The sequence below is a fragment of the Zootoca vivipara genome, chromosome 3, assembly GCF_963506605.1.
Source record: "Zootoca vivipara chromosome 3, rZooViv1.1, whole genome shotgun sequence".
In the NCBI taxonomy this organism is placed as follows: Eukaryota; Metazoa; Chordata; class Lepidosauria; order Squamata; family Lacertidae; genus Zootoca; species Zootoca vivipara.
In genome coordinates this window covers 81,485,484-81,690,286 of record NC_083278.1, presented here as the reverse complement: position 1 = coordinate 81,690,286, position 204,803 = coordinate 81,485,484, and the positions used below count along the sequence as shown (strand labels likewise).

Sequence of the window (204,803 nt, the reverse complement as noted above, 5' to 3'; positions counted from 1 at the left end):
GTGGTGAACAAACAAATGTTCTTCGCTTTGGGGAACATAGGAAATGTACGAGGTTTTCCATGGAGGGGAATTAATGGATCAGCAATTGATCCCCCCCCCCCTTTTTGGAAAATGGCAACCCACTCATTCAGCACAAACAGCTCATACCAATAACAAACTTAGTTGATCTCTAAGGTGCTACTGGAAGGAATTTTTAAAATTTTTGTTTAAACCAAAATACTGTATTTGAAAAAATGGTGATATGACTGAACTCTGTTTTGTATGGCTGTGCAAAATATGTGTAACTTAATAGCTAAATGCACATTGTCTAAAATGTACATGATTTATTTATTTGTTTGTTTGTTTTATTCATATCCTACCTTTTCTCCAATTAGCTCAAGGTGGCATACGTGGTTCTCCCCCTCCTCATATAATCCCCACAACAACCTTTTAAGGATAGGTTGAGAGTCAGTGGCTCACCCATGGTCACCAAGTGAGCTTCATGGCCAAGTGAGCCCTAGCATGCCAAATCTTAGCCTGACACTTTAACCACTACACCACACTACAGAAGTTGCTTACCTAAATTATTAGTATTAGTATTAGTAGCTTCATCTTGCCTAAGGCAACCCAAAGCAATTTACAACCAACAAACCAACCAACAGACAAATAAACCCAAGAAGAAAGAGAAATACATTAAAAACAACTCACCCACCTCTAAAAGACCACAGATAGTTAAAGAACAAAGACCTGGTTATAGAGGAAAGCTTTTGCCTAGTCAGTGCCTAAAGATATATAATGATGACACCAGGCAAGTCTGCCTGGGGAGAGCAATCTACAAGTAGGGACCTACTGCAAAAAAGGGCCCATTCTAATGTTGCCACCCTCCAAACCTCTTGTGAAGGCACAGGAAGAAGCCTCACATGATGAGCAGAGGGTCCGAGTTGGTTCATATGGGGAGAGGTGGTCCTTGAGTGGTTGTGGTCCTTGGCTGTTTTAATGTTTTATAGGTCAAATCCAGTATGGTACCTTGAATTGGTCCCAGAAACTGATTGAAAGCCAGTGCAGTCAGACCAGACTTCCTTTATTTTAAAAAAAGATTATTTATTAGTATTTTTATTTACCTATTAGCCTTACTATTCTGATTTCATTGAAAAGGCTTGCAGGCCTTTATTTCCTTGTAGCTGATTTCTACAGAAGCACACAGAGGAGGCACAGAGGCACAGAGCTGGAAGGGATTTTGAGGGCCAGTGAAATGAAGCTACTGAGAGAGGCATGAGCAGTGCAAGGTTCATGTTGAAGTTTATCCAAGAGACTCACCCCAGGAAATGGCTTTGCAAAACGCAACCATGTGTTGCTTTCCTACGCCCTCTGCCTTGCCACAAGAACCTTTGGTGTGTCAGCCTCTGAGGGTGCCAGTTAGAATAAATGGTGACTGTAAATTTTATTGCATGAACACCTATCCAGTTTGAACTGGCCTAGAACCCCAGATTATATGAGCAAGGTCAACTAATCAATCTCGGGTGTTAATGAATTTTCCACTGTTGAGCACAAACCGGATTCAAAGCAGATGTCAGAGTTGAAAGCTCATTATTCCATAACTGATTTTACAAGCTACTCAGTCTCCACTTCCCACCCATCGTGGCTGAGCTTTTTTATTTAAAAAAACGAAATCTGTTGCTTAATACAAATTCTTCTATGTTCAATAAAGTTCGGTGGTAAGTGTTCTCTGCTGGCTTTGTCCTGACCCCCAATTACCAAACACTGATAAAAATCAGAAAGTAAGTGGCTGGTATTATTTAACAAACGGAAGGTCAAAAGCACTGTCTTTCATCAAGGTCAGAGGTTACCATCACTGTCATTAAACAATATGAAAGTGATCTTTCCTGTGGGATTGCTAGATCTTTCCCAGGATTAGACTCCAGTATCTCAAGAAATATGGTCTTGGAGAAACTTATTGCCCCCCTGATTTGGTCCTTGTTGCTGCTTCTCTCGTCTGTTTTTACACTTTGGCTCTCAGTATGCTGAGAAAGATATGAATGACCCAACTACTGTAGGACCATGGCAAATTGCAAAGGGACATTATATAATAATAATTAATAATAATGTATTACTTATACCCCGCCCATCTGGCCGGGTCTCCCCCACCACTCTGGGTGGACATTCATGTCCACTTCCCATTTTAAGAGTACTATGGAAAGCTTGCGCATGATTAGCAACCATGCTTTATTAATCCTGTGTGCTTAGCCCAGAATCTAGTTGTTCTGTGTTACCTGCTTTGAGAGTACTGTACTTTTGTTGAAAGATGGTCTAGAAATATTATGAATTAATGAGAAACTGGACCAAATCAAGGATTCATCTGGTAAACTGTGAACATGAGAAGCAAAGAGCCATAAATGGTTTTTTTGGGGGGGGGGGGAATGAGCATAGAAAGCAATATTCAGAAGTGACGTGGGCTTGGTTTATATCATGGTTTGTCTGTATAAAATGGTTTTATGGGACAGCTGGCTTACGTATGCTATTAGTATTGTCTCTTTTAAGATGTCACACTGATAATCATCTGAACGATGATTGGCAGCACATCACAAAATATCATGTCTCATTCCTTTCCTCTGCTTTTGCCTGCTGATTCTCCTGTTCTTTTCATGGTTTGACCAAAATTTGCCATGATATCCAAATCGGGCAAACTGATCAAGCTAACGAGACTGCCTCCAAATAGGGTCATTGAAACAGGTTTGTGAACTATTGTTTGGAGACAATCCCAGTAGCACTAACTATAGTTTATCCGATTCATATGTCAGAAAACCAAGAAAGGTAGAGAGGTATATGGGTGTAAGGGAACAAGAGAGTCTGCAGTACATTCCAGATTTTACAAAAATGTGAAAGATCACATCTACCTTTTATGCATTACATTTATACAGTTATATCCCATCTTTCTTTTACAGTGGAACTGAAGGAGACATACACGGAGCTCTTAAGCTATCTCATAGCCAATCATTGACCAGCTCCAGACTTGATCAGCTTCAGCAAAGTTGCTGCATTACATGTCTTTCCACCATGGCTTGAAATAAATATATTGAGCCACTTTGTACAACTTTGCTCATTCTGTGGCATACCATAATTGCTCTTCATTACAGTGTGTATATAGAGTTCTTGCTCTAGAACGGACTGATTTATTCAGCAGGAACTTGTTACTAAATACAAAGTCAAGGGAAAAGATGCCACAGAATATGAGAAGAAAAGCTTCTTGGAGATACTTGCCATTTCCCTTCCCTCGGTACTGAAGGAGTGTGTTTCAAGCATACACTTATGTTTTTTATTTGTAGCACTTTGTTCTTTGGCTATCTGACAATGTGCTAGGAACACACTGTTTGTTTTATTAGCAAGAAGCTCTAAGATTTACTTCAAAGAGGAGGAACCAAGCACATTCTCTAGGAGTACCCTTTCGCTGTACAGTTGCTAGTGTACAGCGTATGGGGGAACTGAGCTATTCCTCCCCACTGCTACACCCATGCCCTCCCCAACCCTAAAGCTTTCCCTCAATAACACCTCTTACCTCACCCCATAAACCACTGGGGATTTTTCTCCCACCTCTTAGTAATGAATTTGAAATGGGAATACAGTGGAACCTCGATTTATGAACACCTCGGTTTATGAATTTTCGGTTTACGAACGCCGCGGACCCATCTGGAAAGGATTAATTCACTTCCCATTACTTTCAATGGGAAAGTTCGCTTCAGTTTATGAACGCTTCAGTTTATGAACAGACTTCCGGATCCAATTACACCCATGCTTCGGGTTAAGTACGCTTCAGCTTGAGTACTCCGCAGACCTGTCTGGAACGGATTAATCCACTTTCCATTACTTTCAATGGGAAAGTTCGCTTCAGTTTATGAACGCTTCAGTTTATGAACAGACTTCCGGAACCAATTGTGTTCATAAACCGAGGTACCACTGTACAATAAAAAAAAATTAATGTCCATAGCTCTGTATAAAAACAAGCACAACATGTTTTTGCAGACTAGCTCAATCCAAACATTAGTTACCAAGGGACAGTGGGCATCTTTTATCCATGTTCATTTCTTCTCATTCATTTGCTCTCTGGTCTTCCCAGTATACCTCTTGCTTCTCTGTGTTATTCCAGGTTTCTGCCTCACGTTCTCAGACTCCATAATCAGGCTTCCCATGCGCACGTCACCATTTTGCATCATGGCATGATTAACTGCTTTCCTTTTCAAATAAAGGGGCTTTGTGCTCCAAATACATGAGTAAAATCCCTAGAAGTACTCAATCCCCTCATGATGGTTCTACCAATTTCATTCAGTTTAAGCTACTAATTAGATTCCTAATTATTTTTCATTACATTTTTAAAGGACATTTAAGCTCTTACATTTCCCATGCTGTTTAAAAGTCTTTTATATTATATCAGTTTACTTGAAGTCAGCGCTCCACTTTTTCTTCTTCTTTTTTTCATTTCATTTGTGATAGCATTCAGAGTTACATCTTTCAGTGCTAAGCTATACCAACCTTTTTTTGGTAAGAAAAAAAAATTCAGACATAAGTCTTACACTTCCAAACATGCATTTAATTAATTCAAATAGTGTTGATTATGTGTTGGAAGCCACCCAGAGTGGCTGAGGCAATTAGTAGTAGTAGTAGTAGTGAGTGTGAAATAAGGAACGACATCACACCTACACCGTACATTTAAAGCATATAGCTTCTCCCCAAAATCCTGGAAACTGTAGTTTCCTCCTCACAGAGCTACAATTCCAAGCATTCTTAACAAACTACAGTTCACATGGTTCTCTGGGGAAAGCTATACTGTATGCTTTAAATGGATGGGAATGAACTGGATACCCACATGGTCATTAAGTTAATAATACCAAAAAGCATGGTTGCCCACGCAGTAGTTCTTTGCTATGGTCTCCACATAGCTAAACAGAAAGGTGTTGCCCTTCATTGAAATACATTAGCTAAATTCCCCACCCCACGCCATCCATCCTCAGTAAAATAAATTAATAATGGTAATAGGATAGAACAGGCTTCCTCAACCTCGGCCCTCCAGGTGTTTTGGGCCTACAACTCCCATGATCCCTAGCTAACAGGACCAGTGGTCAGGGATGATGGGAACTGTAGTTTCAAAACATCTGGAGGTCCAAGGTTGAGGAAGCCTGGGATAGAAGCAGGAGTTTATTGCTTTTCAATAATTGCAATTTGAAAGGGCAATACCATACCATTTAGAGAGAGTCTTTAAGAACCAATGTACAAGTCAGCAAATTACCCTTGTTTTCACACAGTGTCCAGTTAGAAGGAAACAATGCACTCCCATGGTCAATTCTCCATTATTAGTTTTAGTAAGTCCTCCACTTAACATATTTTACTTCTTGTGCTCATAGTTTGCAAGTAGGTGGCAATTCCTTTATTACAAAATATTATTTAGAAAGCTATTATCACATTATCCACACCGGTAAGACAGGATTTTATTGGCCCACCACACCATCATTGCAGTTTGAAGAGCTAGAAAACTCCAGGTTTTGCCTCACTCTGCTGTTGACCCAGGAAGTTCCTGATGGGTCAGGGCAAAACCCCTGCCCCACCCAGTCCAGCATCCTAAGTGTTTTGCCTCCTCCAGTTGCAGCCCTTTGGTTCTGCCTGGAGGGGCAGTATTTTATTTATTTTTGTCAAATCAAAAGTTGGCAACCAGTTTCTCCATGTAGCAATTACTCTGCAAATCCAATTTTTTTGTTACACACACACACACACACACACACACACACACACACACACACATATGAACACCTGCAATTTACATGAGGTTTATGTACCAAAGATTGCACCTAAAGCCAAAATTATGTATACTCAAAATACATTGGGTTCAGTGGCAGGTGGGATTGCTAAAGTCTTTCCCCCCCCCCGGATGCCTGCCCTCTTTTTTTAAAAAAACTGCCAAGCTCATAAAGCTGAATGTGCACAATTTAAATATGTGTAAATTGTGGGCTTGTTGTACACACACAAACAACACACACACACACAGTGAACAAACCCCCAGGAAGCACATATTGCCATGTTTCTTCAGTTTCCATGAAAAGAAGAGGTGGGTAATTCTAAATGCTCCAGTGCCCTGGATGCATTCAACATCTGGAACCCTTGTAGTAGCATCTCAGAAACAAGATAGCAAACAAACCCCAACAGGCCAGTGGATCATGATCAGAACAGCTGTGCTGAGGAGTTGTATAGCATGTTTTCACTGCCTTCTTCTTTTGGCATGATATAGGAAGGCAGTGCGCCCAAAGAGTGTGATTATCATGCCCAGGTCCAGGAGAAGACCGGCAATAGGCGCCAAAGAACTGCCTTAATTAAAGTATGTGGTTACATGTAGTTTTCTCAATCTTTTTACTTTATTCAGCTCTTTCCAGGGAACTTTATTCCCAAATCATCTGTTGCCACTAAGGAAAATATAAAGTTACTGTGCAAAAACGCTGGTATGCTGCTCACAATGTCCTGAAATGAATGCAGGGGTTGGCAGAATGCGGGGCTGCCAACATGAATAAAATACGGGGGGGCAGCAGGTAAGCCCCACCCCGCGTAATTGATCACATGACACAGCGTGCACACACCATTTGAATGGCAATGCCCATCAACTTGGTGCGGGGGGCTCAAATATTTTATTGGGGAGGTGAAGGGACCATGGCCCCTAGAAGTGGTTTCCTATGGCAACCAACCTACATTCAGTCAGTAGTGACTGGCCAGATCCAGTTGGCTGTGGTCTGCCTTGTGGCAGTTCAGCTGGACAGCTCTTTCCAGAAGATGGTACTGGGGAGTTTCTGCTCAAACCAATAGCGCAAGTTTCTATTTTATTCCGATGATGTTCAGCATCTACATGAAATTGCTGAGCAAAGTCATAGAGGGGTTTGGTCTGTGTTGTCGTCAACAACATGCAGATGACACACAACTTTATTTCTCCTCTTCAGAGCCTGGTGAGAGCCTGGTCACAGCAATGGATGCTTTCCTCAAAAAAAAAAAAAGGCATCCCTGTCACAGAAGCACAGCTTTGGTGGGAGACATGTCCTGTCTTCCATCAAATGAGTAACAATTGCACATATATTGCACAAAAGGTACTGTATTTAGAAAGGCCCATAGAATAAAATTGGTGATGAGAAAGGCGTATTCCTTCTGGTTTTCAAGATGTGGGAAAGGGAGCATTGGCTTCAGAGAAAGCTTTGCCCTGTTCCTGAAATCCAATCCACACACTCCCCCTTCCCCAGCCTTGTGGTTCAATCTTGTGATCACATCAGAAGAAACTTGAGCCTCCTGGATGGCAGAGAGTTGTAGAGACTGGGATTAAATGGTTTAATTTGCTAATACCTTTCCCCAATACTGCCACCCAAAATTCTTCAATACCTTTTAAGTGCAGACTGGGTATCCACTTTCAAAAACAAAGGGCCTGAACATATTATTGTTTATATATCGGACCAACCTTGTTTTTCAATGCCTTTTTACTCAGAAGAAAGTCCCACTAAATTGAATGGCACTTTCTCCATAGCAGGTACCATTTAAAATAGCAGCCTTAGAAAGCACATAACGCTGCTTCATATTAGGTTGCTAAATTCAGCTTTAGAAGCAGTTTCCCTGATGTTAATGGCATAGCACTCTTGGTTTTATGTGCTGCATCTGTGTCCCATCCTTCCCAAAAAGAGGTCAGAGCAGCATTGTTTCATCAGAGGGTCATTTAGACTGAGAGGCAATCTTGCCCACGTGAACCTCAAATGAGCAGGATTTTGCATCTTGCTTTCTCATACAGAAACCCAGCATTCTAGCCACTTCTTTACCAGTTTTTGTTTTGCTCACTTTATTGGAAGCGAGTCCCATTGAATTCAGTAGGATTTCATTCCAAGTAAATATGCATGAAATCGAGCTGTACACTCATATAAACATACATCTAATTCAGAACAGGAACTGTCTCCTTTAATTGCAGATGTGAGCTCCTTAAGGGGATTGCATGAGAATACTTGAAATAGTTAATGGATTTATACCCCCAGCTTAGCAACAGCAAAACACAGTAGTAGAGCATATGTATCTTACAGTACTGTATATCAAAGAGTGAAGTAAAAAAGCTACCTGTTGTGTTTTATATTGTGTTGGGGGAAAGTATTTGCTGAATGTTCTTTTTCATTGGCTATATTTTTGTTTCTCTCTTGAATCAAAAGATGGCACCAATAGGGATGTGGGATGGAAAATTGGTACATTTAATGTGAGCCTACTTAATTCATACTTTCTGAACGGATACACAAACCAAAGCACACTTGTTCTTTAAAATTCATCTTTAAAATTCAAACTTCTCTGACTATTGTGATTCTGTTCTCCAGCCAAAAAATGCCTACCATAAAAGTGTATATTAGGGGGGAACTGTGCATTAAAATACTTGTATTTGTGAAATGATATACTATAATTTCCCTATAATAGGGAAATTGCTTGCAAAAATGCATATATTATGTGAAATGCAAATGAAATTCTGTAAGAATTTTAATACAGACCTTTTTTAAAAAAAATGCAAACTGAAAGGTGTAGAATGGGACTCAGCTATACAGCTGCAAATACACCTTGGAAGTCGAACAACTTACTGTAGTTCCTGAACGTTTTGGCTCCCAAACGTTGCAAACCCGGAAGTGACTGTTTCGGTTTGCGAACTAATTTTGGGAGCCTAACGTCCACGGCTTCCTGCAGCCAATCAGAAACTGCGCTTTGGTTTCCAAACATTTTGGAAGTCAAACAGACTTCCGGAACGGATTCCGTTCGACTTCAAGGTACAGTGCAATATAAAATGTGACACTAGATGACAATGGTGAACCTTATGGAAAATTCAATGTATATTTTCAAGCATTTTCAAAATGGTTTTTATATCTGTGTAGATTCCACCTAAGAAATGAGAACTGTCCATTCCTTGCCACTAGCAATGGAAAGAGAACTACGTAGTAATTGAGAGAGAACACATCCATTTTTATATTAATGGGTGTTGGAACAGTGCCTGCCTTTTAAATAAACTAATTCATTCAACTGTATTTTGTCTTTGCCCTTCCTGCCTGCCTGATTTTTGTTAGCTCAAATGACCTAACTATAGAGTACACTTCCTACGGTCTTTTTTTCTCCTGATTTGTGCCTTCCCACTGTTTACATAACAGCGTAAAAGAAAGAAAGACCATAGTGGGTTTTTATAAAATAAAATAAAACCAACAACAACAACAACAAACCATTGTATATGCCAGCTGACCACCCACATTGACCAACTTTGTTAATGCCATTCCATCATTTTATTTGACTTCTAAAGTAGCTGGGCAAGCATTGCACCTGAAAAACTCACCATGTGGAGAAAAACTCCCTGGAGAGTGATTTACAGCAGCTTCCATGTCAGGAGTGTAGAAAATGTTCATCAAAAACAAATGATCATGGTGCGCAGGATTGAGACTCCCTTATCTGGAGTGTTCTGCTAAGCAGAGTGCATCGGCTCGCTGTCCAAAGTCGGCTGACAGTTACAAAAACAGGCACAAGATGTATCCTAGGCAAACACACACAATCTGTTTTAATATACTTTAATGGGTGTTATATGGCCTTTTTATTTCTATTACATTTTGATGGAGTGCAAGGGCAAATGAAATCACGTTCCCAAAAAGCAGAACAAGCTTTGAGTACATTAAGTGGCATTGGTTGGGAGAGAAAGAAAACCCCTCTCACATGTGAGGCTATTTGTGCACAGGGGGAACTTTACCAGGTCCTAATAATAATAATAATAATAATAATAATAATAATAATAATAATAATTTATTATTTATACCCCGCCCATCTGGCTGGGTTCCCCCAGCCACTCTGGGTGGCTTCCAACAAAACATTAAAATACAGAAATCAAACATTAAAAGCTTCCCTAAACAGGGCTGCCTTGAGATGCCTTCTAAAGGTCTGGTAGTTGTTGTTCTCTTTGACCTCTGGTGGGAGGGCATTCCACAGGGTGGGTGCCACTACCGAGAAGGCCCTCTGCCTGGTTCCCTGTAACTTGGCTTCTCGTAGTGAGGGAACCGCCAGAAGACCCTCGGCGCTGGACCTCAGTGTCCGGGCAGAACGATGGGGGTGGAGACGCTCCTTCAGGTATACTGGACCCAGGCCATTTAAGGCTTTAAAGGTCAACACCAACACCTCAGAGCATTATAGTACCCCAGGAAATGTGGTTCATAGGTGTAGCATGTAAAGAATGCCTTCTGCCGTGCAACTTTGCACCAGGGAGTAAGCAGTGGCAGCTTCTGCCGGGGGGGGGGGTGAGAGGAGGGAATGGGGAAGCAGGGCAGTAGGGGAACATTGTATTTCATAGGTGGGAGCAAAATATTCCTGAAAGAGCAACATTAGTATATTTCATGGTAGTGCCCCCATCCAAAACAAACTCTATCTGAGGTAAGTCTTAAATACTTTGATGGTGTTAACTTTCAAGTATCCATGCTTCGGACTGCAGACTTATTTTAATTCCCAGTTTATCATTGTTATAATTCGTATATGAAAATGCCAGCAATCACAAGGGTCAACCTTTTTGAGGAAGGAAATGCTCTATGGCAGGCATGGCCAAACTTGGCCCTCCAGATGTTTTGGGGCTACAACTCCCACCATCCCTAGCTAACAGGACCAGTGGTCAGGGATGATGGGAGTTGTAGTCCCAAAACATCTGGAGAGCCAAGTCTGGCCATGCCTACTCTATGGGGTATCTATCCCGCTTTGCTGCCACCTATGGGTAGCAAGAGGGACGCAGGTGGTGCTGTGGGTTAAACCACAGAGCCTAGGCGGGCTTGCTGATCAGAAGGTCGGAGGTTCAAATCCCCACAACAGGCTGAGCTCCCGTTGTTCGGTCCCAGCTCCTGCCAACCTAGCAGTTCGAAAGCACATGAAGCGCAAGTAGATAAATAGGTACCGCTCTGGTGGGAAGGTAAACGGCCTTTCCGTGTGCTGCTCTGGTTCGCCAGAAGCGGCTTTGTCATGCTGGCCACATGACCTGGAAGCTGTACACCGGCTCCCTCGGCCAATAATGCAAGATGAACGCCGCAACCCCAGAGTCGTCTGTGACTGGACCTAATGGTCAGGGGGACCCTTTACCCTTTACCTTTATGGGTAGCAAGAGGCATTGCATGAGTTTAACTGAGAGTGCAGTCCCAGGCACACTAAGGTGCAAGCCACACATAATGATTAGCGTCCAGCATGCAGCTATAGCTTCAGTTTTATTTTAATTAATAACAGGAGCAGAGGGAACAATTGTTATCAGGATCTCAAGGCACAGGGAGGGGAGGTTTATTCTTCCCTCCAAGCCAGATCAAAAACTGCAGTGCCTCCAGCACAGCTACAACAATCAGGAAAAAATCCCCAGAGGTGCTAATGGAAATGATAATAATAATAATAATAACAACAACAACAACAACAACAACAACAACAACAACAACAACAACAACAACAACAACAACTTATTATTTATACCCCGCCCATCCGGCTGGGCTGCCTTCAGATGTCTTCTAAAAGTCTGGTAGTTGTTTTTCTCTTTCACATCTGATGGGAGGGCGTTCGACAGGGCAGGTGCCACTACCAAGAAGGCCCTCTGCCTGGTTCCCTGTAACTTGGCTTATCACAGCGAGGGAACTGCCAGAAGGCCCTCAGCCCTGGACCTCAGTGTCCGGGCAGAACGATGGGGCTGGAGACACTCCTTCAGGTATAGTAGACCCAGGCCATGTAGGGTCGTTTTCTTAATCCTTGTACAGTGGTACCTCGACTTCCGAAGGAGATCCGTTCCGTGGCACTCTTCGGAAGTTGAAACCTTCAGAAGTCAAAGCATCCATTTTGCACATGTGGAAAGCGTGATTTTGCGCTTTGCGCATGCACAGACCGTGTGCGCTGCTTCTGCGCATGCGCAGACCGCACACGCAGCAAAAATACTTCCGGGTTAGCGGACTTCGGAAGTCGAAACTTTCGGAAGTCGAGGTGCCACTGTAGTTGCATTGCAGGGCAGGAAGGGATAAACATCTTCTCCACTCTTCAGACGCTGTGATCCCGAAAACAGTCAAAATTATGGACAATCTGCAATTACAGAAAAATATAAAACTTGAAGACATAACTTTACACAGTGATTTTTTCTTTAAAAATGTTTAGGGGAACTCTCATTTTGACTCAAGAAAATCACCATTTTATAGTTCAAATTGGGAAAAATAAATATACCGTAGTAAATGGACAAAATTACGAAGATTCACAAAATGTTTGGGGGTATCCCTGCATCCCCCAGGAAAAAAAGCACTGACTCTACGTATCAAGTGTAATGTGTAGTTTGGCCTTTAGAATCCCAGAATCTGAAGGAGACCTCTAGGTCATTTATTCCATCTTGTTCTTAATGCAAGGAATCCACTACTAGAGCTTTCCGTGAAAGGTGTAGGTGGTCACTCAGCCTCTGTTCAACAACCCTTCCTCCCATGGAGGAGAGCCCACCGCCTTGCAAGACAGCCTGTACTGCTGTCAAAGAGCTCATACAATCAGGAAATTCTTCCTAATGTTCAGTCAAATCCCTTTTCTTGTAATTTGAGCTCACTGGTTTGGGTCCTACCCTGTGGAGCAACAGATGTTGAAGCAAATTTGCTAGCTTTTATGTAAGCTACCTTGGGCGCCTCTGTTTGAGGCAACGAAGTGACTTAGCAATGGGGGATAAATTCAATTCAGATTGCATTTAAATATGAACCTACCTAATCTCACACCTTCTGAAACACTGTCATGGAAATTCACACTTCTCTGAACTTTGCAATAGAAGCCAAGTAACTAACATGTACAAACATGCCTATATTGGGGTAAAAATGCATTAAAATGCATGTTTTAGTTAATATAAAATGCAAAAAAAATTATTTACATCAGGAGAAATTGCTTTGCCAAAAAAAATGTATACGCTGGGCAAGATTGCATAGAAAAATAATTTTGCACTAAAATGCTGATTAATTTTCAAGCGGCTTTGAACACAAACAAAAATTCCAATGATGTGGGAATCTGGATAACTGAATTTAAGAGTGGGGAAATTAGAATAAATTTCATGCTACTTCAGCGGCTGTGGCTGAATTAGGGGTACAGGACTAGCCCATCTGATTAAGTAGTTAAGCTACTAAACCCATTGGATGTAACGTTTTATTGTATAATTGCTGTCACCTACCATGTGCTAGGGACACGGGTGGTGCTGTGGGTTAAACCACAGAGCCTAGGGCTTGCCGATCAGAAGGTCGGCGGTTCGAATCCCCGCGACAGGGTGAGCTCCCGTTGCTCGGTCCCTGCTCCTGCCAACCTAGCAGTTCGAAAGCACGTCAAAGTGCAAGTAGATAAATAGGTACCGCTACAGTGGGAAGGTAAATGGCATTTCCGTGTGCTGCTCTGGTTCGCCAGAAGCAGCTTTGTCATGCTGGCCACATGACCTGGAAGCTGTACACCGGCTCCCTCAGCCAATGACGCGAGATGAGCGCCGCAACCCCAGAGTCGTCTGTGACTGGACCTTTTTTACCATGTGCTATGGCAGATTTATCAATATAAAATACATTACTGTATGTTACAACAGAGTTTACCTTCTTTGTTAGCACTGGGGAGGTACCCTGGCAACAGGAACTTTTTCTAACAGGTTGTGTGTTTGATACTTATCAGCCTAAATGCAAGTTGTTTCTTTGCCCTTCAAAACTCTCCAGGGAAATCTCTGGAGCCATTGTGCTGATTGATCTGGGTGTTCTGTGACTTGTGTTTGCAAACACCAGCCTAATTGTTTTCACAATATGGAAGCAATTAATGGTTCCTTTTCTTTTTATGCAAAATGCAGTTGTGCCAGCTTAACATCTGGTACTTTGTAAGCAAGGAGATGGTATCTTTTAAGTAGCAAGCTTCAGCTCTCACTAAAGGTAGGTTAATGTTTCTTGCCTTGTTTTTAGGGTTTTAACTTGGAGTTGGAGAAGGGTTAGCATAGATTAAAACCACATAGCACTGGATGACTAAGTCCCAGACTGAAGGAAATTCTGAAGATGGAACAACTCAGTCTCATACAAGCCTATGACTTTTAGTGCAGGAAGTGGAGTCTAAGATTATATTGGAATATAGTTATGTATTGGTCAGATTTTGGAAATCAAATATTTCCTTGTGTGAGAAAACTCTGTGGTTCTTTCTCAGTGTGTGAAGGTAGGCCTCCTTAAGGACCAACCTTACAATTTCCAACCTTCTGTTCAGTACTCCCCTTTTCCACATTAGTTTGCAGCTAGAGTCAGTGTGGTGTGGGGGAAACGAAATAAAAAAATTACTTCCAGCAGCAGTGGTGTGGGGGTTAGCGTTCTGGATTGTAGATCTGGGAGACTAGGGTTCAAATCCCTGCTCTACCATGAAGCTCTCTGGGTGAGCTTGGGCCAGCCATTGCCTCTCAGCCTAACCTTCCTCAAAGGATTGTTCTGCAGTTGAAATGAGGGGAGGGGGCAGGGAACGATATAGTTCCTTGGAGAAAAAGTTGGGATATAAATGCAAATAAATAAATAATTTTAAAAAAACTGAAATTTCATCAGCTTTTTAGTACCAATTTTCCTAAGCTACATATTTTTATATTCAATTTTACCAATTATATTTTTTTTGGAAAGCAATGTTCCCAAATATAGTGCTTTTAGTAGGTTATTTTCACAAATACATGGATATTTATCCATTACTTGGCTGGAGAGCTGCATTCCAAAATTCAGAAAAGTACAAAATCTTAAAAGGATGACTATGTTTCAGTTGGGACGTGGGTGCCACTGTGGTCTAAACCACAGAGCCTAGGGTCTGCCGATCAGAACGTCGGTGGTTCGAATCCCCGCGAAGGGATGAGCTCCCATTGCTCGGTCCCTGCTCCTGCCAACCTAGCAGTTCGAAAGCACGTCAAAGTGCAAGTAGATAAATAGGTACCGCTCCAGTGGGAAGGTAGACGGCGTTTCCGTGTGTTGCTCTGGTTTTGCCAGAAGCAGCTTAGTCATGCTGGCCACATGACCGGCTGTATGCCGGCTCCCTCAGCCAATAATGTGAGATGAGTGCCACAACCCCAGAGTCGTCCGCAACTGGACCTAAAGGTCAGGGGTCCCTTTATGTTTCAGTTAGCACAATGTTCCACCAAGTGAGATTAAGGTAGGTTCACCTCGAAATGTGAACTGAAGTGAATGACTTCTCCACCCCTACTCCCAGTTCAGCATGTATAGGATTACAGCCTTAATAAAAAAAAAATCTACTTTTACTGCCAGAGAACAGGAGAGGTGTTTGTGGGGCCATTAATTTGGCCAGCTTTGGTACGATGCACCTTGCCTTCTGGGGCCAGCCCTGATGGATACATAAGGAATTGTCATAGGAAACTTGGGGTGCCTTCCTGAGCCCTGAGTGTTCCTGTTGGCTGAATAATCTGTGTGGCACTCCTTGCCTTCATTGCTGCTGCGAAGGATATTTATTATTATTACAGTGGTGCCTCACAAGACGAAAGTAATTCGTTCCGCGAGTCGCTTCGTCTTGCGATAATTTCGTCTTGCGAAGCACGGTCTGCTGTGGCAAAAAAAAAAAAAGCCGAAAAACTTCGTGGCCATAGAAAACGTTGTCTTGCGAGTCACCAAAAACATCACAAACCGCTTTCGTCTTGCGAGTTTTTCGTTGCGCGAGGCATTCGTCTTGCGAGGTACCACTGTATTATTATTAGATCTCTCCTCTTCCGGGAGGGGAGACTTTGCGGGCGGGACCCGCTCCATGCAACAAGCAGGGGGGCGTGTATCGGCCCCCTGCTACAGCCCCGCTGCCGCGTCAAGCCTCTGGCTGGCCAATAGGACCGGCCTGGGGGCGGGGTCTGCATACATTTAAGGCAGTGCGGCAGCATTCGAATTCTCCTTCTCTGCTGCTCATCTCGCTTTATTGGCCGAGGGAGCCGGCGTACAGCCTCCGGGTCATGTGGCCAGCATGACTAAGCCGCTTCTGGCGAAGTAATAAAAACAAACAAAAGATATATGGGACAGCCATTTCTCCCCTCTTACTCACATGCCCATGGTACCTTCAATCATGTAGTGTTTCGTGTGATCCTGTTTCCTTCCAGTCATTGCCTGTCTTTGCGCCTGTGCTCATCACAAGATAGGATCGTTACTAGTTGAGCCTGTCAGTATAAAATGATGCTTGGATAGCCATTTCCAGGCTTGAAAAGGGCCGCTCTCTGGAAGAGTTCAAGAATCTCTGCTTGAGCTGGCAACATGATGTGGGAAAATAACTTTATTGGGGTTTGGCCTCTGGATGGCAAGAAGACAAGTGCTGTTACGAGAAAGGGAGAGGCTGTAGAAACCTCTGCAGCTGCAGGAGACAATGTTTTTGGTTTAGCGCAACAGGGATGAGGCCCTTCAGCTGTCAACGCTGGATGAGGCTGACAGATTACTAGAAACAGAACTTTTGCAGCTTTATCCTAAATACAGGCGAAACTCGGAAAAAGTGCATTTATTTCAGTAATGCAACTTAAAAGGTGAAACCAATATATGAGATATATATGCTTTATATGCTTTGCAATATATGCTTTGCATGACATGGCTTTATTTGTTGTAATTGTAATTATTTGTCGTTAGGCAAGTCAATTATAAATGGAATGTAAGTAATGAAATGTAATAGTGATTGAGGGCACTAGGAGAAGGGGACGACAGAGGACGAGATGGTTGGACAGTGTTCTCGAAGCTACGAACATGAGTTTGACCAAACTGTGGGAGGCAGTGCAAGACAGGAGTGCCTGGCGTGCTCTGGTCCATGGGGTCACGAAGAGTCGGACACGACTAAACGACTAAACAACAACAACAATAGCAATGTTTATTTTTGTATTATTGTAACTATTTGTTTTATTACTGTGGAATTTCCAAAAGAAAGCATTTGTAAAAATTATTTAAAAAATTAAAAATAATAAGTTGCATTACTGAAATAAATGCACTTTTCGGCGATATTCTAATTTTCCGAGTTTCACCTGTATGTTTATTCACAAGTCCGTTCCACTGAGTTCCATGTGGCATATTCTAGACTGAGTCCAGGATTACAACCTGAACAAAACAGCGCTACTCCTCTTTGTCCAGGAAATGTGTTTCCTGCATCATGCCACAATGTGAGAGCGCACCGGTTCTAACTCACACAGGGGAGATTTCTGGTTATATGGTTACAGTTGTATAACTGTACTAAAATACATTAAGCTGATTGCTCAAGCTGGTGGTAACCTTAATGGATGACTAGCTGGCTCTGTGTACCCTATAAATCCTGCCTTGTAAACATTCCTAGACTCCTTACATCCTCTTCCTCATAAGAATGTCAGGCAGGTAATTCCTCTAATACAACATTTAGGAAGCCACTCCTGGGGCAAAATGGCTTGCAGGAGATCTAGCTTGTAATTTAAATATGTGCCTTCTGGGGATTTGCATAAAGCAAATAATTGATGATGATGATGATTTCATTCCTTTTATCTTCTTCTTCCTCCATTGTTCCAGTCAGACAGAATGATTTAATCTAGCAGAATCCTGGGACAGGGGGTGATGAAAAGTGAGGTGCTTTGCTCTTTACGTCTGAAGAATAGATCTACTTTTTTTTTTTTTTAAATCTGCTCTTTCTGTAGAGCTCCTTATTTCTCTAGGTCACTGACCTTCTTCAAACACATCTGGACCGGCCAGAAGAAGCCATCTCTCATTCCCTGCGTACGGCGAACAGATGTGCACAGTGTTTGATGGACAATTTATATGGACTGAATGTTTCATTGTGATGATGGGGAGATAGTAAATTAAACGGTTTAGAAAGGGTGGCTTGAGGCAGCAGCCTTCAGAAAATTGAGAGCAGGGCAATATGTCTTTGGAATGATCTCCACATAGGGGGGGAAACTTAGTCAATGCTGCCCTCTTGCTCCAGAAACAGTATCGCATCGCACACACTGTTCACCCTGCATAACCAAACATGAGAAACTTTCATTGTTCAGAGCCACCTATTTAAACAAATCTGGTTTGGAATATAAACTGGCTAAGCCTCTGTAGACAGCAGAAAATATTTGTTGAGAGGAATTTTCTTCAGGAGCATGAATTTGTGTACAGGCAGAGAAAGCAATAAATAGGAAAGCTCTGGGTTTCAGTGGGTGGAGGAGACACTGGACCTGACACACAGTATTAGTCCAGGAAGGAATAGTGGTGCCAGAATTAGTGTGTCCCCCTTCCCCAGTGATGGAGCATGAGAGGCTAGAGAACTTAGGTAGAAGAAGGACACCAGGCATGAGTAAGTTGGCAGGAAAGAAGAACAACAGTAATAAAGAAAGAAAGAGCCTGGAAACTATACCTTTAAAGCACATTCAAAACACATTTCTCCCTTCAAAGAATTCTGGGCACTGTAGTTTGTTAAGAGTTTCTGGGAATCATAGCACAGTGATGTGCAAACTACAGTGTCCAGAATTCTTTGAGGGAAAGAACGTACTTTGAATGTGCTTTAAAAGTATAGCGTGCAGTGCTTTTTTGTCTTCAAAAAATTTTTAGAGGTATTCTCATTTTCCTACTCATATTGAAATACTGCCCCTCAATGAGGCCAAACTTAGATTCACAAAATGTTTAGGGGTATGCATACCCCTGTGTACCCCAAGAAAAAAGCACTGACAGTGTGTATCCCTCTTCTTCCCCAACCTTATACAGTAGTACCTCGCAAGACGAATTTAATTCGTTCCACGAGTCAATTCGTTTTGCAAAAAATTCGTCTTGCGAATCGCGGTTTACCATAGGAATGCATTGAATTTTTTTTTACCATAGGAACGCATTAATTAAATTTCAATGCATTCCTATGGGAAACCATGATTCGCAAGATGAATTTTTTGCAAAAACGAATTCGTCTTGCGAGTCACCTTCAGATCGCAAGACTCATTCGTCTTGCGAAAAATTCGTCTTGCAGGGCATTCGTCTTGTGAGGTACCACTGTACTGTACTCAATGCTAAGGCCTTACAACAAAAGTAACAGATCTGTAGAAAAGACCTTACAGCCCGAAAAAAGAGACAATGCACGTACTTTTGTAAACCAATAAAATCTGTAATAATTAAAAAAAAAAAGTATAGTGTGTACACAGCCTGAGGCACAGAGTCAAACTATTGTAAAGGCACGTTCTGGAAGATGACCAGAAAGTATTTATAGGTAGCTAAAAGTCTGTAGTTCAGCTGAAGCCACTGAGTAGAGAGAGAAATGTTTATGGAGCCAAAGATATTCAAGAAAACCAGCTTAGCATATGTTTCATGCACACTGGGCAGTAACATTAGGAAAATAATCATCTGAATTGAGTCATAGTATCAGAGAGATGGATGTGATATAGTCCACTATTTCCCCACCCTTGCACAGGAAATCCATTGCTACCTACCGGTACATCATCCTCATAGATGGCCATCCAACCTCAGCTCAAAAACTTCTAATGTGTAGAATATTATTGAGGAATATAAAATTTTAATGTTCTGAGCACTCTCTTCTTCTGGCTCAGGCAGACGTGACCAGAGTCACTCCGAGAGGGAATTGCTTGGCTGAAATAAGAATGTATCCTGGAGGGGGACAGAGGAAGATTTTCATAAGAGATAGTGTGGTGAAAAAAAATAAACATAATCCCTGTGGGAAGAAGATTTCTGACCTTAATGACTTCCTCTTTGGGGACAAGATATCTAAAAATGATGATGAGTAACATAGTAATGCTTTGAAGACAAGCTGAAACCATGCACAGTTTGTACCTTTTCTGAATTATGTAGTTTGTGTTTTTGTTACGCCTCTGGCCTAGCTACCACTTTTTCTAATTCTTAGAACTAAGATGTCCTAGACCTCCAAAGGACCTGGGTGCTTGAGCCAGGCACAGCAGCTGTGTGATTGTTGACCTTTGAGCTCCATCAGCCAAGTCTGCTACCCTTCCAGATCCCTCTCTGCAACTAGGTGCCTCAGCTAACTTCTTTCTATTAAGCCAAACAACTCCTGTATAACCACAGAACTGCTCTTTTTACTTAGAAGCAGAACCACACTCCAGACATTGGGGATGTGGGTAGTTGTAGCTTGAGTACCCAGCATAAGTCACCCTCCATACAGTAGAAAAGCACATTGGGGGAACAATTTTAGCCTAGAGCTCCCTCTGATGTGCTAGTTTACCACACAATGCAGGGGACATTTTACATATGACCTGCCCGCCTGTAGTGGCATAGTCCACAATTCTTAGTCTACTCCCTCAAACATGCTGCCACAAGCATAAACCTAATCAAGTCCTTAGAAGGTGCTTCTGTCTGTGTTATCACCAGAAAGTGTGGATGACAAGCACAATCTGGGGTCTTTTAACCATGGGGTGGCAGATAATGAGGCTCATCTCAGCAATAACTTCACCCGCAAAGACATCTGCCAGAGGGCATTGCCACCACACTACACATTAAAATAGAAGCCTCTGAAGCCACATATTCTGTAGTACAGTAGTCTGTTGATCCCCCTCCTCAGATCTAGGTCATGTGCACCAGCAGGAAGTACCAGGTTTATGGTTTTAAGAGAATTTCCCCATAGGTTGGCTGACACTGAGCTAAGGAGCCTTTTGCCCCATATGGCACTCCAGGTTTTGGGGTCTAGGAGTTCCCTCAAATCTGTTCCCCATGTTACTTTGGTAAAGGTAAAGGGACCCCTGACCATTAGGTCCAGTTGTGACTGACTCTGGGGTTGCGGTGCTCATCTCGCATTATTGGCCAAGGGAGCCGGCGTACAGCTTCCAGGTCATGTGGCCAGCATGACTAAGCCGCTTCTGGTGAACCAGAGCAGCACACGGAAACGCCGTTTACCTTCCCGCCAGAGCGGTACCTATTTATCTACTTGCACTTTGACGTGCTTTCGAACTGCTAGGTTGGCAGGAGCTGGGACCGAGCAACGGGAGCTCACCCTGTCGCGGGGATTCGAACTGCTGACCTTCTGATCGGCAAGCCCTAGGCTCTGTGGTTTAACCCACAGCGACACCTGCGTCCCATGTTACTTTGAGGCCATTGAAATTATTTGTGGAAAGATGGTTATGAATTTTTAAGTCTCATTTCATTTGTATTGATTTCCATTTGCAACCATGAAATGAGCACTTAGCAGCATAACTCATGACCATAAGGCAGAACTGCCAGTGAGCAGTAAAATATTAACTAAACGGATGGAACTGACATTAAACAATCAATAGGAAGGCATTTGTATGTTGTATAACAGCTGAAATATTATTAATTCAGTTAAGCATTCAGACTGTTGTCTACACAGGCAGGACAACTCCCAGGTTCAACTTTTATTATATCTTTCAAAAATGCCCCTTTTTAGGGGAAAACCCTGCCAAGGCAGCTTACCTCAGAACCATTGTATCAATAATACCACATTAGTTTAGTTTTGTGGGGTTTTTTTTAAAATTAAAATATTAGAACCTTTAAAAAGCAGTAGCTGAAACAAGACAGTGACCTACAGATTTTAAAATTTAGAAAGTCTTCGGGGTCTATTTAAAAGCCATTAGGGTAGGGGCCATACATATTTCTCTAGGAAGAGAATTCCACAGTTCCACGGGGCCACTACTGAAAAGGCAATCTGTCTCAAGCCTGCCAACTTCTTGATGTTGGGTCCCCAAGCAGGGTAAGGTCTGGGCCAGTTCTGGCATAACCTGGTCCTAAAGCGTTTAGTGCTTTAAAGGCCTCTACTAGCGTTGGATCCAGAAACAGGCAACTAACGCAGCTGGTACAGTATAAGCCAGGTTTCCTCAATCTCGGCCCTCCAGATGTTTTGAGACTACAATTCCCATCAGCCCTGACCACTGGTCCTGCTAGCTAGGGATCATGGGAGTTGTAGGCCAAAAACATCTGGAGGTCCGAGGTTGAAGAAGCCTGGTATAAGCATTAGATGTTCTGACAGCTTCGGCCTCAGAAGCATCCAAGTAACTGCATTCTGTACCAGCTGAAATTTCTGAACTGACTTCAAAGGCAGCCCCACTTAGAACACGTTATTATTATCTTGCCAGAGCATGTGTGTATTTAAAGAAAATGGGCAGGGTTAGCTATGAACTGAGCATGTTGAGCTACTGCAGAATTTGAAGCCGTGTTTGGTGTCTCACACAGGGCATGTGCATGACTCAGATGAACCTCGAAGTATGTCAGTACCAACTCAAACCACATGATGAAAATGACTTGGATAAGAGAAGCAAGAGGAAGAGAGTGCTTAAACTAAAAGGAGAACCAATGGACTGTAATGTTCATTCCATGCTTTGTACGGTACATTCCCCATAAACTCAGGCGCCTGGAGTCAAAGGAGACCTGGAGAAAGAGCATCTCCCCACCCGCCCTGAGCAGGTGTTCTGACCCACTCCCCGGAAGTATTTGCTCTTTTCTGTTTGCGAATCTCTCCTCATTTATCAAAGAAGCCTGATCACTCTTCACCTCCTAATGTTAATGCTATCTAATGGAGCCACCAACTGCAAAAGTGGCCAGGCTGTCACGCTCCAGCTCAGGAAAGGTGGAGCCTCGCTTGGCAAATATTGACAAACCTGAAAGCACCAAAAGGAAAAAGGAAAAGAAACCTTTCAGCAAAAAAAAGGATTGCTGGTTCTTTTGCTGATGGAAGATCATGGAAGCTCTCAGGCTGGTGGCACTGTGCCTCTGTTTACAGAGCAGATGGAGAAAGAGTATTTAAGCAGCTGGAAGGACAATAGCAAGTTGATGAGCAGATGAGTAATTGGCGGACTACTCAATTGCAGCTCACAATAAATGGTTGCAAGCAGCACTTCAGCATCCGGAACAAGCAGCATTGCCATCTCTTGTACCCTAAGCCCATCTCTCAAATAATCCAAGAACGGATTTATTATGGGGAAGTCACAGAGATACATATATATTGCTGAACTGTCTCTTTCTTCTGTTGTTCTTTCTTCTGTTCTCTTCCAAAGCAATGCACAAGGCTATTATATATCTGGATTAAATTTACCCCTGAAAAAAGGACTGAAATGCATTGAAACAGGGTTTTTTGGGGGGCAGTTGCAGGAGTGGGGGTGGAATGCAGCTTAACCATTCTGAATACACTTCTGCACTGAATAATTAGGAATCCCAGATGGAACCTTATGGAATAAGTTGCCCAAGGTGGAAATTCTTTTCCTAAGTCCTCTGTGGGTTGAATCAATTGTACCTAATTGTACAGTCCTCACTTAGGGACATGCAAACTCAGTTTGTATGTGTGTTGTCTCCTTCACAGGCTATGCCAAGCATGCCAAGGGGGCTGGGCATGATCCTGCTGTCCTTCTGCGTCTCTTCAACCTAACATGTATGACTTTGAGAGGCAGCACAAGAGGTGATGGACTCTCTTTCCTTGGAAGTTTTAAAGCAGAGGTTGGACGGCCACCTGTCATGTATGACCTAGTTGAAATTCCTGCATTGCAGGGGGTTGGACTAGGTGACCCTTGCAACTCTACAATTCTACGACAGTAGGATAGGGAGCCTCATGCTACAGACAGCAAGGAAGGGATTGGGAATGTGGGTTGTTGACTGGCCAAAATTTTACCAGCCCAGCCAAAACTTCAACCTCCCAGTTGATCACCATAATGTATAGCTGGAAGCAATTCCAGATGCATTGCTTTTGCTCTTTGTGCAGATACATGAGCTGCCGTAGTACAATCATCAGGTATATTTAGCAGGTATATTTTCTGACATGTTTTCCACCACTTTAATACATATTAGTATTAATGCAGTGACAAGTATTTTGGGCGAGGGGGCCAAAAAATAAAGATAATTTTGAAATTTCTGTGAAGAATGTATCATGGCCCCCTTGTCTTTCAACAGAAGCATGGATTTAATCCCACAGCTAATGAGACAGAACTCTGTCATTTTAGAGTTAAAATAAAAACTGACATGTACAGGGATCCCCACCACCACTGCACCCCACTCCAGATTTATTATTTCTTGTCTCCTACAAGTAAGAAGAACCAGAATCCCTTATCATTCCCCAATTCCAAATTAAAATCCTGATGGAGTCCCACCTAATGGATGTCTCATATTGCTGCCTTGTGTCTGACCAAGGTAAAATGACCAGGCAATGAGCTATATATCACTGAGGTGAATCTGGAGATGTGATGCTACAATGCAGTCCTGGAGAGGGTGTTGCAACTTGATGGCTGTTTATTTTCCCTGGCAGTTGCTCCAGGACTACACAAGATCTTTGCCTGCAGGCTGATTTCCGGGAACAAGTGGTTACACATTTGTACTTGAGCTGATTGTGTCCTGTTTATAATGGCCTCTTAAAAATTGAATGCAGTGGTTGTTGATTTTAGAGATAGAAGGATGATGTGCTCCTGTATGACAAATGCTTAACAATTTGGTGTGCATACACTAGAGAACATTGACTATGATCACCGATTAACAAGAAGACTCTTGGGGTGCTTCCAGACAGGTTTTTTTTAATGACAAGACTCAAGTTAGCAGATATGCACAAGCCATAATAGGGCTGTGCCAATTCCTGTGCTGATCTCTGCTGGTCCTCATCATGGCAATGTGGGGACTAGTAGAAGCAGCAAAGGCGGCAAGACTAACAGATCACAACCTTGCCTCATGATTTGTTGCCTGGTGCTTTTATTGTTCTCATGGTTCTTTCTCCTCCCTCCAACTCATTTCAAGTTTAATAACTACTGTTCTATACCAGCCATAAGGGGAACGACCCTCTGGCCAAGCACTTTCTCCTGGACAATGAAGAACCATCTTGATGGCCCAATATCCTCCAGACAGCACAGATGCCTTGCCGGTTAAACTAGTATGCAGCCAAAGCTGTATGACTAAAGTCAGTTAAGACCTTCCCAAGATCAATGTTAGCATCCCTCTGTCTTGGGAGACAATGGAGGAGGAGTGAGTTTTTGAGGGTGAAGTCAAACCATTGGATATGGAAACCAGCTGGACTGCAGGTGTTGCCAGAAGTTGCAAGGCATCATCCAACTGCCTTAGGGACTTCACTCTGGATTTGTGCAGGGTTTACTCTTTGGCCTTTTCTTCTCCCAGAGATGTCCTACAAGGCAGCAGGTATGGATTATTCCTCAGCATTTACTCAGGAAATTTACAACGATATTTGACATTTCCTTTAATTGCTTAGCTGCCCTTTCTCCTGTAAGGACCGCTGTCACTGGGAGTCCTTATAGCATTGCCCCCTGAGCCCTGGATACACTTTTATGAACTGCACCCTGGTTGCAGGGGATTATATGGGTTAGGATGTCCTGATCAACTCCCACCTGGAAACCAATGTCCCCACTGTGGAAGGACGTGTGGATCCAGAATTGGCCTCCACAGTCACTTACGGACCCATTGTTAAAACCGTGTTTACGGAAGACAACCTTACTCGGCTACGAGTGATCGCCAAAGAGAGATGTTGCAAACCGCTTGTTAATCTTTGCATCCTACTGAGCATCCGGCGGCATTAAGAGGGGATACCTGGCTGGCCCCAGGTCCTTTGCTGAAGGTCTGAGGGATTAAACACGTTGAGTATTTCCCCTTTTCTGGTCTGACCTATTAGACAGCAGGCTCAAAGATGTTAAGATGTGCCAGACCTGCAGGTGAACCCACAACAGGTGAAGGTCATGGCTGTTGTGAACAATAGGAAGCCCCTTCCAACTCTACAAATCTATGATTCTGTCCAATCTCCCACACATGATTGCAATACTGAAGCAAGTGTTAACTGCAATCAGGTGTTGCAGTGTGGAGTGCTTCAGCTCAGAGTTCTAGCCAACCACACAAGGCCCTTTCAAAGATATTCACTCTGTTCGCATTCCCATCCAGTCCCAGTTTTCTTCCACCACTCCTTCAACGCAAACACTTGGCTTTCTGTGGCTACTGACCATGTCCAGTTCTCATTGAGCTGTTTGGAGGCAGATTGTTGACTTTGTTCCCCTCTGCCCAGGTCTTCTTGTGTTTCTGCAAACTTTGGGGTTCCCTTGAGCATGCTGACACCTCCCTCTTGTTTCTTAGGCTGGGTACACGCTATACCAAGCATCCCCAAACTGTGGCCCTCAAGATGTTTTGGCCTACAACTCCCATGATCCCTCGCTAACAGGACCAGTAGTCAGGGAAGATGGGAATTGTAGTCCAAAGCTTCTGGAGGGCCGAAGTGAGGAGGAAACTACAGTGCCCAGAATTCCTTGAGGTGGGAAATGAGCTTTGAAGCCAACCTGTGTGGCTATGTTTTGATTTCTTAGGTGTTGGCACACAGCACCTGATTTTGCTGTTAGAGGGAGTGATGGTCTTACAGTACAGCATTGAACGTTGAAATGCAGCCAGTGGAATGGCCATATCACAGTATAAACCACTGCCTTCTGGTGCAGCCCAGGAATCTAAGGAGTGCTAAAACAAACAAACAAGTTAGTGTCCCACCACCAATTGGAAGCATTTCAATTCAGGACAGGTTTACCACACCTATCAGCCAATCACCCATTCCCACCACCCTTCTGAGTAATACCCCTCCTCACTCTCTCACTATATATAAGGGTCTGATGACTTCTGTTTTAGTGTATCTGAAGAAGTGTGCATGCACACGAAAGCTCATACCAATGACAAACTTAGTTGGTCTCTAAGGTGCTACTGGAAGGATATTTTTTATTTTGTTCAGGACAGGGACGGTGCAGAGGCCAAGGCAGGGCCACTCCTTGCACAGAAGAGTTCCAGGCCAAAACACAAAGAAATAAAAGATTTTTAAAAGCACAGATGTTTTCTGTGCATGTCCACCCTATTCCTGGGAGGCAGCCCGCTGCAGCTGTTGTCCGCCTGAGGCTCTGTTATAAAATTTTAATAAATATTTTTTTTAAAAAAAGAAAGATGTTAGCGTGTACAGCGTTTGAAACCAACTTTCAGATCATGCAAGTCTAGGGCTGTGTACACACCATACTTTTAAAACACAAATTTCCCCCTGTGCAAAGAATCCCATGCACTGTAATATATTACTCACAGAGTTGCAAGCCCACAAATGGATCTACTCATGAGAAATATCCCCAGATTATTAAAGGGTAGCTCCCCAAATAGATCTGCTGGCAGGAAACTGCACAGCTTGACTTTCATTATAAAGTCCCCAAAACTTTCATTTTCTAATATTTTCCTTCGCAGAAGTCCAGTTTCATGCCCATTTGTGCCATCATTGTTTTTTTATCACAGCACCATGGATCCAATAGCCATTGCGTTATGCAGTGCCTGAAGAACGGTCATGACTATCTGCACTTACATAGAACACAATAAACTGGATAACATGATATTATAATTTGAACACTTGGAAAATCCAACATCTTTAAACAGAAAAACAAAACCTGAGAAACACTGTCTGGATCCTTTGCACACTCGAAAAAAGGGGTGGGGAGGTTAACCATTCAATGATTATTATGCAAAAACAACAATCATCTTAAAAGTACCCTTTGAGCAGCTTAATTGGGATAACGGTACAGTAATTCAATTTGAACACTCTATTTGGAAGATTTGGTATCTGTCCAGATGGTGTAGTCTTCCTTTGTAAATTGTATTGTCAGAATTAATAGCCCTGCCTGGTTCCCTGCAACCTCACTTCTTGCAATGAGGGCTTTTAAAAGGCTTAACATGGAAACCAGTTGGCCAAAGTATAGAGATTTGTTGATAGAAGAGGGAGACCAATTTAAGTTAAAAACATATGATGAATTAAAACATAAACTTGACGATTGGCTCCAATACCATCAGATTAATGAAGTATTTAAAATGGACAGAAAATTTGGTTTTCAATCAGAGAAGTCAAAGTTGGAAACAGAATTGTTGGAACCTAAGACGAAATTACTTTCCAGAATGTATAAATTATTGCTTGAGTGGCATACGAAAGATGAACAAACAAAGAATGCTATAATTTTGTGGGCAAAGGATGTTGGACATAATATCATGATAGAGGAATGGGGAAAACTTTGGCAACAGAATATTAAATTTACTGTGTGTAGCTTGATAAGATAAAATATAATGAAAATGATGTATAGATGGTACCTTACACCAGTAAAACTAGCTAAGATTTATCACAACCATGATAATAAATGTTGGAGATGTAAGAAAGAAGAGGGCTCCTTTTACCACATGTGGTGGACGTGTCCATTAGTAAGTGACTTCTGGGATAAGATTTATAATGAACTCAAGAAGGTGTTGAAAAACACATTTATTAAGAAACCAGAAGCATTTCTAGTGGGCATTGTCGGTAAAGAGATTCCTAAGAAAAATGTTTCCTTTTTTATGTATGCCACGACGGCGGCAAGAATTTTATTAGCCAAGAACTGGAAATCCCATGTATTACCAACAGTTGATGACTGGCAGATGAAGATGATGGAGTTTATGGAACTGGCTGAGATGACCGGAAGAATCCGCAACCAGGGAGAAGAAGCGACAGAAGAAGAATGGAAAGATTTCAAGCTATATTAAAAAATATATGCAAAAGTTACATATTAAGATCAGAAATAGGATAAAAAGAAACTGTGGAATGTATGAATATGTTAAGTAGAAAGGAGTGAAATAAGTTTAGAAAATGTTATTAAAATGTATTAGAAATTGCTAAAATTTAATCTAGTAAAGAACCGCAGTAGATGGGAGCCCGAGGGGGTCCCCATATATAATGTGAATGAAAAAGGAATAAGTAATTCGGATTTCTGTGTTTATTTTTTTCTTTTTATTGTTGTTATTGTAGTGTTTGTTTATATTTTCTGTTGTGTTATTCTTTGTTGTGATTATTTTAAAAAAAATTAATAAAAATTATTATAAAAAAAGAATTAATAGCCCAGCAAACACGGTTATTACTGATAAATTTACTGTTTCCATTTCCTAGGGAAGAGCAGTAGCAGACAGTATGTAGGGCTGTCTCCTGATGTTCTGTTGGTCAGTGCCACTTAACAGGAGGTACAAGAGGAAAGGATGGAATGCAGGTGGTGCTGTGGTCTAAACCACTGAGCCTCTTGGGCAGGGGTCAGCAAACTTTTTCAGCAGGGGTCCGGTCGACTGTCCCTCAGACCTTGTGGGTGGCCGGACTATATTTTGGAGAAAAATAATGAACGAATTCCTATGCCCCACAAATAACCCAGAGATGCATTTTAAATAAAAGGACACATTCTACTCATGTAAAAACACCAGGCAGGCCCCACAAATAACCCAGAGATGCATTTTAAATAAAAGGACACATTCTACTCATGTAAAAACACCAGGCAGGCCCCACAAATAACCCAGAGATGCATTTTAAATAAAAGGACACACTCTACTCATGTAAAAACACCAGGCAGGCCCCACAAATAACCCAGAGATGCATTTTAAATAAAAGGACACATTCTACTCATGTAAAAACATGCTGATTCATGGACTGTCCGTGGGCCGGATTTAGAAGGTGATTGGGCCACATCCGGCCCCCGGGCCTTAGTTTGGAGACCCCTGCTCTTAGGCTTGCTGATCAGAAGGTCGGTGGTTTGAATCCCAACAGTAGTGAGCTCCCATTGCTCTGTCCCAGCTCCTGCCAACCTAGCAGTTCAAAAGCATGCTAGTGCTGGTAGATAAATAGGGACCACCAGGGCCGTCTTGAGCAGGTCGGGCGCCCTGGCGCTGAGGCGCAGAGATCACTCTGGTGCCCCCGCCCTCGCAGCGCGGCTTCATCGCGCAGTGCCCCCCCCACGCCAGCCCGGCGCCCTGGTGCCCCACGCCACCGGGAGTGCACCTAGATCCAGGCCTGGGGACCACAGCAGTGGGAAGGTAAAGGGTGTTTCCATGCACTCTGGTTTCCGTCACGGTGTCCTGTTGTGCCAGAAGCTGTTTAATCATGCTGGCCACATGACCTGGAAAGCTGACTGTGGACAAACACCAGCTCCCTCGGCCTGAAAGTGAGATGAGTGCCGCAACCCCATAGTCGCCTTTGACTGGACTTATCTGTCCAGGGGTCTTTTACCTTTACCTTTAGAAGGGGAAAGGAGAAGCAGGGGAGTGTCAGATAAACTGGGAAAACCTCACTGTTTATCTGAAAAGTAAATGTGTGCCTGGATTTCATTTTAACGCGATAGCCAGTTCTGACAGGCATCTTAGGAGTTTTCATAATGTCAGTGAAGTGGCTAAAGCCTTTTAAGAATAAAACTTCTCCCTGAAGCGGATTTACAGAAAGTCTTATTGTTTCCACAACAATTGCCTGAGTAGAGAAAAGTTGCTGTAGCATCCTCAAAGCTAACGGGGGCACATGCTTATAGGTGTGTGGGCTGCAATGAAACTCAGCAAAAGCAGTTCTGCATCACGAGAGATCACAATGTGAAAAGCAATTTTTGTATGTGGGGTTTACTGCAACAGATTGGCCAGGTTTGTATTTCAAAAAATAAGGAACCTCAGAGAGATGTGGCTCCAAGTGGTTGTGGACATGTTGGTGCCAGAGAAGTGAGCATGGTGTTAACTTTTATTAGACCTACTCCCATTTCTGTGTCTTACCCAGGGTTTTTCAGAAGCTCCAGGGTCAACAAAGCTTGCTGCCATTTAAGCATCCCTGACTTTCATATATAGCACAGGTTCCGTCACGTCAACTAAAGCTAGGCAGTCTCACCCATGCCTATAGTATTAGCAGCACACTAGGGATTTGTGGTATCCCGTAAGTACTGAAGAAAGAGAGAAAGCCAGGGGCTGCCATTTGCTGCTTTGCCTCAATGCAGCAAAATGTCTTTGAACCAGTGCTGCTAGCCATCATGGAAACATGCCTTTAGGCAGTAGGTGGCACTAGGAAACTATGTAATCTTTTTGTTTGCTCAATGTTACTCAATGGAGCACAGGGAACAGGCAGTGGAAGGCGGAAGGAAGTACGTACTTAGGAAGGTTTTTCCAACGGCATTAGCTCTGGGTCAAAGCTGAACTCTTGTTGATTCATAGGCCCATCTTGCAGACATGTGGCAGCAGATCCTGCAGAATGTCAGGTGAGTGTAAAGAGGAGGCAGCAGGCGCTGCTCTTGGGGGAGTTTATGGGGTGGGATAAGCTGGACTTTGTATTTAGCTAGAAGCTAAATGGCGAGGGTCTAGCCGGAATGCTGGCTGTAGAGAGTCTTGAAGCCAGGGCAGCCAACCCAGTTCACTATGCACAGAAATTAAGAGACAAAGGGCAATTCAAACTCCTATTTTTATTGTGGAGGAATGAATCTAGAATGGCTACCAGCCCAGTTAGGTAATCAGTCATGTTTCAGGTATATTGGACATAAACATACATAGAAAAGAGGTGCGGACATGGCCGTAGCCAGGATTTATGTTGGGGGGGGGCATGACACCCGCCTGCCATCATTCTCTGTCTGGCTATGTCAGATTTTGAATGAAATGTCTCAGCAACAGTTGTTTTTAATTACTTTCTTTTGACCCCCCCAAGTGCTCAGAAAAGTCTCTATCAAAATCTTTCTACAGTTTCTACTTTTAGAAGGCAGCCCTGTTTAGGGAAGCTTTTAATGTTTGAATGGATTTCTGTATTTTAATATTTTGTTGGAAGCTGCCCAGAGTGGCTGGGGGAACCCGGCCAGATGGGTGGGGTATAAATAATAATAATAATAATAATAATAATAATATATTATTATTATTAATTATTATTTTATTTATTTGCTTGATTTATGGGAGCAGTTGCCCCATGGCTACACCCATGGGTGGGAACACCCTCCATTTTATTCTTTTTATCCACAAGCAGGTTGGTAAACACCATATAGCTCTTAATTTCAATGCATAGTTAAGTAGAACGACTACTGTACTTTGTTTTTAAAGCTCCCTTCAAAAATGTACCTAAGGACAGACTGAAAGGAGCCTAGGACTGTTTGCAGAGGAAGTGCTGGAAAGATGGACCCTTCCATAAAGCCATCAAGTTCTGATCCCGCTTGAGGCAGATTAGCACCACTAAAGCTGCTCGGTGCTGAATCAAAGCCATATCTTACCAGGATAAGGCCTCTGAGTAGCTAAAGCCTTGTGAGATTTAAATGAACAAGATCTGACTACTCTGCTTCTAAGGAGCTCAAAAACTTGGAATAGGGGGAAGTTCCTGGTTTGCATAAATCCAGGTGTCCCTTAGTAGCAAAACTGCTCACTATGTCATATGTACCCAAACTGGTGGTTTCATGGAAAGCTACTTTCTCCTGCCACAAACTCACTAAGTGACCTTTAGTAAATCATTGCCTCTCAGTCAGTGGCGGAGCTTCATGCTCTGGCACTGGGGGCAGAGAGCACGTGGGACTGGGGCTGGTGCACGTTCTGGGGGCGGGAACCACTGTCTGCGGGGGCGGAGCACCCAGCGCGGGCGGGGGGCAGCTGCAATGGCGCCCTCGGGATCACGCTGCCTGGGGCGGAGCGCCCCTCTCGCCCCCCCTTCCTATGCCCCTGCTCTCAGTGGAAAACCTCAATTGCAAAATAAGGGTAATACAGGACGTAACGATTGCAAGAAGATTGTGCAAAGCATTTTGAATGTTAAGAAAATCACTGCTTAACTGCTTCTGCTGGTTGCTCTATTGTGCTCGGACAGGAATTGAAATGCTTTGTGCATTAATAAGCTTGCTTTTTGTTACTGCTGTGCCTGGGGCAAAGGGCAGCCCTTCAGAGAGGCATTGGCAAAGGTACAACCCACAATTACATGCCAAGTGCACAGTTTACGTAAGAGAATGGAACAAAGTTTAGAAATAAGGATGGGTTAGAAGGCGGTATTGGAAAAGAGCAACTAAAATGATCAAAGTGAGCTACCTCCTCAATGAGGAAAGGTTGCAACATCTGGAGCTTTTAATTTGGAATAAATATTATTAAGGGTGGAGGGGAGGGCAGAGGCACATAAAACTCTGCATGGTGTAGACTAGAGAAAGATAGGATAGTGCCTAGCAAGACATCACAAATGATGAACAAGACACTCCCCTTACCATGTCATTTAAAGAGATTTTTAAAGAGTATTTCTTATAGTACCAACAAAATTTTCCTAATTCCCGCAGCAGTGCTCATTAGGAGTATTTTCTCTTTTAAAACATGGCTGTGTGTTCACCGTCTACAGCAGGCATAGGCAAACTCGGCCCTCCAGATGTTTTGGGACTACAACTCCCATCATCCCTGACCACTGGTCCTGTTAGCTAGGGGTGATGGGAGTTGTAGTCCCAAAAACATCCAGAGGGCCGAGTTTGCCTATGCCTGTTCTACAGCACTTTCTGCCATTTTGTTTAAAATTAATAGTAGTGTATTTCCCCCCCCCCTAGACTTTACAGGAATGACAGGCTTTCATACTTCACTGCTTAAACTAGCTGTATGAAGCAAAATGTTATGCTCAGATATGCCTACATTTGCACATTCATAGTTGTCTGCAAACAAAATGCACCCAACCTCATCCTCTATTATTCTCAAGGTATAAAATTAACCATATGTAAACTCACAGTTAAAAACAGGTCTAGGTTGACAGTTATGCCAAGCTAAAAAAATGGAAACTGAAACTGAGTTCTCCGCTTTGGAATATATTCCCAGAGTATGCCCATTCTGTTTATATGATTCGGTTCCTTTCAAATTACCCAGTCTTAAACACAGTAGCTATTTGGACATCACAGGATGGCAGTAGCAAAAGTTTCCAACTAGTCTAACTTTTAGAACACCAATAGTCATAGCTGCCAAGTTTTCGCTTTTCTCGCGAGGAAGCCTATTCAGCATAAGGGAAAATCCCTGTAAAAAAGGGATAACTTGGCAGCTATGCCAATAGTGCCTGGAAACTCTCAGTGCAAATTACTATTCTCTGGTATCTAATCAAAATTACAGTTGGCCTGGGTGAGCAGGAAGGGGAGGGATGCAAGTCACCCCAAACAAGTAATTCACCCACTCACCCTACCACCGGGATTATTTGAATGAAATGCATATTCAGTTATAATCTGTGGCCTGAAAAGTACAATTGATAACTGGAAATTATTAAAACAAGGCTGCAATCCTAATCATGTCTACTTGAACGTTAATGCAATCAAAATCGATAGGGTTTACTTCGGAAATATGTTTGGGATTGAAGCGTTAATGTAAAATATACTATTATTTATTTTACAGAAACCTAACACATAGACCAAATCTTGCCCTATAATCCCTTTGTGTCTCCATCTACCCCAATCTTGATTTCTCAGGCCATTGCTGATACCAACAAAGAATGAAATTTGACTTTATTACCTCTTGCAAGCATAAAAGAGCGATTAAAATGTTTAAAGAACACTTGCATAGACAACCTTTGATTATGTTTTTTCAGAACTACTTTTTTGTCCTATTAATTTCTACTAAGCTACGATTTTAAATGCCGAGAAGCATTTTCAGTGAAAACCCACCATTTGCTTCTAAGAAGACTTGCAAGTACTTCCTTCTTCTGCACACATAAGATTGTTTATCAGTCTTTGCTTCACAAAATGTTGGGTGCCTTTCTAGGTGTTATGACTCACCCCAGAAAAACATGATTGCTGCTTCTTGTGCGCTCGGAGGTGGAGGCCTCCTAGTATATTGGCTTCTGTCTAGGCAGAGGATGAAGACCCTAGAAATGGGAGATGGATGGTGGGGCTCTGGAGAGAGACCACATACTGATGAAGAAGATAAAGGAATTAGACCCTTCGAAGTAAAGACATCAGAGGAGGAAATCCAGGTACTAATGAAAAGAGGGCAATTGGGGGGGTATGCGTAAAATTTATGGTACAAACACGTTTACCCTGGCTTTTGACACTTGAGATGTATATTTTTTTAGGACCCAGCTTATTTTTGTGATTGTAAGTTGTTTTAAACTGCTTTTAATATTGTGTATTGATGTTCTAACTGCCCTGTGAGAGCTTGAGGGTTTGTAAGTCTGCCAACAGAGTAGGATTACACTAAGGATTGATTACATTCCGGTTCTGTTGCTGCCTACCTTCTTTTCATCCAATTATGTTACTGGTAGTCATGCTTTTTAGGTCAGCCTGATGCCTTTGAGGATGCTGGTAAAGCCCAAACTGGCCAGGCCAGTTTTCCTGTGTCATTGGGTTGTTAGCATAACATGGGATACTATGCTAGCAAATAAGCTTTGTATCACTGTGACTCTCCACCTACTAATTACTTGAACTACAGGTGATCCTGAGGTGGCCATGCCATGTTATCTGATTTTAGAAGGCTGCAGAGGATTGTGGTTTAGCTGAAACAGGGGAAGGGTGTCAGGTTTCATCACCCAAGCAATTCAAGCATTACTCTGTTGGAGGAGGGCTGGGAAGACCTCTATACATTGCCCTACACATTGTTGAACTCCCCGGGGTAGAAATCATATATTGAATAGATGGAAAGCTCTATTAACTTGAGTAGGCTGAAAGCAAAGAGTAAGATTACCATAACTTCCGTCATAGAGCTTCAGTATGCTGATGACAATGTAGTATGTGCACACTCAGAGGATGATCTCCACTTTTCCTACCATCTTTCCACAAGGGCAGCTTTCTCCCGATTGAAGTGCAGAGTCTTTGAGGACCGGGACATTTGCAGGGAAACCAAAGTGCTTATTTACAAAGCTATTGTACTACCAACCTTACTGTATGCTTGTGAAACATGGACCTGTCTCCGAAAATTTTTACATATCACTTGGGAAGGCAGGTAAACTAATGCCAGTGTACTGGAAGAAGCAAAGATCACCAGTGCTGAAGCAATGATTCTTCAACCTCAACTTCATTGGAGTGGTCATGTTGTTCGGATGCCTGAGTATTGTCTTCCAAAGCAACTATTCTATTCCAAACTTATTTTGTTTCGACTACGTCAGACCAACACAGCTACCTACCTGTAATTAAAAATGGAAAGCATAATGCTGGTGGTCAACAAAAGAGATTTAAAGACTACCTCAAAACAAATCTAAAAATCTTTAAAAATGTAGTATAAACACCGACAACTGGGAAACACTGGCCTGCGAGTGAGCGCTCCAATTGGAGAACAGGCTTTACCAAAGGTGTCATGGACTTTGAAGATGCTCAAACTCAGGATGAAAGGGAGAAACGTGCTAAGAGGAAGGCACGTTTGGCAAACCCTCACCGTGATCAGCTCCTGCCTAGAAATCTATGTCCCCACTGTGGAAGGATGCATGGATCCAGAATTGGCCTCCACAGGCCTCCACGGACACACTGTTAAGACCATGTTCATGGAAGACAATATTACTCTGCTACGAGTAATCGCCAAAGAGAAGAAGAAGAGAGGGAAGAGCTCTACTAATAAATTGTCACCTGGTAGCTTATATTGGCAATATGCTATCATTGGCATGTTCAAAGCAGCTTCAAAAATTGCAACAGCCCCTTTTCTGAAAGGGATTTGAAAATCTTTCAAGATGTTAAGATATGTTTCGAGGGTCACGTTTTCTAAATGGTGTCCTTGGGAACAAAATTAATTATGCTGTCTAGCCATGGGAAAGCTCTCCTGAGTTTTGACTGTTTCAGAATCTTTTACCCAGTATTTGGCATGCATTTTAGGACATGGAACACTCTCTATACTTCACATTCCCCAATCGTACGAAAGAAGTATTCTTCCTAAATGAAATGCAAGCCTCTCTCGTCTGTTAAAAAAAACAACACTATTTTAGTTTGAGGCCTTCAGACAAAGTCTTTATCCCAGCCGAAACCCATACGAATAACACTGTTTTTTGTAATATTCCTTATAGAAGCATAATCTTTGTTTACCCCCTAATACCGTATATAGTGGAAAGCCTCTGATCCTCTAAGAACTATTCATAGAGGTTAGGATGCCTCACTTTTGAAAGTATTCTTTATGGAGACTTTCTCTCTCTCTAGGATTTGTACCAGCGTATCGATCAGACCCGCTACACATCACCACTGGAAGGGGCGGCCTTCAACTATGGTTTCAACTCCAACTATCTGCAAAGAGTGGTCTCCTACTGGAGAACCCAGTTTGACTGGCAAAAACAAGTTAAAATCCTCAACCAGTACCCACATTATAAGACAACTATTGAAGGTGAATTCTTTCCCCACTGAACTACACATAAATATATCATGTAATAGGATGAATCCTTTCAGTCCAACCCCAACTGCCCAACCCCATCTTCCACAGTAAGCTATCTCTGCTGCAACTAGCACTTAAAACTTGTCTGTTGTATTTCTGGCAGGAATTGAAGTTCATTTCATCCATGTGAAACCACCTCACACCCCGAAAGGTCAGAGGGCCAGGCCGTTGCTGATGGTGCATGGTTGGCCTGGCTCCTTCTATGAATTCTATAAGATCATCCCACTGCTTACAGACCCTACTGGTCATGGACTGAGTGGTGAAAATGTGGTGTTTGAGATCATCTGTCCATCCATCCCGGGTTATGGTTTCTCAGAGGCCCCTCACAAACAGGGTAAGTGGCAGATCAACCAAGAAGGGACTTCCAAGGCACTGCTTTTAATTAAAGGCTGTGGTAGATGTCTTTTAATACTTTTTCTCCCCACTGGCAGGCTTTGATTCATTGGCTGCTGCCCGAATCTTTCACAAGCTAATGCAGAGACTCGGCTTCCAGGAATATTACCTACAGGGTGGAGACTGGGGTTCCAAGATCACCACGAACATAGCCCAGATGGTGCCACAGTAAGTGGTAGAGGTCCTTCTCTCTGTTACATTTTCCTCATCATTCAACATAAATTAGTGGCTGTGCATATCTATACGTTATAAAGGTAAAGGTAAAGCAGGTGGGCGCTGTACTCTAAACCACTGAGCCTTGCCAGTCGGAAGATTGGCAGTTTGAATCCATGCGACAGGATGCGCTCCCGTTGCTCTGTCCCAGCTTCTGCCAACCTAGCAGTTCAAAAGCATGTCAACGCAAGTAGATAAATAGGTACCGCTGTGGCGGGAAGGTAAACTGCATTTCCGTGTGCCCTGGTTTCCGTCTCGGTGTCCCATTGCACCAGAAGCGGTTTAGTCATGCTAGCCACATGACCTGGAAATCTGTCTGTGGACAAACGCCGGCTCCCTCTGCCTGAAAACGAGATGAGCACTGCACCCCATAGTCACCTTTGACTAGACTTAACCGTCCAGGGGTCCTTTACTTTTACCTTACCTTTAAGTTATAAAGCAGGGGGTTATCTAGGCATAAACATTCTTCATGCAACTTAGTTGGACTACTGCATTGCAAGGGTTGTTAATTGCAAGGAAGGACATCGGAGAATATAATGAGCATTTGTTGTCAAAGCAGGACTCATGGAAATAATTGAGAACAGAAACATAGGCTTTGGATTACATCTGCATGAGGAATCAATTTCTGCCCTGAAGAAAATCCAGATTTAGCTCCTAATTGAACTTATGGGAAGCAACTGAGAAATGCCAGCTAGCACAAGAACCATTATTAAAAGCAGTATTAAATAACAGAAATATATCTCTGCCTGTGTATACAAGGGATGATTATGTCTCTTCCCTGGATGTTACGTCTCCCAAGTATTTTCTCATTGTTCTTCCATATTTGCTGGTTCTGACTCTAACGCTAGCCAAAGCACATTTACTAGAAAGTTTAGGGAAACTCTCCATGCTTTCTTTTCAGGTCTATAAAAGGGCTTCATCTGAACATGGTTTTCATCACTAACGTTAGCTTGGTTGGTTTATTATTCGGAGCCTACGTACCATGGCTGGTGGGCCTCACCAGGGAAGACGCACGTCGTTTATTCCCATACTTTGAGAAGCACTTGTATGAAATTTTGCGAGAATCTGGTTACTTGCACATCCAGGCCACCAAGCCTGACACAGCAGGTTTGTTGATCATCCTGAGTTCTGTGAAGCCCCCACTGAAAAAGAGGCATTTTAGTCTCCCCCATACAGAATGAAATTATACTGGCTAAGGCACATAGGAATAACTGCAATAAATTAGAGATTTGGATTAACCAAGCTTCATTAATTATAACTTTCTATTGCAAAAGAGGAGTGTATGGGGTGTCAGGGGACGGGTAGTAGCACTGGTGGGGGACACATCATGCTCCTTCTGGGGTAGCGTGTCCACCTTTGGTCCCCACTCTGCACTCAGCTCTCACCTGTGGCTCCTAGAAGCCTTCATCCCGAGGCAGACTCCATTGTCTCTCAATACTGAAGGATGCCAACAATTGCAGAAGCAAATGAAGAAGGGCAAAGTAATACAGTAGGATTACAACTTATGTGCATTTAACCTGCATGATCACAGCTGTACGTGCTTGGTAGCCGGCCAGCTGATATTGCACAAATTAAACACACACAAGGTGGCGAGCTCAAAAGCTCTTTCCATGCCAGGTTTTCCCAGCACAAAAATAACTTTTAAGCTCTCTGTCCTGCTTACCGGGCTCTGGGAAGGTCTCACATTTGCTCTGGAAGGTAAGATTCTAAGGTGTTGTTTCAGCTATACGTGATTTCATATTTATGCTGTACCCCTCCCCGGAATGTAACCCCTACACAAGACTACTGTACACACACACATATCTCTGCCCCCCCCACTTTTACAGACAGCAAAAATAACTCTGCAAGTAAACAAGATTCACACAATAAGCTCCCCTGGTAATGGGCTTACATGGAGGGGGGAGGGGAGAAGAGAGCAAACTGCCAAGGTACCATAAATGAAAGTCAGCAACCCCAGTGGCCACTTTTCTAGACAAATGCTTTTTTTCTCCAGCCAGGTTAACTAGATACAGTGGTACCTCTACTTACAAATTTAATGTGTTCCAAACACACATTTGTAAGTAGAAAAAAATTGTAAGTCGAATCCCATAGGAATGCATTGGGAGAAAAACTTCGCAAGTAGAAAAAATCCTATCTAAACCGCATCCAAGATGGCGGATGGAGCTCCATTCATAAGTAGAAACATTCGTAAGTAGAGGTACCACTGTACTTGGAAGAACCAGGCCCTTGCAGTTAAGACATCCAGACTGATGTGGCATTAAGTTGGTTGCAATCCAAAGCCCTAGTTCTCACTTTGATCTCCCTAGCAAGTCCCTTGCAGGGCCCAGTTCCTAGCCAGAGGTGGTGCAAGTGTCTGATGTAAACGGTAACGTGCTGTTTCCCTGATCTAGGCTGTGGATTGAATAATTCTCCTGTGGGACTTGCTGCATACATCCTGGAGAAATTCTCCACCTGGACAGACAAATCATTCCGGAACATGGACAATGGAGGTCTGGAAAGGTCTGTACCACAAGTGTAATGGGGTGAGGATCCTTTTTAGAAAGGGGGAGGGGAGTTCTCATCTCAAACAGCCAATAAAATTGGCTTGTTTTTTTTTTAACCTATTACTGCTTTTCTCAGTATACTCTTAACACACCCCAAAGGTAGCATGTTATTAGCTCACTTTCTATTCTGTACAGTATTAGTAGACCAAATTGCAGCCAAGTACCAAAGGTATGATGGTAAAACTATGATAATGCTTTAAACTCCTCTGTTTAGGAAATACTCTCTTGATGACCTTTTGACCAATATCATGATTTACTGGGTCACTTCCTCCATTGTACCATCAATGCGCTTTTACAAGGAGAATTTTTCCCAGAGTCCCCATAATGCTCCTGACAACAGGTAAGGAAGAGGTACCAGAAGCTGTTTTAAGGGAAGTCATTGCACTACGAAGATGCTGTGCATTCTGTCTTAAGGTATTTTTATAGCTGTTATGGTGGTAGTAGCAAAAGCTGGTTACATAATAGAAGCACAATATTCCTGTTTCATCACATCCAGAAGTATTTCCTCCAAAACAACAAATTTGCTTTTGAAAGCAAGTTTTGAAATCTTACAAGTTTTGAAATCTTACATGCTTTGATTCAAAGGAAATAAACAAAGCCCCAACTAGCATTATGGAATTCTTTGGCCATGCCTAAAGATCAGGTAAGTGTTCTCCAAGTTTTAAGTTGTCTAAATCAGGCATGTTTAACAGGTAGATCGTGATCTACCGGTAGATCAGTGGCTCCCCCCAAAGAAGCTAAAAAACTTTGGCTGCCCTAAAAAAAAGCTCAACATCTTTGCCCTGCACCCTTAAAATGACCTGAACCACAAAAAACAGGGCTTTTCCTTCCTAAAGAAGCTCAACAACTTTTTACGTGAAACCCCCCCCCCAAAAAAAACAGGGCTTTCCTTCTTTAAAAAAGCTCAACAACTTTGACCTGAACCCCAAAAAGGGGGGTAGATCACAGCCAGTTTTTAACTCTGTGAGTAGATCGCTGTCTCTTGGAAGTTGGCCACCCCTGAATGATTCACTAAGAGAACAAAGTCCATGATGGCTTCTTTCCCAATTACCAAAACTATCACAGGGTCCATTGTTGCTATAAAGCCGGAGTGAAAGCTTCAAAGCCAACTCTCTTGCAACCCATCTGCAAGAAGAGAACCATTTAGCCCTCATGGTTGCCAATATATTATTAGTATTCGCTAGTAAAGTTATATTTCTCCTATAGGAGTTCAGGGCAGCTTACAATGCAATTAAAACATTTAAGTGCATCGCTAGAGACAACTCCCATAATGCAGCAGACAAGACACTATTGGAATCCAGTTCACATTTATGTCCCCAAAGTCTGGGCCATCAGTGCACTCCTGAAAATTATCCACTTGACATTCTGAAATGGGGTACCACCAAGGAGAAAGCCCTCTTGAGCATGGCCTCCCTCAAAGATCTCATAGCAGGAGTCAGCAGGTACTTAAACCCCATACCACATAGACCACATTGTGGAAAGCTTCCACATCCAGTTATGTGGAACAAGAGTTATAAAGACAGGTTGTCCCAGTCCAGGAATGGCTATAACTAGTGAACCAGCCAAAGTTTAGTTTGCATGCATGGTAAAAAATTTTGGAAAAGACAAAGGATACAATATGTATTAATGGGTAGGCTATGGAAGAGCATGTTCTCTTAACTTGCCACAGTGAGTCTTACTAAAAAAAAGTGTTTCTTAGATAACAGTTCCTATGTTATCTAGTAAGCTCTTGAGAAGTTATGGTATCTTCTGCTACAGGGTTGAAGTCTATGTTCCTACTGGTATTGCTGCCTTCCCTGGTGAACTTACTCATGTCCCACGTTCCTGGGCAAAGAAGAAGTTTAAGAACATTGTCACCTATTCCTACATGCCACAGGGCGGACATTTTGCTGCCTTCGAGGAACCAGCACTTCTAGCTCAAGACTTCAGGCAGTTTGTGAAGAAGGTGGAACACCTGTAAGTTGATATTAAATGGCACAAGCATTGCAGAGAGCTCTATGAACCAAGAGTTGGAAGCTTTCTGACAACTAAACAGTACTTAAAGCATGTATTTACTCCTTAGGTTTTTGGGTAGGCAAGTATTTTTCTATGAGACTAGCTGTGGAAGCCATACAAAGTAGTATAAAAAGGGGGGGGGGAGACACTGTTTACATTAAAGCAACTTCTTTTTTAAAGCCAAGGTAGTAGAGTTCTTATGATTTTACAAGATTTGTTACAAGACAGATTCCTTTTACATTTCATTTCACCTTCACAACAATCAAACAGAAACATTTCCCAGGGGTGAGGAACCTCCCCACCTGGCAAGCAGCCTCTCCTCTTTCAGTCCTGCCTCACCCAGGATTATGCTTTGTGCAATTATGCTTTAGAAAATAGGCTTTAACTGCTTCAATGGAAGCAAATTGCCATGCAAGGATGACAATTTTGGGTAGAAAGTTACAGCTGGGAAGGAGCTCTCCCCTTGTGAAAAATAGCTTGCATTGGTACCAGTATAAGCCTAACTGCTGTGCAGGGGGAAAGGTGGCATGAGAGAGAGAGGCGAATGGAATGAAGGTGTATATTGGTGGTTCTGAACCTCACCCGCTACTGCCTTGTACTCCCCCAACAGATTTTCCTCAAGGAAATATGGCCAGTGGGAAGAAACAGTTCCTCAACCCTTTTCACACAGTGTTCTGTATTGTAAGATTATAGTGGATTACCACTGGGTTTGTACATACCGTAGGGGCTATAAAGTTAGGATTGGGAACACTGTCAAGGACTGGGCTCCACTATATAGGCAGCCTTTTAAAAGGCAAGTCAACTTTCCTCATAATCCATGCTATTTTCTCCAGAAAAAGTGTTGCTGTTTAAGAAAAATACATTCAGTACGGTAGCTATAACATTTTGTACTACAGTAACCGATGCAGCTTCTTTTGTGCTTCTGTTAGCTTTCAACAGGCATTTTTTAAAAGCAGGATGTTTGTTTAGCCTCTCCCAGAACAATTAGAACACAATACAAAAATGTCCCAAAGGTCAGAAAATCCATAACGTTGGAGACTAGAGAAACTCTCCCTTAAAGTTTGCAACTATTCTGTCACAGAACAGGCAAGCAGCTTTGTAAATAATAGTTTAAATCAGGCATAGGCAACCTTGGCTCTCCAGATGTTTTGGAACTACAACTCCCATGATCCCTAGCTAACAGGACCAGTGGTCAGGGATCATGGGAGTTTTAGTTCCAAAACATCTGGAGAACCTATGCCTGGTTTAAATGGAGCTCAAATGCCTTTGGCCCAAGTAGTAACAGATGTTCTTAGATCTCCCATAGGTCTCAACTTTAACCTGAAAACTTCCGAGCAGAACAAAATCCAACTTGCAGTTCCTTATTACTCATGCTTCCCATCCCAAAAATCTTTCCTTAGGGAACTGAGGAAAACCTATTCCATCCAATTATCCTTACATATGTCTTGAGCTTCTTTTGATAAATGTTACTCCCACCTAAACACATACCGGAGGTTTTAACTAACACCTCACTTTAATGTAAAGCGTTCAGACCCTTCATAGCGAGTATGTTCACATTTAGTAAAATGTTGCCCATTGTTTGGGAACAAGATGCTAGTTCCTTTAATGCTTGCCCAACAGTAGTTGTCCCAACCCCCAGCCCCACCCTGCAGTTTACCTTCATTGATGAGGAACATCAGTGCCATGGTGCACTGTGGCAAATGAGTAGAGAACCTGCCTTGTCACCTGCTTTAACATCATCAATACCAGCTTTATTCCCTGTAGATGCTTTGGATAACAGCTCACATCATCCTTTACCACTGGTTTTGCTGACTGAGGCAAATGGGAGCTGGAGTCCAATAACACCCAGAGGACACCAGGTTGGGGAAGGCAAAACTATAGCTTCACTTTGATCACAGCAATTGAAGATGAGTAAAACATCTTGTGCAGCTTTATAGAAGCTGATATTACAGCAAAGATTGTGCTTCAGAGCCTTTTCTAAAAATAGCACATTTACAATCTTAGCTTCTAGTTTGAGTAACAGAGACAAACACAGGAGGAGGCTTAATCAGAGTACTCATGTCCGCAAACTGTTAGGAAAGCAAAATGAGCTTTTCAATATGAGAGATGACATTTATACCATACTCTTCAGTCAAAAAGGCTTCCATTATTTTACATTCCACAATTTAGAAAGTGTTTTCACCTCAATTTTTAATTTCTCAGACAAATCATTGTCCACAAGCAGCCTTCCCTAGTGCCCTCCACATGTCCTGTAACTCAGGACCTGAAGCCAGCATGATCAATGGTCAGGGATGGTGGGAGTTGTAGTTCAAAGCACCTGTGTAGCACCAGATAAGTATTTCTAAACCAACTTTCCCCACTCCAATAATCCTGTGGGGATGCAAACTTTAAAAGTTATTAGGCCTTCAGTGTTGAGGGGATTTGTGCTGCTCTTAATTATGGCCACAACCCTTACAATAGCTCCTTAGACAGTAACATTTATTACACAGGAAAAAGCAGTGTTATATGGCTTTTGCCAGATTCTTGAACAATCACAGAATCCAAAGCAATTCATGAACATTGTAATTATCTACCTGTAAACATAGTCCATAATATATTATGTAGGAAGTTCCCCTGCTGGTAGAACTATTTCAAGTATCATGTAATAGACCTTAAAGCAATATCTTTTCCCTTTTGAATCAATTCCCCAAAGGTCCTTCCTATAATCCAAGGTGAATCTGCTTCTAAGCTCCATCATTTTGAAAGGAAGTTAACTCTGGAGAATATGATAGTGCTCATCTGCTCATCGCAGATTTCTAAGGGGTCTGGCAAAAAGGTTCAAATGAGGGGAACTTGTGGCTGCAGCTGATCAGATTTATTACAAAGCAATATGGAGACAGGAAGCTAAGCATTCTCGCTTAAGAACATTGTCAAGAGTAACGAAAGCCCTTCACTGTCACTGGAGCTTGAAACCATATGTAATCATCCAAGATAAAGTTCATCTCCTGATTGGCAGAAACGACTGTATTCTTGCTGTGACTGCACGATAAGCTGACCGTCAACTTCCTCCCTCGGGCTGGCACTTTGTAGTTTAGTTTCGGTCTGAACCAGTTAACACCACAGTTGCGGTGCCCTTGAACCATAACAATGACACCCATAGTGGGAACGGCTTGAAGCTCGCTGAATACATCTGCCAGGAAGAGCGAACGGAAAAGCTTGCGAATACATGCTCCTGTCTGCAGACTCTCGTCAGCACTGCTCATGGAGATACCTTGCAGATTGATCTCATAGAGTTCTTTGGGACTGACAGCAGTGCCCCCAAGCAGAATAAGAACTCGTGGGACCAATGTCAAACTGAACATGTTTTCTAAGTGCTGAAACATTCCTTCAAGTTCACTCAGTACTTGCTGACACTTCTTGTTGCTGTCTTGATCTTTTGGATTGATTTTTTTGACCACATCTTCATCCTGTGAGATTAAGGTGGTTGAAATGATGTCAACATTTTAGGTGTAAATATGACAATATTTAATCTTTAATATAGTTATTTCACACATTATCTCTAAGTCTAGGCATATAATTGATAACATATAGAACAAACCAGAAAAAGTATCAGAATCATAACATACCAAAATCACTACTTAAATAAAATAAGCCAGTTACTAATAAGGTGAATAAAAAAATTCCTTCAGTAGCACCTTAAAGACCAACTAAGTTTTTATTTTGGTATGAGCTTTTGTGTGCATGCACACTTCTTCAGATACACTTGAAACAGAAGTGTCAGACCCTGATGTATATACAGAGGGTGGTGGGGGTGGGTGGGAATGGGGGGTGGGCTGATGGGAGTGGTAAACCTGTAGATGGCTGTTAACAGACTGTAGATGGCTGTTAACGACTGGTTTACCACTCACATCAGCCCATCACCCATTCCCACCCCCCACCCCCTTCTGTATATACATAAGGGTCTGACTCTTCTGTTTCAAGTGTATCTGAAGAAGTGTGCATGCACACAAAAGCTCATACCAAAATAAAAACTTAGTTGGTCTTTAAGGTGCTACTGAAGGAATTTTTTTATTTTGCTTCGACTCAGACCAACACGGCTACCTAGCTGTAACTAATAAGGTGGTTTGTCTTCAGTAACCACTTTTCTCTTAACTGTTGCACAGCACCCATTAAATTATGGAAATTCATTCCCCCAATAAATACAGTACAAAGACTTAATATTTTTGTAGAGCCATTTCACCCAAAGTTTCTCTCACACCATAAAATCTACATCATAATACATGGTATTATGGCCAGCTGTATGGCCAGCTTTGGGAACAGTATGTCTGTCCTTTGGAAGGTGTCAAAACAAGTATAAAAGCAGGTGTTCCCAGTTCCATACTAAACCAACAAACATACAACAGGCAAGTTCCACAGAAGATGCAGCCTTGGCTAGGAAGATATAATGCAGGAGTTCAAAATGCTGCTTTAGAAAATTGGAAAATGTGAGGTTTTGTCTGCTTAGTATGTTTCATACAATGCATAATATCCCTATTAATGCAAGAGCCATTCCAAGTTCAGTTGTCATATTAAAGGAGCTCTGGTAGGGGGCCGAAAGTGCAAATGTGAAGAACAACTGCCAGTCAATCAGATCTCTAAGATGCCAAAAAGGTGTAGCTGGTGAGTACCTTAACGTACAAAGCTAGCAAGGGGTTAGCCATATTGTAAGACATTTCTATAATAGCTAAATTTACTGTTATTAATATTAGCAGATTAAAAAGGTAAAGGGACCCCTGACCTTTAAGCCGAGTCACAGATGACTCTGGAGTTGCGCGCTCATCTCACTCTATAGACCGAGGGAGCCGGCGTTTGTCCGCAGACAGCTTCCGGGTCATGTGGCCAGCATGACTAAGCCGCTTCTGGCGAACCAGAACAGCACATGGAAACGCCCTTTACCTTCCCGCCGGAGTGGTACCTATTTATCTACTTGCACTTGACGTACTTTCGAACTGCTAGGTTGGCAGGAGCAGGGACCGAGCAGATTAGGGACAATTATTAGAATACTACAACTACCTATATGCTAGGACAGTGGTTCCCAACAGGTGGTCCGTGGACCCCCAGGGGTCCGTGAGCTATGCCAGAGGGGTCCGCAAGATGCTATTAGAATAAAAAATATATGAAATATATTTCGTATGATAACAGTTTTTTGTTTTGGCCGCTTCCTGCATGAGCAGAGTCTAGCACAAAACTAGAATTAGATGAGGCAGTAGTTCTGCTGTATGCCGTTAGGTGGCGCTTTACAAACACTACTGTTTTGCAAAGAGGCAGCGCGCACATTCTACTAACGCTCACCTCCCCAAGATGCTTCGTGCGCGTCGGCTTCATTTGTGCGCTACTGCGCAGGTACCCTGTCTTCTCCATTGCCCTCCCTCCTCCCTGGACTCTTATAAAAAGACTCTTAATTTGGCTCTCACTTTTTAATTTTAGGATTAGGAATTAATGGGGGTCCTTGTCACAATAGTGGCTCGATGAGGGGTCCTCGAGAAAATTTTGTTGGGAACCCCTGTGCTAGGAAGTATCATGTGTGCATAGTAAGCCACATAGTGAACCTGCTTCTTCAGGGGGATTACAACTCTAGCCACAGCAGACGATTGACACTGTTGTGAGGGTTTTAAGGTCTTTTATATATACTGTATAATAAATGTACCAAGCAAACACGTACGGGAAAACAGTCCTGAAACCATTTTGACTCTACCAAACTGACCAAATGTTTCTCTGCAAGGAAGAACCCTCCCTTTTGTCTCTCTGTGTGCTCACAAATCCTGTCTTTGGGACACATTTAAGGTTTGAATGGGGTAAGCCTGGCACCTTTAACCTACATTCCGAATTGAGTAGTTAGAATAACAAAAGACTGGCCAGGCCCCCTGGTAATCCAGTCAAATGGCCATTAACAGGTAAACTGCCACATAGGAGATAAACAAGATACAGTACTCAGATTTCTGCTGGAGACCACCTCTTTCTCTGATGTATGTGTGATGTATTGGGGTGGTAGTGGTGGTCCTCGGCTACACCCCTTCTGTGATGTATGTATGACGCTCCTGGGGGTGGCCTGGACTGGGAAGGAGGTAGCCGTGATGGTCTGAGTAGTCAAAACAAAATAAAAAAAATCCTTCCAGCAGAATCTTAAAGACCAACTAAGTTTTTATTTTGGTATGAGCTTTCGTGTGCATGCACACTTCTTCAGAGTGTTTCTTTTCTCCTGCATGAGAGAGAAAACACCCTGTTGCAACAGTCAATAAAGATCAAGCTTATTAGCTGCTTTGCTTCTCAATATTATCTGGTTGGCCTCTTGTTATTTTCTCCTACCGATGGAGAACCTCCAAAGGACTCTACAAGGGCTCTTGTATGCCCCTTAAGGGAATATAAGGGCATATTTTGTTTAGAACAACACCATGGTAAAGACTCCAAAGTGGTAAAGGCAAATAATCAAAGTTTATAATAATGAAACACTAGTAGAATCATAGAATTGGAAGGGACCATGAGAGTCATCTGCTCCAACCCCCTGCAATGCAAGAATCTTTTGCCCAACGTGGGCTCTACCAACTGAGTTATTCCCTCCTTCCAGTGCCACATTTTCTAGCACATGATTGTTGCAGGTACATATGCCAAGAAGTAGGAACTGTTTATGGGTCCTTGTGATGTACACAGCATCAGTAGCACCCATTACTTCAGAACTCCTGATTAATCCAGTCCTAAGAACAATTATTATTAGTAATAAAAACCATATGATTTAACCCTCAAAATTAAATGAAGAATCAACCACATGCATCCATCCCCATATAATCAGTGAGGTAGACTACTACTCCACCCTATAGAACCACAAAGCATAAGTACATTTTTACCCAGTGCATCTGAGTTAGCCTGTGATGCTCTTAGTCATCCTGTTAGACTCATAATCGGGAGTTTAATGAGGTCTGATTGTTCCCATTTTTAAAATCCCTTTTAAAATGCACAAGTTGTTATCACCATGCAGAGGCTGCCCCCAAATACTTGCCACAACCACATGAAACCACAGAGGATAAACTGCAGCTGAATAGAGCGACCTCCAGAACACAGGGAATACTAAACCACCCAGAGGTAAAGCGAAGATCCCAATTTGCATTTGTGGTTGCAAGTATGAGGAAAAAGAAGTTGAATACATCCCGCACTTGTGACTTAATAGCCTACCCCCCCCCAAAAGCACATTCTCTCGTCTCTGTAAACATGCGGAAAACCGTGCGAGGGAGAGACCTTTTTTTGCCACACAAGTGAACATCCTTGAGTCAGTGTCGGTTTGATGCGCCTGAAGCAAAAGCGAAAAACTCAGCCAGCGCTTCCCCGTGTGCACAGCGTGTAACGCGAAGATGCGATCCCGTGTATGCGCGAACAGCTTCAACTCACCTGGCCGGGGGATTTCGGAAACTGCCTCCGGGAGAAGCAGGCGAGCTGCTCGTAAGGCAAAGGCAGCTGCTGCCTCTGGTACAAGACGTGCTTCATGAACTCGGAGGTGAATCGGAAGCAGCCCTCGCGGGTCACGAAGCCGGGGAAAACCACAGACACCGAGGAGGCGCCGCCGGGAACCGAAGCCACGGGCGTCGCCGGCGCCACAGTCACGGCAACGGCGGGAACGTCGCGCAGTTCCAAACCGGAGTCGGCGACGCGAGGCAGGTCGGCTGCGCGGAGAGAGAGAGAGAGAGAGAGAGAAAAGGCCTCGTCACTCGGCCGTGGTGATGCCGAAAGCCCAGAGACCGATAAGGAAAGGGACACCGTCGAAAACCCAAAGCCCAGCCTTACCTTCTCGTTGCGTCGCTCCGGGCGCGGCCATTTTCTGCTCCTCTACGTCGCTCTGGTTTGAATGGCCGCCCTCCCGGAGCATCATGGGAACTTTTTAGGTACGTCAGCGGGCGGGGAAGAAGATCGTGGCGCCAGTAGGTGCTTCGCTCTGCAACCCAAAGGAAAGGTCGCCCTTTAACTCAAGGCTGGCTCGAGACTTTTTACTACCGTACCTATGGGGAATGCCGCCCCCTCCCAGCCACTCAAGCCAAGTTATATATACCGTATTATCAAAATATGCTGCATCAGAGACTGAAAATCAATAAACTCAGTTTTTTCTGGGAGTAAAAATACAACAATACCTTAATGAAAATCACAATTTGTTGTACTTTCATGACATCTACTGCCAGCCCTGGTTCTACTCCATTTAACAAAATGAAATACATTTTACTAAACTTGAATTGCTTTTTATTTAGCTTATTACTTTTGTATCCCTTTTCTCCAAGGAGCACACCACAGTTCTCCCCGCTCCTCATTTTATCCTAACAAGCCTGTGAGGGAGCTTAGGCTGAGAGGCAGTGACTGGTCCAGTAAACCAGTCCAATTCATGGCTGAGTGACTATTTCAATCCTAGTCTCCTAGGACAGTGATGGGCAACCTTTTGAGATTGGTGTGTCAAAATTCGCCAAAAAACAGAGCATAACTCGGGTGGTGTGTCACTTTGAGAAAACCCCCCATAATTCCACGATATTTATAGTTTAAATAACAAAAAATGTATAATTGTAATATATAACTGTATTTAATAAACAAAAAACTAATTATTTAACCAAACCAAACTACAAACCCCTTATTTATCACAAAGTGCCCAGAGTTGTTGAGCTTTTTGGGGGGAGCTGCTGACCAAAGTTTTGGAGGGTTTTTTTGGGGGGGTGCAAAAGTTGCTTTGCTTTTTGGGGGGGTGCCCCAAAGCGGCTGTGCTTTTGTGGGGGGAGAGAGAACAGAAATAAATGACGAATAATACCTTCGCTGGAACTAACACGCAGCACCGACGTAGTCTGCCAAAGCACCAAAAAACCCAGCACAGAACGGGTTAAAAAATGAATGCTGTTACACCCAATCATCGTCTGCCAAAGAGCCAGAAAAATAGCACAGAAAGGGTTAAAAACCAATCTCTGGCTACCAGCAACAACAACAACAAAAAGGATCCGGGTTCTAACAGCGGAGACAAGCTGTAGCGTGAGGAGGAGCGGGATAATAAATTGGGGGGGGGGGAACACAACAACAACAATAGTGCGAATGTGCCGGTGGGGTGCGTGCCAGCAGTGAGGGCTGTGTGTGTCATGTCTGACACGCGTGTCATAGGTTCACCATCACTGTCCTAGGAAGAGGCATAACAAGGGTGGAGAAGAGATTGGTTGTGTGCAGATGCAGTCTCTTGATTCCTTTGGGGGGGGGGAATCCTGGAGAGGAGGGGACTACTTAGGCAGCTGTGGGGACGTACTGTAGGTAGGACCTTCAGTATCAGCAATTGCTTCATGGGTGGCAAGATCTACCGGAGCTGAGCTGCTATGCTCATTAAGGCTGACACTCTGACAAGTCTATGCCAATCACATCTTTGTGAACAAACTCCTACTTCCACGGTAGTAGTAATAATAATAATAATAATAATAATAATAATAATAATAATAATAATAATTTATGTGTACCCCGCCCATCTGGCTGAGTCTCCCCAGCCACTCTGGGCGGCTCCCAATCAAGTGTTAAAACAATACAGCATTAAATATTAAAAACTCCCCTAAACAGGGCTGCCTTCAGATGTCTTTTAAAAGTAGGATAGCTGCTTATTTCCTTGACATCTGATGGAAGGGGGTTCCACAGGGCGGGTGCCACTACCAAGAAGGCCCTCTGTCTGCTTCCCTGTAACCTCACTTCTCGCAATGAGGGAACCGCCAGAAGGCCCTCGGCGCTGAATCTCAGTGTCCAGGCTGAACGATGGGGGTGGATTCTAGTTACAGGTAGGTAGCCGTGTTGGTCTGACATAGTCGAAACAAAATAAAAAAATTCATTCCAGCAGCACCTTAGAGACCAACTAAGTTGGTCGTTGGTATGAGCTTTCGTGTGCATGCACACTTCTTCAGATGGGGGTGGAGATGCTCCTTCAGATATACAGGACTGAGGCCATTTTAGGGCTTTAAAGGTCAGTACCAACACTTTGAATTGTGCTCAGAAACGTACTGGGAGCCAGTGTAGATCTCTCAGGACCAGTGTTATGTGGTCCCGGCGGCCATTCCCAGTCACCAGTCTAGCTGCCGCATTGTGGATTAATTGCAGTTTCCAGATCACCTTCAAAGGTAGCCCCACGTAGAGCTACCTTTACTACCAGCCCGCTCCTGACAGATGTGCTCTATGGGGAGGTGGCATCAAGCACCTGGTCCTTGGTTACATCACTACCCTTCCCCTAAACTAAGCCCTCTTCATCTACAGAGGGAGAGAGGACTCCATTATTTCTTTATATTTATACCCCGCCCATCTGGCTGGGTTACATTCTAACACCTATTTCCTTTGAACTGCTCATGGTTAATCCCTCCAGACAAGTGGTTTTCAACCAGTGTGCCATGGCACCCTGGGGTGCCTTGAATGGTCAAGGGTGCCATGGGCAACACTGGCCTCTGTCCCTCTTTCCTTCCTTCCCTCCATCCTCTAGTGCCCTCTTGCGTCTCTGCCTCCCAAAGGATTGTGCAGCTGTTTGTTGCAGCAATTCTGGCTACAAGCTCCGCAGGCTTTCTATCTGGAGTTTGTAGCTGGAGGTGCATGGCTTTGGAGGCGTGGGGGAGCGGTGATATCCCGCCACATAAAGACGAATGCATTGTTACGTAGCGACGCCGCTCTCCCCCGGGGGAAAGCAATTTGCCACCCCGGGTGTCGTGGCGTCTCGCTACGCCCCTGATAACTGTGCTTCTGAGCCGCACAGGGGTGCCACAGAAAGAATGTAGATGTTCAAGGGAGCAGTGTACTCAAAAAGGTTGAAAACCTCTACTGCAGACTGTCTGATTTAATTAACACTTGTTGATTTTTCAAGGATTACAGTGTCCAATACACAATCCAGGAAGCTGCCTACTAAACTAGCTTTTACATGTGCTAATTCCAGATTAGCAACTTCCAACACACATCTTAAATACACATGAGTCTGGTTATTACTTCAAAGGAAATTAGCTTTGACACCCCAAACCTTAATTAAATTCTAGCACCTATAACAAGTAGTGCAAGTAGATAAATAGGTAGATAAATAGGTAGTGCTCCGGCTGGAAGGTAAACGGTGTTTCCGTGTGCTGCTCTGGTTCGCCAGAAGTGGTTTAGTCATGCTGGCCACATGACCCGGAAGTTGTACGCCGGCTCCCTCGGCCAATGAAGCGATGAGCGCCGCAACCCCAGAGTCGGTCACAACTGGACCTAATGGTCAGGGGTCCCTTTACCTTTACCTTTACCCTCCCTGCCTACCTATAACATTATGTTTTCTTCCCCCACTTGCCCCTGACACATAATCATAATTTGGATTATATGGAAATAAACTACTTCATTGGATTGCAGTAATGAACTAAATACATTTTGGAATACATGTTGGAAAGCAGTTGTTATTTCTTTAAGTGCTATGTAAATGATAATTGTGTCTTTGCTATGGATAGCCCTAATGACAATTAACCTGACATAAAGCGTCACATTTAACGAAGTTTTACTTAGAGTAGGACTATTGAAATTAATGGACCTAATTTAGTCATGTTCATTAATTTCAGTTGGTTTTCTCTGAGCAAGAGCACCACCCACAGTGACCACCTTGATCCTATCTTATAAGCGGTTTCAGTAAGCAAATATACTTTTAGTAGTTCCTGGATGGGGTAGTTGTCACAGCAAACAGCTGAGCCACACAGAACTCAACATGCCCTGAAGTTTCATCTCAACCTGATGCAATGACCATATTAAAGAGAGCAATCCCTTCCAACTGATGCAATGCGTTGCCATCAACAGAGACTTAGCACCGAGGAAGTTCCTGAAAGAAATATGAAGATGTGGCACTGGCTATGCTATTTGAAAACAAAGCCTCGCACGAATGGGGGAGGAGCTCAGTGCATATGTTCCAATTGCATGATGGTATCTGTAGTTCTGCTGCTTTACTAGCGCTCTTAGCCTTTCGTTATTTTGCATTTCTACGGCGTGAAGATACATACAAACATATCGTGTATCTGAGACTGTTACTCTGAGATGACCAGTATTTTTGTGTCGCTATGCAATTGCTAAAGTGCACTCCTTTTCTATTAAATTGATTTTCGAGAGTTGCAACAGATGCAAGAAGCAAACAAACTGCACCTCCATAGCTCCCTAAGCAAAGGAAATCCTGGCTAATCTGCTCCTGAGGACCGCGGTCCTAACTTATTAGTGTCGTAGAAAAAACAAATCTTATGTCTATTCGGATACGCAGCTGCATAAGTCACCCCATATACAGTACGTTGCTGGAAACGGTGGTTCTACACCCAATCCCGAGATCCGTCCCTTAATGCGCCCGACCCGCCGTCACTGGAAGAGAACGTAAGCGAGAGCGGTATTCTATCAGAACGCGGCCCGCGCAGCGAAGAGGACTCTGGGAGTTGTGGTCCAGCGGCTCTACCGCCCTGTTTCCCGTGGTGCCTTGCGGTTGTTTCTCACGTCAGGAGCCGGAGTTTAGAGAGCCGTCATAAGCCAAGTCCGGGGCTGGGAGGCGACAGGCGGCAGCAGCATCCGTGGCCGGGGGAGGGCTGGAGCGGGGCCGGGTGTCAGGCCGGCCCAGGATGGACTCGGGGGTGTCGGAACTATTTGGGGGCTGCTGCCGGCCTATGGGGGGCGGGAACGGCGGTACCCTGCGAGGCCGCGCGGGCAGCGGCTCCGGTAGCGGCGGAGGGTCTTCCAGGGGGAGGAAGAAGAATGGGAGACACCGGGGGGGCAAGGCCAACAACCCGCCCTACCTGCCCCCGGAGGTGAGTGAGGCAGGGCGCCGGGTGCGGGCTCCGGTGGTCGGCTTTTCTTTGCAGGATCCTCCTCTTGTGTTGCATCCGATGGGCTTCTCTCGGGGTTTTCCTCCCGCTTCTGCCTTTGTGGTTCCCCTGACTTTGGAGGAGGTGGCAAGCCCCCTGTGGCAAATCGGGATGTGGGGGGAGAGGGTAGAAGACCAACCTAGCAAGACTGCATGGCCCCACCGAATAGTGCCATTCGATATTTTGGACAGCTGGTACTGCCATCGGCTTCACACTCGTAGCCCGGTTGTTCTGCCCCTGCAATGTACGTACATTTCTCTTCAGTTGCAGTATCCTTGGACTGAAATGTGTGGTTTTATAGTAGTCTCTCTTTCTCTCTCTTTCCTTCTCCCCCCCACCCCCACTCCTTTTGCCTAATAGATGACAGCCACACTTTGAAGCTTCTCTTGACCTCTGACAGTGAATGACGAGCTCCGAAACTATAGGTTTCCTGAGTGTCAAAAGGGAAATAGATACCATTTATGTCAACTTCTAGCAGTGTTTCTTTTCCTCTCTTCCACTTGTGGCGATTCCGAGTCACTAAAGTTGCACTTTTATTGCTTCATACAGCTGTTAACTTGAAATGAAGGCAGCCAGTCCTACTTGGAAGGACTAGGACTCTTAGACTGAAGCTTAAGTTCCTTAGTACAGTACTGTAGTAGTTCCAACTGACGTTACTGAGCAAATATATTTAGTCCATATCTACTTGGATTGTGGATGAGAAATTCTGTAGTATGTTGTTCCCAGTGCTATTTTTTTTAGAAAAAGAGGTGCTGGAACTCACCACAAATGCCTCCCTTCTATTTTATAATGGCAATGGCACCCACCTGAGAGGTGCCGGAACTGAGTTCTGACTGAAAAAAAAGCCCTAGTTGTTCCTATGGAAAGCTCTGTCTAGCTCTCATTGAGGTCTTCTGTTTAATTTAATTCTCCAATTAAAAAGGTCAGGTAATTTGTTATGTGAAAAACCTTTGACCAAAGCCCATCAGATCTACTGCCAGACAGAGTATTCAGTATTCAGTTAGATGGAACAATGGTCTGACTGATTATAATATACCATAGGTTTGTATGAATTTCAATGGCATGCTAGACTATAGTTAGGGGCTCACACTGTACATAGAGTTGCCAGTATACCTGAAGGAGTGTCTCCACCCCCATCGTTCTGCCCGAACACTGAGGTCCAGCGCCAAGGGCCTTCTGACGGTTCCCTCATTGTGAGAAGCCAAGTTACAGGGAACCAGGCATAGGGCCTTCTCAGTAGTGGCGCCCGCCCTGTGGAACGCCCTCCCATCAGATGTCAAAAAGAAAAACAACTACCAGATTTTTAGAGGACACCTGAAGGCAGCCCTGTTTAGGGAGGCTTTTAATGTTTAATAGATCATTGTATTGTATTTTTCTGTTGGAAGCTATCCAGAGTGGCTGGGGAAACCCAGCCAGATGGGCAACGTATAAATAATAGTTTTTTTTTTTAAAAAAAACATGATGCCAGGGATTTTTTTTTTTTACCTAGTGTTTTCACTAACATCTAGATTTCTATGTGCAGGTGGTCCTTTTTTAGGGTTGTGATATAGAGAAGCCCCCACCTGAAACTGTACAACCTAGACAAACGTTTACTACTTGTGTGAGAACTAGTCCCTACCTACTGTGTGTTACCTGGCAGTGGCAGATTAGCTTGAACGTGGGCTGGACCTTGATGCAGATAGTCTAGAGCAGGCATCCCCAAACTGCGGCCCGCCAGATGTTTTGGCCTACAACTCTCATGATCCCTAGCTAACAGAACCAGTGGTTGGGGAAGATGGGAATTGTAGTCTAAAACATCTGGAGGGCTGAAGTTTGAGGGTGCCTGGTCTAGAACAGGCATCCCCAACCTTTGGCTCTCCAGATGTTTTGGACTACAATTCCCATCATCCCTGACCACTGATCCTGTTAGCTAGGGATCATGGGAGTTGTAGTCCAAAACATCTGGAGAGCCGCAAGTTGGGGGTGCCTGGTCTAGAGACTCGAGGCTTAAGAAAGCTGTATTACAGTCTCAAACTCATTCTGTTATCCTGGCTCATTTTCATTCAAAACTCGTATATGGATACACACACATGCCCATTCAGTTCTTTCATACTAGTGAAGGTTGATCTCTAACTGTTCTGTTTCTCTGTCTCATCAAGCATTGATAGCTGTCAGAATTAATGTGAAGCAAACCATATAAGATGTGCAACAATATTATTATTAATAATAACAACGTGGCCCTTTGTTTTAGGAAGGTGAGCCTTCCTTTCCTTAAGAGAGCAGAATTAGTCATTCCATCCCCCCTGAGACTTTAGTGGTACTGTACTTCCTCTCTGCCCTCAGTTGACTTCAGTGGACTATTTTGGGGCATGCCTAAGCTTGTCACTTTTTCTGTATCACTTCTACAGCAGCTTCAGTAGATAAAAGTTAAACAATTTCTTGCTTCCTAAAATACATTGATATGTTGTGTTTCTAAGGCAGTGATTTCCTAGACACTCTAAACTTAAGCTGGTGGGGATGATGCTACATGAATAAAATAAAAGCTAGAAGATTGAGTGGGCATATTAGGAGAAAAACCTCAGCATTTATACCTGTCTTATTTCTATTATGTAGGTGGTTTATTCCATGATGTTGTTTACTATGTGTTTCCCTTGCCACCAACATTTTTTAGTTAGAAAATAGCAGCAGGCTGCATGGAAAGAACTCTAATCTGCTCATAGAGGGAGTGTGATATTTACTTCCAGAAAAACAAGATTATTTCAGGAAGAAATGAAATTTGAGTGGATCAGTTTTCATGCCGCTGTTAGTCTTGTTTATTACACTTTCCTTCTGCACTCACACCACTATCTCTGAACTAAGATTAAACGTAAAGGGACCCCTGGCAGTTAGGTCCAATCATGGACGACTCTGGGGTTGCAGCACTCGTCTCATTTTACTGGCCGAGGGAGCCAGTGTACAGCTTCCGGGTCATGTGGCTAGCATAACTAAGCCACTTCTGGTGAACCAGAGCAGTGTACGGAAACGCCGTTTACCTTCCCCCCAGGGCGGTACCTATTTATCTACTTGCACTTTGACGTGCTTTCGAACTGCTAGGTTGGCAGGAGCTTGGACCGAACGGGAGCTCACCCTGTCACAGGGATTCGAACTGCTGACCTTCTGATCGGCAAGCCCTAGGCTCTGTGGTTTAACCCACAGTGCCACCCGCATCCCTAACTAAGATTAACGGGGTGCAATTCAATGTCACATGCAGTATCTACTTTTTAGAGATACAGTAGTCTGGTCTCCCCCACACCACATGAGTAATTTTTAGTACTAGTTATTAACACTTATCTCAAATGGGGGTGTCTTCTGGATAAGTATTTTCTGAGTACTTAGAGAATGTCAGAAGTGGCAATCTTCCATGGATCTACCATGACATTGGGCAGTTTGTTGTTCTACAAGCTGGTTACTGGTTTCTTCTCCCTCAGCTGCCAGTCACATTAGTCATTCCAAGCCCTGTGTGCTTGAAGGAAGAGACCAGCGTAAGGGACATTTGTTAGAGAACTATGCTATTTGCCAGAGCAGTATGAGGTAGTGCAGAATATATTGGGAAGGTGAAAGGAGGAGGAAGATATCTTTAAAACACAGGCAGTGCTTGCAGGTGTATGGCTTGGTTATTGATTAATGAAGCAAGGTGTTTTTCTCCTCATGTCTATTCAGGTTTCCTGGCTTACTATGGAGCTAGATGATAGTCAGGTGAACTTGTTTTACAGATTCAGATTTTTTGATAGCGTTGGTCAACATAAGTTGTTCCAGTTAGTTGTAGAAACTGAATTTGTGAGTTCTTACTCCACTTCAAAAATAATGTCTATCCACAGATTCAAAAACTGGCAGCCAGCACACAGATGTCAGTGAAGGATTCAAAGTGATTCATGCAGGCAGAGTAGGAGACTGGGTCTATTTGAAATACTGACCTGGGATTTACTTTTTATGAAGAGAATGATTTCTGAAGCCTTCTCCATGATCTGAGCTATTACAGCAGCTGGAAGTATACTACTAAAACTCAGTCAGCTCTTGTGGCATTCGTAAATCTGCTTGTTGTTTTGTTGCAGAATAGTGATGACACAGGCAGGCCTAGTTCTAAAAGTGCACTATGGGAGCCATGTCATTACAGTTTGGTCCTTTTTATATAAATATGGAGCCCAGAACTATAGCATTTAGCAACTCTTGATATACTGGTAATTGATTCTGTCTAAATCAGACACTGCTATGTGCTGGCTTCCCTGAGCTGACAAATGAGATGTCAAAAGTTGTATGTACTGGTAAAATGATGAGCAGTGCAGAATTCACTAACATGTGATGTTTTCTTCTTTTAATTAGGCAGAAGATGGGAACATAGAATACAAGGTGAGTTACTTGTGGGATGGGCTCTTGATAACAAGTTCTTAAGAGCCATATGCCAAATTGTTACGAGTCATACTAGTACCTAGCAATTAGAGTATATTGCTGCAAACAAAACAATACTTTTTGGAAGACACAAAGCAAATGAAATGTTTGTGGTTGTATTGGATATCTCGTATTTAGTTTTACTGAATCTGGGGACCTCTCTTCAAAAACTAATGTTAAGTAGCAGACAACCTGTAATAATTAATCAAGATAAAAATAAAAAATCCTTCCAGTAGTACCTTAGAGACCAACCAAGTTTGTCATAGGTATGAGCTTTCGTGTGCATGCACACTTCTTCAGATATTTTTTCTTCAGATATTGTTTAATCAAGATATTTTTGCTATCTTGGATAATTTTTCAGATTAGTTACCCAGTGAATTGTTTTGTGTTTTATTGAGCTGCCTGGAGTTTAACTGCTGCATCTGAACTCGACAGAGTCACTTAGAACAAACGATAAACTGTTCAACCCAATTCATGACTTGTATGAAAATGGTCAAACTCTAGTGAAGAACTCTACTTTTTTCTTTTTAAAAAAGCAAATTGCTTGCCCATATCAGATCTTCTTGCTTGTTGACTGTAATCACTCCTTTCTTTGGGCAGCTGAAACTAGTTAATCCTTCCCAGTACCGCTTTGAACACCTAGTAACGCAGATGAAGTGGCGACTACAAGAAGGCCGTGGTGAGGCAGTGTACCAGATTGGTGTAGAGGACAACGGGCTGCTGGTAGGACTGTCAGAAGAGGAGATGCGTGCCTCTCTCAAAACACTGCGGCGGATGGCTGAGAAGTATGTGCATCTGTCCTACTTCTGGGCCAGAGCAAGCAAATTGTGTTTCATTATTTCCACAAATGAGCTGGCATTCTGGTCTTGCTATCCCACAGAATATTTCCAGCCTAGGAAAATGCATTCCATGCACCAAGTCCTTTGCCCTAAGGTTTTTTTTTCTCACATTACCATAATCCTTTAAATGTACCTACTGGCAAGTCACACTTGTAAGAAGAGAGTGTTCCTTAAAAAAAATCCTATGTAGTTTCCTTGCACAGCAGGTGCCTGCTTCTGTCTGAAAAGAAGCCAAATCTGGCTGGTTTCTCACTAATCAGTGCTAATACAGTCAGTATTCCTCTCCATTGGATTTATTTAATGAGAACTACATAGTTTGCTATATTTGCACACCTTGTTTTAACCCACTTTACTCCTGTATGGTGAGAACTTTGTATGTCTGTGTTGTCATGTATAGTGATTTCAAATGAGCAGCTGTGTGGTACAGCTAGTAATTGGTTTGTGATATGTGGTGGCGTACATTTTCCCAGAATCCTTACCATTATTAAATTTGGAAAACTGGGCTAATATCTATGCTGAAATGTCATATGTGAATGCCCTCACCCCCACAGAATTGGCAAGCAAGCTATGACTTAATGGTCACAGATCAATGAGGGCTCGCCAAGTGGGGAAGCAGACAATATTTTCCCTGAATCTGTAGGCTGTGTCCACATGAAGCCTTTCTAAAAGACACAGCAAGATAGTCCTGTTCCATCACCTATTGAGGAAGTCGTTGCAGTTGATATATTAACACCCAACGGCCTTCTGTTTTATAATGTGCAGAGTAGGAGCTGACATCACGGTGCTACGGGAGAGAGAAGTGGATTATGACAGTGATATTCCCAGGAAAATAACAGAGGTCCTTGTCCGAAAGGTCCCAGATAATCAGCAGGTAACAACCCACTCAATTCAAATGCCCTCTGATACAAGCAGTTTGTTTAGAAAGTTGCAACTGGAACTTTGTGTCCCATTAAGGTTTTTCATAGGATGCTCCATTGGTTGGTACTTTGGAGAGCTCCATATATCACAGGCAATTATACAAATTGTCCTAGTGATTTTGGATCCTGTAGTGTTTTACTCTGCAAGGCAGTCAAGGTCTGAATCACACCTTGCACTTCAAAAACTCTTGTCTCTATCGGTTAGTTCTGTTTTGAAATATGCTTATACAGCTCCTCATTTCCCCCTTAAGTTCCTAGATCTGCGAGTGGCTGTGCTTGGGAATGTGGATTCAGGCAAGTCAACTCTGTTGGGTGTCTTGACTCAAGGAGAGCTAGATAATGGGCGAGGTAGAGCTCGTCTCAACCTCTTTCGGCACTTGCACGAGATCCAATCTGGGAGGACGTCCAGCATCAGCTTTGAAATTCTTGGCTTTAACAGCAAAGGAGAGGTATGTTTGTGCTTCTGCGTTGCTGTCTTGCTCCTTTGGTTCAAAATATTGCTTCTTGCCTTGGCTTTTGAATGCTCAACAGCAGTGTCTTCTGCTGTCTAGGTGGTCAACTACAGTGATTCGCGGACAGCTGAAGAGATCTGTGAGAGCTCCTCTAAGATGATCACTTTCATTGATTTGGCTGGCCATCACAAGTACCTTAAAACCACTATCTTTGGGCTCACAAGTTACTGCCCCGATTTTGCAATGCTGGTGGTGAGCGCTAATACGGGAATTGGTAAGCTGCATGTTACGTGTTATGATTTAATCATATTTTGAAACCTAGGCATGACACATCTCGTTCAAAGATGATGTGTAGTCAATAAAAATCAACACCTCACCCCTTGTAGCACAGTAATACATATGCCCATTTCAAGCAGAATGTAAACTGCTCTGGGGTCCCGTCTTCTGAACTTGTTTCCTCCCTGCCATCCTATCTCATGCAGCAGGTACAACACGAGAACATCTCGGCTTGGCTATGGCCCTCAAGGTCCCCTTCTTCATTGTCATTAGCAAAGTGGACTTGTGCTCGAAAGCCACTGTGGAGCGGACAGTGAAGCAGCTGGAGAGGATCCTGAAGCAGCCTGGCTGTAACAAGCTCCCCTTGCTAGTAACATCAGATGACGATGCTGTCACTGCAGCACAGCAATTTGCACAGTCTCCCAAGTAAGACTCACTTGCCCTTTTCGGCATGGGAGGGAAGATCACTTGGTGACAGGGGTGGTGCAATTGCAACGAACTCGCTAGAGGAAGAGTGGATTTAAGGAGAAAGGGGCAAGTACCTCCAGGTCTGTGGAATATTGCAGTGTGACTAATGGGACCACTCTCATGTTCTACTTTTCGAAACCTGTATAGGTGAAGTCCCTACCCCACTGGCTTAGCTAGGTGGTACTGGGGTTAGTAGTTCTAGTGCTGCATTATGGGACTAGATAACTTATGCCTCTGATATGATTGCATCCTCAATCAGCCTGTAGTACATTTCCATGAGAAGGAGAAACAAGCCAGGTTCTCTATGTTTTGAATGGACTTTTTAATGCTTTTGTTGTCTTTTATTTAAATGTGATATTGTTAATGTAAGCCTTCCCAAGGACTCGTTACAAGGCAGTATTTAGGTAAAATTATAAAGGCAAGTGTGACTGCAGTACAGAGCTAAGATCAGGCCTATTTATGGGCACAGCAGCAAGTTTGTGTAATCCTAGATGTCTCCTCTCAAACGTCTCTGGGAGCCAATCATAGGGACTTGTTCCCTGTGCATATTTACTTGTAAAAGTCAAGTTCCCATTGTGTTCAATGGCAATCGTACACAGAATTGCAGCTCACCTATCTTATTTCTTTCATGTGTGTTGGCAGCATCACTCCTATCTTCACCTTGTCCAGTGTTTCTGGAGATAACCTGGATCACCTGAAAGTTTTCCTCAACATCCTCCCTCCTCTGACAAACAGCAAAGAACAGGAAGAACTTATGCAGCAACTCACTGAGTTTCAGGTACACAAGGCTCTCTCGATGTTATTGGGAGTCTCAAACAGTAAGTACCTTCACGTGTCGAGGGCAAGGACATCTTGGAGATGGAAGGATGGTCACCCAATGAGATTGTGGCTGGCTCTTTTTATGGTTAGCTTTCATACAAAGAAAGGGATTTGATCTAGGTCCATGGTATCATTTAGTTGATTTTCTAGGTTATTTCATCTGTAGACAAACGTAGGAAACGCCTGCAGAATGAGGAGTATTCACTGAGGGCTGGTACTCTGGGATGCTTGAGACGTGAGAAATAGTTTAAGGAAGAAAGTGCTCAGGAATGGGTTCTGAGGTCCTGTAGACAGAACTGTATTGACACTCATGAGAAGGGGGGGGGGTGGTGGCAGGCCTAGCCATATAGCAGGTCTCAAGCTCCTGATTTTATCTTGCTGCAGGTGGATGAAATCTATACAGTACCAGAGGTGGGCACTGTTGTTGGAGGAACTCTGTCAAGGTGGGTGTTGCTATTTGCATGGTATCATGGGGTCAGTGTTGATAGGGAGGTGATGCAGAAGAGCTTTTGTCCCCCAGGGGAGGACTGGCAGTGTAGCTTAGCATTTCCTTCCTCATTGTAGGCTTGGGAATACTGTGCAGGTGGAAGCCGAATGCCTTGTCTCAATAATCAAGGGGATACAATTTCACTTCAAGGACAGAAGTGACTGTGAAAGAGAAACGAGAATACATCCGAAGGGATTCATTCCCTGTGGGATATAGAGGATAGTTGAGATGGGAAAGACTGTAAAGAAACTGCTCCAGGGTATGTTTTAAGAAGGTAGAAAGCAAAAGCTTTCCCTTTCTATGAGAGCTAAACACACACTCCTGATTTTTGTGCCCTTGCCAGTGGGATATGTAGAGAGGGAGATAACTTGGTGGTTGGTCCAACCGATGATGGCAAGTTCCTCCAGCTGAAGGTGTGCAGCATGCAGCGAAATCGTTCGGCGTGCCGTGTGCTTCGGGCTGGGCAAGCTGCCACGCTGGCTCTTGGGCACTTTGACCGCTCACTGCTGCGCAAAGTGAGTCTGCCTCATATTTCTGGGAGTTTTAAAAAGCTTCCCCCTACTCTTCCCCCTACTCTTTTGGGAACCATGTGTTGTGAAGGGATGATATTGTGAGGGACTGTGGTTCCTCTGGAACTCCTGCTTGAGAAGACACCCTAAAATGCTGCAGGCAATATAAACTCCTCACTTAGTCATTTTGATTCAGGATCAGGGGTTGGGAATAGTTGAATCCATGGCTTTGGGTGGTTTGCTTCCACAAAAAACTACAATAGTGAAGAGGATGGAGTGAAAGCCATTGAGCAGAAGGGGGCAATTAAACACTCCCCATACATCCTCACCCACTGTTAAGTCTGTCTTCATCATGTACACTCTTATCTTACCCTTCCATTTTTTGGCTTTCTGTGGAGAGGCCAGCTTCCTGCAAATGGAAAACTGGGCACTTCATGAAGGACAGTAGCATTCCACCTAGTGTGCATGTATTGGGGAAAAGAGGAGCGCCATTATCAAGAGCATTGGTTCAGCTGTCTTGCTGTCACTTAGGGTATGGTGATGGTCAGCCCAGAGATGAATCCCACCATTTGCTCAGTGTTTGAAGCTGAAATTGTTCTGCTCTTCCATGCCACAACTTTCCGGAAGGGATTTCAAGTAACGGTGCATGTTGGCAATGTGCGACAAACAGCAATTGTGGAGAAGATCCATGGGAAGGTAGGTCTTTGAGAAGATGGGTGCTTTTCTAGTCTATTCAAGGAATCATTCCATTGCTTTCACGTCTTCATCCTGCATCAGTTATTGTAACCATGACATTAGGACTCTCTTCTGCAATGCCTTCACCATTTCAGAAGAGAACCTGCATAGTTAAATCCACTAGGAATTTCATAAACACGCAAAGCATATTGGGACTGAATTGCTCAGTGGCCTTAAACATCCCCCTCATTTCCCAGAATCCCTAAGCCGAGTAGCTAGGCGACTGACCTTGTAACTCATATTATTTCCCTCCTTCAGGATAAGCTGCGTACAGGAGAAAAGGCTGTGGTATGTTTCAGATTCATTAAACATCCGGAATATTTGAAGATAGGAGCCAAATTGCTGTTCCGTGAAGGAGTTACCAAAGGTATTGGACATGTCACTTATATCCAAGCCATCACCATCGAAGAGAATGGACTGGATCAGGGCCTAAGTTCTGACCTGGTCACTTTCTGACTCACAAAATCAGTGGGGTTTCCTGATGTTAGCAATAGGGGAAGGGAAGAAAGTCTCTCCCCACTGTCCAGAGCTGCTGCTGGCCAGTCAATTCACATGGACAAACCCCTTCTGCTCCTGCGGAGTCCAGAACTGCCGCTTGGATTGAGTGCCCCTCCTGGAGCGATTTAAGCATGTTTGTTCATCACCTGCTGCTTTCATGTCCCTTCCCCGGAATAGATGAGAGCGGCTGCATCTTTGCCTGGACCGGCAACTCCTGGTTCTGTTGACTTTTGTTGGGAAGTTACTGCCGGGTAGAGGGCAAAGCCATTAGTGTGTTGGACTGCAGCTTGGGGATTCCGCTTCCTGAGGCAGAAATAGTGGACATCCATTGCCCACAGTCTCCATTGTCCTGCTGCCTGATTTTTACAGGCTGCCTGTGACAGATGAAGAAGCTTCAGCTGAAAAGTTTGCATTGCCCACAGTACAGCTCAGGATATTTCTGATTACTTTTAAACTGTTTGTTGATTTCATTTTAATCTAATGGCTTATCGGGCCTCCCCCTCCCTACTATCGCTGTGTGCTGATTTTTAACAGCTAATTTCATTGTGGGTTTTTTGTTTTTGCTTCTAGCGAAAATGTGGGGTTGGGGGTGTGGGAGAAGAGGGACATTTCCCTGAAATAACCCTGACCTGATGGAAACCACAGTCCCCATCTCATGCAGCAGGTACAATCACAAACATCTTAAGACAACTTATTCCTGGGCAGAGTTGAGCAGCTACCCTATATATAATGTGGCTTCCTAGAGCAGAACTGCCCCCCCCCTTAGCTTTGACACTTCTCAGTACTTTGCTGGTGGTTTTCTGAGCCGCTGCTGTTCACCATCGTGACTGAAAGATCTGTACCGTCTGGCTTTCGTTAGTTCAATAGCACCCCAATCCAACTTTTTCCTTGGGAAACATGCCTTACTTTCTCAAAGCCAAAGCAGTAAGCGTGGCTTGGTTATCCCGGAAAGATTTGACGTGTTGCTACACTTACTATTACTACAACTATCAACACTGCCTACTGCAGCAGTTTGTCTTTCTTGCTGGTATGCACCACAGAAAACCATACAATACCTAAGATTTCAATCAGTCCACTCAAAGCTATAGTTAATGCCTAGAGTTTGCAATAGTGTAAGGCAGTCAAACATTGTGGGATATTTTAAACATTTTGGTAGGAAATTATATTTTAAAAGTCAGCAATACATTTCTTGTTTTTGCCTATCCCCATCTTAGCCACTGCTGCACTGAGTGTTCAGCTGCTACAGCCAACATGGCCAGGGAAAACATTTTATTCACTTTAAAACGCACACCCTTCTGTTAGTTCACCTCAATCCAACAGCTGTTTATTTAATGCAACTACTCTTTGAGATTTAACTTATAGCTGCGCGACCATGCAGCCAGCTTTCAAGTTGATGCTAATCACCCTTTTAATAGCACAATGGACAGCTAACTATAAAGTAGTAGTAAACATGGCCCAAAGCATCATGGTTATTTGCTGATTAAATTGGTTTCTCTCTCAATTGCCCTTTAATCATTTGAATTGGTTCTACAAGAGGCATTTTTGGATCGCTTGTTTTAGAAAAGACGAAGAAAATTGGCTGCCTAATGCACTCCTCTAGAGGGTTTGCTGTAGCCCATTGCCACTACATACTTGTCTTGTGGGAGGAATAGGTGCTTTTCCTGCAATTAACAGTTTTGGCAGAGTTAACCCCATTGCAGACAAACATTCAAAGGTGCTCTTTCTGGTTGTCTTTTCCTTGCCTTCTGTTGTGTGAGTGTTCTCGGTGCCATGCTTTTCATATTCACTGTTTGTGGATTCTTTAAAAATCAGAGAGGTGTTTTCATCTCTCTTTATATATAGATATATAATGTATAAAATAAAGATGTTTTATTGAAAAGAATTGTGCTGTACGGCTGAACAGCAACTTGTGCCAGCATTGAGACACCAGGCAATATGTGGAGGCTTTTCTGTTAGTTTTCCATGCAGATGAGTGTTTACAAGTTGGTAGCACATGCTTATCTGACATTCCGCAGTGCATGCAGAGAACTATCAGCTGACCGCAGCAGTTTTGCGTATAAAAGGGAGGATTGTATGCTGCTGCTTGCTTGAGGAGATAGTGAATCTTTGAAGGTTTCTCTACTCCCACACTAAGCCAATTGGTCTCTGGATAAAGATAATGCAAGAACCTCTTCCATTTGCATTTAAAATAGCAAAGTGCCACATGTTTTGCCAATTATATGACTAGTTCCTTTATCCTAATAGCACTGACTCCACCAACTGTGGGCTGAAGCTCCTGCTTAGCCTGTTTGTTATGTTAGTAATACTGCCTAAAATCAGGCGCTGTTGCTAGCATTGTTTCCATCCTATTGTGGACAATAAAAACAAAACAGGCTGCAATTTCTATACAGAAGCCCCAAACCTGCCAATATTTCTTTCAACACATAAAATCCCCCCTTTTTCTGCTTTACTGGATAGTATTTTTGCCTATGAAGAAAATTCCTTTCCAGCAACTTCCATAGAAAAGGGGGAAAAGCAGGCCAAGGTTTTAGCAGGAAGTAACAAAACAAGACCAGATAGATATCTTGTGTCTGTAACTTGTGCCTAATAATGCGCACTCTAAAGCCCTGTAACTACAGTGTGAAATCCTGTCCCTGATAGCACCGAGTGCTACAGGCTGTTAGGATTAAACAGATAGGTTTTGCACTAGCAGTAACCATATTTCCATGGTTCCAGAAGTATAGCTGAAGACTTCATACATCATGGGTTTCATATGGAATATACTTAACTATAGCTCACACCCAAGGAGTTAGAAAGCGGCAATTGGACACTTTTATTTATATCCTACCTGTCCTCTCAGAAGTTCAAAGTGCCATACATGGTTCTCTCTTCCCCCCTCATTTTATCCTCACAAAACCCCTGAGTCAAATTAGGGTGAGAGGCTGACTGGCTCAAGGTCACAGAACAAGTTTCATGACAGCTGTGATTTGATCCCTGTTCTACAATCTCCTAGTCCAATAACCTAACTGCACCATGGGGCAATAATTGTATATGTTTGTTACTATCCAGGTAGGAAAGTTAAAGGTGTAAAACACCGTAAAAGCAGGACCTTTACTCATCAAGTAGATATTTAATCAAGCCATCAAATTAAAGTACAGATGTTATAGATTTGACTGAACTTTCCATATGTATACACTGGTTTCTGCACTTTATTTCATAAAATTTATACACCACTCGAATGTAAAAAAAAAAACACACCTTCAAAGTAGAAAAATTCACAAGCATACAAGTTAAAATATTGAAGACAGATTAAAATCACCTCAATTTTCTAAGCATCTGGGGAGGCTTGTATAAGCAAGAATGTTTTTAGCAAATGCTGAAAAAAGTACAGTACCATGAAGGCACTTTCTTAATCTCAGTAGGCAGGGGGGTTCCAAAGTGCAGGTGCTGCCACACTAAACAATCAAATTCTTAAAAATGCATAACAGTTATCACATGGCGCCTACATAGCACCAATTCTGCTGATCAAACTGGTCAAGTGGACACATGTGGACTTGCGCAATGCATATTCCAGTATCCATTCAATTCTAACGACTGTCTTCCTCAAAGTGCCTATGGAAGGGCAATCGCCACCATAGTAAAAGCCAGTCACAACCTACGACTGATCCAAGCAGCTCAATGAGAGAACACATGAGCAGGATGCAGAAGGGCCCAAGTTCATCCCTTGACATTTAGTTGCCTAGAGCAGGCCCAAGAAAGCCCTCGGGCAGCACATCTCTAGAAGCATGTATTACATTTAATACCTCCCTTCTGCCAAGGCAGTTTACAAGTTTAAAATACTTAAACAAATGAATGATAATGTAAAGATGGTCCTGTGGAGGGAACAGTCTGACTAGAGACACCCCCAATGACTACCATAAATCGATAGTATCGTTAATATGGCATCTTGATGCAACATCTGCTACCACCTGAAGCTGCAAAGCAAGAACGTGCTACAGAAGGCATAATAACCTTGACCAGCAAGTGCAGGTTTTCGTAACAACGGGGAGTCCTGCAGCTTTTCAAGCACCTGTTTGGAACAATTTATTATCCTATTTATTTATTTATTTACTTATGGATATTAGATAAAGGCAAATAAAGTTGCACCTTCTTTTTCCAAGATAAGCTGCTCAGGTGAGCTTCATCCTAAGGAGGTGGCCGCTTAAAAAAGAAATCCAAAGTCCTATCTGTGCTTTGCCTTGGCCTTTTGGCCCTAGAGGCTGTGTGTGTCTTCTGTTTACTTTTGCCCTTAGCTGGAGGGCTGGTGGGAGGCAAAGATGGCCTGCAGGAGTCAGTTCCTGAGAAAGAATTCTGCAGCTCTACAGCAAAGTGGTAGTCCAAGTGTTCTGTGAACTCCCATACCAACACCTGTTGATTACATTTCTCGCACAGCATCGTGTCACCAGTACAGGGCTGAGGAGCCCAACTATCAACCCCTACCTGGGAAATTCCAGCAGTAGGATGCATTTCCTTTTCCTTGCACAGATCAGGGAGCTCTGAAGAGACCTCGGGCACTTCTGTTTCTAAAGGAATCTCCAGGAGCCCTGCTTTGGAGCTGGCCAGACACTGTTCTACTGAGAGCTGTTTCTGCATGCAGTCTGGGTTGCTCCTGGTGATACTTTGTTCCGCAGGAGCTTTTGGAGTCTGGCTGTTAATGGGGGTGAGTTGTTTATCCTGACAGATACTGGACTCTGATATTGATGGTAAGTTGCTTTCATTGCTGACACCAGGAAGAGAGTTCCTGGACATAGCCTGGGCCTGTTTCTTTTCCACTGCTCTCTGAAAAAGCATCTGAATAGGATTGGTTGTCTTCCTGAGGGTCTCCTTTTTGGGGCTTTCAATGGACTTGCCATTTGGGCTGGAAGCACTGGTGCAAGTGGCTTGGGTACCTTGGCTATCAGTCGTTAGGAAGGAAGTAATGTTCACGGAGGAAGCATGAGCTTCTGAAAACTTGCTCGCAGAAAGCTGAAGAAGTGTAATTGGAGGAGACCTGTAGGTGAGGGCACATTAGCAAACAATTCAAAGGGAGTAAACTCAAAAAATAAGGTTGCACAGATATTTTTCAACGATTTGCTAAGCCTGGAAGAAGCTGGCCCGAGGATACGTGATGAGCAACCCTCATCTTAGCTCTAATCGGAATAAATGTTCTCATATCATAAAGATTTGTCTTAACAGTGTGGCCATCCAGCCCACTAGTACTGTAGTTCACTTTCTGTTCTAGCACAGACTCTGCAATATGTACAATAGAAGACAGGATAAAGCTAACATTTCCTCCTCTGCAGTAACACTCTTGTGTCCAAGGGAAAAAAATGTTCTTACCATGCAGCCTGCTGGCCTCCTGCAGTATTGCAGTTCTGGATTAGCACAAAAGCATCTCTGCTGATTTTATGAGCGTCATAATTTGCTAAGGCACAGCAGCGGGATAAGCCTTTGGCATGTTTATAGCCCTGCATATGGATCCCAATAGTCAGCTGTTTAGCTACCCGGTTGTTCTGTTGGAAGAAAGATATATGTAAGAATCCTGACAAGAAATACTTGAGATATCAATAACTTGGATTTTAGGAGGACATTCTTTAAAAGGGGGTAGCGGGTATCTGGCTGGATCAGGCATAGGCAAACTCCAGCCCTCCAGATGTTTGGGACTACAATTCCCATCATCCCTGTAGGCTTCATATGTTAACTAAATAATGGTACGAGTGGAATGACACCCACTTCTGTGATGGGGCTTAGTCCTCCTCTCTGCGACTCCATCCCTGCTCCAAAATCTACTACAGAGGACCGGGGGGGGACCGGGGGGGGGAGACGGTGACGACCCAGAACAGATTGAGGGGACATATCCCTGATTTGCTGAAGATACTTAATTATTTCAGACATCTAGCAAGCTACATCCAGACAAATGGTACGTATGGTTACCAGAGGCAGGCACACTTGCACTTCTCAACCCAATTCACACAAATCTCCTTCAGACATAAAGTACTCAAGGAGATAGTAGGGCCTCTCTCTTTCCCTACTTACTTGATCTCTGTCCTTGTTCAGTCTCTCCTCCAGCTCCAAGGCCAGCTGCAGAAGCCAGTGCTGCACCTACATACAGAATTACTGTGTGTTTTATTACTGTCTTAGGACACTGCTCAGTATACTACAAATAGAAAGCCAAAATAGGCAAGGAACATCCACAGGGCATTTTGATCAGATGGAAGGCCAAGAAGAACAACAAAAGCTTTCGGATCTCTAAACAAATAAACAATACTGTAGGGGGAGAGTACTGTTTTAGTTTCTGATTATGTTTGTGTTTCTATATTGTAAAGCACTCTTGTGATCTTGGGATGAAGGGCAGCATAGAAATTTAATAAATAAAGTATTGAAATGATTGGAAATGTTGCCATGGAGCAATTCAACTGCAGGGAAAGATGTGGTTACAGAATGCTCAAAGGACAGGACACTGCGCTAGATGCTAAAATGGAACAAGGATCTCATTTGCTAACACCGCAGAGAGAGAGCGTGGTCCAAGGAATAATTCCTCCTCTGCTATATTACCTCATCAGCAGGTCACAGGAGACATTTAGCACTCCCCTCCCATTGATAGAATTCTTCAACAAATTATTGACCATTTCAGAGCAAAGTGATGCTGAAAGGTGATGACCAAATTAGGTTTGAGAAAGGGTGCAGCAATGTTTGCTGCCTCATCTTTTATTCCTGCTCTCAGGACAAACTTGGTTCGGCTCTCTGGACACTCTCTTACCTGCTTCTGAGTAACCAAAGCTGTTTTTCCACGGAAATTCTTACTACAGCCAATGGATTTGGGCAATTGTCTAGGTTTCACAGGCTCATGCTCCATCCCTCTGCACAAGTCATACAACCAGGAGCTGCAAAGCATATATGAAAACCCGCGTTAAATAAATAAGTGGTTCCAAGGTTGGAAATGTTACTTATTTACTTAGAGACATCCAATGTATCTGGCACCTGCACACAAATCAATGGAGACCAGGATCAAGTCCAAGAGTTAGATTCTAAAGAGAATACAGGCAATGCAAATGGAAAGCTCCCTAACATAAGTGTCTCTGCCACTTAACAGCACATCTGAATTAGATATTGGTATACAAACTGCAAGGACCAAGCTGGATATTATGAGAGGAACATGGAAATATGATCCTGGTAGATCAGCAGCAAGTTTGTGTCCAAAAGACAGTTGATGGCATAATCCACTGCTGCCATATGTATCTTCTTTCTTTCTTTGGCGATTATTCATAGCTAAGTAAAATTGTCTTCCATAAACACAGCTTTAGCAGTAAGTCCATAAGTGACTGTGGAGGCCAATTCTGGATCCACACATTCTTCCACAATGGGGACATTGTGGGCAGAAGTTGATCATGGTGAGGGTTTGCCAATCCTATTATGTTTTTCCCTTTCGTCCCAAGTTTGAGCGTCTTCAAAACCCATGACACCTTTGGTAAAGGCTGTTCCCCAATTGGAGAGCTTGCAGGCCAGTGTTTCCCAGTTGTCAGTGTTTATGCTACAGTATAAAACCCCCACAGAGGGTATATTTTGATTTCATAATAGCCTTATTGGGTTAATGGAGTCAGATAAACTCGGTTGTCCAACTTGGATAAATATGTAATTTACATGACAACCTCATTTGCTGTAGAAACGAATATGTTAAATAAATTGCAGCTTCCTGCAATGGGTGACCATGAATAGAACATTTGGACAGTGAAAACAACAGTCTCTATTACATATCTATTACCTGAGGATGACACTCCATATGCATCTGATGAAACAGACTATCCTTTGAAAAACCTGTCAAGTCCTTAAAGTGACCCAATAGTCCCTTTTTGCTGCAGCTAATACAACTACATCTGTAGAATTTGTACAGTATATACATAATATTTGCTTCCCTTTTGTTATTTTGTCATATTAAGTGTTACTTCAATGCAATGACTGAAGTGAGCTTTTTTTAAAAAATGCAAGTGCTGCGATCTTCCTTGAATCTTGTAGATGTTTCTTCTGGCTTTAAGCAAATGCACTGCCTCTTAATGTGTTTGTGTCAAGTTCTCAGTAGAAATGAGACCCTGTCTTCAGCAGAATCCTCAGCAGCATAAGCAAACATAAATGGAACATCAATCTGTAGCAGAGGCCAGAACTTTAGTGAGCAACTTACCCAGTCTTCTCTCCAAAGTGGGTCTGAAGCTGTGATTCACTGAACTGGATCAGCTCTCCTACATACTCCACTCCTAGAAGTTCAGTGATAGAGGCCCCAAGCTTCCCTCCAAGGTTGCGGCTATGGGAGAAAAGGAAAACTGCCATACGTAAAAAGGCAGAAGTCTTCAGACACAGGTTCTTGTGTAGCAGCTATCAGAAGGCGGATAGATAAGCAGGACAAGGAGAAAAAGCAATGCAAAACTTGGCTTTATGAGACAAGCATGGAAAACATTCCAACGGAGCAAGAAATTAACAAGTAGCCTCTTCCTTGCCTACACTAGTATGTGCAGGAGAAGAAATCAACTGGGAAGATAATATAATGAAACAGCACCACACATTTCTTAGAATTCATTTACATTTGCAACCAGGCCTGAAAAATTCCAGTCCAGTCCCTAACAATAATCAACTGGTATATAAAAATATCAATAGTTTATCAATTTTTGCACAAAGGATGGCTGAAAAATTATTATGGCTCCCCAAATTCTGGTGCTTGCACGAAGAATTTCCCCCCGCTAGGATCCATTCTTATTATTATCTCTTGACTGCCATTGGTCTGATGCTTACAGTATACCCATAATACCCCCAAACAATAATATGAAGGAAAAAAATGCTAGTTCCAAGATTCATGAGTGCAATCTCACATGGGGCTTCTAGAAGCAGATCATCAGTTTTACATACATGTTGCTGATTGGCATCTTGCTAAAGAGCTGAGGGACGGAACCGTGTGACACCAAAGTCTGACGATTAGGCTTGTTGAGGCCACAGGCCAGCTTTGCTAATACCTAGAATAAAGAATGTATCAAATTTAGGAAGCTTGGCTTTCCAACTTGAGTTTCCAAAACACACCTTGTCTATCAGAGTTTATTTTGTCATCTTAGAGAAAAGACTGAATATAATACACAAATACTGCAAGTAATGAGCTGACAGTTTTTGTTTTCAAATGTTATCATGGATTATTTTCTTTTCAAAATCACACCCAGTGTTTTTAGAAAGGAATTCAAAACTAAATGAAACTGGACATTGCATTTGTGAAACTAGAGGGATATAAAATATCTCTCATACTGCCAGATTTTGGTTCTTATAATCAAAGAATAATTACGTCCTGCTGAATTTCTTAAACCGAAAGTTTGGTGGCAAGGAGAAGATAATCTCTACTCTTAAAAACATTTACTGCTTCAGAGCTTATTCTCTGGGATAATCTCGTCTCCTCCAAGGAAACCTCATACAATGATACCCTCTTTTTAATTGGGTATACAACTTTTGTCTACAGCCTGTGGCTGAAAGATCCAACAACAATTTGCTTATTCCTAATATTCTGAATACAGAATATACTAATCAAATAAATAGTACTACCTCTAAGGTCTACCATATACACTAAATTCTAGCATTTTGCAGAATAACTGTGTGGAAGAGGAAATCTACATTTCTCTCTCTCAGGTGCTAGGTATCCTGCCCTCCACCTGGAGCATCAATACAGTTATCACCTAGAGCAGGAATGGCTAACTCCATGTATTTTGTTATTACAACTTGCCTCATCTCTCCCTCTATTAATCTCTTCTCTAAAAGTGCCATTAGTTTTAGAGCAAGAAACACAGTAAGATGTTGTGCCTGCATGCTATAACAATCAGCTTTCCTAGCTTCCAAAAAAGAATACTTCATTCCAGCTTGATGCCATCTGTATAAGAAGGTTCAGAGGCAATTGCCATTAGTAACTGACTAGGTCCACATAAATGTGATCTAAACAGTTGAAACCTATTGAATAACTCAATTAGCTAGCCACACATCTATGTCTAGGGAAGCTTACAAGAGGCTCAACCTGGAGATGTATTCCTGTTAATTCTGCTCTACGCTAGATGCGAAAATCTTCAGTCCATCACATCATCCAATCTCACATTCTGGAGTTGTTCATAAAAATACATTTTACCAAAACCAGATTGATGATGGTATTTACTACTATTATTGGGTCTAATCCTCTCCCGATTCCTCCATTTCTGTTTTCTGTGCCAGGTCACAATAATAATCTGTTCAGCACAGATTCCACTGAATACATAGAGCAGCCAAGAGGTACACCGCTTTAGTAGTGCTGAGTTCAAAACCACAAACATGCTGGTCGTACACACACCTTGTTGTGAGAAATGCCAGCGGAACACCTAAATCCAGTGACAGATTCCACAGCTGCCCTCATTTCTTCCATAATGACAGCTCCCACTGTCAGCTGCAGCTCTGGACTGCTGGGATCTCCGAAAGGCAATGACTCGAGCCACTGTCGCAAACCACGCTCCCGCAGTTCTTCTAAAAGGAAACACAAAGCAACCTATCTCCAATCTTGAAAGAATAATTATTGTCATGGCAGAGTGATAGGTCAGGAAAGCTACAAAAAGAATGTAGTGCTGTAAAGTGAAGAAGAAAACAGGAAGAAATCAGAAAGCCCTTTATAAGGCCATCCTTGGTCAAATAAGCCCACTCTTAGAAAGAAAAAAGGAAGGAAGGAGGATCCTGCAGGGCAAGCAAATAAACAGAAAGCAGGAGAGGGAAAATGGTTTTGCATTTTTGTAAAGATGTTCGCAGCCAAAGAAGTGCTACCCTTTAGGCAAGTCTCAAAGATTAGATTAATCAAAGTAAAAATGCAACACACAACCTAGCATACAGCTCACCCAACAAGGAAGTGTCATACCACTTGGCCTTCAAAGATGTTCTAACACTAGTAGCAAAGTAGCTGAAGATGTGCAATTAACTTAAGTGGCTTAAAATAAATTTCCAAATTTGGAACTGATCTGAAGACAATAGCCACATGGGAAATAGCCATGCAGACTTGAGCAATAAGCTTTCTCAAAGTACATCAGTCTTGGCAATTCCTATTGCGTTTACTCTTAACTATTCCCCAGATTTCTCCACCACAATACTGGCCTTTCAGCAGCAGACTAATCACCTTCCTTTGTTCCTGCTGTCTGATTTGCAGGTTAGAAAGCAGACATGTCTTTCTTCTTAGGGAACATTTTGCCGAGGTCAAATTAATCTGGTCTCACAAGCTGAACAAGAAGCGCGGCGCGCTGAATATTAAAAAGCGACAAAATAGAGAAAAGATACTTGTATTATAAGCTGCAGCTCAAGAAGAAAATGCTATGGTACCATATCCATTACGTCTGAAGGGCACACTTCCAATTTCTTACCATCTCTTCAAACCTTTAGTACCCTCACATGAACAACGAAGCAAAGAAAAAAATAAAAATAAACGCTAAACCTGGGAGTTGTGAACTGGTTCCACACCATCACCATGCTCTTCTGTAGGCACACAAGTTTGAGAATGAAAATACCTCTGTATAGAATTATCATCTAAGCAGGATTAAGAGCAAGGGAAGTTGAAGTAAAAGAGTGGAACAGCATGTCTGAAGCCATGGAATACCTTTGTTGCCTGTATTCTCTTCTGTTGCAAGACTGTCTGGCCATCCTTGGATGTAGGTAGTTGCCAACAGCTCTGCTACAATAGCCTGCCCTTTCATCTTCTGAAGCCTTTCCTGCACAGCACTAGTTAAATCCATGTAGGCTTCATCAATGCTGGCACGTTCAATCACAGCAAAGCGTGACATCACTTCCATCACCTCCACGCTGGCTTCTCGGTACCTACATAGGAAGGAGACCCAAAAATGCTCTATTATTCCTATTCCATCTTAACTTCTAATTGGGGTAGCTAATTAACAATACACCATCAACAGTGGTATACCAGTAAGTAGCAGTTGTCATCCCCCACCCATCCCGCATGCTGCTAACAGAGCTACCTTACCTATTACAGATATACTCTGGCTGAAAAAGTATTGAGCTCAGTTCACTATACATTGAAGAAAGCCTGGACTCTTCAATTTGCAAAGAATGGTAAAAAGTAATTTCTAGAGAGACTGCTGCCTGAAGACCCAGAATGAACAAACTGTATCCACATTGGAAAAGAGACAGCAAAAGAAGATTCCAAAAACTTTCCAAAAAGAAAACTTAAGCCCCAAAGCAGAAAACTCATCAAAAGCATAGCTGATCAGTAACCAGGGCCGTCTTAAGCGCCCCTGGTGCGCCGGATCCCTCCGGCGCCTTCCTGCCCAGTTTCCCAGCGCTGCGCGACGGGCAGGCAGGCACAGCGCAGTTGCCGTGGGCACAGCTGCGGCGGACCGGCCGGCCAGTGGACGGGCGCAGCTCGCGGCGCCCTCCTGGTGGGCCGGCGCCGTGGTGCCCTGCGCCACCCAGCCTGGTCGTAGGGCCGGCCCTGTCAGTAACCATCCTGAACCCTATTTTGTTTCAGAGTACTTCACAATCACATGGACAACAATACTGTAGCTGCAAGTAATAATCAATCCAGGGCTTACTTGGTGAGATCTGCTTTACCATGGGCCTCTGGTACTCGCGCTAACAGGAGATCCGGACATAGTTTCTTTGCATCAGCAGCAAACATGTTTCTGGTAACTCCAAAAGCACGAGCTTCATAGCTCACTGCAATGATTCTGAGTTGGGTGAGGGAGAAATGATGAACTATTAAGTTATGGGTTTAAGACAATGAAAGGCACACACAAACCCAGGCACTTTTTTGGTTCAATTTAGCATTAAATAATGAGTCTTTAACAAATTAACATGTTAAAAAAAACCACCTACAAATTAGCTTAAAAGAAAGGAGTTTTCCTTCCACATTATAATCTTTTAGCCATCTTAAGAGGGAGGTACATTTTTAAAGGTTTTCAGGAGATATTGAGAGGCAGGTGGAAGACTATACAGTAAATAGTTTATGCAATGCTAGAATCAAATTGGGAACAGAAATAGGTAACTGTTGATTGTATAATCACATAGGGAAGTAGATTCTATTGTGCTGCATTTGGTTTTCCCACCCTGATAGGTGAAAACATAAGTCAATTTTAGATGGGGAGTGTGCAGGAACGAATCCTATCATTTTGGGGGGAGCGGGTAGAGGAAAAAAACAGAAACATGGTTCACAGGAAGGAGCAGGTAGGTCTATGGTCCAGAGAAACCCCAGGAAACACAGGCTGAGCTGGGAGCCAGCCTGGCCAGAACATTTGCTCTTTGAAATCAGCTGAAAACCCTTGGAGCGATACCAGAAAACATTCACAAAACCATATTCTCCCACTGCCATTTCTGGGTGGGAATAGGATCTGCTCTACGCATGCAGTAGAATGAGGCGCCTGACTGGACAGTCCTGTTTCAAGGCTGAAGGTTTCATGTTTAATGCCGAAGAAACCCCCTGCAAGTAGAAACAAAAAAACGAGCACAGCAAGGAGCCAGCGAGGCTTAAACATTACACCCTGGCATGCTAGTTTGTTGTGGCTTGTTTGGAAGAAGTTTAAAAACAAAGCACAACGCGGGGAAGCAATTGGGGGGGGGGGCAACTTAGGAAGTCGCCCTATATCGACCACACATCGATCGATCAGCACCGGTTGTGGCGGCAGCAGCAACTCGGCAGGATTTGTCAGCCCTCCCTTAGGGTGCTGGTGATTAGAGCCGGACCCTTTTGCTCTGACCACTGAGCCGCACGGCCCCTTTCCCCCAGCTCCTCCACGTCAAGATCCTCCTCCTCCCACCTCATTCCGCCGACACGAGCAGAGCAGCAAAGCTAGCAGCAGCAGCAGCTCCGTACCCGCCGCCTTTCCACGTCTTGTACTGCACCACGGCGCACGGCTTCCCGCGCAGGCTGGGCTCCAGGCGCTGCTCCACCTGCATGTAGAAGCAGTCCATGTCCGCCAAAGCCACCACCCGCTCCCGCCCGCGAGACATGGCGGGCCACGAGGGACCGCCACGGCGAGGAGGCGGAGAAGAGGGACAGGTTCGGCTTGAGGGCCGCAGGCGGGATGCGCGGAGGTTTAGCTGCCTCAGCCGGTAAAACTCCCGCCTTCACGCCTAAGGGAATACAACTCCCAGCATGGCTTTGACTACCTCCGCGCCTCGGACGCAGTTGGTTATACAGCAATGCATATCGGGAAATGTAGTCTTCAGGGGGGGAAATAAGGCCACCGGATGGCTATACCAAGAACGGATTTCCCTCCGCCCCGTAGTGGAAGGACGTCGATTACGTCATTCTTTCAGGGACACCGTGACGCGAATCTCCTTCACCAAACTAGTGGGAAAATAGATGTGGAAATGTTAGACTGGCAATTCCTTGACCTGCTCACTGGACTTTTTGGATTCCACCCCCGGTCCTGTGATCACTTTCGGAGAGGGATGAAAGTGACAGCTGCTCGTGCAAGGACGGTGAAACGGACAGTAATCCCTTAAAAAAACACACACACACACACATGCATTACTTTAAATTTCTATCTCTATACGTCAAAATCGGGTTATGCTGCTTATCATTGTTCCAATTGATGCATAGATTTTCTGCAGACATACACAAGAAGCAAACTCACGGAGCCCATTAGACTTTACTTTCTAGGGAAATAGTTACTTTCGTTCCTAGGAAGAAAACTAGTTGAAATCCATTATGTTTGCTGAACGGGACGGCAAAGTATTCCCCCCCTCCAATAAAAAGTAGAGGCAGAGAGAGGAGTTATTTCTAGTTCAAGTCTTACTTTATAAGAAAGATGCGTGGGCTAAAAGAAAAAGAAAAAAGATTCCAGGAGCGAGCCTGAAGCAACCCGAAAGTTCCACCTCAAACAACGAAGCCTCTCTAAACTTTCCTATCTCTACATGACGATCGTAGAGCTACTATCGCATTCACTCCAGGCGTTTAGGAAGCGTGTGCGAAAAAAGGTCGCCGGGGTCGCCTGCGCCTGCGCACTGCGCCACTTTGGTCGTCGCACCCGGCGCAGCGTTGCTCCCCTTACTCTCCCCGCGCCCGGTTGCCCCGGGCAACAGCGGCTTTCCTCTCCCCCCGCTCCCCACCCTGCCCCCACCCCAGCCGCGTAGCGCCATGTCGTGGGACCCGGTGAACAACCTCTGCGAGCAGCTCGTGAAGGCGGTGACGGTGATGATGGACCCGGCCTCCACGCAGCGGTACCGCCTGGAGGCCCTCAAGGTACCGTCGCGCCTCCCGCGCGCAAGGGCCCGAAGAGCCCCCTGAGGCCGGGCGCGGGGTTGTTTTTTGGGTGGGGGGGGCTACCTGAGGGGAGCCGGGATGGGTGGCAGGCAGGCAGACACATGGCCGGCGACGGCGGCAGCTTGGGACCCCCGTGTGCCTCTCGCACCGCTGCTCCTCCTTCGGATGCAGGTCGTGCCTCGTTGGCTTTCCGTATGCAAAGCAGAAACTGCGGTGGTTTCTGCCCCGCGAGGCCTCTCGGCTTTCGAAAGGGGTTGCCCCGTGGGGAGCCTCGATCTCTCTTCTTCCAGAGTGTGGTGTCGCTCCACGGCCATGCTGTCCCCTCGCCCGCCCTGGGGCCCACGTGGCCGGGTGTGGCCATTGCAGGGGGCTGAGCATCCTGCATGGCCGGCTTCCTGCAGTGGTGAGCGGGAACAAAAAACCTGCAAAAACAAAAAAACAAAAACCTTGCCCCCTTCTCGGCGCTGACCTGGGAGTGTGGATGTGTGACTGTGTCAGCTGGGTGCGATCTCGACAGTGCAAGGCAGATATAAAAGGGGAAATAATGCTTTGGGGGATGACAGAGATTGTTATATTGGGGTTGCCACCTTCCTCCTCCTTTCTCTCACTCCGTCCCCCACCCAAGAGTCCAACTGCACTGACAAATTAAAAATCAACAGGTGTAGGTCATGTAAAGTCACACCACTTTTTTGTTTTGTTTCTGTGTTTCATTTATAGCTCATTGCAGAATGCACAAAAAACATACATTTCCTACAAAAGACACAAAACGTTTGGTTCCAGAGTGTGCCAAATCTATCCAGCAGTAGAAGTGCTGGGAAAGGCAGCTCCCAAGAAGTTCGAGGTGGTGTACATAGTTTACCTCTTCCACTTTTTGTCCTGATGACAACCCTGTGAGGTGGTTAGCCTGAGAGGTAGTGGCTGGGCCAAGATCACCCAGTTAGCTTCGTGGCAGAGCGGGACCCACTAGGTCCAACCACTGCACTGCCCTGGTTTTCTACTTGAATAGGTTTTCTCTGTATTGTGCACAGAGGAGCCCTGCCAGAATTAAAGGAGATGACATAACCCTGGATGAAGTAAAATAACATTGGTTGCATTTCCATTTTCAGTCAAGGTGATACTGGGATAGCCCCAGAGAAGCAGGATTTCTGCAAAGAGTGTTAAACCAGGAGGGGAAAGATGTTGGTGGCATAATGGTTGTGGAATGATGAGCTAAGACAGGAGTAGGAAAACGGAATAAAAGAGGCATAAATAGCAGTGAGAGAAACTAGAGAGATAAGAGACATATGAGGGAATAGCAGAGAGCCTTTAGTGTAATATCTAGCAACTTGAGGTTGATGCAGAAAGCAACACATTACTGTATATAGACAATTGAGGAGAAGTGCCCTAACTTGGTGAAGGGAGAATGGTTTTGGTTACAAGCTTTGTGAATTGACACATAGCTGATCAGTAACCAGGGCAAAATAAAGCTGAAGTGGACGTAATGTAATTGACGTGTGCACAGTTGTCTTTGTAGCACAGAGGCCAGAGCTTATCGGTTCTTACATGGAAAAACCCCCACAAGTATGGGGGAAGGAGGAGTCCACTGAGATTTGTGTGTGTGTTTCACATATTAAAATAGAAAGTGAAAAAAGAGTAGTAAGAACAGCAGTTTTATTGGTTATAAACCCTAAAGGTTGCATTCAAAACCATTATATGCTTCAGAGTTTTGACTGTTGGTGCACATTACACAAAACATATGCTTTTTTGCCTTAACAAGCCCTTCGTATTCTCAAAACAAGTGTGAGGGGGTTTCCTTTCGAGGAACAGTTTATTTGAAAACCAAGCACTGGCCTTCTCACACATCTTTCTCTGCATTATCTTGGAGGGCGGATGTTTTTTGAGCCAGTGTGGTGTAATGGGTAGACTAGGGTTGTGGAGACCCAGGTTCAAACCTTCAGTTATGCATCTCTGCCTTACCTACTTCACAGGGTTATGGTAAGGATAAAAGGTTGGGGAAGAGCCATGTGGGATGCCTGAGCTCATTGGAGGAAAGGCAGGATATAAATGTAATAAATAATTAAATATGAATGTTCTTGTTTGCTTAAAAATAATTCTTGCTCTTTTTCAGTTCTGTGAAGAGTTTAAAGAAAAGAGCCCAGTATGTGTTCCCTGTGGACTGAAGATGGCCGCGATAACACAGACTGCTATTGTCAGACACTTTGGTCTTCAGCTCCTGGAGCATATGGTGAAGTAAGGAAGTGAATGCAAAGCAAGTGGTGTGGCATTGCTACTTTTGAGAGTTTTTTAGCAGAAAATCAGGCTTGCACCTGCCACCGTAATCATCTCAGGTTGTTAATACTTCTGCAGTTTATATATAGCAGGGGAAACCCAGTGACAAGCTGAATAAGGAATTTGCAATCAGTATTTTTTGTGTTAGTTCAGCAACAAGATCCCACTTTTCTCTTTGCTGAGCTGTCTAGAGATCCCACTTCCTCTCTGTTTCTAGGAAACTAACACCACCTTATTTGTGTGTGTGTGTGTGTGTGTGTGTGTGTGTGTGTGTGTGTGTGTGTGTGTAGTATTGACTTCTGCCTATTTTCTTAGCTGCACTAGTTAATGTTTATGATTGACTGTTTCCAGAGGGGACTGTGTTGATGACAGAGACTATAAAATAAGCCTTTCTGGATCAGATGAAAGGGCCATCTAGCCCAGAGTTCTGTTTCCAACACTGGCCAGCCAGATGATTGTTGAAAAGTCCACAAGCATAGCCCTTTCCCACTGTTGGCACCCAACAACTGGTTTTCAGTACTGCTTCTTAGCCTGGTGGTCCTATTTAGCTGTTGTGGCTGCTAGCCGTTGAAAATTCTTTTCTTCATGAATTTGTCCAATTCCCTTTAGAGCCATCTAAATTGGGGGGTATCACCACATCTTGTTCTATAAGTCCATTATTGTCTGTGTGAAGAATTACCTTTTTGTGCCTACTTTGAATCTGCTGCCAATCATTGGGTACCCTCAGATCCAAGTGTTAAGCGAGAAAGAGAAAATACTTTCTCGATCCACTTCTGTCCGTGTTATGCATAGTTTTACAAACATCTACCACGCTCCTCCTCCCCCATCTTTTTTCTCTAAACTTACAGACCTGCACACTTCAGCTTTCATTGTGTGTTTTATTAGGCACGTTCCAGTGGAGCAGTGTGAGACCATTTGAGAACCAAACTTCTCTCATGCCCTAGCCATGTTAGCTATGCTATCAGTGCATTGTAAAGATGATGCCTCTGTGTTTTATTGGGCAGGTTCCGGTGGAACGATTTGGATCGGTATGAGAAAGGCTTTTTGAAGAACAACGTTATGGAGCTTATATCCAATGTGAGTCAAGCTGTTCATGAAGTCAAATTTCTGAGTTACTTCTTTTAGTAATAGAATGTAATCCAAAGAAGCAAGTTTGAGCTTCCGCGCCCCCCCTTCTTCATTTCAGATCACACACAGTTTCCATTTTTGCTTGTTAATATCAATATTACTCCAACATCCCTTCCTCACTTGCAAATATCTTTTTATTTTATATTCTGGAGAGGGTTACCAAATAATAAATATATAAAAGAAGCTTAGACTACTAAACAAACCATGGGCTTTCCTCCCCCAACTGACTCACGCTGAAGAAAATTTTAATCTCAATTCAAATATTTGATCTATGTAGCATTATGTTGTTGCAACCCTTTTCCATCACATGCCAGTACTTTAAAGCCAATTAAGGATCCAATTAAATGGAGAACCTCTGCTTCTTAATGGCGGCGTAGGAGGGTTTTTGCCAGGGAAAGTGCTTTTGCAATCAGCACCTCCCTGCCTCCCACATTCCATGCCAGAGTGAGAGCCAGGTACTGAGATAAACTGTGAGTGAAACCCATTCCCCCATCCCTGGGGGGAAGTTGCAAGGATGGTTTACCCTCTCTCATCCTTGTTTTTCGTTTGCCGCTGATCCCCCGCTGTCGTGGGGGCTGTCTCCATTAAGGCACGTGGGACTGGAAGCCACCTCAGTTCCATTCTAGCCTTTGCAGTTTCGTCACTATATTTGACCTATGAGGAAGAGAGAACCCATAAATCAACTGTGGAAGGGGGTGCTCATGTTTGTGAGACCTTCAAGTGGGGAATGCAACTTGAGTTGTCTTCCTGGGACAATTCAGTTGTATAGCCCTCAGTTCCACTAAGAAAAAGTTTGCCTGACATTATTGAGCAGTGATTCCCTAAACTCCCTTTCCCCAATGTACCGCTTGAAAATTGCTGAGGGTCTTGACAGACCACTTGATGATTTTTCTGCTTCCTGTAGCAATTGTACTGTGTTGTGCTAGATGCAGCATGATTTTTAATGGCATTTTAATTCCTTCTTATATTTATTATATATTGCATTGTATTGTGTTAGAGTTTGAAATCCATAGCATGCAAATGGTAATGCAGTAAAATACTATGTAAGGAATAGAAGTACATGAAATACAATAAAAAATAAATATGAATACTTCATGTGATGGATGTGCCATCTCCCATCTTCAACCACAAACCCACAGAAATGTCACAAGCCACAAGGATGAAGCTACAGACCACAGCTTGGGAACCTCTGTTTTGGAGGACAATTAATAACAAAACTCAAAGCTTACTGATCTGTCTCGGTATAGATTGTCCCTTTCTGATAGATCTATTTTTATTGAAGCAACTGTTACCTTGGCTCATGGAGGCTCCCAAGGTATGATAGGCTAGGATGGGGTGCAAATTTCATGTGAAGTTTTTTTCGTCTGGAATGTGTCTATAGCAAGCTTTTGCTGCAGGGTAGGTATTGAATGATCTAAAATTTCTATCTTGTAACACTTTAATTTTTCATTTACAGGGTACCCAGAATATTTTAGAGGAAGAAAGTCACATTAAAGATGTCCTTTCTCGCATTGTAGTAGAGATGATCAAGCGTGAATGGCCCCAGCTCTGGCCTGACTTGTTAAATGAGCTGGACACTCTCTCCAAACAGGGGGTATGGAATACATCTTACAATCAAATTGCTGCATCTTTTCTGGATTTAACTTGTAGGATATAATTGTATCAAAGTATACAGATGTAATGCGTATGTGCACTCCTCCTGCATTATCCAAATATGTTCTTCAAAGATCACAAGGTTATTCCTGTACAGTGGTACCTCAGGTTAAGTACTTAATTGGTTCCGGAAGTCCATACTTAACCTGAAGCGTACTTAACCTGAAGCGAACTTTCCCATTGAAAGTAATGGAAAGTGGATTAATCTGTTCCAGAAGATGAAAAACACCCCCTAAAACAGCAATTTAACACGAATTTTACTGTCTAAATGAGACTATTGATCCATAAAATGAAGGCAATAAATGTACTGTACTATAAAATAAATAAGACAGTATTGTAGATGAAAAAAATTAACATTTACAGTAGTGCAGTGGTGCCTCGCGAGACGAATTTAATTTGTTCCGCGGGTCAATTCGTCTTGCGAAAAATTCATCTTGCGAGGCACCGTTCGATCACAAGACTCATTCGTCTTGCGAAAAATTCGTCTTGCAAGGCATTCGTCTTGCGAGGTAGCACTGTACCTCGAGTTAAGTACTTAACCCGAGCGGTGATAGCGGGCATGCACAAAGCGCCAATAGAGCGCTTCTGCGCATGCGCACGGGGCGGAACCCAGAAGTAAACACTTCCGGGTCTGTGGAGTACTTAACCTGAAAGTACTCAACCTGAAGCGTACTTAACCTGAGGTATGACTGTATTCATTCTGTCTGTTTGTGTTTTTTGTTTTGCTTGGGACTCTAGGAGACTCAGACAGAGTTAGTGATGTTCATACTTTTACGACTGGCAGAAGATGTGGTGACCTTCCAGACTCTTCCAGCCCAGCGACGACGTGATATACAGCTAACTCTCACCCAGAACATGGAGACTATCTTTAGCTTCCTGCTCAACACCTTGCAGGAGAATGTAAACAAATACAGACGCATGGTAAGAGTCTCTTTTCTTTTGGCATATGATGCAGTCCTAACCCCACTTACTTGGGAACAAGCCCCATTGAATTCATTAGGACTTCTGAAACAACATGACTAGGATCGCATTGTTAGGATTGGAGATCCTCAATCTACAATAGCAACCCTGCTGCTGCTTAAATGCTGCAGGGTGGAAGAGGTGATATGTAAGCCCTAATCCTGGCAGCAGATGTTGGCTATTGCAATATACTTGAATTTGTGATCTACCCCTCAAAGTGGAAACAAATGAACTTGAAATGTGGTAGTAGTTGGGCTGTTCAGCTTATTTCATTTAAGAAGAATATAGACGATTATTAATAATGATGGGGTGGGAATTAGTAGTGAGAAGCCATGTACATGTCAATATCTCATTCATTCCTTATTCTCTTTTCCAGAAAATGGATGCAACACAGGAATCAAAAGTAAGTGAAGCCAGAACAAAGAGCACATTTCCCCCCTGCTGTTCATTCTGCTGAGCTAGCAGTCTGTTGCTGAATTGTGGTTCATAGGTGCCAAGTTCCGGATTGAAAAATCCGGGATCAGCAGCGCCGTGGCACCGGAAGTCGCTTCTACGCACTTCCGGACATGCGTAGAAGCGACCTCCAATACCGCTCTGCCCATTTCCAAAATGTCTGCAGCGCCAGAAGTCGCTTCTACGCATGTCCGGAAGTGCGTAGAAGTGACTTCCGGTGCCGGCGCAGCACCAGAAGAACATGGCCGCTGGCATGAGCTCCGTAATCTGGGGGAATATGGGGTATTTTGCCATTCGGGACACCTGCGGGAAACGGTAAGAAAATACGGGGGTTTCCCGGGAGAAACGGGGTACTTGGCAGCTATGCTGTGGTTGTCCCATATAAGTTAGCAATTACCTTTGATGGCGTAATTGTGAAGAATATGTAAAAACTGATCATTTTTTTGTGGAGAGAGTAATGCAGAGGTAGAAGAAGAACTTGTTCATCCTAAACCGATTTTTCCAAACTAACTTTCACAAGCATGCTGGGAAACTTTTGTAGAGCTGCATCAACTTTATTTCTACTTAGTTCCTCTGTATCCATAGGAGAAATAAGTTTCTCATAGTACTTAATGACTTGCATCAGAACCAAAACTTAGTAAAAAAACAACGCTGTTTATTTTAACTTTTCCATAGTATCTGCTGTCAGTGATGCCAAATTATTGTTGTTCTTTTGAGACTGTGTGAAGTAGATTGCAGAATCTAGTATTGACTATAACCTCTCAATTACTTTCTGTTCACAGGCACAAGCAAGTTGTCGAGTAGGGATAGCAGCACTCAATACTCTGGCCGGCTACATTGACTGGGTGGCTATGAGCCACATCACAGCAGATAACTACAAACTGCTAGAGATGCTATGTCTGCTCTTGAATGAGCCAGAACTTCAAGTGGGAGCAGCAGAGTGTCTCTTGATCGTGGTCAGCAGAAAAGTGAGTTTCTCTTTTCTGTCCCCCTCAAGGTGTTGTTGTTTTGTTTGTTTTTCAAATAATCTTTGTTGTTTTGGTATGAATGTATCTATGGATATAATACAGGAATGAGTAGAGTAAGGCCATAGAGTAAGTTATATCTTGCCTACTGAGGATTTTGTCCTGTTCTGCACTGCAATTAATTATCCCTCTTTGATTTGGGGGACATGTTCAGGGAGAAGAAATTCTGCAGTGTGATAGCTGTCATCTACCCTTTGAGCACTGGATGAGTTATTGCTCCATTTCCTATCACACATTAACCTGTAGCAGCATTTGTACTTTCTATTGGTCACATCTGTAAAGAAAGCTGAGAAAGTAAAGAAAGTATAAGTGGTAACTAATGAACTGGCAGCTGCTAGTTGATGCTGAAGAGCTAATTTCGTATGTTGTCACAAAGATCTCCTTTGTTTTCTGCTCAGGGGAAACTGGATGATCGCAAGCCCTTGATGGTTTTGTTTGGGGATGTTGCCATGCACTACATCTTCTCTGCTGCCCAGTAAGTAATATCATCCTCTTCTGTGAGCGCATGATGACTTCCCAAGGGAAGGAAGCTGCTCTTAGTTTGGGCACAAAATAGCTTGTGGAGCTCATAAATCTTAGCTGGTGGCTCAAGAGTTGGACAAAGTTACCAGGAGCACACCATAGAATGCCTCCTATTCCGGCCATGGTCCATAAGTCCAGATTGATAGAGAGTGCCCCCAAACTGTCAGGTGGGTTTTGGGTATGCTGAGGAGGCTGCACTGCAAATGAGAGGAAGGATAAGTCCCATTTTACACAAGCAGAGCCCATTGCTTAAGCAAGACACCACTTTTGGATATCGCCCACAGCAGTCACCACTTGAGATGTGAGTCACATGTTGCTTTTGATCTCAAGGTGATTTGCAAATATTTTGTTAGAATGATGTGAGTTGGCATTTTCCACATCAGACTAGGCCACTGTATGCTAGTTGTTTCTTTCGCTATGCACAGGTGCTGAACATTGATGTGATAAAATTACCTTGTGACGATTTCCACCCATTCCTTTTTGGTGTAGTGATAGCCACACCTTACCTTCTGAAGCACGTTGTCTTGTCAGAAGATCTGGTGCTATAAAACAGTTCAGTTAAGGTAGTTCTTTGCTTCCAGTGTCCTCCTTCGTGTCCTACCCTGCATAAAAATTTGTGATAGAGTCATAGCTGCCAAGTTTTCCCTTTTCTCGCGAGGAAGCCTATTCAGCATAAGGGAAAATCCCTTTTAAAAAGGGATAACTTGGCAGCTATGGATAGAGTTGACACATGTGGTACTTAATCCAGTAAGGTTTCTTGTTAAAGTTTCATACTACTTAAATTAAATCTATAAACTAATGTTTACAGTATTCCATAGTAATACTTGACTTCTGCTTTATCTATACTTTTCAGGACAGCAAATAGTGAAGGCCTAGTAGAAAAGCACTATGTTTTCTTGAAGAGACTTTGCCAAGTCTTGTGTTCTTTGGGTAGTCAGCTGTATGCATTGGTGGTGAGTTTTCCATCACAAAGCATTTTCCCAAGACTGTTTTTCAGTGACTGTTACATAATCTCATGCCCCACGTTGAACTGCTCTGTACAGTTTCCATCTCTTTCCAGTGCACTTCATAGCTGAGTGGAAATTTGAACCCTGTTCTCCCAGGTCCTAGTTTGACATGCCAACCACTACACCAGAGCTTTCCAAATTGTGTGTCATGACACAGTGTGTTGGCTGCAGTGTGTAGCTGTGTCACATGAACACTCCCTGCGCTCCTCCTGGGGCTGGAAAGGGGTTAGTTTTATCATGGTATTCTACTCAGTATTGATCCAGAGCAGAACTCCAACATATAGTTAGCAGAGTAAAAACTTAAACACGTTGCAGAAAATAGACCAGAGGCAATTGTATTTCATCCAGGAGAGCTTTAATGCTACTGAAGGTAAATAAGCATAATGGTCACAAATCAAATACATTGGGGATTGGCACTATCCATAAGAAGTCCAGTTGCAGCAGATTTGACTTAAACTTACAGTAACTTATATTAAGTCTAAACCTAAACACTATACAGTGGTACCTCAGTTTACGATTACTGCAGTTTGCGATCGATCGGTTTGTGAACGCCGCAGACCCAGAAGTGCTTACATCCGGGTTCCACGGCGCGCGGATGTGCAGAAGCGATCTGCGTGGCATGCGCAGAAGCGCTCTATCGAAACCAATTGCGTCCATAAACCGAGGTACCACTGTATACAGAACACCACACCAGAAGGAAAGAGAGACAGAAAGAGATCCAGGCTCCTTCTGGCCTTACTATTATAGTCAGCATGACCTTGAAAGAAAAGAGAACAGAACCAGTTTAAGCCAGCTGTACTCAGCTTCTCCGAAGGAATAACCGAAACATCATGAACCTTCTGTTTGTTTGTTTCACACAGAGAAGCTTCCAGGACCCTCTTGAATTAATTAGAATAGGAAAGATCTCTACACATCGGATGTACTAAGAAATGCAAACTGACAAGTTTAACCTCTGGTTTAATAGTAAAACTGAATTACTGTGTTGCAAAATGATGCATGTCTTAAAAGTGTGTCACCAACATGAAAAGTTTGGAAAGCTCTGCACTACGCCATACTAGTTTTTCTGCAGCTGCCATGTGGCAGCTTGTCATCTGAATCCACCTTTGAAGTTTGCCTCCCCTCTCAACAGGGCTCTGATTCAGATGTGGAAACACCTGTCAACCTTGGAAAATACCTCGAGTCATTTCTAGCTTTCACAACCCACCCCAGCCAGGTAGGCAAAGGGGAAGGTTTTCCAACCTCTTGTGTATAAAAAAACAGCCATTTGTGCTGTGTGCCTCCGTTTTGAAAATGTTTTAGGTGCCTTTTCAATGGAAGAAAGGCTTTGTTGTCAGCACCATGGTGCTTAACCTTAAACACTTCATTCTCAGTGCTGATTTGGGCTGTTTATGTAACTTAGGATAGTAACTATTGCATACTTATATCCTTTCCTTCTCTGAAACTCTGTTAAGTGATGTGGCATGCTCTTTCCTGCCATCCAACATTCATGAAGATCCAACTTGCAGTAGCAAACGGTGGTGTGTATGTTGAACAAAAGTTTCAGTTGTTTGGGCATGTGCGTGTTGGAAGTAATTGCTGCTTGGTTTCAGCTGAGCTTGGGAGTATTTACCAGTACCTAAGCTTCAGAGGATCAGTGTGGATCACTATTGTCATTTGAGCATTACAGTTGGAGGTTACTAGCCTGATGAGTCCTTGTTTTTCCCCTAGTTCCTACGCTCTTCCACCCAGATCACATGGGGAGCTCTTTTTCGGCATGAAGTCCTGTCACGTCATCCTCTGGTGTTGGCTATGATTCCAAAATACCTGCGAGCATCTATGACTAATCTTGTGAAGGTATGGTGCCATGAGAGTCTTTAATTCTAGAGTGGCATGGTAAGGTATGAATGTTCTTGAGACCTTTGGTTTTCCAAGTGTGGAGCAGGAATCTTGAGGAATAGTTGGAAGGCTGCTGGTATGCCGGTGGAGGTCTGCCCCATCATCTCCCTTCAGTGGGTATTTTGATTCAGCCAGAAGGCAGAAGAATAACAATTTATGCCTCCTTTCAGTCAGTGCAGATTATGTCCCAAATGAACAACCTATTCCCCCCCCCATGCTTTTTTATTCTGAAATGACAGCCCCCTAGAAGTCTTGCTGCTTAAACTTATTCTAGATTAAAAACATAAGTAGATACCGTAAGGCCACTTGCATAGTTATATCCTAGTTGAAATTTGTGTGGCTCAACAAGCTGAGTTCTTGAAAATGTTTCGCTGCAACACACATGAGAATTCTGCTAGTGGAAGAGTTCTGTGAAATTACTATTTTCCCACTCAATCTCTTGAATCTGACACCCCTTCTTTTTGCAGGTGGGGTTTCCTTCCAAGACAGACAGCCCCAGTTGTAAATATTCTCACTTCGACTTTGATAGTGATGAAGACTTTAATTGCTTCTTCAACTGTAAGTTACCTTTGTTCTAGTAAAACCCATCTCTTTGGAGGATAACTTGGAAGTTTTCCCCTATGCTCTTCAGTTTGAATGGCATTAACAGAATCTCAGAATGGGCCATTTGAGAGCAGGAGATGCTTAGTGTGAAAGGTCCCACATGCCATCAGTCTAAACAGTTCATGAAAGTATATAAAAAATTATATTAGCCATGGTAGATAAGTGGGCCCTCTGGGTTCAGAAGCAATATGCCTCTGGATCCTAGTTGCTGGAGCGCAATCTATTGCCTTCATGCCCCAATTGTATGCTTCCTTCAAGTGTCTGCATCCCAAATCTTCATTCATCTGACTTAATGCTCAATTGTTGAAGTGAGCAAGCAGAAGCAGCTGCCACCTGGACACCCCTTCTGGTGATTACTGATGCCTTTTACATGACTGGATTATTTGAGCTGTAGCAGTAGGTGCCTCTAATTTAAAAGCATTTTGAAACCAAGCCTTTCATGTATAATTTCCTTGGCAGCTTTCCGTGCACAACAAGGAGAGGTGATAAGGATGGCATGTCGCTTGGACCCTCGAACTGGCTTCCAGATGGCTGGAGAATGGCTGAAATATCAGCTGTCTACTCCGGTTGATATTGGACCCGTGAACTGTAAGTTTCCTTAATGGGAGGGGAAGTAGGCTTGGTCTCCAGCAGCGGTGCACATTTTGCTTTACCTTTTCCTCACCCAAACAGTTCCTCATTCTTTTTTCCAGCCTAGGCCTTCCAGCTGGAGGGCGAGGGGTTAGTACCTGATATTGGTTGAAACGTAAACCCTACTCTTAAATGTTTAAGCTCATTTTTTTTAAGTAAAAACAGCTTGTAAAGATGCTACCAAACAACTGGATTTGGGGGGGTGGGTTCGTAGGGCAAGACTTTCGGAGAACTTTTTACACTGGTGTAGGAAAGTAAATTCTTGTCCAAAGACAAGGGCCTACATTGCTGCAGATCTGGAAGTGTTCCAATATTTTCCTTTTTCTTCCTCTTATAGCTAAAACTGGTGAAGGCTTCTGCTCCATCTTTTCAGTTTCTTTTGTGCAATGGGATGCTATGACCTTTTTCTTGGAGAGTGTCGTTAGCCCAATGTTCCGGTTCATGGAAAAGGACGTATGTAGTCTTGATGTTTCATTTTTTTCTGCCTCAGTTGGCTTGCTGTGACAACAGTGTCTATTGAAGAGCATGGAGTGGGGACGCTAGCTTGTACTTGACCACATTATATTACATTTACAGTAGCACATATTATTTAGAAAATACTAGCTTAAGTAAGTCTTTCAAGCTTTGCTATTTTTATGAAGATCAAAAGAGCCAATGTGATATAGTGGTTAGAATAGTGGTTCTCAAACTTTTTCCTCTGGGCCACACTTTCAGAATAAAAAATTGCTCGCACCACATCAACTCTTTTATTGATAAGAAATATATTGAAAAAGAAAAAGAAGCAACTCCTAGCAGCACTTGATTGCCCTTGAATCTTTCCGCCACACTTGTCATCGTCTCTTCCCACACCCTTGAGAACCACTGGGTTAGAATGTCAGACTGGATGACCTTGGGTCAGTCGCTATCTCAGATTGACCTACTTCACAGGATTTTGCAAGGATAAAATACAGTGGTACCTTGGTTCTCAAATGGCTTAGTTGTCGAACAAATTGGCTCCCGAACACCGCAAACCCAGAAGTAAGTGTTCCAGTTCGCGGCTTCCGCTTGAGTGCAGGAAGCTCCTGCAGCCAATTGGAAGCCGCACCTTGGTTTTCAAACATTTCAGAAGTTGAATGGACTCCAGGAACGGATTAAGTTTGAGAACCAAGGTACCACTATGTGGAAAGTGGGGAGAACCATGTATGCCATCTTGAGGTCTTTGGAGGAAAGGTAGGATGTAAATGTAATAAATGTATAATTATGTGGTTACATTTTTCCTATGATTTATTTTGCCATACTTAAAGGCTTCCAGCAGTAGAACCTGAAAATAAAACTAAGACTTAATTCACACAATGCTTTTGCAGTGTGGTTGCCGCTACAAAACTGCTCCCCCATGCCTATGTTTTGGTTCCTCTGCCCCTGAAATTGGATGGAAGTTCTGCCTCAGATGCATAGCTGCCAAGTTCTCCCTTTTTTTTTAAGGGAAATTCCCTTATGCTGAATAGGCTTCCTCACGAGAAAAGGGAAAACTTGGCAGCTATGCTCAGATGAATATTTCCTTTCCCACATCCCCTTCTGTTGGAGCTGCTTTTGTGGGGTCAAATGTTGCAGAATATTCATACATTATCAATATAGTGTGAGAATTGAACTTGGTGTTCGGCTGTTCTGCAGCTAATTGAAAAACAAGAGCAGGAACACGTGCCACTAATTTCAGATGCAGTCATCACAATGTTGATGTTTTGTGACAAGTAATTCTTGTCATAATGTGTCTTTGCTATTCTGGAAAGTGCTCAGATGGGGGTAGATTTTGTATTAGAACTTGCACAGATCACAAATAGTGAATCCATGAGACTCACTCTCTGCTGTGATGGTAAAAGGTGAACAAGAGACTATAAACAATTCAGTATGCTGGTAGCTGTGCTGATATTGCTTAATGCTTTTGACTTTGTGCAACTATGTCACCAAAAGCTCTACAGAAAAGGAAATGATAAGTTCCCTGTCTATCATGAGCCTAGACAACCAGTGGTTCGAACTTCTATCACATCATTAGATGTAGTCATTTTTAACTCCCACTCATGGCTTAAAATACCTTTGTGTTAATTTGTTATGCTTTCTGTTGAATAATACTTTTCATATAAAGTTGATAATAGGCTAATGTGGCATTTTTGCAAGTTTTATGTTTGTCACATTTCAGCTGTAGGTACAGGCAGACTGCCTTGAATTTGCCTGAGAAAGAAATACTGACATTCTACAAAGCCAAAGTGCATTGAACATTGTTGAATTCTTCTCTTCTCCTAGGAGCTCCCAGTATCCGATGGCATAGAACTGCTACAACTTGTCCTCAGCTATGAAACAAAGGATCCCCTCATCCTGTCCTGTGTCCTTTCCAATGTTTCGGCACTCTTTCCATTTGTCACTTACAGGCCAGAATACTTGCCAGATGTTCTTTCAAAGGCAAGCCCTGTTTTTTTTATCCTGTTAATATGATGAGGTTTTTAAAAGTGATACTGTGTAGATCCTTACCTGTAAATGTTTCATAGGATAGAGATCTAGGGAGGCTAAACGTTTTTCTCTGATCATTCTAGAGAACAGAAGCCCTAGCAGGGACAATTTTTGTTGTTGCGGTGACCCATATCCAGCATGCCAGGTTTTTCTTGTGGACTAAAGAACACACAACCCCCCAATAATGTGGCTAAATTTTAAAGTGTGTGTGTGTGTGTGTGTGTGTGTGTGTGTACACATATGTGTGTGTGTTCACATCTATATGCGTATATGTACATTGCAGAGACATACTTAGAAAATATATGGTTATTTCTTTTAAATACTAGAAGTTCAAGGGGAGATTGTGTCGCTTCTAGTAGCTGGTGAGGTTTGGTACTTGATTCTGTACTACTGGTAGTTTACCTTCATGCTTATAGGTGACCCCTCAGTTCTCAAAATGGAGAACACTGAGAACTGTGATACACGTAATTCCCTGGGTAAATTGTGTTTAAGATCTGAACACAGTGCTGGTCTTGTCACTTAAGGTATACCTCCTCCTACCTGATGGAATCCTTTTCTTGTGTTGAAATAGAAAAGAGGAAACTTTGCTCTAATAAAGATATTTTTGTGGACTCGGAACACCTATTCATAGACTAGTGACTGGTATGGAGCACATTCAAAAGTATGAACCATTGATAAGTGGCTTTTGTTCTTGTTCCCATAGCTCTTTGCCTCTGTTACCTTTGAAGTTGTAGAAGAAAGTAAGGTAAGATAATTTTGGCCATACTGTACAATGTATAGGTGCATGGATTACACTTCCACATAGCAAAGTAGCATGCTTATATGCAACAATGGCATCATAGACCAGACATCCCCAAACTTCGGCCCTCCAGATGTTTTGGATTACAATTCCCATCATCCCTGTCCTGTTAGCTAGGGACCATGGGAGTTGTAAGCCAAAACACCTGGAGGGCCGCAGTTTGGGGATGCCTGCTATAGACTAAAATTCTATATATAAATTCAGTTCTTTCATGGGACCTTTGGGGGAAGTACATTTCAGTACTGGCCACACATGTCTTTCACTAGTTCTCTATGGATGCAATTGACATGGATGTGATTGATAAGCAACTGCATCCATGCCACATAAGCAATGCTTATATGAAGCATTTAAACAGTGTTATGGGGGGTGGGGTGGGGAATAATAACAAAAGGTTGTGCATCCCACAATTCTGAGCAAGTGTTACCGAATCTTACATTAGGTATAGAATTTGGTTTCCTTAGAATATCAGCTTTCACTTTTTTTAAAAAAGCAAGTCTTCAGCCTATATGACTGTAAAGGTAGGTTTGAAAATGGGTCAGCAAAGCCAAATAAAATATCAGCAGCAGAATGGTGACTGAGTAACATTTCCAGTTACCCGGGGGTGGGGAAGGGTGCAATTTCAGTGCTGTGCAACTCTTTATCCCTCCTTGTAACTAGCCAAAGCAGAAAATATTATGCAGATGTTCATACATACCTTTCCCACACCCGGAAATGGTCATCAGAGGTTTGCTGTTAAGGGTTCAATCAGCATTAGTCTTGCAATGGGGAGCCTGTGGCTTTAGCCTGCCCGGGGTGGCTTGTTGTGTTGAGTTTCGGCTGTCCTTTCGACAGGTGCTGAAAACGGTCCTGTTTTAAGAGGGCTTTTGACCCGGGGTGGTAATATTTTGTTTAATACCTACAAAAAAGCTACTGCTCGTGCTGTATTGCATGGGGTTGGGCTAGATGACGCCTGCAGTCCCTTTCAACTCTGTGATTCTAAGTATGACCAACAGCTGATTCTGTTAAAATGTGCAGAGCCAAATACAATCCTCAAGCTTTATTGACTGATTCTCCTAGGCCCCAAGGACCCGTGCAGTGAAGAATGTGAGAAGACATGCCTGTTCCTCAATAATCAAGATGTGCCGGGATTACCCTCAGCTTGTCCTGGTACTTTATTGAATTTTCTAAATGACATGGAGCTACTTGGTGTGTGTTGTGGGCCGGAGTGGTGTGTGTGTGTGTATGCTTTTGTTATTCCCCTTGTGGTTTAAAGCTCCTGTGTTTGTTCTATGTGTGTTTGTTAGTGTTTGGTGGGAGTGGCATTGATTATTGTCATCCACCTTTCATGGACGCTTGAGGTCTGGTCTGTCTGTCTGTCAGTCAATCTTGATTGTTTCAACCATGAGGGCCTTCTCAGCAGTGGCGTCCTCTCTATGCAATGCCCTCCCATCCGATCTCAAGGAGATAAAGAACTACATACCTTTAGAAGACATCTGAAGGCATCCCTGTATCAGGAAGTTTTTATATTTGATGTTTTATTATGCCTAGAGTGGCTGGGGAAACCCAGCCAGATGGCAGGGTATAAATTAATATTATTATTAGTCACAGAAGAGAGAAATCTTTGTGGTAGAGGTTGGAAAACATAGGGGTGGAGTATATATAAGATTCAGCATATGGATACAAGAGCTAAGAACCTAAAGGAGCAACTGAATACAGTTTCACACATAGTGAGGTGAGAAATACTGGGTGGTTACCATAGCAAATGTGTAAGCATCCCATTCACAATTGTAAATGTATTTTTAGACTACTGCATATGCATCTGGGAAACCTAATTGTTTTTTCCATATGTTCACTGTTTGGTACAGGAAATGCTGTGGTTTCTGCAGATGCCATAACCAACATGGCACAGCTCAAAGGGGGCCACTCCCCCTAAATTGATGGGCATTGCCATTCAAATAGTGTGTGCCCCTCCCCAATATTTTATTCAAGTTGGCATCCCTGGCACAGCTAATTCATTTTTTGTTCTGGAATAAGCTTTCATGTGATTAGGAAGTATCCTGGCCATACAATGAGTTACTGTTACGTTATTGAATTGTATTAATTGTTTTGATCAATTCATTGCCGTTATTTGCTTTATTTATAGCCGTTGCATTTGATATTATAGTGATTGCAATGTTGGTTGTATTTTTAATGCTACTGTGTTTATTGTGAGCAACTTTGAGCTGAACATTTGTTGCTGGGAAAGCAGGATGCAAATGTTAAATCAAATAATGTATGGCGTTGCCTCGAACAAAAGCATTCTCCCACCAAATATTCTGTGTAGGAATTCCGCATGTATTCAAGAAGTCGAGTCTTGTGTGATTCTGTCAGTTGACTTGACCTTTGCTTGAATCTGTTTCTTCTAGCCAAAGTTTGACATGCTGTATAACCATGTAAAGCAGCTGCTCTCCAATGAGCTACTCTTGACCCAGATGGAGAAGTGTGCTCTCATGGAAGCCCTAGTCCTCGTCAGCAACCAGTTCAAGGATTACCCGCGGCAGAAGGTTTTCTTGGAAGAACTCATGTCTCCTGTCACAACCTTGTGGCTGTCTGAAGAGATGAGGAGGTGCAAGGACTTCCTCTGTTCTTTCTCTAATGTAGTGCGGGGGGGGGGGAATACAGTACTAGGCTGTAAGGTTTAATAATATCCTGTACAAGAATCACACCAGCAATCCATATCATGAGATTGAGCATTCTAACCATTGGCAACATAATCTTACACAGCTCTCAAACTGAATCTGACTTCTTCCTCTCTCTCTTTCTGTTAAGAGTCCTGACCAATCCTGAAGAGTTTGTCCGCTATGTTGGTGCTGATAATAAACTTACAGACCCAGTCATGGAAGATCCCTGTGGCCTAAACCGTTCTAGAGTAAGTAGTTATTAAGCATGAACCTTAGAGAAGGGGGATTTAGCTGTTTTCTGGAATATTTCTCCTTGCTCAGTAGGTGCATAATCTTTGCTATTTCATAAAGGACTTTTTGAGCATGTGTTATCTCTGGGGGGGGGGGGAGAAAAACATCTGGGATCTGGAACATTTTTGAGAATGAGAGCTAGGGTGGGTTTTTTCTGCCTCTTTTATCTATATTGTTTTGGCTGGACCTCCTACAAAGTAATTTATAAGTGACATGGACTAACCAGCAGCTAGTTTTGTTTCGTGTTTTAATCCTGAACTACTAAAAGCAGTCAAATAGCAGATGGTTTCTGCTGTACAGCTACATAAAAGTCATAGAATCCTAGAACTGTAGAGTTGGAAGGGATCCCAAGGGTCATCTAGTCCAACCCCATGCAATGCAGGAATCTCAACAAGAACATACAGTGGTATCTCTGGTTGCGGACACTATCCATTCTGGGGTGCCGTTCTCACCCCCGAAATGTCCGCAACCAGAATGGCACTTCTGCGCATGCATGAAGCACAATAGAGCGCTTTTGCACATGCGCGAAGTGTGCAGAACCCCGGAAGTAAACACTTCTGGGGTTGCCGTGTTCACAAGATGAAAAGACGCAGCATGAGGTATAACTGTACAGGTCAGGTAACCATCCAGCCTCTGCTTAAAAACCTCCAGTGAAAAAGTCCACAATGTCCTGAGGGAGTCCGCTCCACTGTTTTAACAGCTGTTACTGTCAGAAAGTTCTTCCTGATGTTTAGTCGGAATCTCCTTTCTTGAGACCTTTGGGTATAAGACGGTATAGAAATAAAACAAACAAATAAATAAATTGAAGCCATTGTCAGAGGTTTCTATACACACATCCCCACGTGCATCTTCCCATTGTCCATCCAGATAAGCAAAAGGCATTCAGTGACACATATCCAACTAAGCAAAACCACTTAAGGAGGATGCCGAACAGGGCCAGTGAGAGCTGTGGTCTGGGGAGGCTCCCGAGGGCCAAGTAGGCAGCCCTGGAGTGCCACATTTCCTTCCCCTCTCCCATGCCCAAGGTTTTCATAGAGGCAGAAAGCAGTTTTACCAAGTTGCTATATTGAGAAGTTCCAAGGAAGCCTCTTGTTGTTCTTTCTCTTTAACCCTTAGAATATTTCCTTCTTTGTTTATTTCTCTATAGATAAGCTTTTGTGTGTATACCATTCTGGGCGTTATAAAACGGGCTCGTTGGCCTGCTTCCTTGGAAGAGGCGAAGGCTGGAGGATTTGTGGTTGGGTACATGCCTAATGGCAGTCCAATCTACCGTAATCCCTGCTCTGTGCAGGTCCTGAAAATGTTTGACAACTTGCTTGCTCTCATAAGGTGGGTCAGCTCAGCTTGATAACAGTCTCGTAGTGAAAATGCTATCCACTCTGAGAAGTGTGTTTCCTCATTGGAGCCAATTTAGCTCTTGCACATTTAAATTTTGTAAGGAAGTAGATAAGGGGAAAGAAACCCAGCACATTTCATAGAATTGTAGGGGTGGAAGGGACCCCTGAGGGTCATCTAGTCCAACCCCAGGAATCATGTCTACAGCTGTCCGACACACTTACTTGTGAGAATTCTTACAGGAGGAGGTGTACCCAAATTTCATTGAACATAAAATTAAACACAGCTTGTTGCCTCTACCCCTTTTTGTTGTGCATGGTCTCTCTACTCTTCCTGAAGATAGAAATTGAAGAGAGTGCAAATCAACCTTACTCAGTAAAGTTGTTTGTAGTGGTCTGGGGAACATTGTGATGACTTGTTCCCTGATCGCTAAAATGGCAGCACTTGTGAAACTGTAACAAGGAGCGATACTGGCAGTCATGGTATATGTGGGTTATCAACAGCATTTGGGAGATTTATTAAGTAATAATAATAATAATTTTATTATTTATACCCTGCCCATCTAGCTGGGTTGCTCCAGCCACTCTGGGGCAATTGCCATGAGAAATGATTTCTATCTCCCCCATTTTTGTCTTCTTGAAGATTATATATTTTTCATGGAGGAGAAGGCTATTAGTAGCTACTTGCTATGATGACTATGTGCTGCCCTCAGTATTGGAGGTAACATGCCTCTGAATACCAGTTGTTGGGGGAATAACATTGCACTCATGTCCTGCTTGCACTCAGTTTCCCGTAGGCTTCTGGCTGGCCATTTTGAGAACAGGATGTTAGCCTAGTTGGATTGTTGTTATGATCCAGCAGGGTCCCTCTTGTGTTTTTATGTTCTTAGAAGCTATGATGGCTAACAGTATATAAATGGTTTCAAAAATCCATAGACAACAGACATCTAACAAAAATGGCTGGCAGTGTGTGTTCTGATTCTCAAACTGGTTATTACTTCCAATTCCCCCCCCCCCCCAAAAAAGATGGAGATCTGTGGCAAGGATTTGCCTGGCTTCTTGTGTGCTTTCTCCGAGAAATAGGGTAAATGGGCACTTTTGGACAGAAAACTAGGCTAGGTGAGCCTTTGAACTCATCTATAATATCAGCACCATATGCTTTTGTGAGAAGCAGTGGCGGTGATGTCAACCAATAGAATCAAAAGAGAGTTAAACAAGGGATGGAAAGTGAAATCATTAAGGTTTGTTTTATTTTATTGTAAAGCCCACATGGAAGCTCTTTATCTGACCAATGAAAATGCATCTAATAGAGATACTGAGCCTTGACCATGGTAATCTGTATTTTTATCTTTATCCACGCTGGCAATAATTATATGAATTGTCTAAATAAATATTTTCCTTTGACTTGGATGAATTGCCAAGCATTTCATGGCAATGGCACCAGTTAAGGCACAATTTTCTGCTTAATGGAGCTTACGGTAGCCAATCCATAACTACATACCGTAGTTTTTGGGATGCCATGGTGATAAAAGGCCAAGAGCTTCCTTATGTTAACAGCTCTCAGGTGAACTTAGCTTACACAATTATTCAAATTTTTAAAAAGGAAAAGGGAGGGGAGTCAAATATGAGCTTGAGTAGGCCTTTGCCTATGCTGTCTTAGAGCACAGCACAGCACTACTGTGAATTATGGCAGCTTGCAGGATGATGAGAATGTCAAGTAAATGGTTGCACCTGTTCTTCTTTGGGGGTTTTGCATGGTGCCTTGTGCTCAATGTGTGGCAGGTAAAGCTGTGGATACAGCTCACAGTCTGCACAAAGGTAACTTAAGTGTGTAAAACATTCTCTGCTATGCCCTTGAGAAGATGAACAATTCATTATATACCCTTAGCATGTAAGTAGCTTAAATCTATGGAAATCTTTCGTTTAGGGAATCCATGCTTAACAGTTATATAGGCTTCATATCTGCATCTTATTGGATTTTTGCTCTGTTACCTATTAAATGCAGAATACCTTCTTTTACTCCCCTTGGTACTTCATTTTCCCTAACCACTTCAGCTTTTATTGTTTTGTTGCAGTTTTTATTTTGTTAGAAGTTTCTGAACCAAACTAATGGTTCCTTTTGTAGAGAGCTCATGATCACCTACTTTGTGATCACCTACTGTTTCCTGGTCCTATGAGATCTTTATGCACAATAGTGAATGAAGCAGATTAGCCTGTATGCAGCTATGGGACTGTTCTGTGATTTGGCAAATAAGGACTTCACTAATCAGCATGCAGAGGCCATCCTAATACTGTGAATATGCCAGATCATAGAGGGAAAGAGCAGTCTGGCAGAATGGGAAAGGGATGGGTAGAGTATGTTGGAAAACATTGTAAATAGGCAGCAGTTGGTGGGGTGGGGTGGGGACTGCAGAAGGCAGTGGGGGCAAGCTTCTGCTGAGGGGAAAGGTTTCTCACTGTTTTTCTTGGATTTAAAACAATGTAATGTTCATTTGGCCTTGGTAAACATTCTCCATATCCAGATTGGCCTTCAAGGGTCCTAGTGATTATTATTATTATATTGGATCATTCTGGAGACATTAACACACACCAGTGCATTGATGAATGTGTCACATGTTAAATGGTCTTGCTTCAAACCTAATGTGTGGTAGTGCATACATTGGTAAAATCATAAGATAGTAAGATGAACTTAAGAGATCTACAGGGCACTAAATGAATAACATAATGAATAAAACTTTGAATAACTTGGAATAATTTTTCTATCAGTTCACTGCTATTTCCGGATCTTAAATTCTATTCCACATTAGTTTTTGATAGTAGGTATTAAAAAAAATCTATTTTGGCATATGCAACAGCATTGGCCTAGTTTCAAGATATGCTTCAAAAGACTGACCTCTGTCAGCTAGGGTCAGTCATGATATGAGAGTATTCCTCAATAGAGCACTAAGCTGCAGAAGTAAAACTAACTACAGTGTCCTTGGAACACCTGGCCTTAGCAGCAAGGATCTTCATGATCCCCCTGCTTTATTGCTGAGCGCTTCATCCTTGCACTTTAAAGAAGGCATATGGTATTGTACAAAGGCCAGGCTGTGGCACTCATACTTGGTTTATGCATGTTCCTGTGCTGCCATGCATCCTGTGCTGCCTATTCTGATGTTGATGAAATACTTTAGTTTGGGTCTGACCCAAAAGCCATCTTAGCTACAGCAATAAGATTTCAAAACAGGCTTAGAAAACAACATCTTTGTAAGTGTTGACATTTGGCGCTGTGAAAAGGGTTCTGGTTGCCATATTGGGATGTATAAGACCTCTAAGGCAGCATTTCCCCATTCTCTTCACAGTTAGTATTCTCTTCAGGGTAGCATAAATGATTAAACAATCAAGTCCTCTATATAGTGTTTGCAGGCTTTTGCCAAAACACGTCGTCACTTAGTCTTCATAATACGATGCTTCTCCTCTCTTGCAGCCTCTGTTAGCATCCTTTGAAATGAATGGGCAGTTCACACCTCAGAACTATTGTTCCAGTCTGTCTGCAAGCTCAGGCAAACATCGCTGCATTGGTTGCACTTTGATCACATTCTTGGAAGGTTTTTCTTCACAAGCATAGAGACTTCCTTTAGAGACTTCTAAATATGAAAGATGAGACTCTGGAGGGCAATTGAGAGGCCTGCCCCTGCCACCCAACGTCCTAGTCCTTTGTTACCCCTGTACCCTCACACTTTTGGGGAAAACGCTGCTCTAGAGGGAGATACTGAGTTACCGCTGATCACCTCTAGCAGCAGGTACAGTGGCATTGCAATTTTGGCGGACGCTGTTGGGCCGTTTGGCTGCAGAATTTGTGCTGTGTGCAGTTTCCGAAGCCCTGAGTGGAGGTCTGTGGTCTCATAGGAGAGAGGTAGGTGAGACAGAGACCCTTCTCCCCACCCCACCCCCACTCAGATGACATACGTAGCAGGTGAGGGACCCTGCGATAGCCTTGATGGCAAGAGAGAAGCCACCTGGGGCTGGACAGGTTCCTCCCTGACAGCGTGATGTGGACAATGCAGAGCTGTTCTCCTTTTCAGGGGGTCATCTCTCTGCCACACAGCTGCTTATAGCATACGAGCACATCACTTAAGAGCTGTATATTCCTCCAGCGTCAGCTGCCATTGCAGGGACTGTGATCCCTCCTCGGAGAGGCACTCTGTGTCTTTCAGAGGTGGGATGGCCTCTCCTTTGCTGCTCAGCGGGTGCAGAGCAGTTTGCTAGAAGCAGAATTTGCCTGTGGGTTCCAAGGCCTCTCTCCGATTGTGGCCTTAGATGGTGTCATTGCAGCCAGTATTTCAAAGGGCTGAGGTGAGGTGAACAGAGGGTAACTGTTGTGTCGGGCAGCTGGTACCCTCGTGTGTGATAAAGTGGAGTCTTCTCCATGTCCCCAAGAGAGTATAGTGCTTTTATTGGTAAGGAAGGGGGATCCCATGCACAAGTGCATGGTCTCGCCTTCCTCATCGCCAGACACAGGAGCTGTTCATAAGATGATGGTGGCTTCCTGCTGCCAAGCAGCTGTTAGGCACAACTTGTGACTGTGGAACATCCTGCTCTCTTCCAGGACTCATAACAATCTGTATATGCCAGAGATGGTGGCCCGGTTTGGGGAAACCTTTGCAAAGGCCTTAGACCTGCTAGAAGTGGAGAAGAATGCCATCCTAGGTAAGTATCTGCTCCTCTTCATTACACTTCTGCAGCTTGTGTTTTAATCTTTACAGCTGCTGTGTTCTCTTCAAGATGCAGAAATTGTTACGTTAGCTGCAATCAGGGGCATTCTCCTCCAAACAACCATCTGCTGCATTTCTCTAGCTCAACGAGAGTTTGAAGTAGGCCTAGGCAGATGTAGTTACCCAAGGTTTGAGCTCTTCCCTACTTGTCTGCCTGCCTGCCATGTGTGTGAGAGAGCAACATTTTTTGTGCAAGATTTTTGCTGGGAACAGGAATAGGCACCATGTCATATAATGACTGTGCAAGTAATGCTAAACTGTGGTTTAGTGGTGCATGCATGAGCAGGAAGGAGCTGCCCTGATCCTTGGGCTGCCCACACACAAGGGAAAGACCTCAGCAGAATTTTGTTTTATTTTGCATGAAACATGGTTTGTTGTTCTGTACAAGCCAGAGTTGAGTTTAAAACAAATTCATTTCCCTTGTGTCACTCAATATATGTCCTAAGCCTTTGATTTGCCTAGTTTTTCCTAGCAAGATTGAGGAAGTTCCTGGCCCAGGAGAAGGGCTTTTTAATTTCTAGCTGACTTATTTGCCATCTCCTGGCTCAGTTGAGGTTGAATTGGCAGGTACTTTCGCCTAATAACATGCAGGCTCACCATTTTCTGGTGGCCCATCACCAAGAGGCTTTCCAGATCTTAACTCTCAACCCCAAGGGTCAGGAACCTCAGGCCCAGGGGCCAAATGTGGCCTTTCAGGCATTTCTGACCTCCCCACAGCCCACACGCCTCACAATACTTTTTCCGCCACCCTCCTGCAATGCTTTTGTGTGACTGGAATGTGTCCCTGCCTCTTGCTTGGTCTGGATAGAAAGGAGGGTGGGTATGTGTTGAAACCTCTGACTTTTGCAGGGCTGAAATGTGGCCTACTGTACAAAAGGAAGAGTCCCATCCGTTGCTGCTCCCACTTTTGCCTCTAGCCCTGCCCCCACCATTGATATACCAGAAGGTTGCCCATGAGTGAATGCAGCCTTGGGATTGAAGAAGGTCCCCTACTTCTGCTCTGAATCCACCACATTTTCAGAGGAGGGTTGACTTTTAGAGATAATCTGTATAATTGTGCATGGAGCTGGATTCTAATTCTGCCTCAGGGCTGCTTCTTACATGTGGCTAGCTTTATGTACCTATGTAGCCTGTGCTCACGTCATGCCAGGTAGAGACGACTGCTTTAGATTTGTTTTGCAAAGGATCTTATAAATCATTTCAGGCACTGATGCATCTTAAATTATACAATCTCTGATGCAGGTAGAAGTGTATATGATTAGAATGTCCAAGTTGCTTTTGAGAAATTGTTAAAACATGCCAGCTTTCTTCTAGTTCAGCCTGAGGCAATGTGACTATGAGTATCAAAAAATTTTTCTGGCCTTCCTTTCAGTTTTTTAAGCTGTAGCAGCAGCATTGCTCTAGATAGAGCCTGCCACCCCGATTATATATCCACATCTGTGTTTGCTCCTTTTGGTGGCTCCCCAAACAGTCTCATTACATGATTTCCTGTAATAATGGTTTTTTTTTCCATTAGCAATTCATTTGCTTGTAGAAATGAATCTATTCACTTAAAATATTTCACTCTTTTTAGGCCTTCCTCAGCCTCTGCTGGAAATTTATGACTCTCCTGTTTACAAAACAGTGTTGGAAAGGATGCAGGGCTTTTTCTGTACCCTGTATGACAACTGGTAAGAACTTCAATGATTTAGGAAAATAAACATGTGGAATGCACAAAAACAGCAGCAGATCAAAAGGCATACAGTGGAGTTTGATGCCCTTTAAATATTATAATTTCTTGTCTCACAAAATTGTATTGCCTCATTCAATAAAACCATCACCGTCCTTGGGGTTGAGAGTTGGTGCAACCTCACTTCCACCACCTTCCCTGGGCCTACTTAAGAAAGATCTGTGTGCCCTGAGGGAAGCCAGAAACAACCCCAGACAAGGATACAGGCCATCGATTCCTGAGGTTGGCCTGAGAATATTTTGTACCAATTGTTTGTTCTAATATTTTAAATGTGTAAAACACTTTGGGTGCCTTGGCCCTTGGGACAAAAGGGTTGGTATCAGTTTTATGTCCTGCCTGTAAGCTTTGTAGGAACCTCTGGCTGATCACTGTCGGAGACAGAGTGCTGGACTAGTTGGACTTTGGTCTGACCCAAAAAGGCAATCCTCCTTTTCACAAATGAATAAGCAAACACAAATCTTTATCTTCAGAGCAGAATATGTTCCAACCTTCATGTTGTTGTCTAAATTGAATTTTCTTTTGAATTGCAGTTTCCATGTCCTAGGGAATGCTGGCTCATCAATGCAGCAAGATTTCTACACAGTAGAGGGCCTAGCAGCTGAGCTGCTCAACTCTGCTTTTCTCAACCTAAACAACATCCCTGACTATAGACTCCGTGCCATGCTTCGTATCCTTTATCTGCTGTTTGTTGCTAGGTTCTCCTTCCAAAATCATTTTTGACTTCCTCTCTTTGTCCATGACGAGAGGTCTTATTTTTAAAATAGCACTAACAATTTCCTGCTCCCTTTGCCTTCCTTCTGCACCTGACCACTCCTGGTGCAGATAGTTCACTTCTCAGAAAAATGTCTGGAAAAGAGCATCTTCAGAATATCTGGAGGAGGCATGTCTGCTAGGGTTTCAAAACAATCTGGGAAGAAATGGTTCTGGCTCTACGTCTAAGTTGAAGATTTTCAATAGAGTTCCCAGTAAATGATTTTCATGTCCAAACAACCCCAGCAATCATTCTAGTTCATCTTCACTTTCAACCAAAATGGTAGGAAGCCCAGTTTGCAGAACCTGTGACCCTCTTTTCAGAATTCAGCCCTCCAACCATGTATTGTGGCCTGCCATGTGTTTAACTCCCTTGTTTTGCAGGCAATAAAAAGCCTGTATAAGTCGGCCTTTGCAGTCTTCTCAATTCAGATTTATGGAGCATTTTAAGTAGGAGCTGTTTGTGCAGTTGCCTGTACTGATTAGGCTTTGAGATTTCTGGTGGTGGAGTTGGTCTCCTAGTCTGTTTATCATTAAATGAGAGCTAAAGGAGAGCTTCAGCCGCAGGGCTGGGTTGTTCAGTAGTTTGTAGTGTGCAAATGCTTATGCTGGACTTCTTTAACTCGCTCCGCACAGGTGTGTTTGTGAAGCCCTTGGTCCTTTCCTGTCCATCTGAACAATATGAATCTCTTATCTGTCCTATACTTGAACCACTCTTCACCTACTTGTATGTGGTAAGAAATAGCATGTGTACGAGTTGCATCATTTGCTGCTGTTACTAGCCAAGGCTTCCAGACTTTGTTGTCATTCGGGGTTCTGAAATGTATTTGTGACATTTACATCCTGCCCCTTCTCCGGAGAGCTCAGAGTTTCACTTCAGCAATATTGTATGAAGCAGGTTAAACTGGGATATAGTGGCTTGCCCAAATACCTAGGTAACACTATCATTGGGGACACATTTTAACCAGGTTTCCTGCCTGAAAGACAACCCTCTAGTGTTGCACACTGCCTCAGGCTTCAGATTTTAGCCCAACAATGAGGCCTAGAAGGCTTCAAACTCTGTAGCAAAGTGAAGCTTAGCGAAATCTCAAAAGCTGAAGGGGCTGAGAGGTGCAGGTGAGCAAAATGTCTTGCAGGGAAAGGGAAGGCTTTCATGCCATGCATAGTTCTCTGCTCGTTTCCATAAATAACAGAATCAGAATTGATGAGGTGTTACTTTGCATACTTTAAATACATTACCAAATTCAGTTTTTATTGTCACATAATTTGGGTTCCTTTGACACACACAGCCCCGAGTGTATCTCATTGATTGCCTTCATGTTATGCTACTGTTCTTTCTTTGTTCCTTTCTGTCAGAGGCTGTCCCAGAAATGGCAGGTGATCAACCAGCGAAGTGTGCTTTGGTAAGTGTGATGGCTTAAAGGAAACCAGGGGGACTGGTACTCGAAAATGCCACTTGATGTCTGAACTATTGCAGTCTTTCTTGAAGGGGGCAACCAAAGCAGTAACATTTTCTAAAACACTAACACCGGCTAAAAGATGTGGGGAAATTAAAAGGTTTTCACCTCATGCCCAGAGGTCAAAGAATTCAGCATATCTTTTCTAAGGAGAGTGCTCCAAGGTCTGGGTGCTGCAACCAAAACGATCCTTTCCCATGCTTCCTCTGACCGTGGAAGTGCCTAGAGAAGGGCTCTACAAACAGCGTCTAGCATCAGGCAGCTTCATGGGAGCAAACAGTCTTTTAGATTACCTGGGTCCCAAGCAGTTGTGGTTAAGGCCAGCAGCTTGAATTATGTTCATAAATAGGCCGGAAACAGTGAGAGATGTTCATTGCGACTGTATTTTGTACAATTTTAAATAGCCAAGTACTCATCAAAGGTAGCCCCACATATAATACATTAAAATAGCATAACCTGAGTGTTCTGAGGGCAACAGTAACAAATACCAGATTGCTTCTGTCCAGGGTAAAGGGACATCTACCTAAGCTGAGTTTTCAGTCACAGATAACCATTTGGGCATCAAAAGTAAAGGCCAGATCTAATTGCACCCCAGGTTAGGAACCTGATCCTTTAGGAGAGTGTTTACCCAGCCTAGGACAGACTGAACCTCACTGCCCAGGACACATCAACATTACCTTCATCTTGGTGATGCTATCATGCTTGGCTTCAGTTGTAGTCCTCAGGTCTATCTTGCGTTTTTAAAATTGATCGTCTTTTCCTTCAGCAGCGACGAAGATACAGCAGATGACAACCCAGAATCCCAAGAGATGTTAGAGGAGCAGCTAGTTAGGGTGCTTACCCGAGAAGTTGTGGATCTAATTGGTGAGTGAAACTGGTAGGTTGCATGAAAAGCCTGGGCCATCTGCAGTATGTCTCTCTGAGCAGAATAAATTCCAGTAGTAAATTTATTCTGGGATTTGTGGGACCACAGTGGCTTGTTGTGACCATTCTTAATCTTGTTTTTTCAGGCTCCAAAAATGCTTCCATTATCAAAGCTGTCATTTTTCAGTCTTACCCCGCACACCCAATTTAGGCCTAAAATACTGGTTTTCTGTCTGTATTCCTCGGAAGTTTATTAAGCCCTTAATTGGGAAAAATGGTAACGAGAGACAAGCTGCCCAAAATCTATGGCAACAGAGTTGGGCATGTTGTACAGCACACTATATTTTCACACAGGGTGGCAGCAAAGCCAAAACAATTCTGCGAGCACCTTGTGGGATCTGATAGCATGACCTAAAACAGGCATCCCCAAACTTTAGCCCTCAAGATGTATTGGACTACAATTCCCATCATCCCTCACCACTGGTCCTGTTAGCTAGGGATCATGGGAGTTGTAGGCCAAAACATCTGGAGGGCCGCAGTTTGGGGATGCCTGACCTAAAATGTGACCCAGAATCCTTTGCAATATGTGGAGATTTTGCAGTAGAGGAACAGGACTTCCTTAGCAGATAAATGGCAGTAGAAATTGTTCCCTGAGAATAAGGAGTTTGGAAGCCACTGACCAAAATTATTGCCATCAGTTTTGGAATTGGGTCTTATAGCTTCCTTTGCCATTTGGTTTAGGTGTCCAAGACACATAAGCAAACAATAGCCTTTCTCTAGTGACCTCCAGAGTGCTTCATATGTAGGTTTCCAACCATACCAAACCTCTCATCCTGATGGGAGGCTTGGAGGAAATACTGTTCCATTTGAAATAATTTTGCTCTGTAAAAGTGGGTTTCACTCCTTTCCTCCTAATATAATATGCATTATTATACATTATCTATATATATAGTAATATCTTCCTATAGACATAAAAATGCAAGGCTGTCATCATGCATAGCTCCCATTGGAAATCCCATCCTGGATTTATATGAAGTCAGGGTGGGGTATGGTGTTGAAGATGTGAGAGGAGAAAGACGCAAGAGGTTCCCACAGAAGTGGCATATGTGAAAGGGAAATTGCACAAAGGATGGGGGAGGACACACGAACACAGGGCGAAGGTGAAAATGAGTAGAAAGTGAGACTGGAGGATAGAAGAGAGGTGGTTTTAGAAATGGGGTTGGGAAGGTGAAAAGTGAACTTAGTTGTTGCTTCGGGTGAGAAAGGGAATCCCTAGGAGGTTAATGTGGAGGAATGGGATGGGGATTGGCTAACAGAGTAAGGAGGGTCACAACCTCCAGTGCATTGATATACATTATATACATATAAAGGCATTGCAAATGAAGAATTAAGTTGGGTAGTCCTCAGGGGGATGAGTAATGTCTTGTAAAGTCCCCCCCCCCCCTGTGAATATCTCACATCTTTACCCTTCTGGTGTATTTGCAGTTGTTTGCTGTGTCGCAAAGAAGGGTGCTGAGCAGAACAGTGCTGTTGCTGCAGATGGAGATGGTGAGTAAACAGATTGTCCTTTCTGTTCCACATTTGAGGTCCTTTGTTCTGGATCTGATTAATTATTAAGCTAACAAATCTATGGGCTTTGTTTCCCACCTCAGCCATGAAGCTGAGGTGCCATGAAGATTGCGTTGACGTTGCCTTTTTTTCTCCGTAGATGAGGAAATGATGTCTACAGAGGTGACTCCACCATCTAATTCTGAGCTCACTGAATTGGGCAAGTGTTTGATGAAGCAAGAGGTAAGGAAGCTGAGCTTCCATTACTTCCCCATGTTGTGTGCACATTTTGAAAGAGACTTTCCTTTAGTAGACCCTTCTAAGCCTAAAAGAGAGCCCTGAACTTTTATTGGAGAAATCCTTGGCCTTAGAAATTCAGTAACAGTTATGAGCTTCAGTCAGCCGAATGTGCTCTCCGCCTATCAAGTTTCCTGGGCAAATTCTGAGTCCGAGATGGCTGATTGTCCTGGACAAACTGGAGGGGCATCAGGGAGCTTTCATGGCTGATATGATCATAAATCCTTAAAGGGGATTTTGGACATTTTCAGCCTTTTTTACTTAGGCCTTCCTCAACATCACAGCACATTGTACAACACTTACACTCAAGAGCAGGCATAAGCAACCTTGGCTCACCAGATGTTTTGGAACTACAACTCCCATGATCCCTGACCACTGGCCCTGTTAGCTAGGGATCATGGGAGTTGTAGTTCCAAAACATCTGGAGAACCAAGGTTGCCCATGCCTGCTCAAGAGCCTTTGTTCTCAGGAACCAAGAACAAATCTCACAAGATGCCATGTGTCTGTCTTTTCTCTCTCCAGAATGTCTGCAGTGCACTGCTGATTACAGCCTTCACATCCCTTTCATGGAAGGATACATTGTCCTGCCAAAGAACTACCGCAAATCTGTGCTGGCCGCTGCTCAAGGAGGTACTTCCATTACAGGGGCTAGCAGGGTAGAGTGTGGTGAAGATGAATATGGCTAAGAGTTAGTGATTCCTTTTGGGCAGTGTGCATAGTATGAGTGAGTTGTAGAAAGCAACTTTTCTGGGAAGGTGGGTAGAATCTGGGTTATCATCTTGCTACATGTTCATCTGTCTGTTGTAGGTGCTTACAAAGAACTTGATGATTCCTGAAGCAGTGACCTGGTTTTTCACAAGTGTGCTGACCGGTTTACAAATACATGGGCAACACGACGGGTGTATGGCAGCTCTCGTTCACTTGGCTTTCCAGATATATGAGACTTTGGTAAGGAAATGCAAAAGGAATTTCTCTTTCTCTGTCTGCTGCCATCTTTGAGGATTAGTGGTGATGCAAGCCCACTGAACCAACCCCTGTGACCTGATTTGGATGAGGGAGGGGGGGCTCTTCATTTCCCCAGGCTTGTTCTGGTAACGATCCTTGTTCACTATCTTCTTTGCTACTTGAAGCGTCCACGGTATACTGAGCTGAAAGCAGTGATGGAACAGATTCCAGAAATTCAGAAAGACTCCCTGGAACAGTTTGATTCCAAGATACTCAATGTAACGCTGCAGAAAGTAACAGACAAGCGCCGGAAGGACCATTTTAAACGCCTGATCGCAGGCTGCATAGGGGTAGGTCGTGGTATCAAGCAGCACAGAAACAGCTATCTTTCCTACCTCCGGGGGGGGGGATGGAATCATGTTGTTTTCTTCATTTATTAATTGCTTCCCATGAGACATCCCGAAGCAATTTACAACTCTCTCTACCTAGGCTACTGTTAGATCAGTGACACAGCTTTTTTTTAGCCTATTAGTCCTGACTCTAGGTCCCACCAGCCTCTGGTTAGTCACAACAGTAGCAAAACTTGAATGCCTTTCTCTTGAGGTCTAGTTCTCTTAAGAAACAAGGACCTAGGCATGTATTGGCTGCATGGAGCATAAAGCTTCAGTGCAAGATCCACTGTGGTGTAATTGTTAAAGAGTATTGGACTAGGACTTGGGAGGCCCATGTGGAACATCCCCACTCAGCCATGAAACTCACGGGGTGACCTTGGGCCTGTTACTCTCTCCCAACCTAATGTACTCACAGGATTGTTGGGAGGATAAAATGAGGAGGCAGAGAACCATGTTTGCCACTTAAAGCTCCTTGGGGGAAAGGTGGGATATATAATTAATAATAATAATTAAAATCACAGTTTGAAAGCACACTATGCTGATCTTTAGAGCAAAAGTTTAAAAAAATACCTCTCATAGCCTGTGATTAGTGGTAGGGCAACTGTTAGGAATGCATTAGCAGGGAGAAAAGTCATGCCAGCAAGAAAATGCTAACTCTTTGTTTCAACAGAACTGGTAGAAGGATGTGGGCAAGGCTTAAAGTACCTTACAGACACTTGAATTGGCTTTGACCCTATCATGGCTCTACCACCAGTAGCCCAGGAAGGTTGAGTTGTTACAATCTCACAATTAAAGGGTTGTGGCAAAATGAAAGGGTTGTATTGGCATGGGAGATATTTTACTTTTTCAGCAGAGGAAATTCTACTGGAGTTATTGTGCATGTGCAATGGCTAATGGAGACTTCTCTTGTTCCTTACAGAAGCCCCTGGGAGAGCAATTTAGGAAGGAAGTTCATATCAGAAACCTTCCCTCTCTTTTCAAGAAGGTGAAGGCACCCCTGGATACAAATCCATTGGATAATGAAGATGGAACCCTCATTGCGCTCTTTGAGCAATAGAAGCTCAGGACACTTTCACTACCCCCTTTTCTATTCTGTGTTCTTTCACAGTAGCCATTTGCCTTCTTTGTCTACTCTTCCCCTGTGTTTCGATTCAGCTCTATCACTGCCCCCCCAACTCTTTCTGCTTGGGAGGCTAGAGGATTGAGTTGTCACATCCCACCTACTACACAAAACCTGTTGGATTTCCCCATCTCCATTTGCAGCTTTATTGCACAACCTCATTTTCCTTGGATGGAGCCTAGCCATTCAGCCCTATCAATCAGTGGACCAGTTCTGTAGGAACTAACTTTCACATGGGCACACAATGCTTTTCCAGTGAAGGCAGCATGCTGCCAGATCTCCACTATGTCTTCATTCAGGATCCCTGCACTGTGGCTGCCTCTATGGCACTACCAGAGGACTCGTCTGCTTCCCTTTGGAAAGGCCCAGCTCTCCCAAGTTAACCCAAGTCTGCACACAGCACTGCTGAACCCGCCAAGTCTCGGCTGACTTCATGTTTCTCTAGAAAAGCAGCACTCTGCCATATATCCCATCAAACCGGAGACAGTTCAGGAACTGGTGAAGTCTCTCTTACTGTCAGTTTGGCTCAGCCATACCTCAGGAAGCCTGAAGTGAACTATCGGTCCTTGTTTGGCCTAAGAACATCATCAAAAATTGTATCCTAGCTTGAACTCTGGTCTTTGCTGTCAGAAGCCCGAGTACTGTAGATGACAATAGCCCAGGGATACTTCGTACTGGTCTGAAATACTTAAGAACAACTAGGATGAAATGCATTTGGGGGTGCAGCAGCAGAGTTCTGGATTATTCTCTGCAGTGCCTGATGCTTTAAAATGCCTCCAAATCAGGCCTTAAAGTAGGTTTGGGTTTGCTTGTATAGCATAATAGCCCGCTTTAAAGTTTAAATCTGAAGTTTATCCTTCAGCACTAATTTGGTGTTTGCTTAACAACTGCCGCAGTAGTTTAGCTGGAGATCCAAAAGAACGTTCATTGGAGAGAAGTATGTTTTTAAGTGGCTTTGCAGTGCATAGATCTGGTCACAATAGAAAAGTGTGAACGAAGCAGGCCTTAAGCTGGTTTCAGATCCTCACTAGTACCCCCAACTCTACTCCAACTTCCATTTACCCTCTTAAAGTCTTGGTCTCTGTGTAACTTTTATTAAAACAAAACTGCCACGACAAATAGCATTGAAGTCTAGCCTAACTGTATTTATTGTGTCATGAGTATATTTTTAATTTTCTGTGGCCATAATAGAAAAAATAATAATGTTAAGGGGTTTTGGTAGGGATGTTGTATCTAAAGAGGTCTGTAATCAATTGTGATACACAATTGTCAATAAAGCTCTTTCAGTTTTATACATAAATTTTTGGTCCTGGGTTTATTCTCACTAATTTGCAGTTCTCACTCTTCTCATGTTTGAATTTTACAGCAGCTTTTTTACTATGGCAAAACTTTTATAGGTCAAATGCTGCAAGATTACATTTGCAGCTGGGAAGCTCACAAAAGCTATTTAGTCTAACTTTCAAAGGTAAAGTTCATTGCTAAAATTATCTTGGCTATTCATTCTGAATATGGGGTAAAGATCAGTCCCTTAACTAGTTTATCATGCTCCTCAACAGTTGAAATTGCCAAACTACACATAAGCTATTAGATCAATAATCAGCCCAACTGCACCTCTGTTCATGTATTAAAATAAAGCAGTTAGAAGATTAAAAAAACCAGCTCACTCCAAAGGCAGTTGACTCCTCAAAAATTATTTAATAAATAATAGAGAAGCTCAATGACACCATATTTTTTAGAATTCCGCTATTTGAGTGGCAGAAGAATGGTCATAGGCATTAGACCTTACTGTGTAGCACCTTTAAGATTATCCATTAATATACATCAGTGGAAAGTTAATGACAATTCTCAGAAAAGGTGGTCCTGTTACAGGTATGATGTAGTCTTTAAAAAAGCAACTTAGAAGATATTGCAATTGCTGGAGCCTACCCATCTTCTGCTTGCAGGATATTTTTTATCCACTTATGATATATCTGGCAAATTTGGTCTTTGCAATAAGCTGCCTAGTGGCATCACATATCCCTCCCTTTTCAGCCACATCTCAAACTGAGTGCCATAAAAGTAAAAGGTACACATCCACTTGCTTCAGTCTTTCATATCTGCAGTAGAGGGTCGGTTTCTCCTTGTCTATTGAGCCAGATTTGGTTGACTCCCTCCTTCATGACACAGCTGCAGCGATCCCAACCAAGTGAATCCTTATGCTGAACTTTTCAGAAAGAAAAACTTATTTCTTTTGAATGAATTTAAGCTCCTCCAGGAACTGCTGACATTTTCCTATCAATACCTTGATTGCTTCACTCATCAGCACATCTGGAGGCAGGACACCTGTTGACTCAACAGAAACTGAAGAAACGGGATAGAATTAGATCAGGCACCCCCAACCTGCGGCCCTCCAGATGTTTTGGCCTACAACTCCCATGATCCCTAGCTAACAGGACCAGTGGTCAGGGATGATGGGAATTGTAGTCCAAAACATCTGGAGGGCCAAAGTTTGGGGATGCCTGAATTAGATCCAAGGTAGCCAGTTTAATAACTGAAAATACAAAAAAAAAAAACACCCACCCCAAAACATGCTCCAGACAAGGCAATTCAATCAGCAATATAATGCCTCATTAGAGAGCATTGCACTGTGTGGTTTTATGGTCTTGTTAATAACCCTAAGAATTCAGAACAGTCTTAACATCCAATGAGGGGTGGGGGGAAGGGAGGACATTTCTGCTCTTTGAAAATCTATGCTTTTGTAACCATCAACCATGTAACCATCAACAACACTGTACTGTTTTTAGATTTTTAAGCACGGTTGAGGGGTAAACCTAAACGTTTGAAGACTGAAATCTGGTGCTAAATCTGCAATCCCGACTATTCAGAAATAACTCATATTTATGACTTACTCAGGTAAGTGGAATTAGGTTGCAGCCTTACTGAGCTAAAATGATTGCCAACTTTGTTTCACATCAGAACATACATAAACAGATTTTATATAGAATTACAGTGTGACCCCTTGACTTACGAATTACTCGACATCCGAAGTTTTCGACTTACGAACGGGAAAAATGGCCGCACGCTTATTCTACATCCGAACGGAAACCGTTGGCGGTTTTAAATGCGGTTTCCTCGACTTACAAATTTTATATGCGGTTTCCTCGACTTACGAATTTTTCCGAATATTTTTTCCCTATGGGAAATCGCTTTTCGACTTACGAACTTTTCGACCTACGAATGTGCATCCGGAATGGATTAAGTTCGTAAGTTGAGGGACCACTGTATAGGTAAAAGCATAGAAAACTACTTGAGGCCCCTTAGACGCATGACTACCACCCACAGTTACTACATATAGTAAGAGGTCAGAGAAAGGGGCAGCGACAGAAGCATTTGAAGGCTTACTCACAGATGTAGTGATCTCGCACCCGAGCCAAGCGCACAAGGTTTTTCAGGTCATTGTGACGAAAAATTTCTCTACTGAATGTGTCCAATCGAGCGTTAGCTACTCTTGCCACTTTTTGCCCTAGAGAAACAGACCAACACTTAAGATGCAAAACAGGTATGCTAATGTGTTTACTGAACCTTCCCTCTCTACTGCTGAATTACGACCCTTTCCACACCCCAAAGACAAGGGGAATATATTCTAAAGAGGAAACAGTTTCAAAGAATTCCCTCGGGGCCAAAGGTGGCATTTTCCAGGATAGCCAGAGGGCAATTACAGTTTAATCTTATGCACAACAGGCCTCAGGGGAATTTTACTCCCCAAGTATGTGTGCATAAATCATATTACAATTTTAAGGAACCCACCAAGACCTCAAAGGCAGTTTTCACCAGCTAAAATTATCCTGACATGTTGGTGGTCAGATAGGATAGGGTCTCTGAAACATTGTGCAGACAACAAGCAGAAGGAAATAATCGCAGCCCTGAGTTTTCAATTTCTACAAACCACACTCGACAAAACACCTGGGGGCAAGGTGCTGTAGGCCAGAAATGAGACCTCAGAAGAATACATTTTTACCCTGACTTGGTATAGTGACAGGGTTATCAGCCTTTCTGGTTTTCTCATCTCAATAAACATAGCCTCTGATTTTTGCAGTCTAGGGTAGAGATTGGCCCTCCAGAAACTGTTGGATGCCAAGTCTCATCAGTCCCAGTCAGCATGGCAAAGTCAGAGATGATGGGAGCGACAGTCTAACAGCTTCTGGAGGATCACAGAGTCCTCAAAGGGGAGGAGGTACAAAATACCGTTGATTTCCTGGACCTCAATAACGCCAGCAGAAAAGCAGTTCTTCAGCCTCTCAGCTGCTTCTCCTTCGATAGGCTGTAGTAGAGTGATTTCTGGCAATAGCCGGTAACTGGCAGTAGCCACTGGAGAAAACTTTGCATGGTCTTTACCTGAGTAAAGAGAGTGTTCATTAACTAAAAAATCGGGGAGGGACAGTCAGTGAGAAACCTGGAACCAAGTTGTTTTTCTTTAATCAGCCGCCTAAACTTATATACACAGCCAGTTCATTGGTGGTTAGTAATTCAAATTACCTGCACTACCCCAAACAGGTTAGAAATCAGGTCATTTGGAATTCAAAACAGAGAAAGAATATATTTCTGTTGCCGCATGATGGACCACACACATACAGACTTTCAATAGCTTTCAATAGCTGCAGAGACATCGTTTGATATATATTCACTTGTGCAACAGGGCTTAGTTTCCCCTCTCCCACTGCAGTAGCCCAGGCAGGTGCCCGCTAAAATCTGCTCCAGAAAGTCACCCAATCTCTGGATTGGTAGAGGGTAGACAGGTGGACTCTTTTTGAAAGACCCCCACCCTTCAGCATCAGGCACAGTGTTCACAGCACCTAGTTACATAAACCCATCAGTATCTAACTAATTTGCGTTTCCAATACAGTGGTACCTTGGACCTTGAACTTGATCCATTCCAGAAGTCTGTTCGACTCTCGAAACCATTTGAAAACCAAGGTGTGGCTTCCGATTGGCTGCAGAAGCATCCTGTACTCAAGCGGAAGCCACATCGGACGTTTGGCGTCCAAAAAACGTTCGAAAACCATAACACTTACTTCTGGGTTTTCGGGAGCAGATTTGTTCATCAACTAAGCCGTTCAAGAACCAAGGGTCCACTGTACCTATGCTAACCTACCTATTCTTTAGGTGCATCCAATTGACGTGCAATGGCAGATGGGAGCCAGGAAAGTAACCCCTGCACAAAAAGGTCACCGCCTGTACTTTACACAGCCCAAAGGTTACAGGCAGATCTTTAGTGATGCAAAGAGGTGAGAACTGCAAGGCGTCACCATGGATCAGACACAAGCTTCTTCCATAAAGCAAAGGGAAACTACTGAAGAACAACCCAGAATGCCCATTCCAACAAACCAAAGAAATCCTATCCTCTTGTAAAAAGGATCCTAGCAAAACACGTCCTGTAAAGTCACCAAGGAGCAAATACTAGGCAAACCCAGAAATCTCAGTGGTCCCATGCCCCACATTTCCAAAAAGTTTGCCAACTCCATCCCAGCACTCCAGCTGCCTCACCAATGCCTTTGACACAGTGCATAAGTACATCGATCTCTTGGCCGGGCCGCAGCTGGGCAATGAGGATGTCGTCATGTACAGGACGGAACTTGGCATTCATGTTGTCGGCCTGAGAGCCCAGTGGCACCCATTCCATGTGCTTGCTGTAAACTGAAAAAAGAAAAGCCCAAAAGAGAGTTGCATCTGTAACAAGGCAGACAACTGAATCAACTCTTAACTCCTCTCTCCACAAAAGGAAAAAAACAATAGGCTGGAAGCTGGGGAAGACATAAAGCAATTAATATTGCAGAGCAGGCTCTGCTGTCATTATCTCAGAGCTTCAGGAGTGAGAGAGCAAGGGGACTGGGGTATGTCTCTCTCATGGCACTAATGGCAGAAGGAGCAGCAGCTCTACCTTTATGGTTGATATACAATTCGTTAGGGTCAGACGATTCCTTGGCTGCTTGAGGATTCCTGGAGCACTTTATTTTCAACTGGAATTGCAGAGTATTAATTTCGTCACATTCGTCTTCTGCAAAAGGAACAGAAGAATAAACTGAAGCTACCCTGAGCAACTGCCGCTTTCACTGGATGCACAGGTTCTTCTGGTGCAGGGGATGGATAATCTTTTTGGAGGCCAAGCATTGCATTGACCCACAGTCAACCACTGCAGGCCAGGAGTCAAAGTGGGTGTGGCCAAAGTGTAAGAGTGGGTGTGGCCAACTTTTAAGGGGTGCCTTTTTTAAAAGACACATTTTTGGGGGGCCCAAATACCTTTCAACATTACACAATCACAGCAGTGGAGTGAAGGGAGTGGTTAGTAAAAAAAAATACTTTTTTTTACCGGACAAATTGTGGAGCCTTTTGAGAAGGCTACAAAATTCCTTTTGGTATTGGGAAGGGAACAGTGGGAAGGGAACAGTAAAAAAATAAATAAATTGTGGGGGGTTCTTAGTGGGCTGTAGGCAGCCTGTAGACTAGCCAACATTGTTTTAATGTCTAGTCTATCCTAGCCAATGGGGTCTTCCACAAATTCTTCTCACCTTCACTCTTGTATTCAAAGAGACGAGGATCTGCACAGATAGGGATCAGTCCCAAACGATGAGCTAGAATTTCATCCTGCACAATGGAGGTGTTATTGTACACAAAGACCTTCTCTATGGCCATGGTTGGCACCTAAGCAAGAGTAAAATAATAATAATAATGGTCGTTTCAAATCGATATCCAGAAAACATTTCCTCTCAAAGCAGCAGTCCTCAATAAAGAGCTACAGTGATCATTTCAGCCCTACCTGCATCGAAAGAGGCCGTGGTGCGGCTGCTCCTACAGACGCTAGCTCTGGACCCTTTGGATTGGAACAGGTATCAGCCAGAATACCCCTTTTGGGGGAAGCTGGTGGAGAGGGCCATAGTGGGGCAGCTGCAGGCATTTTTAGAGGGAAACTTGGGACCAGTTTGCCCATGGGATCACCTTACCCCACATGTGCCCCACTTGACCCTTCAAATGGTGGAATTGGAACTACTACAGAAGCCATGTAATACCCATTTGAAATAACTTGGTTGTTTAGTGTGTGTAAGTTCCCTGCATTTTGGAACTTCCTGCGCCTGCTAAAAATATTCTTGTTTAGACAAGCCCAGCCAGATGCTTAGGAAGCTATGGTGATTTTAATCTGTTTCCATGTTTTAACCTTTGTGTGTTTTTAAGTAGGGCTGTGATTTTTTCTCGGTTTTGTTGTTTTATCTTTTTGTAAACTGTTTTGCAGGTTTTCTTTACAATGAAGTGGTGTATAAATAAAATGAAAGTTTGTTTAAAACTTCACTATTGGATTTTAAATTGCTTTAACCTGCCCTGGAACCATATGGTAAAATGTGGGTAAGAAATCAAGTAAAATGAGGACCAGTTTAGTGCATTGATGAGGACGTTGGGCCAGGAAGTTTGTCTACACCTCACCATTAGCAAATTCATCAAGGATGGTTTAAAATATTACCAAGGCATATTATTTTGAGAATGAGCTTGTGTGATTCAGCAAGTGGCCTATCTACTCCATTAGTCTGTTTGCAACAAAGACTAGCCAGGTGCTGCCAAGAATCTCATAAGCAGGAATGCCACCATTCATTGTTAGTATGCAGTAGTAGAAGAAGAGTTTGGATTTCATATCCCGCTTTATCACTACCCGAAGGAGTCTCAAAGCAGCTAACAATCTCCTTTCCCTTCCTCCCCCACAACAAACACTCTGTGAGGTGAATGAGGCTGAGAGACTTCAGAGAAGTGTGACTAGCCCAAGGTCACCCAGCAGCTGCATGTGGAGGAGAAGGGAATCAAACCCGGTTCACCAGATTACGAGTCCACCACTCTAACCACTACACCACACTGGCTCACTGATTTATACTGCTTCTAAATACAGAAAAATTAGCAGGAGTCTTGTGGCACCTTAAATACTATCAAATCTATTATGGGATTAAGCTTTCATGGACTAACTCAGTTGGTTTGAGCATTGATAGCTCAGTTAGTTAGAGGGTGGTGCTGATAATGCCAAGGTCACAGGTTCAATCCCCATATGGGACACCTGCATATTCCTGCAATGTAGGGGGTTGGGCTAGAATGCTAGATGATCCTCAAGATCCCTTGCAACTCTACAATTCTATGACTCAAAATCATATCATAAGAATTTGACACTTTTGTGTAGTCACATTGGCCAAGAGCTATTCCTCGATCCATGCTCTATGAAAGTGCCTAACACCAATGGCCACTGACAAATCCAATAAAACACTAAAAATCTGATTTATACCAAATTATCCCCAAAGGACTAGATAATCTATACACAGCACCAAGCTTGCTATTCCAGACAACAGTTTTTTCTAAATTCTAATGGCATCTGAAATTCATGAATGTCTGCTTGCTTTCCATAACAGAGAAGTATATTTTAAACATTGCAATGTTCAGAAATGTTTCTATATATTTCAAATGGTTCTCAAGGCATCCCATCTCATTTTGCCCACATCAGAGCCTTTAACTAACCTGCTCAACAGATTTCCCCCCCAACATATTTTTGTATATTTTTCAGGGAAATCTGAAATACATTTATTGTATATTCTAAAAGAACTCCATTCTGGCCTTTTTGTACTTATAGAAAGGAGTAGCAACCAAACCTGAGCAATAATGTTCAACTAAAGGATTATCTTGCAAGTGTCTTATTAGTTGCTTGGGAAGAGAAATGGGTACCTCAGCAAGCAAGATGCGTCGGAAGGCATTAGCAATGGCAGCATCAATCCCCACCATGTCAAATTCCAGAGTGCTTTCATCCATGTGTGTCACATCTACTCTGAAATTCTGTTGGGGACAAGAAGGACAAAGTGTTCAAAACGGACATTGTTTGCAGGGTTAATGTGATAAAAATGCCTTAAATGGCATGTACAGTGGTACCTCTACTTACGAATTTAACGCGTTCCGAACACACATTTGTAAGTCGAAAAAAATTGTAAGTCGAATCCCATAGGAATGCATTGGGAGAAAAAATTCGTAAGTCGAAGCAACCCTATCTAAAAATTTGTAAGTAGAAAACATCCTATCTAAACCGCATCCAAGATGGCGGACGGACCTCCATTTGTAAGTAGAAAAATTCGTAAGTAGAGTTATTTGTAAGTAGAGGTACCACTGTAATAAAATGTGGCAAATAAACCCTCACAACCTAAGGACCCATGGCTGGTGCTCATTGGGACCTGTAGGATGGAAGGCAAGGAGTCCAACATTAGGTGACACCAGGGCCAATGTCAGATAGAGCCAACCAATTTTAGCTTTGCTACTATCCACCTCCCTGCTGAGTCGTACAAGGACAACACAGAGACCAAGCAGGAGGAGGTTCATGGCCAGTGCCACATCCTGGACTGGATGTAAGGAAGAAGGCAGGCAGGTGAGGCCTGGTTCAGGGTTAGGTGAGCAGGGTGGGGCAGTGCCATATTTCTTCTAAGAGACCACCTTCCACTGACAACATAGCTGCCAAGTTTTCCCTTTTCTCGCGAGGAAGCCTATTCAGCATAAGTGAATTACCCTTAAAAAAAGGGATAACTTGGCAGCTATGTGACAACAGTGCAATATAACACAACAGCGTAAAACCACCTGAAAAAGTCTCCTGCTGCTGTTTTCTGCAGATGCAATAGAGGCGGTGAAGAAAGTCTTCTTCGCTATGAAGAACACTATGAAGAACATCAGTAGGCACAAGAAAAGCCATTAAGAAGAGTTGGGAAACCTGGGGTTCTCCAGATGCACATGGACTACAACTTCCATCATCCTTAACTATTGGCCATGCTGGCTGGGGCTGATGGAGTTGGAGTCAAACAACATCAGGAGAGCCACTGGAGGGGGTATCCCTGGGCTAAAGGAAACCAGCATTTTAGAATGTCCAATAGGAAGATAAAAAAATTCATTCAGTAGCACCTTAAAGACCAACTAAGTTTATATTTTGGTATGAGCTTTCGTATGCATGCACACGAAAGCTCATACCAAAATATAAACTTAGTTGGTCTTTAAGGTGCTACTGAATGAATTTTTTTATTTTGCTTCGACTCAGACCAACACGGCTACCTACCTGTCAATAGGAAGATGTACTCCAACCCATTTACTTCAGCACCAAAAGTACTCACCTTTTCAAACTTCTCCTTGTCCCAGGCATCATCATATCCAGAGTAATTCCCAGGAAAGTCTGTTGTGTGGACCTGGAAGAAGAAAAGACCACAGCTCAGTGGTATAGCATGTAGTTTGCTTGCACCCACAAGGTTCCAGGCTTAATCCCCAGCTAGAGCTAGGAAAGGCTCTTGTCTGATATCCTGGCGAGTCACTGCCAGTCAAAGTATATGATACCGAGCTTGACAGACCCAGGATCTGACTCAATGTAAGGCAGATTCAGATGTTCAAAGGACAGAACGAGTGGCAGATATTCACTTTACGGAGGTATCTGCAGCACAAAAGGAGAGGGCAGAATTCACACGTGTGTGTTACTGGTCATCTAAGGGTGGCCCAATAAGTCGACTCAGCCCTTTAGCAGCCTCCACATCGGGACCAGAGGCTGTCGCTCCTTCGGCACTTTCCCCGCTCTTTGACTTACGTTGCGGACGCCAAACTCGCCCAGAACTACCCGGCTCCGCATCTCTTCCACGCTCCTGGACGCCGCCATCTTTCCCTCCTCCGGCTGCGGAAGAAGCACGCAGCGTGTCGCGCGGCGTCGAGTTTTGTTTTCAGGAGGAAGGCGCGGGGCTGGGGGGGGGGTGAGAGAGAGAGAGAGAGCAAAGCTTTCTGCGTCACGTGATGCAGGCCAGCCTATGGCTATGGCACATTCATAGACCGAAAGGAAAACACGTTGCTCGCGTTCAACCTGCCATGTTGTGCGTGGCGTCAAAAACGCTCTTTGTCTCGTTTTGGCCTAGAGATGAATACATATTGGTCTCGGGTGATACCTGTTAGGCTTTCCTTTTCCTCTCTGCCCGTCTCTCGCGGCTCGCGGCTTCATAGGTCCCTCCTTGGGCAATATAGTCCGGAGCAACCAAGATGGCGCAAAGGATAGGTCGCCTGTCACTAAATGTCGCGAGAGCTCCTAAGTCTCCACGTCCTCAGCTTGGCTGGGACGGCCCATAACCTTATTGGGAAGGGTTGCCTTGGCTTCGTACATCCGGGTCCCTCTCCCTGTATCTCCAGTCGGGGCCCTGGTTTCCTGTATCCTCCGCTAGTGGGGTGAGGAAGGAGGGCGGGCGCCTGCTCGCTCCCCGCAACTGGTGGCAGGAAGATGTCTGGACCCGGAGTGCCCACGGCCGTAGGCGCCGGAGGGGCGAGGAGTCCTGGGGCGGCGCCGGAGTGGGGAGCCTTCGAGGACAACATGCAGGTATGGGGAGGGAGGATGGTGGGCGGAGATAAAAGGGGTGCAGGATAGAGCCCCATCCGCGACCACCCAAGAGCCAGGTGTATGTACCCTGCATGTTACGTTTGCTGCCCTGTTCCGGAGTAATTTAATCCGGAGTAACTGCCACACTTCACATAATCATGGAAATTTACCCCGGTTCGGGGTAAGCCCATCAACCAACCGCCAAGATGCTATGGGATTTCCAATATTAGATGAGGAATGGGGTAAACTATGGACAGATCCAAGCTCACAGATCAGCTTCAGTCCGAGTAAAAGTAAACACATAGGTGGCATTTATGTCTGCAACGTTTGGCATGTCTGCAACGTTTGGCTAGAATTACAAAAGAGGGAGATCTATCTTATCTATCTATCTATCTATCTAATGCAGACATCCCCAAACTGCAGCCCTCCTTATGTTTTGGCCTACAACTCCCATGATCCCTAGCTAACAGGACCAGTGGTCGGGGAAGATGGGAATTGTGGTCCAAAACATCTGGCGGGCCGAAGTTTTGGGATGCCTGATCTAATGTATTGAGACCAACCACAACAACCCAACGACCTGCTTTGAATGCTCGTCTTCTGCTTGAAAGTTAGGGGAAGTAATGAGAAGTAGTAATTATTTTCATAGCTGGCGGGTGTCAGTCAGGGCCATACACCTCAGTCCTAACCATGTTTCCTCAGAAGTATGTTTTGTTGAATTCAGTGGGGCTTACTCCCAGGTAAGTAGGATTAAAATTGCAGCCATAAGTGGTAGTTGTTTGCCTCCAGCCCTGCTGGAGTTGATTTGAGGCTGCCACATCTGGTATTGGAGGACTGCAAAATGTTTCTGGTTTTAACCAAAATGTACTTCAGGGAGGAAAAGGTTCAAGAGACAGCTATATATCCCGGTTTAAGGAGCTGACTCTCAGTTCTAGTTTCCAGGCATGGATGCCAGGCCTACCAGTGTATTACTTATATAGCTTCAGTCATAGAATCATAAACTTGTAGAGTTGGAAGGGGTGCTGAGGGTCTTCTGGTCCAAACCCCCTGCAATGCAGGAATCTCCGCTAAAGCACCCATGACAAATCACCATTAAACCTCTGCTTAAAAACCTCCTGAGGGAGACCATTCCACTGTCAAAGAGCTCTTAGTGTCAGAAAGTTTTTCTTGCAGTTTAAGTTGGACCCATATAGAGTATAATGTAGGGGTGGGGGTGGGGTGGGGAAGCAGCATCTTGCAAAATGTAAAATTTTGTGTCACTATTTAGGTAAAATGTCATTAATTTTATGCTTTGTTAAGTTGTCCTATGAATGTTTATGTTTACAACATATTCAAAACTTCAGTAGAATAAAATCTCCACCTTGTGCCACAAGGATATTAAGGTGAGAGCAAGGCGAGGCTCCTTGAGAACGTTCCAGAGATGTGGGATTGTATCTGAGAAGGCCCTCTTCCTGATCACCAGGGCCTTGCTTTAAGCAGTGAGGGCACCCATAATTACTGTACGGTAGTGTACAGACTGGTTTAGGTGAGAGCAGTGATAGAAACTGCGATAGAAACGCTAGGAGCCAAATGGCTTCTGGGACCTGGGTTGTGGGCACCAAAACAGAATGTCTAGTCGCCATTTGCGGGGGGGTCGGCACCACTTTTTATATATTATTTTGATAAGCATGAATTAATACACAAGTCACATAAGTGACACATTGTTAATATCACATTTTTAGCAGAAATTGTTAATACATGTTTAATTTGGTGTTTACAATAAAATACTGTATTGTTAAACTCCTTAACATATTGTCTATCCTTAACATTTACTTCGAGGCTTCAAAGCACATGCATTTCAGTAATCCTTGTGTGTCAGCCAGGCGCAAAAAATGGCACCCAGCTACCCTTAATGCTTTGCATATCTTTGCATTATTCAGGGCGGGGGCTCTGCTGTAATTGATATGGAAAATATGGATGATACATCTGGCTCCAGTTTTGAAGACATGGGTGAGATACACCAACGCATGAAGGAAGAAGAAGAAGAGGTGGACGCAGAGGCGGCAGCTGCAGATGAGGAAGATGGCGAGTTCTTGGGAATGAAGGGCTTTAAGGGTCAGTTGGGTCGGCAAGTAGCTGATGAGGTAAGCTGCATTCTACTTGGTTTGTTCTTGCTTCTCTGATGTAAAGAAGTTCTAAGCCCAGGAGACTGCTGGTTCCTGCAAGCTCTAAGGACAATGATTGGCGTTTCTTCCAAAGCATACCGTAATCTTGGGTTCTATGTTCACATTTGTCTTTCTCAGATGGACAACATATATTCTGTGACCTGCACATGGGCCACAGGCCTTGCTATATGCATGCAAGACACTGCAGCCAGAACTGGATTTATAAAAACCTATTACTCAAAATTAGATTTAGCTCCTGTTCTTTTAACCCACACAGTAGAAAACAGACCGTTTATTTCTTTTCTGGTTGGAGAAACATAAGCTAGACTTGTAAACTTCTTTGACACTTTTTTTTTACAATTAAGCAGTATATAAATAAATTTTATGAAAATAATAACTGCCTACCCCCCTGTCATGTTCCAGTCCAGGGGATTCCCTCCGGGGCTAGAGTCTCAATCCCAAGAGGAAGAAGCCTCTTCATGAAACACTCACTAAGGACAGCAGGGCTGAAGGTGCAGCACAGGCCAAGTAAACCTAAGTCAAGCACTGAAAATCAGTCTAGGTCCAAAATGTGATCCAGAGGCAAGGTCAGGCAACAGCCAAAGCTAAATATCACAGGAGTTCAGGCACGGGAAAGGAGCTGAAGACCTGCATTGTTTCCAATGGGGCCTTATATCCTGGCTTCCTAGACCACACCCTAACTATAACTGCTGGTGGTAAAGGAGTTCTATGGGACTGCTTACTCACAAGTAGATGCTTCACAAGCCATGCCATGGCTCTGGGTCCAAAGACCCATGCTATGTCATCCCTCTTCAACCTGCCCCTTTTGGTGCCAGCATTCTCAAGAACTGTTGGGTGCCTTCACCTCCTCCTTTGACAGCTCCAAGGGTTCTTCAGCAGGGTCCCTTGAAAGGATCCTCAGCACTGGTTCCATGAGTCCCTGCCTGCTCCTCAAGGTCCTCAACCTGTGGACTGTCTGGTTAATGGCTTCGTGCCTGGCACTGGGTCTGGCCAGGCATGACGCCCCCTCTATTGCACGATCTTGCATTCCTCGTGAGAAACTGAGCAAGAATCAGCAACGTACCTGAGCCTTCTCCGCATTCATGTGCAGAGGTAGTAGTCTCTACCACCAGCTCCAAGCTACTGTTTTAACCTTCATAGCAGCATAAATTTCTGTTGCACAACTACAAAGATTGCTGGTGTGTAGTGCATCCTAAAATATGGCATGAATGTTGACCCCTGTGCAAAAGCTGTAGAATTCAACGCAATAATCTAGTCATCAGCACTAAGAAAGGAGAGCTCAGTTTCTTACAATCTCTCTTTTCTAGATGTGGCAAGCAGGGAAGAGACAAGCCTCCAAGGCTTTCAATCTCTATGCCAACATTGATATCCTCAGGCCCTACTTTGATGTTGAGCCAAACCAGGTTCGGAACAGGTAAGCAAATGGCAGGTTCTTCCTTCCACTTTTCCAGCTTTGCCTTGTCTACCAGTGGCTTTCATAAGGCTGCTGTTTATTATGTTAATAACAGAAGCACAATTCATTTAAGAAAGCAGTTACCTGGCACCCCACATCTTTGTTGTTAATAAGCTGGCTGTTCAGATTATAGAGACAAGTACCACACATCTGTTTTGCTTACCAGCCTTTTATAATGCAGCTTTGGGGGAGATGTTCAAGAATTCTCCTATCTGTGCTGTAATTTCCCAAACCATTCTGAACTTTTCCATTTTCAATCTTTTGATGGTAGTGCACAAGCAAAACAGGGCTGTGTAGTATCAGTTCAACAAATTGCTTAGCCTTGTGTGCCCTATCAAATGAATCTAAATCAGAGTTCCTTTAATCTGTCATTACAATACTGATTATTAAAAAGCACAAACTGCTGTTGGGCTCCCTCTCTTGTACATGACTATTGAACTAACCACAGGAGGACAATTAAAAAGCTCTACTTCCAATGCAAATTAGACAGGATCAGGGTTGTACGTATCTCCCACCTACCAACCACCCCAGGCTTTGTATCCATTTTAGTGGCATGTTGTGCGCCAACCCTCCCCTTGAACCTTGCCAACCACCTCTGCTATCTTTAGACCTCATCATAGCCTCCCTCCCTCTCCTTAGACCTCCTCCTGCTCATACTGCCAGCCTCACTAGCAACACTATTTCAGCCTTAGCAGCAGAGGGTGAGGAGGGAGGTGGTGGCAGAGCAGGATGGTTGCTGGGAAGCTGCCCTGTCCTGCCTGACGGTTCCTCCATGGCTCACCTGAACAACACACCAACCTACCTCTGTCTCACTCCTCCACTTCCCTTCTCACACTCGGGTGCTGCTAAGATGTCCCAGCAGCTTTCAGAAGTCTGTCGTCATTACACTCGGACGCCAAGAGAACTGCAAAATGACAACATTATGTTTTTATTGTATGTCTAGATATGAAGCCTTCCATCATTAATGTTTTGATCTATAACATCAGATAAGTCATAAGTTAATTTTTATTTTATCATAAGCGTCATAAGTTAATTTTTATTTATTAATTAAATTTATAGCCTGGTTTTTAGTCTGGCAGAGTTGCATGTGAATTTTAAATGAGATGCTTGTCCTAAAAGACCTTGTTGCTTGTTCATTTGTTCATCGCTATTAACTCTCCCGTGCACACCTTGTTCACATTCAGGTTGTTGGAGTCTATGATACCTGTGAAGATGTTTAATTTTCCTCAGGTGAGTTTGTGTGGTAGAAAATAGGTTTAAGTTTTTTGTGTCAGAAGAGCAGGGAGCTTTTAAACTCACAAGTGGGAGTTTAGATGGGGCTCTGCTTCACTTTCCCCCTCTCTAAAACTGGTGAGGTACTCTACCTGTGTCCCAGGGCAAGTATACATTGGTGTGACGCTCCTTGGGGCAGGTTGAGTGCTTTCCTATTCAAGATGTAGTGGGGCAATACTTTTGTAGTTCCCTTTCTGCATTTGTATTCCTCTTCACAAATTCATCTGTAATTAAAATCCCACCAAACTGATCAATTACATCTTTCCTCTTTTATAGAAGATTGCTGGTGAACTTTATGGTCCCCTCATGCTGGTCTTCACATTGGTGGCCATCCTGCTTCATGGAATGAAGACATCTGATACTATCATTGTAAGCAAAGGAACTAGTTTTCCTGACATGTTCCTAGCCAGAGCCTTATTTGGCTTTTGAACTTTCTGCACAGGAGTGTTGAAGTATCTTAAACGTTCTGTGGTGAGAGAGAGTTCTGTGTATGAGGTGCAAGTAATTACTACTACAGACTTCACTCCAGTTGAGTTACATGGCAATTACTGCATTTCCAGTTTGCAAAGAGTGCTCCTCTAGCTTCTCTTGCTTTTTCAACAGAGGGAAGGCACATTGATGGGTACAGCAATTGGCACCTGTTTTGGTTATTGGATAGGCGTCTCCTCCTTCATCTACTTCCTGGCGTACTTGTGCAATGCTCAGATCACAATGGTCCAAATGTTGTCGCTTTTGGTAAGTAAGAATAAGCTCTCTAACCAACTAATAGTCTCCGAGAGTGTCTAAAGCAAGGGTGGGGAACTGGATCTAGCCAGTGGACCCAATTTTTATCTCCCTTAACCCTATGGACTAGATTAGGCAGGAGGTGGGCAGGTATCTGGCATCAATGTGAAATTGGGTGACACAACGCTTTGAAGCCCCAATAATCAGTTGACCATTGATACATCAAAGCCTCAAGCAGGGGCTTGCAAAGAGCTTTGCACTGTGCATTGAAGACCTGACAAACAGCTGAGCACCAGTGCTTCAGAAACTAGGTGCACAGTGTACCACCAATTGCTAGTGTTTCAAAAGGCCCTTTTGGCTCAGCCACCTTTTTACCTGCACGCATTTGACATCATACATGACACCAGATGATTGGCAGGTGGACGTGGCTTGACCAAAATGGTCTGGTGAGACAAATAGGAAAGGCTGGGGCCCCACCCCTGGTCTAAAGAGGAGGACTGTGAATTTCCTTCTTGGTAGATGCCTTTTTATCTTCATCAAGTGTAGAGCAGCAGCTCTTTCTCTTCTCTGGGGTTGATTTGAGTGCAGTGGTGAGGTGGCTTTTTATTTCATACGTCACATCATTGATCTTCTTTGGTTAAAGAGATGTTTTAAATAATGCTTTAAATAAACTGGAAAGGGACGGTGACTGTGAAATTAGACCATTCTCGTTAGCTTCCAAACACTCTCCAGGCCTGTGTAGTGATTAACCCTATAATATATTCAGACATGCCTTGGGCATAATCTGACATTTGTCTAATAGCTCTAGTAGCCAGGCATAATTCTGACATTCAGCTGCAGTACATTGACTTGTACAGCTCCTGGCACTTTAGGCTGTGTCAGTGAGAAAATGTACCGGTAGTCAGAACCTATACTGCTGCTTCTGTTTGGGGGTTTTCACATGCCCTCATACTTGTCTCTAATGGGTTCCCTTCCTACACACAGGGCTACGGACTTTTTGGGCACTGCATCACCCTCTTTGTCACCTACAACATCCACTTCCACTCCCTTTTTTATATCTTCTGGCTGGTGATTGGCGGCCTCTCCACATTAAGAATGGTGAGTAACAGCATGTCATGCTTCATGCGTATCAGTTTTTAGGAGTTGTCCAAAGATATGTAAGAATTAGTAGCTGCATTTTCTCCCCACCCCCACCCCCACTTCCTTCTATATCCCTTTTTCTATTAGCATCCGGTAGATTGTGTATACCTGCCCTAGGTTATGAAATGTTTAACTGTATTACGCACTCGATCAGCCATTGAATGCCTCCTTCAAAATTAGCACCTCTATCATTCCAAGTATGTTGACTGAATAGCATTAAAACCATATTATACAGTGGTTATTTCTGGTTGGATGGTGCCTTGTATGCCTCCTTCTGGCAACTCCTGAGGTAAAGCTGGTTCCAAACATACTGCTATGCTTTCCTTTGGCCCACATCAGCGAGGCTGAGTGGTTTGTCGTTTGGGCAGCCCAAGACCTCCATGCACGCTGCCCATACTTGCGCCCCAGGGAGGTCAGTGATGCTAACACAGTGGTTTGCCTTCACCCCTGGAGGCGCACTCCATTGTCTCTCGGGCCATATGGATGCTGACAACAATGGTGGCTACTTTAGCCATCTATCAAATACACATAATTAACGAATACTAACAAAAGGAATGACAGGTCTGGTGGAGGAAGTGCTTTTCTGACACGGTTGAATCTCTCTCTCCCCCTGGATCTGCTTTGGCTATAGGTAACGGGAGACTTGAAAGATGTTTTGTTTTGAAACTAAGGATCTCGTTTCCATTTCAGCACATAAGAACTGACTCTTGTTTAGTGGTGTGTGGATTCCCAAAGACCTCTGCTAGCCTCATGCACCATTTTGTCATATCACTAGCTGGCAACAGCTGCTTCCTCAGTTTGGCATTGACATGTTGCCCATGAGATCTGGTTCAAATAGCCCAACTCTGATGGCTCTTGGAGCCACAGCTATAGGAAATATTTAAAGAAGGAATTGAGAGGTTTAAAAGTTTATTCATCCATGTGAAACCAAACCACACATCCCTGTACCTCTTAGGCCTGTGAATTCTGTGGGAAATGTTGCCATAGGAAATGATAGCTCTGTTGCCATTTGCATTTTGTACTTTGGGTTTTATAGCCAGAGATTGAGAAACCTATGAGATCTGTCTCTCCTAGGTTGCTGTGTTGGTGTCACGCACAGTGGGGCATACCCAGCGGCTCATCTTGTGTGGAGTGCTCGCTGCCCTGCACATGCTCTTCCTCCTTTATCTGCACTTCGCTTATCACAAGGTTGTAGAAGGTAAGAGAGATCAAAGCTGGGTAGTAAGTTTTTGGAAGCACACACTTCCAGCTGTTTGCTGTTTTTGCCCCATTGAAATGAAGGCTTCACAACTCTGTGAGAACATCACCCAAAGGATTGGGTCTTCCACTCCCTGTGAGCATATCACTACTTGGATTTCATAAATTATACGGTCTGAGCCCCATTCCTTCTTTGAAACATTTCACACATAATGGTTTTCCTGCAGAGCTGAAACTTCTGTACATGGTAAATGTGCACACTTTTGTCACGAGTGATGAATGCACAGATGCATAAGACATTACAGTGGTACCTCAGGTTAAGAACTTAATTCGTTCTGGAGGTCCATTCTTGACCTGAAACTGTTCTTAACCTGAGATACCACTTTAGCTAATGGGGCCTCCTGCTGCCACCGCACCACCGCCGTGCGATTTCTGTTCTCATCCTGAAGCAAAGTTCTTAACCCGAGGTACTATTTCTGGGTTAGCGGAGTCTGTAACCTGAAGCGTCTGTAACCTGAAGCATCTGTAACCTGAGGTACCACCATATTTAAACTCAATAAGTAGCCCTCTCTCTCTCACACTCTCTCTCTCTCACACACACACTCATGTTATATAAATAAAAGCAATGAATTCTGAGCCCCTAAAATGTCTGAGAGGGAGTAGATTCTGTGTGTGTTACTCAGTACTGAACTTGATCAGGCAGAGGCCTGCTTTTCCAGAAGCTTTGAGAGTGCACTGAAACAAATTTTTGTACAGTCTGCTATGTTAACGCTTGCATTCAACGTCTTGTGATCTGCAACAGTTGTACTGCTTATCATATCAAGTCCTGAGCTTTATTCAGTCTGAACCAACAGCAGTCTTGCATTGCCCCATCTCTGCCTTGGTAGGCAGAGTGATATCTGCCTCATGTTGCCCATGTAGCAAAATACTTTCCTAATGTCATCTGCTATGAAGAGCACAATGCTCATCTACACCATGATTCTGGAAGCTGGCTATATACACAGTTCCATCTCAAGACCCACCGCTTCACTGAACTTCAGATTTGACGTGTATTGAGAAAAATAACATCCAGGAAAGACATGCATGCGTATAGGAGAAGGCTGAAGAAATTAATGCTGTGAAACAGCAAAGGGCCAAAGTAATATGAAACAAAACTGATGTAAGTACAGCCTACGTTTAATATTGACTGGCCCCGTTCCTTTTCTCACAGGCATCCTGGACACGTTGGAAGGACCCAACATCCCTCCTTTTCAGAGAGTTCCCAGAGACATTCCAGCTGTTTCCTCTGTGGTACTGAACATGACAACCAAAGCAGCTGCACTTAACTTATAGCCTTACAGACTCTGCTGTGCGCCCCCTGCCTCTACATAGGTTTTGTGCTCTGTTACTGTTACCAGGGAAAAGGGACAAAGTAACGGGAGCAGGACCTGTTTTTATCTGCAGATCTCCCCTTGGAAACGGAGAGCAGCAGAAGAGAGAGAAGATGTATTTGTCCGGTTTTGGCCAGATTGTACTGGGCAGAGCTCTTTTTCTGGCCCGCTTAGCTCGGATTGCATAGCTCATTCACTTTCCTCCATACACCCTTTGTTTTTGCTCTTGTCTCTTTAGCCTGTGTACTTGTAATCCTCTTCTTTGCTGAGGGAAGAATTAAATTAAATGAATGGATGTCCTGAGCAATCTCTTCCATTGGACCCTCGTCGTAAATTTAGAAGAGCAGAGCAGATAGTTCTGTCCTGTTCTCCTGCTATGTTCTAAAATCCAACCAAAACTGGGGTTATAATTTCATTTGCCCAAGTTGCTTCCCTCAGGGAGCAGCATTTGACTTTGGTTGATGCAAACAATGGCAGGCTATGAGCCCGTCCAGACCTCAAATTAACATGGATGGCCAACCCTTTGTGCCTCTTTTTAATCCCCACTCCTCCATGTGGTGTTCTCTCCCAACTGCTGCTGCTCCCCACGCTTTCTCCTTCCTAAATCTGGAGATTTAGTCTAAGAATACAGATAAATTTGCATAAGAGCCTGAAAGGAATTAAGGGCAGAATTTAGCTACTGTTCAATAATAAGGAAAAAGTCATCATTTAAAAAAATACCAGTGGCACTGGCTTTTCTGATTAGAGTTATTAATACAGAATAAATCTCTGGGTTCCTTATACAAATTGCAGAACAAAAGGACATAACCCACATATTGCATTTACTGAGTTGTATTATTGTAAATAATGGACATGACCAATTTAGGCCCATTAATTTCAATAGGTCTCTGAATATAACATGTTTAGACACAGGCCTCTGATTGCACTGGAACAAAGATGTTCATTAAGCAGAATCTTATTAAATTGGCCAGTTAGTGAAGCAGAGAGCAGATCATTAAAACAAGTCAACTTAAATGCTGTCCTATCTTTGTAATTAGTTAATGTTGACAAGTGTGAAGCCTTCACAGTTACATAATTAGGAATGTTGCTTTGGAATAGTGGAGAGCAAGATTTAACAGCTGAAATTCTCAGATAAAAATCCAGATCTATTAATCTCTGGATAACAGAAATGAGCCTTTTTTTTAGACCATAATTACCATAACTAGTTAGGTTACATTTGCTGATACATGTGACATGCTACATTCTATTCACAATTTCTACAAGAACACAAAGCACTTTCATTTATTTTTCTGCCCTGGTCTAATTCTCTTTTTTTAAGGAGCCAGTACAGTACATAATCAGGGATATAGAAAAGAGGGATTGAGATTCATTTAACAAGAACAATAATAAAGGTTTCTGTTTTTTGAAAAAATGGTATAAATAAAATGCAACTCTTAACACTAATGGATGTATCATGAATATTGAACCTTACAAAGACTTCTAAATTTCTAGTGCCTTTTCAGAATAATTACTGGGTTTCAGTGTGTTAAGGCCAATGTTTCCTACAAAGGGAATGAAACTTGTAATGTAAAATGCTGCTCTATCTTCCACATGGCCTATACCAGGGGTGGCCAACTTCCAAGAGACTGTGATCTACTCACAGAGTTTAAAAAGTGGCAGTGATCTACCCCCCTTTTGGGGTTCAGGTCAAAGTTGTGGAGCTTTTTTTTAAGAAGGAAAGCCCTGTTTTGGGGGGGTTCACATAAAATTTGTAAAAGAGCTTCTTTAGGGAAGAAAGCAACGTTGAGCTTTTTTTTTAGGAAGGAAAGCCCTGTTTTTTGTGGTTCAGGTGATTTTAGGGATGCAGGGCAAAGATGTTGAGCTTTTTTTAGGGCAGCCACAGTTGTTCAGCTTCTTTGGGGGGAGCAAGTGATCTACCAGTGATCTACCGCAGACGTCCAGGGATCTACCAGTAGATCACGATCTACCTGTTGGACATGCCTGGCCTATACTGTACACCAAAAGCCCAGCGGCCAACACATTGGACAGGTGGAAAGCTATACTGTCTCACTCACATACATACACTGACAGCTCTTAGCCCTGCCAGCTCTTAGCCCTGCATTCTCATCTTTGCACAGGCTTGGATCTGAAGAATCATGGCTTGAGTCCTGATTGCCTAGTACACACACACACACACAAACACACAAACACACGATATACAACAAGGCTAGTTCCCCTGTCCAACACCATCTCCTTTGTCTTGCTAATATTTAGATGCAAGTTATTCTCTAAGCACCATGTAGATACTTTTTGAACCTCCCCCCTGTACACTGATTCATCTTCACCTGTAATTAGACCCATTAGGGTAGTATAATCTGCAAAGTTAATAATTACAGTGGATGGATCAGATGAAATACAGTCGTATGTATGCAACAAGTATAGGTAGGGACTCGGCACACATCCCTGTGGGGTGCCAGTGCTGAGCTTCAGGGAGGTAGATATAGCATGTTGGACTGTACTACAAATGAGAGGAGGAGGGGTAGGCAGAAACCAGCAGGCAGATCCCAAAAGGTTTAGATCCAAGCTGTTTTATCTTCCATCAGCAGCAAGAATCTCTCCATGGATATGATGGAAGCTTCCCACCCAATCAGAGCTCCACGTTGGGTGAAATATTACTGTATTGCAGGGGGTTGGATGAGATTATCCTCATGGCCCCTCCCAGCTCTTCAATAGTATGATTCTATGAGCCCTCTCATAGATCCCTACAGACAATAAATGGGCCTGGTAATGAAGATATCACAACTGTCACCTTCAAAGCAAGGGTGGGGGAATGAAGGGGAAGATGTCAGCAGCTAGCTACCAAGCAATAATGATGACCTCTTAACAGAAGTTGGATACATCCCTGGAGTCCTCTTTCCTACGCTATTATGTCTAATAACAGTCTTTCTAATGAGACATGATTTAATTGAAAATTGCAACTGATTTTGCTGCAGTTGTAACATCCATGTCTCAAATATTGTGCTGGTCCAAAGGGCTGAAATGATGCCTCATTCTCACTGCTTTACCCTGGTAACTGTCCCACAATCTGTTTTCAGATGGAGGCTGATTAGTTATCATAAAAAAAAAAATCTGAAGAGGGGATTTAATTGCTTAAGATTAATAAAGGGGTTTTTTTTCAAAGCTGAAATTTCTATGCTACCTTTTCCTAATTTTATTATGTTGGCTTCAAATATTTTAGGCTAGGCAAGTGTTCCAACAGCAACTGAAGAGCTACAAAAAAGAAGGAAAGGTTTGAAATGCAAGCCTATCATGAACAGCTTGGCCTAATTAATATATTAGTGAGGAACCATAAATCATGTTCTCGAAGCTACGAACATGAGTTTGACCAAACTACGGGAGGCAGTGCAAGACAGGAGTGCCTGGTGTGCTATGGTCCATGGGGTCACGAAGAGTCGGACACGACTAAACGACTAAACAACAACAACATAAATCATATGAAGCTGCTTTGTTTCTAGACTGGAACTCTTTGCATGCCTTTATCCCTAGATCTTTAAAACTGTATATAACCAGACCATTAACTTGGCCTAGTCCAGTAACTTCCTGACGGAAGCACTTTAAGTAATTTGAAGTTTGAAGTTTGTTCAATCACCTGATAAATGGCAGGCACCTGATATTCTTTACCTTTCATGCCATAGGATGTTATTACATCAATTATGCAGACCATATTGTCAAAGCTTCGGGGTTGTCATCCGAGTCTTCTCTGGCTTGTCCTACTGTTTATTTTGGTTACAGTGTGCAGCCTTTGGAGAATCAAATGAAATGCAAGTCCTAAGCCAGATCATCTATTGCAAACTGCAAAATGGCTATTATATTCCCCGATATTGTCTTTCTTACTTCTGTGTATTCTAATTCTTCTCATTTATCCTGCAACTAATGCTCAAGTGATTATTTTATTCTCCCCCTTAATTACAAGACAAAATGGATTTTGCTTGGAGTTTGGACTCTGCATTAGCAGATTAGTTATATGTAGAAAGTTCTCCACTTACACGGCTTATGATCCTAATAGTCCCAACCCCATTCAGTCCCACTAACATTTTCATCTTTTATTGCTCTAGCCATTATCTCTGGGCTTTGCTCCCCCCCCCCCCGCCACCCTCTTGGTACAAATCTCCTAGGGCTCTTGATGTTACAACCCATTGCCCAAGAAGAAGGGGAGAGTAGCAGGAGTTTATGCTCCTTTCCTCTGCGTTCCTAGCATTTAATTAATTGCAGAGAGCTGCAGCCAAAAAAGCCCTGCACAGTATGCTTGCTGAAGTAAGCAAAGCTTCTTTGTAAAAATTGTGCCTGCCAGGCTATTTTTTAATACCAGCTGCCACCCTCCAGCTGAGGAAAAGCAAAATCATGGCTAGATTAGTTTAGACCACAAACTCCTCAGGGCAGAGAATTGCATGACTGAGCATACTGCGGATGAATGCCTCCTACCCTTTGCTGTCCTTTGAACTTTCTGCCAGAGCAGAGGAACTTCAGTTTCCTGGCTCTTTTTTCCAGCCTATCCCTTAACACCACTATTGCTAAAAAAAAAAAAGAGCTTGTCATCAGAGTTACTCACACCTACTGCTTTTCTCCACACTTGCAGCTCCTCTTGATTGTGGGCACTTCAACACTTCTGGTCACCATGTCTTCATATGGTACCATAAATGTACATCCACAATGCCATAAGAAAACAAAGAGCAACCGTCACTGGGAGCAAGCAGTAGCAGCACAGAAAGGAGACAGGATTGTAACAGTGAGAATGGGCTACTCAACAAGACTTGGCGTGGCTGGTGAGATCTATTGCTCACAGAGCCTTCATGCACCCATCCATTTAGCTGAGGCCCATACTATTAATTCCACTGAAGGAAATTCCTTCCTCGCCCCTCTCCAGCTGTCAACATCCACTGTTAGTTTAGCACACTGGAAGAGCACAAGATTTTCATGCAACTGTCCCAGGTTTAATCAGATGGAGCTAGTATTCAGAAGGTGGCTGAGTAGGATGTACTCATTGCCCTAATAACCCCTTAAGGAATATCTAATTCAGCTGTAAACAGATCCCGAAATGAATCAGATGTGTTCATATCTGTGTTCCTGTAAAAAGCTGCTTCTGTTCACTTTCCTTCAGTCTACATGGCAAACGGCACTTAAGTGAAGTATAAATTGTTTTCCAATTAGTTAGCACTGTGTGCGCATATGGAATGTTACAGAAAAGTCTCAGGTCTCTGCCCTGAGGCAGGCAGAGAATGTGCAACTCAGTCACATATGTTTAGGCTTGATTATGAGCTTAGTTACCTGTAGGTCTACCTTCCCCAACTTGGTGCCCTCCAAATGCTTTGGGAATGCTGGCTGGAGCTGACTGGGACTGACCATAGTCCAAAACATCTGAAGAGCACCAGGTTGGGAGGGGCTGCTGCTGAGGTAAGCAAAGAGAGCTGGGATTACACAGGTGTTCTGGGAGACTGTTCAATCTAAGCAGCAATGGAGGAAAGGCAAAGTGGTTCCTCCCCAACTCCCTCATTCCATAATGGCAGTAAGAAGTCTTCCTGGCCTGCTCTGGGTGGATATACTCATATACAAAAGGTTCCTTCAGTTGCAGACCTTGCTTTATCTTGCATCTCCATTTCTGCTTACACCCAAAGCTGAAACACAGATTAAGAGATGTGTGTAATCTTTTAATGCAGTACAGACCTCTACTGTACTGCCCTTTGGCTCCTGCTCCTGCTGAGTTCATGAATACAGGAGGAGAGGAGAGCCACTCAGAGCAGCGTTTCTCAACCGCTGTTCCGCGGCACACTAGTGTGCCGCGAGACGCTGGCTGGTGTGCCGCGACGTGCGGCGACGAGAAGGGTGATTTGCATTGTCACGTGCCTGGCGGCCGCCAATACACAACATTAACCCGCCGGAAAGGAAGCCGGCCGGGTCACAACGCGGGGCGAGCGCAGCTCTCAACAGCCACCACCACGGCCTCGGACGTGAGAGGCGGCCGGCGGGTGCTGCTGCTGCTGTTTGTGTCGCTCTCGCTGCTCTTGCTGGCGGCGCCCGGGGCTTGGTCGGTGCGAGGCCGCGGGCCGACAAGCAGAACAGCCTCCGGAGGGCAGCCAGCAGCGTCTACGAGGGAGTGAGCGGCCTCTTCGGCGAGGAGCACGTGCACGCCCTGCAGAAGGTGAGGCGCCTGGCCTGGACTGAGGAGGGGCAGGCCCGTTGCTCCCGGGGGGTTGTGCGGGTTCCAATGGATATTTTTACAGGACACATCTTTATGGCAATATTTCTCCTCCTCTTTCCCAAAGCTCAGTGCAAACGACTGGAGGGTGGTTTTACTTTACATATAGTCAATATAGGCACAGAGTTAAATTTTTTAACTTTTTTAATGGTGGTGTGCCTCGTGATTTTTTTCATGGAATACGTGTGCCTTGGCCCAAAAAAGGTTGAGAAACGCTGACTCAGAGAACCAAAGGCTATTTTTACTATCATTTTGGGTGTTCCACTCACCCACTTGCATGAATCCTACAATAAACTTATTTGGATGACATTCTTAAAGTTGAATGTATTTCCTGCTTTCTTCCCTGTCAGGGACTCAAAGTGTTTTATAGATAAAATAGGAACAACTAAGAACTTTTTGAAAAGAACAATAATTAAAAACAATTAAACATATAATCAAAACTATATATAAACAGAGCAGATCTATTAAAAACTTACAGACGAAAAAACATCCCCACGAGTGCTTCCATTAAAAGAAAGATGTGGGAATTGTCTTTATGACTGCAGGAGAGGTCTTGCTGGGAATAAGGACCTGGACGTGCGGGGAGGATGTCCAAGCCTGACTTCTCAGCCATTTTGGAAACGTGGTGCTGGAAACGGAAGGATCTACCCTCGTATCTTAGCCACCGCTGCCGCTGCCGTTTAAACTAGACAGATAAAACAGACATATTCATGCCTCCTGTTACTCTTTGAGAGGCCCCCATCCGAACCTATTCTAAGCTCTGGAACTTGCGCCGTCAAAACGGGGCGCCTCTGAGCAACTACAGAGTTCATTTCTCTCATCGCTGCTGAGGAAGCGGGGAAAAGCTACCGGTAGTCCCAATCCCACCCACCCCCCACGACCCCATTCCCTCGAAGGTCAGTCTGGGGCTCTGGGTCACAGGGTGCGGCTCGGCCCACGATCCGCCGCACAGTAGCATCCAAGAGATGGCGCAAAGCATCTCGCCGAGAGGGAAGGCGGAGGTCTCCAGGACCCCGCCCGGCCCCGGCTTCCTCCACCAACCGAGCGCCTGGATCTAAATGAAATCCCGTCAGCCCCGGCCTCACGCACAGCCCCTGTCGGCGGGGAGGGCCTGGAGGTGGAGCCCGGGGCAGGACAGCGCGCCTGGGGAGGCGGCGGCGGGGCAGCAGCCGCGTGGCCCGGCTTGGCAAGAGCGCAGGCTGCGGTGCCTGGCTGTGGCCATAGGAACCGGCGCAGCGCCAAACAAAGCTGGGTCCTCCTCCCGCCCCGCCACACGCGCACCCTGGGGGCATAAGGAGGGAGGAGACAGCGCAGCTCCGGTCTCTGCAGCGGCGCTGGCGACCCCGTCCCGCCGCCGGCACTATGCGCTGGGCGCTGCCGCGGGAGCCGCCGGTGCGCTAAGAGGAGGAGGAGCAGGCGCGGCGGCCGGAGGAGGGACTCGCGCCCGGGAGTCGTAGGATCTGGCCCGGGCCCGGGAGTGAAGGCGGAGCAGGTGCGGCGGCAGGACGAGCCTCAGCGACCGAGGTTGCATTGCTGTGGATGGCAAGGAGGGCGCCGGGGAAGGGGGAAGATCGTTCATAGACGACTGAAGCTGGAGGGCACGGCAGCCCGCCCCCCCTTCCCCGGCGGACACGGCGGCTTGTTCTCCGATTGCGCAGGAGCCTGAACACACACACACACACACACACACACACACACACACACACACACGCTCGTTTTTCTTCTATTCGTGTGAAATTCCAGAAAGGATCTGGCACCGATTTGGATTTGCATTTCTTGCTCCTGTTATTTCAGATTGCTTGGCATCTGCCTGCACCACCTTAACCCGGTCTGCTCACCTTACCCTCTTCACAACCCTGCTCTGGACTGGAAAGCGCTCTGCTTTTGACATATATTAGAGAGTACCCATTATTGTTCTCCACATGCTTTAATTTGGATTTGCACAGAATTTACCTTGATGCATCCGGGTCGCACAGAAGTTTCTACGCGGATCCGGCTTGCGCAACGCTTAAAGCCGCTTTAAGGAGCACCTATTTGAACTGCGTACAAGAAGTACTATATTCTGGACTGAGCTGAATAGCACATTGAACTCGGGTATTGTAACATTGCACGGTGGCCTCCAGCTTCGTTTGCACAGGATTGCACAACCGTCGGTCCACTGATTTCCTTAACGCGCTCCTTACCTCTTCTGAACCGGATTGCAAAGCAATCCCTGCACTGCTCTGAATTGCACGTTGCTTGCACAAATCCGGATTAGCGTTACAGCTAGCTGCTGAGAGTGTTTTATTCACAAAGATATAAATATGTTGCCGGGATCTATCCAGATCTCTGGGGAGACTTTATCAAGTGCCGAGATTCGGGATATCTGTGAGAGCCTGAGAGAGAACTCCATCAAACTGCTTTCGCTCCGGGGCTGTCAGCTTTCCGACAGAGATTTTGGCCGCATCTGCAGGGGGGTCGCAGAATCTCACTCCTTAGCTCAACTTAATCTTAACTTGGGGATTGTCTCCAATATCAATCGGGTCAAGCAACTGGCTGAAGCCCTGAAGACCAACCGCTCTGTCCAGTCTTTGTTGTGAGTAGCCCTCTACTTAGTAGGACTTGAAAAAAGGTGCCCAGTTCTGCTGGCAGAAGTCTTGCAGTCCGATTCATATGCATGTTTACTCAAAAGTAAGCCCCATTATGTTAAATCTTGCTCACAGCTAAGTGTGCATAGGATTGCAGCTGTTGCTGGTGGGCTTTCAAAATTGTTTAGTGTATCTGTGTAGTCCAAACCCCATTTACTGGGAGCAAATCTCATTGACTTCTGAGTAGACATGGATTGAGCCGTTAGTCCTTAACACCTTTTACCGGTAACTAACCTTTGGCTCTAGGTGCAAAGTCCCCCCTCCCCCACACACACACCAAAAGGGCTTTGAGGGCAAGGTTGTGATTCTAATCCAAAATAGTGATAGCATTCTAGATTATTTCAAACCCAATACAGATTAATCTTCTTAAACAGAAACAGTGAAACTTGCATTTGGGCAACATTTTATTACCCTAAGCCAAATTCCAGTACTGTATATCTCAGGGCCACCTCATGAGAAGAGAAGACTCCCTGGAAAAGACCCTGATGTTGGGAAAGATTGAGGGCACAAGGAGAAGGGGATGACAGAGGAGATGGTTGGACAGTGTTCTCGAAGCTACCAACACGAGTCTGACCAAACTGCGGGAGGCAGTGGAAGACAGGAGTGCCTGGCGTGCTTTGATCCATGGGGTCACGAAGAGTCGGACACGACTAAACAACAACAAATATCTCAGGGCAGCAAACCCAGGACAAAGCTATGCATGTTGTGTCATAAGGAAGAGTAGGACACTGAAAAGCAGGTTTGGGGGTGGGGAGGAAACCATAGTGATAAAGGAATCTGCTACCATGACAGAAAAGGAAGTGGGGAGTAAGGAAGCAGATTCGAAGACTCCTTTAATGAATCTTCGTCTTTTAGAGTTGTTGGTATAAATCGCCCCTGTTAACTTACCGTATTTACTGCATTTCTTTGTCATAGTTAGAGCTGGGTGAAGTCAACTGCAACTCTTGAGGAACGGTATTTTAATTCCTAACCATTTATTCTTGCACAGCCTCCATGGAAGTCCCCTGACAGACGCTGGTCTGGCTCTTCTGAACCCAGCACTCTCCATCCATCCCTCACTAGTGGCCTTGGACTTAGGGGACTGCATGCTGGGTGATGAAGGTATTAACTTGATCTGTGGACTGCTCCCTCCTGATGGGGCCAAGTCAGGTAAGCAAAACTGGATGTGTGAAGTTCTTGTATACCTCTGGAGCTCATAACAGACTTCATATATTTGTTCATACAGTTCTACAGTTGGAAGGGTTGTGGAGGTAATGTCCACTCCCTGTTCAGAACAGGATCTGCAATACAGGATGCAACCACGGCATCCCTGACAGATGGCTGTCCAGCCTCCGCTTAAATACTTCCCAGGGCAGCCTGTTCTTTGTTTAACAGCCCTAACCATCGGGGAAGTTTCTGTTCCAAAATTTGCTCTCCTGCAATTTCCACTTGCTAGTTCTGGAACAACAAAGAACAAGTCTGCTCTGCTTTCATCACATCCCTTTAAACCAGGCATCCCCAAACTTCGGCCCTCCAGATGTTTTGGACTACAATCCCCATCATCCCTGACCACTGGTCCTGTTAGCTAGGGATCATGGGAGGCCAAAACATCTGGAGGGCCGCAGTTTGGGGATGCCTGCTTTAAACTATTGTTTTTCTTCTTCGGAGAGTAAAGAGACCCCCTGACAAATTGTAGCACTGAGTTTTCAGCACAGTGAAATTATAGTGAAATTTACTCTGTTGGCTAAGGATCTGTGGCTTGCTAAGAATAAGTGGATTCTCATTCTGGGAGAGAAGGTATTCAGAATAGAAGTAATTATACTTTGCCCTGTTATAGAACTAAACAGTCATTTCCCATTAAGTCAGTGTGAGGATCTGTAGGCTTTGCAGTTGTTTTGCTTTTTATTTTTGCAACTAAAACTTGATGCTGTCACATTAAAAGCAATTTTCCTTTTTCTGAAATGCCCTTTGCTGTAAATGTTATCTGTTGGTGCTACTCAGAAATATCAGCAAAGATTATTTTTTGCTGAAGGAATTATCTTGAGCTAAATCAAAAGTCTTTTGAGAAAAGAGTATCAGAGACTGGCGGACTGGAAAATAATACTTTGACCGAGTTTTCAGCCGTCCTCTTCCACTCTGCTGCATTAAGCATGCCACTAGGCTTGCAAGAGCAATCTGGAGGAAAAAATAAGGGCACTGAAGATCTGTTGTGTATTCTGGTAAATTTGGAACCTCAGTGTGTAACATGATCCATTAGAAAGAAAAATTGCCCCCTCTGCCTTTTTGAATGAGATCATCCTTTCACCTTAAAGAGCTGTTCTTTCTTGCTTCTTCTTGTCCTCCTTGTGATAGCACTTTGTCCTCTTTTGGGGCCTGCTGTTTCTGTGGTTGGGGTGGTGGGCAGCTAGTTGTGAAAGGGAAAGGAATCAGATACTGTAGGCCAGGGATCAATAACTTGTTGTCCTCCATATCTTATTGGATTCAAGTTCCCCTCATCTGTGACCATTGGCCATGCTGGCTAGGATTGATGGGGTTTGAAAGTCCACAACATCTGGAGGGATTTTTTTTTTAACCTGCCCTGGAATCTGCTGGTGAAGGGCGGGTAATATATTTTATAATAAAAACAATAAGGTTTCCCATCTCTAGTGTAGACAAATGAGGGCATCGTTCAGACAGTATCATACCAGAAAATTAACTCTGTAAGTATAATGCAAATTATTCTGCTTGTAGCCTGTTAGCATGTGAAAATTAGCACATGTTCTCCCAATGCTTATCTTGGGAACAGTTTCCACAACATTTATGTCTACAGTTACCAGACTCAGCTGAAGTGTGTGTTCACATGGACAAATGTAGCATGTCATCAAATGCTTCCAAAGTTGCAGGGCATTCGTGAACATTTAATTGTTATTTATTATATTTGTATCCTGCCCTTTCTCCCAAAGGAGCCGAGAGTGGCAAACATCAAAATGTCACATTCTAATAAAGCATTCACAAGATGACTTGGTACAGATTAGTTTTCCCTTCCCTTATTTTATATTTATCAACCTTGGGGATGTGGGTGCTGTTGGAGTTTCCTTTGCCAGCCACCAAAATGACTTGAGCCACTTCTGCTCCAAGAAACCTTTCAAAGGGTGGAGGACAGCAATTTAACCTACACATTTAATGTCTCTGAATGCAACTTGTGTTAACATACAACTGTCCCGCAGTTTGTTCTTAAGAAATCTGTCCTTTTAACCATCCTGATAGTTTTCCCAAAAGAGTGGTTAAAATGTGTTCCGGGGTTGTTTATTTTTTTTATTATTATTATTATTATTAGTAGTAGTAGTAGTAGTAGTAGTAGTATTTTAAAGCAAATGTAAAATGTGGAGTGGATATTTTAATCCACACCCATTATTTTGCAGGGAGAATAAAAGGGCAGTATATATGCAGTTGATTATAATCCTGAATACAAGAGTGAGATCTTGTCTCTGTGTAAACTCACTTGGCTTCCCTTAGGTTTGAAGGAGTTGACTCTCAGTGCTAACCCTGGCATCACAGCCAAAGGATGGGGGCGCCTGGCTATTGCAGTGGCTCATAGTTCCCAGGTGCGAGTGTTGAACTTGGACTACAACCCACTGGGTGAGAAGAGCATGGATATTGTGCACGGCTTCTCTCTCTCTCTCTCTCTCTCTCTCTCTCTCTCTCTCTCTCTCTCTCTCTTTTAAACAAGGGAGGATGTTGCTTGGTGAATGATAAAGAGCCTGCATCTAGGACAAGTCCAATCACAATCCAACTCGGCCCTTTCTCTTCATTATTTTATGTTTTTTTTAAATTTCTCAAGGCGGCAAACAGAGCAGATAACAAAACACTGTGAAACAAGTTTCCATTCCAATATTACACACACTCTGAAAATAAACACAAAGCTAATTTAACGTTTCCAAAACCACCATCATACTAAGGTACCAGAAAATGAATTAATCAGTCAAAAGCATTTTTAAAAAGCTATGCCTGCAACTGCGGTATTATGATGGGCCCAGCACATCTTACTTGGCAAAGCATTCCCACATAGTTGGGTGCCATAACAGAGAAGGTCCTGACCCTGGTTGAAAGCAGCCTTGTCGCTTGAGGTTGAGGCAGCTCCTAGGTCCAAAACTGTTTAAGGGTTTTTAAAACCAACCCTAGCACCTTGAATGGAGCTTGAAACTAATCAGCAGTGATTAGTTTCTGATAACAGAAAACCAATATGATGGAATCAAATCACCAAACACCTGTGGGGCAGATTTACGTAGTGCTGTGTGAGAAGTGTAGGTGCTGAGCTGAGGGGGGGGGCCCTCTCCAAGGCATTGGGCTTTGGGAAGGAGGCGTGAGGGCTCTGATAGGGTCCTAGAGTCCCCCCTCCTCCTTCCTAAAGCACCTGAAAGGCCAGAGAGATGCTCCGTCCCTGGTCTGTACTTAGGTAGCAGCTCTCCAGGATGTTTCCCAGTCTCTGTGATCTGCCCTTGAGCTACAGGCCCTTTCCTTTCCTGATAGAGTTTGCATGTGTGTGTAAACTAGTGTCCCCTTTGTCTGGAATAGAGTTACCACCTTTGCACTTAAAAAAAGAGAAAGTCCTAAGCAATAGGCTATTAAAGAACCTGGCCATTCAAAATACGAAATGAAACCGACAATTGCCAGCCTGGGCCTGGGAGAATATAAGATAGCGGCCTACCATGTTCTGCAAGGGATGAGACTTGCTTCCAAGCTGAGGAGGCCTGAAGAGCAGCCCGCCATACACTTATGTGCACTTCCTCTTCCTGTGTACAAAGTGGCAGTAGTACCCGTCCTCTGAATGTTCTTTTTGCAGCCCCATGTAGGCTGCTGCCACTGGGCTCGGGAGTCAGACCATGCTTCTTCCCCCGCCCTTGCCTCCTCATCTTCTTCCAAATACAGCAAAGAGGAGAGGAGCCCCAGCAGTGGTTACCATGGAAACCACTTCTCTTCCCTCTCTGCAGCTGCGCTGCCTGAGCAAAATTGGCAGCTGGTGAGAGAGGAGACTAGACCAGGCAGCTCTCTCCTCTTCCCATCCCTCCTGCCTCAGGGAAGCAAATGTGAGACGTTCCTCAGCACACCCCACCTAATCCTGTCCTTTCAAAACTGGGTGAGGCCTTTCTTCTTTCTGCTGTCAGGGTTTACCCTGCAAAATGAGAGGTGCTCGGGCCTTAAAGCCTGGCAGAAGCCTTCTCCTCTGACCCAGAAGCAATACCTTCTAATTAAGACTAAGCTCAGCTAGAGGTTTTGTGCTGCTGCCACAGGTGCAGAGGGTGTTTTTTCCCCCTAGCCAACTTAAAAAGAGAAAAGCAGCAGAAAAACAGATGCACAAAGTGATCACTCCCCCCCCAATGTATTGTGCCTTTAACAGGCAGACATTAAACAGGTGCAGCACCTTTGAATGAGATTGGAAATCTGCACCTTTTGAATGCATCTGTGGCGTTCATTTATTAAACAAGTGCCATTGGGGGGTTGCTGGTAGAGTTGAGGTTTTTGTACTGCCCAACAAAATGGAATGGCTGCATGCAACATGGCCTCTGTGAGGTCTTCTAACACCTCCTGACTTTCTACCGTCTAGGTGACCAAATAGCAGGAATGCTGGCAGTTTCTGTGGCATCCAGCCGCACCCTCGAGGTTTTGGACTTGGAAGGAACGGGACTCACCAACCAATCAGCCTTGGTAAGGAGAACATGGTCCTTTGCTGCCTTCCATTTGCGGTGTAGTGGTTAAGAGCAGTAGACTCGTAATCTGGTGAACTGGGTTCACATCTCCGCTCCTCCACATGCAGCTGCTGGGTGACCTAGGGCTAGTCACAGTTCTTTGAAGTCTCTCAGCCCCACTCACCTCACAGGTTTGTTGTGGGGAAGGGAAAGGAGAATGTTAGCCGCTTTGAGACTCCTTCAGGTAGTGATAAAGCGGGATATCAAATCCAAACTCTTCTTCTACGTCATGGAAGTGGGCAGACTAGTTTCGTCTACTTTTATCTACCCCAAATGCACTCTTTCCTCAAATGCACTGTCTCGGGGGAAGTTTGTCAGGAAGACTGGAGCCCCTTTGCATTCTCCTTCCTTGGTTCTCTTGCCTCTAAGCTGAGTTCAAGGGCGTACCCACCACGGGGCAAGTTAGGGCAGCTGCCCTACTCTAGAAGCAGGGCTGGTGGGCAGAGGCGGAGCACAGCCCGGGGGAGCGCGAGTTCGCCATTCCCGCCGCACCGCGCTGCACCCTCCCTCCAGCTCCCCGCCGCGCCCTCAGGCAAGGCCAAGCGCGGCGGGGAACCAGGGAGCGCGGCGCGGTGGGCAGGAACGCCGAACTCGCGCTCCGCTGGGCTGGGCTCCGCCTCCGCCCACCAGCCCTGCTTCTAGGGAGGGGCACAGCCCGGCGGAGCGCGAGTTCGCCGTTCCCGCCCGCCGCGCTGCGCCCTCCCTCCAGCTCCCCGTCGCGCCCTCTGGCAAGGCCAAGCGCGGCGGGCGGGCGGGAACGCTGAACTCGCGCTCCGCTGGGCTGGGCTCCGCCTCCGGCCACCAGCCCTGCTTCTAGGGAGGGGCACAGCCCGGCGGAGCGCGAGTTTGCCGTTCCCGCCCACTTTGTGGCCCCTCCCCTTCCGTGCCTTGGCCCCTCCCCTTGCCCCCCCCCTAGTTTTGATCCTGGGTACGCCCATGGCTGAGTTGCTTACCAACCAGCCTCTTGACTCTTGTTCTGTTTAGATCCTGCTGGATATGGTGGAAAACTACCCAACAGCTTTACGGACGCTGATCCTGGCAGAGAACAACATCAGCCCTGAGCTTCAGCAGCAGATCTCCGACCTTCTTTCTGAGGGTGAGGAAGACGATGAGACGGAGACTCGTGAAGTCATGGCAAGGGAGAAGAACAACTGGATCTGCCATAGCAGTAAGTCTGCTGGGGCGGCCTCCACTGCGGAGGAGGAAGATTGGGGGGGGGGTGAAGCTGGGAGGGGGAGGCTAACCATGGGAAACCATGACATTCAGGGCCCTTAAAAAATTGAAGGTCACAAAATTTCAGTACTGGTATTTCATAGCATCATAGAATCACAGGGTTGGAAGGGGCCATGAGAGTCATCTAGTCCAACCCCCCCTCAGTGCAGGAATCTTTTGCTCAATGTGAGTCTTGAACCCACAACCCTGAGAATAAGAGTCTCATGCTCTACCAACTGAGCTAAAATGCACACATAGAAGCATATACTTTTGCCCCAGTATTGATATTAGAATAGAGCTTAGTCAGAGATGAAAACACATTCCTACACTATGAAATCTAGTCCTTGGCACAAATGCACTGGCAGCAGTAAACTGAAATGCAATCCAGCCGCTAATGATTTTCTGAAATCAACACTGCAAATTGGTTTATGAAGGGGTTATAATCTCCTGTTTGAACAAAAACCAAAGTCTGGTCCCCCATTTGGGTTCTTTTGTGTAATTATAGGGCAAAGTCTTCAACAGAAACCCAAAGATTTTGTAAAGCACATCTCATGTGCCTATCAAGCGGAGAGCTACCGTTATCTCCCTATTACAGGAGCATAGCTGCCAAGTTTTCGCTTTTCTCGCGAGGAGGCCTATTCAGCATAAGGGAAAATCCCTGTAAAAAAGGGATAACTTGGCAGCTATGTACAGGAGTTAAAAGGAAAATACTAGAGCAAGTTAAGTGTGGATGTCTAAGCACAGAGTTTAATCCAGCTTCACATTAGCAGGCCTCCTTTTTAACTGTGTATTTTGGAAAAGGAAACTTCGTTGTGTGCAGACTTCAAATCAAGAGGCAGCTCATTCTAATGGGTGTTCTGATACTGCACTTGGAGCCCAATAATTATAACAAAGGAGCTGCCTGCTTATGCAGCCCTTACCTTCCCCAACCTGGTGCTTATTTGAACTTTCATCATCCTTGACCGTTGACCAAACTGGCGGATGCTGGAAACAGGGAGGGCACCAGGTTAAGGTAGGCTAGTGGAACCACACAACCTGTCTGTGGAAACAGCACATATGAATCCAGGGAGTGGGGAGGAAGAGGACGGGATTCTACGTGGTCATGGTCTGCAGCTACAATTGTAATCCAATTTATCTGGGAGTAAGCCCCATTGAATTCAATAAGATACACTTCTCCATAGACATGGTTAGTATTGTGCTATACACTTTAGGCATAAAATGAATCTATTTAATTGCCAATTGCTTCACTTCAGGAGTATTCAAGGAGGTGCTTTCTTGAATTCTACTTAACACTTCATGTTCTCCTTTATAATAGATTTGAGTCTTCCTAGCCCTGTGCTTAGGATCCAGCTACAAATCATGGTTGCCCCACTTCCAAATCCTGTTCATTGGCTAAAACCACCTTTTTTCCATTTCACAGATTCTAGTTCCCAGATGGTCTTGGTAACTTCAGGCCTTGGAGAAAGTCTTCTAGCAGAAACAGAAATGTGAAAAGGAAACTCCCATTGCCTCTAATGAGAACATCATTTCCATGTATGTGGAAAGACTGTGTTTATTTTTTTAAAAAAGTGCATTCACACATATATCATGTGTGAATGTGTACTGTGCTTGTGTGTTTGCAAGTGAGTGTATGCACTAGGCAAACAGATGGGTGTGAAAGCCTAATGTCTAGGTGTAATTGCTGCGCCTGCCCTGAGTGCAGATCCACACACTGTGTCTTACTGAAGTCACTTTTAGCTCCACACTGGGACATGGCCCAAGTTAATCTCTATGTCTGTGTCACACAACTTGTCAGTTGCTTGTGATTGTCCAGTTGCTGTATTTTTAGGTCACACCATCCATTCTTGACTAATCTTTGCAGGAGGCTGTATTTATTCAGATGTGTATATTTATGTATAACAGATGCTTTTTATTGCTTGTACCTATGTCTTAAGTAGAATTTTATATAAAGTTCACAGAAATGGCCCAGTTGTGGCCATGAGGCTCTTTCCTTTCTAACTACACATCAGCAAGGCAGCTTCACTAAGGGAAATAATGCAACCTTATAGTAATTTTTGTTGCGCTGCCTCTAATGGGCCGAGAATAATTATTTTCCCCAAGTAAGCTGTAGTGCGTGCCCTTGGGTCCCATAATGACTCCACTAAGACACTCAAGGCAGTCACAGGTGCTACCAGAAATACCCAGGAGAAAAAATCCCATAGGGACAGTGTGCACACTTTGGGTGCTCTTATAGTACCCCTAATTTCAGAAGGTTGCATTACCTTGAAGGTAATAATGTGGCCATATACCAGCAGTGGAGGTGGCCTCATCCCTATCAATCTAAGCACACAAGCACCTCTCATTCAACCCTCTCTTTCACATAGACCCTACAGCAATTTTTATTGTGGAAGGAACTCATTGTCAGCCCCAAAGGGAGGGGTTTTTATTGCTAAATTGCAGGGGTGTGGCCCCTGCTCTAGATCAGGACTATGGTAGGAGGCAAAGGGTTAAAGCCCCCCTCCCAACAACCCCCCCACTGGTCCCAATTCAGATTAGTTCCCCCACTGCCTGCAATTTGATGCTTTCCTTCCTGCATCAGCAGAGAACACAGAGGTCTAGGGGGAAGAGGCAGGCAGAAGCAGAGGCTCTGGTAGTCTGATGGGACTGCATCCTGGTTCCCCCCAGCTTAAATACTGATGTTAAGATCAGAGGACTAAATTGGGCTGGTTGTGACGTTTATACCGCTCTGCAATCCAGTGACAAGTAAGATCTAAGGCAGTGAGCACTGGCTCTGCTCTGCTGTTCAGCGTCTGCTCCATTTTTACATTTGAAGATATGCGCACTTCTAAGCACACAAACCCAACTTCAAGCAAACCCCAAAGTGCTATAATGCGGACAACTACTGACCTTGCTTCTTTTGTGTAAACAGCCACTTCAGTGCAGGGAAACTGTTGTGGAATAGTACGAACAAGGGCTGCAAAATGGGGCAAAAATAAATACCTCCTGTGGGAATTGTGGCCCTCCAGCAATTGTTGACTGCTACAGCTCTCACCACCTCCAACCACTGGCCATACTGGCAGGGGCTAATGGTAGCTGCAGTCTAATAACATCTGGAGGGCCACAAGTTCTCCATTCGCGACGTAAGGCCTCAGCCATGCAAGGCAGTTTGTGGAAATGTGTTTGTTACAATGGTACCCATTCCTCTTCCTCCTAAGCGTTCAGTGGCTGTTGTTTCCATGCAGGACTCTAGGGACAGCAGAACTCTGTTTTGCTTTGGACGATTCTCCTAGCCCCAAACAAACAAAACCCATAAATTATTTTCTCGGATTCAATCACAAAAGCCAAGAGAACCACCAGGAGGCAGCAGTGCCATGCAGCTTCTAATTAGGATATTGTGGCCGCCACAGTCCGCGTGATTTATGGGACAGCTACATAAACAGGGGGAGAGGGAATAAAGACATGATGTCATGAAAGTGGACAATCTACTTCCATTTTATAGAGGCAGGTGCCTCGTCATATAGGAAGAGGTTGCTTTTTGTCCTAAAGGTAAAGGGACCTCTGACCATTAGGTCCAGTCATGACCGACTCTGGGGTTGCGGCGCTCATCTCGAGTTATTGGCCGAGGGAGCCGGGGTACAGCTTCCAGGTCATGTGGCCAGCATGACAAACCCACTTCTGCCGAACCAGAGCAGCACACGGAAACACAGTTTACCTATCTACTTGCACTTTGATGTGCTTTTGAACTGCTAGGTTGGCAGGAGCAGGGACTGAACAACGGGAGCTCACCCCATCGCGGGGATTCGAACCGCCGACCTTCTGATCGGCAAACCCTAGGCTCTGTGGTTTAACCCACAGCGCCACCCGTGTCCCTATATTTCTATCCTACAGAGGTCCAAATACAAACCCTACATTAGTAGCATAGTTGCTAAAAGATCCAGAAGTAAATTGGCAATGTAAACACAGTCATGACAATGGCTTATATTCAACATAGCACTAAGGCTCCATCAGTGCCATGTTTTTCCTTGGGAAGGCAAGCCCACCCTCTCCTGCCCTTGTGTATCCCCTAAACCTGCACAAAAAGACTTGGGGGTGGGTTAGAGTATTGCAAGTGGGGGAGGATACTCACAGCTAGCAGGAGTCCATGTGCTGGCTTCCCCTAGCATAACCAGTTGCACGTGACCCATTGAGAAGACCGATCAAGTCTGTGTGAACCTTTCCAAAGAGGGCTGTAGATCATGGACACAGCACACATTGTGCCTGCAGAAGGGTCCGAGACTCAATCCCATGCATCTCAAATTAAAGCAAGGATCAGGAACCTGGGGCCTTCTCCACATGTTGCTGAAATTCCAATTCTCGTTAACCCCAGGAAACATGGCCAATAGTAAGGGATGATGGGAATTTTTGTAATAGGATGTCCAGAGGACCACAGGCTCACCAACCCCGAATTAAAAGAATGAAGAGGAAGTCCCTTTGCTTGCAGCCATGCAGAGCCGCAGGTCAAAAAACCGAACACCCTAAAAACCTTTCAGTTGCTGTGGTTTCTTGTGCTCCCCCTTTCAGCTCCTAGCAGCACAACAGTCAGCTTCAGACGTACTTTTAAAATAGTTTATTTCTGGCTTTAAAATATACATCATCAGTTTGAAAATCTCAGAAAAAAACACATTAGTCGCAGATTAACAGTCTTGAGTTGGGACATTGTAAAACGTGGGGCAGCCAAAGAAGGCAACTCAAGCTCCCCGAGAGAGAATTCATAATACTGCCAGAGAGGAGGAGGATACAAAGGGCTGAGATGCAGGACTGCACAAAAGGAGCTCTGGGAGGACGGCTGCAGCAGCAGGACTAACACAGACCTGATCCTCAATTCTCCTGCAGGTTTCGCTGCCACCCAGACCCATGTGAAATAAATGGCACGGTTTGGTTGTACTCCAGAATGATCTCCTTTCCCTCCCCTCCTCCCAACCTTTAGTACAATAGAATTAAAGGAAATGGAGATTGGTCTCAACCAACATCGTAGTAACTGCTTGGAATTGCCCGTTTGGTGGCTGCAATTGTGACAGTTTCAGATTGCCTTATGTGCAGTTGTGCAGCCCAGCCACAGAAAGGAGGCCTGGGCTCCAGACTAAAAAAAATTGTCTCAGTGGGATGTGCTGAAATCAGTTCCATTTTAGCCAAGCTCATGAGAAGGGCCCAGATTCTATGGGATAGGCTTCACCCAGCACCATATCTGTCCAATACTGACCACAAACAAGAGGTCACCAGGAAACCCCAAAGCATCCTTTGCAGCAAAAAAAAGAACACTGCAGTGCTGGAGCAGGAACATGTGGCAACTTGGATTCTACCTTTTGAAGAGCAAAGGAAATTCCAAGAAATCAAGGGCTGAAGGAGGAGAGTGGCTGAGCAAAGCAAGCAGCTGCCAGCTGTAGAAGTCAGATCATTACGGGTTAAGTGCCGCATAGGCAAAATGAAGGGTGTCCATATTTAGCACCAATTTATTAGCATAGCTAAACTGAAAATACTGAGTCACACCCCAATGCTGGGATGCAACCGCCAGCAGCTTATCAGCAAGAGAAGTGGCCAATGAAGAAGGCCACATCAAAAAGTTAGCTATGGCCAGACTGCTCCACAATCAACACACAGCAGACCCTGGTTAGATCTGAAGAGAGGCAGCAGGGGACAGCACAAAAGGCAAGCAGATCGACACAAGATAGGCCATGGCAGCCATCCAATGGATACTGGAAGGTTTCGGGGGAAGTTCTTGGTCCTGCAGGGCTATGAGTGGGTTTTCTGGGCAGCTTGCAGCTGCTTTGCTGGTGTTTGCAAGGGAGAAGACTCCCTGTGCTAAGAAGAAAGGCTTTAGGGTACTCTCCAGAAGAAGATCACACAGACTCCATCCGGACATAAGCAGCTGGCAATGCAACCAAGCTCAGCAGCCTAGTCTTCTCACTGTTTTCTTGAACATTGCACTGGTTGCACCAAGGGCAGGCTAGGAAACGACGTCCATGGAACGTGATCATTCAGTGAAAAATTCCTAACACTGGCAACCTTTTCCTCCCCAGGTGCGTGCACAGATATACGCAAAACACAGAAACATACTGCAAAGGGAGAGGGGGGAAAATACAACACTGAATACATACAAAAAAAACAAAGCAAGAAGGGGAGGGGGAATATCAGACCTTGCCTAAGGCCTTGGGAAGGCACTAGTGTCGATTTGGATCACAGCCCCGATAGGATGCTCAACCTCACCCACCATCTCCAAGGGGCAAAGAGGATGGGTCCTACAGAGGCAAGATGGCCGCATTGCTTAGGCTTTAGCAACTCCTCAGCAGGTGGTGGCCATAGGGCAATAGTGAGGAAGAGATGAGCCACTTCTTGCAGAGCAGATGCTCTCTGACCAATCCCCCCACCCCATCCCTGCACATTCTTTGCTCGTTCACAAAAGGAAGAGGTAAGCACATTTCAAAAGACAAAGACCTATAAGAAAGCAAGTAAAAGAACACATAGCTTCACGTCATCCAAATGAGACACAGACCACCCAAGAAAGAGCCGACACGACAGTCACATGCAGCCGAGCCCATTATGGCAAATGGTCCAGCCTCCATTTTGCTGGCTGGCTGGAGCAGGGAAGCTCCAAGGGCCATTCTGGCAGGCTCCCGAGTGGCACTCCTCCTAACAAGTAACCATGCTGGGTTCAGGAAGCAAGGGAACTGCGGAGGTGGCCTCTGAGCATCGTCCCACCTATTCACACCGGCGCACATCCACGTAGCAGAATTCAGGAAAAGAAAGCAGCGAAGCTCACACATCTGGGGACGCCCACCTAACGGAAGCCATCGCCCTTGGGGGAAGATTCACACGAGGAAAATAGGGACAGCGTGTTCCTACTTCTTGGCACGTAGGAATAGAGGCTTGAGCTGCTTCAGGGGCGTAACTCAGAACCCACAATGGGATGGGATGTTAGCAGGAAGGAATCGGAGTGTGAAGGCAGAACTGAGCTGTGGAAGGAAGGGCATGAGTGCAAACTGAGCTGTGGACACAAAGCACCTGTGCTGGTGGGAACCCGAATGTTTTGCCCTGGTGCTGTAGCTGGAGAGCTGCCTCCGTTCTTAGTGTGCATTAAAAAAGACAATAAATATATAAAAATGGCCTGGAATTCCTGGGAAGGAGTCCCATGACGGTCCTCCTTTGAACCTCAGGACTAGAGTAACAGCCCTTGGGAGCTGGATGCAATGTTGCACCTGTGCAGCTTCCTTCCTACCCTCAGTTGAGCAAGTTGCCTTGCTCCTGGGCCTGCGTCAGGCTGTCTTTCCGATGGAGGTGGTGAACCCCCATCCTCTTGGGGCTGCGGTGGGGGCGGCCCGGAGGAGGCTTGCTCTTGCACTCCCTGCTCTGCTCGGAGTTGCCCTCTTGGCTGTTTTCCTGGCTTCCCTGCAGCAGTGTTTCCTGCTCTTCGGCCGGGCTCCCAGACGAGTCAAGGTCCACATAGTCTTTGTGCTTCTCTGGGGAAGAGCTGGCGGGCTCTGCCGCCCCCTCTCCGCCACCCCCTTGCAGCAGCTTGTGGGCTTCGTCCTGGGAGAAGTCCGTGCCGTAGTCGGAGGAGAAGTGGCCCCGGCGAGCGCGGGACTCGGTGCTGTCGGTGTCCGTGCTGGAGTCCCTGCTCACTGTCCAGCTGCAGCTCTGCACTGACTCCTCGCCGTCTGAGTAGGTGGAGGCGGCCCGGCCTAGCTCCTGCATGGAGCGGCTGAAACGTTTCTGGAGCTCCTGGGCCGTGTCGCGGCTGAAGGAGGTGCGGTTCACCAGCACCCGCTCCGTGGTCGGGGGAGCCTTCTCCACAAACATCCGCTGCCAGTTAGCCAGCAGGTCCTCTTCGGAGCTGGCCGAGCTGGCAAAGGTGCTGGGCACCTGTGGGGGGCTGCTGAATGGGCTGCTCTGCGAGGAGCCATGAGCTCGGCTCACCTTGGGGGATGGCTGGTAAGAGCAGCTGGAAGCTGAGCGCTGGCCCTCGGAGGCGGGGCTGCTGGGAAGGGTGCGCTGCCTGTCGCCGTTCTCATCCTCCCCCTGGACCAGGCTCAAGGAGATGGCTTGGCGTGTGGCATAGGTGCAGTTGGGCAGGGGGCTGTTCTTTGGGATCCGCACCTTGTCTTCCGAGAACTCGATCACCTTGCGCCCTGGGTACATGGGGTGGGGCGGGGGCGGGGTGGGGTACGGGCTCAGCTTCTCAAATGTCGGCACCTCGCCAGGGAGGCCCTCCAAGCCGCTTGGAGGTTTGCAACCCCCGTTTTGCTGCCGCGCTCCCTCCGCCCCCTCGCTCCCGGGCTGGCCTGGGCTTGGGCAAGCGTCAGACGGAGCTCCGCTCATGTCGACATGCACAAAGACGTCCTCGGCGATGGAGCAACTGCCGCTGCTGGATTTGGCCGAGTTGAGCACCAGGGACTCTGGCTTCTCCAGGACTCTGGCGATCACCGAGGTGGGCACCACATCGGATGGAGCCAAGGTGTGAGGGGCCTCCTGGCCGGGGCCGGAGGTCTCCTGAGTGCTATGCAGGTGCTTGTTGACCATGTCTTGCAGCTCATAGGGAAGCTATGGAGACAGGAAAAGGGACGTTATCTCGGAACTAAGAGAACCACCAAGCTAATAGGGCGGGACAGATGGATGAAGCAGTTATGTGGAAGGCGCTGTTTGCCGAGCTCTAACTTCTTGTCCTGACACATGTCATTAAAAGCATCTTTCAAACCACCAGCCACCTATAAATTCAAAAGATCCATTGGTGTCCCAGTATCCAAGGAAAAAATGTGGTTCTGTCCCCCTGCCTTGGCTCTGGGCCTGACAAACAAGGCCCCTTCAGAAGAAACAGGGAGAAGCATATGCTCAAACTTGAACATTAAACAAGAGAGCCTTGCTGGTGCATGTTAGGCCAGCATAATGCTATTGATTAGTGGAAAAAATTAGCTGGTGGCTGCGCTGAATCGAGTGACCAGCCCCCACTAGTAGAATCTGAGGCTCCCAGGAAGCATGTAGTAATTATAGGGCACTGCCTTGGCAGCCTGCCCCAGTCTAAGAATCAATTGCCATCCTGGCACTTGCCGGCTCCGGAGACAGAAGCAGCCTGACACTCCCACTGCTCCTGAAACCACCTCAAGCCCATTGCATCAAGGAACAGGGAGGTGGTCCAACTGCATCAGAACAGTGTTGTTAATGTAGAGGAGCAGCATCCCACTCCTCCCAGGGTTGAGCAGCTGCAGGACTGTGCCCTGGGCTTAGGCATATACTCCACAGGACCTTAGGTGTACCTCTGCCCCATGGATTGACAGTAAGGAACTAGAAGGAGGAGCTTAGCTACACGGCCTTCTACATTTCCATGCTAAGTTCAGGCAAAGACCTCAGCCTTGCTTCATGAATGCCTGGATTGTCAGGTGAGGAACACACCAAGTACTCCTTTGTATGGCAGGAGATGCATAAGAAATTCAGTGCGAGATTTTGCCCTAAATTGCCTAACTGGCTTTGGCAATGAATGAACAAATGGATTCCAGTCCTTGAGCAATACCATAGTCCTTAGCAAGCACCTCTTTTCCTCGGTCCCATCACAACCAGTAATATGGACCAAGCAGGTGCAATCCTTTATAGGACCACCAGAACGCTATGCTTGAAAGGCAAGAACATTACTTTTTCTCTTTTTTGCTGAAGTCCAAGCCTCAGTGTCTTCCACAGTCCATGCAGCAGGGAGACATCTGTATGAATTTTGTTTCTTGCTTTACAATTTCTGGCATTTAACATGTTGCCGACCTATACTGAGGCTTTGCAATGAGAAGAGGCACAGACTTGGAAGGACATCAATCCAGTTAAGGTAGAGGAGGTTGTATTCGACATAGCACTAAAATGAATGCTCTGTCAGCGCAAGGTTACTCCTTGCGCAATGTAAACCTCCTGCCACCTTCTTTGCCTGACTGCTACTGGTGTCCAGGAGCCTGTTTTGAGCATATAATGCATGCAAAACACACAGGGGTATTAAAAAAAAGCTGCAATCTATACAAGTATGTGCCCATCATAAGATGTGCTGAACTCTGGGATAGCTGTGAGATGATAAACTGACATGCCAAGTGGCCCTAAAGATGGGACTGGGCACCACATCACAACAGCCGTAAGAGACCTATCTTCCTGAAGGCTAGAAACCACCCAAGGGTTGCTAGCTATCCCAGCCCACCTAATCTCTTTTCTTTTGTCTCCCAACGCTATACAAAGCTTCCTCCATCATAAATGCGTCAAGAGCACCTGGAGTTAAGAGGCTTCTGCGTTAATTTACTAGCTCCTTTGTCGTAACGGGGAAGAAAGAGAGGATTCGGCAGGAGACCTGCAATTCTCTAGGCTCCGTTCAGGGCCCTAGCAGGGTATCAAGCAATGGCAACCATCTCCCTCCTTCCCACCTACAGAAACGCAGCTGAGGAACAATGAGAAGACAAGGTGACAAGGCATTCATTCTCTTTTGTTGTCCCCCATGGGAGTCCCTGCAGAATGAGGAAAAGCAGTTCCTCCCACGCTTTCTATGTATTGGATGAGGAAGAAGCCTGGAACAAGGTTCCCCCCAACCACCACCACCACCCCCTCGAGATTTCCACTCACATCAGCAAACTTGTGATTCCGAAAGTGAGACTTGTTGCACTTCAGGAGCTGCACTGCCAGGTTACAGTCCTGCCGATATTGCTCCTGTCAAGACAACATGCAGGGATTGGCAAATCACATTCAGAGATGCCCCAAGACATTTTGGGGCCTGAGGCAAAAAATGAAAAAGACCCCCCCAAAAGTTGCTACCTGGTGATACCTGAGAGCTTTAATGGTACCTCAGAATCTGCCACTTTAAAGAAAGCCAGCTCACTTAGGCTAGCAGTAGGAATGGTTCTGATTACATCACACAAAATAATAATAATAATAATAATAATAATAATAATAATAATAATAGCAGCAATAATAGCAATAATAATCCTCTCTGCCAGCCCTGTAAAATGAGCTAGGTTCTAACTCACATTCATCTGGACAGAAGAAAATGCTGTAAGATTTGAAGCACAGCACCCTCCCAAATCTATCCTGTATGTCTGTTAGGTTTTACAGACTTGCTGAATTTCAACAACCCCCACCCTGCTTTTATGCTATATTTCCCCTCCATCCACAACCAGAGTATTTGAGTTTAAACAAGATTTAAGCTCATCCGAGTCAATGAAATCTAGTATTATTCCAATCCAAATGTTCTGGATTAAAATGGTCAGTAAGAGTAGGAACACACAGATCTTGCTTTCTTAAGTCAAGCAGCCTGAGCATTTAATTCTACTGAAGTTGCCTCTTTGCTGTTCATCCCTTGAATGTCTTAAAATAAAACACAGGATTTTCAGTATCCGCAAAAAATGTGGGATAATCTCACTACCATTGCACCAAAATGCATGAAGGAGAAAGATATGCCCATTTATTGTTAAGGATAACATTCCTATACAGTAGGTGTGCTAAGGATACAGTTCTTCCCATCCAGCATAAGATAACCTACACCAGAGCTTTCCAAACAGTGTGTCGTGACACGTTAGTGGCGGCTGCAGTGTGTAGGTGTGTCACACAAACAATCCCCGTGGTCCTCCCGGGGCTGGAAAGGGGTTAGTTTAACCCAGGCACCCCCAAACCTAGTCCCTCCAGATGTTTTAGACTACAATTCCCATCATCCCTGACCACTGGTCCTCTTAGCTAGGGATATCATGGGAGTTGTAGGCCAAAACATCTGGAGGGCCGCAGTTTGGGGGTGCCTGGTTTGCTAATAAAACTGAATTAGTGTGTCACAAAATGATGCAAAACTGAATTAGTGTGTTGCAAAATTATGCATGTCTAAAAAGTGTGTCACCAACATTTCCAACACCAACTGTGATTATACAGGTCCATTGTTCAGGGAAAATGAAACCTCTTAGTTCATTCCCTTTCCTTGCAGTGAATTCATAATCTGGGGAAATGAGTACTTACATTAAGCTCTTCCAGTTTATTGATGGTTGTTTTGGCATCCAATAGTTTATTAGTGAGCTCCACAATCTCCCAATCAAGAGTCTTGCGATCCATTTCAGCTTTTTTAATCTGGAGCACAGGGATATATAGGGGGTGAATCCCATTTGTCAGCAGCAGCTGGACTTCCTCCCTGCCCAATTCCCTTCAAAGAAAAAAAATCCAACCCCACTCGACGCCAATAAATTCAGAGCCCCCTTTTTGCCCCTAAGCAAGGGAGGAAGATGGGGCTCAAACAGCACATGGAACCAGTCATTCTGCATCCGTTTGCTTGGAGGACTTAAGACACATTTACTAGTTATGAAAGCAATCTGCACTTGGAGCCGTCACTGGTGCAGCTGCTCTTCATAGCTCTTTGGCAAGCAGATCATGCAGAGGGTGAACACTGTCCCTTAAGTAGTCAGGGTTTGGACATGCCAACAGGGAATATTGTGACATTGGGCTTTGAAGGTGCTCCCTAGTTGTGTGAAGCCTGTTGAGAGATAGCATGCCTGTAGCGCATCCGTCACTTGGGTAGTCAGTTAAAAAACAACCACAACCACTAGTGTAGGACCTCTTTATCCAAGGGATGGATGGCAACCATAACAACTGGAAGAGTACACAGCCCAGCTTCCATTGAGTAATGTGGTCTCCCAAGCAAACCTTCTCTCCCTCAGCACAGCAATTACTAACACTTTATCCTACAAAGGATAATGGCAATACATAATCACACTTCTGACACTATAGGCAAGGACCCAGCAATCTGCTTGCACCTCATTGATGGTAAAATATGACTGAAAAACAAACTATGAACCTCCTGCAAATTCCAGTAAAATCTCAGGTTTCATTTTATCAAAGAACATGCTTCTAGTCCACACAGCTGGAAAAGGGGGGTGGGGCACCTTGGAGGCATGTGGCCAGAATTACATACTTAAAAAAAAATCATGGCAGGTTTTCTAGTGTTTACAAGAGCAGCACAAGAGCAGCACTCAGTGCTTGCATCATAAGCTTCAATTCCTGCTCCCCTAATTTCACCAGGCTTTTTTTTTTACTCCTTGCAATTCCTAGCCTCCCCACCAAAAAAGAGTGGGAGAAATTCTGCAGAATTGCCAAATTTGGAAGCTTGATCAAGACGTGAGAATTTTAAGCAGCGTATACAGATACAGAGCTCTGTACATGCAATGTTTTGTGTTTTTTCTATTAAAAAAAAGAATAAAACTTCAGAAGCAAGAAAGCTAGAATACTGGAAATTGTGTACATTACAGAAGAGAAGCAAATAGGGGGTGGGGAATCTTATTTTGCAAAAATTATTCTGTTACTTTCAGTCACAGGGAAGGGAAGAGCTCTGTGAAAGGGGAAACCCAGTTCTGGAAATTCAATAGGCATTTTCTTGCTCATTTTGAAACCTATCTTCTTTGCAGACATGCAGTCAAATACCGTGCATGTTTGCTCAGAAGTAAGTTATCACTGTCTCCAACAGGGCTTACATCAAATGAAGTGTGCATAAAACTGCAGCCTTAAGTATGAACCTTGAAAGCTGAGATTCTCCAGGTGCTAATTTTGCATTCAGTGTGGTGCAGTCAGACAGTTGTAGAATACACTGCAAAAAAGGTAGGATCCAGACAAAATTTGCTGAACTTGGTCTCCCCTCAAATCAATGGGATTTAAGTCGTGACTAACCTGTCCCATTGATTTCAATGGGCACGAAGTCCGATTAACTTTGTCTGGATCCAAGTCTCCTCTCCCCCCCACCCCTTTACAGAAACTGGATTTAAAATGAATGGAACCCCTTGCTTCAAGAATCATGGCCCCAGCCCTCTGCCTTCCCCCAGATCCTTCATGCGATGGCTTGGGCACCAACACAAAAGAATCCCAAGGCCATCCCACCAAACACCTGCCTCATCAGCAAATTTCACTAGGCTCAGATAACAGCTGAACTTCCTCCACACTTGCCTTTCTACAAGAAAAATGGAGGGCACGAATGAGCTCAGCAGGATGCAGGTAGTCTATAAAAATGACCTGGGATGCTGATTGAATTTGTACTGAAATGAAAGGCCCTGAGTGTGCACACCTCTGTGGGGCTTGATAACTTGGTCCCTAAGAGCTATAATTAAAGAGACATATTCAAGATGCCAGGGAAGAGGTTTTCTGCTCCTCTGAAATTCAACAGAGATGAATAGGGGAATGGCACAGGGCAGAGATGGCTGAACTACCACGTACAATTTCAGTGGCTAATAGGGCACGTCTTTTATTAAAAAAATGTATGAAGTTCTGCAGGAATCTGTTCACAATCCACAGAGATCCCAAGTGACAAGAAGTGCCTCATAATACAAGCTGGTGGCCAACATACTAATCATTGGATCTGCATCGAGGTGACTAGAGAGGAGCACTAGTCTAGAGAGGGTCCCATGAGTTCCAGGTTTCTCTAAGCAGAGGACATTTCTTTCCCAAGCTAGACAATAACTGAAAGTAAGAAGGAGTAGTCCATGCTAGGACATGCGGGCCAGAACTGGTTGGATTTCCAAGGATAACCTTTCCCCTGCAAAACCCAAGCTGCTTGGGACCCCATCCAGGACAGAAGTAGGGCTGAATAATGTGTGACCAACAATGAAACTGGACAGGCTGAGGCATGTGCAGAGGAGATAGAAAAACAACAACACACAAACGAAAAGACGCAACTGCAAAAATCCAGCTTTGACTGAGCGAGGCCTGAGAGGTGAGTGCACCCAGCATTTGCCAGCAGCAGCAGCAGCATTGGAAAGAAAAGGAGAGAGACAGAGAGAAAGAGGAAAGAAAAGAAACAGCCATGAGTGTTATGAATGCACACAATACACAAATGTTGGCTCCACTCCCACAACCCCATGATGAGCTTTCCCCACCCGGATCCTACAAAAAGCAGCACATCAAATTTTCAGCACTCTGGGGTTTGGGGTTTTGTTTAAAAAGCGATGTGAGACAAAAACTACAAGTAGCTACATTGCAGAAGAACCCAAACTCTGGTGCAGGCAACATAGACGATCTAGAATGCAAAGCTCCCTCTGGGCAACTTCATGCTGAGATTCTGCCTCAAATCCTGACTTACATCCTGGTGTTACTACACTGCAATGGGAGTCAAGCCATTAGACAAGAGTGTGGCCCACCCGCTCTTCCCACTTAGGGACTCAGCAGGTCAATTACCAGGGTGTGCAGCTTCTCCTCCAAATCCTGATTGGTTCTCTGCGAGGCTGTGTAACTGTTCTGCAACCTACAGACAGACACAAGATCACCCAGGTTACTGAAGGTTCACCAGACACCCTGCAATTCAAAACTTAGGCGAGGTAGAGATATTTCAAGAAGCCGTGTACCATGGCTCCAAGTCATAGTTTCACACCTTCCAGTCCATAGATGAGCAGTTGAAGGAGGGGCGATATGTTCATGGATAGAAGAGATGGAAGAAAAAACAAGTCTGACCAACTTGCAGAGGACCAAAACTGGTCTCGGTCTCAGCCTTGGAGAAAGGATGCTAAAGGAATCAGAAGATTCAAAGAAGACTCCTAAACCTAGTTTTATCTAATGGGGTGGAAAGCTTTGCCAACAAATGTCAATACCATCGCCCTTTCTGCATTACCCATCTTCTTTTCTATCTATGAAGACCTTTGCAAAAATTACTGCATCCATCTTCACAATGAACTTGTCACCATTATCCAGATTTCTAAGCTGAGGACAGTCAACTTGTCTATGCTCTCAAGAAATCAGGAGCTGAGCATGGTATGAACCTAGGTCTCAGGTCCAGTTCTATCTAGTAAACCTCCAAGGTTGCTGGGGACAGGGGAAGAATCCTCTAAACTTCTATCAATAGATCATCACCTCAATGCATCAAGAAATTCTAGTAGTTTTGCTCACTGGAACAAAATGACGCAGCTAAAACAGATACCATGGGGGAAGGATTAATTAATGCATCTTCTGACAATTGTGCCTGCCTTCCCTCTACCCCACCAGGATTAAATGCAGCACCCTTCCCTTGAGGCAGGGTGAAGCCAAATCCCTTTGCCATACTCAGCTGCTTTTAGTTTTTAGCAAAGATGAGGCAAGGCCTAATCTTCTTCATCATACCTGTTTCACCTCTCAGATTGTACCATGTGGTAGTCATAAAGATATTAACATATCAGTCCCAGGGAACACTAAGCCAGCAAGTCATAGCATGAAAAATGCTGACAGACAAATTTTGGCTTTTAAAATAATGTTTCCACCCCACGCATGGCCCCCATCCCAAGGACCCACTTAACACTAAACCATTTCCCATGCACAGAATGATTCATATGACTGTAAGCGGGGAGGGGACAAAATACATTGTGTAATGACACATTTATTGCTTCCCCAAAAATCTGCAAATAGCAGTCCCAAGTATAGAACATACATCTCATATTGTTAGGAAGCAATGTGTCCTTCTATCCAGCTGGTTCCCTTCACTTACAGCACCCCAGAGCTTTTTAAAGCTGACATACCTACGGAACTTGTCCTTGAATTTTTCTAGCTCCTCACGATTCTGGCCCAGCTCCATCTCCAGATAGTCTTGCCCAGACTCCAACTCCCTTTCCATTGCCTCCATTTTGTTGGTGACATAAGCCAGACGCCGACGCAGCTCCTCATTCTCATGCTGCAACAACCTAATGCAAACAAAGCAACAACATCCTGAATTAAAAACTACAAGTTCCATACAGTCGTACCTAGGAAGTCAAACACCTTGGCTCCCAAACAAATTGGCTCCGAAATGATCGAAACCTGGAAATGAGTGTTCTGTTTTCGAACGTTCTTTTGGAACCCAAACGTCTGACGGGACTTCCACAGCTTCTGATTGGCTGCAGGAGCTTCCTGCAGCCAATCAAAAGCTGCGCTTTGGTTTTTGAACTTTTGGAAGTCGAACGGACTTCCGGAACCGATTCCATTCCATGGTACGACTGTACAACACTTACAGCCTCACTTTTGAAAGAGGGCTGCAGCAAGACACACTCAGACAGTTCTGCCAACCCCTTCCCTTCTCTGTTCAGGTGCAAAGCAGCACACAGGACATGAAAAGACATCTGGAGAAAATGACCGTTGTGAAAAAATCTCAGGATGAGTTTACATATCTTCCTTGAACCCAGCAACCATTCACCACAAGAGAGGAAATAAAGCCCAGGTTTCCAACATAATAATAATTTTAAAACTCCATTTGCAAACCTCCATTTCATAGTGCTGAGGCATGCTCAGCACTAGACCCAGAGCAACTTCAAATGCATGAATAAGCAAAAAACAGCAACCCCAGTTTATTCACTCTTAAGTTTTCATGTCCAACAAGGAATTACAGTACATTTTACTACAGAAAAAAGGTTTTCAGGTATCCCCCTAAGCCAGGCATAGGCAACCTTCGGCCCTCCAGATGTTTTGGCATACAACTCCCATGATCCCTAGCTAACAGGACCAGTGGTTAGGGATGATAGGAATTGTAGTCCAAAACATCTGGAGGGCCGAAGCTTGCCTATGCCTGCCGTAAGCTCTACTGGATTCCTGCCAGTGCCTTCGAGTTCCAGGAGGAGAACTCTGGAGGCATATCTGCACACCAGGAAGAAGAGGATCAGCAGAGATTGGGAAAGATGTGTAATGAGGTGAATTTTGGTGGTCAGGAATAGCAAGGGTGTTCTAGTGAAACCTTTTCTGGATCTTGCGCCACTAAATTCTGTTTATGAGTAGCAAGCCGCTTTGAGCAGAGGCCTCAGCATATAAGGGAATCTGCTGTAGATAGGAAAAGGTCATGTCAGTTGATCATATTGCCACCAGAGCAGAGACAGAGAGCCTTATTCTCAGTAGCCAACCACTCATCCATGCCAGCAGTGTCTCAGTTTACAGTATCTGTACTAAACACAGTAGCCAGATGGGGTTGTGCAGTTTAGGTATCCTCCACTGGAAGATGAGACTCACTCAATAATTTACGTCCTGCCATGAAACATCTAGTAAGTATGCAGGGAGGCGAGTCAGTCGACATCGTCCCTCACAGAGGAAAAGTGACCCAGTTTCCAAGCAAGTGAGTAGAATCAGTCTATGGAGGAAGATACAGCCTATGTTTGCATAACGGCTCACTGGCACAGAAGTGTTCTGCTGCCCTATCCGTACATCTCCTTGCATGCACAAAGTCTCCCAACAGTTCTGCTACTACTGTATTGGGTTTGTTCTTCACTGATTTAAGAGCAGTCCAAAAAAACTGCTGCCTCCTGCAGATATTTTTACACATCCAACTTTCATAGTGAGAGAGACTGCAAAAAGGACATACCCCAAGCACAGCAGATCACATTCAAATAGTAGCGCTTAAAACGTATTTTAAAAAAATTAAAATAGATGCCTGCTGATGGAATGAATGATTGCCTATCCATTCTTCCTGCTGGAACAGCAAGTTGAAAACCTAATGTAAAGTTTGGACCATTTGTTTGTGATTGTACAGCAGGGTCTCCACCTACACTAGCTTTGGCATCTATGCCTGAGGCAGTTATATCAGTTCTGGGACCGTCGTTTCAGCCACTGCACCATCAAGCTTGTGAGATAACACTTCCTGATGGGCACAGAGCAGGAGTAGAGAACATCTGGCCCACAAATTATCATCATCATCATCAAATTGATTACCAGGGCGGGTTACAAAAATTTGAAATTCAGTATTAAAAACCATTAAAACAAATTTCAGTCAGGTGCCAAAGGCCAAGGTAAACCTGATCTGCCAGGTGACACCTTCTGGTCCTGAAACCAAACCCGCCTTCTCCATGCTTGACATAATGTACGATGGCAGGTAGGGCAAGTAGAAACATGGCTGCAGAATGCAGGCTTAAATTTTAGCTGATATGCGTTTAATCCCACTTGGGCAGTATCTCCCTCACCCCAAGGGGTGAGGGAGGTGGGCAGAACCACCCCCTATCAATCACCTGATGTCACTATGACACCAGATGGATGATTAGCAGGTAGGTGGTCCCACCCACCTACCAAGCTTGGCCCATCAGGGAGGGAGACGATGAAGATCGGGCCCATCAAACCCCAAAGGCCCAAACCCTGGTGTAGAGCATTAAAGGAAGGGAAAGCCATCACATAAGTTCAGAGAATGAGCATAAATGTAGCAACCTGGAAAATAAAGATTTGCATAACAAAAGCGACGAGGATACTTACCTCATCCTTTCTGCATCCGTCAAGGGCTCCTGTGCAAAAAAAGGAAACAGAAGCAAGAATCTCACTGAAAAATATGGGCAAGTTTTCAGAGTGGCAAACTGAAGCATAAAAGTGCCAGATGGAAATAACCCACAACACCCTCCAATTCTAATACAAAGAGCTCTGGTCCAACCACACCCAGCTGGGATTAATTTTATTTCTTTTTATTTATTAAATTTACATACTACCCTATACCCAAAGGTCTCAGGGCAGTTAAGATTCAATCCTGCACTAGGTAAAGGTTAAAGGGGGACCCCTGACCATTGGTCCAGCGGCGAACGACTCTGGGGTTGCGCCACTCATCTTGCTTTACTGGCCGAGGAAGCCGATGTTTGTCCGCAGACAGCTTCTGGGTCATGTGGCCAACATGACTAAGCCGCTTCTGGTGAACCAGAGCAGCGCATGGAAACGCCGTTTACCTTCCCGCCAGAGCAGTACCTATTTATCTACTTGCACTTTGACGTGCTTTCGAACTGCTAGGTTGGCAGGAATAGGGACCGAGCAACAGGAGCTCACCCCGTTGCAGGGATTCGAACTGCTGACCTTCTGATCAGCAAGCCCTAGGCTCTGTGGTTAAGACCACAGCGCCACCCGCATCTCAATCTTCCACTATACCAGCCTAAATTTTCTAAGTGACTAGATAGCTTTAAATTAACAGCATTGCAGTGTTCACTAAGGAAACCGAAGACCTGCTCTGTGGTGAATATGATCCTTTGTTAATGAACAGACCGAGGGAGTTACTCCCAGCCACTTGTTTTGTTCTCTTTTATTGCCCATGAGCATCCACACTGCATTCAGGATACCCACTGGCCAGCAAATACTGTATACTGTCCTGTACTCTATATTGCTCAGGCTACCACACAAATGAGATGAGACCACTACCAACAATCTTAAAACAATCCCCATTGTATAGGAAGACCCTTCAATTTACATGCCATTGTTTTATTTTTAATTATTTTTTTACATTTCCTGGCCCCCTCCCCACCAGCTGCTCCTCCAATTTATCCTCAGAAAAAGGCCTTTGAGGTAGGTTAGGCCTAGAGAGTGTTAGCAGTCAAAGGTCATTCTGTGAGCTTCATGCCTCTGTAGGAATTTGACCTCCCAGACCTAATCAAACACTACACCATACGGATTTAATATCCCTAAACAATACTGACACATACTGCTGAGTTCAGGTTCTGGGGAGGACCCTTGGGCAAGACACCTTCAACAAACTGCAACTGCTTGCTTCCATTCCTTTTATTTTTGTTGCTACCACCTGCTTATCTACCAGTTTGTCCTGGTCTCTGCTACTGTTTGCTTGCTCACTGCGTCTCTGGGTCCAGGGGGCTTTCAGTGATGGGCCCCTTGCTAGGGCAAAGGGCCTTGGCAGGTGCCCAAACATGCCAGCCTATGACAGTGGTCCTGAACGTACTGACTCTAGAAGATTTGCCCTATCAGATTACACAGTACAGTATGTGGCAACTGGCAATCTCCCAGCATGCAATGCCTGATATAAGAGGGCAGGAGAGAGATCTGGGCAAAGACAAAACGCCTTTTCATTAGGGTACACTCAGCATAAGAACCTCTTTCCGTGATGGATGGAAGTGAGTGGCAGTTCTTCTCAAGAATTGTGACTCGTACAAAGGTGCCTGAGGAATTTACCGGGCAGCTTAGCAGAACAGGTAAGCTGCCACAAACACATATACTGGCACTCAACAGGTAAGCATCTCCAAAGAAGTGTACCCAGGTGCCAAAAGGAAGGAAGAAAAATCGATGGGCTACTCAGAAAGCACGACGTATTCAGTATTCAAGCATGTGTGGGCTCAGCTTCCAATTTTAAGGATCGACACAAGCGGGGAATGAGCTAATAAGAAACATGTTGGGTGGGTAATATTTGGGGATAAAACCCCTTTGGTCAAACCTCACAGAGACTTAAGGAGATCTGCCATCTGGGTGCTCTCAGTTACGACAGACAAAACTTGGAAGACAAACACCTGTCCCTCACTCCCTCTTCACTAAGCACCTACCTTGTTTAGCGCTAAGCTGAAGGAAGGGGAGGCTCTGGGTGAGGCACTGCCCTCCTCCTGGCTCCAACGTGAGGGAGGGGAGAAGGACCCTTTTCCCGAGTAGCTCGGCTCCAGCACTGGCCTCGGGTTAGTTCTGCAACCCAGGGGCTGTAGCCACACAAGCCGCGGTGGGTATTCACTCTGGTCTCGCCCTTCGTCCCTCCCTCCCTCCTGACCCAGCGTCTTCCACGGAGGCAGGTGCTGCTGCTCAGAAGACACCCTTGCCAAGCCCAGCTCTGCCAGGTGCTGCAGCTGATACTGACACAGATCCACCACCCGCTTCTCCATGGAGAGGAACTTCTCCTTGCTGTCCGCCCTCACCAAGACGGGCTTCCTCCTTAGCCTGGAAGCCCTCTCCATCTCCTCTGGCAGCTTCTTACGGCAAGGTACCACATCGAGACCCTCGCGCCTCCGCTCTGCTTTCCTCCTAGTGAGCCGAGGGCTTTTCTCAGCAGTCCGCCTGGTGCCTTCAGGCTGGCTCTCCTTCTGCCCTTCCGGTGTGGAGCACCTGGGAGAAGTGGGGGAGTCCTGGCTCCCTTCTCCTGCTCTGCCCTCCCCCAAGGAGTGCAAGTGGACAGGGCTCAGCACCCGGTGGGTGATCTCGTCCAGGAACTTGGAGAACTGGAGCTTCTCCTCCGTGATCTTCTCTTTCCGCCTGACAGAGTCGGAGCAGCTCCCGCTGTTGTGCTCGGAGCTGCGCTTGTCCTGCCTGCTGAGGCACAGCTGAGGGTCGCTGTACTTCCGAGAGCGGCGGCCACGGGCCAGGGTCTCTACCGAGCGAGATTTGCGCAGGCTCTCAGGCCGCACTTCCAGCATGTCTGTCTGCTTCAAGATGCTCTTGAGGGGCAGGTGGGTCGATGGGACGTGGAACTTCCTAGGTGCTAAGATCTCAGCGGGCTCTTTGAACATGAGGGAGCGCTCCAGGCTTCTACTCTTGAAGGAGCAAGTCGGCCTCCGGCCTTCATCCCCAGAAACCACTACCGTCTCTACGCTTCGACTCATGAACTTACTGAGCCGCCCGCGGCTAGGGTGCCGACAGTGCCTCACACTCCGCCTTCCTGTTTTCCCGCTGTGAAGCAGCACAGGCGACAGAGTCCGGCTCTTCAGGTTCAGCTCTGCACGGCACCCTGCTAGCTCCTTGTCACTGCTCGACTCCAGAGACCAGGAAGAAAAGTTAACGTTGCAAACCTCATACCCATCCACCTGCTGTTTGAGCTGGCCTGCCTTGGGGTAACTAAGCCCCTTCGGCTGACGAAGTGGGACCAGGCCCTTAGCTGCCCGGCTTTCAGTTACCTGACTCTGCTCCGCCAAAATCACACCATCTTGGTCGTCGCGCAGGATGGGCAGATCGTGCCGGATCTCGCGGTGCTGCGGAGGAGCCTTGCGGTAAGGCTTCTTGGAAGGTGCCGTGCTCGTCATTGTCCCCTCGCTTGACTTGCACAATAGGTCACCTGCCAAGAGCAGAAATTGCAGAGGAGAGAGAGAGAGTCACATATGCCCCATCCAGCCCAGATACGTTCCCACAAGGCAGTCCGATATCCTATGTCCCGCAGCAGCCAAACATCCAGAGAATAGACGAAAGAGGCAGGCCAGAGCCTTGGAAAGCAGCTGTAGTAAAAAAGGAGGGAAGAAGAAAAGGCACAGCTGCGTTCTCCCAGCCAGCAAGAGCAGAGGATTGGCTCATCCTGTCTCTCTGTGTGTTATGCACATACACACACTAACATACAGTGTGTGTCCAGATTATATATAGCAAACGAGAACAGGCCTCAGAGCGGCATATTGATTGGGCTCTTTAGGAAAGGCCGTTTCCGATATGGAAACTGAAAACCTTGCAGGCGCTAGTGACAAGCCAGGCAGGAGCTATTGATCTTGTGCTGTCGCTGCCAAGAGGGACTACATGGGAGGGAACGGCAGGCATTAAGCATGCCGACAGGCTGGAGGAATTATGTGCTTGTATTAGTTAAAGCCAAATTGCTCCCAAGTGTGTCAGGGATAAAATGGCAGAGAGGCGCTTCCGCTGCCACTCTCTCCGAGGCAAAACTTGGAGGCACTTCTAGGATAGAAGGAACCCTGCTGGAAGCTGCTGCATCAGGGCTTAACAACACAGGCCTACATTCTGTAAAAGCTATGAGCCATGAACAGCACCTACCTGTGTCAGGTTCCAGGACAGCATTCGCCAGAGGCAGCAGGCAATTTATAATGGGGATGAGGGGGGGGGGAATCAGGACTGATGCAAATGTTCCTGAAAGCACAGACAAAAGGCCTCTGCCTTCTGCTGTGTAGGTAAAAAATTAGCCAAGGGCAGCGATCATGCTGCTGCCGGCCAAGACTATAGACTTGTCAACAAATACAAGTCAAGTGTCCAAAACCCTTCCAGGAATCAGGCAGCCAGGCTTGACAGAAACTCGGCCAGGAAATCCTTCTATGGTATACAAGGGAGCTGGAATCAAACTGCCTTCCTCGGGCCTTTCAGTCCTCACAACCCCTGCAAAGTTCACAAACCATGTGGCCCACAAACAGCATCTCCCAAGGTAGCTATAAGGATACAGGGAATGTTGGTCTGTGAAATCTCATCAACTAGAACGCCCTTAACGGATGATACTCCTCTACAGACAAGGACTGCACGCAGAACTTGCCTGTGCTGGATTCGGCACAGCTCTTGGCTTGCTTCCGTTTCTAAGAACTACGCTAGAATGATGTAACAGCATCAAGTACTTCTACTACTGACATACATCAAGGGCAAACAGCAGGCTTGGCACTGCAGGAAAGTGACAAGAAGCACATGCTCACAACAAAGGTCAGTCAAGGCAGAAAAGGTGAGGCCTGCTAAAGGAGCAGGAAGCACAAACATGGCCAGAATATGACACTTCAGGGAATGCTTGGCTGAAGGCACCTTCATTTCAAGCAAGTGGCTTCTTGTCCATTTCCTCCTCCACAAGGAATGCATTTCCTTCAGCCAATGTGCAATAAAAAAAACCAACATCATAGGTTTTGCAGCCCCCAAGAGTCAGCCTATTGTGATGCCTGCTTAGAGCAGAGCAAGAAGTAAACAAAGACAAATAAACAAACACAGGTTCTCTGTGGCATTTTGCTCTGTAGAGCCACTGGGTTCTTATCAAGTCAATAACAATTTGGGTAAAGAAGGCACAGTACCTTTGTGATTAAATTGCCCGGAACTGTCCCATTACTCCCATGGTTCCCTCCAGCATTCCATTACACACAAGTCAAAACATATCTGTACAGCTGGAGGTAAACGCAGGGCACCTACAATACCAATGACAATGTTTTGCAGGCACCACATCTTCCAGACAGCAGCAGTCAACGCTTCTGTGAGGCCTCTAGTAACCTGATGACTCATGGGTGAAAGTGCGTGCCTTCTGCTACCTCCTCCCCAGTACTGAACCCGCTGAATTAAAACATGCTACCCTGCTAACCAAAGAAGGTTGTAAAAACTATCCATTAATTAAATCATAACAGCAAGCACAAAAATGAGCAAAGATAACCGGTTGCAAATTTAACATGTCCTAGTATATTCTTGAAAACCAGTTTAAACAGAAATGACTTACGGTTTTCTAAAAAAACAAACAAACCAAGGCTGACCATTTAAGAGACCTCCTGGAAGTAATATTCTATAATCTGGGGTCAGTCTTGAGAAGGGCTTCCTCAGCGCTCTACAATTTCTCATTGTAGGAAGAACCATAGCTCAGCAGTAGCTATGGTTTTGCATGCAGAAGGTCTCCAGGTAAAAGGATCAGAGAGCAGATGACACGAGTGAGAATCCCTGGGGAGCCTCAACGAATAGGCTAAACTGGACTAGATGGTGACCAGATATATAAGTAGTGACAGCTTCTTATGTACATCTCGTTCATAAAGGGGATTGGGTAAGGCCTCTTTGGCCGACTCTCATTGAAGGAAGGTCAAATGTGGAGCAGTGGAATGCCTAAGTATGAGGCAATCCCCACAGCTAAGCCTATAACAGATGTGCTGAAGAACTTACCAGCCTGGATTCAGATTTGAAGCCTCATGAAGAAGGCACTCAACCAACAACCTAAAAAATCAGGAAAACAAAGACAGCTTACTATGGAGCTCAGCACCTCCTCTCTTTTCCAGGCTCAAGGAATAAACACTTATGTCAGTCCCCACCCAAAATATGCCCAATCTGTAGGATCACAGGTCTGATGAGTGGGGAATAGCTGCAAATACCTAAATAAAGCTCAAAACTGTCAACAAAACATTCTGGTAGAGCACATTTTCCCATGTACACCAAAAGGTAATACTGAGTACAGTTGTACCTTAGTTTTCAAACAACTTACGGTAGTTCTCGAACGCTTTGGCTCCCGAATGCCGCAAACCCGGAAGTGAGTGTTCCGGTTTGTGAACTATTTTTGGAGCTTCCTGCAGCCAATTGGAAGCCACGCCTTGGTTTCCGAACGTTTTGGAAGTCGAATGGACTTCCGGAACGGATTCCGTTCGAGAACCGAGGTACGGCTGTATTTTGATTTTACAACTATTTGCTGCTGCACTGATCCATCAGAAAACAGGAGTTCAAGTACTGATTTATAAAAGGCTCAGGAGTCAAAATGAAAGTGGGCAGTAGTCTCGCTGGTTTCAATCGGGTGGCGTTGCAGAGGGAGGGGCCGAGAGCCACTGCTGTTGCTGCCTCACGATGCCTTCAATTAAACTGCAGAGTTCTGATGGAAAAATATTTGAGGTCGACGTTGAAATTGCAAAGCAGTCTGTAACCATCAAGACAATGTTGGAAGATTTGGGAATGGATGATGATCCTGTCCCTCTTCCAAACGTTAATGCAGCTATATTAAAAAAGGTAACCCACCAAAAAGATGACCCACCTCCCCCTGAGGATGATGAAAACAAAGAGAAACGAACAGATGACATCCCTGTGTGGGACCAAGAATTTCTTAAAGTAGACCAAGGAACTCTCTTTGAACTTATCCTGGCTGCAAACTACTTAGACATCAAAGGCTTACTTGAAGTGACGTGCAAGACAGTTGCAAATATGATTAAGGGGAAAACACCAGAAGAAATCCGCAAGACCTTCAATATCAAGAATGACTTCACTGAAGAAGAAGAAGCCCAGGTACACAAAGAAAACCAGTGGTGTGAAGAAAAGTGAAGTCTTGTGTCTGACAACTGACACTGTAAGGATCGTTCCAAATACCAGTTGCACTGCTCTGTTTATAACTGTTAATATTAGACAAATGCAGCAGCAAATGAAGTTGTTCTTGTAGGGTGGTGTTCTCTTTGCATGTGTAATATTTGAATATAGATTTAAATCCTTTTGGCTGAGTTTCTACCAGTGTAATCCAACGTCCCCTTACTTTTCCTCTGATACCAATAAAACTAAACTAAGTGTGGACTCTGTATGGCAATTCGAACCACAAGCTAGCCTTTCTATGCTTTTAAATGTGTCACTGTATGATTTTAAATATATAGGATGTCAGAAATTCAGCAACCTCTGACACTGTAAATAAAATCAATTGCAAAAGTTTTCTGAAACAGAAAAAAAATGAAAGTGGGCAGCAGATTATCATGAAACAGACTATGCAGTCCACTATTTCTGAAAGGAACTGTAAGATGTATTGGGGTGGGGGAAGGGAAAATGCTTTTGAAATCTGTACCAACTCTTTGCTGGCCCTCTTAAGAGAATGTCCCTCACCTTCTTTACCACAGATCATCTCTCGCATGCCTAGCTCTCAGAGCAAAATGAGTCTAAAATGTGCAGGTATGGAATATATGCAACCAGGTGCCCCACAAGGTCAGGGCACTATGAACAGAGGAGTATAACAACAGGTCGGAGAATAGGATTCTGGCCTGCTATTTCCACTCAAGCACTCACACAATCTGGTGGGGTTGCATTGCTGAAGACTTCCCTGGCCCTCCCAGCTCTATCAATGACACCCAACCTTGGGAGTTGGGGTTACGTTATGTGTACAAAAACTCCACACCCTAAGCCAGAGCCATAAACAAAGTTAGTGGAACAGGAAGCCAGGAGGGCCTGTGCTGGGCAAGAGAGCTGCTGAAACAAGTCTTTGAGATGCCCTAGGATTGGCCCTGCCCCAACAAGCTTGTTGGCCCCTTTCCTTACTACAGTGTTTTCTTCGGGCCTCAACTAGCACAGAACAAACAATCTCACAATAGCATAGCTATTCTGTTCCAAGGCCACAGAGCAATAACTAGATCTACACTTCTCCAAGTCCAACAATACAGGAACGCAGCACGGTTCCTGTGAACAGACTTGTGGGGGTGGGGAGAGGCTTTCCAAGAAGGCTCAGCATACTCTCCAATTCCACGCAAACACAGAAACAGGGCAATTATTTTCACCAGGAGCAGAATTAAGCATGTGGCAAGCTAAATAGGTCTCACTCAGTACCTGGATTTACCAGGCAGTTGGGACAGTGAAGCGGCTAGGGAGATGGCTTAAACACAGCGCTGAAAAACTTGCAATGATCAATAAAAAAGTGCTCACAAGTCTACTCCGTAGTGGTGTGAGGGCAGTGGACCTTCTCCAAATGGTATTCCAAACATGGACTAAGTTGCTATGCACCTTGGCAAGAAGGTTGCTTGCATGCCTGCCACTTAAACATCACCAGTGTTGCAGTTCAATCAATGAACATGCCCAGCATGCGGTCTGGTCCTTTATCGTTAAGATTTTTCAATAGCTGTGGCCTGTGACTGAGAGGAAGGCACCTGCTGGGGTGTTAACAATCATCTGTGTACTCAATCTTGCCCCTTATGGCTTATAAAAGCTAGCAGAGAGGAGTTTGCCTACAAGTTCAGAGGTTATCTTGAATATTGAATCCGGTGGTTGTAAGGCTTAAAGAAGCCTTCCCTGGACCCCAAGGATTGCAACAACTACCAGGAAGTCCCTTTCCCGGGCAAAGTGCTCAACCAGCTGATTGCTGCACAAATCTAGGCACTTCTGGATGAGACTTACTAGCTAGATCGATTTCAGCCCCATTTACAGCAAAGAAACTGCCTTGATCACCCTGATGGATGACCTGTGATGAGAAAAAGACAGGGAAGGCAACTCTGAAATTTTCCTGAATATCTCTGTGATTTTCAAAACCATCTGTTGTGGTATCCTTATGGACAGGCATGTCACCTGAAGGATGGGGACACTGCCTTGTTCGTGGTCCTATTCCTATTTGGAGGGTCAGATTACAGAAGGTGGTCCTGGAGGACTATTGCTTAGTCCCATGGTTGGAATGGTATCTTACCCCCATGCTCTTTAACATTTAGATGAAAGCACAGGTCATCTGTAGATGGAGTGTGGTGCTGCCAATATGGTGGCATATTGCTTGATTTCTCCTTTTCGTCTGGTTCAGGAAAGGCAGTAGAGATTCTGAATTGGGGTCTGAGATCAGTGATGGACTGGATGAGGGCCAACAAAACAAAGTTCAACCCTAACAGAATGGGGGAGGGTATTCTACTAAGTTCTACTCAGAGCAAACTCATTGAAATTAATGAACATGGCTAAGCTAGGTCTATTCATTTCAATGGGTGTACTGTGAATAAACTTTGTTGAATAGCACCCAAAGTGCCTTTTGAGACTTCATGGAAACACTAGTTAATTCAAAATAAACTACTAGGTTGATAACTAGGACCAGCTTTAGAGGCTAATTCATGCTCAGTTGAAAAAAAAACACGTTTTACTCACTATAGGCCCATTTCTGAACACAATTTTACATTGTGGGCACTTATCTTTCAAGCCTTTGATGCCTTAGGGTACAGCCACCTCAAGCATAGCCCCCCCCATATGTCCATGTGTTAAAATCTTTGTCAGAGGTCCTTCATTGCATGCTCCTGTCTTCTGAAATTAGGTGGGTGACTACCACAGAGAGAGCCATTTTGGTTTTGAAACCTTTTTTCCTAGAGAGACTCTTGTGGCCCTTGTGTTGTTTTTGATACCAGGCAAAAACCTTTTTATTTCCTGCACATTTTTAAAACCGAGGATAATATCCAAGCAAGAGCCCGGTCCATGTGAACAGCATTTTGTCATCCTTGGCTAGCTTGCCCTCATCTACAAGAGACATTGTGGGCTACAGTAGAACATGCATTGATTCCCACACACTTCTCCTATGTCCTGCTGGGTTCTAGAGTACAACATATACGTCCCCTGCTCAGCTCCCTTCCTCCCACCCACCACACATCATAAAATACCCAGGGTACCACTGCACAACCCCTTGCAGACATTCCCCAAGTAGGCCTCTCATAAAATAAGGGACTTACAGACCCAAAGTGATGTCCTGTCCAAACATGTTTGTCCTCCCGGCTCTGAGTCTGCGGTATCCGCACCACATCCAACAGCATCTGGGAAACGGCTCCTGAAACCGGAGAAAGGGAACTTTGTGAGAGTTACCAATAGGCTTGACACACAGGAGCACACAAAGAAAAGGGCCATTCCATTGTCACGGGTGGGACACTTGGACCATGTTTTTTGGTATTCACACATGTGTAAGAATGTAAATATACATAAAAATTAACAACCAAAATTTGAACTATGTTCTTAATAAGATACTGAACATTTTACTAATTTTTTATTATTTTTATGGATATTTTTGACAATTTTATTAAATGTTAAAGTATTGTCACGGGTGGGACAAAAAAAGGACACGGAGCTTGAGATAAGTTTGATTTATGGAAAAACTCTGTGAGTTGGGAGGTGAATCAATTATAAACTCAGCATATCTGTTTAAATCAATGTTTATTGGTTACAACTATGCAATCAGAAATTTAGGTTAAGAAATTTAATGATACAAAATTAAGGAAAAAATGCTGTCACGGGTGGGACAATGAAATGTCACGGGTGGGACGCGTCTGGCATACACTTGATTTAACATACAATTAAGGTTGTTAAAAATGGAATAATTACAAAAAAACCTTTTGCTATTACTATACTTACTATCTACTATAGCCTACAAAGTATAATGTTGTATTTACTAAAATTAAAATCTATTTAAAAAATATTTTCTTCTAGTCCATCTCTGGGCCAATTAACCACTTTCAAACACATCTACATTTTCAGTAAATTCATAAAAAATGTTCCTTCTGACTCGTTTAACATTAGGTTGGGGTAAGATACTAAGAATATGTTCAAACTGCACATATGATATGTCTTTTTCATCAACTTGAAACAGCTTTCCAGAATTGTTAACTGCTCGCATACACATCACCTTGACTTCTCCATCATCTTCAACATTACTTTGGCATATTGCAGCATATCTATATTTAGTAGGCCTGGTTCTTTGTCTTTTTGTAGTTGCTTCAAATTCAACTAAAACATATGTCCCAATAGTCACTCCATCAACGAACGGCTTCACTCCAACCACCGGCACATCTGTTTCATTTGTACAACTTGCTACACCATCTTGTTTTTCTGTGTCACTATCAGAATCTCTGTAAACATCAGAAACTTTTAACTTGAACAGTTCTGTGAAGACTACGTGGGTGGACTTTTGAAAAGAAGGTCCATAAACTAAACTTCTTTTGTCTTTAGCTTTAAAAAAATGGTTGGACTGCACGTTTGGAATCTTCCTCACCAAAGTCCAGCGCTCATCTAGCATCGCCATATTTGCACTGATATCAGTAGGTGTTAAAAGGACAAACTTCACTCTCGGTACTGCTTTTTCAGCACATTTAACAAAATCTGATGCTGAATTGATTACTACTCTCCTTTGTTTCACTGCATTCCAAACTGCTTGCTTAGTTAATCCACCAATCCCATCCACGGCACCCTTGCCGTGGGATGTAGCAAAAAAAACCCATTCCCCATCAACACCAAAGTCTTCAGGCATAAAACACAGATTGGACAGTGTGTACTTATTTTTGAACTGACCAGCACACCCATCAGAAAAGATTTTGACCTTTGTCAGTCTGTTAAATTCTTTCTTAAGTTCTTCAATTATGGCTTTTAGGCATGCATATACTGAGTATTTGTCGTGGGTTAAGTGATCCAAAACCACGGCAAAAGAACGTACTTTGCCTTGAGTCCAAGCGCAACCAGTAAATACTGTGATTTGGTTGTGGGTCCAGTGTGCACTTTGGATTTCATCTTGCGATGTTGCCAAATAGTTTTCAGCAAAATCCACTTGAAGAATCACCTCATCATCAGCTACTGTGTCCTTCATATTTTTGAAAGCTTTAGCTTGTAATCGCTTTACAAAGAAGTGCTTCTTAAATTTACTAAATTGATTTTGTAGCTCATTGACAGCTTCTTCTATGGTTCCTTTTGCTTCAAAAACCTTAGGCCGGCTAGAACAGTCATCTTTCCATTGCTTCCAGAAAATCTCAGACGACATGTTTAAGTCTTCATCAATTAGGGTGTGCAAATTAAGTACACACTTTTTGCATTCACCATTCATGCACTTTTCATTTTCCAAATCACAACAAGTAAGGCTCAAAAGATCAGAATGTGTGGAAGGAAAAAAAATGTCTTTCCTACTTATGGCTTCAATTAGGAAATTGAAATTAGCGTGGTATTTGCAAACGCAAACATTGTGTGGCATTTGAGAAGCTAAGTCAATATTTTTAGGCCTCAGTTCATAAAATTTTGATTTGCTGATTTCAACTGTTGGGTTATCAATCTTAAATAAGGCATAGGCCTCTTGGACTGTCATATTCATATGCCGCTTTTGGATTTTGATTCTTTTTCCACTTGTTGGATCTTTAATAGATTTGACATCCTTAATTCCTGGTGCCTGCCTGCTAATATCATCTGAATTATAAAACCCATGGACCTTTGCGATATTATCTTGTGAAATAATAGAACTTTTGGTGTTCTGTTTAGGGCTTTTATCAAATAGTGTTTTTGACGCTTGAGGTGAACTCTCATACACAAGCTTTCGTAACACGGCTATTCTTTTCCGTGGACTTAATGGCAACACTCTTTTAACTTTGGTAACAGCCTTTCCAAGAGATTGTGGGCATTTAAATGACCCAATCTCTGGAATAGTAGTGTCGCCAATTGGCCTAGATTCTTTTTCTTTTATCTTTTGTCTGTACTTTCTTTTGCACTCAGTTTCTTTCCGTCTGTATTCCATAAGTGATTTTGCAGACAAATTCTTTACCAACTTCATCTTTTCTCGCCTCTTCTTATCTCTGACCCTCTCCTTTTCTTTGAAGCTTTCACATTTGTTTTTATCTTGTTTTAGTTTTTCACGCAGCTTTCTCATACGTTCTGCAGATGTAGTCTTTCCCATTTTGTGTATTGATTCAAAGGTTATATTATCTTTATTACTGTATGTATTCGCATTAGGGTAAAGTAACGGTAACTGCCTTTATGTTCCAGAAGGAACAGCTACTATTGGTTCATTCAAGCAGCTGCATTTGGCTCCTTAGTCTTATTGGTTTCCACCAAAAGGCAGCTTTGTGATTGCTTGAGATTGTTCCCTCCAAAATGTATCTCTTTCTAGCTAGTTCCCCTCTCCTCAGTCCCTCAGTCTTGTTTGCCAGAATAAAGAATTATTACATGAGGAATCTGTCTCCTGTCTGCAGAGAGCTGAAATCACTTGCTGAAATCACTAACTCAAGCTACAACAGTTAGCAACCTAATAAAACAAGCTGAAAACTGTCACGGGTGGGACAGAAAAAAATTATTAAAATTTCATGGTGTTTACATTAATTAACTGCATTTTTATTATTGATAGGTGTGTTATACTCTAATACATACTCCCACAATAAAACAAACATAACCTATAAATTAGTTTTATCACAAAATAAACTTTTGTACCTTTTGCTGTCACGGGTGGGACACTGAAACAGCATCCCATTCAATAATAAAAATAAAATAGAAATAACTTACCTATTTAAAATTTTTCAAGTCCAATGTGTAGACAAAGTTATTCACTTTAATAATATACCAACAATGACAACCACAATTTTTGTTTATCTTTAAAAAATAATGCCAACCTAAATGAACAGAATTAAGCTACACAATCAGAAAAGTGATACTGAAACTTCAAGCTCAAATTTCTCATGAAAAAAATAATTTCAAATTCTTTTTTCCTTTGGAATATTGAACTTTAATATGTTTAGTTAATGAAACTATAAGTAAAATAAGTATATTTTAAAAATAATTTTTTTCTTATCAGGCTCATTTTTCACGGAATGGCCCAAAACCATAGTACAGGCAAGAACACAGTCAGCGCAGGAGGCAGAGTATTCTAACTAGGTTTTCAATGAGTATCACAGAACCCAAACATCAAGCCACAATTCCACAGCATACTGGAAAGGCCTTTAAAACTATCCCCCTTTTTTAAAAAAGGACAGGAATATTCAACTCCCTGATGTACTTATTGAACAGGCATTTATTTTGGAGTAGAAGATTGCCATGAATTATGCAGATACGTTCATTATTCCACCTCAGTCACAATGGCCCAACCTAATTTGCTGTGAAACAGAGGAGAGATTTTTTTTGAGGGGTGTCCCTCACTCGGCCACAGAGAGGCTTGGATGCTGTTAACAGCTCAGTGAGCAGCAAGTCAATACAATCTGCAATTCGGTATTCCATCTGGTTTTGAGAAGTAATCTTATCTAAGGACAAAACTAGAGTAACTGGAGAATAGCAGCTTCCTGGCAGAAACAGCTTTTTTAAAATTAAACTTTAAATTAAATTAAACCACAGTGACAGCAATGGACAGTTTACAGTTAGCTTTATAATGGTAATGGTAAAAAGAACAAGTAGCTTGGTTTTAAAAAGCTTGGTCTCTATTGCTTATAAGGAAGCTACATTCATGGGAATCTAAGAAACCTCAACACTTTTAAGTTACGTTGTTTTCTGGATTAGTTGTATCGTAAGATGCTTCTAAGTCATGCTATCAGGGATCATCTCCCACAGCCAATCTCCCACAGCTTTCCCCCTTCTAGTTCACTAGCACAGTCACAGCTTACCCACGTTAAGGCTTAAAAACCAACATCAATTCCACAAAATTAGTTCTCGTATTTATGCCAAAACACCAATGGAACTTAACTACAAATTGGATTTAGTTCAGAGTCAACTCACAGGCCTTGTTTGCGCATCATTGTCTGATAACATAGTTTTGAGAAAATTAATGGAGCCTTCGGAAGATTTGGCTAAGAAAACTTGGCATTAAAAAAAATGTAGGAAGAAACTAGAAAAAACAAACCACATTCCCCAAAGTGCCCACTTTTATCTTCTGCTCAAAACACACATACATGCACTTGCACTTCCATTCTTACACAAACTCATCAATTATTACATAAACTGAGGATTATTGTCTTCTATTTGTTCACCACCTTCTATCCTAAGCCTTTTATAAAATTTATCAACAACACACAATCACTGTTCCCAATACCACTCAGCTGCCACCAAAACACAAAGCAGATTCATTATGTTGCCGCACAGCTGCAGAGAGAAAAAACAGGTTACAACAGGAAGCTGAAGATTTAGATAACCAGGTTTCCAAAGAAGCAGGGAGCAGTTTTTGCTGTTGTTTTTCTGAGAGCTTTCATTATGGCCAGTTCAGAGAGTAGAAGCTCAATTTCCTCACCTTTCCAATACTAATTTCATAATACAAATGTTACGGCTGAGCATGCGTAACCATTTTCACACCACTGGAAAATGAGATGAATCAACTTAACTGATGCTTTAAAGGACTAAGGTTGAAGATTCAACCCCTAAGCATTATTTTGGTGCAGGGTTGTCATTCCTGCCATCAGCAGACAGTATCCTGTACTGCAGCAAAGTTATTTCTACAAATCTAAAGAAAATGAACCTTCATTATTTTGCACATTATTTTGTTTCCTAGAACCAGTGAAGAGGGACTCTATCAAAAACTTTGACAAGCTAAGTAAATGTTGGGACAGTCAACAAAAGGCATGCAGTTGTATGCCACTTTCCCCTGCCTTTTCTATTTATTCAATGAAACAGAGACTTTGAGGCTGTTGTTGGGAGTGGAATACAAGCTTTTAACTCTTCCCAGGATAGACAAATGGCAGGGAAAATGTTGCCTTCCTACTGGGGGGTGCTGGGGGCTGGGGAGGAAGTTGCATGGGTCCCGATGATGGTTTCCACAGTTACTATTCCGTGGAGAAGAGACAAAAAGTCAGGGGAATGAAACACACAACTGAATTTAATACGTACGTCAATACAGTAGTTTGTGCCTTGTTAAATGACTGCAGCGAAGCAAATCTGTCCAGGAGAGGGAGCTTTAGCTCTAGCCAGAGAACGGCAGTGTTGTCACAGGGATTCTCGCCAACTTATATTTTTTTTATTAGATGAATCCTTCATCTCTCTTTTATTTATAAGCCTGCTTAAAATAGTGTGCTGCCCCATCGGCTCCTTCCACTGCCAATCACCACAAACAAGTAGGTAAAGTGGGGAGGAGGCTAGAGCACACACAAGTACCACATTCTACTTATGAGTGGCCACTAGCCGCAATGGATACGTTCTGCGTCCACTGAACAGGATCCTATGACTCTGAACGCCGTTTTCTGGGACTCACAAATGGCGAGAGTGCTTCCGCATGCCAGTCCTGCTTGCGGGCTTCCCACAGGAGACTGGCTGGCCAGTGCGAGAACAGGATGCTGGACTAGATGGGCCTTGATCCAGAAAGACTTATTATGTTCTTACCTGGGACAAGCCAGAACGAGTCGAGATTGCACTGCAGAAGACAAACCTGGCTTTTCAACCCTAAAAGCCTTGTCTCACAACCCTTACAATTCCAGACCACTCCATCAGGTATTATCCTAGGAGCATCCCACACATAGCTCTGGACGAAGAACATGACACAGCTTCAGAATAAAAATCTGTAAGTGCACCTTGCACTATATTGACTAATGGCTGTGTAGCAAGTCTTCGCATTCCTCACATAACCCTACCATTAAAGCTCAAAAGCTCACAAATTGAAATGTGAACATTAGATGGGTCTAAAAGAAAGTATTACTTGCGGTCTCTGTTGCGATCCACCACCATAAGCTCCTGCCAATGGGAACAGGTGAGCTCCTCTGACCTTATGCTATTAACAATCCATTATGTGCACTTTAAAAATATGTATACCCTTTGGGTATATGGGATGTGTCCAGGGAGGTCAAAGAGATTGGGAGAATAAAGGAAGAAAATAATTGGTAGTGCTTTTGCGGATCAAGGAAACCTCTGACCACAAGGACTTTTCTAAGCAGCACTTTTTCGCACACCAGTCAAAGTATTGTAGCTCACAGCTGGGAATATGGGAAGCACCCATTGAAAAGCAGTTTCCATGAAACTCTTTCCCCCACAGTTCAAAGAACAACACCCCAAAATAAGGGCTTTCAATCACAGGCAAGTTCTTCAATTATAAAGGTATTAAATCATCTGTACTTGGAGAGAGCACACTCAACCAGGAAGAAAGCATCCTAGTCATCCTTTCCTTCCAGAACAGCCCAACAACCACACTGATGTGAGCTACCTCTGTTGTGTAGACTGGCAGGAACAGGCAAATGTCAAGCACGCCACACATTTGGACCAAAGGTATCCAAGGCTGCTCTCCTGAGAGCAGAAATAGGACGATTCCCAAGTTCCCCTTCAGTTCAGAGGGTACAGTCTGATGGCTCAAGCAACTAATCCAGTCCATCAGGGATCCAACCAGTAACATGCAGGAGTGGACCCACCTCAACTGACCTTAACTGGAGTTGAATTGAGCACAAGCCAGTCCATTTGAAGGGAACAGGCAACAGTTATGGTAGGCTGTTAGGTGCTGCTGCTGGTAAGATTAGCCCCTAAAGCAGGCATGTCCAAAGTCCGTTACAGGCCCGTCGGATGGTTTAATCCGGCCCCCGTGGCAGTCTATTTCCTGGGGTAAAATCCTAAGAAAACCTCAACAACTTGAACCTTAAAAATAGCTCAACAACTTCAACCCTAAAAAGCTCAACAACTTTGGGTAAAATGCTAAAAAAAAAAAAGCTCAACAAGCTTGGTTGGCCCTTTGGTTGGCACTCACAGCCCTTCACTTCATCAAATATGGCCCTCTTTGGAAAAAGTTTGGCCAGCACTGCCCTAAAGCAACCGTCTCTCCCTGCTGAGTTCCTCAGTTACCATGGATGTGGGTGTTTTTTTTTCATTGTTTAACATAAACTCAGCTCTTCTGCTTTCATAAGTACGGAGAAGAAGTCTAAACCTTAAAACGCCGTCTGCAAACACAACCCAGGCCCCTCCTACCTGCGTGCCTGCAGGCCACCAGGTGTGGCCAAGAATGGCACAAGCTACGCACTAAACACACCTTTGATGTGGAGCTGAAAGCATGTAGCCGTGGGGCATGAACAGCACGCCGCCTGCCGCCAGGCTGACTCTATGCGCAGGAATGCAGGCTGAAACCACAGGCCAAGAAAGACAAACACACTGCATTCCACGCAAAGCAGAGAACAAAAACAAGCAGCCAAGCCCACGTGGCTTCCGCAGTCCCTCCAACTATGCCAGCTACAGACCTCCACCACTGCCTCAGTCGTGAACCCGGACAGAGGAGTACCAGAGCCACTACCAAGTGCACTGAAGCAAACAAAATAGGATGAGAAGGGGAATTCATAAGGATAGCTTTCATATATTTGTGTTTGTTTCTGTAGATTGGGCTAACCGGGTAGCAGCTGGATACTTCAAGCCAAGAACAGTTTTAAGAAATACAGTGGTACCTCGGTTTACAAACACAATTGGTTCCGGAAGTCTGAACTTAACCTGAAGCATACTTAACCTGAAGTGAACCTTCCCATTGAAAGTAATGGAAAGTGGATTAATCCGTTCCAGGCGGGTCCGCGGAGTACTTAAACTGAAAATACTCAAACCAAGGCGTACTTAAACCGAGGTATGACTATATGTAAGATGTTTCTCCCTTCCTCAGTGCCAACCCAGCTTTTGCTCAAAATAGCCAGTATTCAACCATCTAAAAATCTCAGTTTAACAGAAGGAAGGTGAAAGAAACTGCTAAACTACCTTTAATGTTCGGTTTAACGTGGCTCCCTTTTTCAAAGCCAGTTACCATCCTTCCCACCTCCACCCCCACCCCGGCAGGGTATTTCTCTCTCTCTCTCTCTCTCTCTCTCTCTCTCTCTCTCTCTCTCTCTCTCTCTCTCTCTCTCTCTCTCTCTCTCCCCTCCACCTCAACTCCCTTTCACACAAATACACTACCAAAAGTCAGCAAAGGCTGATATGATTTCTGCTCTACTGAACTCTTCCTCTTCAGAGCCACCTGCCACAACAGGAAGCCTCAGAAATCAAGGCAAAGGTCTCAGATGCCTGGTAAACATGGAGAGGACCCTGCTCTTAAAAGCCAGCCCACACAGGGAGGAGCTACACCCTATGCACCCACAAAGTCTCCAGAGGCAGAAGCGTTCTCTAATCCTGCTTCTCCTTAGCAACAATGAATTCTGAGAATCCAACCTATTCAACTTCTCCAGACTGAGAAGCTCTGATTCTGTTTCAGCTATGGGGCACCTTGGCTATGTTATGGCTTAGTGTTAATTGCCCACTTGCAAAGCAGAATACAGCACAACTTTTCTCTCCCTACAGTGCTGTTGTGAAGACAAGCGAAGGCAATTCCACTCCACTTATGCGCCAACATGAGTGATGTTGCGCAGTAATAGTGGACAATATGAACAGGTAACCTTATGTCTCCATCAAAATCAAACGGTTGCCAGTTTTTGTCAAGTACAAGCAGCTGTCCGTGGTGTGCAGTATGTAGGACTAATATGAATGGATTGTGCTAATAATATACAATTAAAGGACATTACTGAAATAGGAGACGGTTTACCTCAAAAAGAGCTGTTGCCAGCTTCCCAGACAAGCCTAGATCAAGCTGAGGGGCACTGCCTTCCCTCTTAATTGTCTCACACAAATGTTCTGCTTTCAAGTTTGCTTTTGGAAACTGACAGTGTGAATCACATTCTCTCTCCAGGAACACTGAACTTAAATCCAGGACTGCCTTGAGATGGTCCAAGACAATTTCTGCCCCACTCCCCTTACAGGTAGAAGCTTGTTAGAACCCCAGACCAAGTGTTATTGCAAGGCAAAGACAAACAGCTCACGCCTTGTTTGTTCCATTTTCTAGCACAATCGGTTTTCTTTTGCTTTTTTAGCAAATGCTCTTCAACAATCCAGGGGTGGTTTGGTTTCATGCGAACGATCAAGGAGCACAGGGAGCACCTGGAAAGTTGTGGAAGGTTTGCTACCATGGTTTTAATTAAAAGTGAGGCGGGGGGGGGGAACGGCCTACAAAAATGAAAATGGGCAGGAAAGGCGCCAAGAACATAGAGAGGCAATACGAAGTAAAGACCGATGAGACAGCAGGGTGTGCCACACTTGCACTGAGAGCTAGAGAAATGCAACAAAAAATACCATTCTCTTCCAAGATACTGAAATACATTCCCTCATTTCCAAGCACATGCCCATGAAGAAAAGCCCCTTTTGGCTCCACCGAAAGAAAGGGGGGGGAGCCCTTTTACCAGCCACCCACCCCCTCTCCAACTGCTCCCAGCTTCCACGAGTCTCCCAGCTTTCAGATAAGCAGGAAAACAGCAGGCAGGCAAAGGAGGTGTCTCTGCGCTTACCCAGCTCCCGCCCACGTTTATCCTTTGTATGTTTTACACTACAGCATCTCAGGGCAAAGCCCTCATCCTGCCACTGGTGGGCGGGCAGAGCAGGGGAAAGGGGCCCTTTATAATTGTAGTGTTGCAATCTGCCAGCCTGGCCAGGCAGCCTGTTCCTGCCTGCATATATTAAATACCTTATAACTGATTACACCCCCATGGGGCATGATTAGCAGTCTTCAGAGAACAAAGTCTACTTTCATAGGAATAGGAAGAGACACGTACGGTGAAGTTACTATATACAGCTGGGCAAAGAGAATACGACAAGGAGAATTAAACTCTTATTTACATGTCCATCATCTCTCCCTTGCCCAATCCCTCCCCTCAACACGCACACCCCAAAATTATTCCCAGTACCTCCAAAACATTTCCATGTGAAAAGTAGCCAGCAAAAAACTGAGAACTATCATGACCGACAATGAATTATCCTCAGTTTAAAAGTCAGTGAGTGTAGATGCACACAGGTGCTGTGGACAACATGCAATCCCTTGAAATAAGCATATCCAAGGTTCATTGGTCAACATGAGGTTAACTCCTTTAAGGCAGAAAGCTATCACTCTACAACTGGATTTTTTACTGGGGTGGGGGTGAGGGGTGGAAAGAAAATTACTTCCAGCAGCAGCAGCAAACACCCAGCAGGAGGAGAGAGAGGGTTAGAAATCTCTCTCACATACTGTACACACAGTGGAGGGTAAACACACACAAAAACACACCATGCTTTATATGTAGGATGAATTCTACACAAACAAAGTAAGAAGCTTGATTTACTTATTTGGGGAAAGGCACTGTAAGACATAGCTCGTGAGATCCTGTTATATTTCAGTACATATTGCTTTACTAAAGTTACTAGCCCTCATGGTTGTTTAGGTGGGACTTTGAATTTATGCCTATCAATCATTTTGTTATATTTGCATACCACTCTCCAGTTGTTTGGCTTAAGTTAACCATGGCTTAGCATAACATGGGAACCAGGCCATAATTGGGCTTTTTCTTTCCTCCCTATCAATGTTCTTTTGGCTCAGAAAATAAATATAATACGAACATCAATATGTTCATTACTCAACTAAGCTAACCGAAGACACATGGCAACAGATAAAACTACAAGATTTTAATATGCTTGTTCCCAAGCATAGCTTAAATATAGGTAAATAAAATACTGTTTTACTTACCAAACAGCATGGGAAGTCCATCTCTGATAGGCTGAATTATTAATGTTTCCTAAGGTTAATACTTGGGCACAAGTAGCAAAATTGTGGAATTACATCCAGCGTTAAGTGAAAAGAGAATGAATAAAAAATCAGATAGCTCTGCAAAACAGTGCTTTAGAAGACCATGTACAAGTCACAGACTTGTACATCCTCTCCTTGCCTCTTGTATGCAGTGTCTATCTCTGCTTCCCATTTAGCACTAACAATCATGTATTGTGATGTCTGAATTGGCAATCTCTGGTTAGAATTTGCCCTCCAAACTGGAATCTGAAACCATAGTTTGAAGTAGGTTTCTAATTCTGATTTAGAGAGAAAGCACAAAGCTCAATTTGCTGATTCAGGCAACAAAGCAAACTGTGGTTCACGTTCAAACAAGGAATGGAAAAGGAAGTAACTAATACACACCTAATTTCTGATCCTCCAAATAATCATTTGAATTGACACAGGGTGTTTTTAATAAACAAATAATACATTCTGCAAAGTACCCCAAACTCTGCAACATGGTTTCCAAAAAAATGGCTAGCTTTTTGTTTTTGTTTGTGCATGTGTGTATTTATGGATCATTTTTATTCTGTTTCTGTAACCAACAATATAGTGGCCTCTTGCCCACTTACTCAACTGCAGAATGAAAAAAGACAGAATATTAAGGAGGTTCCATATGATCTCACCCAACATTTTATCCCACAGAAACTATGGAGCTATTCTAATATCAGACTGGCATCCATAGTGCAAGTCAGAGCTGTTCCAAACAAGATGCTTTTCCTACTCATAAATGCCTTCTAAGATGGTCTGAAAACATCTGCTAGTGCAGAACACTGTTGCTAGGGTGTTGTCTGGAGCATCTATGGAGGATTATGCTAGTGGTGTGGCCTGCATTGGCTCCCTATAAATTTCTGGCTCCAATTTAAGGTGTCAACGCTGAGAAACAAAGTCCTAAATAAGCCCAGAATCAAAATATCTGTTTCCATTTATAAGCTGACCTGAGATCAGCAGAAGAGGCTTTCTTCCTTGTTTCAGTGGGGATAAAACACTGTATAGTGACAGGGGATGGGGTGCCACTACAGAGAAGACCCTAACTAAGGAATTCCCTGACACAGAGATGCAGTTAGCCTCTACACTGAGGGGTGCTGGTGCCAAGTAAAACACACTTGTTTACCCAGGCTTCTGTTGGCACTGATTAGACTCTGCAAAGTTTGGGAATTAGAGGAGTATTGTGTCTGCTGCTGAATTTTTATCTGTAGTTGCTGCTACTCTTTGTCCTGAAGTCTATCATTTATATTTTAGGGGATTCATTTGAGTAAAGGGCAGTTAAGAAGAAGAAGAAGAAGAAGAAGAAGAAGAAGAAGAAGAAGAAGAAGAAGAAGAAGAAGAAGAAGAAGAAGAAGAAGAATTATACCCCGCCCATCCTGTCTTCCACTGCCTCCTGCAGTTTGGTCAAACTCATGTTTGTAGCGTCGAGAATACTGTCCAACCATCTCATCCTCTGTCGTCCCCTTCTCCTAGTGCCCTCAATCTTACCCTGATGTTGGGAAAGATTGAGGGCACTAGGAGAAGGGGACGAGATGGTTGGACAGTGTTCTCGAAGCTACGAACATGAGTTTGACCAAACTGCGGGAGGCAGTGCAAGACAGGAGTGCCTGGCGTGCTATGGTCCATGGGGTCACGAAGAGTCGGACACGACTAAACGACTAAACAACAACAACACCCCGCCCATCTGGCTGGGTTTCCCCAGCCACTCTGTACAGGTCATGAAAACTGTACAGGTCATGAAAAAAGAGAACTGGACAGAAGGAAGATCTAAGAGTTACACAGTAATACCTTTAGGATATTGGGCACAAAGTCTCCTTCCCAATAACAGGAAAGGGTGGCCACTCTGTATGAGCACAAAGCAATCTCAATGAAACATCCCTACTGCCAAGCTACTCTCTTCCTCAGCCTGTTAACATTTACCTGCACATTTGCTATGCTACAGAAAAAAAGCTTGATGGCATACTGGTTACATTTAGTGGCTAATCTCCCCATGATGCAGGGCAACCATCGATCAGGCATTCCAGCTCTGTTCATAAGCAAGAAGTATGTCAGCACATAGCTACTCTAACAGCCCAGATCACCATTACTCACTGCCCTCTACTACGAAAATCCCCACCCTCATTCCCTGAACTAATAGCCTTTTGGTGCAGAGAAACACTCCTGCTATTTCACTCCCCCCATTACCAGCATTGACAACCAGGGCAGTAGGCCCTAATTTAGCTCAGCAGAGGCCCTCTACAAACTGCTAATCCCAGTGTGCAGCTGTTTCTCAAATGCACTGGCACGAGCAAACCGTAAACGATTTATGGCGCGTGGCAGGAAGACGGCTGGCTCCTTGCATGGGCGGAGTTTCGGTATAAGATCGTGTTTGGACTAATGTTTATATTACAGGCTGTCAATCCAATACTAAATACTACATGGCAATACGTTCTCCACACCCAGCCGGGGCGCTGACTACGCTAAATCCTATCAGAGCTATTTCTGAAGCTACAAGTTGGGAGCTGGAAGGTTTGATCCTTGTAAAGATACCCTTTAGAAGTTTTAGAATCTTACAAAGAACTTGGCTTACTTTCTGCAGCACAACTGCACTTTCAGGAGTTCCCGGTTGGCATGAGACCACTGCTTATTCATAGGTAGCCTCACGATGCACACACATCATTAAATGCCCATCCCAATCTTAATAGTCAATTATTCAGCTGATCTAGAGAGAACACAGAAGTAACTCTTCCCTTGAAGACTTTCTACAAACACAGAAAAATGCCTTTTGTTTCTTTGGAACGGTGTTTCAGTCTCTTGAGGACACCGTGCTGCTCTCCTTAAAATCACTACTCTTCAATGAAATGAAAATTCCAACAGGCAGTTGCTCAATTAAAATTTATCAGTAAGTTTGATACTATTTTCTAAAGGCCTCAAACACAATGGTTTCTCTACACTTAAAGTATTAAGTGAGTATAGCAAAGCTTAAAAAAAGGCTGTAGTTCCACCAGTTACTGCTGTTGTGAATGATTTTCAGATTAAAATTTCCTAAGGACCCAGATAGACTTTGTCTCAACTACAAAGATGATCAGACTTTATTTATTTATTTATTTATTTATTTATTTATTTATTTATTTATTTATGAGCTATAGGCTCTGAAGAACTAAGTAATTATGTGTAATGTTGCTTGTGGTGCTTATTCCCAGCCTCCCACACAGGGGGAAAAATGCTGGGTTTGGAATGGAGAACAATGCAGGAACTTACATTGGGACACAATCCTCCTCTCCTCAGGTGAGAGAGAAGGGAGTTTCCTTTCAGCTTCCCACAAAAGAGCAGAAAGGAGAGGAGTTTACTAAACTCCCTCTCCATATACAGTACTTCATATACAGGTAACTGTGAAATGACCCCCATTTGCCACCAAGAATATACTCTTCTTGAAGAATATAGTCTTCTTCTCCAGTGAAACGGAAGGGGTATCGGATCCTTTCCTGTTAGGATTCTCGGTGAATTAGACCCCTCCACAGAAGTGAAGAGTCTCTTAGAACAGGGATCTGACCATAACAAGGAAATGGTGGTAAGATCCCACAACTTCAAATCAACCTCCTCCCGCCCCAGAGACACACCTAAGTGGGAGAATCTAAATTTCTCACGGCTGGAATTTTATATTGCAATAGATACACATTCCAACACAAGACTGAAAACTGTTCAATATCAATACAAGGAAAATGTGTAGAAATTCTACAGCTGCCACCATACACTAGCCAAAGTAAAAATACTGTATACCTATTTAAAAACAAATGCCAAATGCCTTAACAGTACAAACTGTGTTCTGGTTTTATAGTGGATATTTTTAAAAGATGTGTTTCTGGATCAAGGTACTTGAGTTTTTTCAACAACTTGTTGTTTCTAAAGATTGCAGTTACCAACTCTTTACAAACAAATATATAATTACAAAGAAATCCAAATTTTGTTGTTGTCGGCATCCGTCTGTCTTGAGACAATGGACTATGCCTCCAGAGGTAAAGTCAAATCATTGGAGAATCACAGCAGCTGCTGTGGCTACAGAGACTGGTAACTTGTAACTGCTGCCTCCCATGTTGGTTTTGCTGCATAAGCAGCCCCAAAGTGACCTCTCTCTGAGCCACAAGCCATGGCAGCGTGTACAGAGGTCCTGGGTTGCCCGGATGAAAAGAACCCCCTCGCAGCCTCACTGATGTGGTCCAAAGGAAAGCAGAGCAATACGTTTAGCACCAGTTTGGCTGCAAGAGTTGCCAAGGTGCCATCCAACACTTAGGAGCTCCACTCCGGATTTGTATAGGGTTTACTCCTTAGCCTTTTTTCCTCCCAAAGATGTCCTGCAAGGCAGCAGGTAAATATGTAATTCTCTGTGTGAACTCTTTTGACCTTTTAAGAAACAGGCTGCTATCTTGAATAATCATGAACAGACCGGTTTAAAATTATGTGCCCTTTAGTTGCAACAACTTAAAAATCCATGTCCTGGAAATCATTGCGATCACCACGTTTGAAGGCATATTAATGAAAAAGTATTACATGCTTTCATTAGAAGGATGAAGGCTGCAAGCCTAACCGTGTCTACTTAAAAGGTAAAAAGAAAGAAATGAGGAAATAGAGACAAAAACAATAGTGTGATATGAATGCAATTTTAAACCAGTGCTTAAAAGAAGCCCTCTCAAATTACCAAGTGCCACTGAGTACTTCCTGCCTTTTCCTTGAAAGAATTTGATTTCAAACTGATAGCATTTATTTCTAAAGAACAGTGGACTTGCAGAGAAAATTAAGATTCAGGGGAGGGAACTATATCACAAAAAAAATATAATTAAAAAAAAACATAATTCAGGTTCAAGAACAGCCAAAATTAAGGCACAACTACTGTGTGAACTAGGGATGTAAAACATATAGATTGGTTAAATTAAAGGACATGGGGGTGGGGGGAGTAGTTTCTTCTACAAGGCTGTGCTCATTTGAACATTTAAAACAAGCCCAGTGAAAATATATGTTTGATCTAATCCTTTTGAGAAACAAAAGCACATTAAAGAAAGCTTAGAACTGAAACATTAAAACACGCAAGCCAGAACTCCCAATGGCAATTCCTGCAGCAGGTGTCGTGTCTGTGAATCCAACTTTATAGCTTGGCTATGATAAAGCAGCCTCAGGCATAAGATGTTGACCTTGCTGGAAGCAAAAGTCTGACTCTGTTGATCCCAGGGCATTGAAACAATCATTAACACTGCATTAAGTTACCATCCCAGTTAATCAAATCAAAGCTCAACCTGGTGCTGAAGTGAACCAGTCCCAGGTCATGTCCCAAGGCAAATGGCTGCTTCTCTCTTCAACCTCTTCAAAGTAGCTAAGCTAAACCGAGATGTTTATTTTTTGATCCCCAGACAGATTTATATACTATACAGACTAAAGGCTTAACTCTGCTCTTGCATGCACATAATTCCTAACGAAGTTTCACAAGAACTATGCATGGAAGCTTCAAATAATCTAAAATCCTTTTCCAGCTCCAAAATCCCTCTTCTTTTGGCTATACCGCAGTTCTGATTTAAGTTGAACCACTAAGTCCTCGACCCTGAAAAAAATTACTAATATTTATCCACTATTTCCCAGGCCTAAATTAAAAGCACTGTGGGGAAGGGGGCTCTGAGGTGAACTCTGTTTTACAAGAGCTATATACCCCCCAAACTTAAGCCACTGAAAATGAATTGTGGCAACAACATATACAGTATACAATTATAGACTCTGCCCAATACTTATAATCTACAACAGTATCATAAGCATAAGCACTTTGTTTACTCTTTCTGGCCAATTTTACCAAATTTCATTTTCCCTGCATTTCGGGATATGTTGATTACTCTACTTCCATGCAAAAACAATTTTAAGCAAACGATTTGAAAAGGCAGTACAGGAAGCAAGGCAAGCACACACTACTGACTTTAGGGAACTTGCCGGAAACGGTGTGCAAATTGAGATGCATAGCTTAGCATATCATTCCATATAATATTCAAGTAGGTATACTGTGTGAGAATTGGGAGGGTGCCCCAACAGGACTTAGGTAAGGGCAGGTGATTCCTCCATACCTGGGGAAACTTGGGATACAAAGGCAAACTATTGTTAAAACGTCCTGAAGACCAAAGGCTGACTGTTTAACACATGCTTCCCTCGTACGACAATGGAGACCTGACAATGGAGGGTCCTCAGTTACCAGATGGCTTCTATTGAAGAGAATCAGCCAACAGACCAGTTCCACCTTTCACCAGAAATCTACATGTGGGAGGGAAAGGGTGCTTGTCCCAATAACTCAGCTCTCTAATAATAATAATAATAATAATAATAATAATAATAATAATAATAATAATAATAATTTATTTATACCCCGCCCATCTGGCCGGGTTTCCCCAGCCACTCTGGGGGGCTTCCAACAGAAGTATTAAAATACAATAATTTATTAAACATTAAAAGCTTCCCTAAACAGGGCTGCCTTCAGATGTCCTCTAAAAGTCTGGTAGTTGTTTTTTTCTTTGACATCTGGTGGGAGGGTGTTCCACAGGGTGGGTGCCACTACCGAGAAGGCCCTCTGCCTGGTTCCCTGTAACTTGGCTTCTCACAGCGAGGGAACCGCCAGAAGGCCCTCGGCACTGGACCTCAGTGTCCAGGCAGAACAATGGAGGTGGAGATGCTCCTTCAGGTATACTGGACCGAGGCCATTTAAGGCTTTAAAGGTCAGCACTCATGTGGACTTCACTTGCCTACCTCATAGTTCAAGGAACTGTAGTGGATGCAGGCCAACCCCTTCCCTGAGAAAGACACCAATGGATTTCCTGCACAGGCAGGAAATGACGTGATGCTTTTCCAACAAGTCTTGTACAGGGGGTAAAAGCAGGGAAATGGCTAGAGTGGGGAAGAAAGGATCCCACTCTGAATCCCTCCAAGAGATCCTTTGAACTGAGAGGGGGCTGATCTTTCTTACATTAAATGGAAATCCGAAGACTCGACACTTAATACGCTTTCTCCAGCAGGCTTTAGAAAACCCATATTAAGAACGTAAAACAGTCCTGCTTACCAGAGTTCCTCCTTTATTAGCTTCTGAATCAATCAGCAGCTGTTCCAACCAGAGACAGCCGAAGAGGCAATCCTGAATTATAAGCAGGTCTTCGGTGCATAATGGGTCAAAGACATCAGTATGACTAGGATGAAGGAGGCATGAGATCAAGCTAGAATAGTCTTATAACCTCCTTTCCACAAGGCAACACAGTTTCCAGTATCATTCTGACTAAAGTTCACTATGGGTCTGCGACGTGGAGGGACCAAATTCCACATACTTTTACTCTCCTAGCAGTGACTAAGAAAAAGTGTGTTCAGCGTTCCTGAAGATCAGACACAACTATATCCAAGCCTGGCAGGAGTCTTTAGTGCAAACACAACACTTACGGCTAGGCAACAGGTATACCCTTAGTTGTGCAACTTTGTGACATGTTGATTAGCATTGTGTTTACATGCAGAGTTTACTTTGAGCACTAAATAGGCAATTAGCCAAAATTCATATACAGTGGAACCTCGACTTACGAACGACTCGACAACCGAATTTTTCGACTTACGAGTGGGGCAAATGGCCACACGCTTACGAATTTCTCGATAGCCGAACGGAAACCGCGGCGGTTTTAGATAGGGTTTTTTCGACTTATGAATTTTTAGATGGGGTTGCTTTGACTTACGAATTTTTCCGTTTCCAATGTATTCCTATGGGAAATCACGTTTCCAATGGCACTTTTTGACTTACGAATTTTTTGACCTATGAAGGTGCCTTCGGAACGGATTAAATTCGTAAGTCGAGGCACCACTGTAAAATGGATATGGCATACAAAATTTCTAGATAAAAAAATGGACTTGAAAATAAAGGTTGCTGTGTATTCTTCTTTGTCACTTCCTCATAGCTCTCAATAACTATTTTAATAAGGTATTTTGAGAAAGTCTTCCTTACAGTGATTACTTAAAGAAGGAATGGGCTCTGTGGCCAGATCCTGGATCAAGCCTACCAGGCCAAATCTGGCAGGGCTCCCCACCTGTCAATCACAATATCAGGTGACTGGGTGCTTTGAAGTCCCAAAGTCAGACATCAAAGATTCATATACAGTCATCCATCATATACAGTCAATCCATTTCAACTCTACTGCTGAGCCGCTGGTGGGTGGTAAGAGCCAGTGGCTGCTTTCCCTTGCCAGTGCACAATTAGGAGCGTACTTTAAGGCTCTCAATTGTGCACAGGCAGCCACATCACTACCTGCCCCACACCTGATGGCACATATAATATTATTTGGACAAGATTTGGGGGAAATAGTCTTGCAGACCAAATTTGAACTCCTGTGAGACCAAGTTTGGTCCAGGGGCTGGAGGTTCCCCACTCCTGATTTGCAAAGTATCAGCTGAAGCCAGTGCTCCCCCCAAATAAATGTTTAGGGGTACTCTCATTTTCCTAATCATATTGAAATTCTGCCCCTCAATGAGGCCGTAATTAGGGGTATGCGTACCCCTGCGTGCCCCCAGAAGAAAAGCACTGACTGAAGCTATCTAGGAATTACCCATATGGATTAAACTTCTTTCATATGAATTTCCTTGCTGAAGCAAACCAACATCAGCCTAATCTAGCATTCTATAGTAACTAGCCAGTGCTCTGCAAGCTCATAAGTTAGACATGATGGCCACAAATATACCTTTCAGATGTTCTTGCCAGAGAAGAGCAAGAGGGTTATTAGCAGGAGAGGGACCAGTTTCTCTCTTCCGTGCCTATTCACATAGCCTTTGACTGCCACATTATCCATCCCGATCAGTTTATACTCTCCCCTAAGTGGGAAAAGTATAACAGATTTTGCTGATCACTGATAGAGAACATGCTTTGCGAATTGCAGGCAGGCAGTCTTAAGTTCAATCCCTGGCATTTAAAGGTATGGCTGGAAAACACCCTGTGTAATCCTGGAGAGGCAATGCCACTCACTGTAGTCAATAATGAGCTAGGCAGACCAATTATCTGACTCTGCATAAAGCAGCCTCCCATATTCCTTTCATCCCACATCTTCTACTCCCTGGAAGAGAAGCACATGTTAGGCTTATGCAGGACACTCAAGAAACGCATAGGCAGCCCCTAATGCAACACATAACCCCTTTTGTTTCATTCAAGAAATCTGTTCCAAGCAATGTGGTCTTCATAGTATCCCTAGCTTAGGGAAATTTCTTTGTACTACAAATCCAGTGTCCTCCAAGTGCTGAGTGACTTTTTGTATCATTCAGTAAAAGGCACTTGTGACTTTCACAGCATGGTTACTTAGGTCTCCTGGGTATACTTTCATGAGGCATTGTAAGATAGGCTTGTTTGTGTCCACTGAGGGTTTATTTGGGTGACGGATCATAGAGGTTCTGCAATTAGCAGGCTTGCTGGCAGGGGAGGGGGAAAGAGGAAGAACACTAACCTTGGAATGTACTGCTTTTTATATCCCAGTGCTAGAATGTCTCCTGTCCTCAAGGAAAGGCAATTCAGTGCTTACATTCAACTTCCTTTTCTTCTCAAGGCAAGGAAGGCATCTAGGTCAAGCCTTCTCTGGTACAACTCCATCCCATGGCTTAGTTTATCTGTATCTCCTGTATAGTGATGAGGAATGGATACTAATACTAATCCCCTCTAACGTACTTTCCCTCACATTATTCTTGAATTTGGTTTGTTTAGGATATTTTCTCATAGCTGAATTGTAAGCGGAAGTGTCACTTTTTTCCTCTTCAAAATGAAGCAGTTGGCAGAGGAGATCTTTCCATTCTAGCATTAAGAACAGTAGATACTAACCTATGGTCCTCTAGATTTTGTTGGCCTCCATCTCCCATTAGACATAGCTACAATGACCAGGGATTACGTGAGTCATTGGTGTTCACCAATGGTACCTGGATGCCAGGGGTATAACAGCTTCTTGATAAAGATTAGTTGGGTAGTTTCCCATCCTTTTGGTGAAAACAAGCAAATTACATTATTTATACAGGTGATCCTTTTAACTCCTCTCTCAGATCTTGGTGTCCATTTTGCTTGCCAGCCTTGTGGTTCTGTTATACTGCAATCAATTTATTTTTTGGAAAACAAAGAGATTTCAGCTAAATTTGTGTCTACTTGGACAACACTAATCCATTTCAGAAACCAAATCCATTTCTACTGTATCCACAAATTATGCATGTTTAATTTAATCCTGTTTATATGACAAGAAAAACCACAAACTCTTATTTATGAGCCCTGCTGGTCCAACTGGCAGACAAAGCTGTGTCAGCACAGATGATACAGTCAAGCCACAAATTTCCTCCTTCATTACTTCACTTAATTCTGTATCCACAACAAATGCAATTCTGCAAGACAGATGTGCAGTGCTGAGAGTCACAAACAACTACGGAGAAGCCTCTCACTTGCTCCAGCTTCTCTCAGGTCATAGCCATTCAATACTTTGTCCATTCACTCTTGCCTATCACTGAAATGTCAAATAATATCATCTTTCCCTTTTATTTCACATATCTTACTACCTTCCTTAGCTAGGCTTCTTGTTCACAATAGATCACTTATGCCAGCATCCATGAGACTACACACTGTCACCTGTTTCTTGTAACCCATCTTGAGACTCATTAGATTTAAAGGCTGGATATACATCTTCAAAACAAATAACCATAAATAACGATAAATAACCTAGATTCTAGAATAACTCTCCATCTGGAGCTGTACTTACTGAAGATTTCCAATTCCTATAAGTACAGCAGAAACAAGTTTTATCAACAGAAATAATGGAAAATAAAGATGTAGTTAAATCACACTATGTGAATTTCACTCTCACCTGCTCCAGCAGCTCCTTTTAGTACTATGTACTAATCTCCACTGTTTCCATCCTTTGTCCCTCAGGCAGGCGATTTCTCCTCCAGCCGTAAGTTTCAGTTCCCCTCTGTTGTGCACACAGTGCGGATAAGAATCAGTGCCCCAAGAGTAGATCTAAATCAATTCTTAAATCCGCACCTATTAATATCCATTCTCAATTCCCCCAACTCCTGCTCCAAATATTGTCCCGCAAAAGCCAGCCCCACGTGGCTCTCTCATATCAAACTTTCAGCCCCAAGAGAGCCCACCGCTCCGCTTCACCCCCAGACCTAGCCGGCTTGCCCACTCCCTGCAACTCAGCCGCGATCCCGACGGAGGACGCAGGTCTGCCCCGCCCGCCGGTACCTGCTGCTGCTGCTGCTGCCTACGGACGACCCCGCATCAGCCCGGGGCCAAGAGGCGGCTGGCGACCCGGCCCCGATCACGGGCGCCCCTTGGTCCCGCCGAGGGGCTCCGGATCTAAGCAACAGGCTCCCCGCTTCGGATCCGCGCCTCCACCTACCGGGGCCCAACCCCGCGCTCCGGCTTCCCTGGGGGAACCCCAGTAACTTTGAGGCCGGTTCCGAGCCGGTTGGAAAGCGCCCTTTGCCCGCCGAAAAACTTTGCCCCCCGCCCCTCTCAGCCGGGACCCGCGCGCTCGGCTCAGGCCGCCATTTTGCCGCGGGGCATGCCGGGTAATCCGGCGGAATCCCCACGTACCGGCGCGCTTGCATCATCGCCAAACCGAGAGCGAAGGAGCGGGTGGGATGATATTACTGTATTGAGAGAGAGCGCCGGGCGTCGGGAGGGTTACCATGACAGCGGGGAAAGTGGAGGATGGGGAAAGCTAGGCGCCGACCTTAGGAAATAAAACACGAAGAAGAAGAAGAAGAAGAAGAAGAAGAAGAAGAAGAAGAAGAAGAAGAAGAAGAAGAAGAAGAAGAAGAAGAAGAAGAAGAAGAAGAAGAAGAAGAAGAAGAAGAAGAAGAAGAAGAAGAAGAAGAAGAAGAAGAAGAAGAAGAAGAAGAAGAAGAAGAAGAAGAAGAAGAAGAAGAAGAAGAAGAAGAAGAAGAAAAGAAGAAGAAGAAGAAGAAGAAGAAGAAGAAGAAGTTGTTTTTGCTATGGGTGGAATCGGGCGGGGCGAGTCTTGAGGCAAATTATAGACTTGTCAACACATTTAAATGATTTTTTGTGTTTTACTTGAGGTGGTGATATAGTCAATAATAAATGCTTTTTTATTTATGGTGTCTCTACATGCCACGCATTACTTCTGCAGCGCAATATTTAATAAGCTAGTTAAGTCTAAATGAATTCGGTACTCCTTCGGTGAGAGTGCTTAAGGGTGCAATCCTGCTTACCTCGTGTTAAGTCCTATTGAAATCAATGGTGCTTGCTTCGTATTAGAAGGCGTAGGATTGCACTGTAAGGCCACAGCGTTAGGCTGCAATCCTCTGCACGCTTGGGAATCATACTGAAGTGTGCTTACTGTACTTGGAAGTGGTGTGGGACATACGTCCAAGTAAATAGCTGGATCAGGTTGTTGAATTTGCAGCGCACTTTAATTTATTTATTCATTTATTTAAACAGTTATATGCTGCCCTTAAACAAAACATGACCAAGGCATATACAACATTACAATTGTAATTTAATTATTATTTATAATTTTACAATTATAATATATAATATATAATGAAGGGACACGGGTGGCGCTGTGGTCTAAACCACTGAGCCTAGGACTTGCCAATCAGAAGGTGGGCAGTTCAAATCCCCGCAACAGGGTGAGCTCCCGTTGTTCGGTCCCAGCTCCTGCCCACCTAGCAGTTTGAAAGCACGTTAAAGTGCAAGTAGATAAATAGGTACCGCTCCGGCAGGAAGGTAAATGGCGCCCTTCCTCCCCCCATTCACCTCCGCCGGCTTCCACCCTCGCTTCCCCGACGCGCTGTCCGGCCGGGAGCGGCGGTTGGAGGAGGCAGAGGGGGGGAGTGCGCGTGTGTGTGCGTCCAGTCTCTGCGTCCAGTCCCTGTGTCCAGTCCCTGTGTCTGTGGGGCACATGCGCAGTAGCGCAAACCCAGGGACACAGGGACTGGACGCAGAGACACAGGGACTTTATTACACAGGATTATAATATATAAAGGTAAAGGTAAAGGGACCCCTGACCATTAGGTCCAGTCGTGACCGACTCTGGGGTTGCGCGCTCATCTCGCATTATTGGCCGAGGGAGCCGGCGTTTGTCCGCAGACAGCTTCCAGGTCATGTGGCCAGCATGACAAAGCCGCTTCTGGCAAACCAGAGC

The 204,803-nt window shown here is 44.1% G+C and overlaps 10 protein-coding genes across 19 annotated transcripts; 6 read left to right on the top strand and 4 right to left on the bottom strand.

Annotated features, from left to right (window-relative positions):
* Positions 1-30,781: 30,781 nt before the first annotated feature.
* On the top strand, positions 30,782-44,953 carry LOC118081778 (epoxide hydrolase 1). The gene is made up of 10 exons (XM_035108197.2): positions 30,782-30,922; positions 34,395-34,605; positions 36,749-36,929; positions 37,081-37,311; positions 37,409-37,538; positions 38,485-38,690; positions 39,974-40,082; positions 40,341-40,466; positions 41,885-42,082; positions 44,814-44,953. Exons 1-10 carry the CDS (start codon positions 30,894-30,896, stop codon positions 44,824-44,826), a joined length of 1,434 nt encoding a protein of 477 aa, XP_034964088.2. The 5' UTR covers positions 30,782-30,893; the 3' UTR covers positions 44,827-44,953.
* A 77-nt stretch (positions 44,954-45,030) lies between these two features.
* On the bottom strand, positions 45,031-49,991 carry MAD2L1BP (MAD2L1 binding protein). Its single transcript, XM_035110517.2, has 3 exons — positions 49,913-49,991; positions 49,520-49,791; positions 45,031-45,567 (listed from the first exon to the last, which is right to left on the bottom strand). Exons 1-3 carry the CDS (start codon positions 49,941-49,943, stop codon positions 45,031-45,033), a joined length of 840 nt encoding a protein of 279 aa, XP_034966408.2. The 5' UTR covers positions 49,944-49,991.
* A 4,639-nt stretch (positions 49,992-54,630) lies between these two features.
* On the top strand, positions 54,631-67,260 carry GTPBP2 (GTP binding protein 2). Its single transcript, XM_035108204.2, has 12 exons — positions 54,631-54,897; positions 59,293-59,319; positions 59,959-60,143; positions 60,960-61,068; positions 61,366-61,563; positions 61,666-61,840; positions 62,049-62,268; positions 62,953-63,088; positions 63,514-63,572; positions 63,960-64,131; positions 64,657-64,821; positions 65,119-67,260. Exons 1-12 carry the CDS (start codon positions 54,712-54,714, stop codon positions 65,314-65,316), a joined length of 1,830 nt encoding a protein of 609 aa, XP_034964095.1. The 5' UTR covers positions 54,631-54,711; the 3' UTR covers positions 65,317-67,260.
* Positions 67,261-68,595: 1,335 nt separating this feature from the next.
* POLH (DNA polymerase eta) lies at positions 68,596-80,924 on the bottom strand. Of its 4 annotated transcripts, none has more exons than XM_035108200.2 (10): positions 80,657-80,924; positions 77,922-78,056; positions 76,976-77,193; positions 75,695-75,864; positions 74,251-74,354; positions 73,532-73,651; positions 72,116-72,239; positions 71,392-71,457; positions 70,696-70,868; positions 68,596-70,366 (listed from the first exon to the last, which is right to left on the bottom strand). In XM_035108200.2, the coding sequence occupies exons 1-10, from the start codon at positions 80,905-80,907 to the stop codon at positions 69,523-69,525; spliced, it is 2,205 nt and encodes a 734-aa protein (XP_034964091.1). In that variant the 5' UTR covers positions 80,908-80,924; the 3' UTR covers positions 68,596-69,522. The 4 variants fall into 4 exon arrangements, with proteins under 4 accessions (XP_034964091.1, XP_034964092.1, XP_060128903.1 ...); XM_035108201.2 differs by lacking the exon at positions 80,657-80,924 and adding an exon at positions 79,199-79,485 and having other exon boundaries at positions 68,597-70,366; XM_060272920.1 differs by lacking the exon at positions 80,657-80,924 and adding an exon at positions 79,495-80,364 and having other exon boundaries at positions 68,598-70,366.
* Positions 80,307-114,370, top strand: XPO5 (exportin 5). 2 transcript variants are annotated; one of them, XM_035108199.2, is made up of 32 exons: positions 80,307-80,572; positions 82,701-82,822; positions 83,866-83,938; positions 85,446-85,583; positions 86,381-86,563; positions 86,979-87,005; positions 87,838-88,023; positions 88,479-88,555; positions 89,456-89,555; positions 90,739-90,822; positions 91,317-91,442; positions 91,952-92,042; positions 92,547-92,675; positions 93,055-93,170; positions 94,995-95,150; positions 95,902-95,943; positions 97,054-97,143; positions 98,382-98,581; positions 98,785-98,884; positions 100,075-100,256; positions 104,850-104,950; positions 106,589-106,685; positions 107,275-107,411; positions 108,131-108,228; positions 108,851-108,897; positions 109,721-109,815; positions 111,301-111,363; positions 111,524-111,606; positions 112,183-112,290; positions 112,468-112,608; positions 112,791-112,955; positions 113,917-114,370. In XM_035108199.2, the coding sequence occupies exons 1-32, from the start codon at positions 80,468-80,470 to the stop codon at positions 114,052-114,054; spliced, it is 3,600 nt and encodes a 1,199-aa protein (XP_034964090.1). In that variant the 5' UTR covers positions 80,307-80,467; the 3' UTR covers positions 114,055-114,370. The 2 variants fall into 2 exon arrangements, with proteins under 2 accessions (XP_034964090.1, XP_034964089.1); XM_035108198.2 differs by having other exon boundaries at positions 80,308-80,572; positions 109,718-109,815.
* Positions 109,168-125,177, bottom strand: POLR1C (RNA polymerase I and III subunit C). The gene is made up of 10 exons (XM_035108206.2): positions 125,070-125,177; positions 124,721-124,869; positions 124,260-124,331; positions 122,842-122,949; positions 120,663-120,795; positions 120,035-120,151; positions 119,641-119,790; positions 118,342-118,491; positions 117,503-117,619; positions 109,168-116,457 (listed from the first exon to the last, which is right to left on the bottom strand). The coding sequence occupies exons 2-10, from the start codon at positions 124,787-124,789 to the stop codon at positions 116,339-116,341; spliced, it is 1,035 nt and encodes a 344-aa protein (XP_034964097.1). The 5' UTR covers positions 124,790-124,869; positions 125,070-125,177; the 3' UTR covers positions 109,168-116,338.
* An 86-nt stretch (positions 125,178-125,263) lies between these two features.
* Positions 125,264-136,251, top strand: YIPF3 (Yip1 domain family member 3). The gene is made up of 9 exons (XM_035108207.2): positions 125,264-125,491; positions 127,408-127,611; positions 128,961-129,067; positions 130,291-130,336; positions 130,655-130,747; positions 130,982-131,113; positions 132,086-132,199; positions 133,316-133,439; positions 134,649-136,251. The coding sequence occupies exons 1-9, from the start codon at positions 125,396-125,398 to the stop codon at positions 134,768-134,770; spliced, it is 1,038 nt and encodes a 345-aa protein (XP_034964098.1). The 5' UTR covers positions 125,264-125,395; the 3' UTR covers positions 134,771-136,251.
* A 6,003-nt stretch (positions 136,252-142,254) lies between these two features.
* LRRC73 (leucine rich repeat containing 73) lies at positions 142,255-152,548 on the top strand. 2 transcript variants are annotated; one of them, XM_035108208.2, is made up of 6 exons: positions 142,255-143,615; positions 144,656-144,816; positions 147,142-147,264; positions 149,231-149,331; positions 150,357-150,540; positions 152,005-152,548. In XM_035108208.2, exons 1-6 carry the CDS (start codon positions 143,344-143,346, stop codon positions 152,073-152,075), a joined length of 912 nt encoding a protein of 303 aa, XP_034964099.1. In that variant the 5' UTR covers positions 142,255-143,343; the 3' UTR covers positions 152,076-152,548. The 2 variants fall into 2 exon arrangements, with proteins under 2 accessions (XP_034964099.1, XP_060128902.1); XM_060272919.1 differs by having other exon boundaries at positions 143,613-143,710.
* Positions 152,549-153,114: 566 nt separating this feature from the next.
* On the bottom strand, positions 153,115-203,190 carry TJAP1 (tight junction associated protein 1). 5 transcript variants are annotated; one of them, XM_035108213.2, is made up of 11 exons: positions 202,494-203,190; positions 198,704-200,481; positions 180,069-180,159; positions 175,812-175,862; positions 173,108-173,265; positions 169,728-169,756; positions 167,048-167,209; positions 165,741-165,807; positions 162,549-162,656; positions 161,175-161,258; positions 153,115-159,137 (listed from the first exon to the last, which is right to left on the bottom strand). In XM_035108213.2, the coding sequence occupies exons 5-11, from the start codon at positions 173,231-173,233 to the stop codon at positions 157,818-157,820; spliced, it is 1,896 nt and encodes a 631-aa protein (XP_034964104.1). In that variant the 5' UTR covers positions 173,234-173,265; positions 175,812-175,862; positions 180,069-180,159; positions 198,704-200,481; positions 202,494-203,190; the 3' UTR covers positions 153,115-157,817. The 5 variants fall into 5 exon arrangements, with proteins under 5 accessions (XP_034964104.1, XP_060128900.1, XP_034964103.1 ...); XM_060272917.1 differs by lacking the exon at positions 198,704-200,481 and having other exon boundaries at positions 178,770-180,159; XM_035108212.2 differs by lacking the exon at positions 198,704-200,481 and having other exon boundaries at positions 180,065-180,159.
* LOC118081788 (S-phase kinase-associated protein 1-like) lies at positions 176,481-177,347 on the top strand. The gene has a single exon (XM_035108219.2). The coding sequence runs from the start codon at positions 176,481-176,483 to the stop codon at positions 176,946-176,948; it is 468 nt and encodes a 155-aa protein (XP_034964110.1). The 3' UTR covers positions 176,949-177,347.
* Positions 203,191-204,803: the final 1,613 nt, after the last annotated feature.

Excerpts from the sequence above, each read along its gene's own strand:
- POLR1C (XM_035108206.2), bottom strand. The coding sequence starts at position 124,789 with ATGGCGGCGTCCAGGAGCGTGGAAGAGATGCGGAGCCGGGTAGTTCTG. Across the intron at positions 122,950-124,259 it reads ACAAGGAGAAGTTTGAAAAG|AATTTCAGAGTAGATGTGAC; the intron begins GTGAGTACTTTT and ends TGTCCCCAACAG. Across the intron at positions 117,620-118,341 it reads TGAGGTCCAGGAAATCAACG|GGCAAAAAGTGGCAAGAGTA; the intron begins GTATTTTGTACC and ends CTGTTTCTCTAG.
- LOC118081778 (XM_035108197.2), top strand. The coding sequence starts at position 30,894 with ATGTGGCAGCAGATCCTGCAGAATGTCAG. Across the intron at positions 30,923-34,394 it reads CAGATCCTGCAGAATGTCAG|GTGTTATGACTCACCCCAGA; the intron begins GTGAGTGTAAAG and ends GTGCCTTTCTAG. Across the intron at positions 40,467-41,884 it reads CATAATGCTCCTGACAACAG|GGTTGAAGTCTATGTTCCTA; the intron begins GTAAGGAAGAGG and ends CTTCTGCTACAG.
- YIPF3 (XM_035108207.2), top strand. The coding sequence starts at position 125,396 with ATGTCTGGACCCGGAGTGCCCACGGCCGTAGGCGCCGGAGGGGCGAGG. Across the intron at positions 130,337-130,654 it reads AGATGTTTAATTTTCCTCAG|AAGATTGCTGGTGAACTTTA; the intron begins GTGAGTTTGTGT and ends CCTCTTTTATAG. Across the intron at positions 132,200-133,315 it reads GCCTCTCCACATTAAGAATG|GTTGCTGTGTTGGTGTCACG; the intron begins GTGAGTAACAGC and ends TGTCTCTCCTAG.
- TJAP1 (XM_035108213.2), bottom strand. The coding sequence starts at position 173,233 with ATGACGAGCACGGCACCTTCCAAGAAGCCTTACCGCAAGGCTCCTCCG. Across the intron at positions 169,757-173,107 it reads TTTTGGCGGAGCAGAGTCAG|GAGCCCTTGACGGATGCAGA; the intron begins GTAACTGAAAGC and ends TTTTTTGCACAG. Across the intron at positions 167,210-169,727 it reads ACGGATGCAGAAAGGATGAG|GTTGTTGCAGCATGAGAATG; the intron begins GTAAGTATCCTC and ends TGTTTGCATTAG.
- LOC118081788 (XM_035108219.2), top strand. The coding sequence starts at position 176,481 with ATGCCTTCAATTAAACTGCAGAGTTCTGATGGAAAAATATTTGAGGTC.
- LRRC73 (XM_035108208.2), top strand. The coding sequence starts at position 143,344 with ATGTTGCCGGGATCTATCCAGATCTCTGGGGAGACTTTATCAAGTGCC. Across the intron at positions 144,817-147,141 it reads TCCTGATGGGGCCAAGTCAG|GTTTGAAGGAGTTGACTCTC; the intron begins GTAAGCAAAACT and ends GGCTTCCCTTAG. Across the intron at positions 149,332-150,356 it reads TCACCAACCAATCAGCCTTG|ATCCTGCTGGATATGGTGGA; the intron begins GTAAGGAGAACA and ends TGTTCTGTTTAG.
- POLH (XM_035108200.2), bottom strand. The coding sequence starts at position 80,907 with ATGGCCGTGGAGCGACACCACACTCTGGAAGAAGAGAGATCGAGGCTC. Across the intron at positions 78,057-80,656 it reads CCCATCCCGGCTCCCCTCAG|AATCATTGCAGTGAGCTATG; the intron begins GTAGCCCCCCCC and ends CACCCAACTCAG. Across the intron at positions 74,355-75,694 it reads CTGGCATTTCTCACAACAAG|GTATTAGCAAAGCTGGCCTG; the intron begins GTGTGTGTACGA and ends TCTTTATTCTAG.
- GTPBP2 (XM_035108204.2), top strand. The coding sequence starts at position 54,712 with ATGGACTCGGGGGTGTCGGAACTATTTGGGGGCTGCTGCCGGCCTATG. Across the intron at positions 61,564-61,665 it reads GCTTTAACAGCAAAGGAGAG|GTGGTCAACTACAGTGATTC; the intron begins GTATGTTTGTGC and ends TCTGCTGTCTAG. Across the intron at positions 64,822-65,118 it reads TGGAGAAGATCCATGGGAAG|GATAAGCTGCGTACAGGAGA; the intron begins GTAGGTCTTTGA and ends TCCCTCCTTCAG.
- XPO5 (XM_035108198.2), top strand. The coding sequence starts at position 80,468 with ATGTCGTGGGACCCGGTGAACAACCTCTGCGAGCAGCTCGTGAAGGCG. Across the intron at positions 86,564-86,978 it reads TAAACAAATACAGACGCATG|AAAATGGATGCAACACAGGA; the intron begins GTAAGAGTCTCT and ends TCTCTTTTCCAG. Across the intron at positions 87,006-87,837 it reads ATGCAACACAGGAATCAAAA|GCACAAGCAAGTTGTCGAGT; the intron begins GTAAGTGAAGCC and ends TTCTGTTCACAG.
- MAD2L1BP (XM_035110517.2), bottom strand. The coding sequence starts at position 49,943 with ATGGCCGCGCCCGGAGCGACGCAACGAGAAG. Across the intron at positions 49,792-49,912 it reads CGGAGCGACGCAACGAGAAG|CCGACCTGCCTCGCGTCGCC; the intron begins GTAAGGCTGGGC and ends CTCTCCGCGCAG. Across the intron at positions 45,568-49,519 it reads TTCCGAAATCCCCCGGCCAG|GATGAAGATGTGGTCAAAAA; the intron begins GTGAGTTGAAGC and ends TTAATCTCACAG.